Source organism: Marmota flaviventris, chromosome 12 (assembly GCF_047511675.1).
Source record: "Marmota flaviventris isolate mMarFla1 chromosome 12, mMarFla1.hap1, whole genome shotgun sequence".
Taxonomy (NCBI): domain Eukaryota; kingdom Metazoa; phylum Chordata; class Mammalia; order Rodentia; family Sciuridae; genus Marmota; species Marmota flaviventris.
The window spans coordinates 100,706,218-100,994,575 of NC_092509.1; the positions used below are offsets into that span (position 1 = coordinate 100,706,218).

A 288,358-nucleotide genomic window follows, 5' to 3' on the forward strand; every position below is an offset into this window, starting at 1 on the left:
ATTTACTTTTCTTGATCACTGTTGGTCTCCTCTGGTTTATGCTGCTGTTACTCTTTTAAAAGATATTATTCCTTTAATTTTCAGAAGGAAAGAGGTAAACATGCAATCCTGAACCAGAAATTGCAATGAGTTTTTTCATTTTAGCATGAATTCTATTTTTGTGTTGATGTACAGAGTAGAATGAAAGGAATAAACTATATGCTGGGTCAACGAACAAGAGTTTCAAAGTTCCTCAGACTTTTGACTCATTACTTGGGTGAAAGAATCTCTTATAATATAAAAATACATTAAATATTATAAAAATGAGAATAATATCTCCATCAAAAAAGTAGGACATAATTTTTGCATGATATACAAAGAAATAATCATGATTTCCAGAAATGAATATCTAAATTAGCTATCAATATAAATCTGTATTGCTGTTATTACTCAATGTTTAATAAATGTAATGTGTAGAGTGCAGTTGCTCAAACTTAGCATCTGAAGGGTGAGATGACTCGTGAGAAAAGGAACACATTTTTTTCTTTTAGTATATTTGGCTTTCCATATCCATAGATTCAACAAACCAGGGATTCAAATTATTAAAAAAATTGTCTACGTGAACATGCACAGAATTTTTTTCTTGTCATTATTACTTAAGTCATATAGCATAAAAACTATTTATACAGCATTTACATTTTTTAAGTATTAAAAGTAATCTATAGATGACAAAGTATACAGGAGGATATGCATAGGTCCTATGCAAATACTGTGCCATTTTATATAGGGGACTTGAGCATGTGTGGATTTTGGTACTTTTAGAGGATCCTAGAACCAATCATTTCACTGACACTGAGAGATGGCTATCTCTTCAGAGACCACTCAAAGGGATGAAAAAGGTTATTATTCTACTGCATGGGTAAGCCAAAGAGTACTTCATATTACCTAGTCAATGAGTATTCATCAAGCAATATATATTCTGCACTGCACATGATAGAAAGACTAAATGCCACCCCTAACAATACTCATGCCCAAATTCCTGGAACTCAATATATGAATGTTATATGTCAAAGAGACTTTGTATATGGAATTTTCTGGCTTCAAGACCAGGAGATTATCCTGGATTATGTGAGTGTGCCTGGTGTAATCATATAGGCTCTTAAAAATTGAGAAAAAGGCAAAAGTTAGAGAGATGTGGTGTATGACTGGCTTCCCCACTGTTGTTGCCAATGAAGGGGGGCAGGGAGACAAGGAATGATAGAATGGCTCTTAGCTGTCAGTGAGTAAGAAAATAGACACTTTAATCCTACAATCATAGGGAACTCAAATCCAATACTCTGAATGAATCTTGAGGCAGATTATCCCCTAGAACGTATAGAGTAATACAGCCTTGCTACCCTCTGATTTCAGTCATATGAGACTCTGACAGAGAAACCAGCAAAGGCTAAACTCTGTTGTTTTAAGATATTAAATCTGTGATAATTTGTTATGCCAACAGTAGAAAAATAACATGTTGTAATTGGTACTGCAGTAGATGGCAACACTTCATTAGATCTTCCGTATAGAATTCAACTTGTACTTTCATCACAAGTATTACCCACATCTAGTTATATCTTGGTACAAACCAAGTGTTTGAGAGTCATATAGTATGATATCACAAAGGAAAACTGGTATATTATTTGTAACTTTGCTTCAATTGATTCAAAATTAGGATACACACCTGTATCAGTTGAAAAGAGAAGAGTCAGATTCAGCAATCCTCAGCCACTGTACAGAAGGTGGAGTGCCAAGATGTTAACCACCAGCTTTATTGCTCTGACCTAATTTTTTTCAAACTGAAAATGAGATAATATCAGTTTCTATTATCTCACTACAAATTAGTTAGTGCAAATGCTGTTGAACTGGTTTAATGAGAGATGCTCAGGCTCTGTATGGGAGAACTGATGATTTGGGAAAGAAATACTTGTATCTGAATAAAGCAAATTAAGAATATAAGAATTACATGAATCAGAAAATAGAAGGAAAAATATCATCAGAAGAATGATTGTTTTAGATGACATTACCTTCAAAGTTTAACTATTGAAACTATTTCTCTTTTAAGCTGACATAAATCTAACTACCATTGTTATGTTCAAATTTTTTCCATTTTTCATCCTAGGTCTTTTTTTAAAATCCAGTTTCACAATTTAGTGCTACTTTAGCAGCCCCAATTTTTACATAACTCAATTATATAAGCCTTTTTTTTTTCAATCTTTTTTCCCCAAGGACGTGGGCATGAGTCCAGGGGCACTGGGTTGGAAGGCAATCTGTGTAGGCCTCAACATACTCAAACTCATTCTCTCTGATAACCATGCCTATCCTTAAACAAATCTGTACATCATCTCTCTCTACCACCAGGTGGGTTTCCTACCATCAAACTTACAAATTGCTCATGTAAAGAAACAATCTTGGGCTGGGATTGTGGCTCAGAGGTAGGGCAATCGCCTAGCATGTCTGAGGCACTGGGTTTGATCCTCAGCACCATATAAATATAAAATAAAGACATTGTTTCCACCTATAACTAAAAAAAAAAAAACAATCTTTTTGACATGACTAAACATGAACACACCAATAAAGTACAAATAGTATAAGATTTATGCTGGGAACTAGAGTTAGTTTATAATGAACACTTCCTTTTCCACACAGAACTGACCCTAGGCTTCATCATTTCATTTTGTTGTCTCTTCTTGACTATTTTATATTAAGCCCAAAATACACAGTATAAAGATTAACTTCAGAAGTGATATAGAGACTAGTGGAACTATTACAGTGGGATTTCCTAGAAACTTCACCTAAATTCTCAGGGGTCTAGGTAGAAAAATATCTCTTATGATTTAGGAAGGTTTCTTAATGCAAATTACAATCAATAACATACCGTTTTAAACATTTCTTGATTCTTGTTCTAGATTTTTTTCCAGATCACTCAGGTTACATTCTGTCCAAAGGTGGTTGAACCCATGGAACAAAAGACCAACGATGTCATTTGCCTCTGTCTTAATGGGGGTGATTTTTTTTTTCTCTTCCTTTGATACCACGTCATGATAGCACCTTTTGGCTTATAATCTTTAAGTGGATCCAAACCTTCTTACATGTTCATAAAATATGTACATGTTCACTGTATAGAAAACAAGAAAATGTTTTTTCAGTTAATGTTGACTTTTCCTAATATGGGATTTTTTTTACAGCTGACTAGCTCTATTAAGTAACTTGTGCTCACATTCATACAGCTCTGCCTATTATCCTTTATTGCTACAATACTTCTGATTAGTTTCAGCTATATTTTGCAACTGCCTTGACTAAAATTGCTAGCAGCAACATGCAAAGTAAGTAAAAAGGAAAATTAATTTTTAAAAATATGGTGAGTGGGCTGGGGATGTGGCTCAAGCGGTAGCGTGCTTGCCTGGCATGCGTGTGGCCCAGGTTTGATCCTCAGCACCACATACAAACAAAGATGTTGTGTCCGCTGAAAACTAAAAAATAAATATTGAAATTCTCTCTCTCTCTCTTTTAAAAAAAATATAGTGACTGATTTATTAGAGTACTAGTGTTATTTATCTTCTCTAAAAATGCTTGTAATTTTATAAAAAGCGAAATGATGAAACTATACAGTGAAAACAGTAGGACAGACATTTTTGAAAACGGGTTTGTCTTCAAATAATAAGCTTACAATATTATAGTTCTCTATAGTCTGTTTTAATTTTTTTTACTTTTTTTGGGGGGTGGGTACTGGGGATTGAACTGAAGGGCACTCAACCACTGAGCTAGATCTCCAGCCCTATTTTGCTTTAGCGTCAGGGTCTCACTGAGTTGCTTAGTACCCAGACATTGCTGAGGCTGGTTTTGAACTTGTGATTCCCCTGCCTCAGCCTCCAGAGCTGCTGGGATTACAGGCATGTACCACTGTGCCCAGCTACATGTTTTTAAATGAGTAAATTGGAGCTTTTCGTTTTATGAATATATTATGGATTATTTTCTGCCAGATGCATTATTTTACCATTGGATTCACAAAAACATCTCTATTTTGTTCATTTACACACAAAAAATAATGTTTTCTCATTTTTTTTCAGTTTAGCTTTTTAACACCAAGTTTAGTTTATTTCACATCACTAATTTGTTTCAATATAGCAACCACATTAAATTAAAAAACAAAACAGAAAGCAATTGTTTGAGATTTGGTTGGACAGCAGAGCAACCTGGGTAAACAGGCAGCAAACCCTCCAGGTGAGTCAGGCAGATAAGCTTTTTAAGCTTATCCTTTTGGATGACTGTTTACCAAAGGGTAGGACCAACTGAAGATGGAAACCAGCAGACTTATCTCCCAAAAATATTATAAATATATACCTTTCTATATTATTTATATGTATATATTATATGTGACACTTGAGAAATATACCCAGGAAGTTCCATCCTCTTGGTAACTCCATTTCAATCTTAACTCCTTCACTAGTAGACCATGTTTTCATTGATCATTTTTGTGGTTCATAGGATTAGTATATTTAATAACATGATGTAATTTTTTTTAACTATTTGGGCTTAAGTTTTATCTTATATTTACTCTCATTTTTAAAATATTCTTTTTTTCTATTTGCATGTCTCCTAAGTTGTCTGACTTCCTTTTCTTCTTCTTCTTTTTTTTTTTTTTGGTGTGTGCATGTTTTGCCACGCTTCCTCTTTTTTTCTTCTGCTTTCCCAATAGATGTTGCCAGTAGAAACTAATAAGGACTGTGTACTTTCACACAGTCTTTACATGTTTATCTGGTACAAAGGGAAATTCTATTGCATCATATTCCATCAGCTTCAGTTTACCAATTAAGACTGCACTGAAGACAGATCCCAAAGAGGTAATACCAAGAACTGATGAATTGTTCCTAAGAGACTTCTCTGTTTGGGCCCTATTTGTCTCCTGAAGAGGCTATTCGGAAGGAATAGACTATTTCACACATTTAATTTACATTCCCTGCATTATCAATCAGTGTTTTCAAAGGGTTAGTTATCTGCATCAGATCCACCTGGGTGCTGGTAAAAATGCATATTACTGAGCCATACCCCAGGTCCAAAGAGTCAGAATTTCTGGAGGTGAAGCTCATGAATATTCAGTTTTTAACAAACTTTCTAGATGTTCCTTCTCTGGAACAATGTTTGAGAATCGTGGGTATAGCAAAATGTTCATGGTTTAGTTTGAGTGTGTCCCCCAAACTTCCTGTGTTAAAAGTTTGTTTCCTAGTGTGGTGGTATTGAAGTGGAGCAGTCTAGCAGAAGGTAACTAAGTTATGGGGGTCCTGGCTGGAAAGCGATTATGCTGGTCTTAAAAAGTGAGAACAAGCTGTTCTCTCAAGAGCATGTTGGCCCCTGCTTGGCCCCTTCTGCACAGGGCTATTTTCCTTTCTGCTTCTCCAGTATTTTGAGATCAGGTCAGTGAGGTCCTTATCAGGGGCCAAAATAAATATAGCTATCCAATTTTGGACTTTCCAGCCCTTATAATAGTGAGTAAAATAAACCTCTTTTGTTTATGTTATGGGTACCCTCAGGTATTTTGTCATAGCAACACAAAATGGACTAATATTGCTCATTGGTCCTTAAAAACACTTGATGATTGATACACTATCTCCTTATTATATTCCAAATATTTCTCTCATATATTGAATATTCTCCTGGGACAGAGCTTTGTGTTATCAATCTCTATCTGGATATGGTTACTTGAATGTTTTTTTTCATCCCACACTCACTCAAGATATCCCAAATTAAACCATCCACCAGATGTCTCCAACTCTGTTGTCATGTGGTTGTTATCCAGGGGTTATCTTTGTGTTCCATCATTTTGATATAATACATTGGCTATTATGTAGAGCACTAAAGAAGACAATTATAAAAAAAGGCAGAACTGGTTAATGACCTCTAGGGTCTAAAAGATTCTTTTACAGGGAGTAATTTAATTCTATTGTTCTTTACTTGTTTTCTCAGAATAGTCCCTAACTTACCTTGTTATCACCTTAATCTATAATCTTCACACTTACGCATAAATGGATATAATTTTTCCTAATTAGACTCTTTGCTCCCTAATCTCCCACATCTTCTGAAACTTAATCTAATAAAGACTTTTTATCTCACTTACTGCCTGTTCCCAATTGTTTAGACTACCTTACAAACTAGATTCAAGGCTCTTTACCATCTAGCTCCCGAATACATTTCTCTGGAATAAACTTCTACCTCTACCAAACAGATATGTGAACTCGATGTAAGCATTTTATTTTCTCGGCTCATGATGTTAATTGACCAAATTATATTTTTTTCTTAAGGCCTGATTCCTTCTCCCACCAACTTGGCTGGCCCTCAGAACTTGCTTTTTCCAGCTCCTCTGGCGATTCTATGCCTTTTGTAATAAAAAATAAGCATGTGCTCCTTGGTATTATCTTTTATTTTTCTAATTCCCCAGTTACCCTGTTAGCTTCCTGAATGTAGGAACAAGATTTTGTTAACTTCTTTCTCTTCTTTGTCTAGTCCAGACTTATGTCTAGTAAGTGTTCAAAATACTGAGCAAATTTATTTATCTATGCATTCCTACATCAAATAATTATTGAATGCCCAATGAGAACAAGTATGTTCCTTGCTTTCATGGGGCATACATTTTAGTTGGAAAGACATTAATGAGATAAAAAATAAGATGATCAATAGCTCTATTCTTTCTTTTAGTAAACTGTTTAAGTACCTGTCATAAGCCAGGGATTGCGTTCAATACAAAGCTGAGGCTGATAGGTTTGGGAGGAGAATCATATATAAAACACTAAACTATAATGTTATACATGGGAACAAAGTACCCTAGAGCAGAAGAACGAGTACAACTATCTCTGCCAAGGAAAGTCTGCCCACTTTCGTTTGGATCTTGAAAGTGAATTTATACGAGGTTCCATAATGCAATATTTTTATACGAAGGATCATTCTCAGAAACCTGATAGCTGATTCCTATGTCATTACTCTGAGCAGAAATCTGAGCTAGGTCCGAGAATCTGGAGATATGAGTAGGCTAAAGCACAGAGGAGGGTGACAGTGTCAGAATGGTTTGCTGTCAGGTTAACGGCCAGGTCCAGGCTAATGGGCCTTCCGCCTGGCGTCTCCCTGGCTCTGCCGCCTTTCGCGGAGTTGTTATTCCTAATTCCTCTTACAAGTTCCAGCACTCAGGACAGAATTAAATCTGGGATTTCCTGTGGGAATCACGGAAAGATAAAGTTGGAAAGAAAAGGAAACAGAGAATCATCCACTTCGGTTGTTTCAAATTTACGTCCCCCAGAATCTTAGGGGTTCGCAAAGTAGCAAGTGAAAATCTGCCATCAGTTTTTAACACTCAAAGGAAATCTACCAGAAGCGGTGCATTTCCTGGTGGTATTAACTGAGGTGACCTGGTTCTGTTAGAATCACAACAGACCCACACTGAGCCGGGTTCTGACTGAGCTACCTTAACGCCTTTCAGTGACTACATCTCGGTTTGCTGCCCGTGACGCCGCGGAATCGCCCAGGACCAGCAGGACCGGGAGCAGGCGATTCTGTCCAACGCTCTTATAACTGCTCCGGGATTGTGGCTTCGCCCGTGTGTCCCCGGCCCACAGCGCTTCCCTTTCATGATGTGGAAGTTCCTGTCGTGCCCTGCCCACAGGACACACCGCCCGCGTCCCGGGAGACCGCGTTCTCCACAGCTCCCGGGCGCGTTCAGGAACGCGGCGCGCTCGCTCTCGCGCATGCGTGACACGGCGACTCCGCGTTCCCCCGGCGGACACCCGGGGAAACCTCGAGCGTCGGCGCCCAAGGTGCGCGTGCGCAGTCGCCTCAGGAGCCCCTTCCCGATCCTCCCAACCAACCCCTACCCTGCCATCCACCCCGCTCTCTTCTAACTCTTTTGCCCCATTAAATCGGCCGGCCCTCCTGCACGTCACGGGCGAAAAGAGGTCCCAACAGGGGGTCTCCAGCCGACGCAGCCGCCGTGCGCGCCCGACGCCGCCCGCGGCGTGCAGAGACCCGCCGCCCCGCCCCTTCCGCCGCTCGCGCGCGCACGGCCCTCCGGGGTTGGCTGCTTCGGGGACCGCGGCGGCGGCCTCGAGAGCGGTTGTAGCTTTGCCTGATTAGTTCCCTCCGCCCCCTCGCGTCGGGCGCTGTGGTGCGGTTGCCTTGAGACCCCCCAACTTTATTGTTCCTCAGCCCCACCTCCCGGCGCGCGTCCTCAGGATGCACTGAGCTGAGGGGAGGGGCGCGGCTGAGGGTCGCGGTCGCGGTCCCTCGCCTCCGAGCGCCCGGCCGGAGGGGCGGGAGTCACGATGTCCGGTAGCCGCCAGGCCGGGTCGGGCTCCGCGGGGACGAGCCCCGGTTCGTCGGCGGCCTCCTCGGTGACTTCCGCCTCCTCGTCCTTATCCTCGTCCCCGTCGCCGCCTTCCGTGGCGGCCTCGGCGGCGGCGCTGGGGTCCAGCGGGGCAGCGCAGGCCGCGGGCTCGGGTGGTCTCGGCGGCCCGGTGCGGCCTGTGCTGGTGGCGGCCGCGGTGTCGGGCAGCGGCGGCGCGAGCGGCGGCGGGGCGGTGTCCGCGGGCCTGTCCCGGCTCAGCTGCGCGGCCAGGCCCAGCGCCGGCGTAGGAGGGAGCAGCTCCAGCCTGAGCAGCGGCAGCAGGAAGCGTCCTCTGCTCGCGCCCCTCTGCAACGGGCTCATCAACTCCTACGAGGACAAAAGCAACGACTTCGTATGGTGGGTCTGAGGAGCAGCCCCCTCGCTCAACTGTGCGTTCCCGCTGCTCGGTCTGGGGGGCTCCGGCGGGGGCGGCCTCTGGAGAGCCGGGACCCTGGTGCTGTGCAGGGTCTGGTTAGGGGCGGGGAAGCGGGGGTGAAAGTGAAGAGCGCTAAGTGCGGTGGGCAGGAAGTGCAGGGAGTTTAGGGAATGGGGGGGGGGTGCAAATAAATGATGGTGGAGAAAAGAAGAAATTTGGGCACGGAAATTGGGTCTTGAATTTTTTGGCTATTTGGCGGACTAAGCGCCTAGTCTGGGATACTTGTTCAGCTACAAGTAGTGGGGTGGAATTGCTGGTCATAATCTGCTTATTGTAAATATGGTAAATGATGCTCTAAACATGGGTAGGGATGTTTTTAAGTAGTCTTTAAATACCCATTTTGGCTATGTGTAAATATGTCCTATTTTAAAAGGCACTTGACAATGTGTGGAGGATACTGTAGTCAGTCAGTTCAGGAAAGGTCCACTTTTCAACTGAATAACTTGAAGGAGAGATCCACATTTATTAAATATTCATGTGTCACATGTATCTTTATTATAGCATGCTGTGTAACAGTATACTGAAACTTCTGGCCTGAGGGATGCTCAGGTAGAGATATTTTGTTGTCATATTTAGCATCTTGAATGATACACAGTAATATTCAGTCATATTTGGTGTAGTGGGGCTTACCACGTTTAGTGAAAGATGGAGTGGATAGTCTTAGAGTTTGAAATTCTCATTTGTTTTAGGTATTCTTTGTAGGATTACGAGAGAGTAATTGCTTTTTGCTGATTAAGAACTGGTAGGGCTTTGTGTCTTTTCTCTGGAGTAAGTTGTTGATTGACTTAGAATATTAATGACCTAGGAAGTTGACTTGCACAGTCATTACTGGGGAAGTCGATTCACTTCAGGGGTGAAGGGGGCCAGATTTGGTATTTTAACTATGATAGGGCTAGAAATTGGAAATAGGAGATTTCTGTTTATTGCAGAAAAATGATGTTTTTATTCATGTTTCTACTTTTATATTAAATTATTCTGGATTCAGAATTCATTTTTCATTGAAATTGGACTATAATTGTGATTGTTATGTATAAATAATTTAAAGTATATCTAAGAGATGTTTGCTTTTTTACCCAATTAATAGTGCTGCATGCTGAAGTAGAAGCTAATAAAACAAATTGGGAGCTTGTGGTATTTAGTTATTGTTTTTAGAACATTCACATTTCAATTTTCAGTTGACTAAAAGAAAGCGAACATGCCTGTATCCACAAAGGTCTCTAAAGTAGTGTAGATGTGAAAAATGAGGAAATTAGTCATTCAGTCATTCACCAGATACTTATTTGACATTCATCATCTGCCAGGCACCATCTTAGTTTCAGTGTACTACAGTTAAAGCTGTAAGGAATTAGAGAGGAATGGAAGAGCACCTGACATCGATCATTGATCTCCCCTCCCAGCTTCATGGCACACAGGTGTGCCAGCAGTCAGGAGTCTGAGGCAGAAGGACTACAAGTTCAAGGCCAACCTCAAGGGCTTGGTGAGATTATCTCAGAATAAAAGATAGAAAAAGGGCTGGAGATGTGGCTCAGTAGCGCCCCTGGGTTCAACTTCCAGTATTGCAGAATGAATGAATGAATGAAACTGCAAAAGTTTTTCTGAAGTTGCTGTACCCCTTTGCATTTTCTACTAGCAACATAAAAAAAAAAAAAAAAAAATTGTAATTGTTTTACATCCTTGCCCACATTTTGTGTTTTCAGCCTTTTAATTTTTAATCACTAGTGGATATATGGTGGTTTTGTCATAATTTGCATTACCTTAATAACTAATGGTGTTGAGCATAAGTCAACTACTTATTTTTTATTTGCATATCTTTTATGAAGCATCTGTTCTAACCTCTTGCCCATTTTTCTCCTAAGTTGCTTGTTATTTTGACTTGTAAGGGTTTTTAGATTCTGGTTACATATCTTGTCAGTCTTAGGTAGTGTGATATTTTTTTCCCAGTCTGTTGTTTACTTTTTCATTTTTTTTCTAGTTTTCTTCAGGGGCCAAAAAAAAGTCTAGTTTATTGATTTTTTTTCTTTTATTGTTTGTGATTTTTTCTTAAATGTCTAAGCTAAGAAATTGTTGTCTATTATGAAGTCACAGAGATTTTCTTCTAGAAGATTTATACGTTTCTTATGGCTGAGATCCACCTCCTTTCATTACCCATGGAATCTGATTATCCTAGCACCAATTGTTGAAAAGACCAAATTTGTTCATTAAGGTTTCTTAGTTCCTCTCTTCAAATTAGCTATTTATGTATGAATTTTATGGAATTTGTATTCTGTTCTATTGGTTTATATGTTTTTCTCTACACCATTACTATACTGTTTTTATAACTGTATTAATCTTGAAATCAGTATAATTTTGTTCCTGTATTTCAAAATTGTTTTGGTTATTAAGGTTCTTTCCATTTCCACATATATTTAAAAATTATTTGTGAGGGCTGAGGGCATAACTCAGTGATAGAGTGCTTCTTTAGCATGCACAGGGTCCTGCATGGGATCCCTAGAACCATAAAGAAAAAAAATTGCCTGTCTGTTTGTTTGTTTTCTCCCTCCCTTTCTCTCTCTCTCCTCTCCTCCTTCCTTCCTTCTTTTCTTTCTTTCCTGGGAGCATTGAACTCACGGATGGTTTATCACTGAGCTACATCCCCAGTCCTTTTTATTTTGAGACAGGGTCCTGGCTGAATTGATGAGACTGGCCTGAAATTTGCTGTCCTCCTGCCTCAGCCTTGCAGAATTGCTGGAATTATAGGTGTGCGCCAGCATGCTCACTGCTTGTCATTTTGTATTAAAGAGGATGGAGGCTCTTAATTTGGGTTTCTTTCAGTCTATTACTCAATTTAGAAAAACTTGACATCTTAAAGATATTGAATTGTTTGATTCATAAACATAGTGTGTTTCTTCTATTATTAGGTCTTCATTAATGTCTCTGAGCAACACCTTTTACTTTCAACTACCCAAGTTTTGCAAATTGAAATTAAAGAGGTCCTAAATATGATAATCAGACATCCATGGGAGGGTGGGGGAAGCCTTCAGCCTTTACAACATACCGTGTGTGTGTGTGTGTGTGTGTGTGTGTACGTACACACACAAACATATATATACCCCTATATATGTGTATATATATAAAAGCTGGCTTGAAATGGGTTATAGACATAAGAGAACTAAATCTTGTAGAAAATATTTTGTTAAATTTGTCACTAAGTATTTCATGCTTTTGATGCTGTTGTAAATGTTATTTTAATTTTGGTTTCTAATTGTTGCTAGCATATAGCAATGCAGTTTATTTTTGTATATTGACCTTATTTATATCCTGTGAATTTTAAAATTCACTTGAATGGTTTTTTGGTAGAAGATGGGATTTTCTAAGATAGTGGGGTTGTCTGCAAATAGTTTTTTCCTTTCATTCCAATTTGTATGCATTATTTAAAATATATTATTGGATTTTTGAAAAAGTTTTTTTTTTTTCTTTGTGAGTGATAGTGATCTAGGGTTTTCTTTTAATTTTTTTTTTCTATTTTTGGTATATGGTATATTCATTTGCTAGGGCTTCCATAACAAAATACCACAGAGTGGGTGGTATAAACTTTACAAGTTCTTTTTCATGTAATTCTAGAACCTAGAAATATGAAATCAAAGTGTACACAGGTTTGATTTCTTTTGAGTCCTCTGTCCTTAGCTTGCAGATGGTTGAGACTTTTCTCTTTTTCTTTGGTCTTAGCAGTTTAAAAGCAAGGTATGTGTTAGGAAATCTTGTTTTTAAAAATCTTTTTTGTAATTTTCAGAGCTTACATTTGTGGTTTGATTTCTATTGTTATTTTAAAAGAGTTCAGCTATTACCTCTATACATAGTTCTTTGATCCATCCTCTTCTCCTATGACTTCAATTACATACTTGCTAAATCATTTGATATTGACCCGTGGCTCTTGGATACTCTGTTTTTTTTTTTCTTAGTGTTTTAATTTGAACCATCTCCGTTGACCTCTTTTCATATTTATTGCTTCTTTATTTGTGTTTTGATGAGCCCATCAAAAGAATGCTTTGTCCCAGATCATGTGTTTAAAAAAGTTTTAGCAATTTCATTTTATTTTCCCTTTTAGTTTCCATGTCTTTGCTGAAATTCGTTTTTCATGCATATTGCCATTTTTTTCTACTAGATCTACTCACATTAATCATATTTTTTGTCTCGTAGGCTTACCATTGGAATTTTCTCTTGAAACTTGTTGATTGCTTTGGCTTTTTGGATTTGTTTGTTTTTGGTTTTATGTATATTTCATACTGGAGATTGCATGTCCAGTAGTGTTGATGCCTGAAAATAATTACACCTCTCCTGTTAGGTTGAGTCAGCGTGGTCAAGAGTTGGGCTGAATTTGGATTTTGTTATTGCTGTGTAGTCACCTTTCATCTACCAGAGGCTTCACATTTCACCAATGTTGTCTTGAGTGTGGGGTGAAGTTTGGGATGCCAGAAAGCTTTTCTTCACAGTTTTCAGCTTCACACCTACTTTTCAGAGGGGTTGTGTGCATGCTCTGTCCCCATCCCCTAGCAGACACTGTTGATGTGTGTGGCTTTGTGGTAGACTGGGTTCTCCTTATTGCTAGGTTTTATTAATTGATTGTGATGTATGTTTTAGTTTATTGATTTGAGAGACTTAGTATCCCCAGACCATTCCAGCACTATCAGATTCTTCAGTGATTATTATGTACTCAACCACAAATTATAACATTGTCTTAATTCAGTCGGCTTTAACAAAAATACCATAGATTGGGTAAGTTGAACAAAAGAACATTTATCTCTCACAGTTCTGGAGGCTGTGAAGCCTAAGATGAAAGCATTGGTAGATCCAGTGTCTGGTGAGGGCCGACTTCCTGTCTTGTAGATAGACACCTTGTTGCTATGTGGCTCCATTAGAGCAAATTCTAGATTTACAAGGATATAATCCCATCATGAGGGGGTTTTCCACCCTCTCACCCTTATCTGAACCCAGTTGTCTCCAAAAGACTCCATCTCCTAATTCCATTACATTGGTAGTTAAGGTTTCAACATGAGAATTTTGTCATCTATTGTAAGCATCTATCACCTGTACCAGTTTCTGCTGCTGTTCTCAAAATGGCCTTTCAAAATTTCTAAGAGTTTTTGATTAATTGATTCAGAAACGAGTGTGTGACATAGGCTGGGTCTATCAGAAGGACTCCTTTTGGAATTTTTGACCCAAGATACTGGGAAAAACTTTTTTTTTATGATTTATAGTTTACTGAGTTTTGTTACATATATGTACCTGTGTAATCACTAACATTTAAAATATAGGACATTTCAATCATTCTAGAAAGTTTCTTCTTGCACTTTTACAGTTAAATCTTCTTTACTCTCATTCATGGTCGCCATTGATCTGACTTCTATTTCTAGATAGTTTTTCCTATTGTAAAATTTTATGTTAATTCATGTATTATATGCTCTTTTGTGGCTTATTTCACTAAGCATTTTTTTGAGATTAAACTATATTGTTTGTACTGTAGTTTTATTACCTTTTTCTCTTTTCTTTTTTTGAGGCAGGTTCTTGCTATGTTTATCTGATCTTGAAATCCTGGACTCAGCTGATCCCTCTACCTCAGGCTTCCTAATAGCTGTGACTGTAGGATTGTGCACTTGTCAACTTTTTTAGAATTATGCTTTCTAACTTTTAAATTATGCACAATTTGTCCACTCTGGATTATTTCCATTTTTTGACTATTTGAACATAACTCAAGAATATTTGCTTATAAGTAATTTTATCCCTGTATATTTTTTATTTTTCCAATATTGGTTTTGCTTGTAGGTGAATTTTTTATTGTAGATGGCATTTTTTCAGCTGTAGAATTCAGTTTTTGTTTTATTTTAAAAAATCGGTGCTATCTTGTATTCAATATCTGAAACCAGTGTTTCCTTTATTTTTTCACCCAGTTTTTTGAGTATGTATGGTCAGAGGAAAGTTGTTTCCAGTTAAATGTTGACCTTGAGTGCAAGTGAATTAGTCATGTTTCTCATTACAAAAAACACTGTCGTAATACCAATAGCTTTTAGTTCTATGTGGATTCTCTTAATAAATGCCGCATCACCAAAATATTGGACAGTATTGTGTGGAAAAATCTAGATATCAGAGATGATCGAAAAATAATTCAGAAAAGTTAGACACTTAAAAATGAGAATTTGTAGGAAACTCTAGTTTTTTCTGTCTATATTCACAAGAGTGCTATGTGACAAAACTTGTGTAAGTCTAAATAGTTTCAGGAAAAACATTAAACAACAAAATTATCTTTTTGGCTAGGGCGTAGTTCAGTGGTAGAGTGAGTACTTAGTGTGTGAAAAGTCTCGGTTCAACTCCTAGCACCAAAATGAATGAATGAATGAATGAATGAATAATATTACTTTTATCTCAGGGGTCCCTTTTTTTAAAAAACATTTTTTTAGTTGTAGGTGGACACAATATCTTTATTTATTTATTTTTATGTAATTGGTGAGACCCTGTCTCAAAATAAAAAAGAGGGTCATAAATAAATATAGTTAAAACATACAAATGTATACATACGTATCTATAAAGATAGATATTTTTTAGAAGTACCACATGCCTATATAAGTGAAAACTTATATAGGCATGTGGTACTTAGTTAACACATAGTAGTACTTGAACACATTTATAAGATACATGTGTACATTGTGTAATAATCAGATCAGGGCAACTGGCAGTCTATCACCTCAGGCATTTATCATTATGTTGGGAACATTCAGCATAGCTATTTTGAACTCTCAGCTAGCTATTTTGAACAATATGAAGCAGTCAATCATCTTGCTATAAGATATTAAAAGCTGTTCTTCCTGTCCAGCTTTACCCTTGTCCTCACAAACCTTCCTTTCTCCATCTTCCTTTCCCAAACCCTTCCAGTCTGACAGCCACTATTCTATTCTCTGCCTCTTTGAGATCAACTTTTTAGCTTCCACATATAAGTGAAAACTTTGGGTATTTGTCTCTCTGTGCTTGCCTTATTTTTACTGAACATAATATTCTCCAGTTCCACTTATGTTACTATAAATGACAGAATTTCATTTTTATGGCAATATTAGTATTCCATTAAGAGTGTGTACATAACCACATTTTCTTATACAGTTTTTTAAACATTTTGTTTTAGTTGTAGATGGACATGATACCTTTATTATATTTATTATGTGGTGCTTAGGATCAAACCCAGTGCCTCACACATGCAAGGCAAGCATTCTACCACTGAGCTACAACCCCAGCCCTCTTATATAATTTTTTACTGATAAGAAAGTTTTATATTTACAGTTGTTTCTATTTTTAGTGGTATGTAATGGTACATCTCATTATTGATGACATCTTAGATCTTACTAAATAGGGGATTGTATTTCCCCCCCTTATTTTCTTAATCTCTATTTTCATTTTCCAAATCTCCAAGTTTCCTGTTCAGTTGTGGTGTATATAAATGTGTTGCTGTGAGATATATTTTTATATATGCTTTAAGTTTATATAAATTTACTATGCACAGGTCATTTTCATTTTTGTTTTCTCTTTATAAAGCATCAAGCCATGTTGCTCCATGTGCCTTCGGCTCATTCCTTCTAACTTTTTTTTTTTTTTTAATATTGTTAGTTGTAGATGGACAAAATATCTTTATTTTGTTTATTTGGTTTTTTTAAGTGCTGCTGGGGATTGAACACAATGCTTCATGCATGTTAGGCTAGTGTTCTACCACTGAGCCACATCATTCTTTCTGACTCTTGCATGATGTGCACACATTTTTAAAAATTTTTTAAATTTGTTTTAATTAGTTATACATGACAGTAGAATGCATTTGTGCACTTTGATATACATAGATGGGATATAATTTCTCATTTTTCTGAGGGTACATGTTGCAGAATCATATTGGTCATGTAGTCACATATATACATATAGTAATAGTGTCTGTTTCATTCTACTATCTTTCCTATCCCTACATCCCTGCCCCTCCCATTCCATCACTTTACCTACTTTAAGGTAACGCTATTCTTTCCTAGCTCTCCCGCCCCCTGCCTTATTGTGAATTAGCATCCACATATTAGAGAAAACATTTGACCTTTGGTTCTGTGGGATTGGCTTATTTCGCTTAGCATGATATTCTCTAACTCCAACCATTTACTGGCAAATGCCATATTTTCACTCTTCTTTAAAGTTGAGTAATATTCCATTGAGTATGTATACCACATTTTCTTCATCCATTCATCTATTGAGGGACACCTAGGTTGGTTCCATAGTTTAGCTATTGTGCATTGAGATGCTATAAACATTGATGTGGCTGCATCACTATAGTATGCTGATTTTAAGTCCTTAGCTGGGTCAAATGGTGGTTCCATTCCCAGTTTTCTGAGGAATTTTCATACTGCTTTCCATAGCGGTTGCACCAGTTTACAATCCTACCAGCATTGTATGAGTGTACCTTTTTCACCACATCCTCGCTAACATTTATTGTTGCCTGTATTCTTGATGATTACCATTCTGACAGGAGTGAAATGAAATCTTAGAGTAGTTTTGATTTACATTTCTCTAATTGCTAGAGATGTTGAACACTTTTATTTCATATATTTTGTTGATCAATTGTATTTCTTCTGTTAAGTGTCTCCAGTTCCTTAGCCCATTTGTTTTTTTTTTCTTTTTTTTTTGGTGATAATTTTTTTGAGTTCTTTCTGTATCCTAGAGATTAATGCTTTATTGGAGGTGCATGTGGTAAAAATTTTCTCCCAATCTGTAGGCTCTCTCCTCACATTATTAATTGTTTCCTTTGCTGAGAAGAAGCTTTTTAATTTGGATCCATCCCATTTATTGATTCTTGATTTTACTTCTTGCACTTTAGGATTCTTGTTCAGGAAGTCAGATCCTAGGCTGATGTGATAAAGATTTGGGCCTGTCTTTTCTTCTATTAGGTGCAGGGTCTCTGTTCTAGTGCCTAAGTCTTTGATCCACTTTGAGTTGATTTTTGTCCAGGGTGAGAGATAGAGTTAATTTCATTTTGCTACATATGGATTTCCACTTTTGCCAGCACCATTTGTTGAATAGGCTATCTTTTTTTCCAGTGAATGTTTTTGGTACCCTTGTCTAGTATGAGATAACAGTGTTTATGTGGGTTTATCTCTGTGTCTTCTATTCTGTACCATTGGTCTACAAGTCTACTTTGGTGCCATTAGCAAGTAGTTTCTCATTTGGTTGAATGTCCTTTTATTACTGTAGATCCTCCCTTTGCTGGTTTTCACTCCCCCCCCCCCCCACTTCATCCTCATGGAATATTTTGTTGAGAATGCTCTGTAGTGTAGGCTTTCTAGTTGTGAATTCTTTTAATTTTTGTTTATCATGGAATGTTTTAATTTCATCTTCAAATTTGTATAATTTTAATTTCATCTTCAAATTTGCCGTGTATAAAATTATTGGTTGGCATCAGTTTCTTTCAGAGCTTGAACTATATTATTTCAGGACCTCCTAGCTCTTGAGGGTATGGGTTGAGAAATCAGTTGAGATCTGAATTGGTTTCTCCCCTATATAATTTGATTTTTTTCTCTCACAGCCTTTAAGATTTTATCTTTGTTCTCTGTGTTAGTCATTCTCATTAAAATGTGTCTTGGTGTGGGACTGCTGTAATTTTGTACATTTGGGGTCCTGTTAGCCACTTGTATTTGATTTTCCATTTCATTCTTTAGGTTTGGGAAATTTTCTGCTATTATATCATTGAAACGATTGTGCATTCCTTTGGTTTGTTTCTCTGCTTCTTCATCTATTCCAATAACTCTTAAATTTGGTGTTTTCATTTATTCCACAATTCTTGCATATTCTGTTCTTGGTTTCTTACCATCTTCTCCACATGTTCACTCTACTTTCAAGATTACATATTTTGTCTTCATTATCTGAGGTTCTGTCTTCCAAGTGATCTAGTCTGTTGGTGATTCTTTCTATTGAATTTATAATTTGTTTTACTGATTCCTTAATTTCGAGGATTTCTGCTTGTTTTTTTTTTTTTATTTTCACTATTTTATTGAAGTGGTCTTTCACTTCCTATATTTTTTCTTTGATTTCACTCCTTGTACTATCCTTTACCTCACATATCAATTTAACTGTATACAATCTGAACTCCTTCTTGGACATTTCTTCTGCTGTGTTTGTTATCAGTGGCTTCTTTTGTTGAAGCATCTTGGTTTGTTTGGAGTGCTTTATTCTCTTGTTTTTTCCATGTTGTTAGTGTGTTTTCCCATCTAAAAGTATGGACCTAAGGCAGGATAAATTCTACCCCATAGACCTATAGTGTCCCTGAAGATTTCCAGTGCTTTATCTTTACTGGTGAGACCAATATCAACAGCACTCAGTTACACAATATATACCCTTAAACCTAATAGCTCCCACTAAGGCGTCTACTGCTTTTTCAAATTAAACCAAAATGATGAGTTCAATAACTATGTAGAGTACAGAGTATTTTAAAAACAATTTAAAATTTCAAATGATGGATGAGAGAACAGAGGTAGTATAGTATGCAATATTTGTGAGGGAGGAAGAGAGAAACTAGAAGCAAAAATTCACAGGAAGAGTGGATTGGCTGTTGGTTGGAGAAAAGTTGGAAAAAGAAAATAGACAAGAGAGGAAGAATAAGACCAAAGAGAAAAAATTAAAGACACAAGAATACAACAAAAGTGCGAAACACAATTCATATATCATTGTCCTTCACACACTGATGCAAAAAAAAAAACCATCCTGTTCCAAATATGATAGAGAAATTAGTAAATCAAAAAATAAAATAAATCTTGGCTGGAAAGTCGAACTGTCTCTGTCAGTGTTCAACAGTTTCTCAGCCCTGTCTCTGACATCTCTTGGGATCACCAAACCCAGATCAGCTCTTGCAAACCCAGTCTCTGTCCCACCGATCTGGGCTTCAGATACCTCAGGCTCAGCCACACTGCATTCCCAAGATCTCAGTGGTGTTCCTACTTGCAGAGAGACCACCGGAGGATACACTCATGCAAAAGAGCACCCCTGAGGTACAGCACCAAGACAAGGGCCACCAGCACTCTCAGCAGGAAGACCCCAGGCTCCTCCAAACCCGCAGGCACCCCCACATTGGACCTGAAGTTCCCAGCTGCAGTCCCCAGACATAGGCTTTTGTGGTGGTAAACCTGCTGGCACCCAAGCCCCAGGCCCTGGCTGGTGTCCCAAAATGGGTGCAGCCACGTGCAACCAAACCTGGAGTCTCCCCCAAAGCAGTCCTCTAGGCTATGGTAGCAGTGGTAGTGGCCATGGTTGTTGGCAGCAGGCAGTGGGTCAGCAGTAGCAGCAGCTGTAGCTGTGGGGGCAGTGTCACCAGGTGATCTCTGGGGGGGTCAACATCAGTGTTGGCTTCAGTTGCATCTGGGGCAGCAGTTTCTTCTGTGACAGCAGCACCCAGAAAGAAGACCCCCAGGTGATCTCAGGTTGGCAGCAGGGGAATCAGAGGCAGCAGCATTGGCGATAGTGGTACAGGCGGTGGTTGATTGCCACAAACACATTTTACAAGCACATTTTACTTTTTTATTTTACTCATGATGAACATCTAGGCTGCCTTTGATTTAGTACTATCACAATACTGCTGCTGCAGGTATCTGCATAGATATTCTCTTATTGACAAACATGGTTATTTGGAATATGATATATGTATATGAATACATATACACACATGTACACATACACAAAAGTCTACACATACACAAAAGTCCACACATACATTTGCATACATACCCACATAGACACATAGCTATATACTCTGATATGTGTGTGTGTATTTACATAAAATCTTAGGAGTGGAATTTCTGGGTCATTAAATATATGAATAATTAATCCAGATTGCCTACTTGCTGTGTATGAAGATTCTTATTTCTTCAATATCTAACATACTTGATATTCTAATTTTAATAATTTAATAGAGACAGAGTATTATTTTTTTAATAATAATTGTTTTAAAATTGCATCTTTTACTAGTGAATTGGAATAGTTCTGTATACTTGAAAGACATTTTTCCTTTCTATGAATTAGTAATTCACATCTTTTCCCATGTTTTTATACTGGTTGTATATGTTGATATGTAGGAATTGTTTGTATTATGGTGATACAGAAGGTATAAACAGTTCCAGCAGGGTCTTTAATCCATTTGTAAATTCTTCTCTTTTTTGATAATACCACTGTATTCAGGAGTCCATAAGAAGTTCTGGGAGATAAAAATTGTCAGCAGTGATATGGATTAAAGGGAACCTTGGTATACCTTGGTATACTGTTAGTGGAAGTATAAATTAGTTCAGCCATTGTTGAAAACAGTATGGAGGTTTTTCAAATACAACAAAACTACCATATGATCTTGTATCCATGGGATCTGCATCTGTGTATTTAACCAAGAGGTTGCAGATTGAAAATATTCAGAAAAAATATCTCTCTACTGAACATGTATAGGCTTTGTTTCTTATTCTCTAAACACTGATTTATAGAGCATTTACGTTGCATTAGGTGCTGTAAATAATGTAGAGAAGATTATTTAAAATCTTGTATCTATGCAAATACTATGTCATTTTATATAAGGAACTTGAGCATTTGCAGATTTTTATATCTGAGTGGTCCTGGAACCAATGCCCTGTGGATACTAAGGGATGCCTTTGTAGCAAAAAAAAAAAAAAAAAAAAAAAAAAACAACCATATATATATATATATATATATATATATATGAATGACATGTTTGCACTACCATATTCTTTCCTGTACCATTTATGCTAGTTGAGATATGGAATCAACCTAAATAATCATTGATGGGTAAGGAGAAGAAAATGTATGTGGTACATAATGGAATATTATTCAGTGTCTTAGTCTGCTTGTATTGCTATAACAAAATAGCTGATATTGGGTAATAAATAATAGAAATTTATTTCTCACCATTCTCTACTTCCAAGATGGTGCCTTCAACAGTTTCTCATATGACAGAAAGTGGGAGAGTAAAAAAGAGAATGAACAGACTCCTCTCATGGCAGAAGAGAGCAAACCAACACTTCCTGAAGCCCTTTTATAAGAGTCTTAATCCCTCTGCCAAAATAATTTAATTACCTCCTTACTATCCTACCTCTTCATACATCACATTAGCCATTATATTTCAATATAATGAATTTTGTCAGATACATTCAGATCATAGTATTAAACCTTAAATAAGAAGGAAATACTGCCACTAGCCACAACACAGATGAACCTAAAGGAGTTATGCTAAGTGAAATAAGCCATGCATAGAAAGATAAATACTTAGTGATCTCACTTAGATCTGTGTAGATTGTACTTATTTATGTGTGTGATCTTACTTAGATGTGTTGATCTTATAGAAACAGGTAAAACTGGCTGCTAAAGGATAGGAAAATTGGGAAATGGAGAGATGGATCAAAAGATACCAACTTTCAGTTATGCATGATGAATAACCTTTGGGGATTTAATGTATAGCATGTTGGCTATAACTGGTAATGCTGTTTTAGACTTAACTGGCCGAGAATAGATCATAAATATTCTCACTACAAAAAGAAAAAAAGGTAACTGTGAGGTGATATGTATGTTAATTAGCTTGATCATGTTAAGCATTTCACAGTGTATATGTGTATCAAAACATGTTGAATACCTTAAATATATAAAAACTTTGTCAATTAGACTTCAAAGCTGGAAAAAGTTTTGGGTATTTGTGAGATATTTGGGGAGTCTAAAAGTTTTAGGGATTTGTATCAAGTTCCAGACATCTGTATGTTTGGCCTGGCTGCCATTTTTGGTGTTTGCTATGCTTGTGCTTGTGCTTGGGTCTTTTGGCCTGTCCTTTTATGAATGCTATCAATTGGCAGAATAGGAGGGGTTCTAAATGGATTGTTAAAGGTTTCTTCCTGAACCTACTCTGGATGTGTTCTTGCCCTTAAAAAATTGAAAAGAAAATGTGGGGTTTTGGCCATCTCTTTTGAATTGCTGTAGTTCCTGTCATCTGCCTTCTATTTCTTAGGAAAGGGAGTGGTTGGTCAACCCTTTTATCTTCTTTTATTCTATCTTCTGCCTATCTGATAGGAATTCCTTCAAGTTTTTTGCTTGGATGGATGCCACCCTTTCAAAATGTATTATTCCATTCAAATTGGTAAAGCAAAATAACATAAATAAGATGGTTTATAAACAACAGAAACTTATTTCTCACAGTTGTGGAAGCTGGCAAGTTTAAAGTTAGTCTTCTGGCAGATTAGGCATCTGTCAAAGATGCCAATTCTGGTCCATGGATTATTGGTCTATGAAAAATGGCGTGCTTACTCTGTCCTAACATGATGGATGGAATAGTCTTGCTCCTTGTGGCCTCTTTTTTAAGGGCACTAATCCATATATGAAGGCTCTGCCCTCATTAGCTCATCACCTCTGAAGGCTTAGACTTCAAATACCATCATCTTGGGGGGGTTTCAGCTTGAATTTGGGGGGGACATATTAAGATTGTAGAACCAATTTTATCACTGGTACGTAATTTTCCATATTATCTCTTCTTTGTTTATTCTGTCACTAATGAAATACTGTATACCAGGCATAGCACTGAGCACTTTATAGATGTCTTATTAATAAAGAGTACAGTGGTTCTGTGATTTAAATGTTATCCCAGTTGTATAAATGAGGAAATGGATTGCAGAGATTAAACTACTTGTCCAAAGTCATAAAGCTATAGATAGCATAGCTAGTATTAGCTTCAGTTAATTCTATTTTTCATGAAGGTCATAAAGCTAGCTTTTGATGACAGGAATGAAGATTTTCTTCTATTTAATTACTTAGATGATATTCCTTAAAAGCTACGGGTTTAAACTGATCTGATGGTAGTTTTTAGGTTTTACAACTTTTAGTGTTAGTGGAGCATATTATATGACATGGTACCCACTGCAGTTCTCTTTTAAAACAAAAAATTAATTAATGGATGATAGAGCTTCATGTAAAACAAACCTGCTGTCCAGTCCAAGAGTATTTCTCACCTGGAGTATAATAGCTTTCGTTACTGTTCCTACTTTTGATTCCTTTAGTCTCTTTGTGTCAGGTGGAGTGATTTGGTTCATCATTTTGTCTAACCGTGTCATCACATCTTTGTTCTCAACCTTCCAATGAATTTCTGTTTAATTTACTGTATAAAGCCAAAGTCCTTAACTTTACTTTGAATTCTTCAAGTTGGCTCCTGTAAACTTGACATCTCTTTAGCTTTGTCTTGGTCTTCTGCTATTTTCTTACTTGCTTATTCTGCAGGTCTTCTTGCTAGTCTTTGAACATGTCAGTTATATTTCCTGCCTTAGGACATTTGTACTTATTCTTCTGTCTGCCAGATTGTTGTTCTACTAGATTGCCATGTAGATGACTTCTTCACTACCTTGAAATATTTACTAAAATGTCAGCTTCTCATTGAGTCTTCCCTGACTATCCATTTCCTAAATTTACAACCCATTTCCCAGTGCAACCCTTTCCCCACTTTATTTCTTCCTTAGCATTTATCATAATCTAACCTTATTATAGAAGGTCTTTATTTATCTTATTTATTATCTGTTTCCTATTAGATTGTAAATGCCGTGAGGGGATTTTTGATGGATATTCACAGTTGGTTCGTTGTAATGCCACAGCCAGCCGTAAAATGTCCATTGGAAGCATTGTTACTCACATTTGTTAATGTATTTAATTTGGAATTGGAAAGATCTATCTACTTTTCCTTATTTTAAAAATGCCTTGTTATAGGAGCTATTTGAAAGATTGGTATGTTAATACCTAGACGTGTGGTAGAGAATTTTGTATATTTACTATTGTCCAAGACTGTTTCTAGTTTTAGAAATTAGTATTGAGACTATAGAGTTTCTTTCAGATGGACTTTTTAAAAATCATAATTATGTGTGATTTATTTGAGACAAATGAAACTGAAGGTCATTATGTTAAGTGAAATAAATCAGGCGAAGTTCAAGCAAGGACTGCTTGAACTCTCTTACATGTGGAATCTAAAGTAGTTGATCTTGTAGAAATAGAGTGTAGAATAATAGTTACTAGAGGCTGGGTACAATAGGGGAAGAAGGGATTAGGAAAGGTCTGTTAATGTACACTACGATATGATTTGGAGAAATAAGTTCTAGTATTTTATTGCACAGTAGGGGGAGTATAGCTAATTACTGTATATTTCAAAAAGCTAAAAGAGAAGGCTTTTAAATATTGTCACCTAAGGAAATAATAAATGTTTAAGGAGCTAGGTATGTTTACCCTGATTGGAACATTACACAGTGCATACATTTTTTGAAACATCACATGATACCCCATAATTATGTGCAATTTTTATGTGTCAATTAAAATTAAATACTATTTAAAAATAGATTTAGGTTAAAATGTCTTATAATGAATGACAAGAAACAAAACTTCCCCTTCAGTATTCCTAAGATAGTTCTTTAAGAAGCAATCCTTTCAATTCTTGTAACTGTTTCTTTTGGTGGAATTAATCATCAATGCCATCATCCTGATATTTGAGTGCTTATTTGGTGCTTACTAATGTTGCAAGTAGGATTTTTTTTTTCTTTTGAATTGAATTGCCTTGTGAGGTTGATGCTGTTGTTATATGCATAGTAACACATGAACAAGCTGAGGCATAGGGAGATTAAACAATTCATCACATTATATAATTAAAAAGTAGATAGGCTATGGATTTAACACAGACATCACGACTTCTCTGTTATGTACTGCTAACTAGATTGCCTTCATTTCACGAAATAACATGGTTGTTACAGTTTGGATCTGGATGCTCCCCAAAGGCTCATGTGTTCCAGGATTCATCCCCAAAGATGGTTCTATTGTGAGGTAGTAGAAAACTTTAGGAGGTGGTGCCTAGTTGGAGGAAGTTGGTCACTGGGAAGGTGGTCTCAAAAGCTGTATCTTCTTGGCTGCCATGAGTTAAAAGCAACTTGTTTAACAGCACCCTTCTACCATGATGTTCTGCTTTACCAGAAGCCCACACTGATGGGACCAAGAAATCATAGACAGAAACCTCTACATCTGTGAACCAAAATAAATCTTTTCTCCTTTAAGTTGATTTTCTTAGATATTTATCACAGAAACAAAAAGCTAGTAATAGTACTACTCTGTTCTTGACTTATTGCTTGAACTTGCTATCATAGATGAAGATTTAAATATTTCAAACTGGTGAGCAAGTAGGTAAGTGCTTGGCTAGGTAGTTCTGGAAGAGGTAGAAAATTAGGGTCCTTTGTGTCAGTGCTATTCAAACTATCTGTCATAATTTTTTTTTTTCATTTTTTTGGTCATTTTTATAATTTTTAAAAATTTAGTAAAAATGAATTACTACAAAATAAGATTACAAAATACATATAATGCAATAAAACTCATTTCAATTATATTCAACAACATTCTGTCAAATTGCCCTACAAGATGAAGGTTCTATACTTCAAATTTCTATACTTCTTCAGAAGTTGGTAACATAATGAATCCTGCAATCCTTGGACCAGCCCTGGCCCACGAGCTACACTGGATGGTGCTGTCCTGCTCATACTAAGTCTTCCAGTTAATCCCTCTGTTTTCAGTCAGCCTGCCTTTTTCATGTTTACCATCTCCTTGGATTGAGCCTCTTTGGGGTTAGGCAGGGTTGATTGGCCTACTTTTTAAGTTTTATCCCTTTCAGTATGTACTCTGATCTGTGGCCTTCTCTATCTTGATTCTTCATTTACCTTTGTGTCTACTTTTCTTCTTGTGGAGTTTGTTCAAGTATCTATCATTAATAAATATTTTTCTTTTCATTATTGAGGCTTTAAATCCTGCATTATTTTTATTCTTCTATCATTTTAATAGGTTTAGGAGGAAAAGTAGAGAAATGTTTTTTAGTAAGTTTGTTGCTGTTGTGACTTGGAGGTATACCAGAGTTTTATTTTTTCCTTCTAGATTTGGGCAAAAGACTTGGCATTTAAGGCTATTAGATACTCTTGTGTGGGTTGCACACTGAGGAGTCATATCTGATCAAGGGGAGATAGATCAAGGGCATGAAAAACAGTTAACATTTTACTTATTAAATCTTTTGCCCTTTTGTTTGGACTGAAAGAGAGGCTGCCTGTTTCTAATTCCAGAAAGTCACCAAGTTATGTATGTGATTGTTTTGCCACATCTAACCTAAGGGAGTGCCTTTTTTTTTTTTTTTTAAATTTTCATAGAAGTGTATGTCTTAATTATGTACTTGAAGAAACTCAAACATTAAAATACCCTTTTTTTTCAGAATTTTACCAATTTGATATACATTATATTGTATCAGATAACTCCTGACATATTTAATGAATTAGTTGGTTTGTAATTCTCTGTTCCCTAATCCACAGATCTCAAACATCTGGGTCCCTTTGTAGCCATTGTGGTAATTTTCCATAACATGTTTGACTCTATCAAAAGACTTTCCATCACACTTTCTAGGATATTGTTTATACTCAGGAAGTAATCCTTGAAGGAGTGAATTTTCATTTAAAGTTTTAAATGTTACTGTGTCATTAGTAAGGTTAGGATTTGTATACTAGCAAAGAAAAGTGGATAAATGCTGGATTAAAAGGGGATGGATTTGCTTTTATCTTGCAAAGAGAACTTCAGAGATAGATAATCTAGGATTGATAGAGCTTTTTGAGGATGTCATCAAGGAACCAGTATCCTGTTGCAAGCTTATGACTTTTGTCTTCTCAGTCACAAATGGTGGTTGTATCTCTAGACATTTCATCCGTTTAGACCTAAATTTGAATTTTGGCTTTGAGATTTTTACAGCTTTGTGCCTCAGTTTCCTCATCTTTAAAATGGATCCCATAATATGCACCTGTCTCATTGTGTTGTAGAAAGATTAAAACTATTTAATGTATGTCTTAGTTCAGTGGATCTAGTTTGTTATTTGAAATAGTGATAATTATTACCATCATTATCTACAAGCATTATTGAAACTAGAATTCTAAATTTGTCACTTGAAGAATTGATATTTTGGGGGATAGAAAAGAAAAGAGGTAATGTAGATCAACAGGTCCAGGTAGGTGCTCTTGAATACAGGAATGTGGAAGAAGATGGTAGAATTTTCTTAAGGGCTTTGTGACTGTGTTGCACTATAAAATTATGGACTGAGTAAAGTATTTAAACCAATTAAATGTACTCATTACATTCTTTTACTACAATCTTTGTAAAGTTCAGCTCAGTAGGAATTTCATCTTCTATTGATAGGTTTGAAGATGTAACTCAAGTATTTGCTGAATCTGATTTCATTGATATTGTTACTAACCTTTTCTAATTTGTTAACATTCTTCTTTAAAAAAAAAAAAAATCTTTTTAATTTTTTTTTTTAGCCCCATCTGCTTTGATATGATCGAGGAAGCATACATGACGAAGTGTGGCCACAGCTTTTGGTAAGGTGATTTTGTTCAGCGAAATAGTCTTTTTGTTGTTTTTTTTTTTTTTAACTTATATGTATATGTAAACCAATGAGAAATTATGCTTTTTAAACTAATTTTATATTGTTTCCTTAACTGATCTGTGTTATAAGGTTCACAGTACAAGGTAGTAACATATGGTTGCTATGAGTTCTGTTGAAATATTTTATCACAGGTTTTTAAGATGGATTTTAAAACTTTTTGTTTATTAATTATTAACAGGAACTAAGCTGTTTCAGAAAATGGAGGTTGATGAGCATAAACATAAACATCCATTAGTCACTTGTTGGACTAAGCAGAAAAACTAGTAAAGCATGCTGGGGAGGATGTGGGGAAAAGGACATAGAGGATTAAAAAGTTCTCTGTTTTCTTGTTTAACATTTTGTTTAGTGTTATCTTGAGATTTTTTTTATGTCCCATTAGTGTGTATATTAAAAAAAACAACGTAGTTATAAAATTGACACATAAAATAGAATTCACAGTTGTAGGCAGTTTAATGTGTATACTTTAGTAGTGTAAGTTATGTTTGTTTTTTGTACACTCTCCAAAACTTTTTCATCTTATAAAACTGAACCTATATACTCACTAAAAACAGCTCCCCATTTTCCCTTCCCATCTTCACCTGGCAGCCACCATTTAGTTAGTTTGCATGAGTTGGACAACTCTGGATATCTTACATAGCAGAATTATACAATATTTCTCCTTTTTGTGACTGACTTGTTTCACATAGGATAAAGTCTTCTGTGTTGTAGCATTGTGTATCAGAATTTCCTTCCTTTTTAAGGCTGAATAATATTCCATTGTATGTTCATTCTACATTTAATTTATTCATTCACCCTGCACCCCCCTGTAGACAATGTGTATGCTTCCGCCTCTTGACCCTTGTGAATAATTCTGCTGGGAACATGGATATACAAATATCTCTTCTGGCCCCTGCTTTCAATTTTTTTTTAAAATATATTTTTAGTTGTTGACAGACATTTATTTTATTTATTTATTTATATGCGGTGCTGAGAATCGAACCCAATGCCTGACACATGCTAGGCAAGTTCTCCACCACTGAGCCACAACCCCAGCCCCCCTGCTTTCAATTCTTTTGGATATCTACCTCAAAAGTAGAAATTTTGTTTTTAAAAAAATTTTGTTTTTATGTCACATTAGTGTGTATATTTTTTTTAAAAACGTAGTTATAAAATTGAGACATAAAATAGAATTCACAGTTGTAAGTAGTTTAATATGTATACTTTAGTAGTGTAAGTTTTGAGGAACCACCATACTGTTTTCCAGGAGTTACACCATTTTATATTCTCACTTGCAGTACACAAGGGTCCAGATTTCTTCCACATTCTTGTCAATGCTTGTTTATCTTTCTTTCCTTCTCTATTTCCTTTTCTTTCTTTCTTTTTTTGATAGTAACCGTCTAAATGAGTATGCAATCTGTATTTTTTTAAATTTTGCCGATTGATTACAAAGGATACAAATGAAGAACCATATGCATCAATATATAGAGTATGAGATAGGTGGGGGAAAAGGCAGGGAGCTTTTAGGCATGCTACCCTCCCAGCACCTCCATATGTGCAGCAACACACAGCTCTCTGAACCCTGAGATTAAAATTATTTAATATTTAATTAAATAATTGGCCATTGGTGATCATCTCAACCTTCAGCATTCTCCCCTCCCTAGGGATGGAGGGGACTAAAGGTTCCAGCCTTATAACTCGATGGCTGGTTTCCCTGAAAACCAGTGATCCAGAATCTATCCTGGAGCCCCCAGACATTGTCATCTCATTGTACTTCTTTATTCTTTCATTAGAGGTGGCCCATCCTATTTATGATCAGTCACCTTCATGAATAATTTACCTTTTTCCTTGGTATATTAATTTAGCATTAGTCTTTTCTGTTGTGTTCTAACAATTCTTACATTCTCATTCATATTGAGGATGAATATGATATGTAGCATGACATACTATAGTCATGAAGAATATTGGGTGTGTTAGCACCAATCTGTAAGTTCTTTAGTTTTGTCTGGTACATGATGCTTCATTGACTGGTATTTCCAGTCAGATGGTCCCTTAAAACATTTGGAATGAAAGTAGCTTTCTTTATTTGCATTGTTTATATTGTTTATTAAAATAAGATTAGAGAAATTAATAATTCTTGGCTTAGAAATGCAAAATTTATTGTAACTGAAAGATATAATATGAAATGTGAATTTCTTTCTTCCTAATCTTTCTTTTTTTTTCATTCTAAGAAGTTATCACTGGCAAGCAGGAAATGTATAGCTTTCCAGAATCTTTTGCCATTTAAGACTATGTTGCTGTCTTCAATAATTTTTATCTGTTAGTATATTATTATGCTGTCATTATTGATTCATGAATTACTTCTTGCTCTGAATTTGCTAATGAATTTCTGGTCATTTGAATCTTCCTTTTAGGCCAATACTTGTATGGATTTCGTGTTTTTAGGCTGATTATTTAACAGTTGTAAATTCCTGAGTTTATAAATTGATTCAGGACCTCAGTATTCCAAATACTTCTCAGAATTTGGATTTTGATTATAATGGAAAATCGAATGATCTGGAGTAGACTTTTCCCACCTTGGCACTATTTCTGTACAGTACAGCAGAGATTTTCTGTTGTGAGAAACTCTCCTGTATATTGAAGATAGTTCAACAGTACTGTTGGTCTCTCTTCTGTAATAAACCCCACCCCCATGTGATAACCAAAAATGTCTCAGACATTGCCAGACATCCCTTAGGAAACAGAGTTGCCCACAGTTGAGAAATATTATTGATGCAGAGCCATCTCTTTTGGTCATAGACCAGGGTACTACTTCTGGATCTAAAACTTACTACTATGTCAAATCACTTAGCCTATCTCCTCTGCTGCCTTTTCTTTCTCCTTCTCCCTCCTTTACTTCTTCCCTCCTTTTCCTCCCTCTTTTTCCTTTTTCCCTCCCTACTCCTTCACTTCTTCTCTCTTCACAGGCTTAAAATTCTTGAAGTAATAAACATTGTAAAATGGGTTTTTAGTTTTTAAATTGTCCTTTAACTTACACATTTATGATGGTACTGGATCAGTTCAGTAATTTTCTATGTTGAGAAGGATAATAAATTACTGATTGAGCTTATAATTGGAAATCCTGGCCTTTTCAATTAATCCTATAATTTTCCTGGTATCTTCAGGTCATTGTTGGAAACCCCATTGGTTTCATAGTTTTTTTTTCTCTTTCAAATTAGAACAATTTAGGCTTAGATCCTTGTTACATTTGAAGTTGTATTATATCCTGACGTCAGTGCATTTTGGTTTTGGTAGAACAGAGACCATCACATTAGCAGGAGCTAATAGGAGTGGAGTCTGGCAGTCCCGGTGTGAGTCTTCGTATACAGTGAAAATTCTTTTCAGTTTTGTTTAAAGCAGAAGTTCATAATTATTTATCTAATGTGTGAGGCCCTGAAACTTCAGTCATAAAACATAGCCTCTCTTCTGTGTGTTCTTGCTGGTAAGTTAGAGCCAAGTGATATACCACTCAAAGCTGCATCCAGATTATTAGCATTACATCAAATTGGACCATGTCAACTTGTTCATATTTCATCTTACATATAAATAAGTCTTCCTGTTTGCAGGTTGGAGACGAGATGGCAGACACATCTTTCACTTTATTTATTCCCACTTGAGAACTCGTCTTAATCTCTTGTGATCCTGCTATTAAGCTATATAACCTTACTGAAACTCAGTGATTTAATAGTCTGCTTCTGCATAATGTAAAGATAAAACTGGGGTTTTTCTTTTTACCCCTTTGCTGCCAACAGATAGTTCCCTGTATCTTATTTCTCAGACTTCATGTCCTAATTTACTCTTTTGCTAGATTAAGCTAGGCACGGTGGCACAGGCCTGTAATCCCAGCAGTTTGGTAGGCTGAGATAGGAGGGTCATGAGTTCAAAGCCAGCTTCAGCAACTTAGCAAGGGCCTAAGCAACTCAGTAAGATCCTGTCTGTAAATAAACAAAGACAAAGGATATGGCTCAGTGATTAAGTGCCCCTGGGTTCAATCTCCAATATCTTAAAAAAAAAAAAAAAAAAAAAAAGATATTGATTATGATCTCAGGCTGGAAAGAAAATCTACATAGATTGATGCCTGGGTGTCAGGATGTCTTTTGTGTTCCTAGGCTAATTCATCATCTTATACCATGCTGTTAGTCTTCTTGTATACCTGGTTAGTACTGTTTTTTTTTTTTTTAAATCTATTTTTTACCTAAAATTTTCTAATTACTCAGTTTTCTGTATCTACTCATCCTTGTTTACAAAGACAGAAAAATGTTTCCATATTTTGTAGATCATTATATGCATAATGGAAGAAACAGATACTGATATGCATATTTAGAGAAATGTCCATTTTTATCATATATTTTATAGAGAAAAAAGGTATCCATTTATGTCAGTTGTGAATAGCTTGAAAATTCTGAATGTATCCAAAGCATGCATCCTGTTTATCTTTTTGCCCAACTGTTTTGACTACCAGTCTAGTCATTTATCTTTCTCTTGGCATCTTAGAGTATTGAATGTGTACCAGTGATAGTCAGGTAGGATAGATGAATGAGAATGAATGAGAAATAATGAAAAATTCTAGTACTGTTATAATATAGAAAGGAGCAGAACGTGTTACTTGTTATATCTGTTCCTCTGTGGGTTTGGCATTTATTGATTTGAACTCTTAACAGGACTGTATGCTAGATTTTAAGGGTAATGGAAGAGGGGTTGACCATCACATACAGAGATAAGTTCAAGATATGATGTTACTGTTCTTTAAACTATAGCAGGACCTACTCTGGACTGGCAGTGAGGTAGTAGATGCTATAAGATGCATCTTATTGTTAGTATTTTGATGCATTTAAAGTTTATAGGTAAATAGTATATATAAAGTCCAGTGCAGAAAAGTCATCTGGACTTTTGTTCTGATGACAATTATTATTTTTTTAAAATATGTTTCTTTATTTTTATGTGGTGCTGAGCATCGAACCCAGGGCCTCATATGTGCTAGGCCAGCACTCTACTGCTGAGCCACAATCCCAGCCCCTGACGACAATTCTTTTTGACTATATCAGAGATTACTTTTTCTTCCAAGAGGCATTGTTTGGTAGTAAACCAATTGTTAGGAAGTATGATTAGTGTGCCAAAGAAAAGAGGATGCACTTTTCTAGATTCTGGAACAGTTTTTTATATAATGAAAAAAAACTCTTTGACTTTTACAGATTTTACTTACCTTTCTTTTGTAGTGCTAGAGATTGAACCCAGGGCCTTGTACATTCACGTCCACCCCACTGAACTACACCCTCAGCCCTTAACTTTTTGTCATATTAGTGACCATTTTTGACCTATTTTTTAACGGAAGCCATTTGCTATCACCCAAAACGTTCTTTTGATTCTCTGTCACCCTCTCATGTTTAGTAAACTTTCTAGATTCTCTTCTTTATGATTTTCTTTATTTGAATTAAAAGTCTTTTGTCATATGTGAGTATTTCCTGTAATGTTAACTCATTCCCATTATCTTGTAAGCAGGCTATATATTTCTCCATGTTGGGAGAAAAGTTTGTACATCTATATTATGCTTCTCTCATAATTAAAATGAAAACAAACATTTAGTATTTTTTTGGCTTCACTGAATTTTCCATATAGGAAATTTTTAGTCAGATACAGGCATATCTTGTGAAATATGGTAATCCTACCCTTGTCATAGTTGCAATAGGTAATGATGTTTCTGGAATACTGTGCAAGTTATTTGTTTAATAGGTTTTTGAGTTTTTATTATGTGCCAAGTATTTAGTCCAAATTTTAGGCTCTTGTGCTGTGCCAAGACTAGTGTTACTTTGATTTTTTTTTTTTTTTTGGTATCTTTCTTTTTTTTTTTTTTATTTGACAGTAATGAATGTGAGATGAGAAATAGTTGATAACCAAAACGGTAGAAACTGATGGATGTAGGGTGTTTTTGTTTGTTGAAAAGTAGGGTAGGGTAGGTTAATAGAATAGTCATCTTCAGTTTATAAAGCTGAGGTAAATTTATAATAATTAGGATATAGAACAAAAAATGTACTTTAGGAATGATCTTTATAAATCACCTTTGTAATTTCTGTTTTTTAATATTTATTTTTTAGTTGTAGTTGGACACAATACCTTTATATTATTTATCTGTCTGTCTGTCTATCTATCTATCTATCTATCTATCTATCTATATATATGTGGTGCTGAGGATCGAACCCAGGGTCTTGCCTGTGCGAGGCAAGTGCTCTATCAGTGAGCCACAACTCCAACCCTCACCTTTGTAGTTTCTTAAGTCATTTTTTTGATAAAAATATTGTATATTTATGTTAGAAACTAAAGGATATTTATAAAGAAAACATTTTTTATATTTATATAACTCACAAATACTCTTTTTCATTGGCAAATACTCTTTTGACATTGTGGTGAATGTCTTTTTCAATTTATTTAAAATGTACATATATAAAAATTGTTTAAACAAATGTCAGATGATATTGTAGCCACTGTATCGTAGGTCATTACTGCAGTGGTATATTGGTAGGGTGATTTTTTTTTTTTTCCTCATGTAAGTTTGATATTTTTCTGTAATTTGTTTGAACAGTATTTAGACAGGAATTTGATATAAGAAAGGGGAAAATTTCTGTAATCGCATATTTTTCCAGAAATAACTACTAATAGGTTATTTTTATATCATATATTGAAAAATGATTTTTATTGTCAGTATATAGGATTCATTGAATTGATATTTACAAATTTCATTTAGTTGACTTCCTAATGTTTTGATTGCTTTCATTTTAGTTGAGTCTTTACAGATAGCCCTTCATTGAACACCTTTCTACCTATATATTTTCTTACAATAAATTCTTTTAAAAAAAATTGTTCTAATTGTTATACATGGTGGTAGAATGCATTTTTGACACATCTTTTATAAATGGAGTATAACGTCTCATTCTTCTGGTTGTACATGATGTAGAATTCCACCGGTAGTGTAATCATATATGCACACAGACTAATAATGTCTGATTCATAAAATAAATTCTTAAAAGTAAAATCCCTATGCTAAAAGGGATGCAATACCTTACCAGTTTTCCTGTAACTTTCTCTCTAGTAAAGTTATGCTGATTACATTTCCTGCAAAAATACATAAAATGATCATATCTCTGTGTCTCCTTCTGTATGACAGAATTTTCTTTGTGTTTCTCTCTGACTAAAAGCTAATATATAGACTTGGATTTTGTTGTTGTTACTAGTGAAGGTAATGGTTTTCTCATGTGACTTTTTGTATTTTTTTTTCTTTTCATTTTTATTTGAATGCACTCTTAGTATATTAAGGATATAAGCACTCCAGTAACTAACATGTAAGCTTTGCTTGCTTAAACTACACCATAGACATTTGATTTTCTAATATTATTTTATACAATGTAAATTTTATAAACTTAAAATTTAGTACCTTTAAAAGTTAACATATAATAAACTTGGAATTTGAGTTTATTTTCACATAACTTGTATATTATTCATGCAGTAGATGCTCTGTATATCTTATTCATGATGTAAAAATAAAAGCTGAAATGAATTGTTAAGATTATTTATGTTGAATTAGGAATATAAGACTGTCATTTTGTGACCAGTTTTAATTTTTTCAGTTTTTAAATGGATTTAATTAAGCTTATTTTATTTTTTCCCTGCTAATAGCTACAAGTGTATTCATCAGAGTTTGGAGGACAATAATAGATGTCCCAAGTGTAACTATGTTGTGGACAATATTGACCATCTCTATCCTAATTTCTTGGGTGAGTCTTTGGAATTATTTTTACTTTATAAAAGGATGATTTGTTTTCCCAAAAGTATGTGCTGGCACTAATTTGTGCAGAAAACCTAGCTCAGAGGTAAGCAAGTTTCTACCACCCACCAAGGTACTTTCTTCTTTTTTGGCTTAGCTTCAATATGTTGTTAGTAAATATCACATTTAAGTTTCAAAAAGAAAAAGAAAAAAATGAGCCAGGTACGGTGGCACATGCCTGTAATCCCAGCAGCTTTGGAGTCTGAGATAGGAGGATTGTTGAGTTCAAAGCTACCCTCAGTAATTTATTGAGGCCCTAAGCAACTCAGACCCTGTCTCTAAATAAAATAAAAAAAAAGGGCTGGGGACATGGTTCAGTAGTTCAATTCCTTTGAGTTCAATCCCTGGTACCAAAAAAAGAAGAAGAACAAAAAAACAAAAAATTAATGCTGCCTTAACAATCTTTTGTAGATGGCTGGAGAGGATGTGAGGCTTAAGGAGAATGCGAAAGGTCCAGAACAACTTTATGTCTCTCTATGCAATATTACACATTCCTCTGCTTCTCCTGCTGGGTTAGCAGTGAGAAGTAACAGGAAATGGTTCACAAAGAAGGGAAACCCATGTTTGGAGAAGTTGTATATGAGAATTTCTAAATAAGGGAAGAGAATGTGTGAACTGGGAAGGCAGTTGAAAAGTCAGAGCTGGGGAAAGAAGACAGACACAGTATTTTTACACAGAAGTGGTAAAAACTGGAGAGGAAAATCGAATTATATCATGTACATGTATGAATATGGCATAATGAATTACACTGTTATACATAATGTACTAATTAAAAATCTGCAGAGACATGCATCCATAAGAGTAAATAGTAAATGCTTAGAAATAGTATATAATTAGAAGCTGATGGGAACAATGAAAAAAAAAAAAACACCTCTTCATTGTCAGATTGCCTAAGATATTGTGGGATAACTTTAATTTGAGTATTTGGAGAGTGAATAGGAAGCCAGATAAATTGTCAGATTAAAGTAGGCATATCAAATATTGATATGTATCTCAAAAGGTTAAGTCTTCATTCTAAAGAGTATTACACTCAGAGTTAGGTGTTGTGACTACTTGTGTATTCCGATCAGCCAGAAAATCTCCACCTTCTATTTTCATTCTCTTGTCTGTCTTTTCTTCCCTCCAGGGCACAGTCTTTATGCTCCTCTCCGCTCCTATCTATCTATCTCCCTGGGTCCTGAGACCTCTCTTTTTTCTCCTAAGTGTTGTTCAGGTTGGGGCATTAACACTCAATACTCTACATAACTGAAGTACATCAGCCTGCTACATATCATATTCAACTTCAATGTGAAGTTATGGGCCCATCCTCAATATGAATAAGAATGTAAAAACTATTAGAACACAACAGAAAAGACTAATGCTAAATTAATATGCCAAGGAAATAGGTAAATTATTCATGAAGGTGACTAATCATAAGTAGGATGGGCCACCTCTAATGAAAGAATAAAGAAGTACAATGAGATGACAATGTCTGGGGGCTCCAGGATAGACTCTGGATCACTGGTTTTCAGGGAAACCAGCCATGGAGTTATAAGGCTGGAACCTTTAGCCCCCTCCATCCCTAGGGAGGAGAGAATGCTGAAGGTTGAGATGATCACCAATGGCCAATTATTTGATTAAATATGGCAACTTAGTGAAGCCCATGTAAAAACCAGGGTTCAGAGAGCTGTGAGTTGCTGCACATATGGAGGTGCTGGGAGGGTAGCATGCCTAAAAGCTCCCTGCCTTTTCCCCCACCTATCTCATACTCTATGTATTGATACATATGGTTCTTCATTTGTATCCTTTGTAATCAATCGGCAAAATTTAAAAAAATACAGATTGCATACTCATTTAGATGGTTACTATCAAAAAAAGAAAGAAAGAAAAGGAAATAGAAAAGGAAAGAAAGATAAACAAGCATTGACAAGGATGTGGAAGAAATCTGGACCCTTGTGTACTGCAGGTGAGGACATAAAATATTGTATCCCCTGGAAAACAGTATGGTCGTTCCTCAGAAATTTAAAAACAAATTTTCCATGTGCTTCAGCAATTCTATTTTTGAGTGGATATCCAAAAAAATTGAAAGCAGGGGCCAGAAGAGATATTTGTATACCCGTGTTCCCAGCAGTGTTATTCCCAAGAGCCAAGAGGTGGAAGCATACACATTGTCTATGGGGGTTGCAGGGTGAATGAATAAATGAAATATAGAATAAACATACAATGGGATATTATTCAGCTTTAAAAAGGAAGGAAATTCTGACACACAATGCTACAACACTTTCAACTTATGCTCAGCTGTCCTTACCTTAATATACTCTTTCAGTCATCTTCTCTTCCAAGACTTATTTTGCAGCTGCTCCCTACCTCCCCCACCCTGTGTGTGTGTGTGTGTGTGCGTGCACACACACACACATTTGGTTGTCTTTCTATCTTCTCTGTGTGTCTCTCACTGTCTCTTTCTCTACCTTTCTCTGTCTTTTTATATAGAATTTATAAATTAAGTTTTATTACTTTACTAATGAATGGTCCTCTTACTCATTGATGTAGAAGACACCATGCATTCAACGTTTAAGATCCATGTTTAGAAACAAAATAGATGGAACCTGTCTCCTTACTACTATCAGGCACTATCCTAAGTGCTGTGGACTTAAATTCATTTAATTTCTGTTGCAGTCTTTTGAAATAGGTATTGCTTTTACCATCTTCATTCCCTAAGTGAGCAAACTGAGAAGGCAGAGATAATGGGTAACATGGGTAAACTTTTATGGGTAGTAGGTTGTGGAATTGGGATTTGGCCCTAAGCAGTCTGGTTCAAGAGTCAGTTTTTTTTCTCTACTGTCTTGGCCTCTGAAAAGACAGTTGCTGGAGTGGAAGCTTTGGCAGTAAATACGCATTTTTCTCCTACCATGGATATTCTAGGACTCCATAAAGTTAAAATTAACAAGTGTATAGACAGTAGTGCAAGTTTAGATCTCAATTTTGCGAACTAAGTTTTGAAACGAGGTTTCAAGTAAATGCCTATTTGGATTTAGAAATATAAAAGTGTTAAAAGAGACATGTGAAAAGGTTATGTCAGTAAGGTTTAATTTATTCACTCAACAAACAGTGGGTGCCTACTATGTGCCAACCACTGTACATTGTTGAATATCTTAGAGGTTGATTCATTAAATGCTTTAATTTGTAGATTAAAGAAACTAGCTGTTTTTTTTTTTTTCCACTTTTCCCCAGACAAGAAAACATTGATTTTTTTAAAAAAATAAAATTCCAAAGTTACAGAATGGAACTGATTGTGTTGCTATTCTTGTTTGTCAGTTATGGCACAGTTTCCAAATGATTTTCCCTTTCAATGTGTGGCTGACATTTTAAAATTTGCATGCTTAGCCCATCATATATATCTTGAATTTTAAGTAAGTTTTTTTAAAAATTGTATTTTAAAAAATATTTCTGTATTTACTTACTTACTTACTTATGATACCAGGGATTGAACCCGGGGGTTCTCTACCACTGGGCTACATCCCAGTCCTATTTATTTATTTATTTATTTGGGCTACATCCTAGTCCCTATTTATTTATTTATTTATTTGAGACAGATTCTAAGTTACTGAGGCTGACCTTGAATTTGTGGTCCTTCTAACTCTGAGTCAATGGGATTGTAGGTGTGTGCCCCCATGTCTGACTTTTGTTCAATTTTAAAGTACAAAAATTAAAAAATTCTTCATTGTGAAATAATTTCAGTAAAATGTACTGAAAAATTTTTTTTTTAAGTTTATTACCCAGGAATTATTTCTGGTCATTATAGGATTTTTTTAAAATATTTTTTTTAGTTGTAAGTGGACACAATACCATTATTTATTTATATATTTTACATGGTGCTGAGGATTAAACTCAGTGCTTTACACATGCTAGGTGAGCGCTGTACCATGAGCTACAACTTCTGCCCCAGGAATGGTTTTTAAAGAAGAAAATATGATTTTTTTTTTTTTTTTTTTTTTTTTAGGTAGCTACATGAAAAATCTGTTCTAGTAATAGAAATTTTAGTTTTGGTAAATATAAAATTTTTATCTATTTATTATGTTTTCTTTTTAGCTTTTATCTGCTAGAACCATTTTTAAAATTTTTTGGCCTTTAAAAACTCTTATAAGTGTTATAATAAATCAAATTCAGTGCTGTGTGAAAGTTCTTATTAAAATGTAATGACATGGAAAATGTTAGTTCTTTATTTTTTTTTTTTTTAACTGTTTATATTTGTAATTCAAACATTACACTCTTGTTTACTTATTCCTGTTTATTCCGTTGCCTTATTTCAAGTTCTGTTTTTGTCTTCTCTATATCATAATGACAGTTTTGGGAAGTGCATACATTTCAGGCTCTTTAGAGTCAGACTTATATATGCTCACATTTCTACTCTTAATTCCTAACTTTTATTAATCCTTCATATAATGACTCTCTGTATTAGGGTTCTCTAGAAGAACAGAATCCACAGGAAGTATAATTATAAAAAGGGGACTTTTTAGGTTAGCTTTTGTGACCAGAAGCTGGATAGTCCGCAGTGGCTGTCTGTAGGCTGGAGAGCTAGAAGAACCCGTAGCTGCACAGTCCAAGAGGCTGAAGCCCCAGAACAAGAGGGATCAGTGGTGCTACCCAAGTCTTGAGACGAAAAGCTTCCTGAGGGTCACTGTGAAAGTCCTCTCTGGAAGAGTGAAGAAGCAATAGTTTGATATCCTCAGAGGACTGCAGCAGCAAACAAGAACCTGTTCAAGAAGCATTGAGCTTGCATCTGCTGCTGCTGCCTGTTCTTCCAGTTTTTATTCCATCTAAGCCATCATCTTATTGGATGCTGCTACCCATGCTTAGGGAGGGTCTCCATATCAGTTGGCCACGTGCCAGTCATTCCTAGACACACCCTCACTGACATATCCATAAGCCTCTTAATCCTTGGCATCTCTTAATTCAATCAAGTTGACAATTCAAATCAACTATTACAGACTCCATGTTTCAACTATATCTATTTTAACTCATCTCTAGCTGACTTTGCTTTTCTGTGTCTTTCTCATACACATGCTTTTAAAATTTATTTTCCCATTCTTTTTCTGCTTTGTGAATTTCTCTGTCTTTATGTGGCCCAACTCTTTCACCTTTATGCGAATCCTGCATATTAACATTTTGATTGATACAATTTGTGTACTTTATAAATCTATTTTCAGTGATAGTATTGATTATCACATTATGTTGCAACTACTGCATCATATCTGTCTTACTATTTTGAGTTCCTTGAGATCTTGGATTGTTTTATTTATCTTCTAATATGGTTTTGATATTTTTAAAAAATATATTTATATCTGCATTGTGGCACAGTGGAAATTATTAGATGGTTGAGCTTGGATCCCAACTCTGATTTTATATTGTCACTGTGAGTGCTTTATGCTTTCTGTCCTCATATTCCCTCATTTCTAAATAGAATAATGTGTAAGATAATGTTTATAAAGTGAGGTACTTGACATGATAGTGCTAGTTTCCTGTTAATCTTTTTTTTTTTTTTTTTTTTTTGTATTAGTATGTGTTGACTAGAAAAAACACTCAGAAAAAAAATTCAAGTAAAAGTGACTTAAACATTATGGAAAATGTACTGATTGATGGGCAAAGAATTTCTAGAACTTGTTAATCCAGTAGTGTGTTGATAAGTTCGTTCTTCCATCCCCAGCATGTGCCCTGGGCCTTTGGCTAGGCACCCTCAAGTTTGAAAAATGGCTCAAAGCAATTTCATATACCTTCCCCTTATAGGGGAGAAATTTGTTCGTTTGTTCGTTTTTTTCTGTCCTCTTTTTGAAAGGCAGCGTACCTCTCATTGGTTAAAACTGGGTTATATTCTTGACCCCACGTCATTGTTGGGAGGATATGAATGTCTAGATTGGCCTTTCTTAGTCAAGAACCATACTGTGGGGCTGGAATTGTGGCTTAGCGGTAGAGTGCTCTTCTAGCATGCGCAAGGCCCTGGGTTCGATCCTCAGCACCACATAAAAATAAAATAAAGGTATTGTGTCCAACTATAACTAAAATAAAAAATATTGAAAAAAAAAAAAAGAACCATAGTGTGGGCTTGGAGAGGGATCTAGGCTCTCTGAAAGTTATGTTACAGTTTGCCATTTAGAAAATAATCTTTTTACCAAGAAAAAGGATAACATGCATTTGGGATAGGTAAATGACAGTGTCTTCTGTGGTATTTTTTTGAAAATTTACAACAAAAACAAAACCTTTTAGTGTTTATACCTTCTTGTAAATACTCAGATACCCATTCCAGTCACATGTGGAACATGAGACACACAGTGTTGAATTCTCTTTTCACAAGTGTCATTAATGAGAAATTTCATATTCTGAAGAATTTTTTTCTGTGGTAATAAAAGTTGTAATGGTAACAGGTGTGGGAAGATTGTACTTTGAAATAAAACGAAAAGGTAATAACACTTTCTTTTTAGCATGTTTTTAAGTTTGAACTTTGTAAAGTTAAAGTAGAATCCATCTGTGTTAGACAGCTTTTCTGTTGCTCTGACCAAAATACCTGACAAGAACAACTTATAGGAGGGAATATTTATTTTGGCTCATGATTTCAGAGATTTAGTTCATGTTCATTGCTCTGGGCCCAAGGTAAGGGAATTATGATGGAATAGTGTGGTGGAGGAGCACTGCACCATTCATGGCTGGCCAGGAAACAGAGAGAGAGGGAAGGGGTGAAGTGGCCATAGGGAAGATGCACCCTTCCAGGGCAGGTTTCCAGTGACCCACCTCTTTTCAGCCTTGCCCAACCTGCCTATAATTACCACCCAGTTAATCCATTTAAACTAGGATGAACTGTAGGGTTAGAGCTCTCTATCCATTCATTTCACCCCTGAATATTCCTACATTAACACAGGAGCTCTTGGGGGATACCTCATATTCAAACCATCAAAGCAGAACTATTAGAAGATGTACCCCCTAAAAGTACAAATTATGTGAATATTTTGTTTGTTTTTAGTGAATGAACTCATTCTCAAACAGAAGCAAAGATTTGAGGAAAAGAGGTTCAAATTGGACCACTCAGTGAGTAGCACCGTATGTTTCAACTTTTATTACTATTAATAAATTCCATTGTATTGTTTTTATTTAATATTAATAGATGTTAAAGTTTAGTATATAACTGATTTTTCTTAAATAAAAATCATGTAAGATTGTTCTATTTAAATAACTTTCTTGACTATATTAATACTTGGCTAGAGTTTTGAAAGTTCTGATGGGATCACACTGAGGCAGAGTTGGCTTGTAATGTGTGACATTTGAAGGAGTATATGTCAAAGTAGAAATAATGGGCAGATATTTGAAAAAACTGTTGAAAAGATTCTCAGTTCAAAGGATTAGCCCCAAATTACTGAAGTCAAGTGAGCTTAAATTAACACCTTACCAAGTACAAAGTTTGATAATGTTGGTAGACAAATAATTAAAATTGTGTTACTTATTTTGAAAAGAAATTGCACTTTCAGAGATTCTGATTTAACATTTGTCTTTAATGTGCCTTTTGTATGTGTTATCAAAATTTATTTAAGGGCGAAAAGTTTTTAAATTATAACTAAAAGGTAGTGGTAAGCCACTAGTTAGAAGGAGTAGGTTGGAACATTATTTTAGTATATTTTTGGTATCTGTGTAATAGGATAGAGGAAATAGCAGGTAAACATTTGTTTTAGGGTCTCTAAAGTAATCTTGTCAAGAAACTATTGTGTTTCTTCTTTTCATTTTTAGAATGGTCACAGATGGCAAATATTTCAAGATTTGCTGGGAACTGATCAAGATAACCTTGATTTGGCTAATGTCAATCTCATGTTGGAGTTACTAGTGCAGAAGAAGAAACAACTAGAAGCAGTAAGTGGAAGCAAAGTTTAAAAAACAATAATTTGATTTTAAATGATGATCCGTTTTTGCAATGAAAAGATCTGTAAATTTAGGTCAAGTTTTATTTTTATTGGTCTAAAAACATCTGCAAAGTTATTCTGACAGACTTTTCAAGTTAAACAAAAAATTCCTTTTAACCTATCTGAAATGGTCAGTTTGTATTAACAAAAGCTGAATGTTAAAGACCATGAAAAAGTAAAGTTTTATTTTAAGAGGAAACAGTTATATTGATTATTTTCTTCCAGTGACTGTCTTCCTTGTCATATCCTTTCATACTTGAGATTTAGAGCAGAAAATAGAAATTATTTTTATCTCTATAAAATAATTTCAGCAGTTCTCTGGTAGCAGCAACAGTCTCTGGATTAATTAAGAACATTTATAGAGTTGTGTATATCTAAATATACCTTATTTCATGTAATTGAATGAAAATAAAGTTAGAATTTTGTTTATATAAATAGGTATAAAAAATTGTAAATGGGTTGTATAAAATGGGATGTATTAGGAATTGAATATGATATAATAAAGGCAGTACACACCTTAACATAAACAAATACCCTGACTGAGCTGAAGAGTAAGGGGTGTATAACTTTAGAAAGGGTGTCTGAGTAGCTTACATGTACAGAAAACATGAGCTGATCAGCTAGATTGAGATTAGAACTTTGTCTTCTCTCGAAAACTACAAGCAAATGAGATTTTCCAATATTGTTGGGAGTCTTTCTTTCATTTATTGTATAAAATATAAACAAAGAAGGTCTTTTAAACTTCATTTTAAATTCTGCAGCTATATACTGATTAATTTAGCTTGGATTTGGATCATCCTGAATAGGATGGGAATGTTTTGGTAGGGAAAAGTGTTGAGGTTGAATCAATGAGAATGGGTATCCAAATATTCCTTTCATATTTGATATTTCATATCAAATATGAAAGGCATATTCCTTGTCAGGAGTATTTTGTAAGCTATAAAGCAGTTGAATGCAAAGTAAAAGATTTACAGATATGATAAAACTGTGTACTAAGCAGCAGTTAGGGCAAGAGCTAAGAGCTAACCCTTATTTATGTTGTAGGGAGAGATCCTGCATTTGGGGACATCAGGTTACTTAATATATTAAAGGTATATCACATTTGCATCTGTTATCATTTTTCTTCTGCTTGAAGGAAATCCTTTATTATTTCTTTAGTGCAAGTCCTCTGGTGGTGAATTAATACTTCAATATATTTAAGTCTTTGACCATTGTGTTTGAAAGGTGCTTCTGTATAAATGTAGAATTCTAGGTTGACTTTTCAAAAGATGTTACTTCAATGTCTTCTGCCTTGCATTGTTTCAGATGAGCAGGCTACTTTTATTCTTATTTATGGTCTTCTGAAGGACACATGCTTCTCCCAGTTTATTCTTTTTATGGCTTTAAGTGTTTGATTATGCTGCACCTTGATATAGGGGACTCCCATCCTGTTTCTAGTTATTGGGTTCTTTGAACTTCTTGAATATATACGTTTATAGTTTCCTTCAGATTTAGAGATATTTCAACCAATATTCAAATATTTTTCTCCTCTTCCAGTTGGAAACTTAATTGTTTATTAGTTTGAAGTTGTTTCACAGACATTAATGAACAATTCTGTTTATTTTGTTATATATTTTTCATCTGTATAGTTCATTTTGGATAGTTTCTCTTGTTATTTTGTAATCTTTTTGACCTTCTCTGTCTCTCCTTAACAAGCTTATTGTTTTATCTAACTGATAGAACATGCTTACTTAAAATGATGCTTTAATCTTTGTCTTCTCTTGTCCGTATCAATATCTGCTTAGGTTGAAGTTTCTGTCTTCATATTTTGAGATACATTTACCTGTCTCTTTGCATGTATATTAACTTACTTATTGGATGCCAGGAAACATTAATTTCATCTTGTTCTATACTGGATATTTTTGAGCTGTGTTCTGACATACAGTTGGGTTATTTGGAAATAATTTTCATCTCTTGAAACTTGTTTTTAAGTGGGACCAGAGTAGTTCTTTTGTCTAAACTAATTTTGCCCGACTGCTAAGAAAACCTTTTTGGGTGTTCTTTCTGATTTCTGTCGTGTTTCTAGATTTTTTTTCATTCAGACTGCTGGGAGCCTATGATATTTCTGGTCCTTTGAGAGTTGTTGTTTCATATAGTTGAACTGATGATTTGACAATGGTAGGAATGTAAATCTTAGTTCCTCTTCTACCATTTTAGCCAAGAGTGGGAGCTCATTTATTTGCTTTTAGTTCTTTAAAATTGATTGTGATTTTTAGGATATGGCCTGTTTTGTTCAAATGTGATACTTGCATTTGAAAATATTGTCCTTGGAGTGGTATTATAAATAGAATTGGTTAATGTTATTCAAATCTTTTTTTCTCTTACTTTATCAACTATTGATAGAGGTATGCTTTATTTTGATTATCTACTTTTTAATTATGTGGTTTTTTTTTGTTTCATGTATTCTGAAGCTCTGTTATTAGGTTTACATAATTTAGGATTCTTATTTCTCCTGATAAATTATTTGCTTTATTATTATGAAATGTATAATTTTATTGCTAGAAATGATCCTAATTGTGATGTCTACTTTGTCTGATATTGATAGAACAATAGCATGTTACTTATAATTGTTATATTTTTTATCTTTCACTTTCTTTCTGTCATTGTCCTTTTAAAGTGTGTGTCTTAACAGTATATATGGTTTATTTCTGTTCTTTTTTAAACACAATGAGCTCATTTAGTGCAAATGCAATTTATGTTCATTTGAAGTGTGTGTGTGTGTGTGTGTGTGTGTGTGTGTGTGGTGCTGGGGAGGGGACCCAGGACTTGCATATATTAGATAAGTATTCTACAACTGAGCTACACCCCCAGCCTCTAATATAATTATCGATATGGTTGAGTTTGAGTCTACTGCATGGTGTTTATTTTCCATTCCTTCCGTCTATTCTCTATTCTGTTTTTCACATTTTGCCTTTTATAGAAATAATTGAAGTTTTAGTTTTGTATTTTAGTATGCCATTCTATCTTTTCCATTTTTTGCATAGTTTTTTATTGTATTTTTGATGGTTCCTGTAAAGATTACACATGTCTTTTTCTTTTCACAATCTCGAGTTTATAATATCACTTCAAGGACAATATTTATAGTCAACCTTGAATCTTTTTATGCCACTTTAAAGGAAAACATAAAACTTTAAAATAATTTATTGCCAAACTGCTTTTTGAGGTTAAAATTATGTTATAAACTCTGCTAAATATTGTTATTTTAGCCTAAACAGTATTTTGAAGATGTGATTTAAAAAACTTTGATGTACTCTTTCTTTTTTTTTTTTTCCCCCCTTAGATCTGGGCTTTCATCTGGCTCATTTTTCCTTTATCTGTGTAACTTTCTTTACTCTTTATTGTATAGTTGCTTTTTTTTTTTTTGCTATATTTAGAAGCCTAGAGGTTTTTTTTTTTTCATTTACCACTTTAACAATACCTTCATTTTTTTTTTTTGCTTCCTTTGTTTTTGATGAAATCAGCAATCATTTTTACTGTTTTACTAAAGATAATACACCCCTTTTCTTTATTGCTGCTTTTAAGATTCTCTTTTTGACATTGGTTTTCAGCTGTGTGACTATGATACTCCTAGGTTTCATTTTCTTTATGTTATTCTGGTTGTGTATCATGGAATAGAAATATCTACTGTTTGAATATTAACAACCATTTTGTTCAGTGAATATTAACAACCATTTTGTTCAGCACTATGTTTTCTTTTTTTCTCTTGATTTTTTAGTAATATATTATTATAAAATTTCATTAATCACATATTCCTGATGCTCTGTTCTTATGTTTTTACTTATATAAAGTAATAAAATAAATAAATATACAACAAAATAAATTAATTATATGTACATTTAGATTTATTCTGTGGATCAGATTGATACATATTGAACTTTGAGTTCTTTATTCCTTTCCTTTGTTGTGTCCAGTCTGCTTCTAATCTCATGCAGTATTTTCTGTGTCTTTCCCTCCTACCTCTGCCCTTCTTTCTGGAACCCCGGGAGAGACCCTGCAAGTACTTTACTACTGGGCCACACCCCCAGTCTTAGTGTTTTTTCCTTAAAAATCAGACACATTTTTCGTTTAATTTTTTCATTTCTAATAGTTACATTTCTTTCATTTCTTTTCTATAATTCTGTATCCTTTGCTCATTTTGTCCACTTCCCCTCTCAACTTTTTACCAACTTATAGGAATATTTTAATGTCCTTTGTTGCTTATTTAGCATCTGGGTTATCTGAATTTACTTATAACCTTTTTATCCTTTGATTTTTCTACTACTTTTCATGTCTTGTAATTTTTTAAAAATTCTGTCCTATATGTTCTACATTCATGAGTGGTATAGAGACTAAAGAAGTTAACATATATTTTTCCTGAACAGTCTTATTTTTCTTTATCAGGGAGAAAGGATGAGAGACTGATTTTTGGGGGGAGGGTCTAAATCAGGACTTATACCTAAGTTGGGGCTCAATTGCTGCTTGAATTACTTTCATTTTAGTGGCATCTGATAATAATATATTTTTTGAGTTCATATACTTTTTGTTGAAACTGTAGGAACAACTTTTATCTTTTAATCTGAAATAGATCTATTCCTATTTTTGTAATATCTATTTTTGGTTTATTTTATTTTTATGTGGTGCTGAGGATTGAACCCAGTGGCTCATACATGCCATGCAAGCTCTGTACCACTGAACTACAACCCCAGCCCTGTTCCTATTTTAACATGAGTTTTGTATTATGAAAGTGTTATCTGTGATAGTAGTTCTTCCAAATTTTAGTTTTTATTCTATGAACTCTTGTGACTTTTTACAAATATTCTTCTCATGCTTTGAAGCACATGTATTCTTAGATTGTTTTGAGTTTTATTTTAGTCAACTTTTTCACTCCTGTGACTAAAAGACCTAACAAAAACAATTTTAGAGGAGGAAAAAATTTATTTGGGGGCTCATCATTTCAGAGGTCTCAGTCCATAGATGGCTGGCTGGCTGCTTTCCTCAGGGCTCAAGGTGAGGCAGAACTTTGTGATAGAAGAGTGTGGCATTGTGATAGAAGAGTAAGGAGATAGAGACTCCATTTACCAGATAAATATATACCCAAAGGCACATCCCCAATGACTGCTCCTTTAGCCACTCCCTCCCTGCCTTCAGTTACCACTCAGTTAACTCCATCAGGGGATTGATTCACTGCTTAAGGCTGTCCTAACCCAATCATTTCTCCTCTAAACCCTGCATTGTCTCACACTTGAGCTTTTTGGGGACACCTCACATCCAAACCATAACAGATATATTTATGTTCTTTATATTTAATTTTTAATCAGGTTTTCATATCTTCTTTCTACTTAAAAAATTTATTTTAAAATCAGTTTATAACAAAAAACCCTATCTAGTACAGAGAAAATTATATTAGTTTACTAATGTGATTACGGATTTTTCAGTTTTCCTTCCATTATTGGATCTCTTAGTTTTATATCCTCCACTGTACTGAACACATAGAATTGGGAAACCCTTCACTTGTAAGAAGATTCAGTACCTAGTCTTTATTTAGAGCTGTTCACTTTACCAAACAGCAGAGGCTTTTATGCCCCAGGACCATTCAGCCAGGTAAACTTCTGGTTAAGTAAAAGCCTTTTTTTCCTCCTATCATGTAAAGAACAAGTGAGAACTATTAAGAGAAGTAGAGTTATGCCTGGTAAGCAGATCATTTGTATGAAAGAGAAATATGGAAGGTTGAATATTTGTGAATGAATTTCCTGAAACCTTCTGTGCCATATATACTATGGATCTGTAACCCAGTGTGTAGGCTGCTGTTGACTTTGCAACTGGAATATTCTTTAAATTTTTTGTTTTGAATTAGATTTAAGGAAAATAATTTGTTGATATAAAGAAAAATTGAATAATTGTTTTGTCATATATAAGGTATGACAAAATGACTCTTAGTTTGAGAAAGGTTACCTGTTCATTTTTATTGATAGGGAATCTGAAGTCAAGCAGCAGGGAACCCACTCTTAAAATTAGGTAGTATTTGGGTTGAAATCCCAGAATTCTTGACTTATCACATCTGGAACATTCTTTCTTCTTTTTCTTTCTCTCCCCTTGGCTTATTACTTCCACTTCCTTCCCTTACTCTTAAAATAAGTCATAAACACGTCTAATTTATAATGTCAGATGTTATTAATAAATAAGTTTTATAGCAAAAATTAGCATTCCCTAGTTTTTTATCACTCTGTATCAGCTGCCTAGATAAAACCTTTTCAGTTTTTTATTTTACTTTTATATTTCTATTTATTTTTAAACTCAACATGAAAATTGTACATATTTATGGATTTCCATGTGTTTTGATATGTGCATACCTTGTGTAATGTTCAGATCACAGAGTAAACCTCTATTTTCTAATAGACTTATTTCTTTGTGACAAAAACATTAAAAATTCTCTTTTTTTGTTTTTTACTTTTTTGAATAATGTGTAGTGTATTATCATTATCTATAGTAATTCTACTTTGCAAAAATAACACTCCTGTATTATTCTATTTGGAAAGTCTTATGCAAGTAGAAACATTTCTTCCCTAAACATGCTAGATGTTCTGTTGAGAAGGTACTGTAGAGTTCCCAGTGCTTGGGAGGATGTACTCTGTAAATAAAAGCATAAGGACCAAATTATTCATTCATAATAAATATAAAAAGATCATCTTCATGTTACCATGTTTTAAAAATTTATTTAATTGTAAAACATTAATTCAGTTGTGTTTTTCTAATTTTAATATTCTACTGTGATTATAAGTTTTTGTTTTTATCTCTCCTTGTTTGCCTCAACTTAAAATTTTTATTGGTCTGTTTCATTGCTTATGCTTTTAAGTGCAAAGATCCCCACCCTCTCCCCAGAAGAATAGATAAATTTGGGGAATGAGTGTGAAGTGCTTGTGATTTTTTTTTTTTATTTTTTAAGTATGTATTACATATTAGTGATTCTTCAGATTTTAATGGGCTTATTTTTATCATCTGGACCCTTATTAAACAGATTCCTGGGATCTTTTCTAGAGTAAGAGAATCAGAATTTCTAAAATCTGACCCTGACTCTATTTTAACAAATGCCCCAGATGATTCTGTTTCATGATCAGATAAATGGAAGTTTTAATGGAAAATGTGAATATTTATTTTTTATGTTTTGATATATAGTAAATGTCAAGGCTTACAATTATCACTTCTAGTTTCATCTTTGTTTCAGTTACTAATTAGGAGTAACATGGTTTCTATCATAAATGGTAGGTGTGCATTTATGTGTTTGTGCACACCCACCATTTATGATAGAAACCGTGTTTCCAAATGTTTGGTTTTGGCTAACATGTTCTACAAAAATATATTAATTCTCACACCCACTGAGTAGATAATGGTAAATTTGGCTTTTGAAAAGTATGAATTTCTTTGTATTATGCTGACCCTTGCAAAAGGAAATTTTTATGGGAAGATTGATTTTTATGTCAAGAAATTGTTAGTTCCTCTGTGAGTTTTGTCTTGATATTTGACTGTGGAAGAGAAGCCATTGCCCAGAAATATATTCTTCAACATGTAGAACACATGTTTCTTAAAATTAACATCAGTTATTTTCATGGAAAATTGCTTGCTTTTTGAAATGTCAGCCAAGAAGTGGGAAAACCGTTTAGCTAGAAGCAGTAGACTAATTGAAATGAGTGTGTAAAGTTGCTCAATGTTGGTTATACTGTGGTTTTAGTGATAACTCTGAATTCAAAGTGATATTTTTAAAAGAACAATTACAATTTTTTGTTGTAGGAATCACATGCAGCTCAGCTACAGATTCTTATGGAATTCCTCAAGGTTGCAAGAAGAAATAAAAGAGAGGTATATTATTTTGTGTTTTACATAATATTTTATGTACTATTGTTGACTTTTCTTTAGAAAAATATTTCATTCTAATGAAATATTTAAATACTTAAAAACATTGACTTTCAGGACATTTTCTTAGGCTTTGTTTTACTGTAAAAATTTGATTTTTTTAATCCTTTTTTGGAGATGTGCTTTAAGTTTTCGGAAAGATTTACACTAATGATTAACCTTAAAGCTATAAAAAGAGAGGATAGAATTATCAAATGACAGCTGAGGTTGTGGCCCACTGGTGGAGCGCTTGCCTGCCATGTGTGAGACACTGGGTTCGATCCTCAGCACCACATAAAATTAAAAAAAAATAAAATAAAATAAAGGTATTAAAAAAGAATTATCAAATTATAGACTACTCTTTATCATGGAAAGAAAATTTAGGGAAATGTAATTAAAGCCTTCAGGGTTAACAGTTTTTCTTACAGAAAAAAAAATGCTTGTGGGGAAAATAAGTAAAACATAGCCGCATATTTAGAACTTGGAAAGTCTAAGTCATGCAGAGTAGCTAAAAAAGCTTTATATTAACTGTTTTAAAACCAGTGTTCTTTTTTAACATAACATTTCTCAAATCATTTTCACAAATGTATAAAATATGGAAAAGTCAAACAGAATTTGCATAGCATACAATAGTTACTCTGATATCTTGTGTATTTCTTTAAAGTCTTAAACTATCTCAAATCTCTGATATTTTTACTTTAAAAGTTGTTATATTTGGGCACTTTTTACTCTTTAGAATAAAGCATAACTATTATGTTCTGTGTTCTTGACTATCTTCTTTTTGAAAATAAAAAAATAGGTTTTTATTTGATGAAATATTCTAAGTGTACATTGCCAGAACTTACTGTTCCTTCTTTTGGTTATTCTTTGTGTCCTATTCTTAACTTTTTCTGAGTTGATTCAGATTATATTTGTCTGGATTTTGCTAGTGATGATAGCTAAATACTCAATGTGATTTGAGACTGTATTTGTCTTACCCTTAACTTTTGCTAAATCAACAATTATGATTGTAATGTCTGTTTATGGAAGCATCTTCATTGTATTTTTAAGATTTTTGAGTCTGTGTGTTCCCCCACCCCTTCCTTTGGGTGGGAGAGGGGATGATGTCTAGTCATTCATTTGTTTAAATGTTTGTAGCATAGTACTTCTTAAACTACAGTATACATGAAAATCACTCAAGGATGTGTTAAAATGCAAGTTCTCATTAAGGGGGTCGTTTTGAAGCCTGACAATCTGCATTTCTAACAAGCCCCATGATTTTGAAATTCATAATCCTTGGACTACACTTTGGCAAAGCTAAAAATTTTTGAATATATGGTAATAAAAGTAATCCAACATGTGTATGCTCAACATTTTTTGCTATAGAAAATTCTTTAAAAAATGATAAGTTTTTTTATATTTTATGCATACCTCTTCTTTTAAACAGAATGTGAAATAGGGTTGCAGTTATTTTGTATTTTTCTTTTTTGTTTGTTTTAGACTTTAGACTCATTTTCCCTTCCACACTTGAAACTCATTGGTTTATTCCGTAGTTACACGAGGGTGTGAATATCCAAGAAAGGAGGATCTTTGGAGGCTATCTTAAAATCTGTGTATCATAGCATTTAATGTTTAAATGTATTGAGATTATCATCTTTTTGTCTTCCTTCAGGTTTAATTGAACAAAAGGACTTTGGGTCTCACATAAAAACCAGTTTGAACAATTGCTTTGTATTTCATTTGATTTAATTACCAAACAGACTTTTGGGCATTTGGGGTACTACTTTTTTGAATAGAATATTTTGATAAGTCTTAGTTACTTTTTGGTTTTGTTTAGAATTTAAATGAATTAAACTTTTACATGAAATAAAACACAGAAAAGTGCATAAATTAATTTAAAATAGAGTGACCATCTGTGTAATTGCTGTCCTGATTAAGCAGAATATTGCTGGGACTCCTAAAATTGCTTACCTTGTACCATTTTCAGACTATGACCTTCTTTCTTATCTACTAGGTGACCAATATCCTGATATTTACAGCAGTCTATTGCCTTTCTTTAGTATTTTGCTGCTTAAGTATTTATATGTCTCTCTATATTTGAGCTTTGTATAAATGTTTTTGTGCAGTATGTAATCTTTTTTTTCTTCTTTGACTCAGTGTTAAATTTCATCCATAGTATTGTTTATGACTATAGTTGATTTTGTTGCAGAGTGTTTCTTTAAATGGATATGGCCTGTTTTCATAAAATAGATGTTTATGAACATTTGGGTTGTTTCGGTTTTAGGTTGTTCATAAACAATGGTACTTAATAATAACAATGTGTATCCAGGTATGTATTAGCATACATATATGTACGGGATATATTTTAAAATGGAATCAATGAGTCATAGGGTATGCATATCTTCAAATTTAATAATGCAACAGTGTTTTCCTAAGCAGGTTGTATTAGTTGTTCCTCCTACAAACAGTGCATGAGGGTTTCTGTTGTGCTGTATTTTTGATAGAAGTTGGTATCAGTAGACATTTTCCAGTTTAGTTGACCTTGGGGGGTATGCATTGTTGTCTCTGGGGTTATAATTTGCATTTCCTTGATAACTAAGGAGGTTGAGCACCTATTTATTAGCCAGATGGAGTTTTTAAAAAATAGTCTGTGTCAAAAGTACTACTTATTTAAGACATTTTGTAGTTTTTCTGTTTTGATTTTTATTTACTAGCTTGATGTTTATATATTCTAGACATAAAATCTTAATCAGACTTATCTGTCACAAATATCTTTTCTTCTAATTGGGCTGCTTTTTTCACTGTCTTACATTTATTAACAAATTTCCAACATGGTCATTTTATCTTTCCTGTTAGAGTGTCTTTTGTAAAGATTCCTTCACCTGTGTTCATGAAGATATTTTCTGATATTGTCTTTCACTTGAAGCTTTTTTTCTTCTTTTACATTTAGATCTATACTCTGCTTAGAGATTTATTTTTGTGTATGATATCATGTATAGGGATCTTTTCATTTGGACACTCAGCTGTCCAAAGCATTCTTTTTTATTAAGAAGTTCATCATTTTAACTGTTGCTTTGACATTTCACCTATGTCATACATCCTGTGATCATATATGCATGTGAGTTTCTAGGATGTCTTTTCTGTTTCACTGTTTTTGTCTATCCATTGACATACCACATTTTATTGATTACTAGAATTTTAAATTACTTTCTTTTTTCTTCAGGAAACGAGGCTATTCATGGCTCTTTGTATTTGTATATTAATTTTAGAATCAACTAATATATTTCTATGGTAAACGTGCTATGATTTTATTGAGATTATTTTGTAGATAAATTTGGGAGAATGTATCTTTACAATAATTGTGTCTTCTAATCCATGAACATGGTATTTCTATTTATATTTAGGTCTTTAAAAATATCTTAAAGTTTTGATATTTTTTAGGGTATCAGTCTTGCATATCTCTATTTTAGATTTAGTCATTTTTGATGCTATTATAAATGATGTCTGTGTCTTTAATTTTAGTTTCTTATTGCTGCTGGTATGTAGAAATACAGTTGATTTTTACATACAGTTTTTTAAAATACTCAGCATCCTTGTTAAACTTTCATTAATTCTAGTTTATTTGTAGATTCTTTTATGTTTTCTGTGTACACATCATAATCTGCAAATAATAAGAGTTTAGTGTCTTTCTTTATGATCCTTATATCTTTCATTTATTTTTCTTGTCTTACTCTGCTGGCTAGGACATCCGGTACAATGATGAATAGAAGTGGTGATAGCTGGGCATCCTAGTCTTGATGCTGATCTCAAAGTGAAAGCATTCGACGTGTCTCCATTAGGTATGATGTTTTCTGTAGGTTTTTTGTAGGTACTTTTTAATCATTCAAAGAAATAAATTTCTATTCCCAATTTGCTAAGAGGATTTTCTTTGCTTTAATTATGAGTGTAGTTGAGTACACTCCAAAATTTTTGGGCATCTGAGGCAATCATTTGATTTTTCTTTTTTCATTCTATTAATGTAGATAATTATATTGATTTAATATTAGAAAGTCAATCTAATTTTGCACCTAAAGCGACAGCCATTTCAATTAACCCAGGGGTATCCTTTCTTAGAATGTTTATAATTCTAGGAAACCCCATCAGGACAATTGAATGAGCTTCTTTGCATCCTTTTGTGGAAACCAAACTTGTTCATTATGCATATGTTCTTCTACACAGTTTGGATTGTTAATACTTTGTTAGGATTTTTCCATCTATGTTCGTAAATGAGTTTGTGGAATTTTTTTTTTCTTACGCTGATCTTGTGCAGTTTTTCTATAAAGATTATGTTAGCTTTGTCAGATGAGTTGGAAGTTATGCCCTCTTTTGCTGTTTCTTGGAAGAATTTGTGTAGTCTAGGATCAATGTCTTTGTTGAATTTAAAGATCTTGCTGGAGAAGTCATACACCTATGATTTGTTTGCAGGAACTTTATAATTATGGATTCATGTAGATGAAAGTGTATATGGTTTTTAGGTTTTTATATTGTATATTACTTTTGATATGTAATACTTACTTTGAGTTGTCTGCTTTATCATAATTTAAAACATATTGGCATGAGATTGTCTTTATAGTCTTAGGTTTTTAGGTCCCCAGGATTTTTAGTGATGCCCTTTCATTCCTGATACTATGTTCCTTTTTTTTTCCTTGACCAGTTCTTGCCAGGGATGGATCAGTTTTGTGAATTTCATTGACGAGCCAATTTTTGACTTTATCCTCTCTCTCATGTTGGTTTCCCATTTTTTAAATTTATGATTCTTATTATTACTATCTTTCTACTTGGTTTAGTTTTATTTCCTTGTTCCTTTCTAATTCTTCAAATTGGATGCACATATCATTCTTCTCATGTAGACGTTTATGGCCATAGTTTCTTTTTTTAAAATTTTTTATTCTTTTTAATTATACATGACAGTAGAATCTACTTTGATATATCAAACATACATGGGGTAATCTTCCCATTCTTGTGGTTGTACATGATGTGGATTTACACTGGTTGTGTATTGATATATGAACATAGGAAAGTTGTGTCCAATTCATTCTACTGTCTTTTCTATTCCCAACTTCCCTTTATTTTCCTTTATCTAATCCAGTGTCCTTCTGTTCCCCCAGTCCCCTGCTTATTGTGAGTTATCATGTGTATATCCGAGAGAAATTCATCCTTTGACTTTGGTATTGGCTTAATTCACTTATCATGATAATCTCCAGTTTCATCCATTTATGAGCAAATGCCATAATTTCATTCTTCTTTATGGCTGAATAATATTCCATTGTGTGTATGTACCACATTTTCTTTATCCATAGATCTGTTGAAGGGCATCTAGGTTGGTTCCATAGTTTAGCTACTGTGAATTGAGCTGCTATAAACATTGATGTGGCCATGTCACTGTTAGTATGCTGATTTTAAGTTCTTTGGGTTTATGCTGAGGAATGTGATAACTGGGTCAAATGGTGGTTTCATTCCAAGTTTTCTGAGGAGTCTCCATACTGCTTTTCATAGTGGTTGTACCAATTTGTAGTCCCACCAGCAATGTATGAGTGAACCTTTTCCCCACATTCAGCCAACATTTATTGTTACTTGTATTCTTGGAAATTTTATGGCCATAATTTCTTTTCTTTTTAATTTAGTTAGATCTAATGATTTTGGTACAATATTTTGTTTGTTGTTTATTCCAAAAGAGTTTCTAATTTTCATTACAGTTTTTTCTTGGGCCTGTGGATTAGAAATAAACAACTTATTACTTTAACATGAGGATTATCTTATTTTTTCTTATACATTTCTTTTTCAAATATATAATAAAAATACCTTTTTATTCCTTTTTATGTATCTACCATACCAGATGTTAATTGGTTAGATTTTGAAATATTTGTGTTTAAAAGAATATGTTTTCTGCAGTTGCATGGTACAGTGTAAAGTTGCTCTGTGGAGAAAATGTTCTGCTTGCTTACTGATTTTTAAGTGTTCTTATTATATTAGTTACTAAATCATTATATTTGAGGTGAGTTTTGGACTATTTTTTTTAATCCATTGTGAGTCTCTGTCTTTAATTGTGTATTTAGGTCATTTAGTTAATATAAATGCTATAGCTTAAGGTTGCCATTTTATTATTGTTTTGTTTCTTTCCTCCTTGTCGCTCTCTCTCCTTCTATCACTCATTCCCCTTTTCTTTCCTTGTGGATTTTTGATCTCTTTTTCAGAATTCTAATTTGAATCATCTCTTAATGTTTTTGAGTGCATTACTTTGTATAGTTTTTCAGCGGTTGCACTAGTTTTACATCATACCTTTGTAATTTATCACAGAGTGCTGGTGTTAACATCCATTTACATTTGCTTTTAAGTAAACCACCTTATAACTTGTCCCCTCTATTTATTTATTTATTTCTGTTCTTGCTTATTCTGTTTTCTTCTGATCTTTAAGAGAAAATTTATCTGGGAGGGTTGAAGGAAGTCTTGAAATCAAGTCTGCCATTAGATTATTAAGGGCATGTGTGGTTGAGGATGGTGGTATGGGACAGTAAGGGTTTTGGCTTCCTGAAGTGTGTACTTCCTCAGCTTCATTTTTGGTTGTAATTTTTTTTTAGAATTAATGCACATAAAATTTTGCTATTCTTTACCAGCTTTTTCCCCTTAAAGTGTAATAATGTATTCTTTTGTTCATTTGGAATAATTACATATAATTTATTCCAAATTATATTGCCTTCTAAAAACCAAAATTCAGGTAATAAGTTTAATGCTGAAACATATCTTTATCAAACTAGTAGTGAAGGTCAAATCAATGAGTACCAAAGATACCTACCTGCACCAAAGGCGATATCAATAATACAGGAATTTAAAAATTTTGAATTCTTCACATTTTCATCTTTTAAAAAATATGTATTTAGTTGTAGATGGACACAATATCTTTATTTATTTTTTATGTGGTGCCAAGGATTGAACCCAGTGTCTATCACATGTGCCAGGCAAGCGCTGTACCACTGTTAATATAAATTACCCTAGCCCCCTATTTTCATCTTAATAAGCATTTCTGAAGCTCTTTTGCACTTTGTTTAAATGTTTCTATAAATTTTCTTTTGGCTTTTGACATTGTTAAGAGTGCTTGCTATTGATGCTTTTAAGACCATCCTCTGAAGTAGCATTGTCTTAGTTCTTTGTCTTATATATTATAGTTTCAGTAACTCCAAACTCCATGACATTGTTAAGACAAATTAGAGTCATGTCCAATTTGTGGTTCATTTTCATTTAGATAATAATAGTTTGGCTTCATGGGCTTTTCTTATTGTTGCTCCAGTATTCTTGTACTTTTATTCATTCTTTTATTCTAGGTTCTGATTCTCTAGTTACGATGTTTGCAGAGTGAATATAGCCATTAATTCTTTTTTCCACCTCTTTTGAATTATTTGTCTTTTGTCTTTCTTCCGTTTACTAGTACTAAATTGTTTTGATTTGATACTCTAATAATTTTGAGAATCTCATCTTGAAGTGAAATATATGTAAAGTTCAATAAATACTTTTTAAGCAGTTTTCATTCTTTCTCACTTCTTTTTCTTTTCATTACTTTTTTTAAAAAATATTTTTTAGTTGTCATTGGATACAATATCTTTATTTTATTTATTTATTTATTTTTATGTGATGCTGAGGATTGAACCCAGGGCCTTGCATGTGCTAGGCAAGCGCTCTACTTCTGAGCCACAATCCCAGCCTTCACTACTTCTTAGCTGACAAATTTTCAGACTCACAGATAAGTTATATCATTTTGGTTTACTGATGAATATATTATATATAATATTTATGATGGATGCATATTATTATATAATGTGTTCATCAGGACAGCACTCATACCTTAGTTGTTTCATTTTAAATAAATCTCATGAAATTGTTGTTTTTTAAAAATAAAAATTGCTTGAGCCAGGTGCAATGGTGCATGCCTGTAATTCCAGTGGCTCAGGAGGGTGGGGCAGGTGGATTTTGAATTTAAAGCCAGCTTCAGCAACTTATTGAAACCCTGTCTCTTAAAAATAAAATAAAAGAAAGACTGTGGCTCAGTGGTTAAGTGCCCCTGGGTTCAATTCCTGGTATCCAAAAGAAAGAAAGAAAAAGTTCAAATATTGGCAGTTTCATATAGCTCACCTTCTTTATATTGGTCTTTATATGTGATAGCAGCAGTATTATACACAAAAGCTTTGGGGCACTAGGAAGATGAGATGTTATCTCAGAGAAAAGGAAATTAGAGTTAAATATTTGTGATTTCAGGTGACACTAGAATTTTTTTTTCTGGCATTTCAAGTCTAGAAGTTATTTAAAATATTAATTTGATCTCAGTCGTGCATTATATATAAGCTATGTTTGCTGTCATGGTGACATTACATTGACCTACATCCTTTCTTTTAGACATATTTTTTAACACAGTCATACTAAAGATCCCTCAGAAGAAAGCATTTGTTTAAATAAAATTTTAGAAGTAGAACATTTCAAAGTAATTAAATGAAAATATTAAGAAGACAACCATGAGTGTGCTTTGCAGAATTAGAGTTTGGAAGCACTGGGATTGTAAATGGTCATGAGCCAAAAACCTTTAATGATGATAGGGTAAAACAGATAGTTATGGTTGACTAAAATGAGTAGAGAGTGATTTAGCTACCTAATATGAGCTAGACAAGAGTAGTGTCTTATGTTAGGATGGAAAACTAATCACAGGAAATGACAGTGAAGAAAGTAGAAGTCCTATGACCAATGCACATTAAGAATTTCTCAGTTGATCAACTTTATTTGAAAGAATTCTAGGACAGTTATCTTCAAGGAAGAAGAATGTTTTAGTTAAGGTAGTAGTATTATGTGACAAATTTTAAGATGGAGGAAAGTTTATTAAAGTAGATGGATGAGTAAAAGCATTGGGCAGTGCTAATCACTTTTTTTTTTTTTTTTTTTTAACCCCGGATTTCTCTAATAATATACTGTCTTTTCCTTGGGTTTCGTGGCTTCCATTTGCTTTCTTGCCCTTCCAGTTCATAACGCTTCCTCCTTTGCTAATCTCTTTAACATTGATTGATGTTCCTTACTACCCAGACTCTTCTCTTATCCTTTCTGATTATATGGATTGATTTTGGGCAATTTTACTCACTTTTTTTGTACTTTGTTATTTCCCTTGCTCATAGCTTTTGAACCCTCACATATGTAATTATTCTGTCTTTTCCCACTGTTTTCCACTTGGACAAATTCTATTAGTCCTTTAAGGTTAAGTCTTTGATTTAATTTTAATTTCAGATCTAATTTAAGTTATCTAGTTATTCACCCTCCAACCTCCATTCTACTGCTGTTTTCAGTGCTTAGGAAAGTACCTAAAATTGGTAAATATTTAAATTAACGTTGTCAATTAGATTACCAGTTGTGCCTGTATTGTCACAGAAAAGAACATGTTAATGCTAATAAATTTTTTAAAAACCTGTTAACCCTTAGCAGTCAATAAAGAAATAACAAAGAGCTGTTTTCAAGAGGTACTATAGCATAGTTGCTAACAGCTTGAGTTTTGGAGCGAGATGGCTAGCTCTGATGGATGTCTTGATTTGGCTTCCAGTTCTTCTACTTACTCAAAGGGTGAACAATTGACATGCAGAATTTTAAAATTTTAATCATTAAATTAGATAATATGAAATATCTTTGAATATCTTGTATTTTTAATCCACTTATTATCATTGTTCATTTTTCTTATTATTGTAAAGTCAGTCCCTGTTGTACTAACTCATTAGTTCCCAGATTTTCAATTCTGTGAATATTTCAGTGAAATTGGTACAGGTGTATTAAAATAGTTGAAATCATGATCTAGAGTGTATGTGTTTCAGTCTATTAAATAATTCTCATTAACATCATTATAAGTATATTCTTACTGGTGTTGTATATTATATGCTATTTAAGCTTTATTTATGTTTCACATCTGGGATGATGGGGTGAAAAGGGTTAAAGAAATACAACGTAGTGTTTTCTTAAAGACTAACTCCCCATTTGCATTTTAACATTGAAACTTACAGCTGTGAGTTTTATTTGTTTGTTTTTGATAATTCTTCATTCCTCCAATTTGCTGTTAATTTCCAGTTTTCTAGAAATCATTTGCCAAATGTACAGTTAATTTGTGAATATGGTAATACCAGTGTGGTTTGGTTTAGGCCTTTTTTTCTTTTTCTTTAATCTGCAGCAACTGGAACAGATCCAGAAGGAACTAAGTGTTTTGGAAGAGGATATTAAAAGAGTGGAAGTAAGATATCAAGAATTTTTCAGATCTCTAGAAAATTTTCAGTTTTATGAAATGATCACTTTTCCTTTGTATTGCCATAGTAAATTTATGGGACTGGTCTTAATTATAAAGAAAGTAACAAATATTACATATCTATTATCTGCAGTTCCAGTATTCTGGAAACTTTTTAAATAAACATAGTTTACTTATAGAATCTGTTGGAAGATTCTTGTAAAGTTTATAGGCTGCCATGATGTAAAGTTATTGCTTTTGCTGTGTTTAAATTTAGTATGTTTTTAAAATTATTCACATAATTCTTTTGCTGATGTATAGATCATATTAAAGGATATGGATTCAATGTTTAGTAGATGTTTAGTGTATCATGTGACATTCTCAATTTGCTATATTTATGGTACTTGTTTGGATGTATGCTTGACCTAAGCCTGAGTTAGCCAAAAATAATTCTACCCATGCATTTTAGTGGTGACTTCAAATATGCTGTTTTTTCATTAATCAAATGTAGCACATAAAAAAGGAGGCTAGTTGTCAAAATGATTCTGAGACATAATTTATGTGATAATCATTGATCAAGAGGCCTTTTCCTGGCTTAATGATCAAAAATTAGAATTTAATGCATTGTTAAACACAGCTAATATTTTAATCAAGAAGAGTGTTAACTTTTCTTACTTTTGTAGAAATATTTTAAAGTAGAGAATTGCACAACCTGGGTTTTTTTTTTTTTTTTTTTTTTTTTTTTTGTACTTTAAAGCCTTGAAACTTGCCATCATATTTATCCTAATATGTATCACTAGGTCATCACCTGGATGGATGATTAGCTGTTTCACTGTTCTCATAGTGTGCTGCATGTTTTCTTTCAAATATGTAGTTTTGCTTTGTCCATCTTGGCTTTATTATGGATGAACAATGTTATTAGAGAATTCATAGCTCTTTAATAATATGTACTACAGAAAAGATTGGCCTTTCATTTTCAGATTATTTTTACTTTGGTATTCTGTGGAGAGGAATCGTTGGGAAATAAGAATGTTGAGACAAAAAGAGACTGATGAAAACCCAGGATTAAAAAGGAATATGTCAGGCTGGAGCTGTAGCTTAGTGGTAGACTGCTTGCCTAGCAGCATGAGGCCCTGGGTTCAAGCCTCAGCACCACATAAATGTAAACAAATAAAATAAAGCCATAAAAAATAGCATTATTTTTTCATTGATATATTATAATTTTACATCATAGTGGGATTTGTTGTTGTATATTTGTACATGAATGCAATATAACAATATAATTTGGTTCCCAGTAGCCTATTTTTTTTATTTATACATTTTCTGTCTGGAGTATCTGTTTTAATTCAAATAATTGTACTTTCAGGAAATGAGTGGCTTATATTCTCCTGTCAGTGAAGATAGCACAGTGCCTCAATTTGAAGCTCCTTCTCCATCACACAGGTACAAAGTGCACATGTGATATTAGTCTTGGGATAGTTTTAAATGCAATGAGCTAAATCCCTAAGAAATTACTTTTGATCAGGATCTAGAAGTGAGACTTGGATGGCCCATCTTTTCTCTTAATGCTTTGGATTTTCATTTTAGGAATAATCAGTGACTAGAATATTATAATATTTTGAGTTTACAATTGTATTAAATTTTGGTGAATTTCTTAAAATAATGTTTTATATGTCTTGTGAATTAAAGTCAGAAGACATTCAAAATCTAAATTTTGAAATATGAAATGGTAATATTGGGGGGAAATGTGTTAAGAACCTTGAAATTTTTTCCTAACATTGAATGTTTTGGGGTGATCACTTTCCCTAGATTCAAAATAAGGGCAGTAGATAGATATGTTAGTTTGTGTCTCCCTAGTATTTTCTTATAACTTCCTGTTATTTCCTTATAACTTCCTGTTATTTAATTTAATTAAGTCTTCATTTCTGTATATTCTGGTAGAGTAGGAATTATATTTGTTTTGTCATGACTGTCTCCCTGGATTTTAGAATGATACTTAGCTTAATTTAGTTGTTTATAAAATAAAATGCATGAATATGATTTCTTCTAGTTCTAAAATTCTATTTGATGAAATATATACTACTAAATTTTGAATTTTTGTGCTTGAAGTTTTCAAACAAGAGCAATTTTACATGAAGTAAGTCACTTGATTTATTATTTTATTAGTCCATTAGGATAATAATGGTCCAATGGAAACTTTCCAAAAAAAATTGTTTTTGGGTAACATGTGGATTATCAGGAAATCTAAATGCTAGTACAGTGAATTACATTAATGTTCAAAACATCAGTTCAGGAATACTATTATGGGTTGAATTTGGTGCAGTATGTGGTGAAAAAGGTGCAGGGGATATTTTAATTTAGGAGCATTCTTAAAAAGTTTTATATTTTCCCCTAGTATGGAGAATCCTTAGGAGTTTTAGTTGATTTCATGGTCACCATAACTGTGTAATTAATTCAGCTGATTTTCCACCAGATTTAATTTTTTTTTAAAACATTCTTAAGACTAGGCCTGTAGGAATACTGCTTTCAGTGTGCCGTTCACTTTCTGATACATAGGAGGTTTGATAACGGTATATTTTATGAGTACACAGTGAAGCAAAACTTGTTGTGTCACAAAACAATGTTATATTTCTTTGTTTATTTTTGTCTGTTGTGTTCAGGCCTTTGCTACTCAATCTGTTATTTGCTACTGATTGTTGGATTTTATGGACATATGACAACAGTATATTCACTGAATTGCTCTATTTATGGAATATCTCAAATGGGTTAAACACTGTTCTAGATGTTGAATCTAGCTGACAAAAGCCCTATTCTTTGGACATTTTGAGATATGCATATAGTGGGAGGTTTGGGGAGACACTAAACAAGCACATATGTAACCTGGTAGTGGTACATACAATGGAAACTTAGAAGAAATGGTAGACTTGTTGGGGGTTTGCAAGTGGATTTTCTTTCAGTTTGATAGATGGACTTACCTTAGGACATGACATTTAAGCCAGTACATGCAGGAAAGTATAAGTATGATGGAAAGTCATTGGATAGTGTTGTGCAGGGTCTGGTTTAGATTTTTAAAATGTTTATTTGATTTACTGTGTGAAAGATAGAGAAAACATTATCTGTATTTTGCCCAACTCTGGGCCATTGGAAATAGGGAGTAAAGTTAGGAAGCACTGCAAAAGTCCAGAAAAAGGTAAATGATAATTTGGATTAGGATTTTATTAGTGCAGGAGATAAGAGTAGTTAGTTAGTTGAATTATAAGATAAAGTAGCAGATATTGTAAAAGATATAAAATTTTATAAGGTCTATGAAATATTGAGAGAATTGCTAAAGTTATTTGAAAAATTGTTGTCAAATGAAATTTAGGCTTAGTTATATTGGTTTACAGTTAAAGAAGGGCAAATAGACAATATTTTCTTTAAAAGAGTGTTTTGATATTTAAGCAGTTGATTCTAATATCACTCAGTGATTGAGATAGGTACTTGAGAATGTGAAGTCACCCTTAAATACTCTTGTATATATGACCCTTAAGATAAGAGAGGAACTCATTGCTGTCAAAAATGTTAGACTAATTTCTTCATTTTTAAGAAACGGCATTCAGTTGCAATTATATTAACCCTTTTTATTTCATACATATAAGAATTATTACTTAAATAACTAGATAGCTTATGTATATATTCCTCTCTAAAAAAGTTTTGATCTCTTTTTTTTTTTTTTTTAAGCAGAATTACTTTTAAAAGCCCTTTTCTAGATTAATTTTTCTATAATGAGGACCTTTTTATGTCAGGTCATTGACTCCCTTAGATAGATTCTGGGTTTATGTTTAAACTATGTATGTAAATGAAATGAAAAACAGAAACCAAATAGTGGAAACCTTTGCCTGCCCTAATTTGAGTAGCCTAATTGTCATATCCTGTCTTATGCTCTTCCTACTGCTGTTAGATATCTGTATCACATGGAGTCTAGCAATGGTCTTTTCACCTGTCCTCTAACACATTATTGCCAGATATAGGAACTTGTTTGCCTGCTTGAAATCTTTCAGTTGTTTATTATATAAGTTGTTTGAGATCTTTTTTATATACACCTACATGTATACTTTATATAATCATTTGATCTCTATTTTACAATTTTTTTTGTACTTTAAAATTGAGTGTAGCTGAGTACAGTGGTGCACACCAATGATCTCAGCTACTTGGGAGGCTGAGGCAGGAGAATTGTAAGTTTGAGGTCAGCTTGGTCAATTTTGTAAGACTCTGCTGCAAAAATGTAAAGGACCTGGGGATGTAGTTCAGAGGTAAAGAGCCCTTGGGTTTAATCCCTGGTAACATGAGGGAAAAAAACAAAAAAAGTCAGTTGAATTCAATTCTCAAAGCACGATGTCAAGGTAAGCCAGGCATGATGGCACAGGACTGTAATCCCAGTAATTTAGGGAGTCTGAGACAGGAGGACGCAAGTTCAAGGCCAGCCTCAGCAACTAAATGAGACTCTGTGTTAAAATAAAAAATAAAAGGGCTAGGAATATAGCTCAGTGCCCCTAGGTTCAACCCCAGTACCAAAAAAGAAAGGGTGAAAAAAGCCGTGGGTATTTTTGCTGATACTGCGTATTTTTTTTTGCCAAGAAACCTCTCCTGGATTAATTTAATGGATTCATATACTGAGTAGTTTCTCCCTCATAAAGCTCTTCTCCTCTTCCTCCAAGTATCCAACCAAGAGTGAAATCTTCTCTATTCTTTTTATAGGTCCATCTAAAAAATGAGGGAAGGGGTAAGGGGAGCAGGGGATAATATTAACCACTTAAAAAAATCCTGCTTTTTTGTTCTGTTTCTGTAGTAATGTGTTAGTTTGTGTATATTTTCCATGCTTTATGGTACTCTTGTGAATATTGGATTTTTCTTATACTTGTACATTTTTATGTGAACCTTTATACATAACAGAAATTTAAAATATTTTTGAACAAATATATACTTAGAATGACACTTAATTTTTATGGTTTATGACATTTTGATTGAAACATGACCTGTGGTATACTTAATAAATAAACTAATTACTTTTATCTTATTAAAAAAACTGTCAGCTAAGCTTCGTTGGGGAGGAGAGAGGGTGAGTTTATAACTATTTCCTTGATAAAATCATTTGAATTGGTTTTAATCATCCTTGCCAAATTTTCCATATTAGAATTGATTCAAACCACAAAGATTTTTCCTCGAAGGGCCTTTAAAATCTGCTTTAGATTTTGATGAATGGTCTTCATGATTGTATAAAGTACAGTTAACCTTTTTTTGTTAACTATTGTTAAGTTGTATGTGGTCATATAATGAGTAATTTAGAGACCAGTAGGCAGGTCTCGAAATTTACCTGTTGCAAAGTGGAATTGATCCCTTTATTGGAGAGAGTGATTACAAGCATACATGTCCTCTCCTTTCTTCTAGGGGATTAATATTCCAGCACTTAAAAACTTTTTAGCTCATTTAAATAATATAGTGAAACTTTCTGTCATTTTATTTCTGGCAAATATGAGGACAATGTAAATTTTAATTAAAACATTTTTCCCTCAGTTTTTAATAGATGTAAATGGTGTGGGCTCTATCTGGATTAACAGAAATGGATTTCAGACCCTTGGAATATTTAGTTTATAGGTGTAAATGAATAGGAAGCAAAGCTAAGTAGCTTATTACTAAACCTGTGAAGCCAGAAGCATAATATAAACCTGACCTTGGTTCTTGTATTAGCTGGAAGTATGGTGGAATGAGAAACATTCACATATGTTTCCTTAGAACTTAAATCCTATTCAAAGTCATTACCCCAGTATTTTTGTTTGTAAATTTCTATGTTCTTCACATCAATGTGATTTCTGTTTTAGGAAAAACTGTTTGGTAAATGCTTTATTCTTTGTCTTTGACCTAAACAAATACTTCAGAATTGTCCATTATTAGTCTGTTCCCTATGTTTTTGGAACTTCAGAGAACTTGGTTTGAAGATAATGTGTTAGTTGAATTTTTTTAATCTGGTTCAGCTGGATTTGCTTTAGTATAATCCATACAGTCACTGGAAGTAATTTTTATCCTGTTTCCGTAAGATAAAATAGTAAGTAAATGCAATATAAATACAAGTAGTAAAGATTTTCTGATCCTTAATCTCTCATTTTAAAAATGATTTTACTGATAGAAATTTGCTATTGATTTAAATCTTTGGAAGCGGGGGAAGACCTACATCAGTCAAAGTTCTGAATTGCTTTGTAAAGGTTTCTGTGGGAGAGAAAGAGATTTATAAATAAAATATAAGTGAGACTTTTGTGTAATTTAATTTTATTAATTGTTCTGTCAAACATTTTGATACTTTTCACTAGTGTTTCTATTATTTTGGCAAAGGCCCAGATGAAACAAATTATAGGGATAACACAAGGGAAAAGCAAAGAGTCACTTTATGTATGCTAGGAAATATTTAACAAATATTAAAACCGTATATGTAGAAGAATAACCGAAATTCTTGTGAATTTATGTGTTTTATAATTTCAATAAATTAATGTCATTCAAGAAGCTGAATAATTGCATAATGGCTTCTGGACTAGGTGGAAGAATGCCCCCTTTTTAGCTTACACACATGGCTGTGTTCAGTTATACTTTCCTCCAGACATTAGAATACAGTATGTCTGTGAATTTGGGGACTTGGGGATGGCTGTTTGGTACATTGGATGAAAAGTGAGCCATCTTTTCTTTTGTACATGTTGGATCTTCTATTGGATTATATCACCCATGATCAATAGTGGTATTTACAACTCCTTTTTCACGTGTAATGCTTATATGAACTTGGTGCTTTTTGGCAACTATTACTGGTTTAACTGCTTTATTTCACTGGGAAAGATAATTTTTTAAAAACATAGAATCTGAAATGTTTTTATGATAAAATCTAACTAAATTCTTATAAATTTGTCACTTTATTAATTGTGCATTTTAAGTAGATTTTACTCTATAACCATAAATGTATTTTTATATAACCTTTATTTTCCTTACCTAAGAAAGGAAGATTGTTAACAATAGCAGAAATTTTCTGTATGTGAGCTGGTATTTTTTTTCCAAATCTCCAAGGTTAGAGTTAGATGATCACCTATTTTAAGACACCTCATCTACACTTGCCTGGGGGACTTTTGAACATCAGTTGTGTTTTGCAGTATTTTAATGAAGTGTACCTGTGATGTTTGAGTAGTACTAAAACCAGTTGATTGTTGCATTTTGTATTATTCTGCCTTACTATGACTTTATACCTTGCTAAGGAGTTAAACTTAACGTAAGTTAAGCTTAAATGCAATGCATTTTAAATAAACTATAACAAAACAAAAATACAAAGAGAAGAAACTTTCCAGATAATGATAGAGAGGGTATTCTTTGCATATCTGTAATTTCTCAGTAAAATTTCTAGGTCATAGAAATACAACAAGCTATGTAAACCTTGAAACAGTATAATTTTCTTTATTTAGAATATTTGAAGAACTTATTTACAGTCAGGCAGCCAGTATTTGGGGCGTATCAAGTATATATAAACACTGTTAGATTCCAATATGTAGTTGTGAATGTGGAAGACCCTACTCTACTCCATGATTACACACATAGTCTTAGGATTGAAAATAAGGTATGATGGTTAATAGAATATTCTGTTTTAAATATGGTATAATGTGGACTTTTAAAAGTATGAGCATTTAAATTCCATCAAAATGCATTTAATTCTATTGATTTACAGGCATTTCAGGATTTTGATAACAGCCCTTTGGGTTCTTGTTGTAAACTGTAATTGTCACTGCTTGAGGAAGATAGTAATAGTTCATTTAAATTTTGGAAAATGGGGTCCTAAAGAGTCCAAATTCCAGTGTCTTTTAGTGTCAAGGAAGACCTCTGTTTGAAATGCAGATTTTTTAACCTTATTACCAAATATTAATTGAGATGGATCCTACAGATTCAAATGCAGGCCTGGGGGGTGTGGGATAGATAATACTTTAGAAAATATGGAAAATTGTTTTAGTTGATTCTGAATATGCCTGTATTGTTGACATGTTTTTAAATAAGTCTCTAAATCACATGCTTATTTTCCTTTTTATAAAACCTCACATATTCAACAATAAAGTTTTATAAATCTCTTCAGTATGTTTTATCATTTTTAAAGGATGGGATAAAGATTTCTATTTCTTTTCTTTTTGTGTTAATTTACACATTCCTTCATAATGTCTTTAAAATAACTCAAATTTCTGGAGGTTAGTCTCTTCAAGGCAACCAAATTTTATATATTTACAATTGTTTCCTGTAGGATTCAATTCACTCCTATACTGTGATTAGATCTTATTCTTTGACTTTTGGCCTTTTCAGGTTAGCGTCATAAGAAACTCTCAGGCCTTTGATTATTATATCTTGATCCTGAGATGTTAGGAATGGGAGGGGCTAGGGAAACCAAAACTATACACAGTAAAATTGGTTTAGATATAAAAACAACTGTATACAAACATAAAATTTCACCTGCTGTCACCATTTTCCATTTCTGCAATTTACTGTCTCTTCCCTACCCAGTTCCCACCATATTTTCCCCATTCTTCTGATCCCCCAACCTTTGAATCTTTTCTTATTGTTTTGGAATACTTTCTCTAACTTCTTTACTTTTAATACCTTTTTCTGAGGTTATTTCAGATAATGGACTTTTTTTTATAATTCTAAAAGCTGTAGCAACTGTATCACCTGCTAATTAAAAATTTCTCTGGGAATTGCAAATAAATTATAATCTATTCCAACTCATTGGAAGGTAATGATAGTATATAAATTAGTCAAATACAGCATTTTGTGTAACAAACTTTTCACTAATTTCTTTGGAGGTAGATGAATCTGGTGAGCCTTATTTTTGCTTTTGAACTTATATGAAGCAAAATTGTTTACTTAAAAAGGCAGTAAAGCAATAAACTCAGAGCAATTTTATCTTTCAGAAAATTACCATCTATTTGCCTTTTATATTTTCGAGTACTAAATTTCTCCCTAAGGAGAATTTCTTACAAGAAAATTTTAAAATAGTTACCCTTTTGTTCTTCATTGTAACTGCAAGGTGATTGTAGAATAACAAACATTTTGAAAGGCAGTACAGATATTAACTTTCATAGTTCCGTTATGCATTAGGTAACTGCAACTCTTCCTAACCATGAATTAATTAAAAGAGGACAGGAGATTACTAGGGAAAATTCTTTGCTGCAGTTCCAAAACATCTTGCATCAAAATCAGGAAGTCTTTACTAGAAATACTGTTCTAGAAGAGAACTCTATTGACAGAAGTTGCAACGGTTGGAGTAATATTGTAGCTGTCTATTTTGTACTGTTCTGTAATTTACATGCATTGTTTCATATAATACTCAAAACAAATTCTGTGTGATAAGTTTTATTATTTTTAATTTTATACATTGGAAGACTCAAAAGAGATGAATTAATTTTCCCACTACCCAGTGATATAACTGATTTTCTAATTCAGGCGTCCTTTCTTAAAGCTTCTAAAGCCTTGGTGAATGAGTGGATTGTGGAAGTCATTCCAGAGTTGAGAAGAAGATAAATAATAGAAACTCCCATTTGAATTGTTAAGAAGGAAGACAAAGGTCACCCTGGCAATTTCAGTATAAGGATTCTGGAATTAAATAAAATATACATGAAGTTTGGGTTTGAATTTTATTTCCACAAGTTCTTGCCAATTTGACCTTCATAAAGTTTGTTAATTTCTGTGAACTTCAGTTTAGAAAGGATAGTAGTACTTGAGTTGATTGATAAATTGTGCTAATTGAAGAAATGAGAATAATGTCTGGCACATAGCAAAAACTGAGGGGCTGCTGCTGCTATTATTAACAGTTGATAGATTAGTCACAATGATTTGGGGTTATTTGTTTGACTTTGTGTTAATTGTTAAAGGGTATGTGGAATAAAGAAGGAGAAAATGAACATGAATGCTCATTTTTCATATCTGTGAAGGTATCTACAAAATTGAGTCTACACTAATTTTTGTTATTAGTAAATGAGACTCACCACTAATTTGAATCTAGTTCAATAATTTAAATGAAGAGTATTGGAACAGAACAGAACTTTTCTGTCGTTCCATATGGTTTATTAAGTATAGAAGTTTATTTTTTCTCTTTCTTAGATTTATAGTAAAAAACAAATTCCAAGTCTTAATCTCTTTTGTATACTTGGCATTTTTTGGTTTATTTAATACCCTTATTAATTTCAAATTCCTATATTTATAATGTTAATGTTCAGCCTCAATGTACTTTATTTTGCTTATCAATTTAAAAAATCATCTTTATGATTTAATTAGCTAATGTGTATACTGAAAGTTTCGGTCTGAATTCACCAAACCTGTTGTTTTTATGAAGAGCGAACCACTACTTTTTCTTAGATACCGCTTCATTATAGGAACACTTTATATGTGAAATTGACTTAACAATTTGTCTTCTAATTATGAAGTATAGTTTTGCTTTTGGAATAAATAATTATATAAATGCCAGTAGGTGAGTGACATCTAGTTACTACATAACTGTGAGTTTTTTTTTTTTTTTTTTAATCTGAGGTTAACAGCTGCAGTGTTTTTATTTATGCTTTTAGAGAAACTTCTCATCCTCCCAAATGAGAATATTATCTTATTTTCTTACTTTATTATATCTTAATATGTTTACCTTATTTTATTTTCCTCATCAATTTTAGTTAATATACTGACAGTGTTTTCTACCTTACCACTTTTGGTGCCCTCACTACATTTTTATAGCTTTTATAACCTTTTTGATATTTACTTGAAACAATTAATGATTCTGTTTCATATTAATAGGTTGCTGCTTTTCAGTTTTCTAAAATATTACCATGAAATGGGTGGTCTAATGTAGGATTTTCCCACTCTTCAATTAGAGAATATAAAGTACCTGGGAATATGGCATAGTTGCTCATACTTTGATGATGTATTTAATATTTAAGACATATATTTTCAATATCCCCAAAATATATTTGAAATGTGTTATTTCCCTGTATGACTGATGTATCAGTAACATTGCTGAGGCATGTAGTCGAAGAATTCTCACAAAGCCATTTAAAAAAAAATTGTAGCTAACAGCTGTTCTTTTGGCCTCTAAATATGTACCTATGTAATCAATGTTACACAAATCCTAGGGAACTGGGCTTCATTTGAAAAAGGAAAAGAGAGATTTCTTAGTACTTCCCTTTTCTCATGTGTTTCCCTAATAGGCCCTATATGAGTTAGACCAAAAATAACATTTGATTTTGGCATATGAGTGTATAATTCTACAGGCAACATTCATTTGGCTGTATTCTTCCCTTTCCTCCTCCTCCTCAATCTTCTTCTGCTTCCTCCTCTTCCTCTTTTTTTTAAATTTTAAACAGACACAACACTTTTTTTATGCCTTTATTTTATTTATTCATTTTTATGTGGTGCTAAGGATCAAACCCAGTGCCTCGCCCAATGCTATGCAAGTGCTCTACCACTGAGCCACAACCCCAGGCCTGTCTCTTACTCTTTTTCCTCCTCTCCTTTTTTTTTTTCTTCTTTCTTGAAAAGAAATTCAATACAAGTGTGCATAAATTCTTGATAGTGTAAAGGCTTTTTCTTGGATAGTTGAATTTTACTCTAGGAATAGTTAAGAACACAATTAATTAAGACCTATATAATAACATATGCTGCTTGACTACTGTGAAAGACTGTTTTATATGATTTATCATATTTTTGGAATGGTGAGGTTTTATGTTTTTGTTAATATAAACTAAAGTTCATCAAATATTTACCATATTTTAGCATTGTTCTGAGAAATCTACATACATAACCTCATTTAAATATTGTAATTTTTTGACATATATTTGTCATTTAATCAGTGAAATAGCATGGCATGGTGTTGAATGCCTGTAATCTCAGCTATTGAGGAGGCTGAGGCAGAATTGGGAATTCTAGATCAGATGAGCAAGTTAGGAAGACTGTGTCTCAAAATAAAGGACTTGGTTCCTTTCCTAGTACTGAAAATGAGTGAATGAATGAATGATAGAGAAACTAATGGTGAAATAAGATTAATAACTTAAAAAATAAAAATTCTTAAAAATGATTTATAACTTAGAGTCAGATTATTAACCACAAAGGAGTGACACTGAAACTCTGCATTCCTCAAAAGTACCTCTCAAAGTTACACCTTTGAGATTATTTCTGTACTTAAGTAATTATTTCTGTACTTAAGTGATTTTTGAGCATTTTTGTGGAGACATTTAAATTAGTATCTTCAATTGGTTATATTTTGTTAGGGTAGACAAGAAAATAAATGTTTATTGTAAAAATAATAGTATAAAAATATAAATATCAGTTTATCATTGTTGTATATGTGTAGATAATTTTTAATTGTTGCTAGTTTCTATGGACCATCATTTTATATAAAGATGGGAGGGATATAGGAGTAGAGAAATGATAAGTTTGAAATGGTAAACTTGAGGAAGAACAAGATAGTGTGGGCTTCTAGAGATTTTTTAGGGTACATTTTTAGGAAAATGTATACATAATATAACCAAATAAAAAGAATGGATGTAGAAAACGGACTATGCTTGACCAGGAGAAAGGAAACTAGTGTATAGGTTTTGGGTTACGAAAGATTTTTGCTAGTTTACATTTACTCCATTTCATAGTTTTCTTTCCTGTTAGGCTTTGCCATAACATTTTGGGGCTGGAAACATAAAATTGAAGTACCTAGTCCCCACTCATCTCAAATGAGTGATTGTAAGGTAATTTGTCCAGGAACACATAGCTTTTTAGTGGATAGCACCGTCTGTTAAACATAGCTTTTATGTTGCATGCTTATTCTCTTTTCCCAATACTGTATAAATCCTCTTTTCCTTAAGGTTCCAAACTATTTATTAACCTATCTGATAACGAAATAGAGACAAATATAAATCTGTATGGATACCTTCCATGCGATTATTTTTGATTGACATTTTTGGTGTTTATGTTAAATTACTTAATTATTTGCTGATTTTATGTTTGTGGATTTGTATTCGATGTCTAGGTAAATAATGGCAATAAATGTTTTCTTAGACATTAGCAATTTTGGATTTATATATGATGAATTTTAGATCACTTTTTCTGTTGCCAAAATAATGTAAATACTGAAATCACATTTTTCTTTCTTCATTTTGCAGTAGTATTATTGATTCCACAGAATACAGCCAACCTCCAGGTTTCAGTGGCAGTTCTCAGGTAAACTATATATTTAACAGTACGTTTTAGTGGTACCATGAGTATAATCATCTAAGTTGTAAAATCATAGATTAGTTTACTGAAATGTCCTGTCATAAAGATGTGCATTTCAAATGCAAATCTGTGGCTTGGAGTGGACTTGGATAACTCTGATGTGTAATAGTAGAATGACCTGTTGAGTTATTGTCAATGATAGTCTTTTTAAAAATATTGTTTTTAACTTGCTGATAATATCAGACCTTTAGAGGAAGAAAATACTTTAGGAGGAAGTTATAAAAAATCAGGGCATTGTTTGTCTTAGAGATATGAAAGTTATAATCTATTAATTATTCAACATTCTATTGAAACATTAGCTTTTTATGATATTTGGACTACAGGCTTGAGTAAAAGAGACACTTAACTTCATGTCTTTAATTATAATTGACTTTTGCTTTCTCAACCTTTGACTTGGGTATACTGATATTTGTCATACTTATTTTTTGAGTTCTGATTGTTTTTGTACTTCAAATGCTGAAAACTTCAGATTTAGAGAAAGGTAACAAGAATATAAAAAGAATTTCTTTATATTCTTCACATAGATTGTCCAAAAGTCCCTCTTTTACATAGATGTGCATATGATTTTTTTTCTCTAGATTATTTGAGTAAGGCACAGGCATCTATTCCTTTATGCTTAAATACTTCAGTGTATGTTTCCTTTTTTTTTTTTTAAAAAGGATATTGTCATATGAATGCAGTACTCTATACAGTCTTATAATTTGAGAGGTTAGCAGGGATATAGCACTATCATCTAATCCCTAAATCTTATTCATATTTAATGATTTATCCTAATATAAAATGTTTTTAATTCACATTCATTTGTATATTCACTTTATGTGAAAAAAAAATGCAGTTTTTTAATGTGAAAAGTAAATTCTTTTGATCACATCTTTTTTCTTTTCGTAAACTTGGATGATCACTTCTACTACTTTTTCTATTTTTCCTGACTACCAGTATTACCTTTATTGATTTTTTTGTGACTTTTCTGTATATCCTTTATTGCCTTCATGTACGTGCTTGCATTTGTTCTGTTTGTTTGTAGTAAATTCATACATTGGTTTGTATCTCTTTCCAACCATTAAAACATCAGATTTATGTATATTTATAAAACAGTGGGATATTTCAGGAGAAATTTTAAATCCTTAACTTGAAATATGCTGTAAGAACTTGAGAAAAAGTAGTCCCTCCATCTGGAAACTGACTTGGCATTCATAGCTAGGCATTTATATTCTCCTTTTGAACATAATTTCACAGAACATCAACATTCAGACACAGCCATTATGTGACTTTGATAAAGTGAAATGAAAAATAAGATTACTCCATAAACTTGTTTAAGCATAGAAAAAAGTAAGGTCACCAGAAACCACAAAAAATACCAAACATACCCCAGTCCTGAGTAGTATGAGTGATTGCTACTTCTTTATCAGATATGACTTTAGCCTCACTCTTTTCTTCTGTCCTAAATAAGGCTTATTGTGATACTGAAAGATAGTTAGTCCCACATGGCAGTATCCAATCTAGAGCAAAGCCCCATTTTCTTGAGCACTCCTACAAATTATATAGTGTGTTCTTAAATTCTGTAAGTTGTTTCTAACACCCTCTTATTGAGACATCTCTTACTGAACCATAATGCGTTGTCTTTTTTGTAGTGAGTAGTAAATCAAACTTGTTCGACTACAAGAGTGTTCTTTTTGGTCTTTGTCTAGAAAGCATTGGAAAACTATACATAGAGAAATAAGAAAAGGTTTTCATTGTTACTATTTATGTAACATTGTTCTGAAACTTCCAGTAAATTCCATTACCTAGCAAAACGTAAAAGTGGAATCTAGAGGAAAAAGAAAAACATTAAGAATATAGAAAAACATTAAGAATATACGATGGTTGGACTTTGTGGTTTTTGACTTCACAATTGGTGTGAAAGCAGTATTCATTCAGTAGAAACCAGACTTCGAATTTTGAATTTAGACCTTTTCCTAGATAGCCATATGCTGTATATCTGTCTTGTGATGGTAAGCAGCCAACTGTAGCTCCCAGCTAGAGAAGCCGTCAGTAATGTCAGCAACCAATACTCTGCTGTGTATTGTGGTGCTTAGCTATGATGTTCAGTGGGTTAGATGTATTCAATGCATTTTTTAGTTAAAATGTTTTCATTTTATACTTTATTAGGGCATAACTCCATAGTAGTGAAAGAACATTTACAATATTTTACAGAATATTAACATATTGTATAGCTGTACTTACTAATATATGGTATGTGACAGAGACAGTGTGTTAATCTCTTCCTAATTTTCATCTACAAGGAACCCCATTGATATATAGCTATCTCTATTGATTTAAAAAAAGAGAAAAAGAAGTCCTTAAGGAGTGCTGCCTAATCTATGAGTGCTGTATGCAGAGTAAATGTGGTTGTAGGGATTGAACAGTCTACATATCCTAGGAGAATCCAATCTTAGCATCTATTAAAGGACAGGGCAGTTGCTGAAGAGTAAATCCTACTAGTATTTCTGTAGTATGGAGCTGATATAACATATTTAACTGAATGCCTTACCTTTCATGTCTAGCTAGCTCTGTATGAGACAGAGATAAAATAAATTGGTACAAAAAGTATTGAAAAGAGGAATAGTTAAGGATAAACTTAGCAAATATAAGCTAAAGAACATAACAAAATCAAAATTGTATTGACCAAAATAGAACTTCAGGATAAAACAAAAGAAAACAAAAAGTTATAATTTTCACATTTATAAAAGACATATATTCCCCCCAGAGTAGTAGTAATACAGTAATCTATCAGTATTTGGCAGGGGCTTAGTTCCAGGACACCCCCTCCCCTGCAGTAACAAAATCTGTGTATGCTCAAGGACCTTACATAAAAAGGTATAGTGTTTGATATAACCTGTGCACATCCTCCTGTATACTTCAAATCATCTTTAGATTATTTTAAATGCCTAATTCAGCATGAATGCTGTATAAATAGTTGTTACAGTGTATTGTTTAGGGAATAATGACAAGACAAAACCCTGTACATGTTGGGTACAGGTGCACATTTTTTTCAGAATATTTTGTAACTGCCGATGCCGATGTATGGCTTATATGGGGGGGCTTATTGTACTCTGTTATAAAAGATTGGAATTTGTATGAAGTAAAAATTGTTAGAAAAGAATTTGGTAACATTTATTTTACAGTTACTTTTATAGATACTTCATGTGTGTTAAATGTTTTAATTTTCACTATTACCTTATAAGCATTATTTTTTTATTTTACTGAGAAGGAAACTAGAGCACCAAGGAGTGAAGGAGGTTGGCTAAGGCGATATAACCAGTAAGAGGAGGAAGCTTAGATTTTTAAACCAGGTATTATAACTTCAGAGCATGTACTTTTAAATATTACTTTATTGAATCATTAGATTTTTTTTTTTTTTTGAGTGTCTGGTATTTATGAGGTTCTGATTATAGGTTCTAAGGACACATCATGTAACACAACCAAAAGATATAAAAATCCCTGATGCAACTGAACTTCCAAGTTGTTGGAAAGACACTGAGTAAAACAACAACAACAAAAAAAAAAAAAAGAAGAAGGGAGGAAGCAAATCATCTGATTATCTTTGGGGAGAAGTTTTAGGCAGAGGGATAACAAGTAAATAAGTCCTCTGGTCGGACTAAGCCTAGTGTAGTTCAGAAGTCCAGTGTGGCTGATGAGGAGCGAATAAAAGAAAAGTAGGGTAAAAAACATTAACAGATTGTTTATAGCTTTCTTAGGCCATTATAAAGTCTTAGATCTTTTTTTTTTTTGAGTGAAACAAGGTTAGTTTAAAAAAGCACTTGTATCAACTTTATACTTTTCATCAAAGGATGCACATTATTTAGTTCTTAGAGCACTTAGAAGAATGGATTGGTTGTAAAAATAGGATAAATGTGATAATAAACAAATAGAAACAGGTTGACAGATAATTTGTAAGAGAGTAAAGACTTCTCTGAATACCTTTGTGTCAGAGTCATTCCAGATATAAACACTCAAAAAATTATGCCAGTGAGAAACTGTTACACATCAAAATTAATGAAATAAAATTAGAATTGTACTATAACTTCAGAGCACTAAATGCTTTTGTTTTAGGTAAGAATGAAAATAAGGCTGGGGTTATAGCTCAGCAGTAGAGCACTTGCCTAGCACATGTGAGGCCCTGGGTTCAATCCTCACACCACATAAAAAAATAAATAAATAAAATAAAGGTATTGTGTCCAACTACAACTAAAATATAATTTTTTTTTTTAAAAAAGAATGAAAATAAATGAACTAGGCATTCACTTCAGGAGACTACATTATCATGAGATAGCAAATATAGAAAATAAATTTAATAAAAGAGCTCATATGCAGTATAAATCAAAATTAGCTATTGTCATGATGCAAAATAGATTAAAATAAAGTGCACATGCATACTAATAAAAATAGAGGTCTTAATGAAATGGGTAATTTTCAAAAACTATTAAAATAGATTAAGTCAATTATAGGACAGTGTGGATAGACTAATAATCATAATGCTAAACATGATGCCAATTAGTCAGACATTAAAAATAATGTTTGATAGTTAAAATTGCATTGAAAAAAATGTTTCTCAAAAATTGAAATTAAAACACAGATTTTATATAGATATTTTATACTTTTGAATTTCTATAATTGCCTGTTGATTTTGCTTTAAATTTTTATATGATCATAGTACATTTAACAAAATTAGGAAATTAACATTAGTAAAAACATCATGAGAGAATTTTAAATTTTTTTGACACAATCATCAAAATATTTATTCACTTTATGATAAATATAAAAATCCACTTTTTAAAGAATATATTCAAATACCTTATTTATTGACACTGATAAAATGACATCAATTACAAGGAACATTCTTTTTTAAAAAATTTATTTCTTACATACATGACAATAGTAGAATGCATTACATTCATAAGTATGCATTCACAGCACAGTTTTTCATAACTCTCAAATTATGCCATTATACGTGAGCTCTCTTATTTTTTTTTCATTACAATTCTTAATACACCGTTGTACCACAGTTTATCATATTTCTGTTTGTATATAAGGTAAGTTGACACCAAATTCACATCTTCATATATGAATTTTGTATAATGATGTCTCCTTCCACCATCCTTGCTATTCCCCTTCTCCCTCCCTTTCTTTCCCACCCCTGTTCCCTATCTAGAGGTAATCTTCCTCCCATGCTCTCCCTCCCTACCCCATTTTGAGTCACACCCCTTATATCAGAGAAAACATTTGGCATTTGTTTTTTTGAAATTGGCTAACTTCACTTAGCATAATCTTCTCTAATGCCATCCATTTCCCAGCAAATGCCATGATCTTATTCTTTTTTAGTGCTGAGTAATATTCCATTGTGTATAAATGCCACATTTTTTAAAATCCATTCATCCACTGGAGGACATCTAGGTTGGCTCCACAGTTTAGCTATTGTGAATTGTGCTGCTAAAAACATTGATGTGGCTGTGTCCCTATAGTATGCTGTTTTTAGGTCCTTTGGGTATAGTTCGAGAAGAGGAATAGCTGGGTCAAATGTGGTTCCATTCCCAGCTTTCCAAGGAATCTTCATACTGCTTTCCAAATTGGCCGCACTAATTTGCAGTCCCACCAGCAGTGTATGAGTGTGCCCTTTCCCCCGCATCCTCGCCAGCACTTGTTGTTGTTTGTCTTCCTAATAGCTGCCATTCTTACTGGAGTGAGATGGAATCTTAGAGTAGTTTTGATTTACATTTCTCTGATTGCTAGAGATGATGAGTATTTTTTCGTATATTTGTTGATTCGTTGTATATCCTCTTTGAGAAGTGTCTGTTCAGTTCCTTGGCCCATTTATTGATTGGATTATTTGGGTTTTTTTGTGTGTGTGTATGTGTGTGTGCTTATCTTGTTGAGCTCTTTATATATCCTAGAGATTAGTGCTCTATCTGATGTATGAGGGGTAAAAATTTGTTCCCAGGATGTAGGCTTTCTGTTCACCTCACAGATTATTTCTTTTGCTGAGAAAAAACTTTTTTAGTTTGAATCTGTCCCATGTGTTGATTCTTGGTTTTAATTCTTGTGCTATAGGTGTCTTATTAAGGAAGTTGAGGCCTAGCCCCGCGTGATGAAAATTAGGGCCTGCTTTTTCTTCTATTAGATGCAGAGTCTCCGATTTAATTCTTAGATCCTTGATGCATTTTGAGTTATCTTTTGTGCATGATGAGAGATAGGGATTCAATTTCATTTTGTTGGATATGGATTTCCAGTTTTCCCAGCACCATTTGTTGAAGATGCTATTCTTTATCCAGTGCATGCTTTTGGCACCTTTGTCTAATATAAGATAGTTGTAATTTTGTGGGTTAGTCTCTGTGTCCTCTATTCTGTACCATTGGTCTACCAGCCTGTTTTGGTGCCAGTACCATGCTGTTTTTGTTATTATTGCTCTGTAGTATAGTTTAAGGTCTGGTATAGCGATATCACCTGTTTCACTCTTCCTGCTTAGAATTGCTTTAGCTATTCTGGGTCTCTTATTTTTCCAGATGAATTTCATGATTGCTTTTTGCATTTCTATGAGGAATGCCATTGGGATTTTGATTGGAATTGCATTGAACCTATATAGTACTTTTGGTAGTATGGTCCTTTTAATAATATTAAATTTTTTGAAATTTATATTTTTAGCAGTTTTATTACTGCTGTCCTCTCTAGGAAAAGGAATATATATTTTATTTTCTGGCCCAGGACATATTTAGAATTACATGTTACATTTATTTGTCATGTATTTTTCAATTCCTTTGAACTGGTATAATTTCTCAATCTTTCACGACATTGACATTTTTGATAATTTACTTTTAGGATGTCCCTTTATGGTATGTTTTAGTGTGTATTATGTCTGTGCCCTCCTGGCCCCATAGCTTTGCCTTTTCAGTGTTTTGCAGAGTATTCCTTCCTGTTTGTATTTTCATATGAGCATTAATATTACTGTATTCAGATCCATGAAGAAATCTCTTGGGATTTTTATTGGAACTGCCTGTAACTTATAAATTATCATGAGAAGAATTGATTAATTTATGATTATTGAAGTGAGTCTAGGTTTGCTCATTTCTTCATGTTCATTCCTCCGTATTTTTGAATGTTAATTGAAAATTCGCTTTTAAAAATAAGTTTTAAAAATTACATTTCTTTGGAATAAATTATAGATTTAAATGCAGTTATAAGAAACATTTTGGAGCCATTTCCCAGGTACCTTCACATCTCCCCAGGAGTAACATGTTAACACAGTCTAAAATTGGGTTGGTGGGGAGCCATATATTTGTTCTACAGTGAGGGCAGAGAATGGCAGCACCTCATGGCTTGAATTTATGTGTAAGCAAGCTTACATAGGAGCAAAGAGAAAGAGACAGGAAGGGTAGAGCCAAGCTTGCTCTTTTTATAGTAACCCTCTGGAAGAACTGCAGGGGTCACTGGGAACTACTTCACTTCCCCAGTGACTGAGGAACTTCTCACTAGTTCTGCCTCCCAAAGATTTCACCACTCCCACCAGCACAGCCTAGGCACACTTTGACCACAATGGACCACGGGGGCACTGACCTTATATTCAAACTATAGCAGAGGACATGAAGCAAATTAGGAAGTGTTCTTTTTATGAAAGAGTTTGTATAAGATAAGTATTATTGCTTTCTTGAATATTTGATAGAATTACTGAGTGAATCTCTTTGGACCATAGAGCTAGGTGTGGAATTCAGTGGTTTGGAAAGTGTTCATACTGTCTCTGAATGTCAGTACCCTCCCAACACCTCAATATCTTCATCAACCCAGAAACTCACCTGGTCTTTTTGCTGAGTTTTTATAGAGCTGAATGTATGTTTTATATTTTGTTTTTCTCTTTTTAAAATATTCATCCTACTTAGATATACTTAAGAATATTTTTACTTCTTTAGTATTGGAGATTGAACCCAGGGTCGCTTGCATGCTAAGCAAAGTGCTCTACCATTGAGCTACATCCCCAGCCCTTTTTATTTTTAATTTTTTTTTTAAATTTTGAGTCTTCTTAAAGTTGCCCAGGCTGTCCTTGAATTGGTGATCCTCCTGTGTCATGTTCTGAAGTTGCTGAGATTATATGTGTGTGCCACCATCCCTGGCTTAGATCTTTTCTTATAAACATTTAAAGCTATAATTTTTCTCTCTAAGCACTGATATAATTGTGTCCCATGAATTTTGGTGTGCCATTTTTTTTTTCATTATCCTTGATTTTAAAATATTTTCTAATTCCCTATATTTGCTTATTTTAGCTTTGACCCATGCATAGTGTAGAAATGTGTTTTGATTTCCAGATATTTGGATTTTTTTTAAATTGTGCTGTGATCTGAAAGCATACTCTTTATTATTTCAGTATCATTAGGTTTATCAAAAGTCATTTTAATTTTCTGAGTAGTTTTTGTGAATACTATATACATTTGAAAATAATGTTTTTCAATTGTTGGGTTTATTGGTGTATGTTTGGGTCAAAGTAGTGGGTAGTTTATACAGATCAAGTATTTAGTGCTTTTATTTTCTGAGGATATTAAAATTTTCTGCTGTCATTGCTTTAGTGTCTTTTGATTCTTCATGTACAATTTATGTAGATGTAATATATGTAACTGTTATAGCATAAAGAATGCAAGCAATGGGAAGATATGCACAATTCTTTGGGGGGGGGGCGGGTACTAGGGATTGAACTCAGGGGCACTCAACCACTGAACTACATCCTCATCCCTCTTTTGAATTTTATTAGAGACAGGGTCTTACTGAGTTGCTTAGCGCCTCACCATTGCTGAGGCTGGCTTTGAACTCGTGATCCTCCTGTCTCAGCCTCCCAAGCTGCTGGGATTACAGGCGTGAACCATATCGCCCAGCATATATGTACAATTCTAAACCTAGAGATTCTACATTTTGATGAAGTTTGCAAAATTAACTCATGTGTATATTCAAAGATACAGATTTAAGCCAACTAATTTACAATTAATATGGTTAATTTTTACCACCTTATTAAGGGCATTCTTTGTGAAACTGACTTATAAGTTGTATATGTATATATGATTTAACTTTTTATTGTGTTGAAGAATGCAGTATCAACTAAGTGGTGTTTGTTGCTGTTGCCTTGATTTGTGGTAAGAGGCCCTCAGTTTCATACTGACCTTTGTTTCACATCACAAATATAAGCACAAGCACAATAAAAATGGCACATATCATCTTACTATTTTTATGAATATTGTTTTAATGTCACAAATACTCTAAAAAGATCTCAGAGAATTCAGTCTTTGGAAATTATATGACAATCCTTATTTTTAATTCTCCAGTTTTTTTCCTTTAAAGCTAATCTTTTTTTTTTTTTATTGGTTGTTCAAAACATTATAAAGCTCTTGACATATCATATTTCATACATTAGATTCAAGTTGGTTATGAACTCCCAATTTTACCCCAAATACAGATTGCAGAATCACATCGGTTACACATCCACATTTTTACATAATGCCCTATTAGTAACTGTTGTATTCTGCTACCTTTCCTATCCTCTACCATCCCCCCTCCCTCCCCTCCCATCTTCTCTCTCTACCCCATCCACTGTAATTCATATCTCTCCTTGTTTATTTTCCCATTCCCCTCACAACCTCTTATATGTAATTTTGTATAACAATGAGGGTCTCCCTCCATTACCATGCAATTTCCCTTTTCTCTCCCTTTCCCTCCCACCTCATGTATCTGTTTAATGTTAATCTTTTCTTCCTGCTCTTCCTCCCTGCTCTGTTCTTAGTTGTAAAGCTAATCTTTATATCTCTTTGTTTGAAAATAGGAGCAAGTGTTTCAGTTAATTTATTTTAATACTTTGCACTTGCTACTTGAACTTATAAAGATTACTTACCATATAAATAATTATAATTAGTGTTTAATTCAGTGTTAACTTATTAAATCAACTTGATATTTGTATATTAGGAAATTTTCAAATTTCAGTTAAATGTACATTTTATGCTTCATTTGGAGAGGGGGGTCACTTCTTAGTGGAATTGACATGCAGTGTTTCTATCATAAAGTCATTCCTCTCATACAAACATTGATTTCATTCATCTTGTTGTTCTAATACTCTTGGCTACTATTTGATATTAACTATATGAAATGGAATTTCCAGTTTTGAGTTTCTTTTTTCTATTTGCAGTTTTATTGTCTTCATGGAGAATCAGCATTTTGTTAAATTTATATTTCCCATCATTTATAGGGACACACTGAATGATATTTTTGTATAATTGTTTAATTTGCTTTTTTGTGCTTGTTAACTTTCTAGCAATTTTTCAAGGATTCTTTTACTTTTTCCAGTGACCAAATAAGATATTTTTATACTCCCTTTTCTTTTTTTGCTGTAGTGATCTTTAATTATTCTTGAGTTTGATGAGGTCATTTTTTTTGAGCAAATCTAGATAGATGAACACAGTTCATGAACATTTTCTTTATATTTACATGTAACCTACAGAGCTTATCCTGAGATTATGTTCTGATAATTGGCCTTCTGAATTATCTAAAACCAATTTGTATTCTCAAAATATTTATCTTTGAATAGTTAGCACATTTGTGTTTTTATTTTTTTTAACATTTCAAAATATTTAATCATAGTTTTATTATTAATTATTTACAACTTGCATGTCCACAATTTTTGTGTTACCCACAATACAACAAAATTAACTTACTCCAAGTTACTAAATTCTTCCTTTCTATCAAGGCTAATGTTCCAGGAGTAAAAGCTAAAGCCTAGTAAATGACTAATCGCCAGTATTCAGTCATCAAAGACCTTAATTCCTGGGAAGCCTGGTCTGATTTATATATATATATATATATATATATATATATATATATATATATATATATATATATATATATGACAAGGAATGCATTGCTATTCATATTACACATATAGAGCACAGTTTTTCATATCTCTGGTTGTATACAAAGTATATTCATGGCAGTTCATGTCTTCATACATGTACTTTGGATAATTATGTTTATCACATTCCACCATCATTGCTAACCCCATTTCTAACCCCCTGCCCTCTCTCTTCCCCTCCCACCCCTTTGTCCTGTCTAGAGTTTGTCTATTCCTCCCATGCTCCCTCTCCTGTTATTTCTGAATTTTTGAATGGTGTGTGAAAATTAGCTTAGCATTGAATATTTATCAATAATTTTGAAGCAACCTAATTATGAATGGATTAGAAAGGAATTGTACTAGGTTTTTTAATAAGTCCAAGAAAAGCTAAGTATAAATATTGACAAAATAATTGTGAAGATGAATTTGCTGTAAAAACTGGAAAGTCAAGTAAAACAATGTTGTTGACCAGTTCTTATTGATTTTATGTGTTGTATTTCTGATATTTATTGTTATTTTTCTCATCTTTTAAGCTGTAAATTTTTGTTTTTACATTGAACTGATCACTTTTTAAAAAAAAATTGCATTTTTTCCTCCTAGAATTTGTAAAAAAAAAAAAAAGTTGATATATACAGAAGAATATATTCATGAATATTGAAGTTAAGAGATATAACTATAATAAAACAAATTTTTAAATGAAATAAATTATGTTAATTACTAGAATATTAAACTGTAGAAGTCACCCATGTTTTGCTAATAAATTCTGTTACCCTGTAGTCTGTCCAGAGGTGAACACTTTTCTGACATTCGTGTACATCAACATGTTGAGTTTTTTAAAAATCACAGCATTCACTGTTTTATTTGTTTGGCTGTATTTGAATTCCTAAAAATGATATTTTAGTAAGCCATTTTCAAAAATTCATTCCTGATATCTGTAGCTATGTTTGGTTTATTTTCACTGCTGTATAACCTTCCATTGTGTTAATATGCTACAGTTTATCAATTACCAAATCCAGGTACATTTGATAGGTTTCTAGTGTTTTGCTTTAAAGATTTAATTGTATGCATTTTCTAATAAACAGTGCTGCAAGAGTTTCTCTAGATTGTGTATTTAGGAGAGGAAATGAGAGTCATTGGGTATAAAAATTTGTATTTTGAGTTAATATCAAAGTATTTTTCAATATTTTTTTAGAGAATTTTTTTAATGCCTTTATTTTGTTTATTTATTTATGTTTTATGTGGTGCTGAGGATGGAACCCAGTGCCCCACAGGTGTGAGGCAAGTGCTCTACCACTGAGCCACAACCCCAGCCCCTCAATGTGTTTTATCAGTTTAAAACTCCCATCATATGGGCATATGAGTTCCAGTTTGTCCACATTCTTGCCAATGATTAATACTGTTGAACTTGTAAATGTCTTTCACTTTAATGATAAGTGGAATATGATTATGGTTTAAATTCATATTTTTCTGTTATTGTAAGACCAGTACCTTTTCTTATATTTATTGACCATTCATGTTTTATCTTGTATGAAATGACCATAGCTTTACCTATCTAAAAACAATGTCAACTCCCCGTGCTAGTTTAAGCCTTAGCTCCGGTCCCTGACATCACATACCAAAGGGTTGTAGCTTCTTGCTCTTAAAATGGCCCATACTCTCCCCTAAATGTATCTCTGCTGTCCTAAATAAATTGGTCTGTGCCTCTGACGTGTCCTTAAATTCATTTCTGCAGTGTTAGCCAAGAACTCTACTCATCCTGAGTTGAGGTCCCTCTCATCTGGGGAGTCAGGGCGGAGTTATAAATTTTCACACCAGTTTTCCCTCTGCTTGTGCATTGCTTCACATCATGTTGAGTTTTTTTGAAAAAAGGGCCAAGGAGGGAGGGAGTTTCTCAGATATTGGTTGTTTGCTTCCAGTGGTTCATAGGCATTTATGGGTCCTTCTCTATTGAGACTCCATGTATTTTGCTTTTTCTGTATACCCCAAATCTTATCACATTTTCAGTAGATGTCTTTGAAATTTTTTTACACTTATTTCAATACTTAGGGTCTTAATTATTTTCCTGAATAATGTAAGCTCTAGAATACAAACTTTTATCAGTCCTCTCTGACATATATGTTATTCTTTGGTGTATTTTTTGTCATATTTTTAAACCCTAAAAAATTAGATATTATAATAAAAAACTATTTTGAACCACTTATTTTGTTGCTAGTTTCCTTGTCTTTTTAATTTTGTATCTTAGTCCTTCGGGTTTGTGTTATTAATAGTTTTCAAGTGTACAATTCCAGAAATTTTTTTAGAAAGAACTCAATTGGTAATAGATTTGTTTTCATTCACATGAAAATATGCTTTCTTTACATTGCTGTAGGATAGTTTTGTTAGGTTCTGGGTTTTAAGTTGGAGCTATTTTTCTCTCCTTTTTGAAGTAATACAGATTTACTGTGTTAATAGCATCAGTCATTGCTATTGAAAAATATTTTGTTTCTTGTTCCTGTTATCTTTACTGTTTATCTGATTTTACGATCTTATTTCTGCACTTGAACAAAAACACAGTTTTACCTTAGTGTGTCTAATTGTGGATTTTAAAAAATTATCCTGGTTGACAGGAATAATTACTGTGTCTGAATTTGTGTTCATTTTCAATTCTGGAAAATTCTCAACCATCAACTCTTAAAATATTTCTTTAACTCATTTTGTCCCAGAATCCCAGATTTGGAATGCCTATTAAAAACTTAAATGTAATATGTAATATAATTTTAGGATATGATTATAATGTAACAATTGTTTTATTAATATACGTTTAAGCTCTAGACTGTGGTTTCCATCTATTTTAATGCACCCATGGCAATTTCATGAAAATATTTTAAGAAATGAAAATGTACTCTATGAAAAAATTTTTGTTGATATTTGTCCCTAAATAACTGTTGCCTGCCTTTTCTACGTACCCTGTGCCTTTGTTATATTTTGTTTACCATCAATTCTCTTGAATTCAACTTCTTGATTATCTGAGTGGAAGTTTTTCTTTTATTGTGAGTCAGGCAATATTTTAAAATAGAATTCTTCCCATTTCATTGATTTAGAGTGACTTTGCACTAGAGTGTTTAATGTAGTGCCCTGGTACATCTTACTTTATTCATTTGGCATGATACTAGTAAGTTGTTGGTGAATTTGTGTCATCTCAGGATCTTACTATGTTTCTTAACGTCTATATCTTCTGATATGCCATTAGAATGATAGATGACCATTGAAGACATGCAGCATGGGATGTACATTTAGGATCATGGACCTTTGTTTTTGTTGTTTGTTTTTCGTGGTACTGGGATTGAATTTAGAGCCTCACATGTACTAAGCAAGTATTCTACTACTAAGCTATATCCCCAGCCATTTTTTAAAATTTTGAGAGTAGATCTTGCTAAATTGCTCAGGCTAGCTAGTCTCGAACTTATGATCCTTCTGTTTAAGCCTCCCAAATAAGTGAGATTATAGGCATGTGTCACCATTCCTATAGAAACCTTTGTTTTTATACGGCTTATATTCCACATATTTCAAGTTTGTTGTCTTTGTATCTGATTTTAGTATTCTGATGCATTTTTCAAACTTTTTTTTTCAAGATATACCTGCCAGTGTATTTTGATGTACTATACATATATGGAGTATAACTTATTCTAATTAGGTTCCATTCTTGTGGTTGTACGTGACATGGAGTTATACTGGTCATGTATTTATATATGAACATAGGAAAGTTCAATTCATTCTACTCTCATTGCCTTCTCTTCTTCTCCCTCCCTTTATTGTGATTTAGCTTCCACATATCAGCAAAAACATTCAACCTTTGGTTTTGGGGGACTGGCTTATTGACATGGTATCTCCAGATCCATTCATTTACTGACACATGTTGTAAAATCATTCTTCTTTATGGCTGAGTAATAATCCATTGTGTATATACCACAATTTCTTTATTCATTCATGTGTTGAAGGGCACCTAGGCTGGTTCCATAGCTAAGCTATTGTGAATTGAACTGTTATAAACATAGATGTGGCTGCATTACTGTAGTATATAATTTTAAGTCTTTTGGATATATGCTGAGCAGTGGGATGGATAGTGTGTCAAATGGTGCTTCCTTTCCTTATTTTTTGAGGAATCTCTATACCACTTTCCAGAGTGGTTGTATCAATTTGCATTCCCACTAGTAGTTTATAAGTGTACCTGCCCCCCCCCCACATCCTTGCCAACATTTTTTGTTATTTGTATTCTTGATAATTACCATTCTGAGTGAAGTAAAATGGAATCTCAGTGTAATCTTACATTTGTCAAACTTATCGGTATTATTCTTAGAACTTTCCTAAAGTCAAAACTGTGTTATAATTCAAAGGGTAAAAGGCTATAATATAGGGATGATGAAGAAGTATTTATCTTTCTATTTGATAATTGTTTTCTAACAATTTCTGGATATTAAAAGTCCCCTAATTTTATGTTTCAGAATGGCATTATAATGTATTCTATCTTCATTTAATTTGAAGAATTGAGAGATGTTTCTCCATTTAACTTCATAAAACTAGTGTTTAGAACTTATTTTAAATTTTTGTTCTGTTTTGGTTATTCTCAGTGAATTTGTTTCTTGCTTTCACTTTAAAAGAAAATTTGGAAACATGATCTGAGGATTATGTAGGTTTTCGCCATTTGATATCATTTTATTTTGATGCACTTTTGAAAGTAAATCTCTAAGCATTTAGGTATTCTGTGTTAAAGAAGAGTGTGGTGTGTTCTGAGTTACAGGTCTCTTTTCTCATTACCTTAGACAAAGAAACAGCCTTGGTATAACAGCACATTAGCATCAAGACGAAAACGACTCACTGCTCATTTTGAAGACTTAGAGCAATGTTATTTTTCTACAAGGATGTCTCGTATCTCAGGTACATTTAGGAATTCTTTTATAAAATAGCAAATACATGTTTCAGGTCTGTTTCTAGAGATTTATGCAGAATTTATAGGAAGTCATAGTTGCAAAGCAAAATATATTTGACACAGTCTTTTCAGAATACTCTGGAGTTCTTAGGGATCTTGGAGAATGTTGTTTTCCAATGGCAATTTTTGTCTGTTTGGAATTTTTAATCTTAATATTAAGTTATAAAGCTATGTAAAGCCATAACCATGTAACTAGCAAAAATAATTTCCATTCAATTGCCTCTTACTCGGCGTTAATTATATTTCTAAGTACTGACTTCTGTGCTAAGAATAAAAATGTAAAAGAACTGGTTCTTATTGTGATGGGGTGTTGTAAATACAGCATAAGAAAGCAACAGGTAAGTAATGATACTATGTGAAATTGTGTGTCATATAGATATGCAGAGGGTGTTAGGAGAACAGAAGAGAATATCCAGTAATACAACTGGGAATGAAAATTTCAGACCATGTTGAGAATGAAGAGATGTAAAGAAATGTTCTGTGCAGGGATTTTGGAGGAATTATATTTGGGACAGGCTGTATGAATTGAAAAAGGAAATTAGAAACATTCAAAGTAGAGGAAATAACATGAAAGACATGAGTACAATAGCTTAGGATATTTTTATTGCTTTAGAGAAGTAATAAAGTTCCCTGTTCTCTGTTCTTCAGCATTTCTTAGCATTTTGCTCATCACTGAAGTAGGGACATTAATATCAAACTCATAAACATTTTAAGGGTTATAGGTAATATATACAAAGCACAATGCTCAGTACTTGTTGGGTGCTCAAATATTTGATGCCATTAGTAGTATACGTCTGCTAAATGAAGACCAGTAAGCAAAATAAATGTCTGATAGATACATTATTGGTTGTTAAAAAGTAGATCTTGCTTTTCTCATGAGTAAACATGCTTCATGTTATAATCTATACATTACTTAAGTTCTTTGAACAAATTTGGGATTGGTGATGGAAATTACACAGAATTTTTCCTAGGAAGTTTAAGGGGAAGCCAAGATTCGTTTGCTTAACATGTTTGAACTTAATCATAAACATTTTGTGTAGATAGAGAGCTGGCATTTACTGTCTGGGAATTGAATTCTTTCTTGGGTTTCTGAAATAGTGTATAAATATAAGCTACATTAGGAAGCTCTTAAATTAAAAGTGGGCTAAGACCTGCATTCTGATTGGCAGAGAGTCAAACGTTAATTGGTGTTATGTAGTAGGCCTAGTGGCAGACATTAAAAAGTATTGAAAGAGAGATGAGAGAAAAAGCTTTGGGTAAGTATCAGTAATCTTTAAGTCACTGGCAACACAGATATGCTATGGAGTAGTAAAGGTATTCACTAGATTCTGTGTATTTTGGGGTATAGCGTTTTAGGAGGTTAGAATAAATAATAAAATAAGAAGAAAAATTAGATAATTATTTGTGTGACCTGGGCTATATTGTACTTAAAGCATGAGGAATCTCAAGTATGTCTTATTAGATTTGCACATTGGCTACCATGATTATATGAAATACCTTTTAATTCCTTTGGTAACAAAGAGGGAATTTTTAACTTTTACATAGTGGAGCACATAAGAGACTGATTATCCTTGTGTATTTTCAGAGGACAATCCTCAAATATGCCCACAACTCAACTTTTATTTTCAGTTTTTGAAAATAAGTGGTGAATATTAAGAAATTAATGTCTTGGACCCTTAATTGTAATTGAAAGAGGATGTAAATTAAAAAGCATTAGGAGAAAGAAAATAGACATAGCATATACTTTTACAAACTAATCTGTTATTAGGAGAGGAGATTGGCCAGCAGATATATATGGATATTTATCATAAAATAACCAAGCAAACAAAATTCTACCTTTTCATAATCAGATAAATTAAACATAAGTTACTATATTTTCAGATATTGAAATAACTAGTTTCATTGTCATCTAATAGTTTCTGATGTTGCTGATATTAATGAGCTTGGATAGTAGCCAGAAGTCCATTTACCCTAGAAGAGGATTATGTTCTTCAACAGAATACATATTCTTGAATTCTTGTAATTTATGTGATTTGAAATTGATGTCAAAATGTGAAAGAATAGGTCAATATTAAAACAATTTTTAAATGAATAAAGAAACTCTCCATTGCTTATTACACTGAACAACTCAGTACTAGGATTGCATATAAAAAATATCACATAACTATTACATGTTAACCACTCTGGAGTAAAGTTGATGGTTTTGTTTTGTTTTCCTCAGTAATTTATAATTTATTGAATTTACTGAGAATAATTTTTTGGAGCCAGAGCTTTATGTTAATACCATTACAACATCACATACTAATTAGGTTATTCCTTTTCTTGTGTTTAGAATAAAAACTGCATTAAATTGGACTCTTTTAATCTAAATTGTTACATGGATTTGCTTAGTATTTAAAATTTATAAAATACCAGGGACAAAATCCTCAAGTAATTGTTTTTCTTTATTATAATTTTTAAATTTCTTTATGTCAATAAATTTTCTTCAAGATAACCTAATATTCCAGACAAAATAATAAATTCTTTACTCTGTATCATATTCACATAACTGTTTTTAATTAATTATTCTTGTGTTTTAATTTTATTATGCCCACCATTTAGGTGGCATTTAAGAAGGGAAAATATGAAAGTGTACCCTGAAAAAGCTGTGTGTATGTGAGGGTATAAGCATCAAATAAGGAAGAAACTATGAAAAGACAATGTTAAAACAAACTTATTTCAAATTTTCAATCTAGGAAGCTAAAGTCATGGTCCCCCCACCTCCCTTCATTCTTTGGAAAAGAGAATTAGTCCAGGTTTCAAGCACTTTTGGGAAAAAAAAAAAAAAAAAGAGCTTTAAAATTTGTGCTTTTGCTAGGCCTTCCTCTAAATTGAAGAATAGATTAGTTGTATTGTCAGGTACTTTATAAGCTGATTTTATAAGTTAAAACCCACATGATTTTAGCTTTCAATAGTTTACTGAAGTGGACTTTACCCAAAGTATTGTATAGTGATCCATTGGATGGAATTGCTGTTTTCCATATTCTACCAAAACATTTGAATGAAACTATTTTTTCTGGTTGAAGTTACTCTTTGGGATAAATGGGAGCCACTTCAAACATGTTTTGTTTTTGAGAATCAGTAGTTTATATATTGCAGCTTTCTACTTCCTTTCAGTAATAGGATTTGAAGCACCTGAAAGTATTACATGAACAAAACATGTTTTATTTAAAAACTATTTTTTATCTAAAATGTGTTATAAACTTTGTTTTGAAAATAGAGAAACTTTGGCATAAATATATATCCCTGTGAACATGTTCCTTTAAACAAATACTCTGTCCATATGTATAATTCTCTTCCTAAGTTATCTTTATTGATAAAGGATTTTGTTCTAATAAATTATTTAACTTTTCTTAAGTAGTAGTTCTTTCATTGTTTTTTTTTTTTTTCCCAAGAAGTTTTTACTAAAAAGAAGAGGAAAGAGTATTCACTGTTGTTCTTATTGATGTAGAAAAAGTGTCTTTCAAAGAACTACTGAGATGTTTTCTATTAAAGTTGAAAGATCATCTAATTAATTTGAACATATTGATCTTCTCTAAAATCTTTTAAAATAATTTTTTGTACTTATAATATAATTTTTAATCTATGTATATTATTCTTACTTTATAGTGGAATTCATCTGTTTGGTTTTCTTTGTATAGACGACAGTCGAACTGCAAGCCAGTTGGATGAATTTCAGGAATGCTTGTCTAAATTTACTCGATATAATTCAGTACGACCTTTGGCCACATTGTCATATGCTAGTGATCTCTATAATGGTTCCAGTATAGTCTCTAGGTAAGTATTGAGCACTCTCCTTACTATTTTCTTTGATAAAAATATCTAGAATCTAGTTGAATTTGAGAAGCAGTTATATCATATCGTTAAAATCCTAGGTTTTATTATACTTGGGGCACCAGTGCTGAACCCCATTCTCTCCAGAAGAGAGTCTTCCACCCCATCCCTTGAATAAAACTTATTTTCCTGTGTGTGTGGGGGGGGGGTTCATTATACTTGCTTCATGTGTTCATTTTATTTTCTTAAGTTTTTTAAAGCAAATCTCAGATGCTACATCATTTCATTTATAATCTCCATTTCTTAAAATAATGGACATTGTAAAATTACAAGGCTAATCACATCTTAAGACAAAGCATTAATCCCTTGGTTTCTTCAAATTGCTCATCCACATCAAATTTACTAGGTTGAATTAATCCTGAAGAGACATTTTTGAGACAGATCAGGAATTTGACAAGTTGTTTGTGTTTTTGGTGCTGGACCTGTGACTGATCTACATCCTCAGACCTGACTCATTTTAACTTGTACAGTTTACTAAAACTTTGCTTTTCATTTGTAGGACTAAAATATTTATGTGTATGAAGATTGATCTTGAAATCCAAGTCATTCTCTGAAAAGAGTATTTGCAGGAAGTCTTTTAATGCATGCTAACTGGTTGCTAACTAAATCAGTAATGAATAAGACAAAAATCAGACATTTATTTTTCTTTATTTTGGCAGTGTGAGCTCTTCTTCAGTACTGGGTTAAACAAAATATGAAAATGCAGCAGATTGTAGGTTTCATTTAATTACATAATTCAGTAGCAACAAATCATTGACTACCTGCTAAGCTAAATGTACAACCATAAACAGGCCAGAATGATGCTTATTCAGGAAAGCTCACAATTTATTTTAATGCCTGTATGATAAGAAATACAAGAAATTATGAAACAATTTAGCTTAAAGCAACAGATTAACATTATTGCTTAAATTCTTAACAACAGCTAAGAATGTTTATGTTGATAAAAGACCTCAGAAATGTAGTTTAACTATCAAGTTATTTTATAATATTGATGTGATATGTATACACTATAATTTTGTGAGTTATAGCCAAGCCTAAATGTACCATAGTAGATCTCGTTATATAAACTACTTTCTCTGATTATTTTGAATCTGGCCTGCATTTTATTTTCCTTTGAATACCTTGAATTGGTTCATCTTTTATGCTAGCATCCCTTCTTTTATTTCAATTAAACTGTATTAACATTCCTAAATGAAGAAATTCCAATTTTTAAGGTTTGTTAGGACAGATGAAAACTAGTAGGTAGCAAGAAAAGATATATAGCGAAAAAAGTGAAGGGGCATTGAAAGTGATGGCCATTTATTGAGTTTCTGATTTCATTGTGTGTGTGTGTGTGAGAGAGAGAGAGTTTTGTTTTTGTTTTAGTTTCTTATACTTAAACATATTGATAATAAGTTCATTTTAAAGATTTCTAATTCCTCTCAAAATAGAAAATTTAATGAATTTATTTCAGGAAAAGGATGGAAAAAGATAATATTGAATTTATATTATATCATAGACTAATTATTCTTTCTATAAAACTGCATGAAATATATCTCATGTTGATCACTTACTGCAGTGAGAATGAGAGAAAACCAGAAACTGCTTTTTCGATCTTCCTTTGCTTGTTTGTGTCAACACTATACCTAGCATCCACAAGGTGGCAGCATTTATTTATAATATCTCATCTATGAGACCATTTACAAGGAGTGAAAATTGGTGGCTTATACTGGAGTTCATCCTCCTGATTATCTACCAGATGGTCCTAGGTTAATAACATCAAGTAGTGAATGGAAAGGAGACACTTTTTTGCTCTTCATACACAGAAGTAACACACATTTTACATTTTGTCTGACATTAGATTTTCTGTGGCACCAGACATTATTGTAAAGTTTAAACTTATGTGGTATTTAGTAGTGATGGCCGTTTGCTGAGTTTCTGGTGTGTGTGTTTGTGTGGGTTTTGGATTGAACCCAGGCCAGGGCATTGTGCATGCGAGGCAAGCACTCTACCAACTGAGCTATATCCTCAGCCCCTCCATGTATATAGTCATTTATTTAAAAATAATTTATAATTGCTATCATTTGTGTGTGTGTGTGTGTGTGTGTGTGTGTGTTCATACATGTACTTAGGGTAATGATGTCCATCTCATTCCACCGTCTTTCCTATTCCCATCCCCCCTCCCTTCCGCTCCCCGCCCCCTTTGCTGTATCTATAAAGTTTCTCCATTTCTCCCATGCCCCCCACCATCCCTGTTATGAGTCAGCATCCTCATATCAGAGAAAACATTTAGCATTTGGCTTTTTGGGGGTTGGCTTACTGCACTTAGCATAATATTCTCCAAATCCATCCATTTACCCTGCAAATTCCATAATTTTGTTCTCTTTTAATGCTGAGTAATATTCCATTGTGTATATATTTTCCCTATTCATTCATCTACTGAAGGGCATCTGGGTTGGTCCTCCTGATTTGATTTTTAAATACCTAAAGTGTTATGGTCAAAATTGTTATACAATCCACCACAGATTATTTGAACATTTTTGTTTATGTTTATTCAAATTGTTGAAATTGAGTTATGTCAGGCATTACTAAATTCATGAAAAGAAAATGTTCATATATTGAGGCATTCATTGATGCTAACTCAATTTACTTCTCAGACACCCATAGGAAAAGTAATTCATTCTTTTCAGGTTCTGGTACCTCTATTATTTGCTTGTTAACTAGGCCTGAATGATGAACATTTTTTAATTTTAATTTAATGTTGTTACATTCAAGCGGTCTCTTTTTGCATAGTTCAAAACATTCAAATTTTGTTTTTAAAGTAGCTATTTAAAAAGAAAAGATTATTTTTGCTAAACATCAGTTTATAATGAATTTTGATCCAGGTCAGATTTAGGGTAACTGTAACTTTTAACATGTTTGTGTTTTGTTTGATACCAGGGATTGAGTCCAGGAGCACTTATCCCCTGAGCCACATTCCCAGCTGTATTTATTTTTTATTTTGAATCAGGATCCCACTAAGTTGTATAGAGCCTTGCCAAGTGGCTGAGGCTGGCCTTAGAAGTTGGAATCCTCCTGCCTCAGCCCCATAAATTGCTATGATTACAGGCGTATAACACCATGTCCAGCTTTAATATGCTTTTGATTGTAGAGTGCTATTGAATTTTAAATTTTTATTTAACAGATCTCCAAGCACTTATTAACTGGATTTTTAAAAAAGAGATATACTTTTAAGGACTGCCAGTATCCCCCCCACAACACACACACACACACACACACACACACACACACACACACACACCCGCCCTGCCTCTCTGAATCAGAATATATTTTTATCATTGTCTTAAAAGTCACTGGCTGTATAGGACTGTGGAAAAATAAGATGAATGGAAGTGCAGAAGAGAAGATTTTCTTCCTAAATTTTGCCTGGGATCCATCTTTTAAAGCAGTTATTTGCTGAACAGTGTTTTAGGCTGAAAGTTCCCTGCTGGGTAGTAAGAGGAAAGGAGAAGAAAGTGGGCATGGAGGCAGATACTTTTGGAGATTAGGTCGCTGGGAATTAAAAAATCTTTTAAGAGCTGTGCAGTTTCCATATGTCATCTTACATTGATGGAAGAAGTAGTGGTTGTAGTTTGTTATGACACTAACATACTTTCTTCTATTCTTTCTATGTATCCCAAATCATGTCATTTTTTGCATAACTTTGTGGTTGAAAGTAGAAATTGTTGTTAAAAACTGGGCTATCTTTGTGCTTAGCAAGTTTAAGAGGAAGATAAACTTCGAGCATAGTCTCTGGAGAAAACATGTAGAGGAAAGTTAAAGAAATATAATTCACATATATTCAGTTGTGTAGACTACCTCTGCAGGAGAAAGCCTTTATGAATCTTTGGAGTACAACTCCAAATTTGAAGTAGAGGCTAGAAAGAGCAGTTTGCATGAGTAAAGTTTCATTTGGATGAAAAAAAAAAAATGTGATCTTATTTCTTTGTTATCTATTCTATGTAGAAATAGGCCCAATTAATCTTATTTAAATGAGATGAAATGAGAACTTGAAATTATTCTAGCATTTTATGTGGCACATTGTAAATACTGAGTAAATGTTAGTGTTATAATTTCAGATTTACAAGCTTACCCTTAGAATAGTGCTTCGGAATTAGAACTAGAGCTTGTTAAAATAAGATTGCAGAGCCCCACTCCCATAATTTCTGATGATCTAGTCTGTATAGGGGGAAAAAACGTGGATTTCTAACAAATTCCCATGTGATACTAATGGTACTTGTCTGAGAAATGTTGCTGTAGATTAAGAGCTTTGAAAAGAAGAAATTCTGATAGAAAATATTTATAATCTTCAGGGAAAGGTCATGATTATTTTTTAATAAACCATATGTATTAAAACAGTTTAATAGCCACATAGTAGCCAGTGTAATGAATTAATGAATTAATCAGATACTTACACCTACTTAAGTAATGAATAACTTTGGAATGTTCAGTATTAGAAGTGCAGGGTAGTTTGTCTCATAAAAGTGAAGTTCATTTTCGTGCTTAGATAATTTATAGATTTTGCACTTGCACAAAGGTGAGAGGTGTAAATATCTTTGAAAGTAGAAAATGTGGTCAAGTATAATCAGTAGGTGGGAAGAGGGAAAGCAAAAATAACTGTCCTGTGCTCAGGGTAGAGACTAAGTAGATTCATTGAATTCTGTATTTCTACAGTAATTTATAAGATAATTTTTTTTGTTACTAGGCAGAAATACTATGATTTATTCCCATTTATAAAACAACAAAGAGAAAACAGATGATAAAAACTTCTTTTAATTGAAAATGCAGTTGATTTCAGTACATTTCTCAACTGTAACATTGAAAACAAGTAAACATTAGAATGGCATTATCAAGATTCTAAAAATGATAGTCAAGCTAGAATTCTCTATTTGGGAAAGTTATTTCAAGATGAGCATAAATGCAGACATTTTAAATTAAGCCAAAATGAAGGGAGTTTAGAGAATGTTTGACATGTGCTTCAGGAAAAGAAATGATTTGAGAAGGAGACGTTTAAATTGAAGTAGACAGGGTTCAGTCAGAGAAAATAAAGAATTTAAATGTTTCAAGCAGAAAGCAATTAAAATTTTAAAAAATTGGGAAATTTAAAAATTGTAATAAGGGATTGAAGATCAAAGTTGAGCAGCGGAGATTGTAAACCATACATAAAGCAGCAACAGTAGCTTCCTCTTAACTCAATGTATATTATGCAATTTAAATGGTAATGCTGTGTCTGTGTGCCTCAAATTTACCATTCTGTTGGGCGATGTCAATAAAGAGGAATGCTGTGTATGTTTGGGGGCAAGGGTATGGAGAAAATCTATACCTTCACTATAGTTTTACTGTGAACCTAAAACTGCTCTAAACAATAATGTTAGTTTTTTTTTCTTCTAATGAGATAGGACCAAAATATCCCCTCTAAAGAGGAGTGATTGACATCTAAAAGAATTAAGAATTTGATTAACTTTAAAACGTCTTAATTTAACATGGATGTTAACATCTCTTTGAAAAATAATTAATTTAAACAATTTGGATCTCTAAAAAAAACTCAGTTGAAACAATACATATTATCACAGAAAATGTGATTGATAAGTGTATATAGGCAAAAACTCCTGTCAAAAGGAAAATACTTTGATGATAAATCACAATGTAAAACGTGTGTGTGCTATATTTAAGAGTTCTTAAAATACAAGAGCTGTGAGTGTTGAAAATGAGATTTAATTCAGGTTAGAAAGCATTGAATTTCAATTTCTTAGTTTCTGTCCTTCACTCTGCCTTAATCTGCCATTTTTCTTTTGTGTGTGCGCGCGCGCACACACACACACACACACACACACACAATGTTGTAATGATTGGGTCCAGTCCATTGTGGAGTTTAAGTAAAAATCCCTGTGTTAACTCTAAGAGAAAAGAAGCATATTTAAATATTTAATTGAGACTTTTAAGCAGATCCATGACAGGCTGAGTGGACCAAAAATAAAACTATGTAAGTTTTAAATGGTTTTGTAACAAGCTAGAGCATATATACAAACACTGATAAAGAATAAACTTTTATTTAAACTATCTTTGGAATATCAGAAAATGTGCAAAATCTTGATCATATACCAAACTTCAAATTATAGAAAAATAAAAGAGTAGAGAATGCATTCTCTGATCACAATATGGAATAAGATGATTAGGAGATAATGGACTGAGATAAATCTAGGAGATGATAAAAACTTATCATGTGCCAGGCATAGTTGCACACACCTGTAATTCCGGCAGCTCTGGAGACCAAGGCATGAGGATGGCCTAGTTCAAGGTCAGCCTCAGCAATTTAGCAAAGCCCTAAACAACTTAATGAGACCTTGTCTTAAAAATAAAAAAGAGCTGGGGATGTGGCTCTTTGGTTAAATGCTTCTGGGTTCAATTCCTGGTAGGGGGAAAAAAAACCCAACCTGCAGGTAAATCTAAATGCTGTTAGGCAGCTCTAAAGATCAAAAGGGAGATGAAGCTACTGTGATGAAAATTCTCTGTGTTGGAACCTGTAGAGATAGCTCAGTGCTGAGAATGAACTTCTTGCTTTCAGCCCTTACTGATAAAGAAAGTATGGGAAGAATGTAGTTAAGCACCTAACCAAAGAAGCCAGAGAAAGAGCAAAATAAATCTAAATAAAATAGAAATAAGTAGGATAAAAGTAATACATTATGAAAATAATTATTAAATCAATCCATAGTCTTTTTAAAACAGATGATGCAGATTGCTAGTTAACCTGATTAAGTAAAACTAGGAGAAACCATGAGTACATTAAAAAAAGAAAAAGAAAGAAAGAAACTGGGGAAATGACTGCCAGTACATAGGAAGAAAAAAACACTAAGAAAAAACTGTGCTCAAATCTGTTGTAGGTAATTTGGGGAACTTGAATGAAAGAGATTATTTTCTAGGGAATGTAAGTGATCTAGACAGGCCAGGCCCTAAAAGGAAACAAAAATCTTTATGGACTAATAAATTATGATAGGAAAAAATAAAGTTGACAAATAGAAAATAATGTAAGGACACACCTAACTGGAAAAAGTGAGACATCTAAAAGAAGAAAACTTTAAATTTTGTTTAATTAACAATATCTTAAACAAATAGAAACAACATATTCCTAGATGGAAACACATCATAAAAATCGGTGTATAAATTTTACATGATTGTAATGAAAATGCCAATGGATACATTTGGTTTAGGAAATAGATAAGTTGTTTTCAAACTTTAAAATACAGTTTACCAATGAAAATTCAGAGGATAAAGAATAATGAGAAGGCAAGCTGGGCAGGTTGTTGGGGGCTGAGGCAGAAGGATGACAAGTTTGAGACCATACTCAGTAACTCAGTGAGATCCTGTCACAAAACAAACCAATCAAAACCAAAGCAAAACAAAAACTCCCCTGGGTTCAATTTCCAGCACCAAAAAGCAAGAGTAGGGGTTAATGAGAGGGCACCGGTTCCTACAAGATGTTACCACATATTATGATGAAATTTTAATTAAAACTGTGTGGTGTAAGAATACAGAGAATGTCATCCCACATTCTTGTAGGAATTTAGTAAATACAGTATAAACATTATTCTTCATGTGAAAAATAAAATACTTAGTGCACTCGTCATAAAACAAATTCCAGATAGATTGAATATTTAAATAGAAATGAACGAAACTGGCACACTTTTAAAAGAAAATTCAGGATACAGTTGTTTAAAATCCTATGGAAAACAGTAAAAAAGGAATAAAGAAAATAATGCAAGGAAGCATGGGATAGAGGCAGACTCAAGGTAGCTGCTTGAAGCAAGTTAGGTAAATGGCCTTAATAAGAAGCTCATGTCGAGTTAAGACCTAATGGAAGAGAGGAAGTGTTTGCCATGTACATACTGAGAGAAGAGTACTACATCCTCAGGTTTTATCAGGTGCTGTATGCCTGGATGGAAAGAGGTGTGGAATTTCTTAGGTGTACCCTTGAGACTAGGGTAGCTGTAACAAGGGAAGCTGGAACAAGTGATTACCATTTTGTAATCACTTCACCTTTTTCAGAAGGTTACATAATAAGCCATTAAGTATTTTGAACCAATGGAATGATGATGTGACTTGTGTTGAGAATAGATTATGGATTTTAGGAGGTTAAATATGGAAGAATTGATACTAGTAAAGAGCCTTTTATAATAATACAGATAAGAAATATTGTGACTTCATTGAGAATAGTAACATTGAGCCAGTGCTTTGGTTTGAATGTTTTTGTTGTTCCCCCTTTACCACCACCACCACCGATATTCATTTGTAGAAACCTAATCTCCAGTATGAAGGTATTTGGATGGGGATCCTTAAGAGTGAGTGGAATGTGTCCTTACAAAAGAAGCTTAGAGACCCCCTATCCCTTTCTCCATTTATTGCCACAGGAGACTCAGGAATGAGGCCTTTGCCAGATAACAAATCTTGATCTTGTACTTCCATCCTTCAGAACTGTGAGAAATAAATTTCTCTTATTTGTAGATTACCCAGTTTTAGGTATTTTGTTACAGAAGCCCAGAAGGACTAAGAAATCAGCAAGGAGTGCTTAGACTTTGGATATATTTTATTTTTTTTATTTATTTATTTTTTTTTTAATTTTTTATTGTTGGCTGTTCAAAACATTACATAGTTCTTGATATATCATATTTCACACTTTGATTCAAGTGGGTTATGAGCTCCCATTTTTACCCCATATACAGATTGCAGAATCACATCAGTTACACATCCATTGATCTACATATTGCCATACTAGTGTCTGTTGTGTTCTGCTGCCTTTCCTATCCTCTACTATCCCCCCTCCCCTCCCCTCCCCTCTTCTCTCTCTGCCCCCTCTACTGACATTCATTTGTCCCCCTTGTATTATTTTTCCCTTTCCCCTCACTTCCTCTTGTATGTACTTTTGTATAACTCTGAGGGTCTCCTTCCATTTCCATGCAATTTGGATATATTTTAGAGATAGGGCTGAACGATGCTGTTGGTTAAAGTTAATAAGGAGATGGTTAATTAATAAGATGAAGATAATGCTTGGCAGGGTATTCAGAAACTCAATTTAGGACAAAGATGCCTGTTAAATTAAAATTGGAGCTGTCAGGCATGAGGTATTAGTGCAGAAAGAAATCTGGTATCTGAGATACACATCACATAATCATGAGTGTACAAAATTGTGATAGGGGATAAGACCACCAAAGAAATTCATGAAGATTAAAAGGCGACAAGGTACATAGATTTAGCTCTGGGATACTTAAATATAAAAGTGATGATGAGGAGGAAGTAAAGTAGAATGTGATGTAACTGCCAATGAGGTGGGTTCAAGTTAAGAATTCACAGTTAACTATTACATTTAGCAACCTGGAGGTCATTGTTGACCTTGTAACAACACTTACAATGGTAAAAGCTTGGTTCCAAGAAGTTAAAGAGAGTGGAGAAGACAAATTGGATTGAGTGTGAACTTTTGTGTGTGTGCAAAGTTCTTCTGTTAGAAAAGCAACAGGATGGTAGCTAAAATAGGTTTGCAAGAGATTTTTTTTTTTTTTAAACTTGATAAGAAAGAAAAACTTTGAATGGCTTGTGGAAAAGATCCAGGATAGATGGAAAAGTTGATGATATGAGAAAGGATGTAGAATTTAGGAAGGTAAGCAAGGGATACAGATGATCTTCTGATCAGATCTGGCAACTTGGATCATTCATTTTGGAATGACAAGAGAAGTGGCATAGTATATCAAAGTATGTTGGGATAAATGCTGGTAAGTGAAGACTGTGTTGATGGAAGCCGTTGAAAATTACCTTCTTGTTTCTTTTTATATTTTCAATAAACTGAAGAGCAAAATCATCTGGAAAGAATGGGGATGGTTGTCAGAAAGTGCTAAGTCAGGTTAATTTGATCTTATAGAGGGGGCATAGTTAATGCATATGTCTAGGATATGATCATTGTTGTTGTATGGAGTGGAAAGAATAAAAGATATTTGGAGAAGAGGACGTATAGATGATAAAACTAAGAATTGTGACAGGAGTGGATTCGGAGGCAGAGACAGTGAACTGATAATTAAAGATTTCCAAGAATGCATGGGGTGATAGAAGGAGTAACAAGGAGAGAAATATTGGGTGGTTTATGTTACAGGAGATTTTTGAGCTGGGGCATTTAAGAGGGAAAATGGTTAGAAGATGCTGTATAGCAAGAACACTGACTCCACGTAAAAGTCTCTGAACATGGCTTGCAGAAGGGCTTCAGGGAAAGCAGTGTTTTCAGGGGTGAGCAGATTCAGTTAGATAAAAGGAATAGTTAGGGAAGGAATGGACATAGTTAGGAGCACTAGAGGATGGTGAGAGGTTTATCTTTTACTTATATTAAAATGCACATAATGTTTGATGTAGCACTTATGTCCTGGGATAAATGGACTTAAACATTTAAGAATATTCTTCAATATGTGAGAAATAATAGGAGGATATAATTGCACAATAAAACTTTAGAAATTAATTATTTTACTCAGTTAATTATAATTACTATAGTAAACTGATTAAATTCATGATATATTCATGTGATGGAATTCTATGCAATCCTTGGGAAAGAATGAAAGAATGTTAATATATACAGATATGAAATGATTACAAGATACTGTTAGTTGAGGGGAAAAACACTTAATGAAAACCAGTATGTATAATGCCATTTCATGTGTTTAGTTCAAAAATGTGAATTCCCACATGTTTGTGCATAGGAAAATTCTTTTTAGGATATAGAAACTAAAATTATTGGAGGCTTATTTGGAAATCCTGGAAGGAAGACCTTTTTATCCTGTACATTTTTACTGTTGGCTACATATTTTTTTTAATAAAAAAGTTTTAAAACATTCAAGTTGTGTTGGAAGATTTTCCACAATAGTGGGAGATTAAATTTTTCATCATAGAAAATGAAAATTATGTGACATACTTGACATTCTTCTATGGATCTCTCAAATACTGTTTGTTTTTGTTTTGTTTTTTAAATATATTTTTTTTAGTTGTAAATGGACACAATATCTTTACTTTATTTACTTATTTTTTATGTGGTGCTGAGGATCAAACCCAGTGCCTCACTCATTCTAGGTGAGTGCTCTACCACTGAGCTACAACCCCAGCCCTGTTTTTGTTTTTTTATATCTTGATTTTTCATCGGCTCAGTCAGTATCTGGCAGATAACAGGTCCTCCAAATATTTGATTACTGAAAATATTCATGCATCATTCTTTAATTTAGGTGGGCCTCAGGAACCATTGACTTCTGAATTCCTGTGCGTGTTTTAACTTAACTGATTTGATTATACTATGTACAATCATTCCTACTAATTATGAACCCTGTGAGCCTACCTTATTCTTTTCCCTGCTCATATTAACTTCTTGCTCAAGTTGAATTTCTGTTATCACTATGTATAAAATAGTGTATAGTGTTATTCTTTGTGGTTATTCTTGTCTGTGTGTATGATCTTTAGAGACCAGCCCATTTATTAACATTACAATGGCAGTTTGCATAATGATTGGGAGCATAGACTCTGAAACTAGATGGTTTTAATTATGTAACATAATCTTGGTCAAATTATTGAACATCAGTATACCTTAGTTTCTTTATCCATTTAGTAAAGACTTAATTTATGTACAATTCTTAAAAACAATGCTTGACATATAGTAAGTATTATATATGTAGTGGGAGTTTATCTATTAATATTGATTAATTTGAGAGGAGGCTTAATGACACCAATTCTTTATTGACCTTACTCATGTTTGTGTTCTTTAAAGATCTGCCCATTTCTTTTCATTAATGATCAATTTCTTAATGTATATTCTGTTTCTTTGAAATTATGGTTACCTGTTATTCTTGTGACACACTGATAATAATGAATGAGATTTTTTAACAACTGTTCTTACTTGATACTTTCCTTGGATAAATTGGGTTCCAGTGTTCAGGGATATTAATCTACCTTGTTTGTTAATACGTATTTTATAATTGCAAAAAGGTATAACAGACTGTAGGAACACTGACAAAATTCATTTCTTGGGCATATTGACAGCTTTGCATTGCTCGTGTGCCACATTATACCTGAAGTATGCATTAATCTGGTGTTCTATGTGGTCTGTTGCCTTGCTGCTTAATCAGTTGATTGATGGCCCTTTTGACAAAGAATATAACTAGTTTTTTATAACTGAATTGTGTTTTTCAACTGTTCACATAAATCACTTTCTTTAAACAGTTGAAATATTTCAAAGTATGAAAGAAAAAAACAGCCATGTTTAAAGTAAGTTTCCAGTATATTTTTCAGAGGAAATTTGTGTATTTTGAGTTAAAAACATCCTGTGAAATCAAATTTATCATTACAGTAAATTTTTCATAAACCAGTGGGTTTAATAATTGCTGGTGATAATATAGGGCAGAAGTGGATTTTATATAATAGCAAGACTTCTTACAATTATTTTTAAGATTTAAATTGCATAAGCAGATACATTTCACTTACTTTGCTTACCTTTTGTCTCAGCCTATCTAGTCATGGTACACTTTTGTATTATTTTTGTGTTATGCGACTATAGTAAAAGTGAAATATCCAAAACTTAAGAAAATAATAGCAATGAAATCAAATCAAAATGTTAATTTTTTAGTGTGAAATGTAAAAGTGGACTAATGTAGCTAAATAATAAACTGGGTTACAAAAAAGGACAGAACTGTCTGTAACAACAGGGTAACAGAAAAAATAATACACTTTAAGTCATTGTATCAGCTGTTTTGATAGTTTGTGTCAGTTTTCTCTGCAGTATCTTTGAACTTGATTTAATAAGTTGCTGTTTAATATTAAAGCTTTTTTATATTAAAAACTAATAGTTTACTAATGGTATGTTTTTCAGTGGCATACTTTTACTAGTACAACATTGTAATGCTGTTGTTTTATTAGCTGTGTATGTTTATAAGTGAGCAAAAGAGCATTTAGGCATGATTTAACTGGTTCTCACTTGAAGTCTCAGGCACACCAAAACCTCCTAAGTTGAAGACAGGATTTCGGTTCTTACATAAGTTCCTCAAAAGTTAATAAGAGCTTGTACTTTGCTTTGCTCTGTTATTTACCAAATATAGTATTATTTCTCCTTCAGTGACATGAGGCTGTGAAAATAAAATTGAGTTGAGATACATGAATATTTGCCATCAATATAATTCTGCTGTGATAGTGTCTACAGCACAGCAAATGGTAGCTGGGCAGCAGTTCAATTAAGATTAGTGTACAGATTAATCCATTACATTGCTATATAGTCATATTTTATTGGAGGGAACATTTGCTGAATTGTGCCATAGTTAGTTACACTTAATAAAATTCTTGCAAAAATTATGTAAAATTAAAGAAGAAACTAAAGTTCGTGAATAAATTGACATCACACTGTCTTGAATGGAAATATTCTTAATGTGTACTTACCCTTTTTTATCCATCATCACCAGCTTAGTAAGTTTCTTATTAAATGATTAACTAACCATTAATTGTTCAGTAAAGGTATATGACATCATGTAGGTGTTTATATTTATATGCCTTTAATGAACATTTGACATATGCAAGTATTTGAGAAGAAATTCCCATACATGGTTGCAGAAGGCACATTCATATCTAGTTTTATTTCATGTTAAGGCTTAACCTTTATACTTTACATTCCGACTTGTACACAAATAATCATTGGCATCAACTCTAATGCCAGATTACCTGATTTTTTAAAAATACTATCTCAATCACATGTAAGATAGCTGATTTTGAGCAGGTTACTTTAATTCCTATTGTTTTCATCTAAAAATATGGATGATGATAATAAATAATAACCACCTCATAGGGGTGTTAGATTAAATGAGTTAATACCTGCAAAATGTTTAATAGTGAATCATGCATGGACATTGTTATTATTATGATATAATTGTAGATCAGTGAGAATTATCATGTAGTCTAGATTTATAGCTAAACGACTAGGGAGGATGCTTAAATCATGTGGAGAAGTAATGTATGTGATGATTCTTTTCAATTTTTTACTTCCATTAGGCCACTTGGATTCCTAGCTAGTTATATAACAATGACTTTGTTGAGGCTCCACCTTAAGTTCCTCACAAGTTAATAAGAGCTTGTACTTTGCTTTGAAATAGCTTACTTTGAAATTTGCCTTTAAACAAACAATAAGATCACTAAGAAATAGGACTGAATTCCCCAAGTTAACTCTAAATGAAGGGAAAGAGTTTAAGGATTGCTGCCCCTATTTGTAATATAAGTGATATGTATTGGTGCCGCAGTCTGGCTGGGCACAAAATCACAAGCCACTCGAGCAGGAACAAACTTTATTTCTGAACTCCCGTGAACGCCACGCACGTGGCCTTCTCCCGGGACACACCACACTAACCGGCACTCCCTCCTCCGGAAATCTCTCCTACCACACTTCCCCAACCAATAGGAACTCTCTGGGAATCCCCGTGAGAGCTCCAAAGTAGCAGGCCTAGGTGGACAGCAGGGGTCTAATATCCAAGTGAATATACATCTTAACATAACCATTATCATCTCAGTGGCTTGCTGGCGTCACCTTTTAACCAAAAATGCCATGCAACCAAAAATGCCATGCGTCATTCCTACTCGGCTATGGCTCTCAGCACCCCCCCCCCTTCTGTTTAATTAAGCACCAAGCATGTGGCTTAGGGACTGTGCCTGTTAGGCTGTCCAATACTACATATGGCTCTTACCGGTCATCGGATGAGCTGACCTCAAGGCGTCAGCCTCCTGTCTTAGGTTGGTACCACTGCAATTGGATCATACCCGTCACTGACTACCGGTCCAGCATACAGCCATACTTGTGGATAGTCCTGTGCACCAGTGGGGGGGTGAGGTTCTTTGCCTCACCTCTGTTGGCCCCCAAATTTGGCCTTGGTGCCAGTGGGGGGGGGGTGAGGTTCTTTGCCTTACCTCTGTTGGCCCCCAAAATTTAGACCATCACTAGCAGAAGGGAGGAGGATACAGAAATGCCACGACACTAAGCCAATTGACGGCTCCTTTGAAAAATTGTACCACCAGTGACACCATCAGCAAAAATACTCCAGCATTACCACAATTCGCTGCACCAACAGATAGTTCACAATGTATACAAGTGATACATAGTCCAGGCAAGTTCTGCAAGCAGTTCAAAGCGGAGGAATCTATCAATATGTCCATTTCCTCCCAAAGTAAATCGACTCCTTGATTGAGCATTACTTGTTGAGTTATTATTTATTGATGCATCAGTTTATACAGTTTACTGTGATAGCTATCGAAGAAGCTGTAGTTTGGTTTTATCTTTGTCTTCACTGGCACTGGCATGAAGATAGGAATTCTGGCAATGATGGCTTAAAAAAAAAAAATATGTAACATTCCAACAGGTACTAAGAAAACAATTTTCTGAACAATTTACATTATCCTGAACAGAATTATTAAATATAATGGAAAGGAAAGGTGAAAGTAAACAAACAGATCTGTTAACCTCCTTATTTGTTCACATTTAAAACAATCCTCAACAGCTGTTTACCCATATTGGAGATCACTTTTGTTTGGGAGATATATCGGGAATGGATTTGGGGAAAAGTAATGATAAAAATGGCTCAATTTTTATGTGTGTTCTGTCCCTTTTTCATCACCCAGTTCAGTATTTCAGCTTGTATGCTATTTTATTAAAATAGCATTAAGTGATCTGAAATCTGTCACAAAATGGCAGGAAAAGAAATAACTAGAATTTGTGCAAAAATTAATTGATAATATTCTTTTGACATGTTTATAATGTACCAAACCATTCAAACCATTAAATTTTACTATGGTTAGTAGAGCTGAATTGAAAAGCATATCAGGTGTCGGGAACAAAAGCCTATCTGCAAGCACAGCTGTATATGCACAGCTAGCTGTCTTGGTGTATCTTGATGTGTTATCGTAGACATGGGCCTAGCATAATTTGAACATATTTCAAATAGATCCTTTATTCATGTAGATCAAATAATTTTCACTTTAAAAATAGAAAGTATACAATTCTGAAAATTGTTTTTGTAAATGTCACAAGGATAGGTAAATGATTTTAAGAGATAAACTATATACTTTTTCCTCCTTAGTATTGAGTTTGACAGAGACTGTGACTATTTTGCAATTGCTGGGGTTACAAAGAAGATTAAAGTCTATGAATATGGCACAGTCATCCAGGATGCAGTGGATATTCATTACCCTGAGAATGAAATGACTTGCAATTCCAAAATCAGGTATTTACATGGTTTTCTTGTCCTTGGTATGTATAATTAATGAGAGATTGTTTTACCTTTCCATGAGATTCCTTACACATTCATGGTGAATGATGTAATTGCACTGCATATATGGAGGATGTGTTATTGACTTAAAACAGAATATCTTTTTAGATGTTGTAGAATTTGGGGGAATTGAGAATAGCTAAAACCATAAATGTTGAAAGTTTGACTTTGTTAGAACATTTTAATTGAAATTTCAGTCATAAGTTCATTGGTCAAGGCAAAATTTTTTGGATATAAATACAGAAACCCAGTTCAAACTAGTTTATCTGGCTTGTGTGATTCTCTACAACTGAAAGCTGTAACTTCATATCCATCTTACAACTAGTGATCAGAGTAAAAAGGATTAAAGGCCATTACTTGATTTACTACTCTCAGTTTAAAAACCTAGGCGTTGTTGGTAGAATTGTGATTGTGAACTTTAAATAAAAGCTGCTCTTTCTGATCACATTAAAATCCTTTATATCCTATTATTTATATGTAAAGTAAGTTTTAACTTTCTTTCAGCTGTATCAGTTGGAGTAGCTACCATAAGAACTTGTTAGCTAGCAGTGATTATGAAGGCACTGTTATCCTATGGGATGGATTCACAGGACAGAGGTCAAAGGTCTATCAGGTAAATTAAGGATACTAGTTATATAAGAATAAGAATTATATTTTTGCCTCATTTTCTTAACAATTATAGAACTTCATGTGTGTTATGATTACAGATTTGAAGACTATTTGATATTTTTTACACATGTGTGATAATTGTAATACCTCATCCAAAGGATTTCTTCAGACTTCGATGTTTTTATCAATCTCTCAAATAAATTTCCAAAAATAATAATATTAGTAAATGTATATATAAAAAGATTTATAATTGCTTTGCATCAATATTTTAGGTTGCTTTTGTTTTTTTAGCCTCTTGTCTTTCCTGCCCTTTCATAGCAATAAATTGGTTATCAGTATTTTGTTGTTTCATTTTACTTTATTTATTTTAAGATCTATATTCTAAGTCTTTTTGTCTTCCTTTTACATCCAGGAGCACGAGAAGAGGTGTTGGAGTGTTGATTTTAATTTGATGGATCCTAAACTTTTAGCTTCAGGTTCTGATGATGCAAAAGGTACTATTTGAATCTCTCTCCTAGCATTACCCTCTCCTGCTAATTCCTTTAATTGGCTGAGATACAAACACTTAGTGAAAGTCTCCTGGCATTCCTTTGTGATTACTGATAAACTATGCCAAACATAATTTACAAAAATCAGTTTCTCTTTTTTGAGTGAAGGAAAAATGAATGTATTGCATTCTTATAATGATGTTTTCTGGATTTGTGCCACATAATGACATTTTAAATTGCTGTCATCTTATAGCCAGGTCCTTTGGAAGTTTTTGGTGTATCCTAAAGTCTCTTCACAAAGTTTATAATATTTTAAGGCAAAACCTCTGTATTTCTTTTTGCCTGTTTAATTGACTTTTTCTCTTTTTCTTGTTTATCCATCTTTGTTATCATTTTCTGTTATTCTTTTTTTTTTTTTTAATTTTTTATTGTTGGCTGTTCAAAACATTACATAGTTCTTGATATATCATATTTCACAATTTGATTCAAGTGGGTTATGAGCTCCCATTTTTACCCCATATACAGATTGCAGAATCACATCAGTTACTGTGCTTTTCTGGTATGATTCTTCTATTAGGTTTATAAAGCTCTGTGGACAAATTTCTTTTACCTTAAAGTCAGTAGCCTTAAATTCTTTGCCCTTTTGTTCTTTTCTTCATGTAACTTCCAGACTAATGGTTAGATAGACAAAAATAGGTCTGGCATTGCAAGCATTCTGTTTTCTCTACATCCGTTCAACACTTATTATTTCCTTCCTTCTTACCTTCCTCCTTTCTCTTGCCTTTCCCCTTTTAATTTATTTGTTTATATTTTTTTAAATATATGTTTGAAGATCCTAATATTAGGAACAAAGTGGTAGCTCATTGGGGTTTTGATTTCTGCTTTTTTGACATTTATTGTTATTGATTATCTTTTTTTATGTATGCATTGGCCATTCATGTATTTTTTTTTGAAAAATTATCTATTCAAAGTCTCCTCTTTTAATCAGCTTATTTGTTTTTGTTTTTGGTTTATTTGCTTGGGTTGTAAGAATTATCTGTATATTCTGGATATTAATCACTTATCAGATATGTGATTTGCAAATGTTTTCTCCCATTCTGTGGTTGCCTTTTTAATTTGTTAATAATGTTCTTTGATGAATGAATTTTTTTTTATTTTGATGAAATTTAAGTTGTTTTTTGTTGTTGTTGTTGCCTGTGCCTTTGGTGTCATAACCAAGAAATCACTGTCAAATTAAATGTCATGAAGCTTTTCTCCCTTGTTTCCCTTTAGGAATGTTTTAGTTCTTACATTTATGTCTTTGATCTATTTAAATTTTGTGTATGGTATAGGACACGACTTTATTCTTTTACACATGGATATCCAGTTTTCCCAGGACCTCTTGTTAAAAATACTGTCTTTTCCCATGTTGAATGGTGTCAGCACCCTTTTCAAAAATCATTCCACTGTCCATACAAGGTTTTATCTCTGGTCTTTCTGCATTAGTTATTGGTTTTTTAATGTATGTCTTTGTGCTGTTACCACATTGTTTTGATTAGTCTAGAGTTGTTTTGAAATGAATAAGGATGAGTCGTCCTTATTTGTTTCTTTTAAAGATTATTTTGGCTATTTGAGACCCTTGAAATTCTGTATATTTTTTTTCTATTTTTGTAAAATACTTGGGGGATTTGGAAGGGATTGCATTGAGACTTCATTGATTTTTATTTGTTAATATTTTCTTCTTGATCTGGGCTTAATTTCCTCTCCTTTTTTGAGTTTAAGGTGAAGTTTTGTCCCCGTTTTGAGACCTCCTTTTTTCTAATATAAATGCTTTGTTACGCATTTCCCTTTAAGCACTTCTATAGACGGTTCCAAAAATATTCTTACATATGAAAATATATAATGTTATCAGAGTATGTACACTTAAGCACATATTTAAATAATACTATAATGAATGCACATGTAAGGGATATGCCACCTTACTCTAGATTGCTTGTTTTGTTAACCTGTCCTTTTAATTTAATTTAATTTTTTTTTTTAATTTTACTTTGGTACTAAGTATTGAATTCAGAGGTACTCAACCACTGAGCCATATCCCCACCCTTTTAAATATTTTATTTAGAGACAGGATCTTTCTAAAGTTGTTTACGGCCTCACTAAGTTGCTGAGGCTGGCTTTGAACTCATAATACTCCTGCCCCCACCTCCCAAGCTGCTGGGATTATAAGTGTGTGCCACCTTGCATGGCTTGTTACCTGTCTTTTAAGTTAAGTTTTCTTGTGGGTCTGAATTACCTCTCAGTATAAAATCATTGTTTATTTTGGCTTTGACATTGAAGCTAGACTTTGTTGGCTTCAAATAAGTTGTTGTGTTCTTCAGGCATTCAGTTTAAACACTTTTTGGTCCAGGTAAACCAAATTATTTCAAATTGGCACAAAGCACATCAGTCATAACAAGGAAACTTTTCAAGTTACAGAAGTACTTGCTAATGTATTTATTTCTCTTTATTGTCTTTCCCTTAGTGAAGCTGTGGTCTACCAACCTAGACAATTCAGTGGCAAGCATTGAGGCAAAGGCTAACGTGTGCTGTGTTAAATTTAGCCCTTCTTCTAGATACCATTTGGCTTTTGGCTGTGCGGGTAAGAAATGAAAGCAGATTTGTTTGATTGATGTGGTTATCATGCCTAGAGGAGCTTTTTATTTAAACAAATAGCTACCTTTGTGAGCTTAAATTTTGTTCTCATTATTAGACTTGAAACTAGAGATATATCGTCCTTATTTACATAGTTAATATACCTTGATTGCACTATTCTGTCACTCTTTATTACATAATTTGAGTTTGTTGATTTTTTGACTTATAAAGATATTTAAACAAGCTATATTCTGTAGGCACAATATAGCTTTTTTTTTTTAAAGGAAGCCTAATCCTCTGGCAGTTTTTATTGAGTGCCTACTATGCATAAACTAGGGACAGGGAATAATACAGTCTTTTATCATGGAGTACATGCTAATAGTATAAGTATTCAAGAAAAATATTGGTTGTTGTTTAATAGCAAAGAATCATTTGCTAAAGTACATTTCTTAACCTCAGTTACCATTTGTCTGGATTTCGGTGGGGCATTCCAACATTACACCTATTGTACTGTCATTTTAATGTTAGTGTCCTTTTGCGTTGTAAAAACAGTCATGAGTTAGAAGATAAAACATATGGCTACTTTATTCTTAATTCCTTTATCTTCTGTATCTTTTCCCTTCTTGAATATTTACTAAAATATCAAATACCATAATTTAACTTCTTCCTGGTAAAAATCTGATTTTTTAAAAATTAAGAACATCAAGGTTTACAAAAAAGATAAGTTATCATAATATGAGAACAATAGCAAATTTAAGAAAAGGGAAAGCATACTTTAAACTTTGGCATTATACCTTTCACTGTTTTTAACTCAAGTTGTCTTTCGCTGGGAAATTGATAAAATTTCATAAATTTGAAGAGGGCATGTAGGTATGGGTAGAATTCTTTTTATTAGCATATGGAATTTTCTTTATAATGATTAGCTGGTACTTGCTTCCATTAATCTCTGCATTGATGATTGTGAAAGAAGGATGTTATGCATAAAACTCTTATAAAACACTGTGGCATGCATTAATTCTTTAGTTGTTTTCATTATTAATATTTTATCATGCATTCAATTAAAATATACTTAGTTTATTGTTATTAAGGTATGTTCTGTTTTATAAACACACATTAACCATTACCCATTGTTTATGGATAGATTATATTATCAGCATTAAATTAATATGTACAGATAGGCACATCTTCAAACTTTTTCCTTCTTAGAAGATCAGAAGCTATTTTTAAAAATGCTGGTAGGCAGTCTTACACCAGTAATGATTAACTGTATAAATTTTCATACATTTCTTATTTAATTTTATTATTTGCTTTTCCATGTAAGCTTTTTAAAAAATTAGTTAATTAATTTTACAGTAAAATGAATTTTTACATACAGCATGCAAATGAAGCACAACTTCTCATTCCTCTGTATATACATGGTTCAGAGTCACTCCACTAGTGTAATCATACATGTATATAGAGTAATAATGTTGGTCTCTTTCTACTGTCCTTCCCATCCGCACAATCCTACCCATCCCCTCGCTCCCCTCTACACAAAACAGAATTCCTTCATTTTTCCCTATCTCCCTGCCTCACTATGAATCAGCATCCGCTTACCAGAGAAAACATTCAGCATTTAGTTTTTTAGTATTGGTTTATTTCACTTAGCATGATATTCTCTAGTTCCATCCTATTACCTGCAAGTGCCATAATTTCATTCTTTTTTAAGGCTGAGTAATATTTCATTGTGTATATATACCACAGTTTTTTTTTATCCATTCCTCTGTTGAAGGGCATCTAGGTTGATTCCATAGTTCATCTATTGTGAATTGAGCTGCTGTAAACATTGATGTGGCTGCATCACTGTAATATGCTGATTTTAAGTCCTTTGAGTATAGACCAAGGAGTGGGATACCTGGGTCAAATGGTGATTCCATTCCAGGTTTTCTGAGATCTCTCCATACTGCTTTCTATGGTGGTTGCACCAATTTGCAGTCCCACCAACAGTGTATATCTTTTTCCACACATCACTGTGAACACTTATTATGGCTTATATTCTTGATAATTGCCATTCTGATTGGAGTGAGATGAAATCTTAGTTTTTTTTTTTTGCATTTCTCTAATTACTATAGATGATGAACATTTTTTCATATTTGTTGATTGATTGTATTTCTTCTTCTTTAAAGTGTATGTTCAGTTCCTTATTGATTGGGTTATTTGTTTTGTTGGTGGTAAAGTTTTTTGAGTTCTTTATATATCCAGGAGATTAGTGCTCCGTCTGAGGTGCATGTGGTAAAGATTTTTTTTCCCATTATATAGGCTCTCTATTCATGTTATTGATTGTTTTCTTTCCTGAGAAGAAACTTTTTAGTTTGAATTTATCCCATTTATTGATTCTTAAAATTTTACTTTTTGTAGAAGTCTTGTAAAGGAAGTCATGTCCTAAGCCGACATAATGAAGATTTGGGCCTACTTTTTCTTCTATTAGGCATAAATGTTTTCAACTATATTTCATTATAACCTATACTCTTTAGCAGACGAAGTTTTAATTGTTTTTAAGTGTCCATATGACTCCAAAGAAATGGGAATTACAAAATGTAACCACCTATTCTTATGGTAATTACTTCTAACTGAAAATTAGAAAAAAAATAGTTTTGGAATAAATGAATGAGTTCATTTAATGAAAGTAAAAATTACAACTAGGCAGCACAGACTTTCTTGCTGTAATAATCAGGAATTAATTATCTAATTTAGCAACCAGCCACACTTTCTCTGGGTTTGCGCTGATGAGAGCACATAGTGATTGACAACTGGTGTTGTCTGAGAAACTTGTGGGTAGGGGTCAGTCTGTAGCACAGTATTTCAAAGGAAATGCATCTACATACTTGTTCTCAATTGTACAAATGTGAAGTTGAACTCCTTTCATACATACACTCAGTTCTTATTTTCCTTTGCTCTCTATTTTTACCTTAGATCAAATTCTACCTCTTTTGTACAAATGAAAGTTCTTTCTGTACTTTTATAATACCCATTAAAAACAAAGATACATTATAAATGCTTCCTTTTTGAAGAGGAAAGAGAAAATGACTTCTAAGATGCAACCCCAAAGTTGAAAGAGCTCTTACAGGCAGCCTGGTTAAAGTGATCCTTAATTATAGCTATAAAACATATTTATTTTTGGCCCTATTTTGCAAAAAAAACCAGCAGATACTCTGATAATATATGCCTCATAGCTTTCGACCTTTTACTATAGGAGCAGTCAGGTTGAAAGTATACTTATGCACATATTTAAATAGGCTTGAAATTTTTCCTACAATTGTTGCTTTCAAACTATAACATTATGACAGTAGTAGTGAAGTTGTAAGTATACCAACTATGAATGGTCCTTTTGGATAAATGAAAAGAAATATTTTCTCATATATCAATTAAAATTCTGTCACTAATTTGGGCTTTTGACATAGTGATATGGTAAATTGAGATATTTTAAACATCACTTTAGTCCTTTAAAAATCACTTTAGTCCAAAAGAGAATAATATAATTGTTTATGGTTAGCTAGGAGAACATGGATTAAAAATTATACCAGGAGTAAAACCACAGCAGGAAGTACAGCTAAGTCAGTTTGCTCATTAAGAAAGAAATCTTAAATCCTTTATATTCCTTATATTGATCCATTGAGAGTAAAATAACAAGTGGAAAAAGTTTAATTATAAAATTATATTCCTAATTATCTCTAGTATTATCATCTGCTTTTTTATTTTTTTCTTGGTTAGGAAAATATGTGAATCCTATTGACTTTTCGTTATCATATTGTTTGGAGATAGGCATAGTGTATAGAATGTGTGGGTGTGTGTATAGAGAGAATACTCCCTCTAGCCAGAATACAGTTTTGTTTTGAGTCTTGCATTCTCTAGAAGGACTTATCTGATTGATTAAGATGATATGGCAAGCCTGCTGCTTTGGGCAGTCTATTAATGAAAAAAATAAGAAAGAAAATCTTACCACACAATTGATGAATGTGAGCATAACCATCTTAACTGTTAGAGTTTATTCTCCCGTCTGTTTGGATTGCTCTCTTACTTTTAATAGAAATAGAATTTCTACTTACTACATTATAGATATTTGTAGATTGATTATCCAGTTATTGCCTGTTAAAGCTATCAAATAGAACTTACTGCACTAATGGACATATTTTATATTTATATTGTCTGATGTGATAGTTCTAGCTACATGTGGCTGAGGACACTTGATGTAGTTGCCATGACTGAGAGACTGAATTTTTGGTTTTATTTAGTTTTAAATAATTTAATCATGGAGCTGGGGTTATGGCTCAGTGGTAGAGCTCTTGCCTAGCATGTGTGAGGCATTGGGTTTGATTCTTAGCACCACATATAAACAAATAAAATAAAGGTCCATTGACAACTAAAAAATATTTTTAAATAATAATAATAATTTAATCACATATTACTAGTTGCTACCATATTAGAGAAAAAGCACAGTTCTGAATCATCTATGAAGTATAGGTTCTGAATCATTGCCACCAAATTATTTATTTTTTTATCAACTGAAACTGACAGATATTAAAATTTATTTGAATTAGAAAAGTTTGTTTAAAGAGGAATATTAAGAATGGTGAAAGCTTTTCTTTCGCTGTATATAGCAATTCCTTAGAGGTAAAACTAGTCTTTTAAAAGTATTTTAACGTATTCTAACTCCTTTGAAGAATGTTTACATTTACACTTTTATTATAAATTACATTTATATTATAAATGGTGATATTATTTACATTGGCTTGTCATTTTAGCAGTGATTTTCCGAAGGGATACAGTTTTGATACCTTGTTGGCCTGCAAGGGATATTCATGGAATTTTGTTACTTGGTTGTTTGCGGGATTAGCATAGTTTGGTTATAAAATTAAAAGGACGAATTCTCTTTACACTGACAAGGCCAAGGGGGAATATAAGTAAGGAATCAAATTTAGTATCACCAGTAGAACAAACATGTACTTGCTCATGTAGAAAGGACCATTACCTTGAAAGTATTCTTGTCCAAAACATTTAGCTTCAACATCATAATAAGACAGGATTAATATGTGTGGAAAAATATTCTGCAAAACAACACAAATAGCAATATTGTGAAATTTTCTATATAAAACACTGAGGATACATGACAAATATAAGGAATTGTGACTTCAGAGTAGAAACCAAATAAGTGAATAGTAATTAGGACTTTAAAAAAGAAAAACAACTGAGAGATATTTGAATATATAGTGTGTGTTAAATTATATTATGTCTACATTTTCTTGCATATGACATGATGTTATTGTGGATGCATAGAAGTTCTCATATTTAAAGGGTAGATGGTAAAAAAAGAAAGTAAAATATCCTGATATTTAAAACTTACAGATAGTTGGAGAGGGGACATGTATGTATGTAGAGTGGGGATTGTACAATAATGAAACATTAATGGTTAGTGAGTCTGAAGTGAAGATTACTTATTATTTTTATTTTTTAAACTTCTTAGCAGGTTTGGTTTTTCAAATTAAAAGGTTAAGTGGGGAAGAAATAGGAGTTAAGACCATACCCTAATCCTGAAATTATTAAGCATGTTTTTAAAAGTATGGCAATATTTCAGAAATATAGAGACCTCTTTTTATAAAAGAAAAAAAAATTATCAAGAATTCCCCTGTGGACCTAAACTGTTTTATCACAACTTTAATAAAGTACATGTATAAATGTAAAAATCACGCACCATCTACACGTGTTTCTAGCTCCTATACAACTTTTAATTCATATTATAATTAAATATAATCAATATATAAAATCAAGAAAATTCAAAATAACTAATGGAATAATAGTAGTAGGATGGACTAATACATACTGTGTTGAAAATAAGTTGCCACTTTACATAGCAAACTGGTTTGGGGTACTTAATTATATTTTTTTTTTTTGCTTTTGAGGTTATCAGACCTGTATTAATAACTACCATTTGATATTCACTTTCCATGCTAATTTTCTCATTCCAGCTACTGTAAAACTTAGTGTAGTGCAATTACAAAATTTAGTCTTTACCTATGTACTGTATCTTTTATATTTTATGTCCTCTTTTTATTAAACTGAAAATAATGTATACTTATTATTTTCATAATACAAATTATCTTCCACTTATTAAACAACTTGAGAAATTAAAGACTTATTTGAATATTTTTCACCTGGGAATATTACTACAAAAACAAGGTTTAATCCTTGTAAATGATAAATTTAATATTAGCACAACAATTAAAGAATGAAGTACGATACATTTTTCCTTTTTTATTATTATTTTTTCTTGGAGCCAGGATTTCACTGTGTTACCTAGGCTGGCCTCAAACTCCTGAATTCAACCAATCCTCCTGCCCCAGCCTCCCAAATAGCTGGGACTACAGGCATGTGCCATTGTGCCCACTTAATTTTCTCACTTTCACTTTGGCATGTACCAAATTGTTACTCTTTATTTGAACTTCTAAATCAAAAACTTCTAGATCAACAATGGAATGCTGTCACTTAAGGTGATTGCCTAATACAATTATAATAATAAACAGAAAAGCCATTGCAAAAAATACTGGCAAAATTATCAAGACTAATCAACTCTGTACAACAAAACCTTATAAAACATGCAGTCACCACAGGAGAGAAGCTGGTTGTCAAAATGACCCTTCCTGAGAGTATTATTGGTATTTGACCTAACCCACAGTCTCCATGGGGAAAGACTATATACTCAGAATTCAGAATCCAGAAGTGAATCCTAATATACATTTTCTACGAAAGTGCCAATGCAGTTCATTAGGAAAATGAATTTGTGCTGCAGTAATTGGGGATCACAAGCAAAACAATGAACTTAGACCCTTACTCCATATCTTACATAAAAATTAACTTAGGATTGTAAGAACTAAAACAACAAAACACTTTTTTTTTTTAATTTTTTATTGTTGGCTGTTCAAAACATTACATAGTTCTTGATATATCATATTTCACAATTTGATTCAAGTGGGTTATGAGCTCCCATTTTTACCCCATATACAGATTGCAGAATCACATCAGTTACACATCCATTGATTTACATATTGCCATACTAGTGTCTGTTGTATTCTGCTGTCTTTCCTATCCTCTACTATCCTCCCTCCCCTCCCCTCCCCTCCCCTCTTCTCTTCTCTCTCTGCCCCCTCTACTGACATTCGTTTGTCCCCCTTGTATTATTTTTCCCCTTCCCCTCACTTCCTCTTGTATGTACTTTTGTATAACTCTGAGGGTCTCCTTCCATTTCCATGCATTTTCCCTTCTCTCTCCCTTTCCCTCCCACCTCTCATCCCTGTTTAATGTTAATCTTCTTCTCATGCTCTTCGACCCTACTCTGTTCTTAGTTACTCTCCTTATATCAAAGAAGACATTTGGCATTTGTTTTTTAGGGATTGGCTAGCTTCACTTAGCATAATCTGCTCTAATGCCATCCATTTCCCTGTAAATTCTATGATTTTGTCATTTTTTAATGCAGAGTAATACTCCATTGTGTATAAATGCCACATTTTTTTTTATCCATTCATCCATTGAAGGGCATCTAGAGTATACAAAGAGCTCAAAAAATTAGACAATAAGAGAACAAACAACCCAATCAACAAATGGGCCAAGGATCTGAACAGACACTTCTCAGAGGAGGACATACAATCAATCAACAAGTACATGAAAAAATGCTCACCATCTCTAGCAGTCAGAGAAATGCAAATCAAAACCACCCTAAGATACCATCTCACTCCAGTTAGATTGGCAGCCATTATGAAGTCAAACAACAACAAGTGCTGGCGAGGATGTGGGGAAAAGGGTACACTTGTACATTGCTGGTGGGACTGCAAATTGGTGCAGCCAATTTGGAAAGCAGTATGGAGATTTCTTGGAAAGCTGGGAATGGAGCCACCATTTGACCCAGCTATTCCCCTTCTCGGTCTATTCCCTAAAGACCTAAAAAGAGCATGCTACAGGGACACTGCTACATCGATGTTCATAGCAGCACAATTCACAATAGCTAGACTGTGGAACCAACCTAGATGCCCAACAAAACACTTTAAAATAGGAGGAAATCTTTAAAACCGTGAATTAAAAAATATGTAACACGAAAAGTGTCATCCATGAAAGAACTAATCAATAAATTGGACCTTATCAAAATTCACAACTTGTGGTATCAAAATACACCATTAAGATAATAACAACTCATGTAACAGTGTTTGAAAACAGTAGCAAAAAACATCTGATAAAGGTCTTGTATGCATATATTTCAAAGAACTCAAACTGGAACTTTCATGTATTTCTGATGGGAATATAAAATGGAGCAACCAACAGCTGTCAGTTTCTTAAAGAGTTCAACAATATTATCACATGACTCAGATCTGTGCTTTTAAGGTGTCTTCCCAAGAGACACAAAAACGTGTCCTCACAAAGATTTGAATCTGATTGGTCATAGCAGCATTTTTCGTGATAATCAAAACCATGGAGACCTATGTCAACCAACGGATGAGTTTCCAGACAAAATGTGATAATATCTTTACAGTGGCTACTATTTGGAAGTTAAAAAAAAATAGGCACATGTTAAAACATGGATGAACCTCAGAAACATTATGCAGTGTATAAGAAGCCATACAATGGGGCCACATATTATTTCATTTTAATATTCAGCAAGTCAATGTATATGGAAAGAAATAGAGGTTGGCTGGGTAGTGGGTAGAAATAGAGTTTGGCTGGGTATTAGTGTGAAGAAAGTGTTCTAAAACAGATTGATGGCAATGGTCATGGTTATACTACTAGGTAAAAGTCATTGACTTGTATACATTCAGTTGATAAATTTTATTATATGCAAAATATGTCTCAGTGTATTTTAGAAAAGTGGGAAATAAAATTATATAGCAATATTTTTTTTATAAAACCATTAGAATGTCACAATATACTTCAGATTTTTAAATATTCTGAACCCCTAATATTCTGTTTTTAGAAGTTAGATAAGAGGAAATATCTATGTAACTCCATTTCAGACTAACACTGGCATATGTATGTATACACTTATTTGTAATCATATTTTGACAGATTCAAAAATAAAACAGAAAATATGTATCTTCCTTATTTTTGAAAATGGTCATATCTCTTAGTTTTCTGGCTGTTAGAAATGGGTTTTGTTTATTTAGTTTAGTGATAAATAAAAGTTATATATATGGGGTATGTGGTGATATTACCATAAATGTATACATTGTATAATGTTCAAACTAGGGTACATAGATATATTTCTTCAAATATTTGTCATTTATTTGTGGTGAAAACACCTAAGATCTAGCCAGGAGGCGTGGTATCGCACACCTAAAATCCCAGCGGCTCCAGTGGGAGCCTACACATTTTACGATTGAATTTTCTAGTTCTTTCAAAAATTAGTGTTTTGATGGAGATTTCATTGAATTTATAAATTTAGACATTTAACAATATTGATTATTGCCAGCCTCAGCAACTTAGTGAGACTCTGTCTCAAAAAGTACCATGGATGTGACTCACTGTTTAAGTGCTCCTTGGTTGAATCCCTGCTGCCAAAAAGAAAGAAAACTTTGAAATTCTTTATTTCCATCGGGTATGCACACCTTTGTAACCCCAGTGACCTGCAAGACTGAGGTAGGAGGATCTCCAGTTTGATGACAGCCTCAGCAATTTAGAGAGATCTATCTCATAATAAAAAGTATTGTGGATGTAGTTCAGTGGTAGAGTGTCCTTGGTTTCAATTCCTGGGACACTGCCCCCTGCCAAAAAAAAAAAAAAGAAAGAAAATCTTTTTCCTAGCTTTTCTGAAAATATAGTACCTTATCATTATCCATAGTCACTCCAAGAAATAAACACTATCCTATTAAAATTTCATTTTAATTGACTAACCATTCCTTTTCTCTTTTCCCCATACTCTTTCCAGTCTCTCCAACCACTGTTTTTTCCTCTCAACTTTTATTTCATTTTTTTTTTCTTTTTTAAGATTTTACAGAAGAGTGAAATTATGTGATATTTCTCCCTTTGTGCCTGGCTTACTAGGTGAAATCTTAACATCACCTCCAAAAAGTTCTTGCCCTGTTCAGTGTTCTGAAGCATTTGATGTTTTTTCTCCTAGTAGTTTTGTAGTTATGATCTAATATTTAAATCTTTAATCCAGCCAGGCTTAATGCTCACACTTGTAATCCCAGCAGCTGGAGAGGCTAAGGCAGGAGGATCACGAGTTCAAAGCCAGCCTCAGCAATAGTGAGGCACAAAGCAACTCTGTGAAACTCTGTCTCTAAATAAAATGCAAATAGGGCTGGGGATGTGGCTCAGTGGCTGAGTACCCCTGAATTCAATTCTTAGTCACCCCCCAATAAATAAATCTTTAATCCATTTTGAATTGATAGTTGTGAATTGTGAAAGATTGTATCTAGTTTCACTCTTCTGCATGTGGATATCCAATTTTCCCAGCACCTTTTATTGAAAAGATGACCCCTGTCCACAAAACATATTCTTAGCACTCTGTTGAAGATTGGTTGCCCATAGATATGACTCTATTCTGTTCTTTTGGTTCATGTGCCTGTTTTTATGCCAGTACCATACTGTTGTGATTACTGTACATTTGTTTTGAAATCAGATAAGATAATGCTTCCTGCTTGGTTCTTTTTGTTTAAAAAGAAAAAAGAAAAAATGGTGGTTTCCATGGTTCCATACAAATTTTATGATTGAATTTTCTAGTTCTTCGAAAAATGTCATTAATATTTTGATGGAGATTTCATTGAATTTATAGATCTCTTTTAGACATTTAACAATATTGATTCTTCCAGTCTATGAACACAAGATGTCTTTTGTTTGTTTCTGTTTTATTTTTAGCTATTATAAATGAGATTGAGTTCTAGATATTTCAGATAAAGCTCTCACTTTGCCTATAGAAACACTACAGATTTTTCTGTGTTGTTTTTGAATCCCACAACTTTCTGAGTTTATTTATTTGTGTGTGTGTGTGTGTGTGTGTGTGTGTGTGTATGTGTGTGTTTTGTAAGGTCTTTTGGGTTTTCTGTATAAAAGATGTTTTCTGCAAATAATGACAGGTTGCTTTTCTTCTTTCTACTTTCATTACCATTTCTTTCTTTCTTTTGCCTGATTGCTTTGACTAGAATTTCCAGTACTATGTTGAATAAAATGATAATAGTAGGCATCTTGTGCTGTCATATTTTGGAGAGAAAGCTTTTCTCCATTCAGTATGATTAGTTAGCTTTGGGCTTGTTTTATATATATGGCATTTATTAGGTTTATTATGTTCCTTCTATACCTTATTTATTCAGCATTTTTATCATAAAGACATGCTGGCTTTTTGCAAATCTGTTTTTTCTCCATCTATTGATGATCATATGGCTTTTGCCCTTCATTCTGATGATATGATGGATCACCTTTATTGATTTACATGTGTTGAACCATCTTTCATCGATGGAGTGATGTTAGCAATCTTTTTAATATGCTGTCAGACTTTAGTTCACTAATATTTTGTTTAGGGTTCTGTGTTCATCAGGGATATTGACCTCCAACTGTGTTTTTTGTGTTCTTGTCTGGTTTTGATATCAAAAGTAATTCTGGCTTCATAGAATGAATTTGGAAGAATTTTTCATGTTGATTTTTTTTTTTTTTAATGTTTGGTAGAATTCAGCAGTGAAGCCCTCTGATTGAGGCTTTTCCTTGCTGGGAGACTTTGTATTACTGAGTTAATTGTTATGTTCATTATTGATCTGTTCAGCTTTTTTCTTTTTTTATGATTCACTCTTGGTAAGGTTCATGTATCCAGGAATATGCCTGTTTCTTCTAGGTTATTAAAGTTTTTGGCATACAGTTTATTATGATTTAGATATGAGATATCCCCATGGGGGCAGGGAGCAAAAACAAAACTCATATGTGAGACAACACAAAAAAGTGTAGAGGTAAAACAGATTGAGTTATGAGAGCCTTAACCTAATCACTGCATTAACCCAGTGATAGAGATTAACTGGGCAGTAATCTTACTCAGGTAGGGTGTAGCTAGAAGAAGTAGGTCACCAGGGGCTTACCATTTCAGTTTATGTTTTGTCCCTGGGGAGTGGAGCTCTCTCTGCTTCCTGATTGCCATGTCCTGAGCTGCTTTCCACACCTTTATGTCATAATGTTCTGCTTCATCTTGGTTACAGAACAACACAGTCAACCGATAAACTTTTTTTCCTCTAAAAATCATTCTTGTCAGGGCTTTTAGTCATAGTGATGAAAAAACTGACTAATACACTGTTTATAATAGTTTCTAATGATCCTTTGTATTTCTGTGGTATCAGTTTTAATATTTCATTTTTATCTCTGATTTTATTTGAGTCTGTTCAAAGGTTTATCAGTTGTTTATCTTTTTAAAAACTACCTTGTGTCAAAAAGACTCTTGTATTTTTAATGTACATTTCACTTGTTTCTGCTTTGAACTTAATCACTTTCTTACACCAATTTTGGGAATAACTTGTTTTTTTAGTTCCTCGAGGTGTGATTATAGGTTGAGATCTTTTTGCTTTTTTGATGTATTTGTTGAGTGCTGTATACTCACCTTTAACATTGCTTTCCTATATCCAGTAGGTTTAGGCGTACTGTGTTTCCATTTTTATGAAAATTTTAAATTTATTTTTTGTCTTTATACATTTTTTTTAAGGAATAAGTTGTTTAGTTTCTGTGTAATTGTATAGTTTTCAAAGTTTGGTTTTATCACGCTGCAGTGGGAAAAAATACTTGATATGAATTTTGTTCTTGATGCTTGTTGGTATACAGTGACAACTATGTAGTGAAGGATTAGGTATTTATTCCAGCCTTTATCATATGGCTTTGCTTTTACTTGTTCTTCCAGAGAGTCTATGTAGGCTGCTTATTTTCTTTGAGCTTGTAAGCAGTGCTGCTATTTCAGCACTAGAGAGTGCCCTAAGCCCAAGATTATTTAAATCTGCAGTATATGTATTGTTGAGAACTGGGGGAGTTCTTTAAAAGGGTAGTTCACCTGCAATCACTGATCTGTGATCAGGTGTCACATGGTTCTGCCTGGCAGTGAGCATCACTGCTCAGTTCTTCTATGAAATGAGTTGGCACCTGCTTCCCTCATATTACCCAAGTGTATGATGACTCCATCTATGTTGTGTTGCCTGGGGTTGGGACTGGGATAGGGTAGTCAGTCCCCTGGCCTACCAACATAATAATGCTGGGTTATATCTAGAATCCATAGCCTACCAAGATCAGCACAGCACTAGGGCAGGATGTAGGCCTATATTATTTATGCCCTGTCTGCTGCTCTGGTATGCACATATGGCGTGAAAGTGTTATAACCAGCCACAGATGATGCTAGCCTGAACACAGGTGCACCTAGTTGTCTCCAGAGGTTTCCACTTGACACCATGGTAGGTTCAGAGGCTCTGTCTGCAGGACAATAGCCATTGGGATCCACGCAGTATTGGATTTAGTTTGTCTAACACTGAATTCGAAGGCAAAGTCTGTGATTACTTTGTTCTACCTGCAGAGGCTGAAGACTTATTCCATGTTGTACTGTCCAAAATTGGGGAAGGATTGGTGGAAGCCACCAGGCTAATTCAGGTCCAAAGCCCACAGGCACTGCCCTGGAGGCAGGAGCTGTAGGGTTGTGTCCAGTACTGGATTATATCATGGTGGGCCTGTGTTCTAAGACATGGACCCTGTTTCTTCATTCTCCCCTTCCCCACCCCCAAGTAAGAGGCTTCACTCCATACTATGTTGTTTGGAGTTGGGAGAGAAGTTCCTGGGTAGCTCTTTTCTTCAGTGCATTTTATTTATTTTTTATTAGTTTACTAAAACAGGTACTGTGATTTCTCACCTGACCTAGTTTCCTTAACTCTTGTAAAAGTAGTTTCCTACCTAAGCAGCTTTTAAAATTGATATTTCTATGGGACAGGGTGTGCTAGGGGTCACATTATCTGTGGAATATTTGATGAAAAAACCAAAACCTCTTAAAATTAGCTTTGTTTTCCATTTCTGTATTTACTAACTTTATTGCATTTTGTTTTGTTTTAGATCACTGTGTCCACTACTATGATCTTCGTAACACTAAACAGCCAATCATGGTATTCAAAGGACACCGAAAAGCAGTCTCCTATGCAAAGTTTGTGAGTGGTGAGGAAATTGTCTCTGCGTGAGTATTACTCTCCCCTGAGGGTGAGCTTAATACTGAGCTCTGTCGTCATTTGCCAATTCATAAAATAACTATAGTTGTATGTAAAGAATAACATTGGGTTATATGCACTTTTTCTTAAGTAGTAGATTTCTATATCTTACCCATTTAAAATACACATATATTCTGATCTGTATTGCTCATTTTTATGTTACTTGTGCATAAAATTTATAAATTCTAGTTTTTAATGTAACCCTGAATCTAGTACTCCTAAGTTTAGTGGCATTTGAACTTTTAAATTGGGTTTCAGTTATTCTCCTGAAGAAGAAAACAACCTAGTCAATGCAATAGAATGAAAAGAATTTTATTAAAGTCAACTAATATGCTATTATAGGTCTACTTAAAGTATAATAGTAGCATATTTTGGGTTTTAAATAAATTGTTGACTTTTACACTAACACTGACCTCTCTGATTTCATGGTGCGTTTTAATTATATTTTTTGTTTTGTTTTGGGTTGGGTTTTTTGGGGGGTAGGGGGTTGCTGGGGATTGAATTTAGGGGCATTTGACCACTGAGCCACATCCCAGTCCTATGTTGTATTTTATTTAGAGACAGGGTCTCACAGAGTTGCTTGTTGCCTCACTTCTGCTGAGGATGACTTTGAACTCATGATCCTCCTGCATCAGCCTCCTGAGCTGCTGGGATTACAGGCTTGCATCACCGCATCTGGCTTAAATATGTTTTAAAAAAGAACTTTTCTAAGTTTAACTACTTATACCTAATAAATCCTTTGAAAAGGCTTCTGAGCTAGAAAATAATAATATAAACTTTCAGTTATCTTTTTCATTTGTTTAAAGGTAGTAGGATTTCAATGAGGTAAATAGAATTCAGTTGTCAAAATATATAAACTAACATAGTTTTGTTCTCATAATATGAGAACTAACTAAAATATTCCACCAACATAGGCAGTCACATTTTTGGTTATCCATTTTGTAATTCTGTAGTTTCTTCATTTTTCCCGTTCTTAATTTTTTCATTTTATATCTAAGCTTTCATCTCAAGCTTAATGATATATTTTTTTTTCTTTTTTGTTTAGTTTCTGATCTCTCTCAGGAAATTATTAATGCCAGTGCCTTATATATGGTTTCCTACCACATCTACCTCCACACTTGTTGCTCTAAATAAGAACTTGGTAATTTGAATTGAGTAACAGAATGGGAAACGAGCTTTCCAATGAGAACTAACGTGGGTAATTAGTTCACAAATATTAAATTAGGTGGCAGTCAGTCAGAAATATCCCATCTTTAAGAGAAAATATAATGGACAATGAATAATTTAAATATTACTCAGATTTCAATGTAGATGATAGTTTATATGGCAAAATTTTTTTCTTTGACTTCAGATTTAATCCTTTTTTAAAAATTTCAAATTTGTAAATGTTTAACCAATTAGTTGCCTAATTTTGAATTATGTGTGTACTTAAGTACAAATTGGAATTATGTGTATACTTAAGCATAAATTGGAAATCTTAGTTGACCTTTTTAATATATATTTTCACCAGTCTTTTTTCCTTTTTAATTTTAATACATCACAATGACTTTTTTCCCCCTTGGATGAATTTGAACCTTGGAAATACCCAGAACAAATTTAACCACAAGTGTATTTGGAAATAGTAATGTTAACATTAAAATGTATTTTAAAATAGCAACATAAAGGGATATTCAGAGCAACATTGTTGAGCAAAACAAATTAAAACAAATATCTAAAAACAGATGTTATGTTGAAAACATGACAGGCAATGGAAAAATATTTTAAAAGTTAGAAATTCAGCTTCTGCAATCAGTTTAATTCTTGGCTATCCTGTTTATTCACCATGGCACTTTGAAAACATACTAACTCTTCTAAACTTGTTTCCCTTGTCTCCTCTGTGGAGCTAATAGTAGTACCTAGGTTGTGAATCTTTAAGTGATCTATGAAAAATCTTTTAGAACAATGAGTCTTTGAGTAAGAAATAAAATGTTATATTGTGCAGTCATTACAGAAAAATATAAAACAAGCTATGAAGTAAGGGAAAGCAGTTTCCAAAGTTATATGTGTAGTATGAGCCAATTTTTATAACAGAAATTCGGAGAATAACAAAACATGATTTTTTTTAAAATCCAAAGATTATATGATGATTACCATTGATTTTTATACAAAATTATTTTTTGGTAAATAACTGCATTTGCATATTCTTTCAGCAAGATAAACTGATCTACTTGATGTAGAAAAGCAAGATCCACTTTATGTAGATCTTTTAACCATATCCCTTTTCTGTAGGGATAACTAAGAAAGTAGTTTGTGTTCCTTATACCTATATAATTCAACAGTTGTAAAGTAAATCAAATCAAGAACAACAAATATCTCCCTAAAGTTGAACACATCTTCCAGTAGAGTGCTGTTATTGTTTGATTGGTAGTCATATGGTGCTGTTGATACCATTGGTATTTATTGATCACTTCCTACATATGAAAAGTGCTATTGAAAGCATTTTAAATTACTTAATTTTCACAGTAATTCATTAGACTTATTTTAATTCTATAAAGTAGTAATCACTATATTCATATTTAACTGATGAAAATCTGAGTCCAGTGAGGTTTCATAACTTGCCCAAGGTTAAAAGCAAATTAATAGCAGATTGGACATTGTTACTTAGACATCTTGGCTCCAGAGTCTGCTTTCTGAACCATAATACTGGATTGCCTATAATTAGTAGGGGATGTGTTTAATGCCATGAAATCTTAAATATCTTCCAACTTTTGTGTTTATCTCAGCTCAACAGACAGCCAGCTAAAACTGTGGAATGTGGGGAAACCATACTGTCTACGTTCCTTCAAGGGTCACATCAATGAAAAAAACTTTGTAGGCCTCGCTTCCAATGGAGATTACATAGCTTGTGGTAAGTGACACCAGCTTTCGGGGAACTTTTTAGCAGATATCTGTCACTGTAGTTTAGAAGTTGTCTATAGAAGGCAGCAGCATAGTTCTGAGCTTAGTTCTATGAATTTTTCTGAAAGAGCACTAGTCCTTTCATTTCTCATTGAGTACAAACCCTGAATACGTGATACAGCATGACATTTTAAACTGTTTCATTTAGTTATTTTCCAGTGTAGCATAACTTGTATAGCTATTCTGTAGAAGACAAAAAAATCTTAATTACTAAAAATAATTAAGGAGACAAATATTTGTCTTAAGATTGATATTCAGTTTCTTCTATCTAGTGTTCTCTTTAGTAACTGGTCTGCTTGGGTAACGTTGATCTATTATTCTAGGTCTTTTATTGTTGATAACTTTTATAAGTTTAAATCAGAACAAGAAAAATCAAATTCTATATTACTCAAATGTTCTAATATATCTAATGAGCTTTCATCAGTACTTTTAAGTGACTTAACCTTGATTCAGTAAATTTTATTCTCTCTACTTGTATAAACTATGAAAGTAAATATCCAGCACAGTTATCCAGCCTTGATAGATTGTTCAAAAAAGTATACTTTCCTAATAGAATAATGTGATTATTAGGAAATGGGAAGTAAATTTTATAGGTTATTTACATTTGTCTCAATTTCCATATGGTAATCTGGTCCAAATGTAAATTAAGATTCTTATAACTAATTTCTGATTCTGTTGTTGATGCTATCAGTGTTTTATATATATGACAAATTCAACTTTAGAAGTATCAATATTGTTAAATTATATAACATTGATCATTTCTTTAGATTATTAGTAAACCATGGCTCTTGTCCAAGAATGCTTTTTTCAACTGATTTCCAATTAATTCTGTGATCTATTCTTTCAAATTTGACCATAAAAGATTATTGGTCTCTGAGTTAAACTTTGGCTGGTAATTACTATTTAACTGTGATATTCTAATTCCAAGTTCTCCAATTCTAAAAAATTGTTTTTTATTTTTTATTTTCAGGAAGTGAGAATAACTCTCTCTACCTGTACTATAAAGGACTTTCTAAGACTTTGTTAACTTTTAAGTTTGATACAGTCAAAAGTGTTCTGGACAAAGACCGAAAAGAAGATGATACAAATGAATTTGTTAGTGCTGTGTGCTGGAGGGCACTACCAGATGGGGTAAGTTTTCATATCAGTTTTTTTTTTTTTTAAACCTTGGTATCTCATGTAATGTTTTATGTATACACAGGATTTTTAATTTTTTTTAAATATAAATTGATATATGTATTTTCTTTTTTGCTTGGTATTTGCTTGGTTTGTTTCAAATGTCACAATATAACAATGTCGTATTGACCTAGTATCCCTTCTATGCATCAAAGTATCTTATGCATATTTATATTACAAGCTCTATCACATTGTCTGCATCTCTTCTATATGACAGGAAATTCCTCCGAGTACCCACGGTGTCACATTTTCCTTAATGATCACATGCAGTATATACTCAGTAAGCATTCAGCTGAGGTTGTATTTTAACAATAGGAAAAGCATTTGATGTAGGTAACAGAGTGACCTATATGTGTATGTGATTAACGGTTACATGCCTAGTAGATATTATACATATACACACATTAGACCACTCTGGATTCTCTAGAATTGCTCTCTAAAAATGCACTTATGTAAGATCATTTAAACATATTCAATTTGTTGACAAGAAAGTTATACTAAGTTGTAAAAAAAAAAATTTCTTTTTTTTGGTTTTCACTTATTCCTGTATTATATGAATAAATAATTATTTACTATCATGATTTATTATATACTATAGCCATTCATTAGATTATCTTCTTAAAAATAGTTTTTTAGGTGCTTAGTTGGTTATTGGGTTTCTGTTGTTATTCTTGTTTTTGTGCTGGACATTGAACTCAGATCTTCACACAGGCTAAGCATGTACCACTCATAAAGTCTACAGCATTATAGAGTAGTGTTCTAGGACTTTACAATCACCACTCTCAGAACAAATTCCAATCCTGCCAGTTTTCATGTAAAAGTGTACCATTTTTTTAAATCTTGTATTCTGTAGTTTTTACTCTGCCTTTTCTATGTTTAGAAGAACGAGTATATACCATTGTAATCTGTTTGTCTACAATAGCCAGGACAGTAACGTACTATACAGATTTGTAACCTAGAAGCAATAGCCTATAACATTCAGCTTAGGTGTATAGAAGGCTATGCCATCTGGATTTGTTGAAGCACAGTCTATGAGGTTTGCATAAATGGCCTAACAAGGCATTTCTTGGCATACATCCTGGTTGTTAAACAGTACTTTCAAACAAGATTCTGTATTTTAAAAGCAGAATCTTGTTTGAAGCTAATGGAAAAGAAATAAGATCAGAAGAATCATCAGACTAGGACTGCTGTTCCCCTGTAAGCATTTGATGATTTTGGTGGGGTGGCTGGAATCACTTATGGCAGCTTTACAGGGTCACAGAAATTGGAGTGCACTGTCATTATGAGTGACTATCATCATTTTAGGTCCCCACAGTAATATAGTCTAAGATAAACCAATAGAAGATAAGCTTTTATATTGATTGTAATTCGCCTTCATATCATATCAGTTCCTGAAAATTAATTGAGGTGTCCCTGCTAGTGTTCACAGGATATAAACTTAAATTCCCTCTGAAAGAAGGTAACATTAGCAGGTTTTTCCTTCATTTTTCCAGTTTTGCAATTACAGTAACTAAAGCACAATAAAAAGTTAGCAGACATAAGACAAGAAGCATTAATAAAATCCAGCATAGCAACATACAACAGAAACAGAATCATAACATAACTCTTAGATATAAGATTTACCAGACATAGCTTGAAAGTAGCCATGCTTACAAGATGAAAGACAGGATTGAAAGTTTTATTTGGGAATTGGAAACTATTTTAAAAATGAAAACCCTAAAGCTGAAAAAATTACTATTACCAAAAAGAAGAACTCAGGATTTGTTGAATGTAAGTAAAGTAGAAAAAAAGAATTAACTGGTATATAAATTAGGAGAAGGAAACATGAGAAGAGAAAAATTATTTTAAAAATTTATAAAAGAAATAGGGAATTTCTTTTATATAAATATAAAATGTTATAAATATAAGAACATTTAACATGTTTAACAGGAAATCTAAAAGTAGAGCAAAAATTGGAAGGGATTATTATTGAGAACTTTACAAAGTTGACAAAAGACATCAAGGCAGAGAGAGATTCACTAGACCTTTCAACTGCAGGGAATATATAATGAAATATATATATATATATAAAATGAAATATATAATGGGCTTGTCTTGGATCTTATCTTGGGTCTGCCTTCTCATAACATCATTTCCTTGGAAATATATTAAGACAAACACAAAATTTTATGGGTAAATTCCTTTATATCTCTTAAGGTTAATACTAAAACCCTTTCTGGTGTTGCATCTGGACTGGGAGAACTGTAAGTTGGTGTAATACCTTTGAACAGTATGAGACTGATAGAAAACCAAGGCACATCTGTATTGAGGTCAGCTGCATGCAGCTCTGTCTCTGGTGACAGTGGATACTCTTAGTGTGGGCGGAGGAGAAATCTAAGAGGCTGTTCAAGTGAGTGATTATTTGGACTCCCGATCAGTTTGAAGATTTCTGTGCAGACTGAATTTCCTATTCTCTATTCTTGAAAGCCAAGTAATGTAGTGCTAGATTAAAGCCAGTTGTGTCTGATCCACCTTGGCATAATATGATAAAACTGCTAAAAATAAGGAAAATACAAGGAAGGTTTTTTCCATCCTTTAAGTTATGTCTCTTCTTATTATTGACAAATAATTATGCATATTTACGGGGTATAGTTTAATATTTTAACATATAAAATGATTAAATAAACATCAGTTAATGAAGCTGTCACCTAAAATGTTCATTTCTTGGGGTGAGACCATTTCAGATCTATTCTGTTAACAATTTTGCAGTATACATTATGTTATTACTATCTACAGGCGTCACATTGTGTGTAGTAGATCTCAGAAACATTCTTCCTATCTGAAATTTTGTACCCTTTGACCAGTCTCTCTTCTTCCCAGCCTCTGATAACCACCATTGTACTCTTCTTGTATGAATTTAGCCTTTTTAGATTACACACAGAAATGAGATCATGTAGTATTTGTCTTTCTGTGTGTGGCTCATTTCACTTAGCATAATATCCCGCAAGTTCATCCATGTTGTTGAAAGGATTTTATCCTTTTTTCATGACTGAATAGTACTATTCACACCACATTTTCTTTATCTACTCATCTATTGATTGTTACCTAGGTTGATTTCATATTTGGCTATTGTGATTAATGATGCAGCAAATATGAAAGTGCAGATGTCTGTTCAATGTACAAATTTCAGTTCCTTTGGATATATGGGATTGCTGGAACATATAGTAGTTCTACAATTGGATTTTTTTTATAAACCTCCATATAGTTTTCCACAATGGCTGGACTAATTTACCTTCTCACCAACAGTGTTTTCAAGGGTTTTCTTTTCTTCACATCCTTGCTAATACTTAACCTTTCTTCTTTTTGATGGTTGAAATCCTGACAGATGTGAGATAACCTCATTGTGGTTTTAATTTGCAATGTCCTGATAATCGTTTTGAACATTCTTTTCATATACTACTAGTTTCTATTGAGAAATGTCTGTTCAGATCCCTTGCTCATTTTTATATTGGATTGTTTCTTGCTGTTTAGTTGCTTTTGCATGATTGTCTCATTGCTTTGTTGTCATGTAGAAACTTTTTACTTTGGTCCACTTCTGTTTATCTGTTTTTGCTTTTGTAACCTCTGCTTTTGAGTTCATGTTCAAAAAATTATTGCCCATGCCAATAGTTTTATAATATAAAACTTTTCTCAATTTGATTCTTGTTGTTTTACTCTTACAGTTAAGTACTCAAAATATTTTGAGTTTTGTGTGTGTTGTGGTCCTTTGTGTAAGAGTCCATTTTCCTCCTTCTCTATGTGGATATTCAGTTTTCTTAACATTACTTTATTGAAGAAACTGTGTCCCCTCTTCCCCCCAAAAGAGGGATATTTAAGGGAAAAAAAAAAAGACAGTATTGATAGCTAAACTAACAGCCAACTTCTCAGTGAACAAAACATCAGAATCAAATATTCAGTATATGAAGTAAAATACCTGCCACCCTACATCTAGTGAATATCTCTCAAGCAAAGTGAAAATAAATATTTTTAGATGTATAAATCTGAAGTTTTGCCATCAGCTGACCTATACTAATGAAAACTTTAAAAGATATTCTTTAAGGTAAAAGGAAAAACATCCCAGCTAAAAGTGATATCTTTTGTATTAACATTATTTAGAGGCTGAAGTTAGGTAAAAGATCTCCTGTGTGGCATGATTCTTGTTTGAAACCACTGGAATGAAATAGAAAGTGTTTCAAGAATACAAATGAGCATCTTTGTTTCAAAGTGATCATGTGTATGTAAACGGTCAGCATATTTTTGTTGCAAGTATCCTCATGCTTATACTGTCAGCTCCGTACCACACGTATCATGTATATTTACTAGTCACCAATTCATAATGGGTAGCTAATGGTTAAAGCGAGTACTTATAAAAGACATTTAAGACTCCCTAGCTCCTTTAAAGTAGTCCCCCAAAATGTATACTCTATCCTCAGGAAAAGCATTGAACATTTCCTCTTGTGGCTTGAGACATCAGGAATCATGGCTGCAGAGTAAGAATGGTCAGGATGACAATTTCTCTAATTTCCCTCCTTGAAACTAAGGGCAGCAATACTTGGCTTAGAAACCTATCATCTATGTTATCACCTATTCTGTGAAAAGTTATGTCTGTTTTAGATGAGAGCACCCATGTCTTTTGTCATATAATGAAATGTATTCTTTCTATTCTTATTCTAATGAATAAATCTTTTTGTGTATAATAAAACACTTAACCATGAAGCATTTAAAATTTTGTGTTAAGATCTTCTTTACCTGATTTTCTCATGATTCCTATCCTTTAAAATTATTTGTTGAATGAAGTAGTCCTGATAGTCACATGCTGTTGCTTGAGTCTCCTACTAACCTATAGACTCCTTATAAAAAGCCATCATAATCTCAAGATTTCCTACTTGCCCATTCTGAGACCTTGCCCAAGGTCCTAACCACACTGATTATATATAGATATGTACTCATCTGTAAAGTGCTGAGTATAATAGCAGCTTTTCTCTTTTTGGTTGTCAGAACAATAAAATGAGGTGATGCATAGACAGGGCTTAGAACAGTCTCTAGCACACAGTAAGAAGTACCAAACTCTTTGCTATTGACATCGTTCATTTTTAAATTACCCCTACCATTACATGGCTTGTGCACATATAATGTGAAATTAATTTAAGTTTTGGAATGAATGATACAACCTTTCAGACTTGGCTTTTATCTTGTTTGTTGCATGATTAACTGATAGTTATTTAAACCAAAGAAATGCTAAAATATAGATAGAAGATAGCTTTCATAAATAATAGATTTGAAACTCAGTGGTAAATTTTGAGACTATATAAATTTTAAGAAAACTAATTTTCCTAACATGAACCAAGCAGGAACAATTGTATTATATTCCTGAGTCTGTTAGTTATATAATTATTTCAAAATTACTGCTTTTCCAATTGGAATATACTCTACCATATTTTGCCCATTTTTGAAAGTGACAGAAATGTTTAAACGTGCAACTGTAGGGGAAATGTCATTTGTTATTGGCTTAATATTTTTGTTAGAGTTACAGTATGTTCTTCCTTCTCTTACTGTATTGCATTAAAGACCTATCTATTTTTTCTAATTCATTTAAGTTTTACCTGGAAAATAGGCATCCTTTTCTGATTTATTAGTAAACACTTTTTTGTATAAAACACCAGATTGCTCTAAACTAGGGGAGTACAATAAGTTCAAGGATCCATATAATACTATAAGCCATATAGTACTTTTTGTATAAAGCACGAGATTGCTTTAAACTAGGGAAGTAAAGCAAGTTCTAGGATTCATACAGTACTATTAAAGTGCCGAAGAGATCTCTAGAATAAAGCTTATTTATACCAGTGGTTCTCAAACCTGATTGATCATCCGTATCACCTGGGAATCTTTAAAAAAAACAAAAGTTGAATAAGGAAACTATAGAACTCAATAATACAATTAATAACCTAGACTTAATTGACATATATAGAATATACCACCCAACATCAAGCAGTTGCACTTTTTTCTCAGCAGCACATGGATCCTTCTCAAAAATAGATCATATATTATGTCACAGGGCAACTCTTAGACAATATAAAGGACTAGAGATAATACCATGCATCTTATCTGATCATAATGGAATGAAACTGAAAATCAACGATAAAAGAAGGAAGGAAAAAGCATACATCACTTGGAGAATGAACAATAGGTTACTGAATGATCAATGGGTTATAGAAGAAATCAAGGAGGAAATTAAAAAATTCTTAGAGATTAATGAAAACACAGACACAACATATCGGAATCTATGGGACACATTGAAAGCAGATCTAAGAGGAAAATTCATTGCTTGGAGTTCATTCCTTAAAAAAAGAAAAAAACAACAAATAAATGATCTCATACTTCATCTCAAAATCCTAGAAAAAGAAGAGCAAAACAACAGCAAAATAAGTAGAAGGCAAGAAATAATTAAAATCAGAGCTGAAATTAATGAAATCGAAACAAAAGAAACAATTGAAAAAATTGACAAAACTAAAAGTTGGTTCTTTGAAAAAATAAACAAAATCAACAGACCCTTAGCCATGGTAGTGAAGAGAAGAAGAGAGAGAACTCAAATTACTAGCATACGGGATGAAAAAGGCAATATCACAACAGACACTTCAGAAATACAGAAGATAATCAAAAATTATTTTGAATCCTTATACTCCAATAAATTAGAAGATAGTGAAGGCATAGATAAATTTCTTAAGTCATATGATCTGCCCAGATTGAGTCAGGAGGATATAGACAACCTAAACAGACCAATATCAATTGAGGAAATAGAAGAAACCATCAAAAGACTACCAACTAAGAAAAGCCCAGGACCGGATGGGTATACAGCAGAGTTTTACAAAACCTTTAAAGAGGAACTAATACCAATACTTTTCAAGCTACTTCAGGAAATAGAAAAAGAGGGAGAACTTCCAAATTCATTCTGCAAGGCCAACATCACCCTGATACCTAAACCAGACAAAGACACTTCAAAGAAAGAAAACTTCAGACCAATATCTCTAATGAACCTAGATGCAAAAATCCTCAATAAAATTCTGGCGAATCGGATACAAAAACATATCAAAAAAATTGTGCACCATGGTCAAGTAGGATTCATCCCTGGGATGCAAGGCTGGTTCAATATACGGAAATCAATAAATGTTATTCACCACATCAATAGACTTAAAAATAAGAACCATATGATCATCTCGATAGATGCAGAAAAAGCATTCAACAAACTACAGCATCCCTTTATGTTCAAAACTCTAGAAAAACTAGGGATAACAGGAACATACCTCAATATTGTAAAAGCAATCTATGCTAAGCCTCAGGCTAGCATCATTCTGAATGGAGAAAAACTGAAGGCATTCCCTCTAAAATCTGGAACAAGACAGGGATGCCCTCTCTCACCACTTCTGTTCAACATAGTTCTCGAAACACTGGCCAGAGCAATTAGACGAAAGAAATTAAAGGCATCAAAATAGGAAAAGAAGAACTTAAATTATCACTATTTGCAGATGACATGATTCTATACCTAGCAGACCCAAAAGGGTCTACAAAGAAACTATTAGAGCTAATAAATGAATTCAGCAAAGTGGCAGGATATAAAATCAACACGCATAAATCAAAGGCATTCCTGTATATCAGCGACAAATCCTCTGAAATGGAAATGAAGACAACCACTCCATTCACAATATCTTCAAAAAAAATAAAATACTTGGGAATCAACCTAACAAAAGAGGTGAAAGACTTATACAATGAAAACTACAGAACCCTAAAGAGAGAAATAGATGAAGATCTTAGAAGATGGAAAAATATACCCTGTTCATGGATAGGCAGAACTAACATCATCAAAATGGCGATATTACCAAAAGTTCTCTATAGGTTTAATGCAATGCCAATCAAAATCCCAACGGCATTTCTTGTAGAAATAGAGAAAGCAATCATGAAATTCATATGGAAAAATAAAAGACCCAGAATAGCAAAAACAATGCTAAGCAGGAAGTGTGAATCAGGCAGTATAGCGATACCAGACTTCAAACTATACTACAGAGCAATAGTAACAAAAACAGCATGGTACTGGTACCAAAACAGGCGGGTGGACCAATGGTACAGAATTGAGGACACAGAAACCAATCCACAAAACTACAACTATCTTATATTTGATAAAGGGGCTAAAAGCATGCAATGGAGGAAGGATAGCATCTTCAACAAATGGTGCTGGGAAAACTGGAAATCCATATGCAACAAAATGAAACTGAATCCCTTTCTCTCGCCATGCACAAAAGTTAATTCAAAATGGATCAAGGAGCTTGATATCAAATCAGAGACACGCCGTCTGATAGAAGAAAAAGTTGGCTACGATCTACATATGGTGGGGTCGGGCTCCAAATTCCTCAATAGGACACCCATAGCACAAAAGTTAATAACTAGAATCAACAAATGGGACTTACTTAAACTAAAAAGTTTTTTCTCAGCAAAAGAAACAATAAGAGAGGTAAATAGGGAGCCTACACCCTGGGAACAAATCTTTACTCCTCACACTTCAGATAGAGCCCTAATATCCAGAGTATACAAAGAACTCAAAAAATTAGACAATAAGAAAACAAACAACCCAATCAACAAATGGGCCAAGGACTTGAACAGACACTTCTCAGAGGAGGACATACAGTCAATCAACAAGTACATGAAAAAATGCTCACCATCTCTAGCTGTCAGAGAAATGCAAATCAAAACCACCCTAAGATACCATCTCACTCCAGTAAGATTGGCAGCCATTATGAAGTCAAACAACAAGTGCTGGCGAGGATGTGGGGAAAAGGGTACACTTGTACATTGCTGGTGGGACTGCAAATTGGTGCAGCCAATTTGGAAAGCAGTATGGAGATTTCTTGGAAAGCTGGGAATGGAGCCACCATTTCACCCAGCTATTCCCCTTCTCCGTCTATTCCCTAAAGACCTAAAAAGAGCATGCTACAGGGACACTGCTACATCGATGTTCATAGCAGCACAATTCACAATAGCAAGACTGTGGAACCATCCTTGATGCCCTTCAATAGACGAATGGATAAAAAAAAAATGTGGCATTTATACACAATGGAGTATTACTCTGCATTAAAAAATGACAAAATCATAGAATTTGCAGGGAAATGGATGGCATTAGAGCAGATTATGCTAAGTGAAGCTAGCCAATCCCTAAAAAACAAATGCCAAATGTCTTCTTTGATATAAGGAGAGTAACTAAGAACAGAGTAGGGACAAAGAGCAGGAGAAGAAGATTAACATTAAACAGGGATGAGAGGTGGGAGGGAAAGGGAGAAAGAAGGGAAATTGCATGGAAATGGAAGGAGACCCTCAGGGTTATACAAAAGTACATACAAGAGGAAGTGAGGGGAAAGGGAAAAATAATACAAGGGGGAGAAATGAATGACAGTAGAGGGGGTAGAGAGAGAAGAGGGGTGGGGAGGGGAGGGGGGATAGTAGAGGATAGGAAAGACAGCAGAACACAACAGACACTAGTATGGCAATATGTAAATCAATGGATGTGTAACTGATGTAATTCTGCAATCTGTATATGGGGTAAAAATGGGAGTTCATAACCCACTTGAATCAAAGTGTGAAATATGATATATCAAGAAATTTGTCATGTTTTGAACAACAATAAAAAATTTAAAAAAAATCAGTTAACGAAATATGTGAATATATATCTCAGGGAGAAAAGGAGAAGGGTAAGGATCTGTATTTTGGAAAGTTTCATAAATGTCCTTGGGAAATTATATGAACAGGCAAGTTTGAGAAAGATGAATCATGCTCCCACTCGAAGAAGGTCATGTTACACATAGCAGCCAGGAGACCTAAATGGTTCTCAGGCATCTGCAAGCAGGAACAATTGTATTATATTCCTGAGTCTGTTGGATATTGCTACACCCTCATCCACTTAAGCAGACACAAAACCAAAAAATAAAACAGGACCTTTTTCTTTTCTTCAATTAAAAAATAATTATTATCTCTAAATTACATGGACTTCTCACACTTGCAAGCTATTTCTTATCCTTAATTCCTTAGTAAACACTGGAATAGACAAGAGAGGAGTTTCTTTCTTTCTTCAACTGTTTCTCTTTTTCCTTTTATCTTTCCTCTCCTTTCTTCTTTTCTCTAGCTGGATGGTTTGTAACACTTTAGAAAATTTTCCTGACTGGAAGAGGGCCAATCTGAATGAACTCTTATCTGTCTTGGGAGAGGAAGGAAAGAAGATTCTGAGCATGGACCCTGACTTCCAGGAAGACTGTGGCTCCCATCTTCTCCTAAATGCCCCACTCTTCTTTCCCACTGTCCAGACTAGAGAAGGGCAGGAAAGGAAAAAAGGGAGGAGACAAGCAGGTGGTGGAAAACTGAGGCAACCCTTTTAGTTACTTCTTTCTTAAAGTAAATTTACACAAAATATAAATATTCCATATCTTTAATGTCCACTATCGTGTGGATAGCTTCCAGGAAAACATTTGTTGCATTAGATACTTCATAGTGAATGTTGTAATTAAATCAACAAAATATGATTTATAGAGCTTGCTTGTTGACATTTTAAATATTTCATTGTTATTTTTATACTTACTATAATGGAACTTATTAGAATGATTCTTACATATTTTTCTCATAAATCCTTTTTAAAAAATAGTATCTCTTCTAGATATGCCAATTTTGAAGCATAGAATTGACACAGATCTTTGTTTGCTTTTTTGTTGTTGTTGTTCTGCCTTTTTGAGAGAAAAAAGAAATATTGATCGGAGAATGCATTCTAATTATGCCATTAGCCTGAACTTTCATTATTTCACATCATGTCTAAAAGCATCCAAAATACTTTGAAATTTCAGTTTGATTTCTGTGTGTTTATATTTTGACAGTTCCTACCAAATTTCCATAGTAGTAATAGAGGGAAAGAAAGTGGATATCAAATATAATTTATTTGAACATTAAGGTTTTTAATTAATACTGTTTGAATTTGTTAAATATGCTGAAGTGTACAGAATGGGAAAACGTGATTTTTTTTCCTAAATGAATAAAAATGCATTTCATCAATAACACAGAATTAAACAAGCAAAAATATATTTTTGGCCTAAAAAGTAGATGGCAACTTTAAAAGTGTTTCCTTCTTATTTTAACTTATATTCTATTTGGGTGAAAGAAAGATACTTTTGTATTTTACTGGTACAGTCTCACATTAACCCTTATTGTTCTGAGGACACTTTACTGTATGGATGTGACATCACCCTGAGTTGCAGAGTGAAACTGTTAAGTCTGAATACATGTGAGTGAATAGTTAGGAAGATATATGCCTCACTTCTTTTAGTGCTGTGTCTTTCTAGTTGATAAGTGTTAGTTACTTTTTTTAAATAAGCATGAGGTTTTGTTTAGTTGTATCAGCATTTGCATTTGAATTATGCCACTTCTCACTATGCTTACTAAGTTATACAAGTTGTAATCAGAAGAATGAAAACAAATCTAAGTATCCACAAGCTTCCTCCTCAGCCTTCAGTATTTGATCCATGTAAATGATATTAATTCAACAGACTCTTCTTTATCCCTGTATCATTTGTGCCTCAAAGTTACATTTTCCCACATAATAAAGAACTTTTAGAATATAAAGAATAAAGAAAATTAACTTGTAATTCTATCACTTGAACATCACTGTAGTTGGTGTTTAGATGTTTGTCCTTCTTGTTTTTAGACTACCTTTTAAAAATCAGTTTTACAGCATAGGTATATTTCTGATGTAAAATTCTATAAGTGGGAAAAATATGGATCAGAGGATCCAAAACTATTTTAACTCTTGATATCTGTTTGTTATTTTGATATGTAGAAAATAAGTTTCCAATTTTGTTAACCGTGCCAGCATTTGTTATGGGGGAATGGAGAGAGAGTGAGATAAAGGGATAAGAATATTTGTGTATATATATATTTCTATTTGCATGTAGTTCTGGTGCTTGCTATTGATCCTTGGAAAAGTTTTTTATCCTGAGTTTACTTCTTCATTTCTAAAGTCAGTACTTAGAAGTACTCTTAAGTACTTCTAAGAGTTAATTGGGAAATAAATGACATCATGCATTTGAAACATTTATACATAATATGTTTTCAATAAATGGTAGTTGCTACAGTGTATAAGAATTAAGAAATTAACATATATCCTGTCTTCATCTTGCTTGGTATTTTATATAAGTTATTCAGACTTATTCCTGTATTTCTAGCCAGAAGGAACTGTGTGCACATAGACTTTGAGAATGTGAAAAAGTAGAGTATGTTTGGAGCTGCTAAGATGTAGCTGGATAGGTGAGAGATGAAACTCACTAATTAGTAATTAAGTGACATTAGACATCATATCATCTATGTGGGAAGAACATTAATGGTCCAGCATTTGAAATGAAATGTTAATGCACAAAGAGCATCTAACAGATGTCTTTGTCTTTGCATTCCCCTGATGATTACCACTATTTTACCACTCCTTTTAAAACACACATACACACACACACAGTTGAGAAACATGTAACATGTACTTAAGACAAACTAACATTTAATTTTTAAAAATATTTTTAGTTGTCGATGGACCTTTTATTTATTTATATGCAGTGCTGAGAATCGAACCCAGTGCCTCATGCATGCTAGACAAGCATTCTACCTACCACTGAGCTACAACCCCAAGCCTCCTTTAATTTTAATGTTGACCCATTTCATAATTTTTTTTATAACTTTCCCTTGAGGTATCTGTTTAACCTTAGAGTTATTGTGGAATGTGTTGCTTAATGTCTGTTTTGGGGGATTCTCCAGATACCTTCATTTTGTTGATTTTTAGTGTTTGTTGTGATCTGAGAAATATATTGTATGTTTTCTAGTCTTTTAAGCTTAATGTTTGTTACAAAGTCTTTAACATGGTCTAGCTTGGTGGATGTTCTATAGGCATTTGAAAAGAATATACTTTTGTTACTTAGACTATACTGTAAATATCAATTACAAGTTGGTTGACAGTGGTTTACAATTTTCTGTCTTCTTACTAGTTTTCTGATTAGATGTTTTGTCAGTTAAAAGTTGGGTATTGAAATCTCACAATTAATTTTTCTAATTATTTTTTCCCACAATTGATCTAGCTTTTACTTTATTTATTTGTGTTCTATTGTTCAGTGCATTTTTAATTGTTATTGTTACCTAATCATTCACCTGATCTTTTACATGCATCTGACACATGTGAAAAGTATGTTTAAGCCAAATTAGCATTCTAATAATGAGCCAAGAGAGTTGCTGTAGAAATTCAAATAATACAGGCTCTTGTATTGATTTATTATCATGTGGAAAAACCCTGTTTTTTTCCCAATTTTTATGAAGTACAGTCCTATTTTTGGTATTTCATAAATTTAAAATCAAATTTAGTTAACTCAAATTTTAGCCACTGAAGACTAGAGTCTTACAAATGTAAACACACACACACACATATACATATATATACATACATACATACATACATATATTTTCCCACAAATTTTATCTTTCTATAAATCTTGAATGCATTAAATCCTATGCCACCTTCCACTATTTGATGGTTTCATCATCCCCTGCCGTTTTTCTTAAGAGTTCCAGGCTTATATATATTGTTTAAAGCCTATCATTGATGCCCCAGTGATTACAGAATAACATTTAAGCTTTTTTATGTGACCTTTTATGTGCCTTCATCACACCACCACCTACTTCTCCAGCATGGTCATGTCTCACTTGCATAGGAACATTTGACACTCTGGCAACACTGAACTGAGTCTATATCTTCAGATACTGTGCTGTTTTATTGTGTTTACATCTTTGTGCCTTTGATCTTACTGCTAAATGTGTCGAGACACCCTTTTTTTGCTGATCTTCTTTGTTGCTTATGATGTGCCAATAGGCTGGTAGCGCTGTAAGTACAGTATTTGAGTTTTGTAGCCACAGAAATATTTAGTGTGTTCATTAGGTGTATGACTATCATTAGATTGGCAATTTTGGCCATCGTAGGAATCATTTTATCACTGGGTATAGTGGTGCATGCCAGTAATCCCAGTGACTTCTGGAGGCTAAGATAAGAGGATCACTAGTTCAAGACCAACTTGGGCAACTTAATGAGAAGACCTTGTCAAAACAAAAAATAAAACCCCCAGTTTAAAAAAAAAAAAAAAAAAGGGAAGGAGGGAATCATTTATATCACATATCTAATGGGGGTGTCTTTAAAACTTTTGAACACATGCTGACAGGGAAATCCTGCTTAACAGAGCAGCCTGTTATATTTTTCAATAATTCTACCTCTTGCTAAGTTGTCCCAGAAGAACAGGGCTAATCTCTTCTCTCCATTCACCTGGTAAACGTTGTATCCACATAATGGGTAATGTTTGGTAGTTTGTAGTTCTACATGTTCTCAACGTTTTCTGAATTCAATGTTATTGTGATAATTCACTCTTTACCTCTATTTTACTTGAATCCTATGGGGGTATAATGTCAACTTGAAAATTAGCCACTGAAGACTAGAGTCTTACAAATTTGTTTTCAAAATTGTATCATACAAAGTTATACTGATTTCAAACATTTTACTATCATGGACTAATTTAGAATATGAGAATAAGATAATGAAAGAAAAGAGAATTTATACATAAACTGTATTTGTATGGATATTAACCCATACAAATGGTTTCCCATTCTTTCTTAGTTTAAATTCTCATAGGTTTTCATTTGTGAAGTTAATTTTTCCACTACATTGCCATTAAGACTATGTAATTCAAAATCTAATATTATTATAGTATTTTCAAAAATTTTATGTAGAATCATAAAAGGTTTTTTTAAATAAAAATAAGCTTTATATGCACTCATTCTCAACTAAACTCAAAAGCTTCCTAAGGTTAAAAACCCTTGTCTTTTATTTATTGCTATTCTCTGGGCCTTGTATAAGATTTGGTAAATGGGTACTGGGTACTCAGTTTAAAAAATAAAAAAAAATTAAGTGAATGAATCTTCTCCACTTCCCTCTCACCTGCCCCCTGCCCAAAAGCAAAAATATGCAGATTTCTCTTTCTTATTATGCAGTATTTGTAGACAGCTTTCAACATCTAGACTAGTGTTTTTCAAAAATAGTCTGCTGATGATCTACTTCAGAATTAATAATTACCTGATATACATATTAAAATTCAAATTTCTAAACCCTAAACTTATTAAATCAGAGTTTCTCTAGTTAAAACCGATGGGAGCCGGGCACATGCCTCAAATCCCACCAACTCAGGAGGCTGAGACAGGAGGATCATAAATTTGAGGCCAGCCTCAACAGCTTAGTAAGACCCTGTGTCAAAATAAAAAATAAATAAAAAGAATTGGGGATGTGGCTCAGTGGTAAAGTGCCCCTGGGTTTAAAAATATATATATATTTTAAAAGGGACCTCCTTTTCATTGTTATTATGGAACTAATAATTCCCTTCTTTTGCTTTGTGAAAGTGCCTCAAATTACATGGGAGAAGCAAAGGTCCTGTTCATGTCCCATCCAGTCTTGAGCCCATCTGTGAAAATGTACAGGGCCAATAGTGTTCCCATCTGGGAAGAGAAAATGCCAAAGTGTTTCCAACAATGACCTCTACAGACCTAGTCTTCCTTTCATAGGATTAACTAGATAATGTCACAGACTCTTCAAAGAGGACCACATCAGGGGTGCTCTCCATGGTCTCTTTATCGCATTAAAGATGTGAGACCAAATTCAAGAGAGATATCAGATAATAGGCTGGGATTCTTATTGGTCTACTCGGGCAAAAACAAAGGCTGGAAATTCTGGTGCTGTTTGTAGTAAACCAGGATCTTAAAGTTGAGTCAAAGATCTGTTTCCTAAAAGGCACTACATCCTGATATTTAATCAATCAAGTTCAACCAAACATTTACCAGTATATTATAAAGGATGCAACTCAGGATGGCCACATGGAAGAGATGCATTGTGTTAGTGTGCTTTCTGTAGCTGTCACAAAATACATGAGAAAATGAACTTACAGGAGGAAAGATTTATCTTGGCTCCTGCTTTTAGAGGTTTCAGTCTATGGTTGATTGGCTGCCGTGTTTCTGGTGAGGCAGAACATCATGACAGAAGGGCATAGTGAAGCAGAGCTGTTCACCTTATGACATCTGGGAAGCAAGAGACAGAAAGAGAAGGGTCAGGGAACAAAACATTCCCTTCAAAGGGAGCTGCTTACTTCTTACTATCTTTATCTGCCCCACCTCCTAATAGCCCATTTATTTGTGGAATTATCAATGGGCTAATCCATTGATGAGGATTTTAATAATCATTAACCCTCATAACCCAGTCATTTCCCAAAAGCCCCACCTCTGAACACTGCTGTATTGGGGAATCAAGCTTTCAACACATGAGCCTCTGGGAGACATTTCAGACTGTGCTCTATCCTGTAACATGCATAGAGCCTCCATGCCCTCTTTGGTTGTGCCACTCTCCCAAAACCCCAGTCTGTTCACCAGTGTGGAAGCTCTGTTCACCAGTGTGGAAGTTCCCTGTGTTAGCTCACTTTCTACTACTCTGTAAATATACCTAATAGTTAAATTTAAAAGAGGAAAACCTTATTTGGCTCACAGGTTTAGAGGTTTCAGTCCATGGTTTGTTAGCCCATCACTTTGGGGCTTATGGCAGTGTAGCACATCATGGCAGGAGCCTGTGGTAGAAAAATCTGCTCACCTCATGGCGAAAAAAGACCAGTGTCCCGCATCCCCAGTGACCTAATGCCCTCCCACTCGGCCCCACCTCCAAAAGTTTCCACAGCTGCTGGTAGAAAAATGCTGGTGATCAGGCCTTTGACACAAGTCTTTGGAAGACATTTTAGATTAAAACTGTAGCACTTCCTGTGGGAATGTAAACCAGGAAATCATGAATGTGGTTAAAATAAAGCAAGAACAGTTTTATACGGGTACAGAATAGATTTGTAAGTCAGGAACACAGGCTCGCTTGATTAGACTAAAAGAAAATGGACTTGGGCTTGTATTAAGTCCAGTAATTGGAAACTGACACAAATAGGAGTGATTGTAAATTCTGCAGTTCAATTAGAATATCCAAGTCAAGAGAGCAAAACTGGTCACTGTTGATATTTCTCAAACCTTACAAGGTAATGTTAGATTCCAGAAATTGTTCTCCCTGTGTAAACAGTTCCCAATATCATGTCTACGTGGAAATTTACCCCATCAGTAAAATTTCTAAGACTTAGGAAAGGATTTTTCTCTTTTTTAGTAATCTGCAGCCATTTTGATTTTTGTTACCAGTCATCGTATATGTTTTCATCAGCTTTCCATCACTGTTCTGAAATACACTAGATAATTAACTTGCAAAGAGAAAAGGCTTATTTAGGCTCACAGTTTTAGAGGTTCCAGTCTGTGACACAGTTAACTGCTTTGGACCTCTTGTGGATGTGTTAGATGGCCATTGTTGAAAGCTTATGATGGAGCAAACTGCCCACCTAATGTCCAAGAAGATAAAAGAGAAAGAGGAAGGGACTGGAGTCCCACTGTCCTCTTCAAGAGACCAGCAGTAAGGACTCCCTGTAGGCTCCTCCTCCCAAAGATTCCAATTCCTTTCAGCAGTTGCCACCTGGGGACCAGGCCTCTAACACAAGAGCCTTGGATGAGACAGTCAAGATCCAAACTACAGCAATATGTAATAATATGCTATAAAATAACTTTTTGAGCTTGTTTCTCAATGTGCATTTGCTTAATATTGTTCATTTAACACATTAAATTTTATCTGATTAATTAAATTTTCATAGACCCAAATGACAAAAAAGAAGCACTTGCTCTAAAGCTATAAATATAGCAAGTAAGGTCAATTTAAAACAAGCAGTAGGCTCTTTGGGATTCTATTCTGCATGATAAAAAGAAACTTATTACAAAATGTTATTCTTTTGATTTTTTTTTTCTTTTAACATTTGATGTATAAGCATCTTTGTTTCCTTCTGCCTTTGTCATTGTTAAGTCATTTAAGCCTTAAAGTCTAGAATTATTGTATCTCTGTATTTTCTAATTATTCAACAAATAACAATAATGCTTTCTTTAAAATATTTCTTTATTTGTTCTTTTTCTTTGCTTTCTCGTCTTCCCATGCATGTTCCTTCCCTCAAATTATTTCCAACCACTTTATGTCCCCTTCAGACTGTCTTTGTGTATTCCTACCAAACATCCTTCATCTTTATAGAGAGAAAACATTGCTGTTACGTAACTTCATTGATCTCAAGTCATTCAGAAAACTTTCCTTTTTTTGGTGCCCAGGATTGAACCTAGGGCCTTGTGCATTTGAGGCAAGCACTCTACCAACTGAGCTATATCCCCAGCCCCTCTGAAAACTTTCTTGCAAATTCAACATTTGCATGTAACTCTAGGTTGTACACAGGCTGCCATTAAAAATTAGAGGAAATTTTGATAAATGTTATTACACAAGCTTGGCAATTATTTCACCTATTTCACTTCAGAGAATTTTAACTAATTTTAAAATTAAATTTAAAATTGTGTCCACCCTCCTCCTCATTAAATACTGTTCTTTAGAAAACCCAAAACCAATAGAAAAAAAATTTTCAAAGCTCAAATTTCAAATAGTAATTAATTAGGAAGTCAGCCTTTAAATACGTATAGATTTATCACAAATGTGGTTTTAAATGCTGTTCGTTTCTTATCCTCTCCACTCTACTCCACTCATGTGTTTTGCATTTAGGCATCATAACTGTTACTTACATTCAAGATTGTCCATAATTAGACGTAATGCCACTTGTTTAACATTACTTCTCTTTCCAGCACATATTATCTACTCCATTGAGGAATTTTTTTCATTATTTCATACAATTCCCATTTCTGCTGCTAACTTGTATTCATATTGTTACTCAGAATATATCTATATTGCCTTGTCCTCTTACTTCTGCTCTTTTAAGTTCTGTTGTCCTTCCCAGACACAATCCCTGCTTTTCTATTCCTCCTTTAAACACTTAGTCTTCTTCATTTATGACTTCTCATAGTTGCTGATGTAGCTATAGTATGCACTTTACCAGCTAGCTGCCATTCAGATATTCTCTAATAATTGTCAGTTGTACATCATTGGTGTTGCCCCATTTACATTTCTTGCTCCCATTTTGAGAACAAAAATATACTAGCAGCTACCAAAGTAGCTTTATTTAAGATCACATCTAAGTATTATTTTTATATGTTTAATCACTTTCATAAAATCGTAAATATGCTGAATAGAATGATACACTAGATTGATTCTAATGATTGTTGCTTGAGATAACTGTCCTTTAAGTTATAAACAAATTTAAGTTATTGTATATTTAGTAAGAATAGCTCCCGTTTGTTTGGTGTATCCAGCCAGTTACTTTTTTTAGGAAGGTGCTGTAGGGAAGAATAGATTTTTTTTTTTTTCTTACCCATTACTGGGTTCATGGTTGAAACCCACATAATAAAACAGGTTAATGAGAGAAAAATACGTCAAGCTATTTAATAGATCTTTGTAATACAGGAACCTTCAGAAATGAAGACTTAAAGAAACAGGTAAATTTGTATATTTTTATTCTTAGGTTTGATGAAGAGATAGATAGCCCTGGAGCTGTATATTTGAATGACAAAATGATGTGACTTAATGGTAATAAAATAGGAGCAATATAGCATTGCCTGTTGATTCAGATTCTTCGCTGGGGCTCTATATCAGAAATATGGACATTTCTTTTCTCTGGGTAAAGGGTGGGCACCTCTGGAAGAAGGGTCTTCTGACCTGCTTCAGAGGAAAGTCTGAGGATGCTTTTATGGTCTGCTTCATGCAAGAAGGGCAGGAGGTCAGTGAGAACTTCCCACGTCTGCTCTTTCCTTAAATGGCAAGGTGCAATATTTTGGAGTAGGGAATTGTACACCTCATCAGTGTTCTACTGTGTCTTCTTGTTTGTTTGTTTTTTTTATTTATATATGACAGCAGAATGCATTACAATTTTTATTACACATATAGAGCACAATTTTTCATATCTCTGGTTGTATACACGTATATTTATACCAGTTCGTGTCTTCACACCTGTACTTTGAATAATAATGATCATCACATTCCACCATCATTAATAACCCCATTCTCCCTCCCTTCCCCTACTGTATTTTCTTGAATACACACAAAGACTCCGGTATCTAAGATGATCTCTTTTATAGATGAAAAATTTGAGTCTTTAAAAGGAGTAAGTAGTTAAGCAGTAGAACCAAATTGTTGATCCAAGTATTTATTTCGTAAATTCATTGCTTTTTCTACTTTTACTAGGTATCCCTAAAATAGTACAAAACTATAAATAGCTAGCTATATCAGTATTCTAGAGGAAATTTGCAAAATCACCCTTAGAAATAAACAGTTCTGTGTTCAGAGGCTCTTTTTAATATTCATCAGCAGCACAGTCTTTTTTCCCCTATCTTCTATGTCATTCTAAGCATATTGTTCTCAAGCCTTATTCAGGATATCCAGGGACCAGAGATTCTGACATGTGACGCAGGTCAAAGTTGTCTGGAGGTAATATTTGAGTTCTGTGTAGCAGGAATAATTATATTGACTAGGGCTGCTTGGTGAGAAGACTTTGGAAAGCATAGGAATGCAGGAGGATATGGTGAATACATGTGTTTTTGTGTTTGGCAGTCCTTCTTGTACGTGTTCTATGGGTAACCTTTTCTCTATACAAATCACTTTGACTTTGTATACTAAAGTGTCTTTTTAATAGTTCTTTCTTATCTGAATCTCGTTTTTTTTTCCAAACTTGTTTGAATATATTAACGTGCATTTAAATGAAAATTCTATGTAGTTAAAAAACTGGAACATGAATAGCCAAATAACAAAAGTCAGGTCATCATATAATAAAACACACCAAAAATGGAAGCTGCAGGAACCAACCATGTAGACAAATGAAAAACTCCCCTTTGTCTACAGTTTGCAGCAGTCCTACATAAACATGGAGGTCTCTGTCTGACTTAAGACAGCTAGCTAAGTCTGATCGTTCCCCTCCGTACAACTTGAAAACTATCACTGTATACTGCTTTCCTGGCCATTTGGTTTAGTATCTCTGCCAGGTAAATAAATGAGATTATTGAAAAAATAGGCAACCAAGTAAAGTTATTTCTGCATCATTTTAATTATTTTGAGATATTTTATGTTTTTTGAAAGTAGGTATTACTATTTACTTATTTAAGGAACCTACAGTCAGGAAGTGGAATGAACGTAGAAATATTTTTCTTATGGACCGGATTGACTTATAAGTAAAGGTTATCAGTAATCATCTAAAACTGATTTATATGTAGAACAGCTGATTAGAGGTAGCTTTCATGAAATTTTTTCATTAAATTTTTTTTAACCAAGAAAGTAAATTTTTTTCCAAAATACATTTTATGTCATCTTTTAAGTCTGACCACAGTTCAAAGAAATGACCATTTCTAAGAAAAGCTGGATACAAGTGTTTGGATATGAGGTGTGTCCAAAAGCTCTTATTAATGCAGGAATATTCAGAGGCAAAATGATTAGATTATGAGAGCTGTAGAATGTAATTGGTCCCTCCCAGTTTGAATGGACTGATTGATAACTATAGGCAGGTAGAACATGACTAGAGGAGGTGTGTCACTGAGGGCAAGGGTACATCTTTCTCTAGGACATCTTCCTCTCTCCCCCTCCCCTTCTCTCTACCTTCTTTCATAATCTGCTTCCTGATCCACCATGAGCTAAGTAGTGTTCCTCTACTGGACCCTTCACCCCATGAGGTTCTGTCCTACCTGGGGCCCAGAGCAGTAGTCAGCCCTCTATGTTCTGAGTCCTGAAACTGTGAGCCCCAAAGAAACTTTTCCTCCTCTAAGTAGTTGTTCTCAGTTGTTTTGGTCACAGCAAGCAAAAGCTGACTAAAACACCAAGTATTTACTTCTTGGTATTGAATTTGAAATCTTGGTTTTTCAGACTGTTCTGCTAAGTTGGTGAGGGGAGGGGTAAGGATAGGAGCTAAATGGCCTTTCTAATGCACTGAGGTGTGATACATAGCAGATAAGTTCCTGCTAGTTTTATCTAGAATTAATTATATGAAAATCCTTGTTTATGATTCTGAAACCCCCATATTTCTTACCCTGAGTGGTTTTTGCACCATAGAGTTGTAATGTGAGTAGCTTTATTTTTCTAGGCTCATTAAAAATTCCTAGTTTACTCTGTTCTTTATTTCAGTGAACCTTATCAGATTTTCTACTCACTCCATTTATTTTTTTCTGTGTTTTTGAATAATAAAATTAAAATCTACATCCAAGACCCTTCACTAAAATGACCTCTAAATATCAGTAACTTAAATATTATTTAAGTGTAATTCAAAGGAAAATTATGCCTTGTGACCAAAATGATCTTAACTTATGTTTACAAATATATTTGAGTAGTATCTTCACCACTGTTGTTACTTTTTAGAATGCCTCAGTGAAGAAAAAGAAATATAGTATTTTCCCTTTGTTTCTTATTTCTTAAATCCTTTCGCAGTGCCTTTCTTTTTTGAGTCTCCTTGCTACCATGCCCTTCAGTTTGTTCTCACATGGATCTGGATGTGTATTTCTTCACCCTTTCTGGCCAAATCTTAGCTATGTGCCTCTCAGCTATCTTCTCCACAAACCCCTCTGAAATTATTATGTAAAATCTACTCAAACCAGATATGTGAATATAGGAACCAAATGATCCTCATATATGTAACAAATCAGAGCTAATGACTTTCATCAGAGGAGAGCCTATTTGAAAGTAAAGTGTTTGGCACACTGTACCAAAGCCATTATTTACATAGCCTGCTCTGCTTTATGGTTTGTGGGAGCTTTGGCTTTGATCCTCACAAAATGAACTTTAAATCTTATGATAATATAGAGATGGTTGTTTATTATTATATTTACTATTATGCTTATAATTATAATTAAGAGAACAAAAGAAACCATAGCTACTTTTATGGGGAAGGAATAATTATAAGCTAAAATCAGGGACAATCAGGTATGTAAGTAGTACAGCTATACCAGTTTTTATGATAGGTTTCTATCTGTACTTGTTAAAAATTTTTAACACCCATCTCTGAGAACACCTTATGTCATGCATACTATAATTATGAATGCAAGTTTCTCTGAGACCCAAATAAAAACAAGAAGTCTTAACAGGAGGAAAAAAAGAAAAAGATGAAGGGCAGGAAGGAAATGGGACAGAATCTGGTTATTCTGGTGGAGGTAGATTCTCCATTGAGGTAGGTCTTTCTTTTCCCTTCTATGTGTGTGTTTATGTCTGTCTGTCTACACACACACTTCATTCTGAAGTAACAGGTGTGATTTCAACTGTTTTGAAATCTTTACATTTTTAAGGTATTCAGTTAGCCTTTCAAAACATTAAACTCATAGATGCCCTATAAAAAAAAAAAACAGAGCTTGGGCTGGGGTTATGGCTCAGCAATAGAGCTCTCTCCTCGGATGTGCGAGGTCCTGGGTTTGATCCTCAGCACCACATAAAAATAAATAGAAAAAATAAAGATTATGTTCAACTTCCACTAAAAAATAAATATTAAAAACAAAACAGAGCTCACTAGACTAACCTGTATGTATATGTCCATTTATCTAGAGAGAACTGTCCATACCAAATTATTTTTAAAGAATGTTGAGGGGTTTTGTTTGTTTGTTTGTTTGTTTGTTTTTTGAGGGTGGGAATACCAGAGATTGAACGCAGAGGCACTTAACTACTGAGCCACATTCCCAGTCCTTTTTTATTTTTATTTTGAGATAGGATCTTACTAAGTTGTTTTGGTCCATGCTAAATTGCTGAGGCTGGCTTTGAACTTGATCCTCCTGCCTTAGCCTCCATCCCAAGCCTCTGGGAATACAGGTGTGCACACCACATCCAGCAAGAATGCTAATTTTATATTTATTTAGTAGAGATAAATTCCAATGATAAAATTCAGGAGCTTGTGGTTTCTGTTTATTTTCATGATTATATTATGCCTAGAGCAACATCAGTTTGCCATAAAAGATCTGTTTCACCTTGTCTTAGAATGATGTAAAAAGTCTTCAGTATGAACTATTTACATTGTTTATTCAGAAAAATCTTAAAAATTTTGGAATTGAAGATATTGTAAGGCACCAAATCTAGAAATCCTTTTGATTAGCAGTGTAAATCAATTTTCCCACTTGTTAGATTTATTGTAAGAGCAGATATTTGTCTGAAATTCAGTCAAAAAAATGGAAGTATAATAATTTACTAAAAGAAGGATCCTTGCTGGGATTGTGGGTCAGCGGTAGAGCACTCGCCTAGCATGTACAAGGTGCCGAGTTCGATCCTCAGTAACACATAAAAATAAAATAGGGGTATTGTGTTCAACTAAAACTAAAAAAAAAAAAAAATGTGTATGTATGTGTGTGTGATTATATAAATTAATCCATTCTACCAAAGATTGTGACTTACCCATTTTATTCATAATCATCTTGATAGTTTAAAATGAGAAGGGATTCATATCATCCTAAGCAGGGATACCTAAGTGGAAAGGGAAGAGAGAATTTGTGTTTAAAGGATGCTTTTGAAAGTGTTCCCTTATGATTAAAAAAAACTCCAGGATCCAGGATCTCAAATTGGAATGGGAGAGGGGAGCTAAGTCCTATATTCTGACTATGAACACTTCCTACTACTTGGTTCTGTGGCCAAGCCCTTTCTTTAAGTGATAGCCCCTAAATCATACAAAGATAAATAAAAAATCAAATTTTGCATATTTAATAAAGCATTTAGGAATTTAACTGTATGAAATTTGACATATAGTGTGTGAGAACTGAGGCACTCTTGCACATGTTAAATACTTGTCTCAGACTCCTTTCTTCTTCTGTTCCCATTTAGTAAATTCAGGATGTGCCCAGACATGTGATAAGCTCCCTCAGTCAATATTATACAAACCAGCACTAGTGTATTTATCAGACTACACAAGTAGATTCCTGGCTTTGCTATTCCTTAGCTGAGTATATGAATTTGGAGAAGTTATTTAATCTCATTGGATAGTTGTGCAGATTAAGTGAAATAATCCAGTAAAGCTCTAGCCAAGTAACTGGCTTAAAAGTGTTCAATAAATGGTTGTGATAATGACAGAAATTTTGAGACAGACCCTTACCATGTTGCTCAGGCTGATTTCAAACTTGTGTGCAGAGGTGATCCTCCCATTTCAGCACCCCAGGTAACTGGGGCTACAGGGTGTCTTTTCCTAATATCTCTTTAAGATAGTGAAATGAGACATAAAGTTCATTTATTGTCTGTCTTCAAACAACTAATACATACTTCAAACAACTAATGACATCTTTTTAGAATGCATGGAGGGCTAACTATAATAACACTTTAGAGTAAATGGGAAAAACCTCTTTTTGATAGATTATGGTTTCTTTCTTCAACATATTTAAATATACTTTTTCCAGGTCAATTCTGAAAAACCACATACCGAAAGAAGGGTCAGGGACAAAAACTGTTGAGCTTATGAATAGCATTCCTTTAAAAACCTTTGAAGATCATCTTGGAACCTTTGTTTAAATATCGTTATAGATTCTCACATGCTGTCCACATTCAGTCTAGCTTTATAATTGTATAAAGGCAAACTTTTGTACACACGGGGGACTCTTTTGATTAATCAAAGCCCAACAAAAATGTATTTAACTCTAAGATCCAAAAACAATAAAAACATGACTTTTCTAAAAAGAAGATCTACTATAAAGTGGTTTTAACAAAAAAATGATTTTGCATGTCAGCAAATCAACTACAACTTAGTATGATGAAGCATCAAAATGTCAGAAGCTTGAGTGCTTTCTCTTCTGAATGTAAGTCAGAGGGTAACAGGTAAGCACCTGAAGGTTTGGGGATGTTACGAAGTAAATAAAAGGGACTGATGGAATTGGATATTTGAATATTGTCACTTAAAGCACTGATCTAAGAAAAACTGTTAAGAATGTACATATTATATCTGTATCTGTTCTAAAGAGAAGTGATGTGGATGTTCATAAGGCAGCTGTGGATCATTCATAAAAAGAACAACTGAGCCAGGTGCAGTGGCACACACCTGTAATCCCATCGGTTAGGGAGGCTGAGACAGGAGGATTGGGAGTTCAAGCCAGCCTTAGCAAAAAGTAAGGTGCTAAGAAACTCAGTGAGACCCTGTCTCTAAATAAAATACAACATAGGGCTGGGGATGTGGCTCAGTGGTCGAGTGCCCCTGGTTCAATCCATGGTACACCCCCCGCCAAAAAAAAAAAAAAAAAAAAACCCACAGCCAAAAGGGAAAATTGATTTGAAAGTATTCTTTGGCTGCAAGAGGATCCTGAGTAAACAGTGTATTTGTACACACCATCCATGAACTATATGAGGAGAAAAATCATTTTAATTTTCAGGATGCAGTTGAAGTACAAATACTAATACCCTTTTACCTCTTCCACTTCAGAGAGAAAAAAAAATTAGCAAAAACCCATACTTTCGTGTTTATAATTTTGATATGAAAAAAGCTTAAAGTGGCTATGACACAAATCATCACTCCAAATTAACACTTTCCTAAGCCAGGTGTGGTGGCACATCCCTGCAGTCTCAGCATTGTGTTGGCTGCGGCCTGAGAATCACAAGTTTGCCTCAGAAACTTAGATCCTGTCTCAAAATTTTAAAAAATAAGAAGGACTAAAGATGTATCTCAGTGTTAAAGCACTCCTATTTTCAATCCCCAGTAACATCCCCAGCACTGCCAAAAAAAAAAAAAAAAAAAAAAACATACTTTTTTTCTGGCAATGAGAAAACCAGAAATCTGTTTTCATAAAGAAAGTAAATGGCTTTGTCCAATTAGGACAAGAATCTCAATGGAGAGACTGTTACAGAATTAACAGTTATAATGTAGATTGTGAATTTTTCTTGTTTGAAACCAACTTATCTCAAATACATTTACTTCTTTATTTAAAGAGAAATATTAAATTGAACTGTCCTCCTTGCTGTTCTCTATCCTCTAGGGATCTTTATTTGCAACCTCTGTATGATGATGTTCAGAAGGATTTACCCTTTCACCAAACATATGTCTAAAGGACTTAAGTAGATATACAGTTTTAACTTAGTGAACACCTGAAGAAGAAAATTCAGGGCTTTTAAGGCAAACTGTTGAAGACCGAACTGCTTACATTAATTTTCACTGGCCAACTTAACTACAGTTTTTGCTTTTTTTAAAAAGACAATTGTCACTAGTATTTCAGTGTATTTTATATTCCTCGAGACATGTCTCTAACAGTGTTCTGTGTGTTACTTTTAAGAGGAAATACAAGGTTAAAGATTATAATCTTCAGAGAGTTTTTCTTACTTTGTTTTATGACACAAACTAGAAACTTGCTTAGGAGAAAATATTGGTGATTTTTTTTGAGGTCCTTGTGTGGCAGGTTGGAGCTTTTAAAACACTAAGCATAGAGGGTAAGGCATATATCATTTATATCTTCTGTCAGAGGGTAATGTTCTGGTTAGTGCTGGAGCCAGGTTGCCATATTGCTTCCTGTTGCGGTCCTGTATAAGCTGTGGATGAGTTACTTAAGTAGATACTAAGTAACTTTGCATGAGTTACTTAACCTTTCTGTGCCTCAGAAAGGTTTCTATTTTATTAAATTAGAGTAGTATTTTCCATATAATATTACAGAATAAAACTAGGAAACGGATGGTAGTACATGCTTGTAACCCCGGGTACTGGGGAGTCTGAGGAAGAAGCATCACATGTTTAAAGCAAGCCTAGGCCACTTAGCCAGACAGAGGGAGAGGCACTTTCTTCTGTGGGCATTAGATAGCTCCCAATGCTTACTGGGCTGGAAATTGAAATTGCTAAATAAGAATATTATAGCAGTAGCTAGCCTGCATTGTAATGAGAGAAGATTAAAAATAGAGTCCATTATGTAGTTATTAAGTAATTGAGTAACTTGGTTTTTTTTCCATATTTAGTTTCCTTTCAGGAAATAACAGAAAATACTTACATGTAACATCTATCTTTTTTAAAATGTAAAGGTTGGACCCACATTACAATTTTTTATTTAAAGATGTAAATTTTGAACTGTATTTGAGGATGTAATTATAATCTCCCACCTCCTAGTACACAAAATTTTATTTTGCTTTTCTAGAATTTAACTTGTTTAACTTAATATGTGAATTAAAAAGTTTTATTAAAAGATAAGATTAAAGAAGATAACTCTAGGTACCTGGAGAGGCAGATGTGAGGTGATAGATACATCACTGAAGAAATGGAACATTGGAAGGGAGGAAAATTCTCCTCTGCCCACTTAGATTCTCTGGGTATGCAAAATAAACTCACAGCAGATGGATTAAACAACATACAAGTTTATTTGATGTTCATAGTTTTTATATGGCACCAGGAATAGTAGAAGGAGCTTTATAGAGACAATTTAAAAATCCAGAGAATGTCTTAAGTTTCAAGGCTTTTAGGCCATGTGGACAAAAGAAGACAGAATTGACAAAAGAGAGGGACTTTGAGCTTCTAAGGACAAAAAAATTGTAGGAAGGCAAGTATATGAGAAACTAATGATAGGTAAGGACTAATTAGTAAGGTTGGTTTGTGTAGACTTTTGGTGCCATCATATCTCCAGTGATAAGAGTGCCATCCCTTTCCTGGCATGATAAGTGTCTGGGGGTGTGGGATAGAAGTACATACCTTCACAAACGGAATTTATGATCGGTTTTCAAGCAGATAGAAAGAAGGTAGAGAGCTTGTCCCTTGTATGCTTTTCTCAGTGCCTTCCACTAAAAATAATCCTAATGCCAGGCTGACATATTTTGGGGTGGAATATTCTGATCTCCTAGAACATCAGAGAAAAACTAATTTGTATCTCCTTGCATAAAGACAGCCGCTAACTTCTTATTATCCATAAATAAAATTCTAACTCTGGTATGGTACAATTAGTTTTTTATGCTTACCCCACCTACCAATCCCATCTGATCATCTAGTATGCATACACTTACACAAGCTGCTTTCCAGTCACACAATTTCTCATTATCCCAGAACCATTTTTTTTAAATTTATTTATTTATTTTTAGTTTTCGGTGGACACAACATCTTTATTATTTTTTTATTTTTATGTGGTGCTGAGGATCGAACCCAGCGCCCTGCGCATGCCAGGCGAGCGCACTACCACTTGAGCCTCATCCCCAGCCCCAGAACCATTTTCTTTCAGATTAATTCCATCTATGTGACCATGTCCTCCATCTCTTTTCTTGAGAAATTTCAGCTTTTGCTCTTCCGTGTTTCATTTGTGGCCTTATTTATAAGCCTTTTTCATCTCTTCTGAAGGAAGATCACTTAGTTGCTCCTTGAAACTTCATATTTCTTAAAATACAAGAAAGTAGGAGCTGGGGATATAGCTCAGTTGGTAGAATGCTTGCCTCACATGCACAAGGCCCTGGGTTCAATCCTGGGTACCAAATTTTTTATATATATATATATATAAAATCAGTCTGTCTCCCCTGCTTGTCTGTAGTCTGAAGATCAAACTTGATGTCTTCTCTTCAGGACTCCAGTACACAGAACAGAATAGTGTCTTCTGTGTACTATCTACCCTAATGATGACTAGTTGGATGGTGATGGATGAATAAAATTAATAAACTTTATGCCAAAGCCACAATAGTATCATATAGTATAATGATGAAATTTTATTATCTTTGTGAAATTAGTTGAAAAGTTATCTTATGTATTGGAATTCTCTAGAGAGAGAGAGAGAAATAATAGGATATCTGTAAGTAGATACATGAGAGGGATATTCTAGGGGAATTGGCTCACAAGGCAGAAAGGTCCCACAATAGACTGGGAAGGCCAGTAGCATGTCTCAGTCCAAATTCAAAGGCCAAAGAGCCAGAGAAGCCAGTAGTGTAACTGTCAGTGCAGGGCAGCAGGCCTAAGAATGTAGGGTTGGGGGTGGTGGACCCAGGTATAAGTTCTGGAGCCTAAAAGCTAGAGAACTAGGAATTCTGATGTCCAAGGGCAGGAGAAGAGGGGATCCCAGTTCCAGGAAGGAGAGTTCCTTTTCCTTTTTTTTTTTTTTTTTTTTTAATGCAGTCCCATAGCCAATTGGATGGTATTTTCAACATTGAGGGCAGATCTTCTCTACTCTGACCACAGGCTCACACCAACATCCTCTTTCCAAATACCCTACACACTTTATCAACTCTCTAGGCATTTCTTAATCCAGCCAAGTTGATGTGTATGATTAATTTATTCTTACCATCTTGGAAGCCAGGGAAGGCTTTTCTGGAGAAGTGTCTGTCAAGACCAGTTTCTAATGGCTGAGGTATAGTCCCTTTATAAAGTGACTTTATAATATAGACTTTATATAAAAGGCCCTTTATAATATAGACTTTTTTTTTAAGGTATTGAGAATCAAACCCAGGGTCTTGGTGCATGCTAGGCAAGCACTCTAGCACTGAGCTGCACCCCAGCCCTCTTTTATTTTATTTTGAAACAGTGTCTCACTGAGTTGCTTAAGCTGACCTCCAACTTTAGAGTCTCCTACCTCAACCTCCCCAGGAACCAGGGTTATACACCACCACACCCAGCTTTATAATGCAGATCATTAGATAAATTGGTTTTAAGGTTAAATAACCTATAACATTATTACTAAGTAACTTTTTTATTTCATGATTTTTGACAGTTTGGGTTTTTTAAATTATTCTTTTAGCCTGCATAATATTCTTCAGATTTATTTGTAAGATATATATACTTTATTTCAGGCCCATGTGTATCTTGTTTCTCCATAACAATATTTCTCTTATCCCAGCTTTATTAAGATTCAGAGAGTTTGAGTAACTCGCCCTTGATAACATAGTTTGGAAATGTTAGAGCTTTGAACTCATATCTTTCTGACTCCAAAAATTGATAAGAGCTTTATATAGTAAAGGAAACAATTAGGAATGTGAAGAGACAACCCACAAAATGGGAGAAAATCCTTGCTAGCTACTCTTCTGATAGAGGGTTAATATCTAGAATATAGAAAGAACTCAAAAAAACTTTACACCAAAAAAAATCAAATAACCCAATAATAAATAGGCAAAAGAAGAAATACAAATGGCCAACAAATACATGAAAAAATGTTCAACATCATTAGCATTTAGGGAAATGCAAATCAAAGCTACACTGAGATTTCACCTCAACCCAATCAGAATGGTGGTCATCAAGAATACAAACAATAATAAATGCTGGAGAGGATGTGGAGAAAAAGAACACTTTTACACTGTTGGTGAGACTGTAAATTAGTACGACTACTATGGAAATCAGTATGGAGACTTCTCAAAAGACTAGGCTTGGAACTGCCATATGATCCAGCTATTCCACTTCTCGGTATTTATCCTGAAGAATTAAAGTCATTTCACTACAGTTGTACATGCATACCCATGTTTATAGCAGTACAGTTCACAATATCCAAACTATGGAACCAGCCTCAGTGTCCATCATCCAATGAGTGAATAAAGAAAATATGGTGTGTATACACAATGGAGTTTTATTCAGCCATAAAGAAAAATTAAGTTATAGCATTTGCAGGAAAATGGATAGAATTAGAGACCATCATGTTAAGTAAAATAAGACAAACTCAGGTCAAGGATTGTATATTTTCTTTTGTATGTGGAAGCTAGAGAAGGAAAAGAAATGTGGAAGTGGATCTCCTAAAAATCAAAGGAAGATCAGTAGAGGAAAGGGACCAGGGGTGAGAAGTAGGGAGGAAGGGGGGAAATTCTGGGGGGAGAGATTGGCCAAATTATATGTATTTTTTTTAAGTTTTATTGATTTTTTTTTAACTATACGACAGCAGAATGCATTACAGTTCTCATTACACATATAGAGTACAATATTTCATATCTTTGTATATAGAGTATGTTCACGCCAATTCATGCCTTTATACATGTACTTTGGTTGTTTTTGTTTTGCATTACAATTCTTATTACATATATATACCACAATTTTTCATATGTTTACATATAAAGTATATTTCTTTTGCATTATAGTTCTTATTATACATACATTATATATATATATATATATACACCACATTTTTTCATATCTGTTTATATATAAAGTGTTGATACCCAATTTGAGTCTTCATACGTGTGCTTTGGATAATGAAGTCCCTCACATTCCACCACCCTTGCTAATCCTCTGCCCCCTCCCTTTTCCTCCCACCCCTCTTCCCTATCTAGAATTCATCTAATCCTCCCATGCTCCCCCTCCCTACCCCACTATGAGTCAGCCTCCTTATATCAGAGAAAACATTTGGCATTTGTCCTTTTTGGGATTGGCTAACTTTACTTAGCATTATCTTCTCCAAGTCATCCATTTACCTGCAAATGCCATGATTTTATTCTCTTTTAATGCTAAGTAAAATTCCATTGTGTATATATGCCACATTTTTTTATCCATTCATCCACTGAAGGGCATCTAGGTTGGCTCCTCAGTTTAGCTATTGTGAGTTGTGTCATTTGATGTGGCTGTGTCCCTGTAGTATGCTGTTTTTAAGTCCTTTGGATTTAGTCCGAGGGGAAGGACAGCTGGGTCAAATGGTGGTTCCATTCCCAGTTTTCCAAGGAATCTCCATACTGCTTTCCATATTGGCTGTACCAATTTGCAGTCCCACCAGCAATGTATGAGTGTGCCTTTTTCCCCACATCCTCTCCAACACTTATTGTTGTTTGTCTTCATAATAGCTGCCATTCTGACTGAAGTGAGATGATGTGTTAGAGTAGTTTTGATTTGCATTTCTCTGATCGCTAGAGATGACGAGCAGTTTTTCATATATTTGTTGATTGATTGTATATCCTCTTCTGAGAAGTGTCTGTTCGGGTCCTTGGCCCACTTGTTGATTGGGTTATTTGGGGTTTTTTTAATATAGTATGTTTGTATGAATATGTAATAACAAATCCCATTAATATGTACAACTATAATGTACCAATAAAAAATGTGGGGAAAAAGAAGATAATGGTATGTGGGGGGAAAGCTTTATATATATTATGTTAAGAAATCAGAAAACATTGAAATTATGAATAATGACTTTTGGTTGGTTAAGTCCAATACTGGATTTAAAGTAAACATGAAATGCATATTTATGCCTGTGTTTGTTTTATATTTTTTAAATTGATATTGAGATATAATTTCTGTAAATGTGGGCTGGGGATGTGGCTCAAGCAGTAGCACGCTTGCCTGGCGTGCTTGCTGCCCGGGTTCCATCCTCAGCACCACATACAAAGATGTTGTGTCCACCGAAAACTAAAAATATTAAAAAATTCTCTCTCTCTCTCTCTCTCTCTCTCTCTCTCAAAAAAAAAAAAAAAAAAAAAATTCTGTAAATGTAAATGATAAACACTTTAGAAGTAGTTGATGATTTTGATAAATGGTTTATAAATGGTAATTACTACCTCAGATCAAATACAAAACATTTTTTATCACCCAGAAGTTCCTTTATAACACCTTGTAATCAATTCCATTCCCTTCTGCACTCAAGGATATTGATAATCTGCTTTTTCTCTCCATGTGTTATTTTTGTTTATTCTAGAATTTCATATAATAGGAATAACACTGTTTGTTTTTTGCATGTCTAGCTTCTTGTGTTCACCTGATATGTTTGAAATTTGTTCACATTATTGCCTGTATCTATAGTTTTATTTTTTGCTTTCGGTTTTTAACCACATAGCATTCCAACTATACCACAAGTTATATATGTATCCACCAATTTTGAATATTAATCATGTTTGCAGTTTTGTACTGTTTCAAAAGGAGCTGCAGCAGACATCAGAAACAAGTATTTGCATAATAGATCTTATAATTTCCTTTGTATGAATACCTAGAAATAGAATTGCTAGATCATAGGGTAGATGTGAACCTAACTTTATAGGTGATCATGTCATTTGTAAATAAAGACAGTTTTATTTCTTCCTTCAGATTTCTGTATTCTTTTTGACTATCACACTGGTTAGTATCTCTAATATGATTGTATAGAAATGGTGAGAGCAAGCATTCTCATTTTCCTCCAAATTTGAAGGAGGAAGGTTCCAATCTTTCAGCAATAAGTATAAAGAAATTTTTCATAGGTATCCCTTATCACCTTGAGGGGGTTAAGTAGTATATACACACATGATACAATTTGACTCTTGATAAACTCAACTTATAATGTTTTATATATATATATATATATGTGTGTGTGTGTGTGTGTGTGTGTGTGTGTGTGTGTGTGTGTATATATATGTATATATATGTATATATATGTATATGGTTATGTGTATATATGTATATGGTTGAATTCTCTTTACTGGTATTTGATTAAGATTTTTTACATCTGTTTATAAAGGAAATTGGTCTTTTTTTTTCATGTCTTTCTCTGGCTTTGATTCATAGACTGAAAATATTTCTTGCCCCTCAATTTAAATTTTTTTTTCTTTATATTAAGGAATTTGCATCTTTCACATCATTGTTCCTTTCATTACCTGTCAGTTTTATTAGCATAAAGTTTTTCATAATATTTATCTCCTGATTATTGTTCTAATACCTGTAGCATATTTCATGATATCCCCTAATTTGTTCCTGATAGTAATTTATATTTTTCTTATCTTTTTGTAGAGGTTTATCAATTTTGTTGATTTTTTTTTTCCCCCAAAGAACTGGGTTTTTGTTTGATAATTTAAATCTGTTTAGTCTATCTTATTGATAATCTGCTTTTTACTACAGCCATTTTTGTATGTATGTTGTGTGTGAATTGCTTTTTTCCTAGCTCTCTAAGGTGCAAGTTATTATATTATTAATATTAAAACTTTCTGCTTTACTAAGCATTGAAAGTTATAATTTTCTAAATATTGTTTTAACTGCATTACACAAATGTTGATGGTTTTGTTGTCTTTTTAGGTAAAATAGTTTCTCATTTTCCTTTAAGTTCTTATTTGACCCTTGAATTATTTGAAGTATGTTTTCCAAATTTTCAAATATCCGAGGATTTTTTCCAGATTTTTTTTTTGTTATTGTTTTTTACTCTAGTGAAGTTTTATCAGAAAATATGCTTATATGATTTCACTCCTTTAAATTTACTGAAATGTGTTTTCTCTACATGGTCTGTCTTAATGACTTCTTCACATACACTTAAAGAGGATGTATATTTTGTCATGTTAGTAAAATATTTCTTTAAATATTAATTTGATCAATTTGGTTTTGAAAATGAAGTCATGTATTTGATTTTTCTGTCTACTTTTTGATTATTGAGAAGCATGTTAAAATCGACAAAAGTTAGTTGTATCCATTAATTCAGTTGTATCCATTTTTGTTTCCTGCATTTTGAAGATCTGTTTTAAACATGTATGTATTTAAGAATACATGCACCTAGTTATATAATTATGAAATGTTATTGTGTATCTCATATTTGTCATGAAATCCACTTTTTCTTATATCAGTATAGCCATTTCAGTTTTCTTGTGATTAGTCTTCACATGGTTTATCTTTTTTCTTTTACTTTATTTTATATTTAAAATGTGTTTCTTATGGATAGCATTGAGTTAGATCTTTCTATCCAGTCTTATGATCTCTGCATTTAATTACAGTATTTAAACCATTTACATTTAATTATCAATGTGGTTGGAATCATGTTTGTCATCTTACTTCTTTTTCTATTTGTCCTATCTGTTCTATGTTCCACTGACCCTTATTTCTTTTCTTTTCAAAATTATGTTTATAATTTATTTGTCTTACTAGCTTATTAACTTTATTATTTCTTTTACATTATTACTGAGTTTTCTAAAGTTTATAATATTCATGTTGAAGTTTCTACATTCTATGCTTTGGATTATATTTTACCACAGTGTATAATGGAAAAGCCTTACAACAATATGCTCCTGTTTTCCCTTTTTTATCCTTGTGCTTTTGATATCATATTTTACTTCTGTAAATATTATAATCACCATAATGCATTAGTATTATATTACATTTAGCTGAAGTAGTCAACTATTACTTACATTTACTTTAAGTAGTCAGTTACCTGTTAAGGAAATTTTAAAACAAACAAATATATTTTATATTCTCCTACATATTGACCATTTTCAGCAGTTTGCATCTCCTTTTTTATATATGAATTCTCATGTGATATTACATTCCTTCAGCTTTTAGAACTTTCTTTAATAATGTCTTATAGTATAGATCTGCTTGTAAAAAAAAAATGATCTTAGATTTATTTTCTCTGAAAATGTTTTGTCTTCATTTTGAGATAGTATGTCTAGATTGACAAGCTCTCTCTTTTCATAATTTTAAAGATATCATCTTCTGGTTTATACTGCCTCTGATGCTAAATTGTTTCTTGTTCCTCTACATATAATTGTCTTTTTTCCTCTGGATATTTTCAAAAGTTTGTTGTTTGTTTTCAGCCACGTAACTGATGTGCCTTGGTGTGGTATTTTTTTCTGTATGAAAATTGTTAAACTTCTAAGATGTGTGGGTTTTTCAAATTTGCAAATTTGAAAAAATTTTATCTCATGTATTCATATACTTTTTCTTAGCTCCCTCTTCTATTTGGGATTTTAATTATACATTGATTAGATTGCATATTGTCCTATATAGGCCACTAAAATGCTAATCTCTGTTTTCCCCCCACGCTTTTTCCTCTGCTTCAGATTTGTTTTGTTTTGTTTCCTGTTTGTCAAATATATTATTGTGTTATTCTCCATTATTTCATCTTTCTCCCTGGTTATGCCCATCCAATGAATTTCTCATTTCAAATACTGTACTTTTCAGGTAGATAGGTTCCATTTGGTTTTTATAACTATGCCTTCCATTGCTTTTCTCATTAAATTCACTGTTTCCTTTAAACACTTGAAACATAATTATAATACCCTTGAAAATCCTCATGATATTTTTATTTATTTATTTATTTATTTGTCATTACTTAATGTGTTTATTGATTTTTCTTTCATGGGTTTGTTTTGCTTTTTATATGCCTTGTTGTTGAATGTCTAAATTTTCTTGAATTCTTAGAAGTTCTGAAGTTTGTCTTGACAAAAAGTTATGTTTTTAAAATAAACTTGGTTCTTTGACCCTTGTTTTCAAGCTTTGTTGGGTAAATCCAAAGTAGCAATTAGGACACTTGCTATGAAGGACTAGATAGCAAATATTTCAGGTTGTATAGGCCATATGGTATGTTATGGATCATTGACATTGCCACTACAGTGCAAAGGCAGCCATAGATAATATATATAAATAAATAATGATAGCTGTGTTCCAGTAAAATTTAAATACATAAAGACAGGTAGTGGCGTGGTATATATATATATATATATATATATATATATATATAGAGAGAGAGAGAGAGAGAGAGAGAGAGAGAGAGAGAGAGAGCTATAGTTTGCTCTCTTTAGGTTTAAAGAAGCATTTACTTTACATTTAGCTTAACCCTACTAAGTTCAGCGACTCAAGGGACTTTGCTGAGTGCCCAGGGCTAGTCTATGAGGTCTTTTCGCTCTGGCTGGCACTCAACACTTGAACATCTCTCAGTCCTTTGTGAACTCTGGAATTTGATAATGTCATGCATTCCCAATATTCATGTTTTCTGTATTTATTGTTATTTTCTCAGCCTTGTAGTTTCACCCTAATGTAGAGTTTATTATGTGGACACAGAATCAAAGGGACCCCTAACCAAATTGCCAGAGTGCTACTTCTTTGTAACTTCCTCCTCTGTGGTACTTTTGCCTTACAAATTCTACCTATCCCAAGTCTCTGTCTCCTCAAGTCATTAAGCCCACTGTTTTGCTCAGACTCCTCTCTATTCTATTTGGATTCCCCTTCTTTACTTTGTGGTCCAGAAATTACCTCCCAGCAGAAAGCAAAGGCGATGGTAAGACACCTCACTTATTTCTCTTCTCTTGGAGACTAGAGCCCTGCCGTTCAGTATTGCCAGACACATTTTGTTCAGGTTTCTAGTTTATAGTAAGAGAACAAATCCAGTTTATTTAATTTGAAATAGCTAGAAATAGAAGTTGTTTTTATTTACATATCATAGGCTTAAAATATATTATAGATGTTTATGCCTATAATAAAACTTACACTTAAAATCAATTATATCTGTCTCCAGAAATAAATTCTCCAATTGCAAACTAAGCAGATAATTATTATTTTTCAACTTGCTCAGGATTTTAACATTGTCTATAATGGCTCTTCCGCAAGCACACCACTAAAAAGGAAACTGTTCTAGTAGATGCAGATTTGTTAGTTCAAGTTAGTTCACTGTCAGTGGCACTATAAGCAAGGTAGTTTATGTTGGTATATGTGATTTTTGTTTTTATAAAAGACCTGCTCACTTTTCCATTGTCTTTTCTTAATTGCTTCATATTAAGAGAAAATAGAAGATACTTTATTAGTTTAGCTGTGAGGAGAGTTTGGCAGTAGAACTACTAAAAAAAAGAATATATTTACTTTAGGTTCTGCATAGCAGACTACAGCTGGCAATTACAAGCCATCCAAAATGCACAGGATTCATTCAAAACTTCTAACTGTAGTAACCTGTACATATCACTGCCAGACCTCTATAAAATAGCTGGTTTTATTTTCCTGTTGCATGCAAAAATTAATTTATCTTAAGCTAATATCTGACGGCCTGACATTTTAGTTGTAAATTATTTTTTTGTAATTACATGGTCTCTTGAGAGAGGAGGAATACTGAGATGTGCAAAGCTATTATTTTTCTTTTCTTTATAAATTCAGTTAGTTTTGAATGTTTATGAGAATTCTTAGAACACTGTCATTTGTGTTAGCCCTAGAAGATCATTTGAACTAAGCAGTCAATTCATATGTTGGCTTTTTTCTAAATGAGGTATTTGGGTTAGAGATGTGACTGAGTGGTGAGCACTTGCCTAGCATACACAAAGCCGGTGGTTCAGTCCCCAGCACAACAAGAAAAGGGATGGATATAGATATAGAGATATATAGTTAAACAAGCTATTTCTCTTTCTCCACAAGTGAAAGTGTTAAGAGTAACCCTCTAATAGCATCAAACAAGACTATTAATGCTGTAGTTTACCGGTGACAAGTCCTTGCTTCCCTGAATGCTGAAGTATAATACCAGAGAAGCAGGCAGAGGCAAGTTTAGAGTGGAAAGTAGAAGCTTTATTAAAGGACAGCAGAAAGAACTTCTTCCCAGAGGAAGAAGGGGACCCAAAAGGCAAATCTATGGAAGGATGAGGTCTTCCCTTTTTTATAGCTAAGGTCATCTTTCAGCTTTCCCACACTCAAGTCTTTTGTTTCCCTTTATCTTACAGTGATAGAATGCAGGTGGGAAGGCCCAAAAGGTGGGAGATAGGAGGGCTGAAGGAGTAATCGGGGCAGGAAGGGCCAGGGGCAGCTTTTGATTAGCATTTCCCTGTTTGCTGGGAGCTGCTTCTTTAACAGTTCCTTAGGATGGGTTCCCAGGCCTTGGGGACACTAACATTTCAATTTCCCCAAGTGCTGCTCTGGTTTTCTAGACTCCATTCTCTATAATAGCCTCCATTTTGTTTATCTTACTCGATATTAGACCCGATTTACCTAACTACACTAACTACCTATCTTTAAATCTGGCTTCAGTGCTAGGGTTACAAAAAGAAAGGGTTTCTTCATAGTGGGTAGTTATCAGAAGTCTTCTTTTCTTTAGGTACTATAGACTTTAGATCTCTCCTCTGTGATTATCTAGATAAATTACATTTTTTATATGGAGCCTAATCTTATACCGTAAGATAATACAGATCAAGCATCACTAATCCAAAAATCTAAACTCTGAAGCTTTTTGAACACCAATAAGTGCTCTATAAAATTACCTTCAGACTGTGTGTGTCTATAAGGTTTATATCTAATGTAAATGAATTTCATGTTTAGACTGGTCCCATTTACAAGATATCTTATGTGTAGGCAGATATTCCAAAATCCAAGTCACTTCTGGTCTCAACTCTTTCAGATAAGGGATATTCAACCTTTACCAAGTTTTCCTTCCACCAGAAATCATTTTTGAATTATGTTATTTATAATCCCTGTATTGGGCAGAAATGGGTACCCTGCTACCATCAAATGAGTCCTCAACTTTATCAGGTTTTGCTACCCTCCTCCTTTGTATTAAAAAGTGACTAGAACATAAATGGCAGAAAAAGATGAAGCTTTTGGTTGTCACGATGTTTTGTGTTCACATAACAGAGGGAACAATGCATGATAGCATATAGTGGTGGCAGCTCCTGGCAGTAGCTTTCTTGGAAACTGGAATCTTCTTAAATAGCAACAAGACTGATTAGTGCTATTTTTGACCTAATTTCTGGATGATTTTTGAGGGAGAATCATTTCTGAGTCTGTAGTGGCAGTTTCAAAGCACAGCTTTAAGTTTTTGTTAGAAAGAAATTCCATACAGTTCCTCTTTTTGCAGGCTTCTGAGTCAAGCATAGAAATTCTACTTTCTCACTAGCTCAGAGTGAGTTAAATTTCCTAAGGAGACCCCAGACTTTCTCCAACCACTTTCTAAATTGAGATCACCAAAAGATCATTGGTCCCCTCACCTGAAACCTCCAATATGGAAGTACTGATTCTATTAAGTCCCTGAGACAGTCTGTAATTCCCCAAAGAGGACATGTAAACTAACTCCAATTGTGATTTCTAAAAGTATTCTAATTTCACCCAAAATTCTGGGATAATAGAAAAACTTGTCTTTCCTTATATGCCTATAGTAACAAGATGAGCAATTTTCAAAAGTAGCTTTACTAAAAATAAAAAAAAAATGTATGGTGGTTTAAAATTCCTATACCATATTAAGGAAATAAAATTGTTAACTAGGCTGAAGTAACTTTTCCAGCATTTGGACCAAAAGCTTTCTTCTCTGCATCACTTGGTCCTGAAGCCTGAAGGATATTCAGGTTGATCCCATGCTTCATTGAAGTTGAACCACTATTTCTCATAGTTACCATCAGATTTGGTCTTTCTGTCAACCACATGACCCCTCTGGCAGTCTTGAGTCTGTTCACCCCTCAGCTCTCTATCCTGGAGAGCAAAAGACCCTTCCAAATTCCAGAGCCCTATTAGATGCCCCATTTCTAACAGAAGGATGACACAACTCTTCCTGCTTTCTGAGATTCTTCCTTGATGAATCATTCTAGACCATTCCTTTTCCTGCCTTTCCTACTTTCCAGAGAAATGTTTTCCCCCTAAGGTATAGAATATGAAAAAATACTTCAGGACATAAATTCTCATTCAGTTAATCATCAAGGCTATTAATGATGTGTATTGCTGATAGAATATTTTTTAAAAGATAGTCTTTTTTCTCAAGACAAGCATTCCCATTTTCTTGTTTTCTTAATTATAAATGTTTTTCCATAGAGACTTGTGCCAAAGTTATTGGCAGCATTTACATCAGTTACTGGTATTGAATGGTGAAAACGAATGAAGGAGGAGTGTTTTGAGAAAGCAGTTGCTCATTTTGTTTTTCTAAAGTCATTTGTATTTTATCTCATTTTTTGTTTTTCTTGGCTTCTTTTCATTGGCTGTCCTTTTTCCCTTTTATTTTTCTTTATATTCAAAACTTTTCTTCTCCTGGCTTTTTAAAATTAAAACTTAATTCTCAAAATATGTGGTTTTATGTTTAAAACTCCATAGTTAAAAGCATATTAAAAATTGGCTCTTCACTCTAGATTCTATTGGTAGCTTAGGGTGAAGTGAAGAAAGAAGGATGAAGAAGAAATCATTCTCTTGATTATACTTTAAAAGTTTTTGTTCTTTTCCAGGAGTCCAATGTGCTGATTGCTGCTAACAGTCAGGGTACAATTAAGGTAAGGTATTTTATATATCTCCATTTTTAAACTCAGATCCATTTTTAGACTATAAAAAGATCATGGAAATATACAGTTGTAGTGAACCTTATAGGTCATTTCAGATTATGGGTCTCTGTCTCCTTGTAAATGGCTTGATTGTAGGGGAAAGAAAGAGCTTGCATCTGTGGAGATGGTAGTACTTGTTGAGGTTTATGAATGCTGGATGGATTGATAGATGGTCAGATAAAAAAGATTGAAGCATTCACAGTGGGCCAAGCGCTGTTGAGCTTCTCTTCTCTTACACTGTAGCTAACCAAAGGGCATTCCCTGCCCAGGTCCAAATACAGCAGGAGGTGCATATACATCCACTAGATTTAAATTTATCTTACTCTCATTTTACTTTTCCTCATGTTTCTCTTCCTTTTCTTTCCTGACAAACAGGTTTTTCTTCACTTGTCAAGGTGGGAGTTGAGAGTGTGGGGAAAAAATTTAGCGTTCAGTTGAAAATTGGTTGATCATGTGATGCCGTTACTATAATCTGAAAATTTGAGTGCCCCTTGGTAGTCTCAGTCATAAACTCATGATACAGTTTTCCACAGATTTTCCTTTGTAGTTAGGAGCTCAAAAAAATAAAAATGTTATCTACTTATACTATTGGATAGTTTAGCCCTTGGGCATAATACCTTAGATAAGCAAATTATGAGCTAAGCAAAACAAACTTTCTGAACAAAACACCATTTTGGTGGCTTTTAGTACATGGATTTGATTAGCGCATGTTCCGAGAATACCTGTTCTTTCCACATATTTTTTCATGAAATATCAGGAAGCATTTTTTTATATATATATAACATATCTACTTTACCTGCCAATAGGTATTAAATTTGCCATGAATTCCTTCAGCTCATCCCAAGTAGAGAATAACCCAGCCCCCAAGGGAGAAAATTCAATCCTAACAAGTACGATAGTGAGGAAATGGGCAAACTCAAAGCAGAACTGCATTGAACTGGTCAAACTAATTCACATGGTAGACTACTTTTTAGACAGCTAGTTTCTCTAAAGCCTCTTCTAAAGAAAAACCATGGACAGCTTAAATGAAAACTAGGTTTTTGAAATGATTAACATTTGTTATATTTTGAAGCCTCAAGCAAGATAGAAGGTCTTAGAATCTCTGATTTAATTGTCTCTTTTTACTCGTTGGGTCTCTCTTTATCTTAGCCTCATGGAATGGCATGAGTTAACAAAAAGAAACCTTACTCTTCAACAAGTTTGGCCTTTGGATCAATTGAAATTACTAAGATCTCTGCAGGAATTCAAAGCTACATTGATACTCATAGAGCCTCATTGATAAATCTAAGCTTTTTAAAAACAGTTTAGACCTCTTATGTTAAGTAGCTTACTTGTCCAATATAAAGATATCATTCCAACAGTCAAGTTAAACCTTAGCAGAGTAGCAAAGGTTGCATCTTTACATCTTTGCCCCCCAAAATTTTAGTCTCCTTGTAACTTAATTCTTTTTGACAGTGTCTCATAATTATCCTCGTGTTCATGGTCTTTTCTTAGCTATTTGCTCCCACTTTTTCTTATCTTTAGTTGTAGCAATATCACAACTTATTTTTATGAGGGGGTATTGCTTTAACACTAAAAGCTAACAAAATACCTTGACACCAAATGATTAACCAGAAAATGAAAAAACTAGTAGAAAAAGGCAAAGTTTTATGTGCTATATACCTGATCACTGGTGTTTGGTCAGTGGTTTGATCAAACTAGTGCTTATCAATAGAAGTAATAGATTATATCCTAAATAGTAATGTTTCAAGTTTTCTTAAAAATGTGGAAGAATACCAACAGACATTCCATAAATGTATATCCATGCCACGTATCAGCCAGTTCATTTATACATGTTTTATCTTGAAGGCTCCCTAATTAAAATGGAGATAATTAACCTGAAAGAGTTCGTATAGTGGTTGATTTGAATGTAAGAAAGGGCTTATGTTCAATCCCTTCAAATTTGTTAGCATTATAACCAGGTGGTAAACATTTTTTATTTAGTTTCCACTGGTAAATACAGTAAAGAGTCACTAAACTCTTTTATGTTGTAAAGCTATTATATAACACTAATCCCTTTTTTCCCCATTAGGTGCTAGAGTTGGTATGAAGGGTTTACTGAAGTCGAGGGTGTGTTTGATCCTGCCTAATACATCTGCAGCTGACAATGAGAGAAGAAACGAATGTCACATGAAGTCTCGCCCCAAAATCATCATGGGATTTGTATTCTTTTGAGTACTTTATTTCCTTTTTTTCCTTCCTTATGACCTTGGGACATTGGGAATGCCCAGCGAACTCTCCGCCATCAATGTAACTCCATGGACTTTGCTGCTGTTGGTGGTGTGGTTATCTAATTTTTGTGATAGGGAAACAAATTCTTTTGAATAAAAATAAATAACAAAAAATAATAAAAGTTTATTGAGCCACAGCTGAGCTGGGAAAAGTTTTGTCAAATGTAATGAGAGATACTTTCTTCAAGAAGTTGCACACATGAATTACAGAGGAATGTTTTAGTGGATAATTTTAAGATCCATTATTTCCCAACCATTTTGAAATTATGTATATCAACTTAAACAAAACAAAGTATATGGGTATCTTCCAGAGAACTTAATGTTTACAATAGAAAAGATTACAATAACTAGTTCTCTTTGCCTTTTAAATGTCACATATACATACCCTAAATGTCAAGTCAATTTATTTTATAAAAATTATAGGTAACCCATCCAGGGTTAGACAGTGATTTGGATAAGGGTAAGCAGACTTTCTGGGAAGGGCATGATGGTAAATATTTTAGGCTTTGCAAGGCCATGTGGCTTGTGTCATAGCTATTCAGCTCTCACGGGAGAGCAGCCACACATGTATGTGAATAAACAGGCTGGCTGGGAAATAGGAGGGGCAGACTTTGCCTGGAAATCATATCTTGCCAAATCCTGACTTAGAGGAAAAGCATTTCAAGCCACATCATCTCTTAGATTGTCTAATTTTATAAATTGACTTCAGACTACAAAAGGAAAGATGTTAGTAAAAAGCAGGTCAAGCAGAAGTAACATAACAGCTCCTTTAAAAGTCTGAACACTTTTTAAGCAAAAGATAAAAAGCAAAATTATGCTCCATGTTTTATAAAAGTAAACACTTGGAAAAGGTTGGTTGAATAAAGATATTCTTGACAAAGGTAATCAGAATATCCTCAACTTAAAATTATGAAACCTGTGACAAGTGTTTTGGAACTTAGAAACTTGAATATTAGAAAATGAATAGAAAACATATACTATATAAATAATCCCCAACAAAGTCTGGAGCAATATTCCACAAACTCATCAACACTTCTGCAGCAAAGCAAATAAATGTTCACACTATATGGGATTAATTAACAAAAGCTAAAAACAGTCTTGCATTAGTTCAAGTCAGGTTTTAGCACCAAGCAAGTTTGCCTCAATGTAGGTGAATAATTTTAATTTCCAGATCTTCAAGAGAATTACATCCTACTTCTGGGAGTTAAGACTTTTTGGACTCAATTCTTAGAGAAAAGCTATACCTGTCACCAACCAGAACCTGATACTCCAGATATGTTTTCAGAGAGTAATGTGCTTTTGTGAAGATGCAGAAAGAATAGTCAAATGCAGATCCTTCACTTAACGAACCTCACTTAGGGGATGTGTGTACTGAAAAATCATTAAGTAAGAAGCAGAGAGCCTCTTTGTATACACTTAAATAGCAGATGATTATGTTGTTTTATTTGGCCTTACTTTTTAAAATATTTTTTAGTTATACATGGACACAATCTTTATTTTTTTATGGGATGCTGAGGATCAAACCCAGCGCCTCACATGTGTGAGGCAAGTGCTCTGCCACTGAGCCACAACCCCAGCCCTTGGCCTCACTTTTTTATGTCTTATTTCAAGCTTATTTCTATATTATAGAGTCATGTTAATTTCCATATGTTTGAGAGGATATAATGTACATTTAGTTATCAAAGGAACTCTTTTTTTAGTCATTCTATGTTCTGATATATATTCATTTATGAGAAGGGAACTAACATAATCTGTAAGTAATAATTAGAAATGATGCACATTTTAAGACCAAAAATACTTATTCAAGAATAGCATAGGTTGTTGATAGGTTTCAGTTTAATCTTCATTTCAGTACATATTTGTAGGTCTTTCTCAGAGCTTGCTGTTGTTCCCAAGCACACACTTGTGTATGGGAAATGTTAAAGGTTGAAGTACACTATGAAGTTCTTGTAAGACGACTGAGCTACGGATTTGTTGAGCTACTACTTTGTGTTTTTTTTGATGCATTCAGAAAGATGAGCCTGACTGGATCATGAGCAGGCAACGAGGAGAGAAGTATACAGTGAGTTTGAAAAGGTAGAGGAGCTGATAGGTAAGAGCTTCTAGGGCATGGGTGAGAGTTTAAATTTTGTTAAAGCAGGTGAAGGGAAGGGTTAATGAGAATGGCATGTTCTGATGGCTGGTGAATGGATGGATGAGACAGGAGCGCAATTACATGATTAGTCAAGATTTGGTCCATGGGGCTTGGACCAAAGGTAGTAGCATTGTTCCACTCAAAAGCCTGTTTCAGCTAGTAGAGTTTGCCACAATGTTCATTCCTGTATCTTGGAAGATTCTTGGTTAACTTTTAAAGTTATTGTTTTATGCTAACCTGTCACAACAAAGAATGTAACTCAGCAAATTTATTCAATCCCCAATCAGCAGTGAGTAAGTCACGTAGAAACTTCATGGCCAAAATGTTCATGAGCCACTTAGAGAACCATTTCACTAATTTAAGCAAATCTAGAAGCTGTCTAGCTCTGGTTCTGAATATAAGGGTAATTGGTCATTGCCCCTAATGTAATTATACAAACGTAACTGCAATTTATAGGAAACTTCTGCTTATCCTGAGCCACTTAGGTTACATGGCTAACACTAACACCAGTAACAGTAGCACCTTGCAGTTCCTTCCCTAGCAGTTAGCTGTCAACTAATGTGGCTTCTAGACTCAAACTGAATATTTTAGAAATATTTGTTGAGCTGCTACTTTGTGTGAGGAACTGTGTGCTACATACTAGGGATAGATATAAAATAAAAATATGACCCCTATCCTTAAGAAGCTTATTGTGTGGTGGGAGAGACAGGTAAGTATGCAGGGTATGAATACCTTGGTGGAAATAAGCCTCAGGTTATATTGGAAAAGCATATAATCTAGAGGAGTAAAAAATGAAGGGCTGAGAATAGAGGTAGTTGTCAAGATTTTTTTTTCCCCCTGCAGGAAATAACATCTAAGCTGAGTTTTGAAAAGTAAGAATTAAGCGCTAAGAATGTTTGGTGTAAGCAAAGAAATGTTCAAGATCAAGGGGTTGAAACAAAAAACCATGAGTAGCTCCCATGGCCTAAACTAGGAAAACTGAGCAACAGAGTAATATCAGATTGTAATCCAAAGTATAAATTAATATCCACGAAGCCATCATGCAAATGATTTGATAAATAAATGGTAAAGAAGAGACAATTTTTCCACACAAAATTCCAAATTCTTTATATAGATGCTTTATCCTCAAGGAAATGGAAATGTCATGTTGATAGTAGGCAATGAAAATTTTAACATTGTTGTCTTTTTTCAAAAAATAATCCCATAACCCCAATATAAAGAGAAAAACATCAAACAAATCCTTCTTGAAGAACATAGTAAACTAAGCACCTGACCAGTATTCCGTGCTTTCAAAGTCATCAGAAACAAGGCCTAAGGAACTGTCACAGCCATGAGCAGCCTAAGGAGTTGTGACTAAGTGCTCCTGCTCTGTGCTACCCTGTGTGGGATTCTGAAACAGAAAAGAATATTACATTAAAACAGGAAATCTAAATTATATGCTTTAGTTGATATTAATATATCAGTGTCAGTTCATTAACTATGACAAATACTCCACACTAATTTGTTAGTAGGAGAAATTGGATGTAAGCTATAAAGGGACTGTACTATTTTTGCCATTTTTCCATAAGTCATTTTTATAAACCTCAAAAATATATAAAAATGTATAATGTTTGAAGCATGAAGATACATCATTATATACAAAACAAAGTGCAGGACCAACAATGGGAGAAAGACATAAGTAACAATGGCTCTCTACCAGATATCATTCTTTAGAAAGGCAAAGTATAAGCAGTTTGGAGGAGATTGACATTCCTGTCTCGACTTTATCACCAACAAATCATATAATTTTGCAAAAAATGATAAAAACTCTTTAATATTTGTCTCTGAACTCTGCCTCCTGAAAATGACACTCTCAATAAATAAAATTCACAAATCGTGAGATTTCACTATACAAAGTCCTTAGTCATTCTTGTAATTTAGTCATACAGATATGAGTACCTATAGTTTTTATTATTTTTACCTAAGATTATTACAGCTTCTCTATATGAGAATTGAGAAATCTTTTCATCTCTGTACAGTTTTAATTTCTCAATTCTCTATAAGTTGTTTGCCCCTTATCAGTTTTAGAAGCAAACTCCATAGTGCCCAAATTCTAAAAAAGATCTAGGGTTGGAAGTGGGTTGGGAGTCTCATGAATTCCAAGTTCAGGTTTCCACTGATAATAGCAGTCAAGGTGTTATGAATTTCCTTATATGAATGAACTTGCTTTACTGTCAATGATAATCTGTGACCAACTGTTTCAGAACCTTTTTGGAAGAACCATGTAAAGTCTTTTTAAGATTTTCAAGAGAAAGAATCAAGTCAAACACAAGTAACTAATTGTATACTCAAAATATAAATGTTTACCTTTAGTTTTATACATCTAAGAGAATGTTTTATCCCAGAACTTAGGAGTGAGCTTCAGTGGAACAGCAACCTAGTCAGTCCCCTCCTGGGTTGGCGCCTCTACTCATGGTCTACAATGGATGTGGAAGATTGCTCAGGAGGGAAGGTAAAGTCCTGACTTCATCTCTTCTAGGTCAAATAAATATCCTCTTCTTTTTTCACTTTTCTTCCCTTTCTGGTTCTTTCAGCCTGTGCTATTGATATTTCCTTTCTGAATATGAAGTTTTCCAGGCCCTTAACATTTACATGAAGACTAGGAAACCTCTGTTTTCTTGAATGATGATGTCTCATAAAATATAAAATATTCAGACATACTTTATGATAACGTTCATACTCTGCCTAATTTTGCAAAGTTAAATTTTGTTAAAAAAAAAAAACATGTTTCTCCTAATTAATCATAGTTAAACATTAGCCCATTTTTCAGTTTGTTTTGTTTAATATTTAAAGACCAAACTCTGTTAAGTCTTTATACTGTAAGAAAGTCCTCACTTGCACTTGCCAGATTCTGCCTGGTCAGTCCTGGGAGCTGCTTCTGAGCTCCATGGTACCCTGGGCAGATACGAGCTTCTATTCTTAGAACTGGGTCGTTATGCTCATGTGCTACTGAATTGCAAGGCTTTTCTATAGCTTCGGTTACATATATATAACTTCTCTGGAAAGGCCTCTGGCACTCTTGGAAATTAAAAGTACTCCATGAATACAGGGCAATATGGTATTAAAAATTTAATCACTTCAATTTTTTCCATGAAGAATAAAGAACCATGAGGAATAAAAGTTACCAAAAAAAAAAATTAGAAGGTCAAAATTTAGAAGATGAACTATTCTGGAAGTTTCAACAGGCCTATAAATGGTTTTGTTGCTTGTGCTCCCTGAATGTAGAGTCTGCCTGTCTTTGTGTGAGCTGAGCTACCAAAGACCATCTTCACAGGGGCAATGAAAAGCTAACTTAGAAGAATGGCTAGAATGAAGCTTTCCACATGTCTCCTCCAGCCACATGCCCGGTGCACTTTGTCCCTGCAAGGCAGGATCAGGTGGCCACTGGTTTGAAGAGCAGATTGCCTCTGCTGTCCTTCCTGTGCACAGGGAACACCTCTGCTGACCTTCCTATGCTGGAGTGGGGAAGGGAATTGTGTCAAGGAAAGTGAGATCAGTTCCTAGGGAAACCCTTGATACCAGTACTCTCTGTGGAGTCCCCTGTTTCCCACTGTGGAGGCCAAAGATGATTTCCCAGTGTTTCAATCAACCCCTGAGGTGTTCTTATTTTCCAGCAAGTGTACCCTTCTAGTCATCTGATTGCATTGTGACATATCTTTATGACAGAAAAATACCTTTTCACCACTTCTTCTTGGTGTGGTAGTGCAGATAGTCCAGTAACTGAATATTTATCTGCATACTTGTTTCCATTATCTGAGAATCTCAAGGGAATCTTGACATTAGTTTTTGCCACCTCTAGGCTGAGAGATGGAAAAGTTGGGTCAGAAATTTGGGCAGTAACCTAGCCCTCATGAACTTCATTTCAGAACATACTCCTTTTTTACTCCAAAAGACCTGTCCTCAAACCCCTAATGAATTAAATATCCTAAATCAGTGCAAGAATTCCTTATGCAGGGGCACTGTGGCCAAGAGAAGTCAACTAACTCTCTGCCACTGATATGAACTGTAGAAGAACCAAGCACAGCAGAGATCCTTCAAGTAAAGTCACAGCACAACTTGAAGCTTTTCCAGTTGGTTGAGGCCTACTCAGAATTGACCAGCATACACCAGGACAGATGAAAATCACACTATGAACCTGGAAACCTTTGTCTCATCTCTCCTGCTGACTACCCAGTCCCAAATTAAGGGAACAGTGGTAGAATGTCAAGAACGGACTGATGCTCAGGTACTGGCAGCAGCTCCTTAAGTTTGGAGATAATCTAAAGAAAGGCAAAGACAAAAAGCGGAGCCTAAAAACTCTTGTGTTGACCTCTCAGGACTCTTTACTAAAGGAGATAATCCCTACTCTGGCCAGACTCAGAAGATAGAAAAGGAAGAAGAGAAAGCTATTGTAAAGTGCAGGAGAAAGGCCTGTGAAAGACTAAGGATGAGGTAGTTGCAAAGACTGGGAAGTCAGAAAAGCCTAGCAAGAAGAAACAGCTGAAAATACTTGGATGTTGGCTCAAAAGTGACAGTTCTGTGAGTCTCAAGTCTTAGGTGGGAGCTGATGGCCATCTGTGTCAGTGATCTGGGCTTTGCCTGATCTGTCCTTGCCTTTTCTGGCAGGTAGCGCTCTACTTATTCTGTTTCCTGTGAGAACTCCCACTTCCCATCTGGTGACAATTTAGTGTAAGGCCTTGCTGCTGGGATCAGCCCTCTTTTATTCCTTGTCCTCTGTGATACGCAGATAGGTAGATATGCTGCTAAGGAAAGTGCCTTTCTCCTAATTATCCTGTAGCCTACTGGGGAAGAGACATGTTCAGATCAAAGATGACTACATTCTGTACTCCAGAGGGACTGTTCATGGACCTCCCTGAAAGCAGGGTGCCAGAATTAGTTAATGTGTACCTTCTGGAATAAAAGAGACACAGAGAAAAGTGCCAGTCTCACACCATGCTGGCACAGCACCCCAAAATGAAACAAATCTTTGCATCACTCTGGGCCTTAGGAAATAACAACACTGGTTTAATTCAAGATATGGGACCAATAAAAACAGCTACAAAAAAGATAAGACCTGGCCTGTGTAAAACAATGTTCTTTGTTATGAGCTCAATTAGAAGGGATAAAACTTTCTATAAAAAAATTACAAGGGATAATTAAAAAAGGACATTCACCCTCACAATACTACCATACAATAAAGAAGGAAGGTAAATTTCATGAAGATATGTAGATTGGTATGATATAATGCAGAAATAAATAAATCCCTTCTGGCATCCCATCAACTCCCATAGTCACTACCCTGCAACTGTTCTGACTCTGGTATCATCATCTGCAAAGAACTGCCTTCAATCAATCTAAGTTCGGCTTTCCCACCCCACCCCCAACCCCATCCCCTAGTGGATATAGTCTAAATATTTGTTTGCTTTTATTTACAAAAGAGCTCAATATTTATAACAAAGTATTCTCCAAGAGTTTTGGGGCTCCCCTACTATTTTCTCTAGTCATTTGTAGGAAATTTGTCCCACCAAGGAGACCTATGATTAAACAATACTTGCACATGAAGGTTTGCCTACAGCCTCAAAAATTAAAGAGCAGTGCACAACTGATGCTCTACTGCAATACTTTGCTTCCCAGGTCATAAAGCCTCGGTAGACAAGTTGCAGCACTGCCAAGCCAAAGTCAAATATTAGAGCATCTATTGCAGGTGAAGTCTATAAGGTATTGCAATCTTGGGGTAAACTGATTTTGCATACAAGAGGGTACTAGGCAATGGATCCCTGCCTTTTTTTTTTTTCCTTCAGTACTTGGGCCTATACAGGGCCTGGTGCCTGCTGGGCAAGCATTGTACCACTGAGATACCTCTCCAGTCCTGGATCACAGCTTTTGCCAAGTGTAAAAAAAAACCTCTGGCAATCTGACAAGCACCTGCATAACTTTAGACATTCTGGTCTGGTCCTTAGAATCTTAAGAGGCATTTGAACAGCTAAAGTTGGATATTGCCTCTCCTCCAGCTTTGGAGATTTCAGATTTTGAAAAACTTTTCCATTTAAAAATAAAGGTACTTTGGAGATTTCAGATTTTGAAAAACTTTTCCATTTAAAAATAAAGAGCATTGACTTAAAACTTGGAATTGGAGTATAGACAAACAGTTTACTCCTCGGTTCTAGGTGCCACAGTGCTGGAAGTAATGTGGCTCTGTGAACAAGAGCCAGCATGGCATTCTTACTGAAAAGGCGCTCTGACCTTGGTCACTTGATGTATTTGCATGCCCACATGCTACAACCTTGGAGCATACAAATCCCAGCATTTTTCAGGGAACTATTAACAATGAGCAAGCATTATTTTCCAATCCTAATATTGTACTCTGGAGGTGCAATCTCCTAAAACTTGGTGCCCTCTTACCAGGTCCTGATTAAATAGATGGCTCTGGTTGTGCAATTATAATAGAATATATCAGGATCTGACCTGATTTATCAGATGTTCTAGGCCAAAATTCAGATTTGGTCATGTTTTCTGTTGGGTCATGCACCTAGGATAAGAAGGACCAACTTCCTCTCCTGTGGTATGTGATGTTGGAGGCTTGTGTCTTCTATGGAATTAAGTTGGCACAAGTAGTAAGTAAAAGCAGTTACCAGAGCAGTTCTTGGTTCTGGACTTTCATAGTAGGTAGGTCGTAAATATTTGTTTGTTGTCTGTCATGCAACAGAGCAAAAACAAAAAATAAATAAATAATTTAAGTAGGGGAGTCGAACTTAGGTGAGAACTAAAAACAATCTTCTGTCAAATTGACAGCAAGTTTGCTGGGGTTTTACAACTGCTTGCTCAAAAATTATTAGTCCATTTTGTCGACAGAACTGCAAAGACTGCTGTTAAAACAGCAATCTCCAAACTTACAAGCCTCTTTTTTAATATAACAGGAACATTTGTTCATTTGCAAAAACATGCTTCACAGAAGGAAATGAACAACAGAATTATAAAAGGGACTGAAAGAAATTTGACTAGACTATGGGAATTACCTAACAAACTAATTCCTACATCACAGTCCCCATTTGCTTGGTTAGGATTACAGAAAAAGGGGAGGCAGGATTTTTGAAAACACTAAACTCTTAATATACCTACCAAAAAGATAAAATTGTTAAAAACATGAAAAAAGAGATGTGCTATCTGTAGCAGAATTCTTTGCAGGCTTCTCAGGGTAAGGCCAGGAAGTGCTCCCTGACCAACCTTATCAGGAACCTGGTGGCATTTGATTTCCTAGGATGAGTGGATGCAGAAGGTAAGAGAGTCTGCCCCCAAGTGTAGGTGACCTCTGGGTGCCCAAAGGCTTTGCTTCCTCAGAAGCCAGTCTGCAGGCAGTGGGGGATGCAAAGCACAGCCAATCGAAGGGCATCATTTTATGTCTTCTGTTTTTCTGGAATCATGCAGATGTTTGCAGATTCCTAAAAGCCCCAGTCTTCTGAGAAGTGGAACAAACAAATCAAACTCAAGGTAAAAACAAAAACCCCTCCTTGGATAAGATCCAGTCATATACCGGTTAAACTGACCAAGAGCTTAACCACTACCGTTGTTAAAAATTAGATTGAGTATGGAGATTCCTGGGAAAGCTGGGAATGGAACCACCATTTGACCCAGCTATTGCCCTTCTCGGACTATTCCCTGAAGACCTTAAAAGAGCGTACTACAGGGATACTGCTACATCGATGTTCATAGCAGCACAATTCACAATCGCTAGACTGTGGAACCAACCCAGATGCCCTTCAATAGATGAATGGATAAAAAAAATGTGGCATTTATACACAATGGAGTATTATACAGCACTAAAAAATGACAAAATCATGGAATTTGCAGGGAAATGGATGGCACTAGAGCAGATTATGCTTAGTGAAGCTAGCCAATCCCTAAAAAACAAATACCAAATGTCTTCTTTGATATAATGAGAGCAACTAAGAACAAAGCAGGGAGGAAGAGCAGGAAGAAAAGATTAACATTAAACAGATACATGAGGTGGGAGGGAAAGGGAGAGAAAAGGGAAATTGCATGGTAATGGAAGGAGATCCTCATTGTTATACAAAATTACATATAAGAGGTTGTGAGGGGAATGGGAAAATAAACAAGGAGAGAAATGAATTACAGTAGATGGGGTAGAGAGAGAAGATGGGAGGGGAGGGGAGGGGAGATAGTAGAGGATAGGAAAGGTAGCAGAATACAACAGTTACTAATAGGGCAATATGTAAAAATGTAGATGTGTAACCGACGTGATTCTGCAATCTGTATTTGGGGTAAAATTGGGAGTTCAAAACCCACCTGAATCAAATGTATGATATGATATGTCAAGAGCTTTGTAATGTTTTGAACAACCAATAAAAAAAAAAATTAGATTGAGAGTTGGGGTGCAGCTCAGTAGAACAGCAGCACTTACCCAGCATGTGCAAGGCCCAGGATTTCATCCCCAGCAGCTCAATAAAGAAAGAAATAAGAGTGAAAATAAAATTAGAATGAGTGCTGCAAGCAAGCATGGACTTTCTCCCTTGGAATTCGTATCGGCAGGCCTGTGAATTTGGCTCAGAGGCTAAATCCTGTGCCTGATTAGACTGAATCCTCTCATTATCTTGTTCAGTACTTAAAAAGCTTTCCTCTTCCCCCCAGAAATCCTGAGTCTCAAATTCCTACATCATAAAGATCTAGAAGTATCTGCCAGAGGAAGTCTGCCACACCTCTCAACCAGAAGACTTGGTCTACATGAAAGCTGACTGCCACCATGCTGAAAAGGGCCCTTTCAAGTGCTTAGATGACCCACTCAGCTATCAGTAAAGGCAAATGGCTGGGATCCTGCTTCTGTGTGAAGCCAGCACCGCAGGAGGGCTACACTGTGGTCCCCATAAAGGACCTAAAACATCAGTTTCTAAAGTAACTGGCATTGAACTCAACTGCAAAGAAGCAGACTGGGAAATGCATTGGTATTCTCATAGGCTGCTTGGTCTCCTGTCATTCCAGTTACTGTGAGGATCACATTTACTGGAAAACAGCATTCTTTGTTCCACTTCTGTTTCTCTGCATTCCCAATAATACTGCCCACAGCCACACGTCTGGCCAGCTCAAAATTGTGCTCCCAGTATGAACTTGATCTGGAATAGGGTGTCCAACAGGCTGATTTTGGCAGAAAACAGTGAGACCATCTGCTCTAGTACTTTTTGATAATAACCAAGTAAAAATTAATGTGCATCTAGGTATTCAAACTCTAAATTTGGCACAAAAGTGTTTGATTGAAAGGATGATGTAGTAGAGGAAAGCATTTAATTGAGAGACAAACTGCAAAAGACAGGTCTTGACCGTCTTTTCATTTCATCTGCCCTTTACCATTAGCTTTTTGTGAAGTTGGGTTTGTGCAGAAATGCAAAACCTCCTCCTGAATGAAGCTGTGTGCGAAGCTGTGAATGAAGCCCTGCTCTCATTTAGGAACCTGTCCTCAAGGATCAGGCTCAGTCCTTTGGAGGAAAGGAACCCCTGACCACTCACTCTATTGACCACCCCCAGGAGCCTCTTTTCCCTGTTCCCAGTTTGATTCCTGCTTTCTAATTTGGATTTTTTAATCCTCAGGAAAAGGGCAAGCCTCCCCTTCTCTCCTGATTCTACTACCTCCCCATCCCTAAAATTTGAGCAGCTAGCACAGTGAGCACCCAGAGATGTGTTTCTTTCCCTCTTTCTCCCTCCCCCTCCCCCTCCCTCCACCTCACTCCCTTCAGCCCTAGAGCATCCTTGAGTCTCCTCTTTCTAAGCCTGCCCACTGGTAAGCACTGCCCAGAGTGCCCTTCCGGGGTGGACCTGCTGTGATTTCATAGCACTCCACTGAAGCCACCCTGTGCACACACCACCATGGCTGGTTCATCCTCAGCTCTGCATGCTGTGTGCCAACAGGAGCACAGGTCTGCCCAGGTTAAGTGAGCACACATGGCTGTCACACTGGGAGCTCCACCAGGCTCAGCTGACTCATCTCTACATCTGAGTGCCTGTACTAGCAGGCCATAGGGAAATGTTTGAATCAAAGTCCTGTGTCTCTCTGGCTAGAGAAAGCAACACAGCTGGTCCTCCCTCTCTCTCTTTTCTGACTCTGTAGCAGCCTGCACAGGAGCTGCCCTTCAGAGGGAGTTCCAGCACTGAGGTACAAATATTCATAGGCCACAACATTTACAGACCAGAGGGGCATGGCAGTTCCCCTCTAGTCCTTAGCTTTAGCCACTCATGGGAGGCTACAGCAGTCTTACCTACCTTTAGCCTCCCACGAGAACCAGAGGTCTTCTGGACCAACCCCTACATGCAGTGCTGATTTTCCTGGTCACTGAGCATGGGCACCTAGATGCTGGGGAGGCTGCCTGAGACTGTGCAGTGTGACTCATCTGAGGGAGGAGGCTGGCCTGGCCATGCACCAGGTCCTAGTGGCAATCATATCCCAAATTCACCCAAGAACAGACCTGTCTTCCCACAGTCCCTGGATGTGGCTCCTTATTATAGGCAGGACATAGCTTAGAGACTAACAGCTGCTTCCAGAATTCTTAAGAAGCACTGGATCTGATTTGGGCAAGTAAATACCACCCAGCCCCTTCTTACTCTCCTTTGCAGGCATTCTAAAACCCAGAGGGGTTGACAGGAGGTGGGCAGTAAGGACAGATGGGTTCCAGGGAAACCTCTGGGTTCCATACCTGCACTTCAGACAGAGAGGAAGGCTTGGCATTTGTGTGATATTTATTGAGCTTACCTGTGCACTCGGCACTGCTGAATCCTTTGCATTCATTATTTTATTTAATTCCCCCAAACAGCAATAACAACCTACTGATAAAGTGGATGTGTTCAGTAAGTGAGGCCTAATTAAGCTGCATAACGTGTAATTGGATTATGTTCAACTCTCCACACATGTTATACCATCATTTAAAAGCCCTGTAAAGCTCATGCTGTTGTCCTTTTTTTTTTTTTTTTTAAAGAAACTAAGACAGTTTGATCCTTGAGTTCAGATTCATAACCACTCTGCACTACAAAGTGACTCCAAGGATCTGTTCTCAAAACGACTGCCCAGAAGGGATGCCAGCACCCTCCAAGCCACCCTTCTCACATGGGATCCCATTAAATTCTCTCCCACCCTTTGGACCTGCAGCCCCCACCCCTGCCTACCTGCCTCTCACTTTGAGGACAAAGACCTTCATGAATTTCTCACCCACCAAACACAGCTGGAGCCTCCAGGTTCTATTTCTAGAAGCCATTCAAAAGCTCTCAGCTCTGAAGAAGAATGAATCAGGGATTATGTTCACTTTATGGATACATTATTATTTTTTTAATGAAGGAGTTCATTCTGTGGGTTCCCTCACCTAACAGCTGCTAGGCTTCCCTAGGAACACTCTGAAATTTGACCCATAACTAGCCATCCAGCAGAGATACTGAGGAGACAGGAGGTTGCCAGAGAGGATTTTGATCTTCATATAGAAATCACTGATACTTGAAAACAAAAGCATCTCTGGAATTTCAGTGAGTTCCATGGGGAAATACATCATTTTGTTTTTGTGTTTCATAATAACTTTATGTCATAATAACCCTCAAGGGTAGTGCCTATAGTTCAAAATGGAGGAGTAGACAGAATATAGAGGTGTTTCCTCAACCTTCTGATGGACAGCCTCCTTGGTCTCAGGGCCTTTACACTGGCTGCTCCCTCCTCTTAGAAACTCCCACCAGTTATCTGTGTGGGTGTTCCCCCTTCCTTCAGGTCTCTGCCCAAACTACAACTTCTCAGAGAGGCCTTCCTGAACCATCTTATATAAGGTCCCCACACAAACCTGCTCCCCGCTTTCCCTTGCTTCTCCTACACAGTGTCTCTTGTCTGACAATGTCCACACACACACATTTTCTTGCTGGTATGTTGCCTGTCTCCTCTCACTGGAATATAAGCTTCGTGGTGGCAGGTCACAAGTTCCATCCTCAGCATGGTGCACAGGACTAGGCACATAGTAGGTGTTCCATGTAATGCACTTCCAAAGTTGGTTTTCCTTTTGGAAACTTCATGTGTTTTGTCACAGATACCAGCCTGCTTCATTTAAGTTTCAGTCTGCTCCCACCCGGCTGACCAGCAGTGTCCTCTTTCCCTCATATCCTCTATGGGAAGTCAGCACTGCAGCCAGTTTCCATAAAGACATAGACAGGGAGGCCCCAATTTCCATTTCCAACACAGCCGGGAGGGACCTGGGCTCGTAAGCCGTGTCCTTCCAGCCTTATTCCCAGCCTCCAGTGAGCACCTCCCAAGGGCAGGCCTGTCCACATTCTTTGGTTTTATCTTCTTCCCGGCACCAACTATTGTACTTGGCACCCAGCAGGTACTCAAATCAATTTTGGAAATGAGAGCGCACAACCTCTCATCACACACTGAGAAATGTCCCCAAGATGCAGACTGAGCACTGAGCTCACACCCTCTGCAGAAGCTGAAATATAAGATGACGTCCTTGAGGGGACACCCCTTACCACACTCCCAGGAGGAGCTTCTTGCCACATAGGTGTGCGTGTGTGTGTATGCGTGTGTGTGTGTGTGTGTGTGTGAGAGAGAGAGAGAGATACCAGAGGTATCATATGGGCCAGCTGTCCACTGCTGCTGGCTCAGAGATCTGTCACTGGGGTAAGGGAGGGGACAGAAATGGCAGGCAGGGGCAATGGCTGCCCAGGTGCCCATCACAGGCTAGTTTTGTTTTCCTTTTCTTCTCTTTTCCAGAAATGGTGGGGGAAGGATTCTAACTCCTGTCTGCCCACTCTTGCAGGGCCTAGGGTCAAAGGCACAGACAGTGTCTGCAACACCCACTCTCCCCTCTGTGCCCCTGATCCTGGAGAAAGGGGCAAAGCCTGTGCTCCAGCACAGGATCTCCTGGGCCTCTTCTATGGAACTCAAAACAGAGAAAGAGGCCATTGAAAAGTGAAACAAAACTCAAAAAATTCCTGGCTCAGATGATTAGTATTCATTGAGATCTACCTAAATCTGCAGCTCCTAGAGTGTCTTGGAGCAGACCAGTTTACAAAGTTTGGATTCAAACCCATCATTAGCCCTTTGCATCCAGAAAGCCACAATCCCCTTAGGGTCCCATCTGTGCTCTCCCGGTGTGGGTTAGAAGCAGAGAAGCAAGGCAGAGAGCCCCACCTGAGATGGACTAACCCAATCCTGAGACGATGGTGTGTGGAGATGGAGTCCTTGGAGGTATGAAGTCTGGGAGTGGGGTCTTCACCAATAGGATCAATGCCCTTACTAAAAAAATGCCAGAGAGTTAGCCTGTTCACTTTCTGTCACCTGAGGACAGATGTTGACAGTCTGCAACCTGGAAGAGGGTCCTCACCAGAACCTGAGCATCTGCCTCTCCGGTCTCCAATTTCTAGCTTCCAGAACTGCAACAAAAGTGCATGTTAATTAAACCATGCACTCTACAGCAGTTTGTTACTGCAGCCCAAACCAGCCAAGACACCAACTCCTTCTGGATTTTCTGAGGCGGCTCAAGCTGCTCACCTCCTGGCCCTCTCCCCAGAGCCCTGTGCTGTCTTCTGAGGGCCACTTGAAGCTCTCCCTAGCATTTCCCAGGCAACACCTTTGGGATCTCCACACCCACCCTATAGTGCCCAAGGCTAGAAGCCTGTGGCACAGCTGTCCCCACCCCCAGCTGCTCTCCTATCTTGCCAACAGGAAGTGTGGCTGAGCAGCATTGTCCAGACTAGCCTTAGTGGCCTCTGACTTCTTTAAAGCAAGCGTGTGCATCAGCAATACTTCACAATTTTTAAAGAAATCTTTGGTAGCCTGGTCAGTTGTGCTGTTTTTAGTAGCTGCGTATTTATGTCATAACTCACAAACTCCATACCTCACAACTCGTGAGAAAGATGCTGTATGGAATGTCTGTGCCCCATGGACAGAGAGCCCTGACAAACACCAGGTGCTGGCCACAGAAAGAGAACATACACAAGGCTTGCCCTTGCTCTGAATCTCAGTGGGAGGTGCCACCCTTCCCCACCACATGAATCCAAGTGAAGCATCGATAAAACCATAAAATGGCAAGTGATAAAACAACAACAAAAACACTCTTGAACTTTCAAAGTCACATCACTTCCTAGATTGAGACTCTGGGCTTTCTTTGGCTCTTTTTATTGGTTCATCTAGACTGTGCTCCTGGCAAGCAGGATGTAAGGGAGGGGAAACATCCCCTCTGAGGCTTGATGATTGAGCCTAGAAAATAAACTGGCAATAGGCAGACTAACGAGAGAAGGCTCACAAGCATGTCGTGCACTTGGACGTCATGTGAAGGAAAAGTGGATCCTGCAAAACCAGGAAGTTCCCCCAGAAGCTTGCACATGCACTCCTCAGGGCAGAGCTGAAAGAGGTGGGCAACTCAGGAGAGTAGATGATCTCTGGGAAAAAGGAATGGGCCCTCAGCAGAGTAGGCGGCAAAGCCTGCCTGTAAGAGATCCCAGGAGGCTACTGATAAGTAAAGTATAAGTTGTGACAGTTGTGACCTGTCTTTAAGGGCGTCCAGAGAATACCTCTGCTTGTGCTCACTGACCCCATGACCTCAGTGTGCTGTCATCCGCAGACCTGAGCAGCAGACTTAGGGTGGCATTTCCAGAACTCCTAGGGTGCCGACACCCCACATGTCTTTCAGCTCACCTCACACAGGACATGGCACCCCTACGTGCATGTGACTTACTACCTACCTCTTTGGGAATAAAGAGGAGCTGACTGTTCCTGGGTGGTTAGAACTGATGCTTGAGGCAAAGTGGGCTGAGAAGCCCCTCATCATCAGAATGGGGACCCTGAGGAAGTGAGCTGCCACAGATGCTTGCTGTGGGTGGCTAGGCATCCAGGGATAAGGATGTGCCGGCTGCCCACTGAGCACTGGGTGCTGACATAGTTCAATCTGGGGCAGGGCCAAGGGTCAGCATCTTAATCAGTCTTCTGATTTCCTGCAGTTTGTGGCTTCATTTCTTTGTGTCTAGAAGACACAAAGATATTGAGAACTATGCACCTGTCTTCACCACTGGTTCCTGTCACAGAGCACCTAGAGGCCTTAGAGCTGCCTTAGGTTCAGGGTAAGAGGACTGTATTCTGTTACCAATAAGGAGCTTCACACCTGAGTTTAGGTTAATGAGCTGGCTCTGTAAGGATGGGAGCTGGTCACTAAAGGAACCAGTCATGGAATTGGAGAGTTGGAACTTCCAGTTCCATCCCCAGACCTCCAGGGAGGCAGGAGGGGCTGCAGAAGGACTTAATCACCAGGGACAGGGACCTGACCAATTTTGTCCATGTAAACCTAGAAGGAGCCATGTGTGGTGGTACACTCCTGTAGTCCCAGCAACTCGGGAGGCTGAGACAGGGGGATCACAGGTTCAAGGCCAGTCTCAGAAACTTAGCAAGGCCCTGTCTCAAAAAATTAAAAAGGGCTGAGGGTGTAGCTCAGTGGTTTTGCACCACTGGGTTCAATCCCCAGGACCACGCCAACAACAAACCTGAAGGAAGGTTTCAGAGAGCTTCAGGGCTGGGAAAGCCTGGGAGGGCGTGTGCCCCAACCATACTAGGATAGGCGTTCCTGCACTCGGGGCCTTTCTGAGCTTCACCCTGAGGTCATCATTCACTGTGGGGACCCTGCATTTGTAGCCAAGCTGGCCAGCATGTGGAAACCCAGGACTGGCAATTGGCCTCTGACATGGGGAGTATGTGTGGAAGAGCCGCTCACCTGTGTGCACTGTTCTAACTCTGGAAGCCAGCTTAGCATGGCTTCCAGAAAAATTCTCTGTGGATACCAACTGTAGAACACCCAGTTGGTATCCACAGAGAATTGGAAATCTGGTGAGGAAAACCCTCATAGTTGGTATCAGAAGTGTTAAGTGCAGAAAGCAATTGTTTCTGCTAGGCCTCTGGACTGTGTATGCTTCCTCCTATGGGGACAGCCCCTCAGCTCTTTTCAGCCTACACTTTACTTACCAGTAGCCTCATCTGGGGTCAGCAGAAATAGAAGTGGGCACAGCATAATACATGAATAATGTGGATTGACTGTTCCAATCCCATTTCCCAGCCCATTCCCTACCAGCTCTCTTTCCCATGGGGCAGACATGAAACAGAGGTCTAGCTAATGAGACAGATGGATCTCTGTAGTAAGGTTCCTAGGAAATCTTTGTTCCTTTTCCACATGAGCATTGCCCTGATTCTTTCCCCATTCTTTCTGCTGTGAATAGTACTTTCACATCCCCATCTTCAGCAGCCATCTTGAAATCCCAAGGAAATAATAAGCAGGAACTGAGAGACTTCAGTCCTGTTTTCCTAGAGCCACTGATCAGTCTCCAGCCCTTGCCTTTGTTCTCCTTTTCTGTAAACCTCAAAGTTCCTCTCTAACCCTTGAAGACAGATCTTTGGTCTCTCTACCCCTGTATCTCTTCTTCTTGGATAATTCACAGCTCCTTCCCTGCCCTTGCCCACTGCTTATCTCTTTGATTGGCATATTGGGATGGGCAGGCAAACCCAGTCTTTTGGGACACTGAGGCTGAGGCGTTTTCCCAAGGACTCTGGTGAGTTCACACCTGCTGGATAAAAGTAGAGCTCCTGAGGGACTCAGATCCTGGTTTCTAGACCAGAGACCAGGACAGTCAGGCCACAGAGAAGGATGGCAGGCCCTTGTGGATTCTGAGTTGCCCTCCCTGTGAGGCTCAGAGGTGGATCAACAGAGCGAGGGTTGGAGAGGAGGTTAGCGGGCGTCCTGTATGGCTCTGATGCTTGAACCCTCAGAGTGTCAGACAAGTCACTTGGGACCCTGCCTGCTGTGCAAGGCTGAAAGACCCCATGCTGTAGGCTCTATCCTGGGGGACTCCCCCCACCATCTTTACCACCAGGCTCATGGCAACCCAGCCAGGTGACCTCACAAGAACTGATAGGAAGAAAACGCCCAGGGTCCCCTGGTAGTTGGGCACTGAGAGGGCAGCTCTACCTGGCTGAGCACTCAGGGGGCTGAGCTGTACCTCTCCCTGCTGGGCAGTGCACCCACCTTATCTGCTCTCCTGAGGACTGAGGGCCACTTCTTGTGATAAGCATTTCCTCCCCCATTTCCTAGGTAGGAGATGGAGCATTGCTGTATGGGATTCCTGCTGTCCCCTCTCCTGCTACAACCTCTGACCTGCCACCCCTTGGGCAATTGGTATCTTTGTGAGGCACAGAATTTAAGGCAGAAGTTGAATTATCGGGCTTGGTTATAGAGGGTTGAGAGGACAGGGACCATGTCTCCTCTGTCATGGGGTCTCTGCCTGGAGCATAGTTGGTGGGAAAAGATGAGCTGTTCATAAAGCAATGTAGGGGCCTGCGGTTGACTTCCTAGGCAGCGCCCCATTTAACAACCAGCACGTCATTTCAGAGAAACTCAAGCTCTTCCTTTCTTTTCTTGAACAGGAAGGGAGACAGGCAGGCCACAGCAAACATTCCTCTCACCATGGCTTCCCTCTCAGACTGGTCTTCATTTGGAGACGCTCAAATCTCTCAAGGGACAGGGAGGAAGGAGGACTCTACATTGACCCCCAGAGTTCACTGTTTCAAGTTCCAGCAGGTCCTGTTATAAGGTCCTGTTCTCTGGGCCCCTGTTATACGGAAGGGCCGCCTTTCGCATGGGCAGGCAGGAGACAATGTCACAGGGCAAAGCCAGAGCTCCCTCTCTTTCATGAGAGATGTGACAGTATGGACCCCAGGGATGTATGAGGTGGGAGAGGAGGAGAAGAGAGGGGAGGCTGGAGTGCCTGTCCTCCCCCAAACACATGTGCCCAGCAGGTCACCTCCCCACTGTGTGCCCCAGTTTCTGTACCCCTAACACCAGGCGCCCTGCTTCACGTAGGTCTCTGCAGTGCCTCTGGGACGGCATCCCTCCCGCAGGTGTCTTTTGTCTTAACTTTTCCAGAGAATTCCAAAGTCATAGGAGGGTTTGCCTTTGAGGAGAGCAGGGTGTGGTCCAAGACACTGTGTGGGAACAAGGCAGAGCTGAGCACTGGGCCAGGGTTGTCTGTTGGGTTTCCACTGGCTGATTCCCTGGGGCGAGGTCCACCACCTCCTTCTGCACACTTCCCTCTTTATTGGCGTGTTAGTAGAGGAGGGGTCAGAGGGGAGCAGGCACCTAGAGCCATCTTTTCATCCCATGGATCTGTAGTCTGAGACCAGATGGGAAAAGTGAGTGAAAGAGGCACTGGTGTGCAGGCTTCTGTGTTGAGTCACATAGAGCCGAGTCCTGGCCCCTCCGCTTGCTGTGTGACCTAGGACAAGTTCCTTAACTCTCCTGTGTCTCAGCCGTCATCCACAGGAAGAAGAGTCTTGGATTTCTTGAAGAACAGAAAGTGGAAAAACGCACAGGGCTGCTTCAGCACGGTCAGCCTGAGGGGCTGAGGGATTAACAGTGTCCAGTTCTCCAGTTTCCCCTGAGACTGAGCTGTGCTGTCCCAGCAGCTCCTGGAGAGGAGGGAAGGGCTACAGATGTGGGAAGGCCCCGGGTCTGAAGACCCAGAGAGGAAATCTCTCAGAAACAGAACAGCCACATTCTTAAGGCTCCACTCCACCACCTCCAATCCTTGAGAAAGAAAATACCTGTACAAAAGCATTTAGAGAAGCCATAGGGTGGTCTGAGTGGGGCTTGTTTTAATAATCAGCTTATCTCGATTATACTATCTAATCCAACTTGTCACAATCCCCACAAGACAGTTGAGGAAAACAGTAGGTGAGAGGAGGAGGCGGACCCCAGGAACGCCCAGCTGCGCCCTGTGACAGCTAGGAGCAGGACTGGAGTGACCCCCCTGCATGGCCACCCTGAGGTTAGCAGCACCCGGAGCAGGTGGGCCCTTCCCCCACCCCCTCCCCCCTTCCTTAGCTGCCTATGGCGAGACAGCTAGACCCAGTCCTTGTGGCGCTCATGCCTGGAGAGGACAGCAAGCAGATGAACAGATGCCAACACCCTCATCAACAAATGCTGTTGGGAATAACAGGGGCTGCGGGGCCCGCCCTGTCTGAGGAGATGACATTGGGACTGAGACCTGAAAGAGAAGGAACAGGCGTGGGGAGATTTGGGTAAGAGCTTTGCAGCACAGGAATGGTGAGGGCAGCAGGGCAAGGTGGGGCGCCACCGGGCAAAGAGGAGAGAGGCCTAGGGGCTGCGGCATGGTCCTGGAATGGATGGGGGATAGGGTGAAGGGGAACCCGCTGGATGGCCATGGAGAGGGAGCCTCAAGCCTTCAGGAGCACCCTGTGCACAGCCATGGCCCCGTTCTAAGCCGGGGGCGGTAAATGTGCACCTGCCCAGTCTCTCCTGTTTCACACAGTGGCCACACAGTAGCTTTTGTCCTCAGACATCGGTTTCCACCCACCATCACCTGCTCCAGGAGTACCATCTCTTTGCGAAGATCACAGAAGCCAATAGCCTCTCTAGCTGCATCTGCTGGCTGCTTACCCACACCTGGGATGCCACAGCCCCCAGGGACCAGGCCCCTTCAGTGTCCTTGCCTCCTCCCAAACCTGCTCCTTCAGCTCCCCCCCTTTACAGGCTTCTTCCCTCTATATGCCCTTCAGTGTCCCTCACCCAGAAATCAAAATCATTAAGCAGAGCACCTCCACAGCCCCACTGTTCTTGAACATGCCCCGCCCTGTGTGTCTGCTTCCTCCCTCCCACCCACTCGCCAGAGTCTCCAGTCCATCTGCAGGTCCTCCGCCTCTCATCTTGTGCAACACTGTTGTTCCATGGCGCCCTCTGTCCATGCTACCCATCCCTTTGGTGTGGAGAGCTCTGATTAGAACAGGCAGAGCTGGGAACTGGGCCAGGGTTGTCTGCTGCCAACAGCCAGGCTAGCTCCTTGGGGCCTTGTGGATGCACAGGGCTGGGTTTCCACTGGCTGATTCCCTGGGGCGAGGTCTGCCACCTCCTTCTGGGCACTTCCCTCTTTATTGGCATGTTAGTAGAAGAGGGGGATAGAGGGGAGAAGGCACCATCCAGCTCATTGAAGAATATTCTACATATATTGCCAATGGTCTCTCCATCCACCCAGGTCCACCAGGATGGGACATGTACCTTAGCTCCTAGCTCCTTGATATATAGTAAGAAAAAATTCCGTCCAGTGAATTAGCAGAAGGTGGGCTTCCCTGGAGGAGAGAGGCTGTGAACACTCGGTCTCAGAGGTTTGGGTAAAATTTTGGAGGTGCCGATCATACAGAGGGGCCCAGGGGGTACAAAGCATCCCAGAGCATGACTTGACTCATCCAGGAGTCTCTCCCATTTCTGTAAATCTGCCTGACGATGACAGCACACCAGACATTCCACAGGACCGACAGGCCGGCAGCTGGTTAATGCTCAGTCAGTACTTTCAATGCAAATGTCTCTGTGTTTATGTGAATAAATATACAATCCACAGTTATATGTGACACTGGAGAGGCCCATCTGCAGCTCCAGCACTGAGTCACTTGTGCTTCTTCTTTCCACACAGGTCCAGGACCCCCTTTTCTCAACAGTGCATTCCATGCTACAGGCAGGAAGGGGCTTCCTCACTCCTGGCTTTGCCCTGTCTAGACTAATTCTCTATATCTCAGTTCCCTCATCTTTGAAGTGGGGAAACTACTAGCATTTACCTTAGGGGATTATTATGAGCATTAAATGCACTATTGTGAGTAAACAGGTCAGTACTTAAGATAGCATCTGGCCCACAGAAAGCTCCAAGTGCCAGCTGCCATCCTGCTCTTAGTCTCTCAGAGCTCTGGGGTGTTGGCTACCCTCTGCTAGAGTCTGTAAACAAGTCAAGACGGCGCCTGGCATTTTGCAGAGGGAGTGGTTTGTGAAGTAACGCCAGCGGGCCATTAAGTGTGGAGGTTCCTTATTGGTTGACTGCTGTATCTAGTTTATGTTAATTAAGAGAAGCTGTGTGGAATGTATATATACCCCTCCTGTCCTACAATAAACGGCTCCCTCTCCTGCTGTATCAATGTACACAAGTTGCTCGTCACCCCCTGGTTATTTTGCTGCAGCGGGACTGCGGCAACCCTCTCTGAGCAGCACCCACTTTTGTGCATGTGTAACACTCTACAGGCTTTGGGGTAAAAGCCAGGAGGCTTTGTTGCGGCTCAGATTAGGAATGGATGCCCTGGGGAGGGGAGGTGAACAGATATAGCAAAGAAAAATACAGGCCACCAATTAAACATTAATTTCAGACAAACAGAAAATAACTTTTTAGTATACATATATTTCATGCAATATTTGGGATGTAAAATGTTATTCTTAAAAGATCATATATTAAAATTCCAATTTAACCTGGTGCCCCATGTTTATACTGACAACCCTCCTGCGACCTGGTAGCTCACAGTCTGCCCATGTGGAGAAACAGGACAGGAGCCAGGATATAAACCAGTGGCCATCCTGGTTCTTCCCTGTGTCCCCACAGTGCGCAGCATGGCCAGAGCGGGCACCCAGAAGCAACTGTGCTGACTTGGCCTAAGGGGTTGTGGGGGTGTTAGTGGTTAGTTATAGTGGATGGGAGGCCTCAGACTTGACTGTCAGAGACCCATTCCTCTGAGTTCAGCATCTGTCCACCTTTAAAGTGTGGTAGGAAAGGGCCACACTAAGCTGCTGTCAGCCATCTGTCCCCCCTGGGTGGGCTCTGTGAGTCATGCAGTGTGATTCTCAGGGACCCCAGGGGTCAGGATGCCTGCATTTGAATCTCAGCCTTACCCACTGAATTGGTCTTTCACTATCCCTATGTTTTTCCCGTCTTCTACTTCAATTTGACAGCCTCAGAAGTTGCTCAGAGGCAACTGCTCTCCATGCCTTGGTGCAAGACTAAACGTATCGAAGAGCTTATTCCAAAGGCCATTGAAGAAAAAAAGAAAGAGGGACGTTTCCCCAGAATGGAATGGAGCAGAGTGAGGATTGGGAACCATTTGGTAAAAGCAAGTTGGGAGATTACAGGAATTTAGAGGAGTTTTCTGGTTTCTTCCCAAAGGTTCCTACACCTTAAGAGTGGTGTGGGCCTGGAGGAAAACAATGAGGACAGGAAAATGAGTGTCTCAGTAATAAACAGCATAGAGAGATCAACAACAATGTTAGCAGAGTGCTCTGTGCCTGGCACTTTCTACAGGTTAATTCACTGAGTCCACACAGTGGCACTTCTGTTTTCCCCATGAGGCAGCCAAGGGGCAGACAGTTAAACTTGGGAACTACCAGAAGGTCTTCTCTAAAGTCTGTACTTGTACAAGATCCTGAGGGAGAGGATCTTGCATAACTGAGGATAAGCTTCCCTTAAGCTGGAGCAGATGGAGACCAGAACTTGAATTTGAGTCAACTTAAAGAGGAAATGTGGCATTTGGTTTGCTGATTGGAATCTCTGTACACATTTATTAAGGATATTCGTTGTTTTGATTGTCCTGTGCCCCAGCCTGACTTGGCTCCTGCCAAGGGTGAAGTAGAAGGAAACTTAGGCCTCAGAGTACTTCTTCCACCTTCCCTGTACAGTGCCTGGAAAGGGGCTTCTACTTGAATTAGCTCTTGTCATTCATCAGAGCATTCCCCGGGGAGGCTGGGGTTGGGAGAGGGTGGCAAGAGCTTTAGTAGCAAGCACCAAGTAGGCGCCCTGCGCCCAAGCTGTCCTTTGCTTCCTGCCAGCTCTGAGCACCAGAAAGGCTCTGAGCCAGCCTGAGCGCAGTGTCTCCAACCACCACTAGGGGCGATGTCAGCCTGCGGTTCCCGGGCCAGCTGCGCCGGCTGCTGGAGTGCGCCGGGAGGAGCTTCCTGCAGCCCGCGGATTCAGACACAACCGCTGGAAGTTCTGATTCAAGGGGTCTTGGGAGGAAGCGACTCCGAATGACTAGGCAGTTTTGAGAAGCACAGATCCAGGTCCTCTGACCACCCAGTTCAGGCTTCCTGCCGTTCCTCCCGGTCCAAGTCCCACCTGCAGGTCATCCAGCCTTGGCTTGAACAGTTTTCCTTCTTACATTTTCCTTCTTGCATAGGCACTGCCGGGTGTTCTGGATACTAGAAAGTTTTTTAATCCGCCTCCCACTGACCTCCTCTGGTCCCCGCCCCCCGGGGGGTGCCATGCTGCTGGCACCTTCCCAGCACCCTTCACCTATCAGGCCTGCCTGGGTCTCCTCTCCCTGCCAGCTGTCCTGTGCAGCCTTCCTCCAATGGCACAGGACTCCCAGACTGTCACCAGGTACTTGTTCGCATCCTTGTAAAATAATGCAGTCCAGAATCCGCCTTGGCCTCCAAGAGACCTGAGGAAGAAGAGAGGCAGAGTGCCTGCCCTCTCCTGGGAGAACACTGCCCTTCGGTGGAGGGATATTTAGGGCTAAAAGTTAATGCTGCCAAAGGGAAAGTGAAGTGCGGTAGAGTCCTCTCACCCTAGCCTAATCCACAATAGCTCTTGCCTTTAAAAACTTTACCTTACAGTAGTTACTCGGTTGCAACCAGAGTTTGTGTGCTGATTTATGTTCCACCATTTATAAAGCCCCTTTCCCCAGGTCTCTGCAGTCTTTCTGATTGTGCCTGTGAGGGCGGCACAGCACTGCACCCTGTGCCCTGGGTTCCTGTCCTCCAGCGGCTGCAGCACCCTGGCATGCCTCTGCTCCTCTCCATTAGCAGTCTCACTCCCATGTGCCTGGCATCTAGGTCCATTCTCTTATTTTGTCCGCAGACTTCCATTCCTTTAGCCATGTGTGGGATACAGGTGACACTGTGCACTGGAGGCCCAAAAACCAGTCATTTCAGATGTTCCCTGTTAGGCCACCTTTTCTAATAACTGCCATCTTTGATGGAACTAGGATAACATGAACCAGCCCTGGGATGGGCATTTGATGTATATCATATCCCAGGTGATTCTGAAGGGCACTCTGTGAGATATTCACACACACACACACACAGTGCTTTACAGATAGAAAACCAAGGCTCAGCAAACAAGTTATCCATGATCACACAGTTCCAGGGCAGCAAGTAAGAAGGTGAGCTCAGGTCTGTGCTTATGCTGCTACCCTGCTGCATTTCAGGAAATACGATCTGGTTCACTAGGTATTTGAGCCCTTGTGAAATCATAACAATATAACAGCATTGCAGCAGGTTTCTTATTTTTCCATCCCAAGGTTAGAGACATGCTTTTCTTCTTGTATTTTCCTCCTTCTGATGGGCGAGAAACCTGCTTTCCCAGCCCACTGTGCAGACTGAGCAACTGATGTCCACAGGAGGCTGCTAGGCTAGAGGAAGGTGGGGGACCAGTGTCAGAGAGTGGTGGAAAGCCAAGTGAGGTGCCCTTCGTGGGAAAGTCCATCAGCAGTTCCACTCTGTTGAGCTCCTGGGACCCGGGTGAAATTTCCCACCTGTGTGCCCTTCCTGTCCACCTCTCAGGAGGGGCCCTCGCCCTGGCTGTGCCTAACCCAATGCTACTTGCACTGGAGGGCCAGCTCCCATGGCCCTCCTCCCCAGCCTCTCCTGGCCGTTCTGACCCAGAGCAATCACGCGCTCCTCTGAACTCTGCAATTACAATTTCAATAATTCATTTGGCAATTAATCATATCCTGCCTTGTGACATCCCTTCTATTCCGTGTTGAGCTGTTATTTAGAAGTGCAATTGTTTAACTTCCCATGAGCAGCATATGCTGCCTTGCTAATCTAGTCAGAGTTTTTGTTTTTTCTTTGCTGGCAGTCAATCAAGCAGGAGGAGCAGTTCGAGGTCACCCTGGGGGAGGGGAGGAGGGAGCAGTAGGGATGCTCATCAGGAGGCCCTGGGAGCAGAGAGCCAGGCCCCCTCCAACACAGATTCTTGGGGAGCCAGGCAACCCACCACATGCCTCAGCCTCCTTCCTCCTGATTCCCTAGTTATGAAACAACTCTGGATCCAAATTGTCTCAGGAATTTTCCATGCATTGTACAGTCTCCTTGCCTGGATTCCATTTCCTGTGGGCAAGGACCATTCATTCTATTTTCACTAAGCTGTCTAACAGGATGTGCTGAGCTCTGAAATTAGACAAGTCCCAGATTCGAGTCTCAGCTTGGTCACTTGCTACCTGTAAGCCCAGGTAAGTCATTTCACTTTTCTTAGCCTCAGTTTCCTCCTCTAAAATAAAGAGGAAGTAGTTATCTCATGATGTTGCTTTGAGAATCTTGAAATAAGCGCTCACAAGAGCATCCTCTAGGAGTATTCCAAGAGCCTTGCACACAGCAGCCCGTTTAACTTTAAACAGAAAACCGTTTATTTTAACCATTTGCTAACTGTTTAAACAGAAGTAGATTATTTTTCCATTTTTCAGGTGGAATTCAGGAGTGAGGAGGAAGGGAGTGCAGGGCAGTACTCTGGGGACACAGGGAAGCCCACCTAGAGCAAGGGGGAGGGGAATGATTGGAAGGAAAGGAAGGGGGAAGCAGGGCTAGCAGGGGTGGTCTCTTCATGCTCCCGGGAGACTCCAGCCTTAGGTCTGAGAGGTGGCCTGAAGGATAGTAGTGGTGAGTGTCCCTGGCTTCAGTAAACCGAGGGTCCGTGGGTTTGCTTGAGATACACTGGACAGGGGAGGAGAAGAACAACCTCAAGGAAGGTGGCAAAGCTGTGTGGAAAGTGAGCAAGAAAGAAATAGGCTAAAGAGTTTCTCTCCATTCCTGCCCACTTTGGGTCCTAGACCCTCCTAAAGCCAAGGACTAGGGGGAGCCATTTTAACACAAGTGGAGCTGGGGAGGGATCATCAGTCTTTCTGCAAAGTGACCAGTGGAAGCTGCACCAGCAAGAACATGGGCTTTTCCCTGCCAACTTCCCATTGTTCTGGGTGTTCTCAGGGACCCTGGCTCAGCCTGAGAGCCCCTGATCCCTGCCCTGCAAGGCCTTCAGGATTAAAAGCGCCCTGTTCTCTCTTTCCCCAGGGTGGTAACCTAGCCAGACAAGCAGACAGGGACTGATGTCACACAGCAGGTGCTGGCCAGGAGCAGGTGGGCTCTTAGGAAAGGGAAGGCAAGGGTTCAAAGGGCAAGTGACTGAGGGGCTGGGACTGAGGAGGCTAAATACTGACCAAGGACTTGGCCTCGAACATGCCCAAGAACTCAGGACCAAGAAACCATTTGGCAGACTAGCAGAGCGACTTCTGACCTCTATTCTGCACTCCAGGAGGGAAGCCACCAGCCACACATGGCTGTCAGCCCTTGGAATGTGTGCCTTTTCCTGATTGTAACATGCTGCAAGTGTAAAGGCACACCCCATTCAAAACGTGACATGAAGGAAAAGAACATAAAGTATCTTGTTGGTAATTTTTATACTGATTAGACATTAAAGCCAGACTTAGAATATATTGAATTAAATAAAATACATCATTGAAATCACTTTGACCTGTTTTTAAAGTTGGTTTTCCTCCCTGCTTACAGGAGCTCTAAAATGACATATGTGACTCATGTTGTATTTTTCTCGGGCAGAGCTGTTCAGACCCTGCGGAGCCCTGGTTGGTTGGCTTGCTGAGGGAGAGTGCTCCCTCAGCTACTCTCCTGAGCAGGGTTCACAGGAAGGAAGGACCGTGTAGAGCAAGGCCTAGACCAAGGCCTAAAGGGAAGAAGAGAGCCAGCCCTAGGGCCAAGAAGGACAATTCTGTTTCTCTGGTTCATCTTGTTGGCTAAACTCAGAGCAAAGCACCACTGGAGGAACCGTGAGCTAGGGGGACAGGAAGTCACAGCACCTGTCCTCTAGGGGCTCCTAGTCAAGTGGAGTGGGGGATGCTGAGGTATCTTAATGAGCCTCTGTCATCAGAAACACCTGTGCCCACCTGGGAGCCTCAAGGTGAGCAGCATTTCACACGGAAGCAGGTCTGGAGAGAGTCGGGATGCCAGGAGCAGGGGAGGCCGGAAGCGGGGAGCCCTCGTCCAGAGCCTCTGTCTCATTTGGCCCCCAGGAGATGCTGCTGCTGGTACTATTGCCTCTGATTACCGCTGAGGAAATGGAGGCTTAGATAGCAAAAGTAGCTTCCAAAGTCAAGAGCCACTAATCCCTCTAAAATGAGTTCTTTTCTTGGCTCCGCCACCTACAAGTTGGGTCGCCCATCTCTTGAGCCTGTCTCCACCACACTCGAGGATCCTGTGAAGACGAGGGAGAAGATACCTCCTGGCCTTTGCCACTCACGGTCAAACAGGCATCCTAAACTCACTGCATCCAAATTTGAGCTCCTGCGGCTCCCCTCCAAACCCGCCCCATCTTCTTTTGCTAAGGACAAAGACATCAAAACATCACAGCTGGTAGCAGCTGGAGTCAGGACAGGGCCCTGATATGTGGGACCTGTCCTCGCCTCCTGTGTGTGCTGCTCACCTCCTCACCCCCTGCCTCCTTGCTATTTCTCCACTGGCCTCCACACTTTGCTCTCAGGATAGCTCTGCTCCCACGGAGCTGCACAGCTTAAATCTTCCATCCTTTGCCACCATCTCCTGCCCAGGACCCCCTGTCCTCTCCATCTGCTTGATTTGTCTTCAGAAAGCTTAGCACTGCTAATATCTTACGTAACTTATTATCCCCCCATACGTCTTCCACTCCTCCACAGTGTTAAAGAATTTTATCTGTATCTTGATTTTTAGAATAAAATCGCGGTAGCACTGGAGGCTTTTGGGAAATGTTTGATGGGTGGATGAAGGAATCAATGTGGAGGACTCCCTGGGCCGCCACCATCCCCACTCAGATCTGCTGGGTGAAGACTGCGTCCCAGGGAGCAGAGGGGTTACCGTGAAAACCGTCCATGCTGTTACATGCATGCTGGGGCCTTTAACAAATGACAGAGCCGTGTCTTGCCCTCTGAAAGAGTCTGTGGCTTTGTGGATCTGCCTTATGGCCCCTGGGCTGAGGCTGGATGTTAGAGCAGGCAGGGATGTGTTCCTTTTCCAGTGGGAGCATGGAACAGAGGTTTCTGGCCTCTGGCAGGGCCACTGGGGTGCAGTGTCTGCATGGGAGGGCTCCTGAGAGGGCCATCGGGAGAAGTGGGCAGAGGCCAGATCACAGGTGTCCTCACAGCCACCTTGAGAGAGCCACGTGGAAGGGTGGGCAAGGGGGACGTGAAGATGTGTCTCCAGGAAGGTGAGGTAGCAATGAATCGGGACCATCTGTGCTGTTATTAGACATTCTAAGTCGAGCCAGGCTCCTGGAACAAAGAAAACAGCCCTTCTAAGGGAATTGGGGGGGGGCATGAAAACACGGCAGCCGGCACCTGCCCATGTGCACCCCCATCCAATCACAAAAACACTTTCTACACAGGCTCCAGAGCCGTCCTTGGGAGGGGTGCATTTATATCTGATATATCCCTGAAATGTTAACTGTCAGATTGCTCAGAAAATGGCTCTGCTTGGACAGGTTTTCCTGGACCTTCATTTCATGAATGTTGAAAACAGAATTTTTATAAGACAAATGGAACTGGTGGCAATTGTTCTTGAAGCCCCCTTCGGATTCCCTTCCCCAGTCTCTCCTCCCATGTCCCCATCCCGGTCTTCCCAGAGGCCACTGCGGCTCTCCCGGAGCTGTTCTTTCGGCAGCACGGGTCAGGTCTGAGGAGAGTGGGTGGGTGCAGGGACAGGCCCACCTTAGGTGAGAGAACGGATTGTAGAGCCCCAATGGCTGGACTGACAGTGCTCACTTCTGCAGGGCAGGTGAGCTTCCACCTGACTCTCAGGCCTCCATCTTCCCATCTGTGTGCTGGGAGGATGGACCAGGACGCTGGTGAGGACTGCAGGAGACAGTGGATGTCAACGGGTGCCGCGTCAGCAGGTCCTGCAGGGAGCCTTGGTGACCCTTTTCTCCCTGCTTGAGGGAAACGCCAGTAGAAATTCTATTTCCCCTAACATTTGAAAAACAAGGAGATGGGCTTGAAGGCAGGAAGCAGAGAGGAGGGGCATGAGATGTGGGAGTTTGGAGCAGTTGGCCGTAAGCAAAGGGACAAAGAACAGGTGTGTATGAAGAGGTTCCTCTGTGGCAGATGGCTGAGACACTCATGGAGTCGTGCTCCTCTCCCAGCCTCCCTGCAGGAGGCCCACTCTTACCCGTGGTACAGAAGGGAGAGCCAAGACTCAGAGTAGAAATAATTTGCCTGGAATTCTGGAACTGGGACTCAATCCAGATCTGTCTCCTCTTGGTCCTGCTCCCACATATGAGCTAGAAGGTCTTCAACACACTCGGACTTGCGTCCCTCTCCTTCCACTGATTTGCTCTGTGACCTTAGGTAAATCACCACCCATACCTGGGTTTTCATACTCTCATCTGTAAAATGAAGGGGGCGGGGGCTAGAGGACTGCGGTAATAAGGCCATATGATAGGATAGAGGTGGTTCTGTCAAGTTGTTCCTGGAGGGTAAGTTCCCTCTCCTGCCCACTGGCAGCAGCTTGACTGCCTGATATACTTTAGCCAATGAGACGTGAGCTGAGAGAAGGTTCAGCTTTTGCTTCTTTCCGCACCAGGAGGGGCTGCTTGGTTCGTGAATGAAGAAGAGGTCTTGCAACTGAGCTCTGCCCATGGCCACAAACATAAATGTGAACAGGAAATACCTCCCTGCCATTGTAACCCATGAGGATCTAGTCATCTAAGTATTGCTGAACTTAGCTTAAGTTGACAGAGATAATGATTATGCAAAAAAAAAAAAAAGGACAGAGAGGATAGATAGTGCCTCAAGGAAAGGCTGATTCTCACCTTCCTGAGTGATAAGAGCCCTGAGATGAACTCCTGCAGGAACTTCTGCCAACTGAGTCCTGGGATGGGCGAGGGGTGCTGATACCACAACAGAGCATGCAGCCAGAGGGTTGGAAGCAGTAAACCACTTGAGAAGAGCACGGAGAAGACAGGGGTGAGCACAGAAGAGGATGTCATAGACATTTCTTTTGTTTCTAAAAGAAAAAGCCTTTAGGGTAAGAGAAACTCTTAGGGTCCAACAGCATGCTTATCTAACGGGCAAGGAACTGGGCCACGGAGGTTAAGTGTTACAGCTCACAGCACAGTTGACGTTGGAGCAGAGACCCCGGCCAGGCCCAGTGAGCTGGTTTGGGTGGCACCTTTGGAGCCATTTCATGATGAACAGAAAAACCTTTCTGAAGAAGAGCGCAAGCTGTTTGATTTGAAGGAAGGCGCCCAGGTGGGAGCTGGGGATCGGGCTCCCGGACCTCTGGGAACTGTGATGGTCAAGTGGTGGGAAGACAAATCAGGGAGACAGGCAGCCGGCTCGGCTGGGCAGGTGAGCCTATGGACCCAACAGGAGAGAACAGAGAGGACCCGTGAGCAGCTGCTCAGCTACTTGCACTGAGGGCTGAGCCCGGGCAGGCTTTTCCAGCCCACTTACCATTTGATCTCCCTGTGGTCCTAGGACACAGGCATTTAGCACACAAGTCAGTCGAGGTACAGGAATGTTTGCCAAGGTCTTGTGGCTTGTAAGTGTCGGAGCTGGGATTTGAACCCGTGTCAGTGTGCGACTCAGAAGTTCCTGCTGAGGGAAGAAGGTAGAGAGAGGATAGGGACAGAGAAAGCAGAGGAAATGGTTTGCTCGTGTCCAGGCCACAAAGCCACAATACCTCTGGCTCAGAATAGTCATCAGAGCTCCAGGCCAGCAGCTTGTGGCTGAGGCCCCTGGAGCTCACCAGGAAGGGCTTATACCCACAACCAAGGCTGCCTGGTTTCCCTTTGCCACTGAGGTGTGGCTGAAGTCTCCCCAGCAGTGCCCCCATCCCTTGCCTGAGCCAAGGTCACCGGTGTGTCCTTGGCTGCCAAACAGTCACATGGATCCCTGTAGCTTCTGGGCCACCTGCTTGGGACAAACCCCAGCCATGGCCCCACCAGCATAGGAGTCCTGGTGGGGAGAGACTGGATCAAGGGCGGGCCTCCTGACACCAGCGTAGGCCCAATGCATGCTCATGGTTGGGCATTTCCTCCCAGCTAATAAACAAACAATCGTTATTTTTCTCTGGCCAAATGGAAGCTGGCCTCAGAGCTCTCAGGGAGAGAGCAATAACTGTGGCTTATCGACAGACAGGGAGCACTTAATAAGCCACAGACCGATGAGGAGCCGAGATGGATAGGGCTGGGCTATTGATTACCAGAACCCCTCCAGTCCTCCCAGAGGGTCTCTCCACCTCTGGGCCTCACACAGGCTGGCTCCAACAGCTTTCGGGCCATTAGCTGGACTGTGGGGAGGGCTGGGCCCCACACAAAGACCAAGGGGAAGGAACATATTTGTAATTGTGGGAAACATAATAGACTATCACGGGTACATGACTTCAGCTACAAAACTTGGGAGCATAAGTCATGGTTCTATTTTTCTTCTACAGCAGAGCAAAAATAGCAGATTTTTCATCAAGATAGAAGGCAAGTACCACAAAAGTAGCCTCCCTCACCCACTCTTATCCCTTTATGGCCAGAGGCAAATAGGCTGAGGAGACTCCCTCTGCTCTGGTTGAGCTCAGGAGTCCTCTGTACCATGGATGGGGTACGAGAAAGGAGGTGTGACTGCCCCCTGGTCTATACTTCATGGCCAGGATACGGAATGGCCTAGCAAGAGGAAGGAGAGGAGGCTAGCCTTCTGGGCCTGGGTCCATGGGGCCCCAGAGGTTCAGCACAGCCCAAATCTTCTATGTGTAGCATTTATGAGATTTTCAGTGCAAATTAAGTCCCAGGATCTTGTCCACTGCTACCTCTTCCCTGAGGGGGGAGTGAAGGCTCCCTTGGGGGCTCCTTAGCATGAGAAGTCCCTGTGATTCATCTGCCCTTGACCTCCAATGAGTCCACAGGCCCTATCCCCTGCGCCCCATTGGCCCATCAGGCCACGGCTCTCCCCTCCTGGGGAGATGCTGCCCCGTCGTTTCCCTGCCTGTGACCTCATCTGGAGCAGGTCAGCCCTCCCCCCTACTCCACTGAGTGGCTCAGGCTCCATTCCCACTAAAGAAAGGCAGGGACTCTGGGGTGGGCTGGTCACCTGTGGGCAGTGCTCCGGGGCCAGAGAATGCCCAGCAGCCTCCTGCTGCTAAGTTTCAGGAGCCTGTCCTCAGGCCACCTTGAAAGACTCATAGCCAGGCTTCGCGATGGTCTTCTGGAGCCTTCAGAGGAGAGCCACCTGGGTGGGTGGAGGGCCGGGAGGTGCTCCCAGGGTGGAGACAGAGACGCTGTAATATTAGCCTGAAGTGGGCAGGTCTGGGGCTGAGGGGTGAGGGTTTCCGGGTAGGTGGATGGCTGCTACTGTTATTCTCTGCCACAAAAACCTTGGTGAAGTTTTGTTATGGTTAGGATATGAGGTGTCCCCCCAAATCTCCTGTTAATGCAGGGATATTCAGAGGTGAAATGATTGGATTGTGAGAGTTGGAACCTGATGGGTCCATCCTAGTTTGAATGGACCACTGGTGGTTAACTGTAGGCACCTGGGGCACTGTGGGGTGTGCCCTGGGACTCATCTTCCCTACGCCCTCCCCCTACTTCCTGACTCCACCCTGAGCTGAGCAGGTTTCTTCCACACTCTTCCCCCAGGAGGTGCTGCCTCACCTTGGGCCAGAGCAATGGAGACGGCCACCTAAGTGTGACTGAGACCTCTGACCCTGTGAGCCCCAATCCTTTTCCTCCCCTCAGTCGTTCTTGTCAGGTGTTTCAGTCACAGTGCTGCAAAAGCTGACTATCACAAGTTTGGAAGCCAGGGATGGCCGGAGGGAGATGTTTGCTTCCAGGAGGGGCCGACGGGGTACACCACAGTCTCCCTTCGAAGGCCACCTTTGCCCATTGCTGCACAGTGATGTGTGTGCAGGCTGCTGGGGCCTGGCATGGCCAGGAGGGCCTCTCAAGGTATCTGTCACCCTGTGACTGTGAGCTCTCCCGCTGGACTGAGGTCAGGGGGTGGCTGCAGGAGTAGTCCCTGGTGACAGATAATGAAGGCTGCCAAAGAGCAAGGGGGTCAGCATGTGGCAGCTGCAGGAGCTGGGAGAAGGACAAGCCCAGGCCCCTTCAGGTGGAGAATATGAAGGAGTCAGATCAAAGCCTGAGGCTGGGGACATCCTGCACAAAATCATTCCTGACTGTGAGCTGAGCCTGGGAGGAGCTGGCCCAAGGAAGAGGTGGAGACAGGAGAAGGCAGTGGAGAAGGCTAGTTTTACCAAAGGCCTCCCCAGAGGAGCAGAATAGAGCAGGGCAGCCTGGGCTCCAGCCAGCCAGTTCCTAGTTCTGTGACTGGGCCTGCTGCTCCGTTTCTCACTCCTACACACACACACACACACACACACACACACACACACACACATATATATTTTTGTGTGGTACTGAGGTAGAACCCAGGGGCACTCTACTGAACCACTGAGCTACATCCTTGCGCTTTTTATTTTTATTTTGAGACAGAGCCTCACCAAGTTGCCCATGCTGGCCTGGAACTTGAGATCCTCCTGCCTCAGCCTCCTGAGTTGCTGGGATTACAGGTATGCACCACCATGCCTGGCAAAAAAAAAAAAAAAAAAGTGGAGTTTGGGATTCTGGGTTGTTGAGAGGAATGTAAAGCTGTGTTCCACAAAGGACACAGTGACACTGAGGTGGAGACTTGAACTCTTCCATCTGTCTTCTCAGGTCTTAAACACACCGGCTCCTGGTGCCTGGGTTCCGGGTCTGAGTCCAGAAGAAGGTGGAAGCACAAAGAGATACAGACGCAGATCGGCTGGGCCAGCTGGGCCACTGGGTGTGCAGGGAGGAGCAGTGAGGCAGAAAGGCAGTTGGAAAGGGCCCTAAGGGTTGGCTCTGCTTAGGTTCAGGAGGCCATTTGCCTCTCGTCTGAGTAGTGGACTAATGAGGGGTTGTTGCAAGGATCCCCATTTGAGCTTACGTTGGGACTTGTTTTTTCTGATGATGGAAATGTTTATTAGATTTAAAACTAACCCACTGTCCCTGTTAGATAGTCCTGCCTGTGTCTAACCCCTGGCCTGTCTCCAGCTGGCCTGGTATGGGACCTCAGCCTTGGCTTGCCCCATGGCACCTGCCCCATGTGGAGCACCTGCCCAGCACTGGCCTGGGTCTTCATCGCAGCCCACTCTGTGTGGAGGAGTTGATTTGTGTCTCAGTGGTCTTGAAGATAGCCTTCTGAGGGTACTCAGGGTGTCTTGGGTTCCTGGAAGATGGGGGACACGTGGGTCCCTTTTTCCCCCTGTGACTGTGGTCCCTTTTGGCACAGCCTTCAAAGCCTTTGCCTCAGCTTCAGTTTTGAGAGAGATGGGGGCTTCCTTCTTGCTTTTAGCATCATATCCAAAACAGCAGACTCTGGGCTGAGCTGGTGTCACAGCCCCCGGGAGTTGGTCCTGGTGGCGACAGGGTGTTGGCAAGGGTGGAGGGAGGGGAGGGAGAAGTCCACACGGGCTACCTCAGCCCCTGTCCCTGGGCTCTGCCCCACACATGGTGGGGAGGAGTCTGCAGCTGAAGCAGAAGTTGCCATTGTCCCAAGGACTCCACGAGGAGGTGGCAAAGGCATCCTCAAAGACAAGGACACCCCCCACGGTGGTGGCCACGTAAGGCGTCCCCTCTAGTGGCTTCAGCTCAATAATGGAGGGAAAAGTGTGAGAAAGAGAGTATAAGAAGGGACTTCTCAAGCTCCTGTGAGGCTTCCCTGGGGACTCCAAGATGCACCTGAGGAGAACTTGGGGACAGAAAGGTCTGGAGGTGCTCCAATCCCAGGTGGACCCCAGCCCACAAACTCCAGCTGAATGCAGGGAGCAGGGGCTCCATGGAACCACAGGTTTGTGTGAGCCTTGGAGACCTCCAGGAAGCGTGGCACTTCAGGGTCTTCTCTTTGTTTCTCATCTAAAGACCAAGTGGGGCCTAATGGTCATTTCAGTTGGGGAAGAAGTAAATTCATGAATTTCTTGCTGGCGAACAGTAGACAGATCCATTGACTGGTCAACAATTCTCTTTTGGGGCTGTGCTTTGATCCCAGTCATCAACAGTCCTTAATAAGCTGAAAGGGTGGTTGAACTTCACGATTCTGACCGTTGACACGGGGCACTCAGGCACAGACAGCACTTCGGCTGGTAGGTCTTCTGGCGTCTGTCCAATGTCCTTCTGATGGCTCTCTGTCATTCCTGCAATTCTTGCCCCATCTGCTTCCCTGGCCCAAGTTGCTTTACTCCAGGGTGGTTTCTGGTTTGACTTTCCCCTTACCAGCCACTCACCCAAACCTGAGCTCTGTTGTATGATTTAAGAAACTGACAAAAGGCCCAGAGTCCAGCCAAGGCTCTATAGTCCTTCCTGATGTCCATGTGCTGTCCAGACACTTGTCCTGGCTTCTAGAGTCCACCTGAGATCCTTGGCAGGTGATCTGATCTGATCTTCCTCAGTTTTTCCTGACAGGGGACCTTCAGGAAGTCAGGAGATGGCACATCAGGCCCAAGATACATGCACATTGAACATTTAAACTTTGGTGGCCCATACTTGAATAAAAGGACAATTAGCACATTTCCAATTGCTTTTTCCTGCTGTGAAAACAGGCACATACATACAGTGCTGTGTCACATGCATAAGCCACACTGGAGGGGGGGAGGGGGGCTGCTTTTTCCTGCTGTGAAAACAGGCACATACATACAGTGCTGTGTCACATGCATAAGCCACACTGGAGTGGGGGAGGGGGGCTGCTTTTCCCACGAGCCAGTGAACAGAGCACCCAGATGTTTATAAGTCAAGTCAGGAAAAAAAGGAAAGAGCTCTGACCAAATCTACCAGCTTAACATTTCCAGCATGTCTCTCTCTGCGGTTATTGTCTTATCAAAGATTTATATCTGTCTCATAAGTATCTTTAAATCCTTGGTCTCTTGTGAGGCTTAAAGCCAAGAATTGACATTTCCTCAATGTAAATAGGAAATATTACAGAATGAGTTGAGGTTGGTTTTGTTAAAAAAAAATTGCTTTCTTGACTTTTAACCCTACAGTCTTGCTGACTATTTAATTCTACTTGCAGTTGCTCAGAAATGAGACTGTGATTTCTTCAGTCTGATGCCAGGCTTTCAAAACAAACCATCCACGGTTCCAAACAGCAGCTCAGATCTGCTGGTGCAAGTCACAAAACAACCCCTGAGTAACAAGGGGGAGAAAGAGGGTCCCAGTGAGTATCATATAGCTGTGGCCACGGTCCCCAGCTTGTGGCTGAATCCCAGTCACAGCTCTAGACAGGCAGGTGCTGGCCCTTTCTCAGGAAGTGGAGATGGCAGTGGGGTCCCGGGCCAGTTCCTACGCACCTGTTAAACCCACCACACTCCAGGCCAGTTCTGTTGTGACTTCTTGCTGCTCTTTATGGGACAGTTGTACTGGGTCACTTGACACATTACCTTTCTCCTGCTCACCAGCCCCAGCATGAAACTGCAGGATGGGTCTTGCTGAGATCATGGAGCAGGACAGTGGCCTACAACTGCACTCTAGGAGAACAAGGGCCACACACCTGTTTGGAGACAGGGGGTTGAGGTGTGCGTGTGCATGTGCATGTGTGTGTGTGCGCGTGCGCTTGTGCATGCATGGCATGTGTAGTAGAGGTGGGGGTTGGGAGTGAGGTCGCGATGAGGCAGCAGAGGCTGAGGACGGGGGCAAGAGGAGCTTCCTCGGTCCCTCTCCATCTCCCTGCAGGTGGACTCTCCTCTCCTGACCTTGGTTCTTCCTGGTCATCCTCACCCGCCTTCCCCTCACCTGGTGCCCAGCTACTGAGCTGCCTTGTGTAGTCTCCAGGTCGCTGGGGACATGGAGGATTGTGGGAGGGACTAGCGAGGGTGATGACAGGGGGACTGGAGTGGTCATGAGAGCACCCAGGATGTGCTGAGGGTCCCCCGACTCCCTCCAGCCTGGGAAGTCTGGCTTCTGGAAGCTCATGGGGAACCTTTCAGGCTGATGGTGGTGATGATGGTGCGCTCACACAGGCGCCATCACAGGGAAACTCGCTGGAGGTAACCTTGAACACAGCTCCTCTGGTGCATTCAGAATGTCCATCTGAACAAAGGACGCTCGGTTGGCACTCTGATTTATCGAGAGAGCAGAGAGTGAAGGCACCCGGATGTGAGAGAACTGAGGAGTGCACGGATTCTTTCTTTCTAGCGTTTTCCTCCCCTCTTGTCTTCAGGCTCCATTTTTCCCGGTGGTCCAGGTATGGCATGTGTAGCAGAGGTGGGACCCTTCTTTAGAAATGTTCGGGTTTCCAGGTCTCAGTGAAGCTGCCGTTGCCTGTTGGTCTGTGCCCTTCCTAGCCCCAGGGCAGGGGCTGCATCTGTCTTGACTATTGTTCCTCCAGCGCCTGGGCACTGCCTGGCTCAGGGTCGGAGCTCAGAAAATGGAAGAACGACTGGCATGATTGCCTTCCCACCAGGTCTTGACCTCCTCCTCCCAGGCCAGCCAGAGGTAATGATTTTATTTTCTCTCTTTTGCCTTCCTGGTGCCTGCTCCTAGCCTCCACAGTAAACTGGTGAAGTACAGTTTGGCCCTTGGGGACGCAGAGGGGAAGGAGGAAGGAGAGGTGGAGATTGTGCCCAGCGCCTAGGCTGGGAGCGGGGAGAGCTGCTGAGAGGAGGGGCTATTTCTGGATCAGAGGAGAAGCTGCTGAGCTGAGCGGGCTGGGAGGGTATTTATAGAGCCAACCTTGGAGAGCAGGGTGCGCATATCCCTGGAACCTTCCCCCATTTAAATGTCTAAAGATAGATCAGCGTGGCATGTGGTATGAAACAAGGTACACTAATTCCTTTTAAATTCACCGACAGCTTTCTCCTAATAAACCCTGACCAACCCTCACCACCCCACTCTGTCCTGCCACTGGTCTTAGCACTGAGGGTGCAGGCCAGGAAGCTGCCCACTTAGGGTGTCTAGCATCTCCCTGGTGGCCCAGTCAAGGATGGAAGAAAGCAGGCAGCTAGTGTTTTCTGAAAGCCCACTGCAGGCAAGCTCTGTGCTAGACGTTATGATGCCCGTCTTACAGGCTGAGAAACCAAGGCACAGAGACTGGCCTAAGATGGCCCTCAATTGGTAGGTTTGAGATGTTACCCAATTCAGCCTAAAAGACTGGGGAGGAGGGGAGGAGAATAGCGCCACTTGTTCCCCTATTTCAGATGTGCATTTAGAATCACTATTCCTAGTGCTAAGTAGGTGTCTGTTGAGTGACAGCTCTTCTCTCACATCTTTTGTCCTGGAATGAGAACAATTCCATCAGGTCTTCAGATCAGGCCTGGCTGAGCTCAGCATCTGGGGTGCCAGATCCTCTTCTGACCCCAAAGGTGGGACCCTTCTTTTGAAATGTGTCTGTCCTGCTACCTGTCTAGCAACCTTGTCTAAATGAGAAAGGGAAATGAATGGGTGGATATTCGTCAAGCACCTACTGCATAAGACAGACACCATCTCATCGTGTTTCTCGAGATAGACACATCATTTGAGATGTGTCTTATCTTATGAGATAAGTATTTTCTCTCTGGTCCACAGATAAGGAAACTCAGGTTGGAGAAGTTAAGTAACTGGCCCCGAGTCCCACAGTGGGAAGGGGCCCAGCTGAGTCTGAGCCTGTCCACCCTGGTTAGCGCCTATTGACTTCCTGGCTCTGCTGCATCTATCTGCACCGGGATCGACCCAGCGGCAGCCTGTTTGGTCTGTTGCTTCTGCCGCTTCTCCATCGACCGCTCCATATCCGACAGCCCGCCTGTGCAGTGGGTAATGGGATTTGATGGGTAAGGTGACCCCAGCTCAGCTGAGCCACAGCCCATCATCCCTCCCTACCGGAGCTCAAGCTGCTTCCAGCAACGTCAAACTGCTCCTTGTTTGAACGTGAAACTCAGTGGCCAGGACTGTTGGAGCCTGCCCCTCTCCAGGTTGGAGCCTGGCCACTCTGCTCATCCTTAAGGACCTGTCTGAGGCCTCCTCCTTCTAGAAGCCTCCCTATCCTGTCTCTCTCAACCTCCCAGAGCGTGAGTTGTGTGCTTCACATTCTGGAACTGCAAAGTCAGTGACCTTTAGAGCACCTGGTCTAACCTTCCATTCATTTCTGGAATTCTTTTCCCGTCATCTCTTCTATGTCCTCCCCTGCTTGGTTCCCTTCACTCTAAGTAGCCCATTCCTAGGAGGGACAGCGTAAGCCCTCAACGAGCAGAAATGTGCCCTGGTAACTGCCCTCCAGTGCATCCTGCCCTCTGGACCTGCTCCTTGGGTAGTCTGCAGAGCTTTGAAGAGAGCTATCACAGCCCTTGAGGTCTTCCCTCTCCACTGGTCCTTGAGAACCTCAAGTGACATGGTCTCCAGAACTTTCACCATCTTCTGAAGATGGCTTCTGGGAATGAGCGTCCCTTTCTAGCAAGAGGAGCAGGTTGAGCACCCTGTATGTTCCCCGATGCCTTCAGAGGGTGGCACGTGTGGGCTATTTGCAGTTGTATACATTCCAGAGGTGCAATGACATCATTTCAGCAGCAGCTCATAGAAAACTCCATTATCCTTGGGAGCACAGGGGGAGAGCAATTCTCATTAAAGGCAAATTCAACCTAGAAAATACACAAAATTAAGCAATTGTAGTTTTAACGCCCTTCAATTGCTAACCTGTCTGACAGACTGGAGGCTTGGTTGAAAGGCAAGGATGAGAAACATGTACAGAACTGCAGCAATCTGTCCCCCCTGAGGCCATGATTTAAATGAAGATCCCTGAAAAGCTGCCCAAGAGCCAAGCAGGATTGGCAGCAGAGAGGAACAGGTATGAGAAGAATGTGGCAGGGGAACATGAGAGCTGGGGGAGAGGACAGTGGCGGGCCCACTCTGGGCTAAATGCTTTTGTGTGCAGCTCAGGAATCCCCCTATTTTCAGTTTCACTTTTGGTGTTTTAGTTGCATGCAGTCATCTGTGGTCTGAAAATATTAAATGGAAAATTCTAGAAATAAACAATTGATAAGTTTTAAATTGCATGCCATTCTGAGGAGCAAGAATGAATCTCACTTTTGTCCTACTCCACCCATCCCTGGATGCCAATGATCCCTGTGTCCAGTGTATCCACCTTGTATATGCTACCCACCCATCAGTCACTTAACCATCTATCAGATCCAGTCCATGTCATGGTATTGGTATCACAGTGCTTGTGTTCACATATTGCTCATTTTAACTTTATAATGTCCCCAGAGTGCAAGTGTACTGATATTGGCAATTCAGATATGCCAAAGAGAAGCCATAAATTGCTTTCTTTAAATGAAAGGTTGAAAGTTCTCCACTTAATAAGGAAAGAAAAATATATATATATATGTTGAGGTGTTTAAGATCTACAGTAAGAATGAATCTTCTGTCTGTGAAGTAGTGAAGAAAGAAAAAGAAATTCACACTCATTTTGCTGTCACACCTCAAATTGCAAGTTCTAACCACAGTGCATGACAAGTGCCTAGTTAAGATGGAAAAGGCATTAAATTTGTATATATGTGTTTAAGAAAAGATAATGCTGTACATACAGGGTTTGGTACTATCTTGTGGTCCCAGGCTCCTGTGGAGGGTCTTGGGTGTATGTACCACTGATAAGAGGACTGCTGTCACATCTAGTCCTCAAAGCAATAGTGCAGAAGTGTTTATCATCCCCATGTTATAAATGAGAAAATGAGGCTTAGTAGGATCCTGGCACCAGAGAACAGCCAGTTTGCCTAGTCCAAGGTCACGCTCCCTCCTCCTATTATATCACTCTCATACATTCTCTTTGTTGTTGTTGTTTTATGTGTGACAATCTCAGGTCCCCAGGGGACTGGTGGCCCCTGAGCCCCTGATCAGGACTCTGAACTCTTCCACTCGGATCATCCATCCCATGGGCAAGAGAGACACTCAGGAACGTCTTCTGGAGTGAATGCCGTTGGTTCCGGGTGATCTGCCATCCACTGGGACGTGGGGGAAAGAAAGCAGGGACCCTGGGCAGGGTCCTGATCAGCTGCTCTGTAGAGATACCTGCCCTGTCCCTGGCTGCCCAGCACCCCCAGAGCCAGGCAGAATGCTGCCCTCCCTGTCCCCCTCCCCAGCACTCCAGTTATTAGGCCTGTTTCACTTTAGCCAAGGAAGAAGAACACCAGGTCCCACCCGCTCCGCCCCAGGAGGTTCAGAGGAGGCTCCTTGAGAAAGAAGTGGATATGGGGATATCATTGTTACGATCCTATTAAGAGCCATAACGATTATCTTCACAATCGCTGCTTTTATTGGGACCCCATGGACATTCAGGAGTCTCAACTCACCCTGGTTAGTGACCTTCAACTCCCTAGGTGCCCCTGTGTACTATGCTTGTGGAAATGAGTTGAATTGTTGAGATACTCTTATGGGAACATCACAGGATCTTGATCCAACTTCACATTAGGAAGCAGGTTTAGCAGTCAGCTCTGGTTTCCATTGTGTGTAGTTTTCTTTTCTTGTCTCTGTCCTCAAATGTCACCATGGGGTCCATCTCAGTGGTGAGCTTGCTGTAATTTGGAGAAAAGAACTGGCAGTGGGAGACAGACTAGTGATTTTGCATGGGCCTCAGCAGAGACAGGATAGATCCCACCACTCAATTGTCCCCATAATTCCAAAGGAACAAGAGAGGTGGCCACCAGAGGCGGGCCCAACAGCAGGAACTTAAGCTCTGCATCTGGAAGACGAAGGGCAGAAGAGCAGGGGTCTAAGAACCTCGTAGTTGAGAGCAGTGGTTCCCAAACTTGGTACAAATCACAGCTAACCAGGTGCTTGATACAAACACAGGTTTCTGGGTCTCACCTGGGGATGCTGCCAGGACACAAGCTATTGCCCCTCAAGACGCAGAGGATGGTGCTCAGAGCCCCACAGGTCCCCACTCCGTAGTCCTCATGACTGCTGCAGCAAGCCATGCTCCTCTGCGCATCCTCCAGATGAGAGGCAGCTGGTGGAGGGAAGTGTAGCAAAATCTGGATTTGAAGATTCCCTATTCTTTCCTGGAGGTTTTGACGGGCCCGGGGAGCTGCACATTTTGGCAAGTGCCAGGAGTCTGGGGACCATATTCAGAGGGCCTGGGCTCCGAAGATGGAATGCCCATCACCAGCAATTTAATCTGCTCTGCAAAATGCTCCCAAGGCCCCCAACTCCAGTGACCCAGGAAAGGCTGCAGAGCAGATTGTGCCAGGAGGGGCCAGCTCTAGTCTGCTGAGAATCCCACACGAAGCCCGTGAGCTCCGACCTCCACAGGAAGGAACGTGGACTGCTGCTGCAGTCTCAGGGATGCCCGGTGAATGAGGCCAACTCCAGCCCTTTGCCTCGGACACCAGAACTCTCAGGCTGGCCTGGGAGGGTCTTTATCTGTCTACCTTCCCATTCTCATAGTCTCAGATTCCTCTGTTCAGACTGTTTATAGGTGAGCCCTGATTCCTCTGAATATCAGCCACTCACATGTCCTCTCCTAGGGACCTTACAGTCTCTAAGCATGGCCCGCAAAATTATTTACTTAATATATTTTAAATGACTCATGCTTTTTAACTTACCATTAATTTTTAAAGGAAATGTTTATGCTAATTACGATGATTCTCAAGCATAGGATCCAGCTGGGGTGAACTCCTGTCACTCAACTGTCCGCACAGTCTGGGATCACTGTGGGGGTGTGGGGGATCCCAGCTCCGGGGAGTGAGAGCTGAAGGAGGAGAGAAGCCAGCACCCTGGGACCACGTTCTTCCCAAGGCCGCGCACCAGCTGAGGATTCAGGAATGGGCTCGGCTGCTCTGCTCCTGAGTTTTCACACACTGGCTGCTCTTCCAGGAGGCCTTGTCCCTGGTCTGCCCGAAGGACTTCCCCTCCTCCTTGAGATGTGCTCCACTGTGGCCTCTTGGTGATGCTAGTCACCCCCAGAGTTTTTCAGCCAATGCTGCCTCTAGAGCAAGCTGCTCGTGTCCCGGGCTCTGAGGGGCAGGCCGGGACCAGGCGGGCACTGCGGGTCTCTGTTCACCCAGTGCCCGGCAGAGGTTTCCTTTCTCCTTTTTTTCCAAAATGATCATTTTGGAATGATTATCACGTACCGGGTTCTGTGCTAGGAACTGTCCATGTATTCCATAATCCTGGACCAACTTCCAGCCCACGTTGCAGTTGAAGAAAACGAGGCCTGAGGAGTTTCAGGTTGTGCTCGACAGAGGCAGAACGCAGAGCGGAGGCTGCAGCCTGGTCTGGTGGTTTCAGCGCCCACACATTGAAACCTGCCCCATTTGGCAATGACCGTTGGGGGCAACTGTGCTTAGTGAATGAAAGAATGTGCCAACAAGTGAATGAGCAAGGGAAAGACAGAGCGGAGTGGTCTTCTCTAGGGCTCCATGGGCAGCCTGAACAACTGGCCACATGCTGGCCCTGGGTCCAAAGGTGGGAGGCCATTGTAAGTGATGCTGATCTTGAAAATCAGGATCCAATCCTCCTTCCCTGGTGGTGAAGAGTAAACACCTGAGAAACGCTGAGGCAAGAAATAAGTTTTACTTAAGGGATAGGAGAGAGAGAGAGAGAGAGAGAGAGAGAGAGAGAGAGAGAGAGAGAGACTTGCTCCTCCAGAAAGGAGGGGGTCCAGAGCTGGTGCCAAGCGAGTGGGGGTGTCCTGCCCTTTATTAGTTTCAGGTTTCCTTTCTTCTCATGCCCATGTGACCTGAAGTCAGGAAGAGAGCCTTCCAGGGGTGATTGTGTTGGAAAGTGAGATTCTTCCCCTCCCCCAGAGGCTGTAGCAACCCTCCCAGGAGAAATGCCATCTGCCCGTTTCCTTTTCTTTGATAACCGCTACCTGTCCTTGGTCCTGGTCTCATGAGGATGTGTTAAGAATGGAGAAAATAGCATGTTCGGGTTTCAGGGGGTGGAAGACAGAGGGGATCCCTGAAGGCACCCTTGTTCCTATGCCCAGCCTCAGCTCCGGAGCACTGACTTGTTGAGTGGGGTCTGCTCTGTGTCCTCACTTTCTAGCCCTGTTCCTAGCAAAAAGAGGCTGCTCAGAGGGTGCCTGAGATCCTTCACTTTACTGGTGCATTCACTCCTGCTCCGCAGGCCTGTGCTGGGCCTCACAGTGGCCTTTGTGGGGAGCTCCCCCTGCCACTCAACAGAGGAAGTCCACGCCTGTGCACAGTGGGGCTCCCTCTCTGTAACTCCCACTGTTAGACTGGATTCCAGGAAGTTCTTGAGCCTAGAACCCAAACAAGGGTGGGGCTTGTAGACTCTGCTCCCTGAGACAAAATTGCTGGCCTTTCAGAATGGGGGGGGGTGGTGGGGGATAAAACCCTTCTTAGTGCCCCTCGTGCTGGCAGGTGACTCCTGGCACAGCTGGCACAGTGAGCTGCTTCTTCTGCCCAGACAGGAGGCCTTGGAAATTATTCAGGAATAACAAACAGGCCAGAAACATTTGCATAAGGAATCACGCAGAACAATACATGTTATTTAAACCTTCTCTGGTTGGCAACTGAAGCAAAGGCAGCTGAGATCAATCTGCAATGCAAATCGGCCTTATTTGGAGCAGAACCTTGCGTGCCAGGGTGGGGCTGCAAGGCCCCCCCCCTCCCCAGGACGGAGCCTGGCCACACTTCCCTGGTCTGCCTGGCTCTGGCTCACGCACTCACGCGTGTTCCCTCATTGCTCTCCTCCCCTCCCTTCTTCAGAGATTAATGGAAACAATTTGTCTTCTAATGTGACTACAGCTTATGAATTCTTTGTCTCACTCTAATCCTTTAAATTATCCACATAATAAAATATGTATCCAGTGATTTCAGGTCATAATTTGATCTTCTAGGGAAATGGGGAGGGGGAGCAGCCAAGCAGGCTCTTCTCACAGTTGTTCCTCTCCATTTATCTTTATTTGTCATTTTTTTCTTCCTAATGATCTTCCCCTCGCCTCCTCTCCACTCCCGTGCCACCCCAAGGCTGTGAGGTGAGGCCACGCTCCCTCCTGCACCCGCTCCAGCGTGATGGTGGCCTCTTCATGGCATGGGAGGATCCCACAGCCACAGGCCAAAGGGTTCTGGAGAACCAGGCTGGGAGGGGCTCCAGCCAGTGCAGTTCCACAGAGGCCTTGAAACCCCTGATCTCCCAGTCCTTTAAGCGAAAGATGGCAGGTCTCTTATTTGGGTATTGCTCCTCATCTGCAAAACATCAAGGGTCAACTCTCTCAAAGTACACCCCAGTGCTTCTGGGAGGCTCTCATCAATCCTCTGAGATTTCCACCCAACAAGTCAGACCCCACTCAACAAGTCTCATGTTGGTTGCCCCCCAAACCATTTAAGGCTGAGCTTCCCTACTGCTGAACCATGGGCCTCTAAGGGGACCTCCTTAAAATTTGCATAAAACTTGGTGTTATGGTTTGCATGTGAGGTGTCCCCAAAAGCTCACATGTGAGACAATGCAAGAAGGTTGAGAGGAGAAATGATTGGGTTGTGAGTCTTAACCCAATCAGTGAATTAATCACCTGCTGGGGATGAACTGAGTGGTAACTGAAGTGGTGGGTGTGGCTGGAGCAGGTGGGCACTGGGCTGGCTTTGGGGTATATATTTATATCTGGTGCATGGAGTCTCTCTCTCTCTCTGCCCCCTGATCATCACGTGAGCTGCTTTTCTGTGCCACCCTCTCCTGCCATGATGTTCAGCCGCACCTTGAGCCCCGGGGAATGGAGCTGGCCTTCTATGGACTAAGACCTCTAAAACGGTGAGTCTTCAAATAAACTTTTCTTACCTAAAATTGCTCTGATCAGATCTTTTAGACACAGCAGCAAAAAAGTGGACTAAAACACTTGGTCTGCCTTTGTCACCATTCAGGTTGCATGTTGTGTCCTGGGCCCCAAAGTAGCCTTGCCTATGTGCTGGGCACTCAGTGTCCTGGGCGAGTCCACTCCTTTACATCCACCCAGGGAACCAGCAGAGGACAGGGAGGAAGGCCGGAGCCTGATCACTACTGCTCCACTGCCCACAAGCAAGAGGTCTCCTTCAGCCTCCTTAGAGGCTCCTCATCTCAATCTGCATGCTGTCTGCACCCCGCCCCTCAAGTGGCAGGAGGAGTGTCGCCCAGCTTCAGCTGGGAGGAGCCTATAGAATGAGAGGCCTGGCTGGTGGACGGGCCTCACGCCCGGGAGGAGCTCATGGTGGATGTGGGCAAGGGACTTGGCACAGTCAAGACCTGTCAGGAAGGTCGTGGAGGAGGTGAGGACGTAGTAGAGGAGCCGGCTGCAGGAGGTGCTGAGTGACAGCAGGTGAGGCTGTGGGCCGGTCGGGAGGTGGCAAGTGGAAGGTGCATAGCCCAGGTGTGGGAGGAGGCAGGCCCACCTGGGTCAGGCTGCACCTTCCTCATTGGCAGGTCTGGAACACAAGCCCAGAAAACAGAGTGGTTGCACAGCTCGTTTGGAGGCAAACCCCGCGGGAGCCTCGCTATTTATAGTGTTTTCTTTATCCCACTTGGCGTGAATATTCATGCCTCACTCTGAAGCACATTAATGTGCCTGACAGCAGGAGCTGCCCCAGGCCAAGCTGGGCCCGTGCACTGGAGAGGGGCAAGGCATCACGTCACTGTCCTAACATCTGAGCCTGTCTGAACCCCAGAGCTCATCCGCAGGTTTGGGTGGGGGTCTATGGACCTGGGATGTATGTGGTAACACTTTGCGTGAGCCTGTCTGGTGGCATGGGGACAGAGGTGCAGGCAGAGGGGCAGGTACTGTCCAGATCTGGGAATGAGGAGGACGAGGGGTCAGGATGGAGCGATGTGTGTGTGTGTGTGTGTGTAAGGGAGGTGGTGATCAGGCTCAGGGCCAGGAAGGGGAGGGGCCTCCTTTTTACTTCTCCATCAATGTGGTGGGTCCAGAGTTATTCATTTTCTATCAGAAACTCTGCCTAGAAGACCTCTGAAGGCTCTGTCTTCCTGGGCCAGGCCCCAGGAAGGGCTGCTGGGCCTGACTGTTGAGGACTAATGGTACCTGGTAGCTGGGTTTGCATCCAGGCCATACCTTCCTACCTGCCCCTCCCATAGCTACAGGCCTCTCCTGGCCTGTCTGGTGTTCTGGGTCTGCCATCACACTCTGGGACTTCAAGGAAAGCATATCAGAGGATCAGGTGGCAAAGAAGTGCAGATTCATTGGTTCTGCACCCTGAGAGAGAGAGAGAGAGAGCCTACAGAGATGACCACAGGTGGGACCCAGCTTTCTGAACTCACAGACCCTGAAGGGAGCACAGGGCTCAACAGTGGAGGACCAGGTGTAGGGAGGGAATGGGGGAGAGGAGCCTGAGATTGGAGGATGTGGAGACCCTGGCCATGGCTGCAGGCCTGGATCCCCCACTGACTGGCTCTGTAATTTTAGACAAGACACTTGACCCCTCTGTGCCCTATCCTATAAAATGGAAACACTGAGACTACTAACCTTATATAGGGAGAAAGAATGATAGGAATTAATTTTTAAAAATGCATATAGTAGTATCAAAAATGTATTTTTATGAAAAAAAAAATGCAGAGTCCAGCTATAAAAAGATTAAGTGTTGATACAGATTCCAATATCGACGAACAATGAGAACATTACGCTAAGTGAAATAAGCCAGATGCAGAAAGATAACATTGCAGGATCCCACTTTTCCAAGAATGATCTACAACAGGCAAATTCACAGAGAAAGTAAATCAGAGCGCCTGGGGCAGGGAGGGACGGGGAACTTTGGCTTCTTGGGAGCAGAACTCCTGTCTGTCCTGGTGGCGAGAAGCTCCTGAGCAGATGGTAAGGATGGTCATAAGACCATTGAGTCTGATCAGCTTCACGGAATGGTTAAGATGGCAAATTCCATGTTATTGATATTTTGCCTTAATTAAAAAAATAATAATGTAGAATATGAAACCTGTTGGATTGTGCACTTTAAACGGTGGATGATGGGCTGGGTGGATCGTAGCTAATAAGCCGTTAAAGGAAGATGGGAAGACAGGTGAGGAGGTGGGGGGCTGGGGCCAGGGCCCACCTGGCTGGATGTCTCCCAACCCTCCCTTGCCTTGCTTTTCTGGTTTTCTGGGCTTTGTTGTCTTGAAAGTGCCTTTCATCATGTCCTCACTGTCACCCTGCAGGTGGGGTGGCTTCCTCACTGTGGGGTCTTCCCGGAACCCCACAGTTCTCAAATGTCACCAGATGTTGCTTGGACTGTCAGCTTTGGTCCTCTGCTCTGGTGCTCCCTACCAGGTGATGGCAGGGCCAGGACCCAGGAGGGCTCCAGGCAACGCCCTGCCTCTGCTCCTGTCCTGCACCCTGTTCCCAGGACACTTTCTCTGCTTCCCGAGGGACCCACAGTACATTGCAATTGGACATGGAAACTATTTCTATTGTTCCCTCCAAAGAACACTCACTCTTTACTTGGGTGGCACCTTAGGGCCCTGGAGAACCGGTCCCACCCCTGTGCTGCAGGGGAGGAGAAACCGAGGCACAGCAGGGGAAAGTGGGCCTGGCCTGCCCTGGAGTCTCCTCCTGTGTCCTACTGCATGCTACTCGCCAGCCACCCCAGCCCTCCTCATTGGGGGTAAAAACCCTCCCTCCCCAGGACTCGCACATTTTATATATTTGGAGACTGTTGTCATGTCCCCCTGGGGCTGCTACTCAGCCCCGCCACCCTTGTGTATTTAAAGACTCCTTTTATATTTATTTATTTAGTACTGGGAATTGAACTCAGGGGCACTCAACCACTGAGCCCCAGCCCCAGCCCTGTTTTCTATTTCATTTAGAGACAGGGTCTCTCTGAGTTACTCTGATGCAACCTTTCTGGCCACCCCTTCCTGCTGCAGTGCCCCTTCCCAGCTGGACCAGCTCCCCGCCTCCAGTACGAGGGCCCCCATGGTACCCTGACGCTGTGTGCTCATGGCGCATCCTGACTCCCAAAGCAGGACAGCTGTGGCAAGGCAACTTAGGGGGGAAGGTAATTTGATATTGAATTTCCCATGAAAAATCTAGAATGTGTAGTTTAGTTGTTGATTCCATTGGCAAAAAATGGGTATTTAATTATAATGATTAACTAGTTAGTGCATCTGACACTTATTCAGCATATTTTAATTGAGTTCATATTCTATATTTTCCTTTAATTCCCTCAAGTATTAAGGCAAGTGTTATTATTATTATTGAGATCCCTGTTTTACAGATGAGAAAGCTGAGCTCAGAAAGGTTAAGTGACGTGACCAAGGTAACCTAGAACTAAGAGTAAACCATGAGGTATTGTCTTGTAGACTAATTAAGTCTCTCCCCATTCTAAATCCAGGAAGAAGAAATATTTCCTTGCCCACCAAATCCATTCCTTTGTAAAGATTTCATGCCTTCCAAAGTCAGGAGTTAGAAAGGAGACACATGAGGCACAACATCCACACAGTGGAGCACTACGCAACAGGACAAAGAGATAAACCAGAGCTACATACACCAACAAGGGTGAGAGGAAGGAGTACATGGAGAGAGGAGAGAGTGTTAGAACATGCACACAGTGAGATAATACCCTTCAAACAGGTGAATCAGCACCACCACGGTTCAAAGTGACACACGCTCACGGTATACCCCAGGAATTATGATATTGACACTGGAGAAGTGAAAACACAGTCACAAAACCTCTACCCTACTGTCTGTGGGAGCTTTAATTATAACATCCCCAGACTGGGTGCACTCCAAATCCTCCACGTGGGTGGTTAGAGAGCTGGGGCACGGCCTAGAGCAGAATCTGACTCAACAGTAAAATGAGAAACTATGACCCAACAGGGTAGGTGCACCTCAAGCATATTATGCCTCATAAAAACGCCTGTCTCATTTGTGCACTGTCTAATTCCATTTGTGAAACTTGAAATGTCAAAATTATGGAAGCGGAGGGTGGATGAGCACCTGCTGGCAGTGAGGGAGGAGGGAGAAGAGGCAGAAGTGGCAGAGGAGGAGTCCCTGGTGGGGCGGCTGCTCTGTGGCTTGATGGTGGTGCCAATCACGCTGCCTGCAAATGAGACAAAATTGCACAGAGCTAAATTCACACGCTTGAGTGCATGCAAAAACTGAGAAATCTGAATAAAGTATGGTGGTATTGACGTCAGTTTCTAGTTGTGATTTTGCGCTGCAGTATGCAGGATGGTACACTGGATGGAGGTGGGCTTTCTATACTACTTGTTATGAATGCCTGTGAACTGACAATCATTTTAACATAAAGTGTTTTAAAAATAGCATGAAGTTGTTCATGCATCATGGGGCATGCCTATAATCCCAGCGACTCAGGAGGCTGAGGCAGGAGGATTGCAAGTTGAAGGCCAGCCTCAGCAACTTAGCAAGGGTCTAAGCAATTTAGTAAGACCTTGTCTCAAAAACTATGAAAAGGGCTGGGGATGTGGATTAGTGGTTAAGTGCCCCTGGTTTCAATCCCTGGTACCAAAAAAAAAAAAAAAAAAGTGTGTGAAATATAAAGATCATCTTGAAGATGGTGGTAATGCATTGGGTGGGAGAAAAGAGAATGGATTGGCTTTCACTGGTCATTTTCAACACCTTTACTGATATTGCATTTTTTTTTTTTAACTTGCATACCGGGTCCACAGTTGTTCGTGGCATTATCTGTTATTTATCTTGGTAAGTCTGAATCATCTCAGTGTCAAAACAATAACACAATATTTTTAAAAAGCCAAACAAAAACTCTTTTCAGAAAGAGGGCTGAAGCCGAGTAAAAAGTGTCCAAATTTGGCTGTGAGTCTGTTTTATCCTGCGTCTTATGCAAAGCTCTGTCAGTGAAACGCTGCCCTCTCCGCTCTCCCGCAGATAACAAAGGGAAGTTCAGCAGGGAACCGCGCTCTCAGCCCGGGCGCCGCAGGCTCGGGGCGCGCAGCTGGACCAAGCTTTTACACCGCAGGCAGCACCGACCGGCCACCGCGCTGTCCAGCGGCTCCGCAGGGGCTCGGGGGCTCTGCCGCCTCCTTCTGCTCAAACTGGAGGAGCGGGTGCGCAGGGTGGGGCGGGGCGCTGGAGGGCAGGGCCACCCGCGGGAGCCGCGCTTCCCGGGAGCCCTGGGATGGCCCATCGCGGCTTTGTCTGCAAACCCCAGGATCTGGTGTCTGCACGAGAACCAGAGGGGCCCCGAGGGCCTGGCTGTCCCCCCCTCGCCGGCTCACCTGGGAAATGCCTGGGGATCGAGACTCAACCACACTTGGATCTAAGGAGCAGCGGCAGGAACAGCCGTCTCCGGGGTTTCTCGCTCAGGCGGCGGGAGGAGAAGCCCAGGGGTCTCCCACCTCCTTTTCCTACCTGAAGCCGGTTCAGCCCACCCAGGATCCCAAGCATCAGGCTGCGGAGCCGAGGGCCAGGTCCCAGCACACAGCGTGCCTTGTCTCAAAAATCAGCCACCAAACCTGAAAGACCAGGAGAGCAAAGGCTATGCCAACTTTGAGAGAGGGATGGAAGGAAGCCGACTGGGTGGGGTTTTGGTCCACACTGCCTTCCAGGGTGCCGACACCACGTAGGTTCTCCACCAGTGGTATGACTTAAAGTTGGGGAAAGAGCAAGTGAAAGGACAGCAAGGACACCTGCTAGTCAAGGTCAGAAGGGATGCCCTGGAAGTGGCTTGTGTCTGTTCCTCAGCAAGTATACCATGGATGGTGGTGCAGGATGTGCACTGCCGAAACCCAGCACCTTCTACGGGCAAGATGACTTCTGGAGCTGGCAGTGTACAACCTGCACGATTGTGTGTGGGTGGCCCTGGGAGGGGTCCAAAGGCAACAATATGTAGCTAACATCTGTCAAACAGCTCTTCTGCGTCAGGCACCATGCAAAAGGTTTTGAGCGCAATTTGGTCCTCACAGTGATTCAGCAAGTCGAGATTTTGCCCCCTGTAAAAGGCAAGATGTCAAGTCTTCACTTCCCACGTAAATGGGCTCTGCTTTCCACTGACTTCAGGGCACGTTTGGGTTTTAAAAGTGGGTGTGCTGCCTCCTGGGAACCGGGAAGCCGAGGGCTCCTTCCTCACGCTCCCCTGCGATGGCCGTTTGGAGAGCAGGAACTGGCCGTGGGTTGAGGGAGCCTCCGGACGCAGGCTGTGGACCCTGCTGGAGTGGGAGCTCCGGCACCCCTCAACGTCCACGCGGCCAGGGCTCAGTGGCCAGGTCCGTGCGGTTGGGAGGGAGCGCAGCCTATCGCGGAGCGCTCTGGAAGGGGACATTGGGCCCAGCCCCTCCCTCTCCTGCTTCCTGGCCACCAGGTGGGGGGGCTTTCCCTGCCAAGTGCCAGGACGCGCCACCTTGGGTCCAAAGCAACAGGGCCACTCCATCACCGACTGGACCCCCCAGAAAAAAACTGGGAGCAAAATAAGGCTTTCTCTGTGTGAGTTTCTTATTTGGGGTCTCTGAGTGACAGTGACAGCCCACCCAATCCCAGCGGCGGCCCCTCTGCCCCTCTGTCCCGTCCCCCCATTCTCCACTCCCTTTATGAACCCCTCCAGGCCCCAGGCTGGCCGGCCCTCCCTGCCCCACCTGCTCTGTCTGGGATTCCAGACCCGGGGACTGAGAGTTGTTTCCAGGGGCGCGGCCTCTGCACTCCCCAAGCTCTCAAGAGAGTGGAGAGCTGCTAGGCAGAGAGGGCCCTGCCCTTCTGGGGTGGGGGCTGGGGAAGGAGGGGAGGAAGAGGAAGATTTGTTTCAGGGCTCTGCTTGCCAAAGTGTGCGTCAGTTATTTGACTCCAGATAACGCGGTAATTAATAATGTAATAAGATGCAATTTATAGGCACTCATGCCTGAAGGCCTCGGGTCCCAAGGCCCTGGGTAAAAGGGAAAATTAAAAGCATCCATAATCTCCAAGCGGACAGTGTGACCACACTGAAAGGCGGGGGCCACAGGGGACCGACCGCAGGTTAGCCCTCACCTTCCCAGAGGACCCCACGGCAGCGTCCAGCCTCTGCAGGTGGGGAGTGGGCGGTGGGCCCTTGACAGCCACCTTCCCCTAGGTGCCACGGGAGACCTGCTCAGAAGAGCCTCCCTCTCCTGATCTCCCCTGTTGGAAGGCAGGCAAGTGCTGAGCCGGATCCCTGCTCTGCCATTTAAGGCTGTTGACCTTGAGCCTCAGTTTCCCCTCACAGGATTGTCACACGGGAAGAGAGACAGCTGCAGGCCCTTACAAGTTTACAAAGAGCTTTGTCCACATCAATTATTTCCTATCGTTCTTCAACATCTCGCCAAGATGCTTGGACAAGAGACCACTCCCCCAACACCTGTTCTTACCTGCTTTCTTCCTCACAGACCCCCATTTTGTTCCAGGAGGCAAGGTGCAGAGCTAGAAGACATTTCCCAGCCTCTCTTACAGCTAGGGACCGTCCAGGAGATAAATTGAGGGGTGGTGGGAGCCCCAGGAAAAAAAATTCAAGGCGGCTGACTCAGCTGATATGCCCTTCTGCCCATCCCTTCCTTATAATTCACCCCTAGAATTCAGGTGAGATAGTTGGTGCTCTGACTGTCGTCCTGGAAGAGGAGGTATGCTTGAAGCTGGAATCCATGTGACAAAATCGTGAAACAAGAACAGAAAGGGCCCCGAGTCTCCGATGACTAAGATGCCATCGTATAGGCTCAGAACTGTCTTTACATGAGAAGATCGTCAGCTTGGATGGTGTTTAACCAAGGCAGCCCATCTTACATGGGTACGTGTGATTAGTCTTTCAAAGGAGGGAATTGTGGCTTGGCGAAGGTAAGCAGTTTGCCCAAAGCTACTCCTTTAGTCAAAAAAGAGGCTGTAGTCACACCGTGAGAGAACAGCACCTTTCCCCACGCCCCAACCCTTCTTCAGTTTGCAGAGACTCTGACCTCACCTCTGACCTCATCCAGGTGTGCTCCTCTGTGGCCCGGCGTCTAAGCTCCTGCTCTCTTGGAGCTGCCACTTCCCGGGGCTCTCCTCATTTTTCCCCTTTCCTCTTTTCCTCCCTCCTCTTCACCCTGGGCCCTTCTGTCTTCAGTGCTTCCCAAGGCCATTTGAGAGGGCTCTGTTTGCAACCCCGAGCCCCAGGCTAAGTGTGAATGATAGAGGACAGAGGCAGCCCCGGCTTTCCCTGGGACACAGCTGCTCCACCTGAGCTCCTGACCCCTTGGATTTCCCAGCCCGGGATTTGCAGCCCTGCAAGGCTGGAGGACCTGCCCTAGCTCTGCCCCTGCAACCCCATCCCCCTCCTTCTGCCCACTTGAATGACGGAGAGGCCCATGCATTTGCCTTCAGCTTCTTGGAAGTCTGAGAGAGGTTGGCAGGGGTGACTGCCAGCCTGCCACAGGAGGGGAGCTGGGGGAAATCAGCCACTGCTCCTTTGGCCCCTCTGCAGCAGGCCGAGGAGCAGGCTGTCCACACCACAGGAAGCTGCACACAAAACACATCTCCATTGTGCCTTCCCAAAGAACTTGTGGCGTTTGCCATCTTCTGACCCATCCTCTAGCTAAAAACCCAAATATTGGTCTTTGGTTTGGCAGATGGATTCACGAATGCTAGGCTCGATGCGGTCTTCGCAGAGAGCCTCTGGGAAGAGAGCCGGCCGGCCACGGCCTGTACGGGGCTGGGGTTTGATTGCCAGGCGGGCAGAGAAGTGCTTGAGAATCAAAGACTCAGATTATGGTGATGTTTTTTTCTTGTACAAAGAGAGAACAAAGGGTCACATCCGAGGAGCCTGGGGAAAATGCTTCCCATTTCCACTGATCGGCCATAATGGGTAACACTGAGGTCCCCCGCTGTGCCAGGCTGGAGCACGGGCTTCACAGAGGAGCTCTTTTATCCTCATGATGACCACCTGCAGTGGGCATTGTTATTGTGCTCATTGTACAGATGAGAACACGGAGGAACAGCGGCTTGGCAACCTGCCCCACATGCCAGGGCTGGAGCGGGGTGGGGACCCTGCCTGGGCAGTCCACCCAGAGACGGTGCTCTTGGCCCTCACAGCTCCTGCTTCTCCAGAGGTGCTGGGCGTTGGGCTTCCTGCACAAGGACGGGGAGGGTTGTGCTGGTTCAGGGACTAACTCTGCCACTTGTGGACTGATCAAGACTGGAAGGACATCAGCACCAGCAGCACCCGAGGAGTGTGAGAGGTGAGGCCCCACCTCTGCCACGATAGTCCATTACTTTGTTGTGGTCTCTTTTTCCCAAACAGTTCGCATTTCCCAATCCTGTGTTAGTCTGAACCTCACAACCCCCAGGGAAGGAGCGAGGCCGGGTGCAACTGTCCCCAACCCCCGCGCTGTCCAAGAAGACGGTGCCTAACCGTGCTTCCTACGACCTGACAGAACATTGTATTCTCTCTCTCTGCTGCTTTTTAATTATCTTTAAAAATTCTATTCATTTTTTAATTGACAGAAACTGTACACATTTATGCTGTACAACATGATGGTTTGAAATATGCATGCATTGTGGAATGGTTAAACCAAACACACTTTTATTTATTTTTTCCTGCAGACAGCCCGGGTGCTGTACTACTGAGCTATATGGTCAGCCCTTTTTACTTTTTATTTCAAGACAGGAACTTGTTAAGTTGCCTAGGCTGGCCTCAAACTTGTGATCCTCCTGCCTCAGCCTCCTGAGTTGCTGGGATTGTAGTGGTGTGCTGTCGCACCTGGCTCTAATTTTTTTTTTCCTTCTTATTCTTCTTTCCCTCCCTCCCTCCCTCCCTTCCTTCCTCCCTCCCTCCCTTCCTTCCTCCCTTCCTTCGTGAGAACACTTAGATCTATTCTCAGTGATTTCTAAGAATGCATAGCGCTGTTATTAACCGTAGCCACGGTGTGGTGCAATGCAGCTCCTATCCTCTCATCTGAAGGTCGTTGGGATTCGTTGGCTAACACCATCCTCCTCGTCTTCCCTGTGGACCCCTGTGACCACCGTTCCCTCCTCTAGGTGTGTGGGTTCATCAGTTAGGGTCCATGAGTCAGCGAGGTCTTGGTCATGATGAGCTTCTGAAGCCGTGCGAGGAGCGCTGAGTGGCCTTCTTGGGCCGTCCTGAGCATCAAGGCCCTGTTGGTGTTGGTCTCCTTCCTGTCTCTCCTCTGCGGGGAGCTTGCCTGTGCTCCGCGTCCTCACTGTTTGCCTGTGAGCTTCTGTAGAGGCTGCTCTGCTTTCTGAGGTGCCATGATATTCTCCAGTGCAGCTGTTCCTTTATTTACTTATCCCCTCTCTGTTGTGGGGCATTTAGGTGAGCCCAGTTTTTTATGATTACTGTGAATTCTCCTCATCACATATTTCAGGACCCATGTGCAATGACGTTCATTTCTAGAAGCATAACTATGGACCTAGCAGTGTGGATATTTAAATATTTAAAGTACTACCAAATTGTACTTCGAACAAGTTTTGCCAAGTGACTTGTTCACCGACAGATTCAAGAGTGGCTATTCCTACTGGGCTGTCCATGCTTCATAGTTCAGATTTTCTAATTTTTTTTTTTATTTCTCTAGTTGGCAAAAAGATATCACCCTATTTTTGTTTTAAATTGAGTTTCCCTGATTATATGGTTGAGCATATTTTTTAAATGTTTATTAGCCTTTTGTATTTTTTTTTTAAATATTGCTCTATCCTGTTCTCCTTCTCCCCTGGGCTTTGGATTTTGAGTGGTAGTTCTCTATATTCTAGCTATTGGTATTTTTCTGTTGCATATATTGCCAGAGTTTTCCCTGTAGTCTTTCTCACTCGTCTTTTAACTTTGTTTGTGGTGTCTTTTGATGTATGCAAGTTTTAAATTTCTATGTAAGTATTCCCTCTCTTTAATTTTCAAATTATGGAATATTCAGATTTATAGACAAGTATAAATAAGAATATAAAATCTATATACTCACCACCAGCTTCATAAAACCTCTGTATCTTGCCACGTATAAATTTTCCCACCAGCTTGTAACTTTTATTTGGTGTTTTAGTTTTACCCTTAAAAAAAAAACAAACGAAATATTTATTCTTTTACATTGAACTGCAGCTGCATTTACTGCTGAGTTTTGTGGACCTCTGTGTTCATCATTGCTTCTCATGGGCTACATCTTCCCTCTGGTTTTATTTTATTTCTAAATAGGTACATCCTTGATGATGCTTTTAGTGAGGTCTGTGGATGTTAAATTCACTTAGTATTTTTTTTTATAACTAAAAAGGTTTTATTTTGCCTCCTTAAACCCAGTAACTGTGGCAGACTGCTAGTTAACCCTCATCCTTCTCCTTCTGCTCCAGTTTAGATCTAGAAATGTCCTCAGAAAAGCTCGGGTTTTGAAGACATGAACCCAAAGCCCCAAGGTTCGGAGATGGGGCTTCTAGGCAGTGATTAGGGCTGTAACCTCAGTGTGGATTAATCCATTTGACAGATTAATAATTGGAATGGACTGCGCAGTGGTGATGGTAGCATTTTGGTGTGGCAGGAGGAGGCAGGTCACTGGGGTGTGGCCTTGAACTATACTGTTCCAGGACCCTCTTCTTGGTCCTCTGCTTCCCAGCTGAGCGCTGAGTGCTCCTCCATGGTGCCCTGGCACCGCGAGGCCATGATGCGCTGCCTCCCGCTGGGCCCAAAGGAACAGACTCAGCTGACCATGGACTGAACCTCTTAAACCCTGAGCCAAAGTAAACTCTTCCTCCTCTGAGTTGCTCTTGACAGGGGTTTTGGTCACAGGGAAGCAAAGCTGGCGGAACACCTTCCCCCTTAGAAGCAGAACCGCAGTGCTGACTTCCTTGAGAAAGCCCTGTGCTCAGCAGGAGGACCACATTTTGCAGACTCTTGGAGCCATGAGTGGCCAGCGAGATGCAATTGGAACACTGGGGCATGGTCCTCGCAGGGGCTGGGAGGGTCACTCTGCTGCCCTTGCCCCTCTTTCCTTGGTCACAGGAGCCTTTGTGAGAGAACCAGAGAGAAGCTGCAAGGTGAGGGAGGGAGGTGGCGTGGAGACAGGTGACCTCAGGGCTGGGAAGGCTCCACCCCAGCCTGGAGCTGCCCTGTGCCCCAGTGACGGGAGGCAGTGCATCTTCTCTCTGATTTGTTGTAGCCTCTGCCACTGGTCTTTGATTCTAACAGCCACACTCAGTCTGGGTTGGCATTTATTTTCTTTTCACACGCTGAGGTGGTATTCTGTTGTCCTTGGGATCTGTGAGCTGGCCAAGAGGTTGCCAAGTCTAATGGTTCTATCTTCTTGTCTGGGCAAATTTAAAGATTTCTCCGTGTTCCTGGTCATTCTGTAATGTGCTTGTGAGTGCATTTATTTTTATTTATTTTGATAGATATTTAGAATTCATTTTCCACTTAAAGACTCTTGTCTTTATCCAATTTTGGAAAGTTTTCAGCAATTATCTCTTCAAATATTGATTCTTTGCCACTCCTTTCATTTTCACTTTTTCTGGAATTAGATCAATGTTAAGCATTAGATGGATGTTTCTCCTTGTCTCTTAACTGTATTATAAGTGCACACACAAGTATGGACCTACGAGAGTACTGGGTTCTGGGTAAATTCCCTGGTTTCATTTTCCAGATGATGAAAAATGTTATTTCCTTAATTGTCCATTGTAAGAGCTGGGGATATAGCTCAGTGGTAGAGCACTTGCCCAGCGTGCATGAGGCCCTGGGTTCAATCCCCAGTGCACAAAACCCAAACAAAACAGCATCTAATTCTTATGTTTTTATCAAATATTGACTTTTAAAAACTCAATGATATTTTCCTTTAATTTATAGGATTTCTAATGGGCTCTTGTTCTTACCTTGCTATCCATATTTTTCTTGCTGAACAATTTAATAGTTTCTTATTCTTTTCAATCTGGAAAAGAATAAGAAATTCTTCTTATTATTCACTTTTCCCAAGAGCATCCTAAAGACACTGTGCTTAAAAGTCTGTCCAACTGTTGTATAAATTAATTTCAGGGTGAATTTGTGTTGCAACTGCTTTACTGGCTGTCTGTATTAACTCCTAGTTTCTTCGTATAAATTGGAACTTTGGTTTGAAGGCTCATTTTGAGGGAAGGTTTTGTTATTTCTCTTCCTTTCTCTCTCTAGCTGTTTCTGTAGTTTCCCTTGAATTGCCAGATAAAGTACATGATGCCACTGTATTTGAATTTCAACTAAACTCCAAATCATTTTTAGTGTAAGTATGCCTTAAATATTGAATGAGATATACTTAGGCAATAAAATGATGCGTTGTTACTCTGAAATTCAAATTTAAATGAATATTTTGCATTTTTATTTGCTAAATCTGGCATCCCGGTAGCTGACCCTCTAGATTCCCCACTGGAACCAGATCTTCAAGGGATTTGAGTTCTACTTTACACTGGTAATTAGGTTATCAACAAAACAAGACAAAGCAAACCCAAATAAAATAGAGCAAAGCTAAGCAGCTGCCTCTTCAGGGGAACAGGGAGAACTCTTGTTACCTGGGCACTGAGAATTCCCTCCTCTGGGACAGGACCTGCCCCATGCTTGCCAAGTGGGAGGAACCCGTGCTTGAGGCTCAGCCCTTGCTCCCTGCCCCTCTCTGAATGAATGCCCCCAAGTGCATCCTCTGAGTTCACAGCCCAGGAATTGAGGAATCGGCTTTGGTCTCGGGTCAAGACAGCTGTTGTGAAATCGTGGCTTAGAGAAGAAAGAGGCCTTGCCTATCCCCAAGGAGTTAATTGTCAAGTCTGAAGTCAGACCAAACATGAGAAAAAAGATGGAAGAATTACAAAATAGACACAAGTGTCAGAGGCGGCCCCTCAGTGCTGGCTGGTTCCCCGTGGGAGGTGCTGGGAATGGAGGTCAAGGAACAGTGCTTGATTTTAAGACCGTAAAATGCAAAGTCAGCAGAGCTGCACCTTGTTCTCAGGGGACTCTGCACTCTCCTGTCTGGCTTCCCCACGCTGTCCCAGAGGCAGACCTTGGACACCTCACATCCAAAGGCATCAGCCAAGATCTTTGCAGAAAAGGAAAGGACTCAGACCTTTGGCCACCGATGTCTGTCTTGACGTCTACTCCCTGACTTCTTTGGGCCCTAGACTAATTCCGGAGGGTTTTATAGTAATTTGAATCACACGCTAACTGCTGTTATGAGATAAACCGCGGCTGGGATTTGATGGATTCCCTTGGAGAGTGAGTTATTGTGCTCTGAGAGAGCCGGGGCTATAAAGTTTTATATCCCTGAGTTGGAAATGACTGTGTTTCCTCAGAATGGCGGAGACACCAGTAACTTATTTCTGTCTTCTCAAATATGTGTCAATGGAGCTCACAGCACCGCATGCTGTCCGCCTGGGCTCGGCCTCAGCTACTCTCTGGTGCCTTGTCCACATCTTGTGCATAATCCGGGGTGTGTGTGAGGGATGGCCTGCAGGGAGGATGGAAATTTCCCTGGGCAGTGTTTATGTGAGGTTGCTCTGCGCACAGAACGGGGATGCGGCTCACTGTGCCGGAAACCTCAGGACTGAGTTTGTGGGTTTGAACTAAGAGCAGAGGAGAAATTGAACAGCATGGATGATGTGCCCCTCATTCCAAAACCCCTGAGAAAGGCAACAGAGAGGATGGAGCCAGCCGGGTGCAGACTGCCAGTTACCCACACCCTGTCCCCGGCGTCAGCAAGTGTGAGCAGGCGGGTCGTCGCCTTCACACTGTCACCTCATGCTGGGTTTTCGTGTAATTTTCTATTTCCGTCTGCTCACTCTCATGTGTGCATTTATGCAGTGTTTGCTGAGAGCCAGTTTGTCTCAAGCAAGTCCTGAGCCCTGGGACACAGTGATGAGCAAGCACCAATCAAGTCCGCACCCCAACGGAGCTTCGGGTTCAGGGGGACAGGCGGACACAGCTCAGTCAGCAACCACAGCCATAGACAACCCTGAAGAATCCATGTTTGATGTTGGGGGTGGGGGGGCAGGAGCTCAGCAGCAAACGCTGCAAAATCCCACCCCATGAAACGCTCATCCTAGCACAGGCCGTGAAGCCCAAGTAGACAGTGACTCTCAGGTGTGCGCTGTAATTTCAAGTGGTGACCAGTGTCCTGAGAGAAAGAAAGCAGGACAAGCGGTTAGAGCAAAGTGCCTGGCCATGTGGGCAGGCGGGCCCTCTGAAGGCTGACCCTAGGGCAGACAACGGGAAGAACTGGGAGACTCCTGCCAAGAGCTGGGGGAGGGTAGTTCCAGGAAGAGGAAACAGCAGGCACAGAGGCCAAGAGACTGGAACCTCTGTGGCTGCCATGGGGACACACAGCAAGATGAAGCCCCTGAGCCAGCAGCGCCTACCCTGAGGACCAGGCCCATGCTGGCTGAGAGGCAGGGAGGGCCTTGGAGAAGAGGCTTCATCCTTCTTCCTAGCAGGGAGGCCAGGGCAGACTTCCCCGAGGAAGAATTCTGAAGGCCGAGTTGAAGAAGCCAGGCGTAGGTGGCCGGGAGGACATTGCAGTCCAAATGTGAGCGAGTGGGCACTTGGAGGGAGCAGGTCCAGTCAGAGGGCTGAAGAGAGGACTGTGACCCTGGGCAGGCACGAGCTGAGGGGCCCCTGGGAACAGCCAGGGCACTGACCTGTGGGGCTTAGCAAGCCCTGTGCAGGGTGTGGGCTCCGTTCTGAGTGCTCTGAGGAGTCACAGGGGGCTCTCAGCAGAAGTGGCACAGTTGGAGTTATGTCTTGGAAAGACGCCTAGATCAGAGTGCGGATCAGATCCACTTGTCTATTTCACATTCCCCGCTGGAGGGGGGGGCTCTCTCTTTCTCTCCCTCTCTCTTTGTTTCTTGCGGTATATATCCAGTTCTTTTTCATTTTGAGGGAGGGTGTGGGAGACCAACCTTACACGTGACTGAGTCCACTCCCCGGCTGGGTGCTGAGGCGCTCAGTCACAGAAATGTGGCAGAGCTTTCCCCACCCTTCTTGGGTTCGAGGGTCGGTGTCTGGTGCATGGTGTGTCTTGCTACAGCCCCATGGGTGAAGCTACGCTCACCTGTTCCTTTGTAATATAATCCCTTGCCCTGTTTAGGATAGAATCTTCCACGGAAGTGCCTTGTGTGTGTCCCCTTTTCTTACTCTGCCCTTGGGTGTGGCCTACCCAGATGTCAGTCAACCTGCTGACAGTGGACATCATGAAGATAGACTCAGCCCCCTGAAACCTGACCCCTTGCCTCATTTGAATAGCTTCTCCTCAATAAAAGACGGGTCAGGGCATGCTCTCCCTCTCTCTCTTCCTGCAGACCCTTAAGGTCAGAGGAGCCGTCACAGTGACCCCAAAGAAAAAGGTATTTGTGTCTCTTGTGTGGTTATTTCGTGCAGCTCAGTTTAACTGGAGTGACCCCTGAGCCTTTTAGTCGCGAGAACAGAAACCCAGCAGGAGGGTCTGGCTGTGTTGCCCAGGCTGGCCTTGAACTTGTGATCCTCCTGCCCACGCTTCCTGGATTACTGGGATTATAGGCATGCATCACGGGCTGAGGGCGGTTCCCATTCTACCAGGAAACCAAGTCTCGGCAGGGTGTGGCGCTGGGCCAGGATCCACAGCATGGCTGACCCACAGCCCTGGGCCCACTCTCGTCCTCACGTCCCTCTCTCCCCACTTGACTGGAGAGGTGACTGGCTTCTTCTCATTCTGCAGGTCGTGGCCTCCCCCTTTCCGTCTTTCCCTGGTCTTGACTTCTTTTTCTGGGTTGGAAAGTTTCCAAGATGCAGGTGAGGTCTTCATTTCTCTACCCCAATTGCATTTTTGAATTAAGTGCCTCCCTTCGTGGGGTTCTGGAGGGCGAACAGTGTTAATTACCATCATTCATTCCTGCCACCAGGACCCACTGGTCTGTCCACCCACCCACTGTCTGTCCTTCCTCCTTCCCTCCTTTAACTTTGACTGGATTCACCCTGTGCTCCAGACCCCAGGGCAACAGACAAGATCCTTGGTCAGGTGAAGAAAAAGATCTGGAAACCCGTGCTCAGAGTTTAAATGGATGATCGTGTTTGAGGACCTTGGCCAGATGTGTCCCCTTGCTGGACACCCAGGGGAGGTAGAGGTGGGAAGGGACACAGGAATGGGGGCTGAACAAAGGAAAAGGATGCAGAAAGAGTGTGTCAAAGAAACTTGCAAATCAATGGTGGCAGTCCAAGCCAACAGGAGCCGCTGGGTAGAAAAAAAGTCTTTAAAATCTTGGTGCCAAATCACAGATGTTGGTAACCAGGAGGATGCAGCCCTCAGTGTGGAATTTTCTGCAGCTGTGGAGTAAAAGCCCAGAAATGGGGCTGTTGCTCCTCAAAGTCACCTGGGGGGAGACACCTCCCCCCCCCCAGAGCAGCCACTTTGGAGGCCAAAGCCTGGGGTGACTGTCCCTGTCCCCCTGCACCTCCCTGCACAAAGTTCAATTGATCATTTGGGGCGAGGAAAGCGGTTGGGGTGTTATTTATTGTTTCGGGTGTGTGTATTTATTTACCTATTTGCTTTGCCAGTCAAACTCGGGTTTATTGTCAGGACTGAGCCTGCCCCAGGCTCCTCCACCCAGCCGACCGCAGTGCATGGAGAAATAATTAGTTGCTGAGGTGTCAGGAACAGATGTCGACCTGACATCTTCCCTTTACTTGTGTCAAATCCAGCAGTTTTCCTGCCTCCCCATAAATTACCAGCTGCTCGCTGCCTTCCTCCTGCCACCGGCCTACCTGGTGGGGCTTTCCTGCCTCATTAAGAGCAGAACAAGTACTTCCACTGACCTAGGCCTCCGCTGCAGTCCCCCTTGTCGCCTCTTAAATCTTATTTGGAACTCTGATGGACCTGGCCGGAGGAGAGTGTGGCTCAGCTAGGCGCTGGGTTCCCCTCTCTTAACCCAAGCTCCAGCTCTCCCTGTTTCTGGGACTGGGAACCCCCTTCCTAGGCTATGAATCACTTCTTACTGGGGTGGTGACCTTTGTCTCCACAGGGCACCAGGAGCCTCTGTGCAGATACCATGAAGTCCAGAGCGCTTGGGAAGCCATGCTCAGTTTCTGAACAGTATAGGATTCACATGTTCTGAAACCTCCAGAAAAGCAGAGGGACCTTGAAGTGTTGGGGAAAAGACACAAGGTGGGCCTTGCCAGGAGCACACTTCAGAAAGCAGGTGCGCCAGGCTTGGTTGGAGACGCTCTCAGTCTGTATCGGGACTGGCAGGAAATTCACTTATTTGTCCCCTCTTAGGTGGCAGGCATTGTGCTAGTTCCCAGGCATGTCGCTTGTGGTCCCTGATCCCAGGGAGCCTGCAGCTGGCTGGCCACAGTTCCCTGAACTGGTGAGCCATGTTAAAGAGCCTGCTAAGTAGCCTGGCTTTTATCACCAAGGACTGGGGAGAGTTTTAGGCAGGGGAGTGATGTGGTCTGATTTGCATTTTGGAAAGATTGCTCTGGAGCCCCAGGGGCTGATTGACTGGGGTTGGGACAGCGGGGGACATCAAGATCTCACATCTTACTTGGTTGCTTTTGTCATGGTCTGCCTGAGAAATGACGGGCCCAGCAGAGGCAGGGGCAGTAGGTGTGTCTCCATAAAAGCAGGGCAGTCTGCGGAGCTGAGAGGTTGGAAACTCACCATCTTCCAGTGTAGAGAAAGTTGCAGAATCTGTTTCAGGTCGCATAAGACTTGGCAGGACCAAGATGTAACTTCAGCCCTCACCCCCAGCCCACCTTCCTCCTGAGGGTTCGGGTCACCATTCAGAAGCAGGGGCCTCCCCCTCCAGATAAAGACCCCACAGTCGCCCACATCATCTAATCACGTGGGATTGGAAGTGGTCTTAAAGGTGGGCTCAGCCATCAGTTCACAGTTGCCAGCCCTCTATGGCCTTCACACCAAGGATGGCCGGCACCTGGACTCGGGGGCCTTAGCTCTCCTCGGGTTGCCCCCGTCTTGGAGGGCTTCTTCCCCAAATGACTCCCACATCTGCCCATGATGGATGGTTCATCTGCCCATGGCTGTTGGTTCTCCTCTAGGAGGTCACACAGACAAGACAGAACATGCAGCAGGTTGAAAGCTCCCGATGGACACTGAATTCTCATCCCAGAAGCAAAATCTGCTTGGGAGAAGGTCTCACGCTCCAGGGGAGGGTGGCCAGCCACGCTTGTCACACCTGCAGAGAGGACCGAGCTGCTCCTGTGTCTGGGCCCGGGAGCTTTCATCGGGCAGTCCCAGAAACACCATCTTCGCCTTTCCCCGGGGAACCCCGGGGTCTTCCCTCTCCTGCTCCCTGGATGCCGCAGTGAACCACCAGGACCTGTTTGTTCCTGGGAATGCCTTGCTCCCTCCCGCCTATGAGCTGATGAGGAGTTAGTGCCGGTGAGACCTGATCCCTTGTCCTATTCAGGAAACCTACCACCCGCCTAATTATCGGCTGGGCCGGCTCCATGCAAACTGCACTTCCGCTCCATTTCTAACACTTAATTGGCTGTAAGGGACTGTGTGGCCGTGACCTCTTGCTAAACTCTTCCCATTAAGCTCTCATGTTTACATAGCACCATAAATTCAGCTCATGAGTCCTCCAGAAACTTCCCCACTTTCTGCCCCATTCTGGGAGGCCAGTTACCTTCTGCCTGTGTGGCAGGTTGGCCAGAAGGGGTCTTTCCTGCGCCGCAGGGACAGCAGGTGAGGGGCCCTTCACTTCCCTTGCCCTCCAGCTGGAGGGATCCTGGAGCTTCCTCTTGTTCAAGCGCCTCTGGGTCCATCAGCCCTTCTCCCTGGGTCACCTGTGACTGACTGGCTGCTTCTTCTCTGCCAGGCGGTGACACATTGCAACTTTGTCTGAAGGTCCCCGGGCCCCCTCTTTCCTACAGTCACCCAAATTCATGCAGGTTATGCAGCCAACAGAAAAAAAAATATGTTATAAAAACTGGAGAAACTATGAAAAGTGACAGAAATGAGACAAACGTATACATGAACCAGGCGTCAGGAAACAGAGAAAGCACGCCAGGGGAAAAAATGCAAGATTTAAGGATTAATACTAGTAATACAGCCAGGTACACAGCAATACAAACAGCAGGCTGAGACGGGGGCTACGGCACAGATGTTGTGCAAAAAGTCAAATATTGTCGGAACTAAAAAATGGCAGAATCCACACACTGAGACAAATTGCTCACTGAGACTGAAGACGAGATAGAAAACTAAGCGACAAACGAATAAAAAAAAAAAAGAAGGATGAAAGAAAAGGTAATTGTAAGGCATGAAAAAATAATAAGATAGGAAAAATTTTTTTCTATGGAAAAGAGCGAGCAGGAAATTTAACAAGTGTGGAAGCAGTAAAGATGACGCAGGAGTCGAAGGTTTCTGAGAGGTTTTTTAAAATAAAGAATTTAATCTGCAGAGAGTCCCTTTCAAGATTAATTACCAGAGAAGGATGATCAGAAAATACTCCTGTAAAGCTTTAAAGACAAAGAAAGGGTGCATCATGTTACTAAAAGAAGAGAAATACACTTCTAAGTGGCTGAGGTCTTGCAACCTGAACTACAGAAGCAAGGAGGATTAGAGAAAGCTTATAAGATTTTAAATCCAGTGTGACACATTTACACTCCCAGACTCCGACAGAGAAAGAGGAAAATGTACTCCTGAATGACAAGACGAGCTTCCGAGGAGGGTGGCGTTGGGCTCTGCTTTATCTCACAGATGCGATTCCATTAAATTAACAGTGAAAAGACTGCATAGGATGAAATACAAGTTATTGTAAATTATAACACAGGAAGCAAATTATGGAGAGCACCATTTATTTCTTCCTTCTGTAAACATTTAAGGAGCTACTGCTCTGTGCCAGGGTCAGGGTTGTTTGCTGCAAACTTGTGCTAGCAGGCATTTTTTTTTTGTTGTTGTTTCATAGCAACAATTATTAAGATGCTATCAGGAGATGACAGAAATTCTAGAAAGAGACTCTAAAGGAGGAAATATTTTAAAAATATGTGAGAAGTGAAACATAAGGAAGCATAGGGAAATGAATGATTGTGTGCTTTGTTGCGACAGCTGGAGCAAGGTGGAGAAAAGTCCAGATGTGTAATTTACAGTTTGCAGCCTTGACTGTGTGGGGACTGTGATATTCAAAAAACTAAAAGGAAATAGGATCTTCCCCTCTTGCAGCTGTGGAGGGATTTAATTTCATCCTTACCTGAATCAACACTCTCAGTGCTAAGGATGATGGGTTAAGGTCCTCAGAGATTTAAAGCTTCATGAAAGACAACAAAACTCAGATACCCAAGGAAATAAATGGGAAATGCATATCATAGAGAAGCTAGAGAAAATTCTGAGTTCAAAGTGCCTTAAGGGTCCATACACATCTACTGGGGAGGAAACCTTGTGTCCATTGAAACTGCAGCTGGACAATGTAAACAAGTAGCAAACTGCAGTAGTGGAGTGAGGAGGGAGGCAGTCATCTCACATGAGAGTCAGAAAAAGGGAAATAAAAGAAAGTAAAGCTGCCCCTTCCTATTAGCAAAACCAAGCCCCAATAAGAGAACCCAATGCTGGCACCTTTCCCTGCAGAGAGGGTTCTCTGGGATCACTGAAGTTTGGTGTTAGTCTGCAGGAGGACAGGCTGGGAAGAAGAAAGTCCTGTGAGCACGAGCTTCCCACCAACTTCCCTTTGGTTGGAGTGGAGAAAATTACTGCCTATAAATCAAAATATATGTTATACAGAAGTTTACATTGGAATTGCTTACAATAGTGCAGACCCAGATAACCACATGCTGGGAGAGGGGAAGCAATCCAAACTTGAGTTCAAAACCCTATTACAATACCATCGACCACAAGCTGAAAGCCATTCAGGTCCACAGAAAGAGGACCCACCAAATGTTTAAGTGAAAAGCACTGTGAGATCCGTTCACGTAACTAATTAGAAATTATGCATCTGATGGAAAATAAAGAAGAGTCTCTGAGAAGTGTTGATATTTATGTCGATGACAAAAGCTGGCTTGGCTAGCTTTTATTCTTACCATGTCATCGGCTGCGCAGTCTTCTGTATGAATATTATCTCATTTAATTTATCTTATTTAATCCCAACACTACACACAGTAGGTCTGCTCTCTAGAGGACACTGATGTATGCCAAGTTAACTGACTTGCCCAGGGTCACGCAGCCAGGATCTGAAGATCGGGGTCCAAGCCACAGCACCCTCAGTTCCCTTTGCTGTGCGCATTCGACGTGTTCTCTGGGCCTCCTCTTAGAGCAGGCCCTGCCTGGCGGGTCTTGGGGATCAGGGAGGAGGCGTCTCCAGCAAGCACTGGCTGTACCCCTTCAGGGTGCCACGTCCTTGCTATAGCATCAGCGAGGCCCAGTGGCAGTGTCAACAAGGCTCAGTCTCACTCTGAACCCCTTCTGGTCTAGGTCTAAGTGGAATAAGCCCCCTGCCCTCCTGCGGTGATGTCAACACCTGGGACCCCACCGGCAACTGCAGAACAACATGTGCTCATCTCCCACGGAGGCTGCATTCCCTCTACCCTTCTCCCACGCCTCCTGCCTTTCCGGATGAATATTTAGCACCGACCTATCTTAAAATGACTCTAAAAGCATTCTTCTCTGAGCCACGTCTCCTTGAAGGGCCTTTGCCTCCCCGACTCACCTCCCACACACTTGAATCCCGTCCGAGAAGCTGAAGAGAAGCACCTTTGGACATTCCTATGGCGTTTCCTTGCTGGGATACTGCATTAGGGGTCAGGTGGCAGAAGAAGCCTGGGCTGAAAGGGAGTCCCCAGGAGCCATTAGTGGCCACTCCAGAGCTTGGGACACTGGTCTCATGCATATCAGGCTCAGTACGAAGTGATCAGGTGGCCAGACTTGGTCACAGAGATTGAGGGATCAAGGCAGAAGAGGGGAAGCCTCATCGCCTGCTGCCTCTTTCCTATGACCCATGAGCTAAGAGTAGTGCTCACACTTTTAAATGATTAAAAAAGACTTTTGTTCTGGCGTGTGACATGGGACAACTATACCACATTCAAATCTCAGGGTCCATAAATAAAGTTAAAACACAGGGAACCTGTTTTTTGCTACAAGGGACAGCTGAGTTGTGTGGCTGTGGTAAGGGACCATGTGGCCCTCCCTCAACACTTAGAACGTCCACTCTCTGACCTGGTACAGAAGCCTCACTGACCCCTGGTCTGAAGGAACAGCCTGTGTCCTTAAGAGCTGCTTCCTCTGAATGGAAACTTCCTGCTCTTCCTTTTTTCTATCATTTTTTTTTCTTTTATCTGGTGCTGGGGGTTGAACCCAGGACCTCACAACATCCTAGGCAAGCACTCTACCGTGGAGCCACAAGCCTAGCCCTTTATTTATTTATTTTATTTTTATTTGAGACAGGTCTCAGTAAGTAGCCCAAGCTGGCCTTGAACTCACCATCCTCCTGCCTCAGCCTCCTGAGCAGCAGGGATCACAGGTTTGCACCACCAGGCTTGGCTGCTCTCCCCGTTTTGAACTTTACACAAAAAAACCCCTGCCCCTCTCCACAGCCATACAGTAATATATATGTATATATCTTCCTGTCACCGTATGTTTCATTCCAGGACCAAGGAATGAGCTCTGCAGAGGAAGGACCTTGAGATCAGGCCGCCACTTCATAACCTGTGGCCCAGTGAGGGAGCTAAGGGCTGGATGGAGAGGTGGGGGCATGGGGGCTTCGATGCCATTCCCTACGGTAGAAACAGAAGGGTTCTAGTATGTTCCCAGCCCTCTTGAGAGATGCATGTGGCCTAACAGGAGTTAAATGGAAACCCCAGAGTCCAGCAAACCATTTCTTCCTCATGTCTGATCTCACCGCACTGTGAAGCCTTTTTTTCTGTTTTAATCTTTTATCTCCCAGTCCTTTCTTTGGAACTCCCAATAAGAGGTTTTCACTTTAAAAAAGAAAAAAGTTAGACCCTGTTCTCAGCCCAGAGAGTTCATCTTACAAAGATGTCTCAGCAAGAGAAAAAAGAGATACTGTGACTCATTGTAATGGGGGAGATATTGTGACAAGAAAGATGTTAACATCTTAATGAAAGCCCTGAGGGGAAATTTGCATGAAACAGTCTCTTTGTTGCTTAAAAAGAGCCACCGATGGATGCCTTATTTAAAAAAATCAAACCCCGATTTTGTTAAATATTCAGGCTGGAAGTGATTTGGAGTATTTTCCTTATCTTCTGGGCGATTTTTTTTCTTTCCTTGACAGATACCAAGATACTCAGAGTTGAAGAGGCCGCCTTCTCTTCCTGGCCCCCCTCCTGGAGGCCGTGGAGGAGGACACTGCCTGGTTCCCCGCAGACCCTGAAGCTTTCTCAAGTTGGGGAAGAACTAGAGGAGGGGACTGCTCCTGGGACTTGGGGCTCAATAGTCAGGAACCCCCCTGCTCAAGTCTCTGGGTATTCCCACACCCCTCCACTTTGTCAACTCCATTAAAAAAAATTCTCAATTGGTTTTTGAGTCTCTTGAAATTTATCTTTCATGTAAAGTTTGCCCAATATTCTTGACATATTGTTGCTTGAAAGCCCACAGGGACAGAAAGCTTACTTCCTAGGGCAGGAAGTGCCACATGGGGCTGGAATCTGGCTCCCATTAACCCCTCCAGCAGGTCTTGGTCTTTCTTCTGGAATTAATAAAATAGCAAGGGTTTTCTGTTATTGTTTTCAATTATATATCAACATTGAGAAGTCCCACTTAGCCCACCTCTTCAGCTGGGTTCCTGTGATGTCACCTCCAACAGGAGACCATCTCCCTTTCCTTATGCAGAGGCTCCTTCAGGAGGAGGAGCAGAGGCCAGGCCTGTACTGAGGTGTGAGCCAACCACCCAGGTCAGAAGGCTTCCCTGCAGTGGCCCTGGGTGGTCTTCAAGGTATTCTACAGCCTGCACCCCCAGGGCGGGACTCTGCAGCTCGGTGTGGGGCCAGGCACTCTGCGGCAGGGGGATGTTTATTTCCTTCTGGGTACATGATACCCAGGCAGGGAAGGTTTTGCCTGGGGGTAAGAAGAGCAGGGTATCCCTGCTCAGGGACAAGGACATCTGATCATTGGGGCCTCACTGAATAGGAGGAGGAGGGGGAGGTTCTAAATGGAGCCTATTCCGACTGTGGTCAAGAGGCAGCTCAGAGGGGTGGAGGTGCCGAGGCTTCTTCCCTCCCTCATTCACACCCCCTCATGGGAAGTCCATTTTCAAGGCCACACATATTCCTACCCCCCGCCCAGCAGCCCGACTGCTGCGGGTACCAGATCACTGCTGTGCCACCTACCACCCTGCACTGCAGCAGCCCTGCATCCTGCCCACGGCTGCAGTCACTAGTCTTTGCAGGTTCTAATGGGGACAACACACAAACCACCGGGTAGCCCTGCTGTGGCCCAGTTTCCCAGGTGGAGCATCTATACATAGCCCTTCCCCAGCAGCCAGTGCAGGGCAGCAGCCCTGCTCCTGGGGCGGCAGGCAGCCCAGGCCAAGCAGGACCACAGAGGAAAGAGGGGCTGGCCGAGGAATAGCTGGGGCTGTTTTACTGCAATCGAGCAGCCAGTCTCAAGGTGACTTTGTGGATAAGGAAAACAAACAAACAAACAAAATCCTGCAAAAATGGACTTAAACCTTTTCTGCCACTTCATGTTCCTGCTTGACTCAAGATGCCATGGCACGAGTGTGGGGGGCAGAGCCTGACCTTTTCCCTTTCCTGTCCTTCCTTCTCCCTGAAGAAGCACTGTGTGGCTCGCAGGGCAGTGGCAAATCAGCAAGGACACCCGGCTCCTGTGCCCTGGGGAATGTTAGACCTGGCAGGACCTTAGAGGTCCAGGTCCTTTTCTCTTGCAGCCCAAGGTCCACGGCTGAGGCACCTGTGATAAAAGACCAATTAACTGTTTAGTGTAAGTTTCATGTGTCACGGAGGCTTCAGAAACAAAGACCTAAAGAAACCAACAGGGAAAACCCTGTGTTAGTTTTTGTGTTCTGTATGGGAGCTGGAACCCAAGGGTGCTCTACCACCAGGTACATCCCCAGCCCTTTTTCTTTTCTTTTGACACAGGGTCTTGCTAAGTTTCTCAGGCTGGCCTCAAGTTGCAATCTTCCTGCCTCAGCCTCCTGAGTTGCTAGGTGTGAACTAGAGAAAACTGCCTTTTTTATGCTAAGTGTGATGCAGAAGTGCACGGATAGATGGCGTGGAGAAAGGTGACCACGGGACATGAGGGAATGGCAATCAACTGGCCTGTTTGTTCAGGTCTTCTTGGCCTCTCTATGTCTTGGAGGGTGTCATGGTTTGGATGTGAGGTGTCCCCAAAAGCTCACGTGTGAGACAATGCAAGAAAGTTTGGAGGAGAAATGATTGCATCATAGCCTTAACCTGCTCAGTGAATCTGTCCCTGGTGGGATTAACTGAGTGGTAACTGGAGGCAGGTGGGGTGTGGCTGCAGGAAGTGGGCTTTGGGGCGTGGCTATGGGGTATATATTTGTATCCCGCAATTGGAGACTTCTCTCTCTCTCTCTGCTTCCTGATGGTGATGTGAGCTGCTTCCCTCTGCCACACTCTTCCTCCATGATGTTCTGTGTCACCTTGAGCCCCAAGGAATGAAGCTGTGGACTAAGACCTCGGGAACCGTGAGCCTCAAATAAACTATTCCTCCTTACAGTTGCTCTGGTTGCATCTTTTTAGTCACAGCAGTGACAAAAGCTGACTTAAAACAGAGGGTAAACGCATACTTTTTCTGCAGGGAAAGGAAGGGTACATCTAGAGTGAGGGTCTTCTGACCTACTTCAGGGAGGAAGGTTGGGATTATGTTCTGCTTTGGGAGAAGGGCAAAGAAAACTTCTGCTTCTGCTGTGTCCTCAAACGCCAAGGAGCCAGTGTTGACCAGTGTGTCCTGAAACATCACTTGCAGTCTCTTGGGTCACTCACTCTGAGCAAAACCAGCACCATCCTAGGGACACCCAAGTGTCCTTAATGGGGAGAGGTCCAAATGGAGAGGACCTGAGGCCTTCCACCAACAGCAATCACCATGTGAGGGCACCGTGTGAAAGTGGATCTTGCGTCCTCAGTCAGGCCTTCAGGAGGCAGAGCCCAGCCAGCAGCTCCACTGGAGACTCTGGGCTAGGACACTTGGCTAGGCTGCCTCTGAGTTCTGATGCTCCCACACTGGGTGCAATAGTAATGTCTACCTTTGGTGCAAGCTGCTATATTGGGAATATTTGATCCACAGCAAAGAAGGACGAATACTGTCATTTTATATAATGTGCCCAATGACTGAGTGTCGGGGCCACCCAGCTTACGGCACAGAGTTGTTATCCACCACTGTCTCTCACCCGGATCAGTTTCTGAAATTCTTGTCCCTGAAGGTCATGCTCCTCTGGACATCACTTTTCAGGAGTGTCATTTTGACACCAGTACTGCTGTGTGTGCTTTATTTTAGCCTCAAACTGCAACGAGGGGAGCCTGGAACGGACATTGTTCATAGCCCACTTGGAGGAGGATGCCCCTGGGAGAGGGGATTTGTGGATGAGAAACGCAGCACACCATGGCTGTCCGTGAGAAAGGAACGGAGGACAGACTCAGAACCAGGCCCTGAGCCACACGTTCATGGACAAAGCTCCTGTAATCTCATGAGCTTTAGCTTCCCTGTGAGTTCGGTGAGAACAAGAACCCATTTCCCTCAGACCTCTCGGCCCTCTTTGACCCCACGAGGATAAGCAATAATAACAAATGAGGAAACCCTTTCTAAGCTGGAAAGATTTCCACAAAAGCTTGCTTGTTTCACAAAACCCCAGTTTCCCAAAGTGGGAATAGATGCCGACTTTCCAAGCGCCTTTTCTATGCATTATTAAGAGCCAGGACATACGGAAGAATAAAATGAGTTTCTTATCCTCAAGGGGCTCACAGGGATGGGAGTGATAAATAAGAAAACAGGCAATTAGTATCAATGTTAAAAGTGCTAAGCACAGGGTAATTGATTCATTTCTTCATCAAACATTTATTGAGGTCCTTCCCCCACAAGTCAATGTGCTGGGTGGTATTGATACAAGGACAATGACTAGGAAGCCCCCTGGGGATGCTGCCTGCAGGAGGTACCACTGAGCTGATGCATCAAGTCTGGGGTGCAGAGAGTCCTGTGAAGTTTAAGGCTAAAGGTACTGCAGGCAAGAGGCACAGGGACATAGAGGCATGGGAGGCCACAGGCCTGTGACTTAGGGCCACTTCCTGACCTCATCATTGACAGAAATTCTATGGAGGATGACTGCAGAAGCTGGGGGCCCAACCGATTCAGAACCCTGTTTCCCCAGACGGCCCTAGGTCAGCAGCGTGCCTGAGATCCAGGTGGGGATGCCCATCAACTCCCAGTTGCCCATCAGGGTGACCTCAGTCCCTGTGCTCCCATTCTACATTCTCTTGGGTCCTTTTGTTCTGTGAGTGACTTAGAGAAAACCAACCAACTTAAATATTAGCCCAACTGATAATTAGGTTAATTAAGCTAATAACTAGGAGGATGGATTTATTGCACAAGAAGTCACCCAGGGTATGCCAAGGCCAATTAAAATTAAAATTAAAATTAACTGCCGTTTGGGGTTCCCAGCGTCTCTGACCCGGCTGTTGGCTCAGATCACCCATCCTTGACAGTCCCTTCATACTCACGTCTGCCACCGAGACCTCACAGCTGCAGAGAGAGCAGGTGTCCTTGAGGTCACAAGACTCTTTTCTGATGCAGAGAAATCTCTTTGCCTTCCAATGAACAAAGTAAAAGATCAGCTGATTTCATTTCCTCATAAAGATGGATGATTTCCAAGTGTTGAAATTGAACTAGATGCTTAAAACCCATTTCCTCGCAGAGGCCAGGCCTGGCGGCGTCTCCTCCCCTGGCTGCTGAACCCGGCCGTGGAGACATGCGAGATGAGCTCGATGTGAATGGGAATTTAATTTGATTTCCAGGATAATGTATCCCCCAAAGGTGCAGAATCCCCTAAGGAGATAAGATGGGCTTATTATTCTCTGAGCAGTGTGACGCACACGCTCTTGAGTCAGATGAAGCAGAAACACACCACATCAATGGGTACCGCCGGTTGCCACCTTTCCCCAACAAGACTCGCTTTTTGAAGGATTTCCCTTCTGGGAAAGGAGTCCCAGGGTTTGTGTCACTCCTGCTTGTCTCTTACACGGGGGCTCTTCCAGCTTGTGACCCGCTGCGCTCTGAGGCATTTCTACTTAGGAGAATAAAAGGAACATGTAAAATCTCGTGTCTTCATGCTGGCGGGGAGGAGAGGGTGACATTTCTCTTGGGGTGGGTGCGCTTCACAGCGCACGGGCTGTGCCTGGCTGGTCTGAGTCCCTGTTTCAGGACCAGATCAACTGGTCCTACTCTTTCTTTGTCAGAGATCCCAGGAACTCCTCTCTCCCCTGCAAGCAGCCTCTCTGGCCCCAGGATTCTTAGGACCCTGGGGCTCTTTGGGGGACGTGGTACTGCTATCCCTGTTCCTTGCTCCTTTTGGATCTCACAGTGACAAGCACTAAGGTTCGCTTGGGTTTGCCTTTTGCTTTGGTGTAATCCTGAGCGTTGGCCTGCAGTTTTTATTCCTGGGGGTCTGATTCAACAAAACCCCAAACAGTCACGCAGAACAAGCAGCCTCCTAGCTCACGGAGCTGAGACTGTGCCCCTGCAGCGCCACACATCTCCGCGTGACAAACGTCTTTGAAGCTGTTGGTGGATGGAGAAGGGGATGATGTTAGCATCCTAGATGTCAAAATGCCATTGAATGAGTGACATTTCACTGCAAAGTATAAAGAGGAAATGAGGATCTACTCGGTAATGGTGATGACCGGATATCCAGCCTGGGGATATCCAACCTCCACTCCAGCTCTAATGCTCAGGCCTGTGGGAAGCTGGCGAGCCTCAGGCCCCTGCTCCTGCAGCCAAGCCTTTCGCACTGCACAGCTGGGTGCGTGCTTGTCCCGGGGCTTGTTTACAGGGGGTTCTCGTGTGGACCTAGTGTAACTTGACCAGCATAACTTCCTGGGATGTAGGAAGAGGAAGGATGTTCATTACCAGTTAGGAGATTTTTGTCTGGAAACTGATAATAGGAGAACAACAGGAGGCAGAAGGTTGTTTGAACACCAGGGGAGACACCCGCGGTGGAGACAGTGGTCGTGGGGTCTGAGCAGATTAGTAAGTCAAGCAATCGGAACCCACTTACAGGCCAAAGAGGCAACTGAAGGGCATTTCAAGGTTTCAGGTGGAGGCCACAGAGGGGCTCATTTTTAGCTACTGGGGATCCAAGGAGGAAGATGTGGTGGGAATGTTTTAAGAAGCTCTTAGAGGTGGTGGAATTAGAAGTTAAAGGAGTCCTGTTTTAGTCACCCTCTTCACTGCTGTGACTAAAAGACCTGACAAGAACAATTTTGGAGGAGGAAAAGCTTATTTGAGAGCTCAGGGTTTCAGAGGTCTCCATCCATAGACGGCCTGCTCTATTCCTCCAGCTGGAGGTAAGGTAGGACACCATGGTGGAAGGGTCTGCTGAAGGGAAGTGGCTCACGTGATGATCGGGAAGTGGAGAGAGACTCCCCGTCTAGAAACGAAAATATACCCCAGGGCACGCTCCCTGTCCTATCCTACTCACCTTCAGCCACCACCCAGTTAATCCCATCAGGGGACCATTCACTGTTGTTCAAAGCTCTCAAACCCAGTCATTTCTCCTCTAAACCTTCTTGCATTGTCTCACAGGTGAGCTTTGCGGGGACACCTCACATCCAAACCATAACAAGTCCCGCCTGACTCATGGTCTTTTAGTTTTTGTGTATAAATTTTAACTGGAAAATTTCTTAGACTTTCTTGATGGAATTAGTAAATTTGGTCTTGGGTATGTTTGAGTATCCTTGTCTGTGCTTTACAATTAGAAACCTGGGCTGGAAGAACACTGGGGAGTCATCCATGAGCAGAGGTAGAGGTGTGGATCTGGACCAGATGTCGTGGCATGTGGGAGAGTCTGGAAAGAGGAGCAAAAGGAAGACCTAGGAAGGCCCCGGGGGAGGAAAGGAGCAGTAATTAAGAAAAGCCAAAAGGGCATTGCTAGGGTTTAGCTGTGGTGTCCCCCAAAAGCTCACCCGTGAGACAATACGGGAGGGTTCACAGAGGAAATGATCAGGTGGTGAGGGCCTTAAACTAACCAGTGAATTAATCCCTGGTGGGATTAACTGGTAGGTGGAGATGGCTGGGGTGGAGGAGGTGGGGCGCTGGGGGCGTGGCTCTGGGGTACAAAGTTGTATCTGGAGAGGGGAGTTTCTCTCTGCTTCCTGGTCTTGATGTGAGCCACTGCCCTGCACCACACTCTTCCACCATGAAGTCTTGCCTCACCTTGAGCCCCAGGGAATGGAGCCTGCTGTCTATGGACTGAGACCTCTGAATCTGTGAGCCTCAAATACACTTTTCCTACACTACAATTGTTCTGGTCTGGTCTTCCAGTCACAGAGGTGAAAAAGCAGAGTAAAACAGGAATGCTGTTCTGGAAGACAGCAGAAGAGAAGTTTTAAGGCCAAGAAGTAGGTAAGATCAAGGTGGGAAAATACCCACTGCATTTGATACTTAGGAAATCTAGGGTTTCTCAAATGAGTTCTGGGAGACAGCAAGAATAGAAATAAAATTGCATCAGGTTGGCTGAGAAGAGTGAAGACAATTTTAAATAAGAAAAACCGGATCTTTTCAGTCAACAATGCTGGATTAATTGTACATTAATATAAAAAATTCAATTTGGATTCCCCACATATAATTTCAAATAATAATCAAAGACATGTGATAGATAAAACACCAAATATTTTTAAAGAAGATGTAGGATAATATTTTCATGATCTTAATGTTGGCAGATATTTCTTAAACAGGGCACAAAATCACTAAACATAACTGAAAAAGATAAATGGAACTTTGTTAAAATCAAGAACCTCACTTATCAAAAGACCTATTAATGTAGTAAAAGGGCAGGCTGCAGAGTGAGAGAAAATATTTGTAATACTTATATTCCATAAAGAACTCATATTCTGTATATGTAAAGAACTACACATCAGTAAGAAATATTAGGCCTATTAAAAAATGAGTAAATATTTTGAAAAAACAAGTTGCAAAAGAGGATAGACAAATGGCTCAATAACTCAAAAGGGGCTTAACACTAATTAGTCACAGGGGGACTTTAAAATAAAGCCACGGTGAGCTGTCCATCATATACACAAGCTACAATGGCTAAAGTTAAACAAACTGAAAACATTAAGGATTGGGAAGGATATGAAGGAAATGAAGTTTCCTTACCCTGCTAGTGCATGTTTAAGGAATATGATCATTTGGGAAAACTGTTAATGATAGTATATTATTAACTTGAACAGAGAAAGAACTGAAGTGGATGGTGGATACAAGTAAGTTTGTAGGTGTGGTGGGGACTGGAAGTTATAAGGGTTCAGATTCATGCTCTTTTAGTTTTTGTATTTAAGTTTATGTAGTTAATTTAGTGGATTTCTTTTTTACTAGCTTTATAATAATTTCAGTTAACTTCTTTAAGATCTTCAGGATAGAGAATCATATATAACTACTGAGAATTAAAATTCAGAATTTTATTAGTCAATATTTATGTTTAATTCTTTTTCTTGTCTTACTGCAGTGTCAAGGATGTGAGAACAATATTGAATAGAAGCATAATTATTGAGCATCCTGTTTTATTGTTGGTTGATTGGCACAGCTTTGAATGTTTCACTATTAAGCATGTTTGTTGTAAGATCTTTGGTAGATATGCTTCAAATAGTAAAAACATTTATTTACATTTTCATTTTTCAAAGTGTATTTTTAAATAAAAAATGGATGTGGAATTTTAGTAATGTCTTCTATCATCTATTGAGATTACTTGGTTTCTGTTTGTCCTATTCAGGCAATTATTTGCATTACTTAAATTTTCATTATAGCCACCTTCTGTTTTCAAAATGAACCTGACATGGTCATAATGAGCATGGAGACTGTGTATGGTGAATTAAATGTGCTGTTATTTTATTTCATTGAAATGCTATTGAAATCCATATTGATATGCAATTTAAGCTTCCTCTTTTGTTCTACCTATGCCCAGCTTTAATATAATTACGCCTTCTTTTTTAAATAAATGGGAAAATTTTATATCTTCCTAAATCCACTGAAGAGTTAAAATAACAGATACTGGCTTATGAAGATTTTGTAGAATTCATCTTTAAAACTGTCTGATCCTAGCGACTTTTTGGGAAGGTAGGGTTTTTTTATTTTCTACAGTTATTGAGCTATCATGGGCTTACATTTTTTTAAAACAACAATTTTATTAGTTTATGTATTTCTTGAAAATAATCCCTTTGACCTAGATTTTCAAATTTAGTGGTAATCATTATATATGATCATAAACATTTTTATGATCTTTAAAATTTCTTACATAGTTGTAGTTATATACTCATTTTCATTCTTGATTATATATGTCAAAACATTGTCCTTTTAAAGTTTATTCATTCTGTTTTAAATAAGTCATTATTTTCAATTATCTTTGTTAATTCCTTTTATTTAAAAATTATTTTGCCTTCTTTGATCTTATAACTCCTTTACTTATACTAATTTTAATTAGATTTTTTGTTTGACTTTTTCCCTTAGTTTATCATATCATTTTCAATGTTCTATTCATTTCTATATTTTATTAACTCAGGTAAAATGTTCATAGAGTAAAATGAAAAGATCTTTGGGTACAATTTAATAGGTTTGATAGAATCTAAAGTCATGTAAGATATAGAACATTTCCCACCTGCGACTATGTGGTCAATCTGACCCTTCCATACACAACGACTGTTACGATTTTTATTTCCTCTCAATACCTTTGCTTGTTCTTGAATTTTATATACATGGAATTTTATGTTACAAACTTTTTTGTGTCGGGCTTCTTTTAATCATCATGTTTGTGAGATTACCTTAATGTAGCTATATTACATATAGCAGTGATTTCTTCATTGTCATTGCTGTGTCATACTTCACTGTAATTGTACACATCTGATTGTTTCCCTTCTGATGGACATTTGGACTGTGTCCAGATTTTGTTAATTTTAAATGATGTTGTTAAATTGTTTTACAAATCATTTTATGGACATGCACTTAAATTCTCTTGGGTGAGATTGCTTAGGTGTAGGATAGGTGCAAGTTTCTTTCTTTTTTTTTTAAATTTTTATTGTTGGTTTTTCAAAACATTACATAGTTCTTGACATATCATATTTCACACTTTGATTCAAGTGGGTTATGAACTCCCATTTTTACCCCGTATACAGATTGCAGAATCACATTGGTTACACATCCACTGATTTACATATTGCCATACTAGTGTCTGTTGTATTCTGCTGCCTTTCCTATCCTCTACTATCCCCCCTCCCCTCCCCTCCCCTCCCCTATTCTCTCTCTACCCCATCTACTGTAATTCATTTCTCCCCCTTGTTTTTTTCCCCTTTCCCCTCACTTCCTCTTGTATGTAATTTTGTATAACCATGAGGGTCTCCTTCCATTTCCATGCAATTTCCCTTCTCTCTCCCTTTCCCTCCCACCTCTCATCCCTGTTTAATGTTAATCTTCTTCTCATGCTCTTCCTACTTACTCTGTTCTTAGTTACTCTCCTTATATCAAAGAAGACATTTGGCATTTGTTTTTTAGGGATTGGCTAGCTTCACTTAGCATAATCTGCTCTAATGCCATCTATTTCCCTGCAAATTCCATGATTTTGTCATTTTTTAATGCAGAGTAATACTCCATTGTGTATAAATGCCACATTTTTTTTATCCATTTGTCTATTGAAGGACATCTAGGTTGGTTCCACAGTCTTGCTATTGTGAATTGTGTTGCTATGAACATCGATGTAGCAGTATCCCTGTAGTATGCTCTTTTTAGGTCTTTAGGGAATAGACCGAGAAGGGGAATAGCTGGGTCAAATGGTGGCTCCATTCCCAGCTTTCCAAGAAATCTCCATACTGCTTTCCAAATTGGCCACACCAATTTGCAGTCCCACCAACAATGTACAAGTGTACCCTTTCCCCCACATCCTCGCCAGCACTTGTTGTTGTTTGACTTCATAATGGCTGCCAATCTTACTGGAGTGAGATGGTATCTTAGGGTGGTTTTGATTTGCATTTCTCTGACTGCTAGAGATGGTGAGCATTTTTTCATGTACTTGTTGATTGATTGTATGTCCTCCTCTGAGAAGTGTCTGTTCAGGTCCTTGGCCCATTTGTTGATTGGGTTATTTTTTTTCTTATTGTTTAATTTTTTGAGTTCTTTGTATACTCTGGATATTAGGGCTCTATCTGAAGTGTGAGGAGTAAAGATTTGTTCCCAGGATGTAGGCTCCCTATTTACCTCTCTTATTGTTTCTTTTGCTGAGAAAAAACTTTTTAGTTTGAGTAAGTCCCATTTGTTGATTCTAGTTATTAACTCTTGTGCTATGGGTGTCTTATTGAGGAATTTGGAGCCCGAACCCACAGTATGTAGATCGTAGCTGACTTTTTCTTCTAACAGATGCCGTGTCTCTGATTTGACATCAAACTCCTTGATCCATTTTGAGTTAACTTTTGTGCATGGCGAGAGAAAGGGATTCAGTTTCATTTTGTTGCATATGGATTTCCAGTTTTCCCAGCACCATTTGTTGAAGATGCTATCCTTCCTCCATTGCATGCTTTTAGCCCCTTTATCAAATATAAGATAGTTGTAATTTTGTGGATTGGTTTCTGTGTCCTCAATTCTGTACCATTGGTCCACCCACCTGTTTTGGTACCAGTACCATGCTGTTTTTGTTACTATTGCTCTGTAGTATAGTTTGAAATCTGGTATCGCTATACCGCCTGATTCACACTTCCTGCTTAGAGTTGTTTTTGCTATTCTGGGTCTTTTATTTTTCCATATGAATTTCATGATTGCTTTCTCTATTTCTACAAGAAATGCCGTTGGGATTTTGATTGGCATTGCATTAAACCTATAGAGAACTTTTGGTAATATCGCCATTTTGATGATGTTAGTTCTGCCTATCCATGAACAGGGTATATTTTTCCATCTTCTAAGATCTTCTTGTATTTCTCTCTTTAGGGTTCTGTAGTTTTCATTGTATAAGTCTTTCACCTCTTTTGTTAGGTTGATTCCCAAGTATTTTATTTTATTTTTTGAGGATATTGTGAATGGAGTGGTTGTCCTTATTTCCATTTCAGAAGATTTGTCGCTGATATACAGGAATGCCTTTGATTCATGTGTGTTGATTTTATATCCTGCCACTTTGCTGAATTCATTTATTAGCTCTAATAGTTTCTTTGTAGACCCTTTTGGGTCTGCTAGGTATAGAATCATGTCACCTGCAAATAGTGATAATTTAAGTTCTTCTTTTCCTATTTTTATGCCTTTAATTTCTTTCGTCTGTCTAATTGCTCTGGCCAGTGTTTCGAGAACTATGTTGAACAGAAGTGGTGAGAGAGGGCATCCCTGTCTTGTTCCAGATTTTAGAGGGAATGCCTTCAGTTTTTCTCCATTTAGAATGATGCTAGCCTGAGGCTTAGCATAGATAGCTTTTACAATATTGAGGTATATTCCTGTTATCCCTAGTTTTTCTAGAGTTTTGAACATAAAGGGATGCTGTAGTTTGTTGAATGCTTTTTCTGCATCTATCGAGATGATCATATGGTTCTTATCTTTAAGTCTATTGATGTGGTGAATAACATTTATTGATTTCCGTATATTGAACCAGCCGTGCATCGCAGGGATGAATCCTACTTGATCATGGTGCACAATTTTTTTGATATGTTTCTGTATCTGATTCGCCAGAATTTTATTGAGGATTTTTACATCTAGGTTCATTAGAGATATTGGTCTGTAGTTTTCTTTCTTTGAAGTGTCTTTGTCTGGTTTAGGAATCAGGGTGATGTTGGCCTCGTAGAATGAATTTGGAAGTTCTCCCTCTTTTTCTATTTCCTGAAATAGCTTGAAAAGTATTGGTATTAGTTCTTCTTTAAAGGTTTTGTAAAACTCTGCTGTATACCCATCCGGTCCTGGGCTTTTCTTAGTTGGTAGTCTTTTGATGGCTTCTTCTATTTCCTCAATTGATATTGGTCTGTTTAGGTTGTCTATATCCTCCTGACTCAATGTGGGCAGATCATATGACTTAAGAAATTTATCTATGCCTTCACTATCTTCTATTTTATTGGAGTATAAGGATTCTAAATAATTTCTGATTATCTTCTGTATTTCTGAAGTGTCTGTTGCGATATTGCCTTTTTCATCCCGTATGCTAGTAATTTGAGTTCGCTCTCTTCTTCTCTTCATTAGCATGGCTAAGGGTCTGTCGATTTTATTTATTTTTTCAAAGAACCAACTTTTAGTTTTGTCAATTTTTTCAATTGTTTCTTTTGTTTCGATTTCATTAATTTCAGCTCTGATTTTAATTATTTCTTGCCTTCTACTTCTTTTGCTGTTGTTTTGCTCTTCTTTTTCTAGGATTTTGAGATGAAGTGTGAGATCATTTATTTGTTGGTTTTTTCTTTTTTTGAGGAAAGAACTCCAGGAAATGAATGTCCCTCTTAAAACTGCTTTCATTGTGTCACATAGATTCCGATATGTTGTGTCTGTGTTTTCATTTATCTCTAAGAATTTTTTAATTTCCTCCTTGATGTCTTCTATAACCCATTGATCATTCAGTAACCTATTGTTCATTCTCCAAGTGATGCATGATTTTTCCTTCCTTCTTTTATCGTTGATTTCCAGTTTCATTCCATTATGATCAGATAAGATGCATGGTATTATCTCTACTCCTTTATAATGTCTAAGAGTTGCCCTGTGACATAATATATGATCTATTTTTGAGAAGGATCCATGTGCTGCTGAGAAAAAAGTGTAACTGCTTGATGTTGGGTGGTATATTCTATATATGTCAATTAAGTCTAGGTTATTAATTGTATTATTGAGTTCAATAGTTTCTTTATTCAACTTTTGTTTGGAAGATCTGTCCAGTGGTGAGAGAGGTGTGTTAAAGTCTCCCATGATTATTGTTTGGTGGTCTATTAGACTCTTGAACTTGAGAAGAGTTTGTTTGATGAATATAGCTGCACCATTGTTTGGGGCATATATATTTATGATTGTTATGTCTTGTTGGTGTATGGTTCCCTTGAGCAGTATGTAGTGTCCCTCTTTATCCCTTTTGATTAACTTTGGCTTGAAATCTATTTTATTTGATATGAGTATGGACACTCCTGCTTGTTTCTGAAGTCCATATGAGTGATATGATTTTTCCCAACCTTTCACCTTCAGCCTATGTATGTCTTTTCCTATCAAATGCATCTCCTGTAGGCAGAATATTGTTGGATCTTTTTTTTTTTTTTGATCCATTCTACTAGCCTGTGTCTCTTAATTGGTGAGTTTAAGCCACTAACATTTAGGGTTATTATTGAGATATGGATTGTACTTCCAGCCATATTTGTTTATTTATGTTACATAAAATGGTTTGTTTTTCCTCTATGATTATTTTTTCCATTTACTGTACTACCTCCCACTGTTGGTTTTCATTGTTATTTTCCATTTCCTCTTCCTGTAATGTTTTGCCGAGGATGTTTTGAAGAGATGGTTTTCTACCTGCAAATTCTTTTAACTTTTGTTTATTGTGGAAGGTTTTAATTTCATCTTCCATCCTGAAGCTTAATTTCGCTGGATACACAATTCTTGGTTGGAACCCATTTTCTTTCAGTGTTTGAAATATGTTATTCCAGGATCTTCTAGCTTTCAGAGTCTGTGTTGAGAGATCAGCTGTTATCCTGATTGGTTTACCCCTAAATGTAATCTGCTTCCTTTCTCTTGTAGCTTTTAAAATTCTTTCCTTCTTCTGTATGTTGGGCATCTTCATTATAATGTGTCTAGGTGTGTGTCTCTTATGATTCTGCACATTCGGTGTCCTGTAGGCTTCTAGGATTTGGGATTCTGTCTCATTCTTCAAGTCTGGGAAGTTTTCTCGTATTATTTCATTGAATAGATGCTCATTCCTTTGGTATGGAGTTCTATACCTTCCTGTATCCCAATGACTCTTAAATTTGGTCTCTTGATGTTATCCCATATTTCTTAGATGTTCTGCTCATGTTTTCTTAACAGTCTTGCTGAGCTGTCTATGTTCTTTTCAAGTTGAAATACTTTATCTTCATTGTCTGATGTTCTATCTTCTAAGTGTTCTACTCTGCTGGTAGTATTCTCATTTGAGTTTTTAATTTGGTTTATTGCTTCTGGATTTCTAGGATTTCTGTTTGTTTTTTATAACCTCTATCTCCCTGTATAATTGGTCTTTTGCTTCTTGGATTTGTTTATGTAATTCATTGCTGAAGTGATCTTTCCTTGTCTGATTTTGCTGTCTAATGTCTTCCTTGAGACTCTAGATCATCTGAAGCATGTAAATCCTGAATTCTTTATCTGACATTCCATCTGCTGCAGATATTACCTCTTCTAAAGTTGAGTTGAACTGCATTGCTTGTGGTCCTTTCTTTCCTTGTCTTTTCATACTGCTCGCGTTTCTTTCTGCTTGGTGAAACTGTTGTGTTATTGAATTTTCCCCCTATATATTTATATTGCTCTTGTATAGTTGCAAAGTCTCCCTTGCAGGGGTGGGCGGCGGCTGTGCTCCTCCTCCTATTGGGGTGATCTGTGTATCATGCCCCGGGCCGCTGGGCCCCTTCTCCGGGTAGAGTGGTCTGCCTACCTTGCGGGAAACGGCTGGGCCCCTCCTCCAATAGGGGTGATCTGTCTACCATGCTGGTGGGCCGCTGGGCCTGTTCTCCAGGTTGCAGGTCTGCCTACTTTGCAGGCGCAGGTGGCGGCTGTGCCCCTCCTCCAATTGGGGTGATCTTTCAACTAGGCCGGCGGGCCGCTTGGCCCCTTCTCCGAGACACGCGGTCTGCCTACCTTGCGGGCGGCAGCTGGGCCCTTCCAATTGGGGTGATGTGTCTACCACACCGGCGGGTCTCTGGGCCTGTTCTGCTGGTCGGTCACAGGTTTGCCTACCTTGCAGGCGTGATCGGCGGCTCTGCTCTCGCAAGTTTCATGTTGTAAGAAATTAATAGGCCATTTTCCAAAATTGTAAAAGCATTTTTGATTTGAACAAGTAGTGTATGAACATTCTAGTTCTTCCAACATTTGATGATGCCAGCATTGTTAATTTTAGCCATTTTAATTGTTGGTGTCTCCTTATGGCTTTAACCTGGATTTCTATATTGACAATGATGTTAAATGTATTTTCATCATTGACCATTTATAAATTTTGTTTTGTAGAATGCCTCTTCAAATTATTTACTCAATTTTTATATTAGGAAGCTCATTTCTATTATTGATTCATAGTAATTTTTTTCCCTATATTTTGGATGCAAGTATTTTGTCAGAAAGAAAACACTTAACAGCTGATTAGAGCTTGCCTTTTCATTTTTTTAAAGGTGTCTTTTGATGGCAAGATTTGATATCTGACTTATTAACTTTTTTTTATGTTTAATGTTTTTTCTTTTTTATTGTTAATAAGTTGTTTTCCTAACAAGTTTGCAAAGATCTATTCTCATGGATTCATTTAGAAAATTTATGGTCTTCACATTTATAGTTAGACTTCCAATATTACTTCTTAAATTTAGCTTGAAGTAGGAATTGAGTTTATTTTTTCATTTGTTTATGCAGTTCTGGTACCATTTGTTGACCAGACTTTCCTTGTAATTCCTGATACTTCTATCAATAAATGTCTGAGTCTAAAATTGTTGTTTTCTCTATTTTATTCCATTGATCAATTTTTTTTCTTTGATTAGACACCACCGTCTTGATTACTGTACATCACTGGTAATTCATTTTCTGTATGAAGAAAATAATTTATTATTAGTAAAAAAAATCATCTGTTAAATATGTACATATATGATTTCTTATTGATTTATGCTTAGGAACAAAAAGAAAATCATGATATATCATTGTTAATTCTTAAGGGCAGAGAGGACAAGTCATCAGACTTGGTTCTTTTTCTCTGTATGATGGTTTTTGCTATGGTAGGATATTTATACTTCCATATAAATTTTAGAATCAAGTTTTTAAATTTTACAAAAACCCTGAAGGAATTTTGATGAGGATTTCTGAATTTATAAGCCAAATTAGAGATATTTAATATCCTATTAATATAGACTCTTCCAATTTATGAACATTGTATCTCTATTTACATCTTCAATTTCTCTCAGATTGTCTTTTTTGTAGGCTCAGTGCCAAGGCCTTTCTTTCATGTATTGGATTAAGCTTATTTTTGAATTTTTCCATACTACTGAGTGGTGCATTATAGTTGTACATAGTGGTGGAATTCTTTGTACATATTCATATATATGCAAAATAGAACAATATAATTTGGCCAATATTATTCACCAGTATTTCCTCTTTCCCTCTCCTCCTCCCTTCCTCTTGTCCCTCTCTGTCCTCTAGTGGTCTCCCTTTGGTTTTCATAAGATTCCCCCCACTGGATCTGACTTTTTCTTTTTCCACATGTGAGAGAAAACATATGAACCTTAACTTTCTGATTTTGGCTTATTTTGCTTAATATGATATTCCAAAGTTTCATCTATGTCCCTGCAAATGACATAATTTCATTTTTCTTCATGACTGAATGAGACTCCATTGTGTATATATACCACATTTTTTTAAATCCATTTATCCATTGATGGACACCGAGGCTGGTTCCATAGTTTGGTTATTGTGGATTGTGCTGCTAAAAGGGGTATTCGTCCATGACTGTAGTGTGATGACAACTTTAATTCTTAAGAATAAACACCAAGGAGTGGTATAGCTGGGTCATATGGTGGTTCCATTCCTAGTCTTTGGTGAAACCTCTATGATGATTTCCATAATGGTTATACTAATTTAAAACCCCACCCAGAATATAAAAGTGATTTTTTTTCCTCCAGAATCAATTACTGTTTGTGTTCTTGGTGACTGACGTTTTGATTGGTGTGAGATAAGTCTCAGTGTAGTTTTGATTTCCCAAATTTTGCTAACAATATTGAACATTTTTTCATATATTTGTTGATCATTTGTATTTCTTCTTTTGAGAAGTGTCTGTTTAGTTCATTTGCCCATTTATTAACTTGGGTATTTTATTTTTTTTTTGGTATTAAATTTTTTGAGTTCTTTGTATATTCTAGATATTAACTCTTTGTTAGAAAAGTATCTAGCAAAGATTTTTTTCCCATTATTAGATTCTCTCTTCATATTCTTTTTTTTGGGGGGCGGGGAGAGGAAGAGATACCAGAGATTGAACTCTGGGGCACTCAACCACTGAGTTCTGGGGCACTCATCCTCGATCCTATTTTTTTATTTTATTTAGAGACAGGGTCTCAATGAGTTTGCTTAGCACCTCACCATTGCTGAAGCTGGCTTTGAACTCATGATCCTCCTGCCTCAGCCTCTCCAGCCGCTGGGTTTATAGGCGTGAACCACTGCACCGGGCTGGCTTCACATTCTTAATTGTTTCCTTTGCTGTGCAGAAACTTTTAATTTAATGCTATCTCATTTAATAACTCTTATCATTATTTTCCAAACTTTAGTGGTCCTATTGAGAAAGTTGTTGTCTGTGCTTATATGCTGGAGTGTTGACCCTACATTTTCTTCTAGGAGGTGCATAGTTTCTTTCTTCAATGTTCTATAGTTTCTATTGTAGAGGCTTTTCATTTCTTTGGCTGTATTTTTTCGTAGGGTTTTTTTTTGTTTTGTAAGGCTATTGTGATGGGATTGTTTTCCTGATTTCTTTCTCAGCAGATTCATTATTTTTTTGTTGCATAAGAAAGCCATTGATTTTGGTATGTTTGGTTTTTGGAACCTGCTATTTTGCCAAATTTGTTTTTAGTTTCAACAGTCTTTTGGTGGAATTTCTTTGATCTACTAAGTATTGGATCATATCAACTTCAAACAGTGATATTTTGCCTTCTTCATTTCCTATTTTTATCCATTTTATTTCCTTCTTATGCCTAATTGCTCTGGCTAGAATTTGTAGAACTATATTGAATAGGAGTGGTAAGAGTGTGCATCCTTGTCTTGTTCCAGATATCAGAGGAAAAGCTTTCAGTTTTCCCCATTCACTGAAAGGTTGGCTTTGGGTTTATACATGGACTTCATGATGTTGGCGTAGGTTCCTTCTAGCTCTGTTTCTTCAGTTTTTTGTCATGAATAAGCACTGAATTTTTGTGGAAGACTTTCTCTGCATTGAGATGACGAAGTGATTTTTTAACCTTAATTCTATTTATGTGATGCATTACATTTTTTGATTTGTGTATGTCAAACCATTCTTGCATTGCTGGGACTTGGTCATGATGTACCATCTTCTTAATATATTGTTGAACACAATTTGCTAATATTTTATTAATGATTTTTACATCTAAATTTATTAGGGATATTGGTCTTTAGTGTTCTTTCCTTGATGTGTCCTTGTCTGGTTTTGGTGTGAATGTGATACTAGCTTCATAGGATGAAATGGGAAGTGTTCCATTCCTTTCTGTTTCCTGAAATAATTAGTTCTCCTTCAAATGTCCAGTAGACTTCAGCTAGGAGTCTATCTGGTCCTGGGCTTTTCTTGTGGGAAGGCTTTTTATTACTGCTTTTGTCTAACTTCTGGTTATTGGTCTCTAGGTTTTCTGTGCCCTCTTGATTCAATTTTGGCAGATTGTATGTATCTAGAAATGCATCTACTTCATCTAGATTTCCCAATTTATTGAAGTATATGTTTTAAAAATAATCCCTAATGATCATCTGGATTTCTGTGGTATTTGTGGTGATTTTTCCTTTTTCATCTCTAATTTTATTAATTTGGTTCTTCTTTTGGTTATTTGGTTATTTGACTAAGGGCTTATCAATTTTGTTTATCTTTTCAAAGAACCAACTCTTCATTAATCCTTTGTATTGTTTATTTTTAATTCTGAATTTTATTGATTTTGGTCCTAAGATTATTTACTTCTTCTACAAGTTTTAGAATTGGTTGTTCTTGTTTTTCAAAGACCATGAAATGCATCATTATATTCTTTATTTGGGAATTTTTCTTATTTTTTTTATATAGGCACTCATAACTATGAACTTTCTTTTTAGAACCACCCTCATAGTGTCTTGGTTCTGGTATGTTGTATCACTATTTTTGCTAAGAGTTGCTTTGTGGCCTAAAATATGGCTTATTTTTGAGTAGTTCCATGAGCCACTGGAAAAAATTATATTTGGTTATTGTTGGATGAAATATTCTATAGATATCTGTTAAATTCATTCCATTTTTAATATTTTCATGTCCAGTAAGTCTTTACTGAGTTTATGTCTGGATAAACTATCTACTTGTGAGAAAGATATGTTAAAATCACCTGGTATTATCGTCTATCAGAATCTTTAATTAAGTAGTGTCTGTTTTATGTAAATAAGTTCACCAATGTTTGGGGCATAAATATTTCCTATTGTTATTTTTGTTGTTGTTGTATTATTCCCTTTACCAGTATGAAGTGACCTTCTTTTTCCTTCTGATCAACTTTGGCTGGATGTCTGTTTTGTCAGATATGAGCATAGCTGTACCTGCTTGTTTTCAGGCTCCATTTTCGTATCAATTTTCATCCTTTCCTTTTAGTCCATGGGCTGTCTTTGCCTGAAAATGAGTCTTTTGCAAATAATATTTAGCTGGGTCTTTAAAAAAAATTATTCTCTAGCTTATGGCTTTTAATTGAAAAGTTGAGGTCATTTACATTCAATTTATTATAGAGAGATGTTATTAATTCCTGCCATTTTGGTTCATTTCTAAGGTTTAATTTGTTCCTGTTTCTATTGCTTAGCTACTCCTCAAATGAGATTTGTTCATTTGTGAACTTTGGGGTTCGTTTTTATTTCTTCTGTGTAAAGTATATATTTAAGTATTTTCTGTAGTGCTGGCTTAGTAGTACTGGCAGAGATTGGCAAGGTTTAATTTCTTATGCAATTCTGAGGGATGGCTTTGATTGATATAGAAATCTCAATCAACAGTTTTTTCCCCTTTCATGACTTGGAACACATCTTTCCAAGTCCTCCTGGATTTTAGAGTTTGTGATGAGAAATTGGAAGTAATTCTGATTGACTTGCCTCAAAATGTAACTTGACATCTTTCTCTTGAGGCATTTAAAATTCTATCCCTGTTCTGTATGTTAGGCATTTTAATTATAATGTGTGGCAGAGGGGTTCTTTTTGATTTTGCCTATTTGGGTTTCTGAATGCCTCCTGTATCTGGATTTCCATCTTATTCTCAAGGTTTGGAAATTTATCTGTTATTAATTTCTTGAAGAGGTTATTCATGCCATTAGCCTGCATCTCACAATCCTCTTGTATTCAAAGATTCTTAAATTTGGACCCTTAAAATTGTTCCAGAGTTCTTGTATCTTCTTTCCTTTAATACTCTGAATGTCCAAGGCTGGCCCCTTGGTCTTCTAGCTTTGAAATTCTGTCTTCAGCATGATCTACTCTATTAGAGAGATTTTTAACTGAACATTTTATTTGATTTAATGTGTCTTTCATTTCCAAGATTTCTGTTTGGTTATTTTAAAATATTTGTCTCTCCTTATTGAATTTCTCATTGGTATACTGTGCTGACTTCCTAATTCAGTTATTTTTCTGTATTCTCTTGGAATTCATTTGATAATTTTTATCATCATTTTTTGAATTCTCTATCTGGTATTTCATCTACTTCCATATCTTTGGAGTCAGTTACTGGTGAAATATGAACTTGAGGATAAATTGGTCAAGACGCACACACACACACACACACACACACACTTCTTGTATTACACTGTTGGGTTTCATGCATCTGTTGGGATAGACTCTTCTCCCATTATATGTGTGGGCCACTTTGGCACACAGTCATCTCTTGCCAAAGTATCCTAGAGAGATCTAGAGTGAGACCCCTCATAAATGTTGTATCTACAGGCTTTGTTCTAATCCTCTGTTTTTGCTCTAGGAGTGGATGTCATGAGTTGGCCCTGAGTTCCCACCTGGCACAGCCATTCCTCCTTGGGACCTGGTTGTTAATTTGTGGGGTTTGCCCCTTCTATTCTTTGTATTAAAGTACAGCTGAGGTTTGGATGTGGTTGATTTATGTGTGGAGCAAGGTGCACTCTCTGTCCTGTGAACTTGTACTGTCCCTGTAGATCCCCAGCACCTCACAGAAAATGGGGAAACAAATAATAGCAACAACTGAAGCAAACAATATATGACATTAAAATAAATACCCTGTGCCTACTATGACATCTACAATACTAATCATCACTAAAATAGGAATTGTGGGGTAAGCAATCATAAACAGCAAAAATAATAGATAGGTATGAACTAAACAGGCACTAAAGTAAACAGCAGGTGTCAACTCTTCCACAGTACCCATAACTGCATCAACATAAATGATGGGAGCAGGAGTTACATAAACCAAAGAGTTTTAAAAGATGGTAAAAATACAGTTAATTAAGATAAAATAAAGGGTGATAGGAAGATAGAGGAAGATTTGAAATATTCAAAATCTGAAGAGAATGCAGAAGAGATGTAGAAAGTGATAGTTATAAGGATGGAGGACAGCCAATAGAAAAAAACATAGTAAGTAAAGGGAAAAAGAAGGAAAACAGGAGCATTTGACTTTAGTGGGAGAAGGAAAGGGAGAAAAAGAAAAAAAATGAAACAAAACAGAAAAAAAAATCCATAATCCTCAAAAGACAAGGAAAAAAAATAACAATTGTAAATTAATGCTAAAAGGAGAAAAAGAAAAAAAGAAATACGTGTATGCATATATCCACAAATCAATCAGCACACCAAGAATCCCCCTCCAAAACAATACAAATCAAAACAAAAGAAGATTCTCAATGAAAAATGAAAGAATTTTCTCCTTTGAGGTGGTCAAAACAGTCAGCAAAGATGGATGGTCACTGCCGTGCCTAACTGTCCTCCTTTCTCTTTCTCCTGGGCTATGTGCCGAGGGGGTGGGGAGTGGATTTCACTAGGATGAGGTGGGATGGACTGGGAAGTACTGTCACTTGGAGTCTCATTGGCACAGAGCAGATTGATGCATTCCCAGGGTGGGGTTGCTGCTGAGTTTTTTGAGGGGTGTTCTGGTGGTTGGGGCTTAAGTCTGATCAAGCTTTAGGGACTTTGTTGGGTGGCATCTGCTCTGGAGAGATTAGATCAGCACACTTCTCAGGCCAGGGCATTGCCAATCTCTGCCAGGAGTCTGGCTCTCAGGGGCCCCCAGAGAATCTACTCACAAGGCTACCTGCTCACCCTGCTGCTCGAAGATAGGCTTCCTGAGATTAGTCCCTGAGGGTGTTCACACCCACCTGTTGAGTTTCCTGTCCCTCTTCACCTGGTCACATGAGCTTCCAGACCCACAAGGAAGTCAGTTGCTGTCCCCTCCATTTATCTGACTTGAATCCCTCTGGGTACAGTTTCCTCTGTGCTTGTGTCACTCAGATTCTGCTAGGTGCACCCGAGGCCTCCCGGTGGGTGCTGGCCAGGGCAGTATGGCGATGCATGCAGCACCTCCTGGGCCCTGCTGCAGCAGCAGCTGCTGGGTGCCTGCCTCATTTCCAAACACCAGTTGGAGGTGCGGCCCTGGATAGGCTAAGTTCAGTCTGCTTCTCTGATCTCCAGGGTTTTTTTTTCTTTTCCTGTGGCCAACTTTGTCCTTTGTGTTTCTCTGTTACTCCTGTCCTCCGCGGGAACAAGCGCTGCAGAGTTGCTTCTGCTGCCACCGCCGCCACGACCTCCGCTACAGCAAGCGCGGCTCTCACCTGTCCCTTCTTGATCCTTGTTCAATGCACTTGAATTTCTGAGTCTCTGAGAGTCTCAGATTGTCCAGTACTGAATTTCAGTGATTCCTTCACCCACCTCACTAAGCAGCTGCTGGAACCCCGGTCCCCAGAGGCCTGGAAGGCACTCCTCTTGAATCTCAGATTTCTTATGTTTTTGAGGCAAAAAGTAACTATTTAAAAATTATTATTATTATTATTTTTTTGCTGCTAGTCTATCAGTAATTTTTTTTCATGCCACTGTGGTAAATTCAATTAGTAGTTTATTAGCTTTCTCTGTAGTTTTCCAGGATTTTCTACATCAATGATAAAGTCATCTTTAAGAAAAAAACATTTACTTTCTTCCTTGTCCATTTGTATGTTTTCTTCTTCTTTTCTTTCCTTTCCTTTCCCCCCTGGAGAGGACCTCAGGTGTAAGTTTGAACATATGAAATGCCAGCCGTGTTGCCATTGTTACCATTAAGTGTGGCACCAGCTGCAGGTTTTCAGATTCCTAGCGTCTGACTGAGGAGGTCCCCTTCTGCTTCTGTGTTGGCCACTGCTTTAAGAACGATGATTGCTGAATGTTGTCAAAGGGGCTTTCTGCCTCTGTTGAGCTGATCATTTTTTAAAATCTTTTATTCTGTTAAGAAGTGAAATTTACATAAATTAATTTTTAAAAAGTATTAGTTTTTGACTGACACATATAACATTTGCATGTATTTATGAGGTGCAAAGTGGTGTTTTGATTCATGTGTATATTGGGTAGTGATGAACTCTGGATGATTAGCATATCCATCACCTTAAAGTCTTATCATTTCTTTATAATGAATACATACCAAATCCTCTCTTCTATTTTGAGATATAAAATACATTATTGTTAATTATATTCTCCCTTTTGTGTCATAGAAAGCCAGAATTTATTCTTCCTATCAAATTGTAATATTCCACCTATTGACTGGCCTTTCTCTGTCCTCATGAACTCATTTTAAAATATTAAATCTACCTTCCATTTCTAGAATAACTCATCTTTTGTGATGATGTATTTTTCTTTTTGTGTATTTCTGTGCTTGACTTGGTAATATTTTGTTAAGGATTTTTGCATCAATTTTTATGAGGATATTTGTAGTTTTCACAGAATTTCATTGTCATAGTTTGGAATCAGGGTGATGCTGGCCTAACATAACACATTTAGAAATATCCCCTTTCTTCAATATTTTGAAATTGATCATGTAAGATTAGTATTATTTTTTCCTTAAGTGTTTGGTGTTTGATAGAATTAATCAGTAAAACAATATGAACTTGAAGTTTCCTTTGTTTTAATTTTTTTTATTAGGAATTCAGTTTCTTGAATAGATACAAGGCTACTCAGATTTTTTGTTTCTTATATGAGTGTTTATATTTCATAATTTTTAAGGAATTTTTCATTTCATCTAAGTAATCATGCTCATTAGTATGATGTGTTTTGTATTTCCACATGGTACTCTCGGTGTCTGTGGCTTGGTAATACGGTTTCCTTGTGTTGGGTATCTATTGCTGCATAATAAACTACCCTAGAAGGGGGGGGGCTTCATACAATAGGAATTTACATTCTCACCATTCCTGTGGTCAGGACTCTGAGCCTTTCCCATGTGGTTGCAGTAGGATGGCAGTGGGGCTGCTGCTACCTACCAGGCTTCATGTGTTGGAAATTTAATCCCCAATGCAAAGGTGTTGGGGAGTAGAAACTGTTAAGAGGTAATCAGGTCGGAGAGCTGGACCCTCATGAATGAATTAATGTTGTCACTGTGGAAGTGGGCTACTTATCACAAGATGAGTTTGTTAGAAGTTTGGCCCCCTCTTCTCCTTCATGTGTTCTTGTCCTTCCACCATGAGATGATTCAACCCAAAGGCCTTCAGATGCAGTCCCTCTGTCTTAGGTATCTCAGGCTCCACAGCTGTAAGAAATAAGTTTCTTTTCTTTATCAATTACCCAGTTTGTGGTATTTTGTTATAGCAACATGAAACAGCCCAAAGTGTGCTGTCCCCAAATTTCCCAAGGCCCACTCCAATATAGCACCCACAGTCTCAGAGTCCAGAGTCTCATCCTCCAAGTCTGCTCTAGGTTCAGGTGGAAATACTTACGTAAGATCCTCGAGTACAGTTCCCCTCCATATGGAGACCCAAGAACTAAAAAGATAAGTTGTCTCCCATCCTCCCTATTCCTCAATCACACACGTGCAATAGTGGGACAGTAGACAGAGACAACTGCTCCAAACAGGGGAACAGGAGAGGAACAAGGAGGGCTGGGTCCACAGAACTCTCCAAATCCAGCCAGGCAAATGCACAAAGTTCCTCAATGAGGACCTGGTTCTCTGGATTATGAGACTTATTTTCTTTGGTTCTCAACTCTTACTCTGAGCTCTTGGTCTTACCTTCTGAGTCATCTTTCTTTTTTCTCATGAAAGGCAGCGTGCGGCTGCAGCTGAAGAGTCTCTTTAGTCTTTTTCCTGCCAGTAAAAATTTGAGGGTCCAAAGTCTTTGTTCACTTGCTCCTGGATCCTTTCAGCCCAAGATGGCAGTTTCCATTTATATGATTCCTTTAAAAGCCTTCTGGATCTCCTGGGAATCTTATGGAGATCAATTCTATTTGGTAAAAGTTACACCCACAAATCTCTTTGAAATAAACTCTTCTCTGTCTTGTGAGTTTGCGGAGGAACACACCTGCAAGCTTCTTAGAAGCCTTATGATTCTTTTCAGAGAATCTGTTAGGAACACTCTTGAAATCTTTAGAGGGTTTTTTTTTTCCCCTTCCCCTCTGACTAAATGGTACGCTGATGTTGCACATTTGATCTTTCTGAGATTTTTAACAAAGGCCATCCAGAAAAGCCAGACCCTCAGCTTCATCTTCATATGATGTTTCCTGGCAGTGCCCTGGATGTGATCTTTGCTCAAAAGCCACGTCTCTATTTTAGCACCCTTTGCAGTCTAGAGAGGCTGAGCACTTCCAAAGCTCCTTCATGTCCCACGGTTTTTCCTTAGCATCTCTCTCGCCTCTTACACTTTACTATAAATACTCTAAACACTTTGCCTGTGCAACTTGACTCCCCAGTTCCACTGACTACATCTTTTCTTTCCACATTACTTGAAGTGACAGTGTTGCTAAACTCTCTACCACTACATCACAAAGACCCTCTTTCCTCCAATTTCCAACAATGAACATAGCACAAGAAATCGTCATTGTGGTTAAAAAAAAAGGCTAGATATTGGTCAATTAAATGTAGATCACCCGTTCCTGTTAGTTTTGAGAGTCAGAGGGATTATGTCTCTACTGGGCGCATTGTTCTTCAACTTGGTTGCACATTAGAATCCCCTGGGGGAGTGTTTAAATATTTTAGAATTCAAGCTGTACTCCAGAGCCATTTGGCCAGACCCTCTCAAGTTTGAACTCAGTCCTCACTAAAAGCTCCATAGGTGTCAATGTTTGGCCAACCTGGAGAAGCGCAGACCCAGGGCACATGGATCAAAATGGACTCCCTTGTGTCAAACAGAAACAAATGAAGCTGTGAGGTTAGGAGCAAAGAGCTCCTAAGTGTGGTGGCTGATAGTGACTATCCTCAAAGACTGAGAGCCACACCTTCAGGAAGGCACCATGACCTTACCCAGAGGGTACTTGTGTAAGGACATCTGCCCAGCAGCTGTCTGACGTCACCCTTGTCATTGATCATCGTGGCCAAGGATTATTGCTTTAAAACATTGTGTCTAATCTTCCTCATCTTTGCCTTTAGGAACCTCCCCTTGCATCAACCTCTTGAATAGGCTTGATCTTGATTCAATTTAAGTTTCTTTGCGTTTCTCTCGGCTGATACATTTTCTGGGATAAGTCTACACAAACATTGCTCTGGACTTACGTTGTCTAGGACATTTACCTGCTTCTCCAGCCCTGTTATGGCTTGGATGTGAGGTATTCCCCAAAATATCATGGGTGAGACAATGCAAGAAGGTTCAGAGGAGAAATGATTGGGTTGTGAGTCTTTTTTTTTTTTTTTTTTTAAATGGTGCTGGGGATTGAACCCAGGGCTTTGTGCATGTGAGGCAAGCACTCCACCAACTGAGCTGTATCCCCAGCCCCAGGAGGTGGGAGTCTGAACCCAATCCGTGGATTAATCCCTGACGGGATTAACTGAGTGGTGACTGAAGGCAGGTAGGATGTGGCCAGAGGGCGTGGTAAATTTGGGGAGTGGTTAAGCTGTTTCCCTCCCCACCCTCTCCTGAGTGATATTCAGCCTCACCTTGAGCCCTGAGGAATGGAGCCGGCCTTCTATGGACTAGGACCTCTGAAATTGTGAGCCCTCAAATAAACTCTTCCTCCTCTATAATGGTGCTGGTCAGATCCTTTAGTCGCAGCAGCAAAAAAGCTGACTAAAATAAACCCTAACACTGACTGGAAAGTTAAAACTTGAATGCTAGATTTTCCCTGTTAGAGGTCAACATCTGAAATTCATTTTGAAGTAAACAATGGAATAACTTGTTCTGAAAGTAGAAAACTAGAATAGCTAACCATCACCATGTGCTTAGTTAATTTCCTTTATTATGCCCCCTGGTGCCTGTGATTTTAAGTTTTCTCTGGGGAACCCTGGGAAATGTACACTTAAAAAATTCTACTTGTTGTGTCTGTAGGTTCCTTAAATTTGTGAGGTTTGTTGCTAACCACCACCACCACACCCCCCCCACACCCCGCCTTACCTTTCAGACCTGTCTTCTGGTTGAAGAGTGCTAGTTGGTTCCTCTCTTAGTTTTCCAGCACTAATAGGGTTTATTTTTAAATTCCTTTATTTTTTACTTTGGTGAGTACACAAGAGGAGCCATGCAATACTATGAATTCAGGTAGTTAGTTAATGTTCATTGAGCACTTAGTATGTGCCAACTCCTTTCCTGAGAGCGCTTCATCTACCAGACCATTAATCAACTTGTGAGAAAGGTATCACTATTATTTCAGAGATAAAGAAACCAAAGTCTGTGATGGGTTAATTAGCTCACCCAAGATCACATGCTGAGCCCTGGGGCTGGGAAAGGAGCCCTGGGAGTCCTTCCCTGGGAGCTCCAGGGAAACCTTTGTAGGCACAGGTACGCTTCTTCTCCATGCTCGTGCCCCTTCTTGGTGCAGGTTGCTGAAGGCTGGGGTAGAGCTGGGAACCTGAGCATGTGGAACACTGGGGATGATTGATTTGTAAGGAGAAAGAGAAAGCTCTTTAAGGACCAGGGAAAAGATCCCCACCACACTGAGAGCAGGCGAGGGAGCAGGACTGGAGGGTAACGCCTTTCACAATTCTCAAGGCGACCATATTTCTAGAGGCGGGGTGTAGGACCTGTCTGTTCTGCACTTTGCAATTCTTTACAATAGACCTACAGAACATTTTTTTCTTTTAGGATTATATTTTTTTTTAATTTTAATTTTTTCCTTTAAATGTTCTACTGCCAATGCTTAAGAAAAAGCAAGAAGGAAAGGGGTGATCCCCCCCCCCCCAAATAACAAACTTATGAGAATTAGAAAAGATCCTGGGACCTTCCAGAATTCCTATAGGAAACTCCTCTACTTCTGATTATTTCTGTCTTTTAGTAGCTGGAAGATCTAATGGCCTTTTTAGTTCCTGAGGGTAGAACTCATGGAAAACTAAAATTTCAAGACTATAATTTTTTTCAGGCAAAATTTTACTTGTTTTCCCCAATATATAAATACTTCAAGGTAGTATTCTGGAGATACAAGTTTATTTAGCAAATATGTACTTATGCATTTTCCTAATTATTACACAGTCAGTTGATGGGAATACTGAATCTACTCTGAAGAACACTAAAATTGGAAATGATTGTGGCTGACATTTGTAGTCTTACATATGTTTCAATATGCAATTTACTTCTGTAATCTGCTTTGAATATACAATATTAAGAAAATCCTGATCCAAACAGATAAGTAGCTTACCTTGCAATTTCAAGATTCTCTTCAATCCAACTGATGAAAGCATAGAGAGGATTGCAGGACATTTTTTTTTGTTTCAAAGTTGAATTGCCGACAATATCTACCAACCAGCTCACTTCCTTATCATAAATATCTGTCAGTCAATAAGCATTCTATGCTTACAATAAATGCTAAGTCTATCCATTTTATGATAGTAATATGATGAAATGTATTCTGATATTGCATGTTAGTTACAGCTAGGACAGGCTGAATAAATGTGCCTGAACCTTCACGGCTCTGTACAAGGGCCTAGAGGAGAGCCTACTGTCTTGCAGACATACAATAGATGTTTGTTGAATGAATGAATGAATGAATGCACAAACCAACCGTGACTGACATCTTTTTAAGCATTGGTTTATGTCTACATTTTTATTTTTAATCTTTGATTTTCACTTGTGCATGTTTGAATTTTTAAAAGATCAGTGAAGAGCCACATGCACCATAATCAATGACTCATTTACAAGAATTTCAAATATATCCGCAGATCTGGCAGAAGAAGCTTTTTTTTTTTTTTCTCTAAGGTCTTCCTTGAAAAGATTTGCTAGGCAGTCTGAAGTTAACCCATTGGTGGTTGTTTGCCATATCAAATTAAGCATGAAACATGTTTGAGATCGCATTGATTCTTATTATGGTTTTTGGAAAATCAGATGAAAAACTTGAATCAAAACATTGGTAGAGCCCAGTGTGGTGGTGCACAACTATAATCCCAGCAGCTCAGGAGGCTGGGGCACGAGTCTCACAAGTTCAAGGTCAGCCTCAGCAACTTAGTAAGGCCCTAAGTAATTTAGTATGACCCTGTCTCAAAACGAAAAATGAAAAGGGCTGGGGATATAGCTCAGTGGTTAAACACCTCTGGGTTCAATGCCTAGTACAGACAAATAAACAAACAAACATTTGTGGAACCCAAAACCCATCATGAGCTCAAGTAGCCTGGGTTCCAAGGCCAGCAGTTGGAATCCACTCCTGGTGTTTCTGTGGACTATTTCCTCTAGGAAGGCCCGTGGTCACCATGCATCAAGGCAGTGGATGTACTCGAAGGCCATTCCTGTGCCTTGAGGATTGAAAAAGTCACCCCCGCTCACTCAACCAAGTTACATGACTGATTTTTTACAACCTTTCTGTTCAAGGTACCACCTAAAAATTTTGCATTTATTGACTCATTCAGTACTTAAAACAACCCTATTCAGCAGCTATTAGCTGATCACCATTCCTATTTACAGTTGAAGGAACTGAAATAAAGAAGTCAAACAGCTGGGAGATGTCAGAGCAGAGACTTGATTTTCTCTTCCTAACCCACTCTGAAGCCTGTACCTAGGACCATTGCCCTACGCTGGTAGAAAATGGAGGCTTCCTGAAGCCAACTTGCTGAAAAATGCAGCCTGAGACTGACTTTTATATTTTTCCTTTATTTGGATCTCAATAATAATGATATCAAGACTGTACATAAGTATATATTGGTTCACGTGATATTGGTAAATTCAGGGCTTCGTTTTAATTCCAGACAATCATATATCAACTTTGAGCAGAACTGTCAGCACATCAGTCTCAAATGCCAGTTCTAATGAGATGTTATTTAAAAGATTCTTTAAAGGTATCTCATTTCCTTAAAGAAAAGATTGGTAATGCAGATTTTATCGAATGCAGACGTGTCACATGGAGATCCAGTACTCTGTCCTGGTGGAGTAGATATGGTAACTGGGCTCTTCCAACAGTGTTTTGCATGTGCACGTCTTGGGAATCTTTGTTCACACAGAGGTGTGGCCTCTCACGGTTGGGCCTTTGGGTGGCTCCAGGGCCAACAGGAACTTGGAGTTCCAACCCCACAGCGCTGCTTGGTTCTAACTCCATCATATGGTTCCATTATTTTAAAGGTTTTGATTAAAATAAAAATCACATAAAGAACTTGGGGATTACTAGGAATATACCCAGGGACAGCCCCAGCCCCAGAGGTGCTTGGATTCTGGTTTGAGAGACATACACTTCACAGTATTTCCTCCCGACTCAGCTTCCCTGGGGTGGACTGACCCAGCTCAGCCTCTTCTCCTGGGAGGGCAGCTACCGTCAGCAGGCAAGAGTGGAGGGGAGGCCTGGAGAAGCCCCTGCCCCTCTGCCAGATCTACCTGTCAATGCCAGGCAGCTGCACAGGCCAGGTAGATGTCTCTACTCGCCACTGCAAATCGAAAAACAGATGCATTTTTTACTTGACTTGGTGCCTCTGCTGGACCATGCTGGGGGCCCTGGTCAGTGCCCCCGCAGCCTCCCGTAATCCTGGGCACCTTTGATCAACATTTGCCGTTGCTCATGCCCCCCGTCCCTGCTCCCCCGGAGCAGAATCCTTTGGCTCCCTCAGCTTTCCCTGGTGTGTGGTTCTGGAGGATTTATGTAGGACTGAGCCAGGGTGCGGGGAAAGCACGGCAGTACCCCGGTCCCCTCCAGCTCCCAGGAGGCCCTGTTTGTTACCATCTCATCATTCTGCCTGTCCGTCCCTGTCCCTGACCCAGATCCCATTCTCCATCCTGGCCCTGGCTCTTCTCTGGCGCTGGCCTCTGCCACCTGGCTCAGTCTCAGCTCTGACAGGCAGCCTCCCCAGGGTCCGCCAGCCTCTGGTGCCTGTGGCCAGGTTCCTGAGCCCCTCCCAGCCTAGGGCCCCGCTGTCCTGCTGATGTGTTCTTCCTCCCTCTCTCCATCAAATCCCCTCCCTATCCACTGTGACCCCTTATCTTGTTTGGTTTTTCTCTGAAATCTCACCAAGTTCTCATGTGGGGGACATGCTCCTTACTTCTGTCACCTATTGTGAATTATTTATGTCATTTCTATGAGAGGGATTCCCAAGTCCTTCAAATGTAAATATCACCTTTTCCTGCTTAAAAAAAATCATAAAAGTTATGCTGCATTTGTGGACAATGAATCAAAATGCATTCCATTGTCATATACACCTAATTAAAAAATTTTTTTGAATATCCTGAAAAAAAATTTCATAATGGACATTTTGGCACAAAAGAAGGAGTCTAGGGAGAACACGACGTCTCCTTGCCTGCTCCTTGCTGGGCTTGTGGGCCTTTGCCAAGTGTTTCTGCACCACCTCTTGATCTCTTTATTAACATAGTTAAAATATCAAAAGCAATGTCCAAACCAGCAAGATAACAGTTCTGTAACGTATTCTGTGCTCAGACTGTGCTCAAATGGTCCCAAATGACTCTGCAATGTCCTGTTTTGTTGGTTTGAGGATCCAGTCAAGGGCTGGTTGATCTGTCTCTTTAAACCTATTGACATCCCCCCCATCCCCTTTTAAGTACCACCTATTTGTTGAGGACACAGTGTTGTTTCTGTAGTACACGTTCTAGATTTGGCTGATTACACCATTCTGGTTTCATTCCCTGTGTTCTTCAAGACCCCATTCTTCAGAATTTTTTCAAATCACAACTTCCTTAGTTTTGCTTCTACCCTAAGCCTGGTCCACAAGTTGCACCCATTCGTGGCTCCTTTGTGTGTGCATCCACTGAGAAAAATCCAGAATGACAAAAGTCCACTGTGACTGGACAATGTTATGCAGCAATGTGGAAGTGAGTTTTATCAGTTACCGCAGCATTACCTATCTCTGAAGAACAGCAGTGTTCTCCCATGCACGAGAGCTTGGTTATCAGCCTTTAATATCTTGTAGTAAAAGTCCAGGGTCCCTGAAATAACTAATGCTTCCTCCCCTCCATCGGTGGCTACTAGCCGTAGGACAGGTTACTAACCACTGCTGCAAAATGACAATTACTGAGAACAATTCAATATGCTGCTTCTCTGAGAGGTGTTTGCCTTAACAGGAAGAAATACTTCCAGCCCTAGGAGGGGGTTGTTTGGGGCATTCGGTGAAGCCGATGGGACTCTTATGATTTCTCAGCTGCTCTTTCTCTGTGATGGATTTCAGCAGTGGTGTGCCGGAGCCGCTGGCAGGGGCTCATGGAGAGCTCACCATTAAATTTTCACAATGTTTTATATCAGTAGCTTGAAATGGGGCATTGTGGGAGCATTTCCACTAAGGAAATCTGCAAATGCTCTAAGTAACTGCATCCCTGCACTCCAGAACACCACTTTAAAAATGTTCATCAGTACGTTGCTGGATTCTGGCATTAAATATGGAAATCATATGAAGAAATCTGAAGCTTATTCTTCCTTCACTACCCTTATAACAAACACTCTTTTTAGCCTCAATATAAAATAAATTTCTTTGTTGTTTGGATGAGAAAGATGCGGGAGCCGGAACCTTCTCTTTACAAACTTGTCTCCACTCCTCAGAAAAGCCATCACTTGGGAAAATTTTCCTTCCCATCATTTCACTGAATGGTTCCAGGATTTCCCCCTGGGATCTGTGAGCTGGATTTTCGAGTCTGCGATGGTCAGCCCCCTTCTTAAGAGGGGAAGGACTCTCGGCTCTGGTGGTAGGATTGTGATGAGAGGGGAAGCCCACGCTTGGCTCTGGGGAAGACGGGGCTCTGCTTGCCTCCCCTTTCACAACCACTTTCCCTTTGAGTTGTACTTCTCATGCCTGGGGGTCCTGGTGGCTGTGTCCTGTCCTTGCATACCCCAATGATGTAATGCATATCATGTATGTCCCCTACCTTTGCTCATAATCAAGATCAATTTGTCTTAAGGACAAATCTTATCAATAGTTCACCCCGTGACTCAGGGCTCATCTTGAGGTTGCCACCTGCAGGTCCCTCATCTGGAAATACTCAACCTCCTGGGGGAGTCAGGAGGAGACCATGCAGGTAGCGCTTACTAACAGCAGGGTCTGGAATAATGATTTCCCCGGGTTGTGGGACAGCCAGCTTCCTGAGCCTGTCACCTCTGGCTTAGAACAAACAAGACTCCAGTGTCTTTCTGGTGGGCACAGTGTTCTATGCCAATGTTGCCATTTTATCTTTGAGCCTTTTCTGGAAAAGAGTGGGGGACACTGAGGAAAACTGGGTGTGAGAAAGTGTTGTTCGTGTCCAGAGAAGTCGTTGCTCGGGATTTTCCTGGAGGACAGATGGAGTGTCTGACAGGCAGTCGTGATGGGATTCATGTCTACCGGTTCCAGCCAGGGTTGCTCTCCTTGGCTATGAAGAGGGAAGCTTGTGTGGATTTCCTGCTCATTTTTCTCAAAGTTGAGGAAGCAGGCTGAAAGGGTTCACTGGAAGGATTCCCCCAGGTAGGCAGGGGGTGGTTTGTGAGCACCCACACAGGCCTACAGCAGTAATAGGGGGAGCTATTACCCAGCTTCTCAACTGAGCAATGGGTGGGCTCACGGCTTAGTTGGTGAGAGTTGCCCTCATCTGTTGGACTTAGGCTCAGCCCAGCCGCTGTTGTCTTGCACTTATTTTCCACAGTACCAAGAAACCATCCTTAACACTCCTCATGAGGAGTTTTGGGAGCAGCCACAGGAGCAGCTCTGAACCATGTTCCTCAGAGATGCAATCTGGGGTGGGAATAAGAGGCAGGTAGATGACAGGAGGTGCTGGGGGCTTTGTCGGAGACAGATGGTCCATGTGAGTGAGTCTAAAGATCACAGGGGTTAGAAGGAACTTGATGGACAGAAACTCCACATCCCTCTGGAAGAAGCCCTCTAGATGTTTTGCTGTGGCTCTAAGTGAGCTTTTACTTATTTGGTGTGTGCATGAGCACACTTTGTGCTGCCTTTTGAAATGCCTGTCAGAAGAAATGTATGTTCTAGAAATGGATGACAGAAAAGACTTGTTTTTTGCAAAACAGCATGTGACCAAGGTCACGCCATAAAAGAAATCTGGCTTTTCTCTTTTGATGGAATTTAGTAGTTTATCTTAAGAAAGTTATTGAAAAGCTAATTCACCTATTTGAATAATGATAGAATGTGCCAGAATTTCTCCTTTTTGCTATTATTGATGAATAGAGACACACAAAACCTCAGTAAAGAGACACAAAAGTCACCGAAGCATCCTCTGGCTCCCTTTATGAACCAGTCAGCCTCGACAGTGAAAGTGGCACTTCTCTAAAAACATCTGTAAAAGCTCTTGTCATGAACAACTGCCCTTCTTGTGTGGCATTTGCTATCATGTTATCTTCACATGTGGGACCACACCGTCCCTCCCCGCAGCGGTCTCCTTTACTCCAGAACAGAACAGCTTGCCATGGGCAATGGAAGTAGTTCCTGATACCTTACTCTACATGGGGGTTGGAGAAAGGGAGAAATCCTAGATAAACTCACTCATGGCTGGCCTTACTGTCTGGAAAGGTCATTGCATGAGACAGGAGAAACCCCCAAAGCACAGCATCCTGCTCCTGTCCAACCCCTGTGGTGCAGGGCAACACGACTGTGGACACTGAGTCTCCAGTAGGTGCCCAGCCTGACCACACTTCACACGGTTTCATCCACTGTTTCTGGGAGAATTAAACTCACCCCCAGGTGGCTCCGCTGGACTTCATCCCAAGAACCTTTCCCTTTTACCGACTTTAATCTCTACCCTTTCAGTCTAACAGATGAAAAGCCTGGTTGGAACTTCTTTCCTGAGTCCTAGGAGTCCTTCTAGACTTGTGGAGCCCACCATGGTCTTGGGGACCCCTGACCCAGATCCTCAGATGCAAAATTTGGATGAGAGGTGCAGAGTGGGGGAAAAACTTGGGAGTGTTCTGAAAGACCCTGCATTCCATAGGAAAGCCCAGGAAGCTACAGTGCAGTAGATCTAGATAGGGAACAAGTTCTTCGGAGTGTAGCTGCAAAGTTTCTCATGAGAAAATAGATCAGACCTGGTCCTGTAAGGAAGGAAAGGATGAGTCCATCAGTGAGTGACTCCAGGGACAGGCTCTTCTGCAAGACCCCCAGGGTGCATCAGGAGAAGATCCTGATACAGGTGTGACTCGATTCCCACCTCACCTTTGTGGGCAACCTTGAGCTGGAATTAGGAAATGTGAGGTGTGAGGGAAGGCTGCCAAGGGAAATGGCCCCTTTGCCGGCTCCCCAAGCCCTTGCTGACCATCTTCAAAGAGCCTTCAGACCAGAGAACTGGGTTTAAAGATAAAACAACAATTCCCACTCTCGTCAATAAAATCAGGTGAAGGAGTCCCCTGTTTCAGACGCCTATAGACAACACCAGCAAAAAGACCACAGGGCTGAGGATTGTCCTCTGTTAGCTGAGAACAGAAGGAAAAAAATCACAGATATGGCCAGAGCCCCAAACTTGACGTTCTCTTCAAATGTCTGCAGAATGATTTCCCATTTTCCTCCACAATAGTTTTGAATATGACTGTGGTTTGCTGCTTCTCAGGTGGATGGATTATTTTCCTTGCCAGAGTGTATGGCTCTGAAGGCAGTGGGGAAAAAAAAATTGCTTGATTTCTGTGTTCCCAACCTGGGGAATTCCAGTCTATTTCTCTGGTGGCAGGGACATGCGTTTTACTGGGACTTACATTAAAGAGCTCTGAAAAACCTTTCCACTTAACCCAGAAGCCTTACGATCCATAGGCATTAGTCTGCTTTTTGCTACTATAATAAAATACTGAGGCAGGCTAACTTTAGAAAGAAAAGAAGTTTATTTAGCTCTCAGTTTTGGAGGTTTGAGTACATGGCACTGACTCATGTCATTGAGGAGATGGGATGGCCCAGGGGCCGAGTCTGTGTAATTGCCAATGTTCTGCCATCATGTGGCACCTGCACAACTGCCAAACTCCACACCGCGTGCTCCAGCACCACGCGCCCCAGCCCAGGGCCAACTTTCCATTGTCCCGGGAGAGCAGCGTGTGTGTAACTGTTCCTCAGGCACAGGACGCTGCACAAGCCTGCCGTCTCCTGCGAAGCTGCTGAGCCTGAGGGGGACCAGGGAGAGGTCCTAGCCTGGACCCTTTACTCTGGGGCAGACTCACTCTGCTGTGAGAGGTTGAAAGTCAGAGATCCCTTGTGGTCTCCAAAGGTCAGGTGAAGCCGAGGGTCTTAGGGTAAGGCTTGAGGGTCTCCTGGAGGGCAGGGTGAAGGGCAGGGTGACTAAGAAAACCTGTCCTTAACTCTGAACACCCGGGACTCCAGCTTCCCTTAGCCAAATCTCTCCCTGTCTCTCTTTTCCTCTAATGCTCAGGTGTCATGGAAAAGAGGGAGGGGGAAAGGAAATCGTCAACTTGCAATGCAAAAGATGATGACCAGCATGTTTGGGTCCTGCGGGGCGCTGCATGTGTGGGAAAGGGGAGCTGGGATGGAGAGAAGATTGTTCCTGTTCGTGGACAGAGCCCCTGGGAAAGGAAGGCAAGGCCTGTGTGAGCCTGGAAGAACTGAGGGGCACTGTCAGAGTGCTGTTTTGGGGGCCTTTCTTCCTACTGTGTGGCTACGCCTTAGCAGAGAGGAACTTTCACTTCCCCAGCAGCCCATCACTGAAGAGCCCACCCCCCACTAGCTGTTGTCAGGGGGAGATTCTGGTGCCCTGGTCCCTGCTGGGCTGGGGTGAGCCACAGTGCCACATTGTGCCTTCTCTGGGGGGACAGGACTGCTGACGCAGCCTCCGTGCTCGGTGGTGTGGGACGGCCCCCTGACAGCATGGCTCTGCACACATCCGAGTCACTACTGATTACAGGAGAAATCTCCCAGAAAGGAGGCAGGCAGAAGGCGAAGGGCCCTGGGGCTCAGTTCTGGGCTGTTATCAGCAAATTGTGTCCCTTTCCACATCCATATGTTGAAGTTCTAACCTCCAGGACCCCAGAATGTGACTGTGTTTAGCAATAGGGTCTTTAAGGAGATAATTAAGTTAAAATGAGGTCATTAGAGTGGGCGCTAATGCAGTACGACTGGCGTCCTTATGAGAAGAGGAAATTCGGATGCAGGCTCACACAGGAGGGAGACTGCGGGAGGCCACGGGAGAAGGGGCTGTTTCAAGCCGAGGAGAGAGGCCCCCGAAGAAACCAGCCCTTCCTACACCTGACCTCAGACTTCCA

The 288,358-nt window shown here is 38.5% G+C and overlaps 1 protein-coding gene, 2 long non-coding RNA genes and 1 other non-coding gene across 10 annotated transcripts; 3 read left to right on the forward strand and 1 right to left on the reverse strand.

The window, feature by feature from the left end:
• Window positions 1-1,728: 1,728 nt before the first annotated feature.
• LOC139707846 (uncharacterized) lies at window positions 1,729-7,695 on the reverse strand. The gene is made up of 3 exons (XR_011709271.1): window positions 7,469-7,695; window positions 2,894-3,133; window positions 1,729-1,814 (listed from the first exon to the last, which is right to left on the reverse strand). It is a non-coding gene; the product is annotated as an uncharacterized lncRNA (long non-coding RNA).
• A 359-nt stretch (window positions 7,696-8,054) lies between these two features.
• Cop1 (COP1 E3 ubiquitin ligase) lies at window positions 8,055-177,932 on the forward strand. Of its 7 annotated transcripts, none has more exons than XM_027934924.2 (20): window positions 8,055-8,740; window positions 28,193-28,252; window positions 36,004-36,101; window positions 43,143-43,219; window positions 43,901-44,020; window positions 51,874-51,942; window positions 62,177-62,236; window positions 63,594-63,670; window positions 75,409-75,466; window positions 91,208-91,322; window positions 95,055-95,190; window positions 111,384-111,527; window positions 112,077-112,185; window positions 112,594-112,675; window positions 115,170-115,286; window positions 129,353-129,470; window positions 132,264-132,388; window positions 133,409-133,569; window positions 175,433-175,477; window positions 177,597-177,932. In XM_027934924.2, exons 1-20 carry the CDS (start codon window positions 8,322-8,324, stop codon window positions 177,612-177,614), a joined length of 2,208 nt encoding a protein of 735 aa, XP_027790725.1. In that variant the 5' UTR covers window positions 8,055-8,321; the 3' UTR covers window positions 177,615-177,932. The 7 variants fall into 7 exon arrangements, with proteins under 7 accessions (XP_027790725.1, XP_027790726.1, XP_071456389.1 ...); XM_027934925.3 differs by having other exon boundaries at window positions 43,143-43,207; XM_027934928.2 differs by having other exon boundaries at window positions 8,691-8,772.
• LOC114092492 (small Cajal body-specific RNA 3) lies at window positions 154,543-154,683 on the forward strand. Its single transcript, XR_003582747.2, has one exon. It is a non-coding gene; the product is annotated as a small Cajal body-specific RNA 3 (non-coding RNA).
• A 3,214-nt stretch (window positions 177,933-181,146) lies between the features above and the next one.
• Window positions 181,147-190,891, forward strand: LOC114092292 (uncharacterized). The gene is made up of 2 exons (XR_003582672.3): window positions 181,147-182,420; window positions 188,594-190,891. It is a non-coding gene; the product is annotated as an uncharacterized lncRNA (long non-coding RNA).
• The last annotated feature ends 97,467 nt before the right edge of the window (window positions 190,892-288,358 follow it).

What these genes read in the sequence shown, in the direction of transcription:
- Cop1 (XM_027934924.2), top strand. Translation starts at nt 8,322, where the DNA reads ATGTCCGGTAGCCGCCAGGCCGGGTCGGGCTCCGCGGGGACGAGCCCC. An exon ending in GTTTCAGTGGCAGTTCTCAG is followed by an intron (nt 75,467 to 91,207) that starts GTAAACTATATA and finishes TCATTACCTTAG; the next exon opens with ACAAAGAAACAGCCTTGGTA. An exon ending in GGTGAGGAAATTGTCTCTGC is followed by an intron (nt 129,471 to 132,263) that starts GTGAGTATTACT and finishes TGTTTATCTCAG; the next exon opens with CTCAACAGACAGCCAGCTAA.